Source organism: Scleropages formosus, chromosome 7, assembly GCF_900964775.1.
Source record: "Scleropages formosus chromosome 7, fSclFor1.1, whole genome shotgun sequence".
NCBI lineage: Eukaryota > Metazoa > Chordata > Actinopteri > Osteoglossiformes > Osteoglossidae > Scleropages > Scleropages formosus.
Window position 1 is genome coordinate 1,519,374 of NC_041812.1, and position 273,744 is coordinate 1,793,117.

The 273,744-nt window shown below is 45.1% G+C and overlaps 9 protein-coding genes across 21 annotated transcripts; 7 read left to right on the forward strand and 2 right to left on the reverse strand.

The window, feature by feature from the left end:
- Positions 1-29,073: 29,073 nt before the first annotated feature.
- Positions 29,074-108,009, forward strand: piezo2b (piezo-type mechanosensitive ion channel component 2b). Of its 2 annotated transcripts, XM_018745141.2 has the most exons (53): positions 29,074-29,143; positions 43,770-43,895; positions 53,344-53,386; positions 67,020-67,182; positions 70,891-71,152; positions 71,531-71,744; positions 76,026-76,194; positions 76,901-77,020; positions 77,973-78,008; positions 78,322-78,454; positions 78,585-78,742; positions 78,929-79,159; positions 80,747-80,861; positions 81,135-81,331; positions 81,567-81,715; positions 82,092-82,265; positions 84,370-84,575; positions 84,935-85,095; positions 85,352-85,528; positions 85,661-85,780; positions 86,180-86,380; positions 86,544-86,748; positions 86,845-86,946; positions 87,038-87,203; positions 89,330-89,573; positions 89,841-89,937; positions 90,292-90,448; positions 91,079-91,168; positions 91,339-91,454; positions 92,099-92,164; positions 94,117-94,223; positions 94,724-94,822; positions 95,419-95,539; positions 95,661-95,735; positions 95,832-95,998; positions 96,978-97,165; positions 98,165-98,338; positions 99,094-99,609; positions 100,146-100,404; positions 100,667-100,849; positions 101,408-101,675; positions 101,935-102,067; positions 102,234-102,381; positions 102,994-103,208; positions 103,413-103,571; positions 103,830-103,977; positions 104,093-104,281; positions 104,644-104,736; positions 105,005-105,174; positions 105,331-105,447; positions 105,536-105,615; positions 105,828-106,014; positions 106,481-108,009. In XM_018745141.2, exons 1-53 carry the CDS (start codon positions 29,137-29,139, stop codon positions 106,731-106,733), a joined length of 8,454 nt encoding a protein of 2,817 aa, XP_018600657.1. In that variant the 5' UTR covers positions 29,074-29,136; the 3' UTR covers positions 106,734-108,009. The 2 variants fall into 2 exon arrangements, with proteins under 2 accessions (XP_018600657.1, XP_018600658.1); XM_018745142.2 differs by lacking the exon at positions 94,724-94,822 and having other exon boundaries at positions 78,582-78,742.
- Positions 108,010-110,155: 2,146 nt separating this feature from the next.
- Positions 110,156-115,332, reverse strand: napgb (N-ethylmaleimide-sensitive factor attachment protein, gamma b). Of its 2 annotated transcripts, XM_018745160.2 has the most exons (12): positions 114,573-115,330; positions 113,529-113,596; positions 113,083-113,167; positions 112,805-112,822; positions 112,691-112,721; positions 112,434-112,543; positions 112,283-112,349; positions 111,509-111,579; positions 111,322-111,400; positions 111,034-111,113; positions 110,819-110,948; positions 110,156-110,531 (listed from the first exon to the last, which is right to left on the reverse strand). In XM_018745160.2, exons 1-12 carry the CDS (start codon positions 114,629-114,631, stop codon positions 110,397-110,399), a joined length of 933 nt encoding a protein of 310 aa, XP_018600676.1. In that variant the 5' UTR covers positions 114,632-115,330; the 3' UTR covers positions 110,156-110,396. The 2 variants fall into 2 exon arrangements, with proteins under 2 accessions (XP_018600676.1, XP_018600678.1); XM_018745162.2 differs by lacking the exons at positions 111,322-111,400; positions 111,509-111,579 and having other exon boundaries at positions 114,573-115,332.
- Positions 115,333-115,395: 63 nt separating this feature from the next.
- On the forward strand, positions 115,396-124,542 carry rab12 (RAB12, member RAS oncogene family). Its single transcript, XM_018745163.2, has 6 exons — positions 115,396-115,960; positions 118,370-118,430; positions 120,168-120,306; positions 120,385-120,474; positions 122,114-122,218; positions 122,398-124,542. Exons 1-6 carry the CDS (start codon positions 115,741-115,743, stop codon positions 122,503-122,505), a joined length of 723 nt encoding a protein of 240 aa, XP_018600679.2. The 5' UTR covers positions 115,396-115,740; the 3' UTR covers positions 122,506-124,542.
- A 1,793-nt stretch (positions 124,543-126,335) lies between these two features.
- On the forward strand, positions 126,336-165,137 carry mtcl1 (microtubule crosslinking factor 1). Of its 6 annotated transcripts, XM_029253284.1 has the most exons (17): positions 126,336-127,585; positions 130,260-130,484; positions 130,899-131,057; positions 144,172-144,243; positions 144,458-145,801; positions 151,341-151,502; positions 152,657-152,776; positions 153,084-153,290; positions 153,763-153,927; positions 154,892-155,059; positions 156,242-156,499; positions 157,196-157,528; positions 157,783-157,859; positions 158,735-160,274; positions 161,281-161,387; positions 162,317-162,376; positions 164,683-164,796. In XM_029253284.1, exons 1-17 carry the CDS (start codon positions 126,755-126,757, stop codon positions 164,714-164,716), a joined length of 5,862 nt encoding a protein of 1,953 aa, XP_029109117.1. In that variant the 5' UTR covers positions 126,336-126,754; the 3' UTR covers positions 164,717-164,796. The 6 variants fall into 6 exon arrangements, with proteins under 6 accessions (XP_029109117.1, XP_029109120.1, XP_029109119.1 ...); XM_029253286.1 differs by lacking the exon at positions 161,281-161,387 and having other exon boundaries at positions 126,337-127,585; positions 164,683-164,761; XM_029253287.1 differs by lacking the exons at positions 162,317-162,376; positions 164,683-164,796 and having other exon boundaries at positions 161,270-161,331.
- A 12,350-nt stretch (positions 165,138-177,487) lies between these two features.
- Positions 177,488-190,906, reverse strand: acss2l (acyl-CoA synthetase short chain family member 2 like). 2 transcript variants are annotated; one of them, XM_018745115.2, is made up of 18 exons: positions 190,635-190,906; positions 189,903-190,098; positions 188,169-188,260; positions 187,729-187,832; positions 185,830-185,902; positions 185,316-185,391; positions 184,579-184,663; positions 182,962-183,099; positions 182,691-182,861; positions 182,281-182,414; positions 181,367-181,499; positions 180,891-180,947; positions 180,043-180,123; positions 179,665-179,773; positions 179,519-179,587; positions 178,550-178,726; positions 178,375-178,449; positions 177,488-178,086 (listed from the first exon to the last, which is right to left on the reverse strand). In XM_018745115.2, the coding sequence occupies exons 1-18, from the start codon at positions 190,765-190,767 to the stop codon at positions 177,959-177,961; spliced, it is 2,031 nt and encodes a 676-aa protein (XP_018600631.1). In that variant the 5' UTR covers positions 190,768-190,906; the 3' UTR covers positions 177,488-177,958. The 2 variants fall into 2 exon arrangements, with proteins under 2 accessions (XP_018600631.1, XP_018600632.1); XM_018745116.2 differs by lacking the exons at positions 189,903-190,098; positions 190,635-190,906 and having other exon boundaries at positions 188,203-188,232.
- Positions 190,907-192,424: 1,518 nt separating this feature from the next.
- ndufv2 (NADH:ubiquinone oxidoreductase core subunit V2) lies at positions 192,425-202,136 on the forward strand. 2 transcript variants are annotated; one of them, XM_018745101.2, is made up of 8 exons: positions 192,425-192,564; positions 193,268-193,333; positions 195,275-195,337; positions 195,558-195,674; positions 198,193-198,361; positions 198,706-198,815; positions 199,720-199,796; positions 200,460-202,130. In XM_018745101.2, the coding sequence occupies exons 1-8, from the start codon at positions 192,523-192,525 to the stop codon at positions 200,551-200,553; spliced, it is 738 nt and encodes a 245-aa protein (XP_018600617.1). In that variant the 5' UTR covers positions 192,425-192,522; the 3' UTR covers positions 200,554-202,130. The 2 variants fall into 2 exon arrangements, with proteins under 2 accessions (XP_018600617.1, XP_018600618.1); XM_018745102.2 differs by lacking the exon at positions 193,268-193,333 and adding an exon at positions 193,179-193,267 and having other exon boundaries at positions 192,487-192,564; positions 200,460-202,136.
- Positions 202,137-202,355: 219 nt separating this feature from the next.
- On the forward strand, positions 202,356-239,579 carry ankrd12 (ankyrin repeat domain 12). 4 transcript variants are annotated; one of them, XM_018745133.2, is made up of 13 exons: positions 202,356-202,538; positions 225,103-225,204; positions 229,053-229,203; positions 230,789-230,857; positions 231,098-231,244; positions 231,533-231,736; positions 231,904-232,046; positions 232,450-232,597; positions 232,701-237,355; positions 237,493-237,591; positions 237,769-237,912; positions 238,052-238,147; positions 238,865-239,579. In XM_018745133.2, the coding sequence occupies exons 2-13, from the start codon at positions 225,145-225,147 to the stop codon at positions 239,048-239,050; spliced, it is 6,102 nt and encodes a 2,033-aa protein (XP_018600649.2). In that variant the 5' UTR covers positions 202,356-202,538; positions 225,103-225,144; the 3' UTR covers positions 239,051-239,579. The 4 variants fall into 4 exon arrangements, with proteins under 4 accessions (XP_018600649.2, XP_018600651.2, XP_018600652.2 ...); XM_018745136.2 differs by lacking the exon at positions 202,356-202,538 and adding an exon at positions 225,465-225,575 and having other exon boundaries at positions 225,124-225,204; XM_018745137.2 differs by lacking the exon at positions 202,356-202,538 and adding an exon at positions 225,530-225,575 and having other exon boundaries at positions 225,127-225,204.
- Positions 239,580-241,765: 2,186 nt separating this feature from the next.
- twsg1a (twisted gastrulation BMP signaling modulator 1a) lies at positions 241,766-257,146 on the forward strand. Its single transcript, XM_018745105.2, has 5 exons — positions 241,766-241,924; positions 243,372-243,534; positions 249,142-249,241; positions 255,291-255,554; positions 256,343-257,146. The coding sequence occupies exons 2-5, from the start codon at positions 243,406-243,408 to the stop codon at positions 256,522-256,524; spliced, it is 675 nt and encodes a 224-aa protein (XP_018600621.1). The 5' UTR covers positions 241,766-241,924; positions 243,372-243,405; the 3' UTR covers positions 256,525-257,146.
- A 2,421-nt stretch (positions 257,147-259,567) lies between these two features.
- On the forward strand, positions 259,568-269,714 carry ralbp1 (ralA binding protein 1). Its single transcript, XM_018745108.2, has 10 exons — positions 259,568-259,638; positions 262,421-262,724; positions 264,323-264,751; positions 264,975-265,324; positions 266,123-266,284; positions 266,525-266,656; positions 266,778-266,888; positions 267,078-267,199; positions 267,340-267,460; positions 267,713-269,714. The coding sequence occupies exons 2-10, from the start codon at positions 262,478-262,480 to the stop codon at positions 267,989-267,991; spliced, it is 1,953 nt and encodes a 650-aa protein (XP_018600624.2). The 5' UTR covers positions 259,568-259,638; positions 262,421-262,477; the 3' UTR covers positions 267,992-269,714.
- The last annotated feature ends 4,030 nt before the right edge of the window (positions 269,715-273,744 follow it).

Genomic DNA, 273,744 nt, shown 5'->3' on the forward strand with positions numbered 1-273,744 from the left:
AGCCAGTTTCACTGTCAGAGCACATCCATGTGGACTCCTCTCCAATTACACATTTTTCCCAAGAACCCAAATGGGGCCGTCCTCTTCCTCTTGTGCTCAAGGCCGTCAACTACATTTCCAGACCATGAATCACGCCTGTGCGCTGGGCCACATATCTGAGCCGAAGGTCCCGCGATGACGTCTCGGCGCTTTAACACCGAAGCTGCTCCCGGGTCGGGCGAAGGTGCTGTTGCAAGTTCCTCCTGCTCCTCCTGTCGGTGCGGGACACCGCAAGGCTGTTCAGGAGATGGAGCAAAAACGTTAGACTCACTTTCCCGAGTATCACCTTACACATGCTTAAGGCATCTTTGGGTAAAAGTAAGTGGTGGTTTTTCATGTCTGCTGCACATTGAAAACAGTGTAAACAGTTCAATAAGAAACAGCGATCCTCTATAGGCGCAGGAAGAGGTTCGCGCTTGTGTGCGGACGGACTGATCGCAAAGGGACGTCAAGTCAAAATATGTCAGTGGAACCGTAACGGTGGAATGAATCGTTTATTACCGAGCAGCTTACGTGTACATTTTTTTATTTATCAGACACTTTTCTCCAAAGCGACTTCCAACGAACTCTATGTAGTGTTATGAGCCCAAACACCTTATTCACCAGGGTAACTTACACTGCTAGATGCACTACTTACACTGGGTCACTCATCCATACATCGGTGGAACACACGCACACACTCTCTATCTGTCACTCGCACACTACGGGGGAACCTGAACAGCATGTCTTTGGACTGTGGGAGGAAACCAGAGTACCCAGAGGAAACCCACACAAACACGGGGCGAACATGCGAACTCCACACAGACTGAGCGGGGAATTGAACCTCCGTCCTCTTGCACCACCCAGGTGCTGTGACCAGTGACTTCTACTGCAAAAAAATCGAAATGAAATGAAGTTTAAGAGCCAGGCAAACACCCACAACAGAGATTTTCATACAGATCTTGAAGAATGAAATCCACCCGCAGTCTTCTTCTCTACAGTCCCTCTCAATTCGTACCCTCACCACGCCTCACTAGTCCCAAGCAGCGGTTTCTTGCAGCTGCTTATCTTTATCGTTACCTTGAATTACATTTACATTTATTAATTTAGCGACTCTTTTTTCCAAGGAGACCCACAACGAGTGGATTGTCAACAGAAGAGTTGCCTGTTGAATTGAGCTGTCTGTCCAAAGGCTCATCGTCACCCCATGCTCTACCTCCACCTCCTTCAGGTTCACGAGATGAAGTAAATTGCAGTGATTTACCGCAGTAATTCAGGCAAAGTACCTTGATAGAGGATACTACAGCAGGTCTTGAGATTCTAACCCAGCTTTTTCAATAGCAAGGTCTTGACTCTAAATGCTATACCACTCTCTGTGCCCTATTAACGATAATGTACATATTACAATTGGTTTGTGAGAATCGGACGATACTGTAATTGTCGAAACATGTTCATTCCAGGTCCGGTGTCAGCCCACCTCTATGTCTGGTGTGTAGGGCTGGACCTGCAGACACACAGAAGGATGTGGGAGTTGAGCGAGCGCAGCTTCGCACAATGTTTCAGAGCCCGGGACCGGAGCTGCCGTTGCACCGAAACTTTGAAGGCTTTGCAGCGTCATACTCATCCTGAACCTTCCATTTGGTGCATGAAACTGTCAATACTGCCCCTCCCCCACTCCAGAGGAATTGATGAATAATGGATAAAAGGCAAATGGTTCTTTAAGATATCCATCTATCTGAATGTTCAGAACATAAAGGCCCAATTTGAAAAAGTGTAGAATCAAATCAATATCTGCCATTTTGCATTCTATTGATTGGTCGGATACCAAATAGGCCGCATCAGTGATGGCTCCGTTGCGCGCTTCCAAACATAGTAAAAGAAAAACGTTGACATGTATAAACTCTGTGGAGACACGTGTATGGGGCCTAGACATGTATGCATGCTTTTATCTGCAAACATTTACATTTGTTCATTTAGATGAAGCTTTTCTCCAAAGCATCTTATAATGTTAATTTACTTACAATTATGTACTAATTTGTACAGCTGGGTAATTTTACTGGAACAACTGAGGGTAGGTGCCTTGATCAAGGATACTGCAACTGGAGGTGGGATTTAAACTTGCGATCTGTGGCTCCAAAGGCAACAGCTTCAACCACTACACTACCAGGCGCAAAAAGTGTAAATGTGGCTTAACATAAACTGCAGAGTTCAAAGGCAGTAGACTAAGGAACCAAATTTCCCATAATAATAAAAAAGTCATAAGTAGAACTACGTATAAAATTACATCCAAACACTGTGTGCTTCTTAAAACCTGTAAAGTACTGTCTACACACACTGGCTGAAACCACTTGTCCTGAAGAGGATCACGGTGAACTAGAGCCTAACCCGACAACACAGGGCTAGAGGGGACACACCCAGGACGGGACACCAGCCCATCACAAGGCACCCCCAGCAGGACTCGAACCCCAGACCCACGAGAGAGCAAGACCCAGCCAATCTCACTGCACCACCACACCCCCTGAAGTACTGGTTAGCTTTTAAAAATTCCTTAAGTCTTTGTAAATATAAACACTTTTTTATAATTTCTATTTTATATTTCCCAATGTTTACAATGCAATGTCTGTATAATATTTATGTACAATAATTTCCATATATTTATTTGAACATCACTGCCCACCTAGGTCATTGTGATGCATTGCCTTCAAGAAATAATGCATAATGGATGTTAGTTATGAACATATTGTACATTCTAGGCTTAGGATAAAACATATTTATAGTGAGTCTTTTTTACTCATACCCCCAGTTATGTAACAAAATGTACTTCTCCATCCCTCTTGACTCAGCATTGCTAAATAACTCCTTTTCCATTAGATGTTACTTGATCAGTATTGAACACCGTTGATATAAAAATTAAATTATGAGGATAAGGGAAGGGAAACATTGCCTTAATGATTACGGTATTACAGGGTGGAGGGAAGAGTGAAATGAACACTCTCTATTAACATGCCATTCATATTTCAATTTCTAAAATAGCTTCTAGAATTTGAAAATTTTTAGACTGATGTAATTATCCTAAAGTATATTTTTATATTTACAAAAGAGCACCCAATTTCAGCACATGTAATTATTTGTTGGACTCCCTACTATACAATAAGATATTTAAATATGCATTGGCTTCAGCTGGATCAGAGGTGAGCACATATGCAGGCTGGATGGGTTCATGGGAAAACGAAGGTTTTTTTCTAGAAAAAGTGTATATTCAAAACTTTCCAGGTAATTTTGAAATATGAAGGAAAGCAGCAAGGGGGGGGGGGGGGGGGGCAGCTGTGCCACAGTGTGTTTGGCCAGGGCCTGCTCCCTGGGGGGTCTGGCGCCCTGCGGCAGACCAGCATCCCGCCCAAGGCACCCCCCAATGCCGCCAGGCCCCAGCCCAATGCGACCCCACCAAGGACAAGCTGCCATAGACATTGTGTGAGCAGCAAGAAAGAGCAATAAGAAACACAAGTGAGTAAATGTGTAAAGCCGCAGAGCAGTCTTTCACCGATTCACCAAGCTGTCCCTTTCGTCCCTCTTTTTTTCCTTCGCCTTCTTTCCCCAGACCACCAGACCAGCTGCTGTAAATATTGTTCCTGACTGTTCTCCAACTCAGGATAGCTTGTCATCATTACTTTGGAGAGTGGACACAAAAATAGCCATACAGCTGAGTCAACTATTTTACAACACTGAAGCACAATAGTTTATTTAATACGTTATACATACCCAGACACATTAAATATTCAGGAACTGAGTACGAGGTATTTTAATAGAAATTAAATTATAACAGGTATGTATCTGCAAGCTCCATCCACCAATCATGCCTGTGAGGGTAGAACCATAAAATGAGGGATTTCAATGATGATTTATTCTTAGGGCCTTCCTCTACGCTGACACGTCCATGAAGTAAAAGCCTCTATGAAAGCCTTAGTATGGTGTTTTACCTGCTCCCTCCATTCTCATTTCTTCAGTAATATGATATGTGAGGTTAGCTTAAGCCATAGCCATGTAAACACCACTTTAATGAAGTTTGCAAATTCTGGAGAAAATCCTGAAGGCTGTGGTTCAGCAAGGGCCACAGAATCTTCGTATGATGACTTTTCTTCCAGTAAGAAGGCGGGGGGGCGCAAATATTCGCGGGATCACACATTTACTGTAACTCCAGACAGAAAGTTGCAAAAAAAGAGTGCGCTTGTTTCATCTAAACTTTAATTGTGTCGCAAGGTTAAGAGAGGTATTTGGAAGAAAATGCTGTAGTGACACATGTACCTCCTTCAGTACAGTACAGTACTAGAGTACAGTTTTCTCCAGGCCTCACAACGGACACCTTCGTTGTGGGTACAGCATGGTAAACAATCACCGAATGGAAAGTTCTCAGATGGAATAACTGTCACAAAAACGGGCTGTAGAAACGTTGTTTCACCCTGCACACGTGCTAAGAACGCACAGTACACCACGCAGGGTGTGTGTACACACAGGTAAGCCGCACTTGTCGCTCCTCTTTCTTCACAAAAATCGACAGATGTCACTGTGGCACCAATTTTGTGAGCAAACACGGCCAATTAGCGCTTTCTGGAAGCTGAGGCGAAATTTCACCCCAAAGCGCGGGACAAGGCCTCGCGACTCGTGTCGGCCGCGAGCATGATTCATGATATATATGACTCACGTATTAATTCGCACTTCGATATCGCGAGAGAAAAACGGGCGGTAACGATATAAAAAAAAAAAAACAGTAGTCGCGATCAAAGTGAGTGCAGTCTGTGCTTATGCTGAACTTGACGCACGTGTTATGTCTAAGACGCTGTTTTACACCGCGAAACAGACGCTCCTTTGTTAAAACCCGGCGAAGGTGCAAGCGGGGCGCGCGGACAGCGGGAAACTGGCGCCTGCGGCACGCGCGCAGGGAGGAGCGACTCCGCGGCGCGCGTCCCGCCTCCCTCGCGCGCCCCCTCGGTGGAGGCACGACTTTCGAGCCCCTCAGTGCCCGGTGTGTCACTCCTCCTGAGTGGCGGGTGCGCGGCTGCGGTCCCCACTGAGTGCGGCGGACGCGTGGAAGACACGCGGGTTTTTGCGTGTGTGTTTTTCTTGTTAGGCAGATGTTCCATTAGCAGCTGCAGGCTGAAGGGGAGCGAAAGAGAGAGAGAGAGAGAGAGAGAGAGAGTTGTGCCCTGAGGGGAGCAGCGAAGAGCCGCTCGGGACACACACGCACGCACACACTTGTCCTCCTCAGGAGCCCTCGCACCTCAGCGCTCGAGGCAGCGCAAGTTCACCCGTGTTTATCCACTGACACAAGTGTGTGGCCGTGGGGAGAAGCCCGCCAGTGACTCCCAGCTCCCCAGAGACTAGTCTAGAGTGGCTCAGCAAACAGACATTTTGGCGCTTCTTTTGTGATTCACCGCGAGGAAATGACTTGTGTGTCCGCCGACGGTCATCATGTCGCGGGCTGCGGAAACTAGAGCCCTGAGCCCGGCTGGCCGTTAGGGGAGCACCGGGCCGCACTGGTCTCCCGGACGCCGAGCTCCGCAGGCGCGGGCCGAGGGGGGGGGGGGCATGTCCTCCTCTGTGGAGTCTGCAAACGGCTGGACTGGGACTGGACGGCGCTTCACCTCGCCTTGAGCGCATCTCCCGGGCCGCGGGCGTCTCTCTTGGGCACCGAGGATGGCGTCCGAGGTCGTCTGCGGACTCATCTTCAGGTTCCTGCTGCCGGTGTGTCTCGCGGCAGGTGAGTGGCCGCTCTCGCGCTCCGGCTCCGCCGCAGCTGCACGAGCGCGCGGAGGCGCGAAACTAAGTGACAGAAAAAGTGAAGCCGGTTGGGTTCTGGAAGAAGCAAGAAAAGCCAAGAGAGCAGTTTGTGAAGACAGATTCACAAATAAGGTGATCGTTTTGAAACGCTTTTTTTCAATTAGTTCAAACTCAAAGCCATCATCAGTGAGCTTAATTGCTTAACGTTACCAGCAATAATAATAATAATAATAATAATAATAATAAATAATACCACCTGCACCACCACGCTACTACTGCTACTAATTATTATTATTATTATTACAGTAACAGTGGCAGTTCTAGGTAATACCCAATTAATTTAATTTCATTTGAAAAACAGCTATTACACGAAGTTGTGTGAATTGTAAAATTTATATATTTAACAAATGAATTTTTGCAAACAGTAAAGCTGAGTACTGTAGGTAGTCGTTTAAGCGTTACGAAAATCAATCAGTTTTTCACTTGCTTTTTTTTTTTTTAAAAAAAAATTCCAACCGTCTATGTGTTTGACACTTAGGAAAACATAACAGTAGAAGATTAAGAAGGCAGTTAATGTTCTCTGATTCTTGTTGTAATTGTTATAAACGCTTTTAATGAGCCATACTCAGTGGAAATATGGGTAGTATTTGTTTGCTGTAAGCAGGCGCGTTATGTAAAACCGAGTAAATAAGTGGTTGCACTGTCACATAAACTGCTTTGAATAAAGTCCTGTAGGCCTGTATAGATTTATGGTAATACACAGTCCTTTAGTGTGTCTGGATTCAGGGAACAAATCAAGTATCAATGCAGCAAACTCAGATATTTGTGTGAAGTATTAAAAACAAAAGAAAGATAAAAGTAAATAGTCCTGTAAGCCATCGAGGGGAAATAAAAATTTAAGAAATAGGTTTTTTTACATAAATATATCGAAATTTGAATAAAAAGACAAGCTTAGGAAGCTTTTTTCATATTATATTTTGAACCTGGTGTAATGTGCATTTGTGCAGAACTGTAACACCCTGCCCGACAGGTTGTAAATCGTGCCACGCACATTGTTTGTGAGAACAGCAGGCATCTGCACAAGTTGCAGCCATTTACATTAGTTTTCCAGTAATGCCTCACCCTTAATGTAGAGGCAATGAACGCCAGCATTATTTTACCCTGTGAGAGGTCCTTTTATAGCTAAGAGCCTCTCATACACTGATGCCAGTCGTCCCTAAACGTCACTGACAGCAGACCAGCAAACCTGGAATCAGCTGAATTACAGTGGAAAACATATTTAACCTTCATTCTTAACAACAGCATTTTATTTCTGTGTCTAAGATGTTAAACACTTATGGAACTGTTTGCTGCACCTTTATGTGAAAGTCTTAACATTTTAGTACATAAATGATTTCACATGTTTTATCAAAGAAAGTGAATTAAATTGCTAGGTTCCACGTATAATGCAATCAGTTGCAGCTCAATGGTCTTTCTGTGTTGTTCACATATGTGCAGTATTTTCTGCCGCTACTCTGAGTGGGGTCTGTAATGTGCAATGACCTGAAGGCAGTGTGGGATCCGCAGAGCTATTCCCCTTTCGCTTGTATTCTGCACCGGTCTTGGGACTTCCCGTTAGCTGCTAATGAAGTGCAACAGGGTTTGAGACACAGGCAACATCCTATCAGGCATCTTGTCAGTGTCACTGCCAAAGGCCCACTGACAGCTCCAACAGCCAGCCTGTTTGCTGTTCCAGCCCCGGTGCAACAGCATGTGAGAGAGACAGGACATAAATGTCATGTTCTCACTGTATCTACAGTAAAACAAGGTTTCGAAAAGGCTGTACAAGACTTATACAGCTTTTTTCGGACATCTGTACACTCATTTTCTTCAGTCCATTAGGACAGAATGTTCTAGAGAAACGGTGCAGTTGCTATGACTCATTATGCATCACACCATGTGACAATGTATTGATGAGGTGCCAAGTTTGCATGTCAGCTTGATATGTCCTGGGAACATCCAACTCTGGGATGCTCTTTCCTGTATCCTGTTTTCTTCAGACATACAATAGTGACACCCTTCATTTACTATACTGTTGATTACTGTAAGACCCTCAGAAGAATCTCAAGCAAACATGGCTTTCACAATTCCAACATAATTTCACAGCTAATTTTCACAAATACCTGTATTATTGCTGTCATGACCAGTGTGTAAAATAGCAAAGACGCCCATATTCAAAAGCTGAATATGGACAGTATATCGTCCATATTTTTGTGTCTGAACTACAGCACATCATTGCTATGGCGCTTATGCTAACCATCATGAGCGTCCGTATTTGTTGTCAGCTGGAGAGAACTCGAAGTCTGTACATGTACCACCTCACTCTGAAAGGGGTTTTCTGATGAGTGTGCCTTTGAGGCAAGTTTCTGTGATGAAGTCAGAATGATTACTGACCCCCTACACAACAAAATATGGATAGGCTAATGCTTTTACGGTGTTTGGTAATGTTGGAAAACTCACTGTCCTGTGAAAAATACAGACAATACTGTAATGGCTCTACTTGTCGCGAAGTGGGACAGGAGACAGGAGGTAGGTGTTTGGACCCAAGTGCACGTGTGTTTATTCTGGATCCGAAGACACAGAGGCAGAGAAAATCGATGGTCAAGGACAGGTGTAGGTTTTCTGATGTACAAACGTCATTTCTGGGGCAAGGTGATACTCAGTACACGAGAAGACAAGCTGAGGTGGAAAGCCAGGTGAACACAAGAACTAGGAACAGGACGTCAGGAAGAATTGCTGAATTGGCAAGCCAAGACGTTACAAGATTCCGCAACCTTGTGCTGGGACGGCACTGCCTTTATCCCTGATCTTGATTAGCATCTGGTGCGGCTGCTGGACTTGTGGGCGTGACAGTACCCCCCTTCCACGGGCGGCTTCAGCTGTCCGCCTGGACTGGCGCGGACGTCGCCTGGGCGATCCGGGTGATCCCTGTGAAACAATTCCATCAGGGACCCGTCGAGGATGTCCGACGCAGGAACCCAGCAATGTTCGTCCGGGCCATACCCCTCCCAATCCACCAGGTACTGCATGCAGCCATGACGGCGACGGGAGTCTAGGGGCTCCCGTACTGTATACCCTGGAGCTCAGTCCACCAGTACCGGAGGTAGGGGCAGTGACTCCCGAGAAGCCCGGAGTTGGGAGACCTTGTACTGTTTAAGGAGGGATACGTGGAACGAAGAACAGACCCGGAAAGAACGTGACCGGTTGATCTGCTGGACGATTCTGTAAGTACCGATGTACCTGGGGCTAAGCTTGCGGGAGGGGAGTCGCATCTTCAAGTTCCTGGTGAATAACCAGACCCACTGGCTGGGGTGGAAGGAGACGGGGCGATGGTGACAGTCGGCTTGTTTTTTGTACTTGGGGGCTCTTTGCTGGAGATGGGCTGTCACCGCCCGCCATGTCTCCTCGCTGGTCTTGTACCAGGCATCCACGGCGTGAACCTTGGTGTGTTCTGGGTGCCACAGGAACAGGGGAGGCTGGTAACCTAGGACACACTGAAACGGGGTGATACCTGTGGAGGTGTGAGGCATCGAATTATGGACCTATTTGGCCCAGGGTAGAAACCGAGCCCACTGGTGCTGTTAATGGTCACAGTAGCTGGGCAGAAACCTACCCAGGTCCTGATGTAGTCTTTTCCATTGGACTGTGGGTAGTACTCAGATGTTAGACTAATGGTTACCCCTAGTTTGTGCCAGAATGCTTTCCATAATCAGGGCGTGAACTGTGGGCCTCGGTCGGACATGATATCATCTGGGAGGCCATAGAAGCGGAAGACATGATGGAATAGGGCTTCCGCCATTTCTAAGGCTGACGGGAGTTGTGGCAAGGGCACCAGGTGACAGGCCTTCGAGAACCTGTGAAGGATGGTTGGGATCCCGGTGTTATCTTGGGATACAGGGAGCTCCACCATGAAGTCAATTGAGATGTGGGACCAGGGCCGCGTTGGGACCGGCAGGGGTTCCAGCAAACCAGCTGGTTTCTGGGTAGGAGACCGAGCTTCGGAGCACGTTTCACAGGCCTCTACATATTCCTGCACGTCTTCCCGAATGGAGGGCCACCAATACCGTCCTTGGATGAGGGAGAGGGTCTGTCACTGTCCTGGGTGTCCTGCTGCTGGAGAATCATGCACCCACTGCAGGAGTGAAGGTGGGAGGCTAATAGGAACATATTCCTTACCTGCTGGTTTGTCGGCTGGCTCTAGGTCCCCCTCTTGGGCCACCTGGAGCTCCTGGTCAAACTGCCACCGGACTGGGGCTGTCAGGTATAATTGGTTCGGGCACCCACGGGCCCAGCTCTTTATCATAGATGCGGGACAAGGCATCGACCTTGGTGTTCTTTGTTCCCGGCCTGTAAGACACCATGAATCTAAACCGGGTAAAGAACAGAGCCCAGCGGGTCTGGCATGGGTTTAGAGGTCTCCCCTGTTGCAGGTATTCCAGGTCCCGTTAGTCCGTGAGTATGAGGAACAGATTCGGAGTGCTTTCTAACAAAATGCCTCCACTCTTCTAGGACTAGTTTTATGGCCAACAGTTGCCGGTTTCCAATATCGTAATTACGCTCGGCCAGTGTTAACTTGTGGGAAAAGTAGGCGCATGGGTGCAGTTTTCGTGGGGTACCCTGGCGCTGAGACAGAACCGCTCCGACCCCTACCTCTGAAGCGTCCACTTCCACCACGAATGGGAGCAATGGATCCGGATGTTGCAGGATCGGAGCTGTTGTGAACTGGTCCTTGAGGGTCTGGAAAGCACGCTGGGTGTCGTCTGTTCCAACCAGCCGTGTTCCCTTTCCCCATAGCAGGGCTGTCAGAGGGGCAGCTACCAAGCTGAACCCCTGTATGAATCTGCAATAAAAATTTGAAAAACCCAAGAACTGCTGCAGGGCTTTCACGGTCGTGGGTCGGGGCCAGTCCAGCACCGCTTGGACCTTTTTCGAGTCCATGGCTACTCCGTCCGCCTGCAAGATGAAACCTAAGAAGACCACCTGCTGCGAATGGAAAAGGCATTTCTCTCCCCTTGACATACAGATGGCGCTTTAGCAGTGGCTGCAGTACTTGGTGCACGAGTTGCATGTGTTGCGTCTGATGTGTGAGTAGATCAGGGTATCATCAAGGTACAGCAGGACACCATGGTTGATTAGGTCCCCCAGCACGTGGTTGACAAACACCTGAAACGCTGACGGTGCGTTGCAAAGACCGAATGGCATAACGGTGTACTTTTAATGACCGAGGGAGGTGCTGAAGACAGTCTTCCACTCATCCCCTTCCCTGATCCAGCTCAGATTGTAGGCACTACGCAGGTCGACCTTCGTGAACACCCAAGTCCGTGAACCTGTTCTATTGCTGCAGTCGTGAGCGGCAGAGAATGTGGGTACTTGAGAGTTATAGCGTTTAAACCGCGGCAATCAATACAGGGATGCAACCCTCCGTCTTTCTTTTTGATAAAGAAGAAACCGGTTGCGGCTGGGGAAGTGGAGGGCCATATGATCCCGGAGGCCAATGCCTCAGACACATATTCCTGCAAGGCCTTTTGTTCTGGCAGCAACAGCGGGTAGATTCTACCCCGAGGGGGAGTGGTGTCCGGTAACAGTTCAGTCCCACAGTCCCAGGGTTGGTGCAGGGGAAGTGTGGCGGTCTTGCTTTTGCTAAATACCTCTGTGAGGTCCTGATATTCTGCTGGGATATCTACCATCACTGCGGTGTCTGGGCTCTCCACCGAGGTGGCACGGCAAGGCTAGGCGTGAGTGTGTGCATTGCGATCCCCACGCCACTAGTTCCCCCGTGCTCCATGAAACAACCAGATCATGTTTCACTAGCCAGGTGAATCCGAGTGTCAAAGGGGTGTCTGGAGACCGAATCAGAAAGAACGAGAGCTCCTCCACGTGACAAGCCCCCACATGCACGCGTAATGCCTCAGTCTGGCGTTCTACCACTCCGGTGCCCAGTGGCTGTCCTTTTGTAGGGTGACATCGCACGCCCACACTGGGATGCCCTGACGTTGAGCAAAGCCTGCATCCATGAAGCAGCTGGCAGCCCCGGAGTCTACGAGCGCTCTCGCCTGTACTCGGGTAGTTCCCCAACACATCTTTATTGGCACCATCAACTGGCCTTCTGCGCGACGTAGGGCACTCACCTGTGTTCTCATGCGTAGGGCCCTGGGGGGTTTTCTGGTGGGCAGCCGGCCCTGAAGTGCCCAGACCCTCCACAGTAGAGGCACAAACGGCCCTGGATTCGCCGCTGTCTCTCCTCTGGGATCAGGTGCCCTTGTTCCAGTTGCATGGGTTCTGGGGCATCCAGTGCCATGGAGGGGTCCAGGATGGGCACCCGAGGGAGTAGCCCTTGGTCTTGTGCAAGGATGTCAATTTCCACGGCCGTCTCAATAAATCGGTCCAATGTCCAATCTTCCCATGGTAGGTGAGTTCAGCTTGTAGTCGCGGATGCAGCCCGCAGTGGAAGGCGGCCAGGAGAGCAGCCTGGCTCCAGTCACTCTTCTCTGCCAGGGTCCAGAACTCTAGGGAATAGGCTGCCACGGTCCAATTCCCCAGCTGGATCACCATCAGGCGGATGCTGGCTGAGTGCGCCAGCAGCGGGTGGTTGAACACCGCCTGAAACTTCTTCAAGAAGCGTTCGTATGTGGTGGATTTCCGCTTGTGCCAGAGCACTGTAGCCCATTCCAGCGCAGGTCTGGTGAGGAGAGCAATTAAATAAGTGATTTTTCTTGCATCAGATTGAAAAATGTGAGGCTAGCTTACGAATACTAGTTTGCACTGCAGGATAAAACCTCGGCAATTCTCAAGCATGCCGTTGTACCTTTTGGGCGTGGCCAGCTGGGGGTCCGTCGCTGGCAGGCACGGGGCGATTTCTGATGATGCGGGGGATGTTGCTGAAGTGGCTGCTGGCGCTCTTATAGCGGCTGGTTCAAGCCCCGTGGCCGGTCTAGCGACCGGCAGCTTCTGCCCCAAATTTTGAAGCACTTCCAGGATCTTCTGCAGGGTCTGATCATGAGAGTCCAGCAGGGCTCCCTGTGCAGACACCGCATCCTGCAGGCGCTCCCGCTCCGCTGGGTCCATAGAAATGGCAGAATCTATTGTCGCGATCTGGGACAGGAGACAGGAGGTAGGTGTTTGGACCCAAGTGCAGGTGTGTTTATTCTGGATCCAAAGACACAGAGGCAGACAAAATCGATGGTCAAGGACAGGAGTAGGTTTTCCGATGTACAAATTTAATTTCTGGGGCAAGACGATACTCAGTACACAAGAAGGCAAGCTGAGGTCGAAAGCCAGGTGAAGGCAAGAATTAGGAACAGGACGTCAGGAAGAATCGCTGAATCGGCAAGCTTCTGCAACCTTGTGCTGGGACGGCACTGCCTTTATCCCTGGTCTTGATTAGCATCAGGTGCAGCTGCTGGGTTAGCATCAGGTGGCGCTGGTGGGCTTGTGGGCATGACAGTACTGTATCAAGTTTGGCTAGTATCATTTTGAACAACAGCTGTGGATGATGCAGTCAACATGGGACTGCACTACATTCTACAACATCTGGACAAACCAGGGACTTATGCGAGAATCCTGTTCGTGGACTTCAGCTCAGCCTTCAACACCATCATCCCACACCTCCTCCTGTCCAAATTAACCCAACTCTCTGTGCCCACCTCCATCTGTCAGTGGATCACCAACTTTCTGACAGACAGGCAGCAGATAGTGAGGCTGGGAAAATTCTCATCCAATACTCGCACAATCAGTACTGGAGCGCCCCAGGGATGTGTGCTCTCCCCACTGCTCTTCCCCCTGTACACCAACGACTGCACCGCAAAAGACCCCTCTGTCAAACTCCTGAAGTTTACAGACGACACCACGCTCATCGGCCTCATCCGGAATGGCGACGAGCCTGCTTACAGGCAGGAGGTCCAAGAGCTGGCTGTCTGGTGCAGTCATAACAACCTGGAGCTGAACACGCTCAAAACAGGGGAGATGATCGTAGACTTCAGGAGAAACACCTCAGCATTATCCCCACTCACCATCATGAACAACACTGTGGCAACAGTGGAGTCATTCAGGTTCCTGGGCACCACCATCTCACAGGACCTGAAGTGGGAGCCCCACGTAGACTCCATTGTGAAGAAGGCCCAGCAGAGGTTGTACTTCCTTTGCCAGCTGAGGAAGTTCAACCTGCCACAGGAGCTACTGATGCAATTCTACTCCGCAGTCATCGAGTCCGTCCTCTGCACCTCTATAACTGTCTGGTTCGGCTCAGCTACGAAATCAGACATCAGAAGGTTACAGCGGATAGTTCGGACTGCTGGAAGAATCATCGGCACATCCCCCCCAGCTCTCCAAGAACTGCACTCGTCCAGAGTCAGTAAAAGGGCTAGCAAAATCATTCTAGACCCCTCGCATCCAGGCCACTTCCTCTTCGAACCTTTGCCATCTGGCCGGCGCTACAGAGCACCGAGCACCAGGACAGCCAGGCATAAGAAAAGTTTCTTTCCTCAGGCCATCTACCTCATGAACACCTAAATCTCTCCCCTAGAGAGTAAACCGTGCAATACATAATGCTATTTATATTTATATTTATAACTATTTATCACATATCTCTTACTCACACTCCCTTGCATTTGTATCTAGTGACTATTTTTGTATATTGGGTACTTTATATTTTTAAATATTTTTTATCCCTTGCTCACATACTCTATCTTCCCTTCTGTCTTGTCACTGTCATTCTGTCTGCGCTGTGGTAGTTCCTGTCACCAAGACAAATTCCTTGTATGTGCGAACATACTTGGCAATAAAGCTTGTTCTGGTTCTGATTCTGATTCTGATTCAGCTTACTTTGGTTACCCAGTTTAGCATGGTACAGCACATAGTGTAGTGGTTAGGGCTGCCACCTTTGAACCACGTTTGAATTCCATGTCTGGCTGTGGGACTCTTAAGCAAGGTTCTTACCCTAAATTGCTCTGATAAAGTTACCCAGCTGTATAAATGTGTAAATCACTCTAAGTAGCTTAACATTGCAAGCCACTTTCGAGAAAACTGTCCCAACTTGAGCAAAATGCTCTGTTCTCTCACTGGAAACTCTCTTTTGGAGTACGTCTGCAACTTGGGGTGTTTGTGGAACCGCAGAGAGACCACAGTGTAAAAAAACTTGGAAGTGACCCTTGCTTGTTAGGTTAACACAGAGTCTCTAATGGACCCTCACTACTGTTTCCATGGCGCCCATGACATGCAGCCAGGCAGTGGGTCGGCTATGGAAGTCTGATGGCAAACCCCACTGAGGGATGGTAATGCGTACACTGCTGTCCAGAGGCTGTGGTCCGGACCCGCTCCTCCAGATCGGTTGTCTGTCTGCACAGTGTCTCCATTAATTCAGGCAAAGTGGTTTTAACCTCATGCATTGATAATGTGCTAGTGATGGAGAACAGTAGGCTTCCGGGTACCATGAACGCAAGTGCTAAATATTTCATGCCATTTTTACGTGGCAATTAGTGCAAAGCCGTCACAGGATAATCCTTTGGCTACCAAAAATTAATAATAATTTTGATTGAGTCTCTGGTTCATTGCCTACTTCTTGCGGTTGAGGGGACTTGTGGTTGAGGGGAATACACTGTGCAGGTGCAGGTAAAGAGTGAGCTGCAGTCCTTGAGCTGTGGAGATAAGCTTTTGCGGATCACAGTCAGAGAGAGAGCGAAAGGGGGGAGAAGCCTGACAAATGCTGCATCAGCAATCCTCAGTGGGCAGCACATCAAAAATGCTGTGAGATACTACTTTTGCCTTTCGGACATTTCTAATCCCATAGCAGTGACATTGAAACCCTGTGACTGTAGCTGTGAATGACATCTCCAAGACCAGCAGGCCACAGCTGGTTGTGTGCACAATATGCTCCCATTAAGAATATGCTGCTGGAATCTTTAAGATGTCTACAGTGTGTCACACAGATTGATAAGTTTGACACACTTTATTTATTGCCAAATTTCACAATTCATTTTGTATATTTGTTTGTGTTGATCTGTGGGTTGCTGCATGGAGTTTGCACTGAAATGACCGCAAGCATGTGAAGGATGCAATTCATCAACACGTCTGTCATCAGTAACAGTTTGTCCGGTGCAGGGTAGCAGTGGTCTGGAGTCTATTATGGAAACATACGGCACAAGCCTGGGTACACCACTAAGGTCAGCCACACATGCCAGTAATTTAAATTCACCATTTCACCTAAAACACATCTTTTTGCACTGCTAGAGTAAAGAGTAGCACCCAGAGGAGACCCACATGAGCACAGGGAGAATGTGCAAATGCCACATGGACTGTGCCAGATTCACTTCACTTTTCCAAACCCACACCAGTGCCACCTCCTGCGCTACTAGGCTACCCAAGGACAGAAATAACACACCAAAATTCTTGTTTTCTGTAGACATGAGCAGTTTAGTGTACTTGGTTCTCCATATTTGTGCAAGTAAAAGTGCTTATTAGTGCAGAATTGTAGTAAAAGTGGCCAAAAATAGTGACTCTTTGTTTGGTGCTTCTTTCCATCCATTTCTTCAGCGTATAAGACCACAGTTTTAAATTTAACTGTGGAAGAGTTGTTGTCTGTATTAATAATGTACTACAGTATATGAACTCAACTATGTGCATTATATGCTAAAGATGGGAAATGGAAAAATTGAAGGCCTTCTAGTCACTGTGTGGTTTTCTGGTCTCCACTCTGTGAACAGTGATTGTTCCGGTGGGCAAAGTTTGAACTGTACAGAAAGGTCAGATGTACCCCTCACAACTGTGGTCAGTGTTCTTGGGAGATTCATTTTTGAAATAGTTTATTACAGTGTACCTTGTAATAAGGTAGCATAGTGCTTAGATTTGCTATCTTGCACTCGGAGGAAGCAGGTTTGAATCCTTGCCGTCTGTTCAGGTATTCATCCTGAATTGCTCCAGTAAAAAATAGACTTGTATGAATGACAAAATAACAGTAAGCAGCTTAAGAGACAAGTGACAGTTAAATAAAATATTACTAAAATAAATAAGTGCAGTGGTGCTAGAAAATGTAACCCTTCAGAATTTTCCAAATTTCCGAATGAATGTAACATAAAATGTGATCAGATCTTCATCTAAGTCATAAATGTATCTAAAGATACCCATAAAACAAGTACCACACAATACTTTTTCATACTCTTGGTATTATAAGATGCAGTGAGCTGTTTTCTAATTTTACTTAATTGTGTAATTTACAATGTAATAGCCAGCATGAACCAGGAGCACTATGGAATGTGTTCAGCACCTTGTTTTTTAAATTTAAAAAAAACGTTTGTTTGCTCTTATTCTTGGGATATTGGACCACGTGCTTCACCTTTTAGTTTTCAGAAGGCCTTTTGAATGGTGTATTCCTGTCCCTTCATTTATTTTTGGCTCTGTTGCATGTTACCAAGCGTATAGTCTGACCATTTGTGTTCAGATGTTTACTCTTAGTGATCTGACAGCACCTCTATTGAAAAGCAGGATTTGTTCTGAAAGGCCCTTATGTGCTAAATATTCTGACCTGAATACATTTGAAGTCGAAACAACGCCGATGCAGTGTATGGACGATCACATCTCCCACTTGTTTTCAATGAAAAGTGTGCTTTGTGTGTTCTGCTCTACGTTTTAGTTCGCGGCTGCCTATTTTTTTTTTTCTTTTTTAGTTAAATTAATGGTGGCACATAGGGGAAACAGAAAGCATTGCTTATCTATTTGAAGAATAAATAAGCATTTGCTTATTTATTTGCTTATAAGGCATCTGGTAGAATGAAAATAAGCATTTTTAAATAAGATAATTCTTAGGCTGCAAAGGCTATGAAAATTAATTTCCCAATAATATACTACTATTATTATTATTATTATTATTATTATTAGAAAATAATATAATAGTACGGTCTTTTCCAGATTTGCATGAGCCTGGAATATGTATTTACTACACTGAATGATGTCATGATATGGTTATACTTTTGCAACACCTTTAATACTTACTTAATAAAACTTCTAACTTTTTATATGAATACATTTGATTCTTTGCGTCATTAGATTTCTTAAAATATATGACATCATTTTCTCTCTTCTTGCCATAAAAATAGTTGTAAAATACATTCTAAATTATGCACAATGCATTCTTCTCTCAAGACACTAAATGCGAAAGTGTTATCTGTGTATGGTTACTTGACATTTTATCTTCTCATGCTAGTGCCAATTATGCAGATGTTGTTGAACTGTTACTGCAAATAAAAACATGCTAAAAGATGGACACGCCGACTGAAGTCATCGTAACGCTTGATACAGTCTTATGTTATTATGCTCATTTTTAACCAACCTTTCTTTAACATATTGCAAAAGTGGCTGAATAATTTCATTATCATAAATATCAAATGTCATTTGTCCAGTCATTTTGACTGACTATATTTAATTTTTATTTTTCTAACTTATTCATTGCTTATTTTTCTTTATTTTTATTTTCATGACTTTGTTTACTTGTAAAGGCACACTGATGATCAACAATAAGAATATGTTTGAGATGCACAAAAAGTGTGGCATGTGTGTACCATGTCAAATTCAGCTGTGAGATCTGTAATCAGGAAAGCAGGGTGTGTGCAGAAAAACAGACTCACCTGTAGAAAAGTGGGTATAGTTTTGGACCTACAATGTGTTCTGTATCTGTAATTACTGCTGTAGGCAGTCCCTGGTTTATTTATGAAGGCAGAAATGCCAAAGAATAGTCATTTTATGGACAAGCCATTAAAACATATTATTGCAGCCTGAACAGCTGTTAGAGCGACACAGGGCACAATGGTCTCTTTTGAACAGTAACCCTCCTGCTTCCTGACTGCTTCCACCGTCATTGTGTTTCGAAAACATTTTCGGCTTTGGCAGAACAAACAGGTGATGCCAGTAGTGCTGCCTCTGACAGACTAAACAGTGGAGCAGGAGACAAGCAGATGATGCAGGATAATATGCAGATGCCCCCTGTAAAAGCAGACTAACTGGAGAAGGAGGAGGTGAGAAGGTGCTATGGGCCACAGCACACTTGCTCCTTGTGAAAAGCAGATTAAACATGTAGGAGGTGAGCATGAGGTGCAGGGGGACATGCAGATGCTCTTTATAAAAAAGAAAAAAAAACTGGAGCAGGCGGTGAGGAGGTGCTGGCTGACATGTAGATTCTTGTTGTGAACGAGACATGTTAATCCTCTGTTGGAAGAACAGGCTAAATGGAGGAGCTCCTGGCCAACACATAAGGGTGTTTTGTGGACAGCAGAGCTTTACTGTGACAAGACCACACTCCCGAGGGTATGAAGACCAAACTCTATTTCTTTCAGATAAATGCCGCTCCTTTTCCTTGAGGGATTCCACAGAAAGCGTGCTGCAAGCTAATGGTTATAAAAACTGACAAAAAAGAATAAGCTTATTGTAGTTATCAAAATGTTCAATGGTTTCTCGTGTGTTTTCTGACTCAGAATGTGTAATATGTACCTCAAGACATCTTCTTGACTAAAATAATGTATAAACCTAGTCTTTGTGCATTTTTTTCAGGTTAAAATATTTTTGTGTTTGTATTAACATGTGTAGAAAGGCATTTACCCAGGGGCACCAAGTAGAATAGTGGTCAGAACCGTCACACGAAGGACCTGAGTTTCAGTTCTTGTTCCTGCTGTAGTACTCTTCACGGACATACTCGCCCTAGTAAAAATTACCCTTCTCTGTAAATGGGTAAATCATTGTAAGGAGCTTGGTATAATATACCTAACATAGTGGTGTACTTGGAACAAATGATAGTTAATATTATAATAATTAATATTATAATATATACACACACACACACCTTCAGAACCGCTTGTCCCATACGGGGTCGCGGGGAACTGGAGCCTACCCGGCAACTCAAGGCGTAAGGCTGGAGGGGGAGGGGACACACCCAGGACGGGACGCCAGTCCGTCGCAAGGCACCCCAAGCGGGACTCGAACCCCAGACCCACCAGAGAGCAGGACCCAGTCCAACCCACTGCGCCACGGTGCCCCCCAAATATTATAATAGTTTACAGTAATATAGTACAGTTTACAGTACTGTATAATAGTTTGCACTTCATGCTATGTGCTGTAATTGTCCAGTGTTAGTATTGCTGTGTGGGATCACTGTAGTACCACTGTGAGACTCAGTGTTGGACATTGGTTTCTTTGCATGCTTTACAGTTCACACACACACACACACACACACACACACACACACATTTTCAGAACCGCCCGTCCCATACGGGGTCACGGGGAACCGGAGCCTACCCGGCAACACAGGGCGTAAGGCCAGAGGGGGAGGGGACACACCCGGGACAGGACGCCAGTCCATCACAAGGCACCCCAAGCGGGACTCAAACCCCAGACCCACTGAAGAGCAGGACCCAGTCCAACCCACTGTGCCACCGCGCCCCCCTCGCTTTACAGTTCATTTACATTTAAATGTGCCTTTATTAATTTAGTTGAGACATTTTTAGTTCACAGTGAAATTAGTGTAATTAAAACTGCACTGTTTACAGTTTCAGCAGTGAGTTATCCAGTATGTATAAATGAACAAAATGACTGAACAACTGAATAATTTTTTGCACTACTGGAATCAAAGATGGAGCATTTGAACAACTGCTTTATATTAACTGTTGCTTTCTTCAACAATTTGTTTTTCCACACTAAACAAAATTTAATTACAGTGATCAGTCTTGGCCTGGATGTGAAGGAATGAATACTGTCTCAAGTATTCAAGAAGGGTCTCTTTCACACCCATTTCCCTCCCAACGTCCTGATAACACTACACTGGTCTACATTGGTATACTGGTAAACTATGCACCGTTATACACTGTTGCCTAGTATTTTCCTGGTCCAGGCATGATGATATCCCACCTGGATTACTGCAGCTCTCTCCTGTTTGGTCTTCTGGCCTCTGCCATCAAACCTCTCCAGTTGATACAGAACGCTGCTGCACAAATTGTATTTGACCTACCGAAGCGTTCCCGTGTATTCCCTTCCTCGTCTCTTTGCATTGACTTCTTATTTTCTGCCTGGGTCAAATTCAAGACCCATCAAAATGCCACCCACCTAAGACAATCAATGGATCTGCTCTCCAACATCTACGAGACCCAATCGCTCACTACACCCCCACCAGATTGCTACGCTCCTCCACCTCTGCCTTTTTATTAGCTATAAGATATGCTCTTTAGGTCCATATTAACAGAAACACTCTTTGCACCTTTATATAGTTTCTTTTTCATATTTATTGAAAGGAATGTGCAATTTACTATGTGACATTGCTTCTTCTTAATGAAGTGATATACACATGCTAAATGTGCTATATTTATATGTATAGCACTTCCCAGTGTCATCATTGCCATAATTTATTGAAAACATTTCTGATTTTCATTTTATATTATCTCAATGGGTCACTTTCTTATTCGCTCAACTGGAATCAGTATATTTTAATTATATGTTTTGTGACATACTTTTTATGCTCAAATGATTGAAAGTGGACCTTTGTATGCACTTAACCTGCTCTGATATAAAATCTTCTTTTCTTTATTGTTGTTTGTTTAAGATGTGTAGCAGTCTGTTGAGCCTCCAGCAGAAGCTCTGGAGGCAGCCAGTTGTATAGCCGGTTGTTAACTACCTTGGCTGTTTCAGGAAGGGGGGGAAGGGGTTGTGATTTTAGTCACAATGTGCCCCGAGTTAGTTCTGGCACACGGCAGAGCTGCCGACAACTTCAAGGTGGGCTGCTCATGTGTAAATAGGGCAGAGAAGAATAACAGATTGGGTTACCTGCAAAGCGGGGGTAGGCTGTCTGCCACGGGAGCCTGGGGGAGGGTGTTGGACTGTAGCATTTGTGCTTGAGAGTTATTATAGGTGCGAGGGCTTGCGTGTATGCATGTGTATGAGTTAGGGGTGGGAAATCCCCACCTCATCATGACTCCTCAGCTATTAAAATGAAAAACTGTTATGTTAAAAAGCTTTGCTGGCTGTCGCAACCATCAAATTTCATACACTATTGACTTGTAAAATTAGTGTTTTATGCAACAGTGCCAGAAGGCAAATTAAAGCCTGTGAATATTGAATGTTCATTCATGCCTTAGAAGACAAGTTTCCATAAAAAGGAAAGAGTTGCAAACACAAGGGCCTTGCTGAGAGGTGGTGTCCACAGACCTGAGTGTGATGATGGCTAAGTGGATGCCAGGAGATCTGCAGGACGTCACTCTCCCCGGCCAAACAAAAGATTGATTCATGAGTGAAGAAAGATGTTCTCGGGCGCTGTCCTACGCCAGCAGCTGAGGAACGGGTGGTCGGCAGCCTGTTGTTTTAGCGAGACTTTTTTGCTGGTTTTGGTCTGTGTGCCAAATCCTGGGTGAAAAAAGGCCTGGGGTAACACATCTGGCTTCCAGGGTAAGCACTGCTGTACTACCCCCCACCCCCAACACCCAGCTTGGTCCCCCCCCCCCCCCCGAACCAGAGGCCAACTGACAGCTGAGGCTTGGGTTAATGGGTCAGCCAGGGTTATATATAGTCCATTCATCCCATGTTTTTGGGAGGGAACCAGGCCAAGTGTGGTCACACATCATGCCCTGTTTTCACATGTACCAGATATATGTGGAGCAGGGGGTAGACTTCAATAAGGCTTACTGTCCTCTCTTTTTGTGCGCATTCCAGGCCTGCTCAACTGGCAGTCTCTGTGATGGACACCTTTTGTTTGGCTACGCTGTAAGGAGTCTCACCCATTTGAGAGAGGCTAAGCATTAATTATTTGTTGTTGGGTTTGACATTTTAACATGACGAAATATGGCTCTGAGAAGTAGAGTGTTTTGAGTAATAGAGTAACTGGATTTGAGACTGGACTCATGGTTTTATGATGGATTCCTTCGTTTTTTGCAAAACAGTTATAAATGATGCACGTGATAAATGTGATCCCTCTCCCAAACCTGCTTTTTTAATGAGATCTGCACTTGTTTATTGGAGTAGTATAACTTCTATGACATAAATTGCTTTAGTTTTGTTTCTAAAGATGGAATTTGCATCAGGAGACATCACAGGATGTATAATTAAGACATAAACAGTCAATTCACCTGATGTCTGATTTTATTGTAAGAATTCATCAGCATCTGCATTCTTCGCCATTCCACAAGAGAATGGGAGAAAATGTTAAATAGCTTGCGGTCTGAAGTACAGCCCTCTCAGATTTTAGTTGTTTTTCAGCTGGCACTTTATTACCTTAAAAGATCATTGCTCTCACACCCTCTCAAACAGCTACACTTCTGTCAGTCCTGTACAAGGGCAGGTGAGATGCTGTTTGCCATAAAGTGAAGGAATTCCTGCTAAATCAACATCACATTCACAACCAAAGTATTTTTTTTGCCTAAAGCAAACTGCAAGAGGTGGATTTACCTTTTGCTTGTTTTAACACAGGTATGACTGAAAGCTTTGGATTTGCAAGTTGGTTTGAGTGATCTTTAGAGATCCACACCCATTAAAGGCAGAGTATGGCTATTTTAAGTGGAATGTCATTTTTTAGTTTAGCATACAGTCAGAACAGATCCTCCTCTCTTCTTGAATATTTACCTAAACACTGTTCACATTGATCAGTCTTTTAGTTCTTTCTCTGTGATCACTAACCATTCATCCAGTGCAGGTTTGAGGTGGTTCAGAACCCATCTTGGAAGAACAGTACACAAACCAGGGTACACCCTGGACACGCACACACACACACACACACACATGATGCAGAGACACCAGTTCACCTGAATCACACATCTTTGAACTATGGGAGTGCCCAAAGAAAAGACATCCAAGCATCAGCATCAGTGTTCCTCACTGAAGTCATTGGTGATGGTTGCTGTATTTGTGTTGATTTAAACTGTTCAATAAATCTGTCAATTCTTTACATTAAAACCCCTCCAGTGTGAACTGTAGCTAAGCTATTATCTGTGATTGTCTTGATTGGGACAGCTGGTAGTGTCATGCTTAGAGTGGCTGGCTTTGGACCCATAGGTTGTGGGTTTGATCCCCACCTCTAGCTATACCACCCTTGAGCAACGTACTTACCCTAAAATTGCTCCAGTAAAATTACCTTGGTGTATAAATGGGTAAGTAATTGTAAGCTTGTAACTGTGATAATTGTAACCTTAACATTGTAAGTCTCTTTGGAGAAAAACATCAGCTAAATGTATGTATTCTCCTATTTCCTTTGAAATTGTTCATATTTTGATATGGTCACATGCATACAATCCAGACGCATATGTGGATGATGTACAAACTAAAAGTTAGACGTGCTGCTATCGACGTGTGTTATTGACAAAAACGCTCAATTTTCTTGCTGCAGATCTGAGTTGCTGCCACAGCCTGCCGTCCAGGAAGAACCTAATAGCTTCTATCAGCAGCTGTTGCTCTGCGTTTAATGAGTCAAGTAACTTTTATGTGAAATACTTAAGAAATCAAGTCATGCACTTTGCCTCTGTTGTTTTTAGTAACAGACTAATAGACTTTATTTTGTTCATATGTTTCTAATTGCTTTGTTTAACTGCTCAGGTCATGGATCCAGGGTCTTTGTTTTCTTGTGTAAAACATAGCTGTTTGGTTTTACAGCACATATGTCCTATAACAGGAGGGTTTTTTTGGGATCATGTGGAGAAGGTGGTGACACTTTTGGCATTGCACTACTACTTGTCCCTACTTGTGGATGTGTCCACTGCACTGCCCTGGACATGGTGAAAGATGTGTATGGAAACCGTGTGTATGCTGTGTGTGTTTGTCAGCTTATTGTTTTTATGTTTGTGTGAATGAATTAATGAGGTTCATAGTGCTTAAGTGAAACAGCATGTTACAGTATATTTTCACTGTTGTTCCATCTGTTACCAGTATGGCCTGTAGGATAAAACCGTCATCAGCAGTGAGAACAGTTAATAGCTGCTAAATCCCAGCAAATCACCTCTTATGTCCAACAGTAAAACTTCCCTCAGGAGACCATCAATTCTGCATGGACAGAATCCAATATCCAAATTTCTCCACTGTTTAAATTATTGTACACCGTAATAATTTTTGTTTTGCTGTAGAAAAATTTATCATACAGAGAGATTCACATACTGAGCAATTTTACTGGAATAGTCAATATATTCACTATATCTAGAGACATATTGCTGATGTGTTTAGTATTCATTTAATAGTTTTAATTCTTGAAATATTTTAATTGGGGGGGCGTGGTGATGTGGCGGGTTTGGTCTGTGCCTCCTGTGTGGCAGGTCTGGGGGGTTGAGCCCCGCTTGGGGTGCCTTGTGGTGGACTGCTGTCCCGTCCAGGGTGTGTCCCCTCGGCCTTGCTCTCCGTGTTGCCAGGTAGGCTCCGGCTTGCCGCAACCCTGCTTCGGACAAGTGGTTGTAGACATTCCAAAATATATTTTAATTGTGCTAATAATAACATAGGCATGTTTGTCAATATGTTGCTCCAAGGTTGTGAGGTTAGGGTGGTGCAGTAGGTAATGCTGGTGCTTCAGCGCTTCTGAGCTGCTTGATGGGTGCAAGGTTCAAATTCACCTCAGGGTGTCTGGAGTTTGCATGTTCTTGCCATGAGTTGGCTTTCACTCAAACTCAAAGGCACATCCTTTGCATGTTATTTACTTAGGATGTAGGGTGTCACTTTTTTTTTTTTTTTACTTTAGAAGATTATTTACAGTATTTTTGTTTGCAAAGGCAGTTATTTCCACACTTTTGGCAGTGACTGAAGGATTCATGAAACATGTTCTGGCTGCTCATTGTGAAGACAAACCTCCAATTACTGTATAATCCACAGCATTTTTCAAAAGATGAAAAGCATGCTTCACTGTTTTGTTTTGTAAAATGTTTATAGAGAAGGTCTGCATCTGTTTGGAAATGTTTGTTGGGCCTGGAGCAATAAAAGAGGCTATGGCCAGCCTTTCTGGTTTGGTTTTAGCGACAAGTGACAGCAGGTTGACTACTTTGTTTTGACTTATACCGTATACATGATAGGGGGGTGCGGCAGGCTTGACGGGTCCCGCTCTCTGGTGGGTCTGGGGTTCAGGTCCTGCTCAGGGTGCTTTGCGATGGACTGGTGTCCCGTCCTGGGTGTGTCCCCTCCAGCCTTGCACCCTGTGTTGCCGGGTTAGGCTCTGGTTCGCCACGATCTCTTTCGGGACACGTGGTTTCAGACAGTGCGTGTGTGTGTGCACGCGTCTGTGTATGTACATGATTGTGCATCTGTTTGTCTCCGTGTTTCCGCACTCTGCATCTTGACAAATTTCTCACATATCTACAGTCATTTGTTGAATCTCACTGTAAACGGTATGTCAGTTTGAAGGCCAGACGTCGATTTGTGTGTCTGTCTGTGTGTCTGTCGTTTTACATGTGTTTGTATGGAGACTAGCCTGTAGGGTGACTCCATTTTTGGGTGTGATGACAAGTACTTCTCTGACCCTAGCATAGTTTCCCATGCTGCTGGCAAAACACAAAAAAAAACTGCAGTGTTACATCAGTAAGGATGTGCAGTAAATGATTCTTTCTGGGACGATATGGTTGTTAAAGGTGTGCAAGTCTGTACTTGAGCGCAGATCGCTGCTGTGTTCATTGTACTCTGCAACATTACTGAAAATGATAAAAAGGTCCAGGGGTGTATTGTGATGGACAATAAAATGAGAAGATAAGAAGGCATTGATCACAACACGTTACGGGCAACTGAAAAATATTCACTACCTTTATCTCTTACCAGCAGGCTGTGCGCCAGTTCATTAGCAGTTTGGGCTTCAGACGTATCTCCTGTCAGCAGGATCACTGAACCCTGGCTCATGAAATGTAATGTGTCTGAAAATCCGCTCACTTTGTACTTTCAATAAACAGTCTCCCCTCAGAGAAGGGTTGGGTATAAAATCACATGACCTCGGTTGCACTCCATGTTTTGGCCTTTTACGAGGTCATCACTGTGATACCTTTCCCATTTCCTACCAAGGGCCCTACTGTAGAGGAATTTGTTAATAGTTCAACATCTGAAATTAATCTGTATCTGTCGTGTTTCCCATGAGTTAATGTTCAGAACGCAAGTGCCAAGACCTTTTACACAACTGTTTAAAAGGGAACGGAGAAAGATCGGAGTCCAAAGCACTGTGGTTGTGGTTCCAGTGCAAGTGTCAAGATCCTAAGGGTCATAGGTTCAGTACAAAGGTTGTAATCGCCATGGCTGAAGGATCATGGTTTGAAGAGTGAGTGTTGAGATCTGAGGGTCAAATGACAGTGAGCAAAGTAAAGTGCAAGGAAAGGCAATGTTTCTCAATGAGGGTAGGTCTCCTTTTAAAGAGTGCTTTACTTTGGTGCAGGTGTTTGTCATGTGTCTATGATTAACTGATTACCTTCCCCTGTGGTCCTCTGGAGTGTTTTCCCCCAGACAGTATCTAGTATACTTCTCTGCAATGTCCCACTGAGCATTGCTGAATTAGTTTGAAATTTGTGTTGTTTCATAAATTACTTTTATGTCTGAGCATTAACAATCCTACAGTGTTTGCATTCACAGAATGCAGTTCAGTCCATTAACAAAAAGAAACTGTTTGCATCCTGTAAGTGTGCCACTCCCAAAGAATCATTAATGGATATCAGGCACGGTAACAACTAATCTTCCTCTAGTTTTTCCTGCATATTGACTTCCTCAGCCTCAGATTTTACACTCAACATATTCCAAGACCCTGGAGAGCATTACTCTTGCTTGATTAGAAACCTCGAGTAAACAGCCATTTATGTCTCATCATAGAGGTCAATAATGCTTATAATTAAAACACTGTATGTCATAATTGCAATCTAAGCCCTCGTCTTGGCGTAATGTCAGTTGAATAACGAGCAGGAAAACGTGAAAAAGTTGTGACGCAAAATCTATACCTTATAGAAAGGCAATTTGTACTTTGGAAGCATATCTGCTTGAGAAGGCCCATTGCGGGGTGCTATAACTTGATGTACCAGAGTGTACAAATCATCACCTGCAAGGCAGAGATCTGTCTGAAAAACTTCCTCTTGCACAAATGGACAAGCCAGTGAGACCTGTGACCTGCACTCTGCTCTTTAGGCCAGTATCATAGAGGTGCACCTTGGCTTCTCTACTGTTCAGAACCTCTGAAAGTACTACAAGAAATTTAGTGCAATGAAATAAGCAAATGGTTTTTACCACAAGCAAGATTACGGCAAGTTTTTTGTTATTTCTACATTTAAATGAACAAATATTTTATTGTAAAGAATGGAATACTCATTTCCACTATGTCTGAATGTGTTTCACCTGACAACTATAGGACACGCGTTTCAGATTTACCTAGAGGAGCAGGATGCTGAATGCCTGACTGAGGAACCATTAGTTTCCACTATCTTAATGCAATCTCTGTCTTTGCACTGAATGCACAGTGGACTTAGTCCCCCCTTGCTTCCTGGCCCAGAACATCACAGATGTTTCTGTCCAAACCCCTTTTGTTAAACATTGCTGCAATGCAATCTGCAATTTAAAAGATTCTAAATGAGTTAACAACGGGGGGCGTGGTGGTGCAGTGGGTTGGACCTCATCCTGCTCTCTGGTGGGTCTGGGGTTCGAGTCCTGCTTGGGGTGCCTTGCGACAGACTGGTGTCCTGTCCTGGGTGCGTCCCCTCCGGCCTTACGCCTTGTGTTGCCGGGTTAGGCTCCGGCTCCCCGCGACCCCGTATGGGACAAGCGGTTCAGACAGAGTGTGTGTGTGTGTGTGTGTGTGTGTGTGTGTGTGTGTGTGTGTGTGTGTGTGTGTGTGTGTGAGAGAGTTAACAACGGCTACCTCAAGAAGGTTTTTAGAAAGCAAGAATGTGATTAATGCATGGACACGCTTTCTGTGTGATATTATGAGTACCAATTATTTTTAAAAAGTCATAAACTTGACTCTTCTGCATTTTCACTGCATCACAGCATCCCTTGAGCCAGTTTATAAATAATGGGCTGACTCTCATTGACTGTGCTATGTGGAGAAGCAGCAATGGAAGGTCCTTAAATATCATAGTGACACTCAGGAGTGGACCCATCTTCTTCCTGAAGTTTATGGCACTGAAATATGTTATGTATAAATAAATCTTTAGGTCTTATTTACATTAATACGGTGTAACACCTACTGATTATTGCCTGAATCAGTTATAAATGTTTCTTTACTTAATGTAAGGTCATGTAACTAACCCAGATTTGTGTCTCTGTCTTGCAGCGTGTCTCTTCCGGTTCAATGGCCTGTCCCTGATCTACCTCATCTACCTGTTACTCATTCCACTTTTTGCAGAACCAACAAGGATCACCATGCAGGGTAAGCGCTCCTTTCCAACGCCAACACTCACAAAACCCTTTTGACATTATTCAGTTCAGCAACTGCTCTTCTGAGGGTTGCAGATCAGTTCAGTCAAATTATTTTTTATAAGGCCTCAATTTTCAGGAAATTGTCATGGAGCACTGAAGAACTGAGCTCATGCAGTGATACAGAAGTGATGATAAACAAAGCAAAGAAGCAGCTAATGTAGAAGACAGTCTGTTATTGTGCTGTTCAGAAGTAAGACTGGGCAACTGAGGAATGGAAAACAAAAAACACAGGTCAAGGAATTTCAAATGAGCACAGAAGACACTTTGCTTACGTGAAATAAACTGCTGAGGGTCCATGTAGCAGTGAGTAGTGAGCATTCCTGGGAATCATAAAAACACACTGTCATGCTGAACAGAGGATGCAGGGAAGGCTGGACCCAGCTGCAGGATCTGATTATTTGGAACTGAGGGATCAGGAGAGTTCTTGTTCTCGGGGACGGGTGAAGAGTCGGTCGATTGGCAGTCAGAGTGGGAGCAAAAATCTGTAGACGAAGTCAGGGGGCAAGGCGAATGGTCAGAGGCCAGGGAACGAAGACCAGGGACAACAGGACATAGGCACAGAGGGGACAGTTGTCTCAATGAGATTCTGCAACTGCAAAGGGGCTGAGGAGTGTCTTTTAAAGCTAAGTGCTCCGATTACCGCCAGGCGCTTAATTGGAACCAGGTGTTGCTGCTTGCGGTGCGGTTGTGGATGTGACACAAACATGCGATAGTTAAGATTTCATATTTGGGAGGGTTTTCCCAAAGTTTGGTGCGTTAGCCATCGTCTCATACCTCACAGACCTTGCATTTTGCAGTGTCCTGAAGTCTGGACAGCTAATGGCGAGAACTAAAATTCTAATGGAGTTGCCTCTTGGATGTGGATCATTTTCAGTGTGGAATCAGACTCGTCTTTGAAGTGAAGTGGGTTTTGTGCAGGTCTTCTGGAAGAACCGAGATCAGTGCTGTGGCTGGCCCCGGGATAGCGATATAATGCCGCATATTTAATTATTTAAACAATTTGGCTGATTAAAAGAGTGTTTCAGGTTTTGTAAGATGCAAATGCAGGGAGTGGAAAGTTGGCACTTTAACAACTGTATTAGCTGATACTTTCGCTGAAAGTGATTCATGGTTGTGCACGTTTTCTTGTCTGTTATGTCACTGTGACAACAGTACAACAGCAGTGCCCCTTATGGGACTTCAGCCAGCAGCCCTACTTACTGCACTGCGTTAACGGTTGTGCTCTTTTTAGGATAATGCAGAATGAAATGCTAAATGATAGTTATACACACGAAAGGGCCTTCATTTCAGTGCACAGTTTGGAAGAAACGCAAACATCCAAAAGTACAATCGGAGGAACCTTCATTTTATTGATTGTCATTCGGGAACCTTGTAAGGTGCAATGTGATGATTAGCATTAGTTGACCAGTGCATGACCTAACACAGTCATGTGAAACCTGTATTAAAGTTCACTGATATTGAGCTAGAGCAGAACCCATGAAACACTAAGTATAAACTTCTGTTCTGAGGTTTTAACCCAAAAGTTTTTTTAAAGCAATTAAGATAGGAGATTTAAAATTCACTAAGTTTTAAGAGGAACATGTCAAAATACTTGCGACGGACTGGCGTCCCATCCTGGGTGTGTGTGTGCCCCCCCCAGCCTTACGTCCTGTGTTGCTGGGTTTAGCTCTGGCTCCCCGCGACCCCGTATGGGACAAGGGATTCAGACAACGTGTGTATGTGTGTGATGTCAAAATACATGTAAATGCTCACAGAAGCTGATGGCCATTAATGATGGCCTTATTATTTCAGAACCAGTAGTTTAAGACATTATTTTCTTTCTTGTTTGTTTTTTTTATATAGTTTACATTTTATCACAGAAATTAAATATTAAATAATTTGTTTCTTGTTTATTTGGACCTTTAAGGTGATGACCAATACTGGAAGGATTTTTGATCGATATGTTTGAAAGGATCTGTAATTTGTCTTCGTTGAACCTGTAATGTGTCTCTTTTCTGTTTTTAAGTAATCACACGGAACTGTTAATTAATAATTAATTTGCAGAGATAAAGGTATCCGGCAGACAAGCCCTTGGCTATGATCTTCTGTGGAAAGAACGTAGCCAGGATACAGGAAAAGGCCTAAAATGCAGTTGAAGTGTGCCCACTTTCAACAGGCCACAGGAGAGAGCAGCCAGTCTTTAGAGTGGACCACTTATGGGCTCATACATAGTTAAAGAGATGTGCATATATGTTACTTTAAGGCTATCTACTTTGTCCTGCAGTGTTTGTGATCCTTGTATGTTCACTGCAGCAAGGATGGTTGACACCTGGGGGTGGGAGGATGCATGCATGGTCTCCTGTACCTGTCCTTAAATTTGGGAAAGTCACCTGGAATTCTGTGTACTTTGTTTAGGACCACAGAGGTAACATTTTGCTTATGGTTTTCTACGAAGAAACTCACAGTTTTAAAGTTGTAACTTAAGCTACAGATTTTATTTATCTGTCATACAGATGAGTAATTTTACTGTATCAGTTCAAGCCACGTACCTCTGCACCTCTATAACTGTCTGGTTCTGCTCAGCTACAAAATCAGACCTCAGAAGATTACAGCGGATAGTCCGGATAGCTGGAGGAATCATCGGCATCCCCCCACTCTCCAAGAATTGTACTCGTCCAGAGTGAGAAAAAGGGCTGGCAAAATCATCCTAGACCCTTCGCACCCAGGCCACTTCCTCTTTGAACTTTTGCCGTCTGGCCGGCGCTACAGGGCGCTGAGCACCAGGACAGCCAGGCACAGGAAAAGTTTCTTTGCTCAGGTCATCTACCTCATGAACAGCTAAATGCCCCCTAGGGAGTAAACCGGTGCAATAAACAACTCTATTTATATTTATTTTTCACATCATATCTCTTACTTACTTTCCCTTGCATTGTATATAACATACCTGTATAAACATATAATGTCTAGTGTCTATTTTGTATATTGTGTACTTTATACTCAATATATATTTTTTTAATCTTTTATTAGCCCACTCTACTTTTATTATCTGTGTCTTGTCACTGTCATTCTGTCTGTGCTGTGGAAGTTCCTGTCACCAAGACAAATTCCTTGTCTGTGTAAACATACTTGGCAATAAAGCTCATTCATTCATTCATTCATTCATTCATTCATACCTTCATCAAGGGTACGACAGCAGGTAATGGGATTCAAACCTGAGCTCTTAAAATGCAAATCATCATCTCTGCCCATGCAATACCTGCTTATACAGAAATTTTTAAAACTGTGGTTGGTCTCAGTTTTGAGCTTTTCCATGTGGAAGCCATTCTTGACTGAGTAACCCCACTTCCTACTTTATGTCTTCACTCCTTACACAAAGCTGTGGAGAAATACAAATACAAATCTTTCATATGCAGACTTTGCAGCAATATGAGAGTGGGGATGAGTAGAAAGCACTTAAATTCCCTTCATTCTGGGTGATTGGGCATCATTCATCCCATTTTAGGGTAACCAAAGCTGAAAGTGCAGACTAGATCTTTTATATCTTTTACGTTTGACTCTAAAAGATTAATTTGTCCTTGATGTAACATTTACAAATTAACAATGCACTTCTGTTGCAGTATTTTACCTGCACATTTGGTAAATACAAAATATACATATAACTGTCATTCACACACTGTTGTTAACTGCTTGTCCTAATGAAGGATCCTAGTGGTCTGGAGCCTATCCCTGAAGCATAGGGTGCTAGGCAAGGAATATATTTTCTATATATTCTTGTCATGCTCAAGGGCTTATTGACCGCAGTAGTGATGGGACTGGAGTAGGTATGTACAGCGCCTTGGCAAATGACCTTTTCTGAAGTATCAAGTTGAGAAGACAGATTTTCCAATCAAGTATCGCTTTCTGGGTATTGTTAGTTCAGTGGGCTTCGTTTTCTTCACTTCAGAATGTGCTTAGCCCTTTGACATTGTCTGGAGTGTAAATGGAAAAGGTGAACCTCGACTTTTAGAGAATGCTCCTAGGTGTTTGTGCAAATGGACTAAAAATGGACTCCTAGAATAGGATATGTTAGCAGTAACAGATGTAAACATCCGCACCATTGTCTGCAACGGATTTTTAAAATGTGCCCCTTGTTATTACTTTGGGAAACTTTGGGAACCATAGAGACGACTAAGCCGTGTTGCAGTGACCACTGACAATGAGTAAAGACAGAATAGACACAGCATGTCTTCAGAACATGTATGTCACTCTGTTTGCCATCTGTGCAGTTTAATTGGTCTGCTGTTGAATGACAGAAAGCAGGAAACCGCAAGTTTGCAGTATTGTGACTTTGGAATAAGGTCTACAGGTGTGTTAGTGCTGGGTTGTTCGTACCCAGGAGGTTTCTGGCCTTTCAGACCTCTTGATTCTCAGGAAGGTGAGAAAGAAATCAGCTAAACAATGCAGGAAAAAGATGCTTTTACATTGTAGACACAGCAAGAATAATTTTCTAATTTGCAGCCAAAGGAGTTTAACTAGTTACACTGAGGTCAAACCCTGTATGATCTAGGATGATCTGACAAGGAGTTATTGAGGGAGTGTGTTTTGCTCGGTCTAATGATTACCTGTCACGGCAGTCAAAGGGCTGGAGCTGTGGGCTCCTTTACACGTAGCAGTAGGGATTGTCAACATCGGTGTGGAACATTGTGTGTTCTACCTCTGTGTACTTTTACATCTATTAATTTGGCTGACACTTTTCTCCAACATGACTTGCAGGCTATTTTTAAGCTATGTACAGTTACTTACCAATTTATAAAGCTGGGTAATTTTACTGGAGCGATTTAGAGTAAGCACTGCTCGAGGGTCTTACAGCAGAAAGTGGGATCTGAATCTACAACCCATGGGTAGAAGCTGTAACCATGACACTACTGCATGCCCTCTGTGTCTGCTCTATACTGCTAAAGCTGGGTGTCTTCTCTGGACCTGGGTGGTAGCTGTGCTTTTTGGGTTACTGGTGTTTCGGAAAATCAAGGAAGAAGATCTGCATTGGGTGAGCTGTCCCTGGGAGGTTTCGTGCCAGTTCTTCTGAGGATTCACAACAGGCGGTTTTGTTCTCTTTGTTTACTTTTACGGCAGGCGCTCGAGGAAATAGTGAGAAGCTTGGATCTTGAGTCGCCTTTGTTAATGTTACTGAAACCAGGTGCTGCCCATCAATTATGCAGCAGGCACCATTTTTTAACACAATAACTTGTTTGTCTGTTCTCCGAAAAGAAAAATTGTCTGAGATCATACGTACGCTTATGCCCAGCATTTTTATGGTAAGTTAAATAAGTGCGTACAGTACCTGTCAAAAGCTTCAGTACACATGCTGGGAACTTTTATCATGATCTGTTCTGTTAACTATTCTCAGCTGGAAATCAGTCAGCACATCTTCCCAGCTTTCCTGCAGCAATTTCTACAGGTGCAGGCTGTTTCTGGGTTGCTTTGCTCTGATTCTTCTGTCCAGTTCGTCCAGTTCATCCCGTACAAATGTCACCCTGGATACCCAGGCGTACTCACACTTTCCACTACTGCTGTATGTGTGTGTGCTACTTTATATGCTGTTGCTTTGCAATAATTTTCTTTAAATGGAAAAAAGGCAAAAATAAAAAAAAATTAAACAAGAAAACTTAAGTAGCTATAGTGTAGTACAGTTTCCAACAGTTTCGTATCAATTGTAGTTTTTTGTTTTTAGGGGCATCAGGTATTCACCAATAGTTTATAAAAGTGAAAATGCAGATGCTGAGATGAAAGAGAGAGAATGGAGAAAATATATATGTTCAGATCTGCTGATGCTGAACTGCTAAGATCTGGCTCTATCTTATCACCCAGAATAAATAAAAACCAGTTAAATACACACACTCTGTGTTAGGCAGCATTAGGAGACGACACTGGAGAGAGAACGCCTTCCACAGGAAATGGGCTTGAACGATATTGAGCCAAAGCCCAGCCGTTTACTCTGGGAGTCCCCATGTTCTTGACGGGAACGTCCATTTCCCTTCAGCGCTCAGCCAAAATAACAAAAATAAAAAAAATGATGGATTAATATTTTTGAAAGATCTTAGTTTCTTTCAAAGCCAATAGGGTCTGAAAAAGTAGCAAAAATAGAACTTATGGGCAGTGGAAGTTTTAAACATCCGCACTATTGCCTGTGGCAGATTCTTAAAATGCCCCATGTTACTAGGAAAATGTCAGAAGCAGACAGCCCTGGGCCGCAGAGCTGCTTGGGCTCTTGCCAGATCTCAATTTGTTGAGAGCACGCTAAAGGACAATTCAATAGAGCGTATCCCATTTCTCCACTCTGCCCAGTATACTTCACGCTGCTGCACAGGTCTTCACCAAGTGTTGCTACAGTTTTCACTAATATATGAAGAGTGGGGGTGCAAGAACATGCCTGTAGCGTCCTGCACCATGGCTTTCGTCTGTCCTATTGAGTGCATTTTGTCAAAAAGGGGCAGCTGGTAGTGTAGTGGTTTGAATGGCTGCCTTTGGACCCAAAAAATGTTGCGGGTTCAATCCCCACCTCCAGCTATAGCAACGTACTTACCCTGAGTAGCTCCAATAAAATTACCCAGCTGTATAAATGGGTAAATAATTGTAAGTACTTTAACACTAAGTTGCTTTGGAGCAAAGCATGAGCTAAATGTAAATGGACATGTACTGAATCCTCATGCAGGTTGTTGGGCTTCACGAGGACATGGTCAAGATGTGGTTTTGCAATACGATGCCGTAGACAGTTGACCTTTAACCACTGACCTTTTATGAGGGATATCTTTGTCTACTGGGTGGCAAGATGGCACTGCAGTTACCACTGGTTCCTCCCAGCTTCTGGGCTGTGCATCCAGACCAGGGGTGAAATCTGCCACAGGCTATACAGTCTGCATGTTCACTCTGTGTTCGCATGGATTTCCTGCACTCATTCTAGTTTCATCTCACAGATCTGTGTTTCATGTGAACTGGTGACTCTACATTGCTCATATTGTGTGTATGAGTGAATGAGTGAGTGTGTGTGATTGGCCTCCGATGAACTGGCATGCCATGAAGAATGTTCCCTGATTCCCACCCTGTGCTTCTGGGAGGGCTTCTGGATCACCAGAACCCTGCACTGGGCAAGTGCTGATGATGGATGGATGGGTCTATCTCCTGTTTCCTTTTGCTCTAATAATTTAAGACAGCTCATTATAAGACAGATTTTTTTGGGTGTGATGTGTGCTTTTTGTGAATATTTTTAAAATATGCTTTCTTGTAGCATTTTAGCACTTTGCAGTAATTACAAGAAAAAAGTGAAAAAGAACAAGAATGTATCTTAAGGAATGTGAGAACATAATTCATCACATTCTCTTGTCTTTCCATTCAGGGCTTTGCTGTTATATATTGAAGGGAAAATATATCACCGGTGCTCATCTAGTAACTTTTCTCTTCCTTTATTGTGTGCAGGTTGTTGATGTAATATTGCACAAAACACACTTGGATTTTCAGAGGGTTGAGTAGCAGGGGACATTGACATAGTGTCTGAACCCAACATCCAGCCTGATTTTTGTGTTTAGTCTATGTACAGCTCAGCATCTCAACAGCTGCTTCATCACTGTCCATTCTTTATTTAGCTGATACTTTTCTCAAAACTGCCTTACAATTATTTTATTTGCACAGTTTTAGGGTAAGTACCTTGCTCAAGGGTACTACAACAGGAGGTGAGATTCAAACCTGTGACCTTCAGGCCCAATGGAAACAGCAGTAACCACTGTGCTACCAACTGCCCCTTGTGGTGAGGCTCTTATGAAAGCCCTGAATTACGCTGTTTAAGTACCATATGAATGTGTGCTCTGCAGGTTATTAATACTGCACAATAGAGGAGATAATGTTTAAAAAGTTAGTTTATACTGTATGTCACACTCATATGAGCAATGATTAGCTAAACTTAAAAAATGGATACATGTTGTTCACAATCAGGCATAGTCCTATTGTGAGAGGTTCAAATGAACATTCAACAATTTGTCTCCTTAAAGGTTTGCCATGTTGCTTTGTTTTACTGTATTCTGAAAAACCTACTAAACTGACGCTTGCAATAATTGCTTTCTGCTTCAGTTAGTGTGCTTAATGATTTCAGACTTGTCTTTTATTATTTTCTCTGTCTTTCACTGCATGGATGTGTAATATTTTACTCTAGATGATCTTCATTTGATTATGGCATTAAGGCTTTTTTTACCGTGAAAGGGTGTTCATGTTATAAAAATTGTTTATTTCATTTAAATAGCTGAATATTTCCATGTTTGTATAGTTTATTTGTAAAAGTTAGTCTTGAATCTGCTATTTTACTTGTAATGTTACTGTAGTTGGGGGGCGTGGTGGCACAGTGCTGCAGTGGCTTTGACCAGGTCCTGCTCCCTGGTGGGTCTGGGGTTCGAGTCCTGCTTTGGGGTGCCTTGCGACGGACTGGTGTCCCGTCCTGGCTGTGTCTCCTCCCCCTCCGGCCTTACGCCCTGTGTTGCCAGGTTGGGCTCTGGCTCCGGCTCGGGCTCCGGCTCCCTGCGACCCCGCATGGGACAGGTGCTTTCAGATAATGTGTGTGTGTATTCCTATAGTTGATGTTGAGATTGCTACATAATTCTACAAACTGTTGTAGCGGGTTTTTCAGTGTACAACACCTCTAATGGAAGAGTACACATAGAACACATACAGCTCCATTAGAAATTAATGTTTCGTTACAATAATGTTCAGACACTTTAGGTTGACTCCTGTAATTCCTGTGACTCTTAGGTCGTTGTAGGTTTAATGCTAAGCCATGTGAAATGTATGTTTGTTTTTTAATAGCTGAAAAATAATTTGCTGAAATGAAATGCTGCTGAAGGCCTTCATAGACTGTTGTTCTTCCAAGAGCCCAAACACACTGACACACTGATGGCTGGGGTTCAGGGATCAACGGTTAGCGCTTTTGAATCTGGTGACTTTATCTGGGAACTCATTTTTGGGAAAACCTTTTTAATAATCGACAGTAATGTTTGTTTTCATGTTCTTCAGTTGTGTAAGATGCACACATTGTGTTTTTGGGAGTTCACACAGGTCAGTCGCTTCTAAAGGAATACAGGCAGGTTTCTGCTGGTGGAGGGTGCAGCATTTAAGGATGGGAAAAGGTGTTAATATTGCTCCCCTCCTCACAACCTGGGGTGTTTGTCTCCAGCTATGGTGTAAGTACTGTCTCTATGGATTTATTCATTTGCGCTAACAACACAGTAAACAGAAGAAAAAGACAATGGCCTGGAAGAAATACTGTCCAGATTTTGTAAATATGTGTGTGTCAGTAGGTATGTACAGGGTTACTTAATGTATTGGCTGCAAGGAAATGCCAGAGTAGCAATATAAATTACAGTTTACAAGGTATATATACGTTTGTTGTGTTTGGCAACACTTCTGATGAGTTGAGCACGGATGGTCTACATCACTATAATAGAAACCAGATTATCTGAAATACCTGTAGGTATACTATAAAAAAGGCCAAATGTGTTGCAGCTGAACCTGTTAAAGGGAACTAAACTAAAGCATTTAACTTTTGACTGAAACTGGAGGAAATTGCATTATTCCCACATTATTCAGTGCACACTGTGGGTTGAAGTCACGTTGCTTTATGAGCTATTAAGTCAGTGAAATGCTCACTGTATCATGTCCTAACAGCTATAAAGTCAACATGAGGGTTTTTACACCTACAACCATTTATAATCACATGAGCATAAATATACACATACTTCACTTTTACTTTGCAAACATGAACAAACTCTTAATTCATTCATTCATTAATCATTCTCAGTGAAATTCAGACACTCGTTTTGGTGTGATATGGAAGCTGCATTGTTCTCAGGTTGTCAAATCTATTTATACAGCTGTTTTTTATATTTGTATGCTGCTGCAGCTAAAGTGAATTTTCCTTAAGAATTAATAAAGTTTCATCCTTCATTCATTTGATCATTTGTTTGTTAATTTAATATTACAAAATACAGTTATGCAAAGCACTAGGGTCCAGCTTATAAGCTATTTATTACATGGCTGCACAGCTCATGAATTGAGACCATTATGTGTTTAGTCTGTGTGCCCAAGGTAATGTCCAACTCAGGAAGGGCAGAAACACTGCCAGACACAAATACTCCCAGGATTGCTTTTATTGTTTTACAAACAGGAAATGTGATATTGGGGGCAGAGGGGCTCAGCCCCGGAAGATCTGAACTTCATTTTCCATTAAACGCATTGTTTCCATGTTCCATGAACCGCAGTATCCATGACGTCAAGCTAATTTTGTGTGTTGTGTTCAAGCATAGGCTTTCCTCAAAACTAACAAATGGCAGTCGTCTACATGATTTGCTCTGGAGCCTCTTTTTAAAGTGGGGTGGTTGTGGTTCACTCACATTATGTCTTTTTTTTGTCCAAAACAGGTTGTATTTAATAAATCTTGGTGGTTATAAGCTGCCAAAACACCCTCACACCAGCCCTTACTGGTCAGTAGTTGTGGCACCCTTGGTCTGAGTCCTGTCACATGAAGGAAAGCTCTGTATTCAGGGAATTCAAAGTTTGCAGGCAGACAGTCAGTGGTGGAAGTCTCCACACTGGTTCCTCCAAAGTGGACCTGGATTTTTGAATGACAAGGGTCTGGTCATTGAAAAAAGGACATCTGAAAAAGAAGGAACCCAAAGAGACATAGAGCAGGTGCAATAAAAGGTAAATGGCTACTGGATTGATAGAAAATCCCTTGACACATCTGTTATAAACAGGGGATCCTTGGCTAAATATCTGTAGAAGACCCATTCAGAGTGGTCCCTTTGGCAGCAGAGACATCGCAGGGTAGTGGATCTTCTGCTTATTTTACTTGATTTAGCAAATGCTTTTCTCCAAAGCCCTTTACAGTGAACACTATGTAGTTATCAGCCCACACCTTATTCACCCAAGATGACTTACACTGCTACATAAACTACGTACAATGGGTGACTTAGAGTTACCAGTTCACAGTCCTACACATCTTTGGACTATGGGAAGAACCTGGAAGCTCCACACAGACTGAATGGGGATCGAACCCACGTCCATTCGCAAAAAAGCAGCGCTATTCGCTATGCTCCCGGCAGTGGCACACACACAACATGGTAGTTTGGACAGATAGTTTAGCAAAACGTCAGACTGGTGTGTAAGTCAAAAGATTCATGAGCAAAAGTGTTGGTTCTTCCTTGTTTCTTCTTCAGAGGGATACTGGGAGTGCAGGGTTAGGGTTAAGAAATGAAGTGGTTCACAGCCTATTAAGGCAAGTTTGAAGAGTTGAGGGAGGCTGTCAGTGTCGAAAGACTGCTCTACCATTCTCTTACACTTTTATTCTGAAGTTTGAAGTTCAGTTGAGCTGAACCTTTTCCTACAAAACAAGACAAACATACTCCAGCGTAACATGAAAAGACGAACTACAGGGCAGTTTATTCACACATCCAAACATGAGTTGTTGAAATAATCCTTACTGCACATGAGGCCATTTGACTGTTTAAGTTGGACTCATTCATCCGCTTACAAAAATGTCTACAGTATTTTGGACTGACTGAGGCAGTGTAAGATAAGGTGTCTAAGGGGCACTCTTTAATATTTGAATCACCTTTCAATAAATTTTCAAGAAGTACAGTAGTGGCAATGAGTGTAATGGAATAATATTAAGTAAATTGTATGACTGTACTCAGAATTGTCACCCCTGTAGAATTAAGCAGTAGGACTGTGTAAAAATACACTGATGAATGATACATAAATCTGCAAGTTCTTGCACTATTTTAGCCAAAGGAACAACTGTTAAATGACTTGCTGTTTTGTTGAACATTTGAATACAGTGTACAAATACATAGTGTATGTTCTGATTATTTTGTTAAAATTAACGTAAAAACAAAAATGAGCAGGAAATTAGTTTTGAACAGCTTTTTCACTCTTGGTACCACAGTATCAGGAATGATCAGACACTTTCATGAAAAAACTTTAATGAAATTAAAAACACATGTGTCTGTCATGTGTTTTTACATTGATTTATTTAGCTTCCATGTCACATAAGAAAATAATGAAATGCAGTGCATGTTATTGTTAAAAGGAGACTGATACTACTGTAATTCACTGACTTGCTCACTTTCATGAACCATCATTCTGGTCAGGGTCACAGTGGTCCATAGCCCATCCTGGAATCACTGGGCACAAGGCTGGGGGTTACAACCTGGACGGGACGCCAGTCCATCACACTGTAGCCACACGTGCACACATTCGCACTACAAACAACTTAGTGTCCAAAGGCCATCGTGCTGCCCGTAGTACTGAAATTTAAACACTCATTTCATTGACAGTAGTTTATTAATCATTTATATCCACATGAAGGTGATGATAAATCCTCTCCATAATTTGTTTAAGGATTTTGTATCCCACACCTCACTGCACGTAGCTTCTGCCAACCTGGAAAGCAGAGCTTCTGTTATACAAAGTGCTCTTGCTGTAGCTCATTGAACACATCACAGGCCTTTCTGTTTGTTTGATCTAAGTGGTAGTGAAGCCCCGAAAGCCCAACTTCAGTAGAAGAAGAAAAAAAAACAAATTTTTTTTTTTACAACCTTCCTTCGTGAGAGTTTCACCACTGGTTAAATGAGTAGAAGACTGTTGAATGTTCTATCAAAGTGTTAACCTCTAAACCATAAGAGTAACTGTGTGCATTAATGTTAGTGGTCTGCGACTGTGAAGTGTATTAATGTTCTTGGTTGTGTTTACGCCAAGCAGCCTCTGCTTTTTGTCTGCGGCCTGGATCTGACAGCTCCGACGATCCAGCGGAGAGCACGGCTAAGTGTTGTTTGACGTATGTGGCTGTAATTATTTTATATGAATGATATCAGGTCCATGGGCCAAATCACTTTACTAACACCTTTAGAAAATACATACAACTAAGGATCTCGTGTTGGAATACTCCTAACATTGTGCAAAATATCCATCCTTAAGATAATTGTAAAAGTGGCAACCAATAAATGCGTAATGAATTTTTTTATGGGAGTGCTAGCCATGGTGCATAAATACACTGTCTCATATTTCCTTAATGGAAAGATCATAAGTGTCTGAATATTTCAGAGGGTCTGACCTCCAAAGAAATAGTCACGTTATACAAATGTTACATTAAAGGTTACTGGAAAGTGATTAATTATTAACTGTCTTCACCGGAACAACAGGAATGGGAACGCCTTCATTTGTAAGGTGACCGACTTTCACAATATGAAAAGGATATGACATTTAACCGTAATTCATCTTTTACACACTACACAATGAGTTCAGAGAAATGGTGAATGGTTAAAATGGCGTCAGTAACAATGTCAGTCACAGTCATGCCCTGTGACGGTGAGTCATTTTTTGTTTTTTTTTATGTTTGCATGTCTATATGGATGCGATCTGTTTTTTTTCCAATATAGTGAGTGGGTTTTAGTGCTCCCAAGGTGAGCCCACTGGCAGTGGCAGCTTGGGAATCACCCCGTAGGAGGGGTGGTGGCCCCTTGTCTGTGGGATCCACTCCTGATGGTGTTCCCACCCCAAGCTGGAGCTTTCATCCCATGGAACTTGGAATCGAGTCAATCCCTTTTTGTGTTGTTTCTGCTGACGTGTGAATTCATATTCACTTGTGGTCAAAGAAGGCAAAATTGGGTAAACAAAAGTACACTGGGAAAAGAAGAATGTCTTTTGGAAGTTGATCCAAAGACCACATTTCGTTCTTCAGTAGGGATATGATGCTGATTCCTTCTGAAGTCCTGAACAAAGTATAACCCTGGACTCCTGCTGCAACAGTAGGGCTAAAGACCCTAACGTGTGAAATCCATTCCAAGTTCTTGTAGCTGCAAACAGACAGGTTAACCTACTTGAACTTCCCTTTTGAGAAGAATTTTCCATCAGCAATCCTTCACCAAAATACTAATAATATATATTTCGTGTGGGTTCAATAGACATAGAAAACCTCAGTCCACCACTGTATTGCCTTTCTTTTTGATATATTGTGACACAATCATATCTATAATAATATCTCACAGCACCTGGGTGGTGCGAGAAGATGTGGGTTTGATGCCTGCTCAGTCTGTGTGAAGTTTAAATGTTCTCCCCGCATCTGTGTGGGTTTCTTCTGGGTGCTCTGGTTTCCTCCCACAGTCTAAAGACATGCTGTTCAGGTTCACCCATAGCATGTGAGTGACAGAGAGTGTGTGTTCCACTGGTGTATGAAGGAGTGACCCATTGTAAGTAATGAATCTAGCAGTGTAAGTCACCGCGGTGAATAAGGTGTCTAGGCTGATAACACTATATAGAGTTCATTGGAAGTCGCTTTGGAGAAAAGTGTCTGCTAAATAAATAAATGTAAATGTAATAAAAGCAATAAATTTTCATTTAGCAAATCTCATAGATATGAAACACCCTGAATGTGGTAAGTAGCCTGCTGTACCCACATTTGGTGTCCATCATCAGAATATAACTTCAGCGAACCTCGTGGCAGGTGCCATCTATGTGACATATGCAATTGGAGAATTGTTTAACTGGTGTGTTAACAGTGAACATTGCTATTTGTCCTCCAGGCCACACGGGGCGCCTCCTGAAATCCCTGTGCTTCATCAGCATGTCCTTCCTACTGATACACATCATCTATCAGATCACTGTCAACAGTCTGCTGGCAGGCGGTAGTATCAAGCCAGGATTCAACTGTAAGTAAAAAATTCCAGTGTATGCTCCCTACATGATGGTGTTCCAGTGTGTACTTGTCTTTTTTGTGTGCTTCCAGAAGCTGCGCTGATTTTTTTCCCTCTGTATTGGTCTGTACTGAAAAAGCTATTGATACAAACAACATGGAAATTTTAAGTGTGTCTCATGTATACATTGAGACAAGTCAAAAACTGAAACCTCCACACGCTCATCCAACCAGACAAACAATACAATCAGTATGCAAACAACAGGCAAACACAGCAGTTGTGTAACAAACCTCTTGCTCACATAATATTTTTTATACACCAGAAACCCATAAAGTCATAGACAGTTACAAAAAGCTGACGTATATTGGTGCAGTCTAGCTGGAAGCCTTCATTAGTTAGTAGAAGGCCAGTTCAGGTTGTTCCACATTGCACACCATGAAACAGTCGTGCAGGCGTCCAACATGCCAGTACTGCTCTGGCCTGATGGGAGCCTTCGCGAAGAATCCTTCCCATAGACATCTGGATTGTGTAAAACAGGAAGAGAAACTGACCAGTAAATTCTCAATTGTACTGAACAGAATTGGCAGGGAAGTTACAAAAGCACAGGTGTCCAAAATAATCGTAGTCACTGTTTTTTTCCTCCATTGTGGAGTGATGCAAATAGTTGGCCTTACTAAGCTTCTGAAACTTAGTATCAAACTATAAAGGTGAATGTTGTCTAGACAGGGTAGACACAGCTCCTGTTCTCTTCTACAGTACACAACACAACTCGGATATATTTCTGGTCATGTACACCTTCTGAACAAGGGGAAATTAACAGCTGCCTGAAAACAAGACTGTTGCTCTTGTAGATAACTGATTGCGCACTATGGATGTAATAAAAGCTTTGAATATGCTGGATGCTCTATAAGTGCAGTGAAAATACCACCAAATGCATGGCAGTCACATTTTTTTAGACAGCAGCAATGTTTGGATATAATAAGGCTATAATATTTATACTCCTGGATGTAATAAGTAGATAATAAAAAAGCAACTGGCAAAATTCATGATGGAAAAAATGCATTCTTCCCGCTTAAGTTGTTTCACATCTTTTGCAACAGATGCACAACTTTTAAAAAAAAATGAGCTACCACAAGATGCCGTAAACACTCCGCACTGGTCTCATTCATTTAGTTTGTTGACAGTTTTCTCCAAAGCAACTTACAGTGTTGTGCTACTGACAATTATTTATCCATTTATACAGCTGGGTGATTCTGCTAGAGCAATTTAGGATAAGTATGTTGCTTAAGGGTACTACAGCTGGAGATGGGAATCAAACCTGCAACCTTTGGATCCAAAGGCAGTAGTTCTAACCACTGAACTACCAGCTGCCCCATTAACAGTAATGTCCTGCTGCCCTGTTAATAATTATTCTCATTCATAGTCACATTTTTGGGGGTAGAATGAAGAGGTTGTTCATGGCTGGGGCTCTGTGGTGTGGCAGTAGCAGGGTAACAGGACAGACCAGCTATAACTAACGTCACGTTGTTTTGATCTGTTTCTCTTTGAATTGGGAACTGGAGGAGTGATTGTTTATTTGAATAATATGAGAAGTGTGAAGCCAGCCCCAGTCTGTTTTAACTCGCTCTGAATGCATGGGCGCCAACGACAACACGTGATGCATGAGAAAGCCAGCAGGCCCAAGGACCGAAGCCGTGCAGTTGTGATCACATGCACTCTGGAGTTCTGTGAGCAGGACGGCGATTCTATGTGTGCTCTGCAGCCCTTGGGAATCAGTGATAGTGGCATGGTCCAGGATCAGTGAATGACGCATTTATCCGGGCACCAGTAGGGAGCTGTTCAGAAGAGCTGCTCTGCATTACAGCCAGCCTTGGACTCAGACACAGCGCTGGGCACTGAGGCATTAGCAGCACTGGTTTCCAGTATGTGATCTGGAACACTCTGCAGACAGGTGTGGAGAGTACAAATGATTTATTACATTAAGCAATGTGACTGATTCCCATATGCCTGCGAAACACACACGGTCGGTACATTTAAAATAAACATTTTCAGCCCTGATTTAGTCTGCCCTCTGTCAGTCTTGCTGTACCTTTCTTGACTCCCTGAACCTTCCTTTGCTGAAGCCCTCTTCCATTACTTCACACCTCAGCAGCTTTTTCCTAAATAGGGGAAATGTGCATGAGACATGGGCACATACCCTTTTATGCCTCCAATACTAAAGTAACTTTTTGACCAGGTTAATAATGACTGAACCTTCTGTGCCCTCTTTATTTAAAAAATATATATATTTCTGCCCTCTGGCCCTATCAGGTCCTGCATGGCCTTGATTAACCATAAGGCATCAGGTTAATAAAACAGCATCCTGGATAGGCATTGAACATTTCTGCTACCAGGAGACACATTTACAATTTGCAATGGCCCCTGACCATTTTGGTCCTGAAAAATAGATTATTGATAATAACACCTTTTCTAATTAGATGTAGTATTTAAACATTACATGAACTCAGTGTGAACTTCTTGCAGTAACTTAAGTCTGTGCTTAGACTACAGTGCTTCCCAGCTTTATTGGAAAATTAATGAGGCTGAAAGTAAGAACCCTAATTGTATTCACTATTTTTGAAGTGCATTCAGGAAAAAAATCAAATTAACAGCTGATATGCTGAACCGAAGTAAAAGTTGCATTTGCATTCCTTTTTAGTGAGGTCTTATAATATGAATTAGAATAAAATAGCTGTCAAAATAAATGCTTCACTTTAAAGGTTTTCAAGGTTTGTAGAGGTTTTCTGTTTTTGAAAGGAGGGCAGATGGCACACCACCAACCTGACGGGGTTAGAAATGTTATTTTGACTGCTGAAGGATTTTGGTTATCAAGACTAGAAAAACCTCAGCCTTTGATTGTCTTCCCTTAGTTTGAATCTTCCCATGTTACTGTTTCCCATAATTACACCAGCACACATAGTAGTATTAATTTTATGCTTACTGACAAAGGGTTTTTCCTTATTTGAAATGTTACAAATAATCATTGCCATATCCAATTAGGCAGGAGCACAACGGTGCCAGAGAAATGATTTCATGTCTCCTCAATGCTATAAATGCGCTAGACTCCTTCCTTATCTTCCAAATTGCCCTTTAAAAGTAGGTTGTTTAAAATGCTCAGATGACCAACTTGCAGCAACACATTATCTGAGGGTCAAGGGTTATTAACTGTGTACTAAGCAGAGCGGTCCTAAAAATTAAATATGCTTGCGGAGGTGTGAATATGTCCTTATCTCCTCTTAGCCTCTCACGTTTCCTTTTGTACTGGTATTTTTTTTTCTTCTGCTTGAAACATGTCTGTATTTGTTTCTCTCTGTCTATTGGTGAAATGCACTTTTGTTTACTCTGAGTTGTACGAAAAGCATCTGCTGAATGTATAAATGTTCAGTAAATGTCAGCAAACCAGACAGCTTCATGGAGAGGGAGGCAACAGCAGGGCTTTTCAAATGGGAACATAGGGGTGCTGCAAATTGCTTCTCTCTCTCTCTCTCTCTCACTCACTCACTCACTCACCCAGGTGAGCCATGGTGGAAAACATGGTTTTCAGTCCCCTGGCAGAGGTATTTGTGATACACTGTAAATTAGAAAGGTAAATAGAGAAACTTTTCCAGAGTTAGACCAAGGTGTTTGTGCTCATATACGGCTCTAGGACCCCTTCCTTTACCCTTCACATCACACAAAATTCTCTAATGCCGAAATGTCAAAAACAGTGTAAGTTGTATCTAACTTATTGCAGACAGCAGCTGCACATCAGCTTGGAGCCGGAGGTATTACGGGGAAGTGGAGGATGATGGGAGAGGCGGTGCTTCATTGACAGCCCAAAATAATTATGGACAGAGGACAGACAGCTGTCATAGATGTACACGCAGTTGTGATGTACATATATCCATTCTGACGTCAATGCGCCCGTGTGTCCTGTGTGCTTGTGCTCCTCCTCGCCTTTTCAAGCACTGGACATTAACGTTAGTAAACTACTAATCACAGTCTATGCTTATTAAACTTATTTTAAACAAGTTTTTTTCCCTCTGCTGTCACCACTTCCCAATGACAATGATGTCATTGAAGGCAGCACTAAATTGTGATTCCTCAAGAATAAACACTGGCCAATGAGAACAGCCAGGGACAGCTCCCAGTAAGGAGGTGTTACTGTTGGGTCTGTGGTTTAAGGAGAGAAAGAAAAATGTTTCAAAGCTACATTTTCAAAAGTAATGGAAAGAGTATGATGTTTTTAAATATTATACACATAAACATGAAATATACAGTAGTATCAATAATTGATAAGTATCAATGCCAAATATTACTCAAAATTTTCTGACACAAAGTAAATGTAACATGTTACCACCAACAGTACCTCTGTTAATGGAAACATCAGTTTCAGAAGTATTTGTTTTTTGCAAGGGCTGAGTTGATGTCTCCCTCATTTTCCTCCCAACATTCTTTGGCTTCTGGAAACCAAACGTAAACAAGAAACACTCCTCCACACAAAGAAGGCTGTCTGACGCTTTGACATTCAACACCATTTCCTTTGTTTCTATATTTACCAAAGCCAAATGGGCCATTAGGATTTCCAGCACTTTTTTGGAAGAACGTTGACCAATGTAGTGCAGCATGTTGTAAACAAGGATTTTATCTGCAGATAAAAGAGATGCAGCACCAAGTTGCTACCACTTTTGTACGCCCCGGTCAGCCAGGTCGATTGTGATGTCTCTCTCCTTCAGAATCACTGTATTGTTCTGGCCTGTTTAGCGGGTGGCTTAAGCAGAGAATTGTAGCATTTTCAAACATTTCCTGCCTGCAACATGGGAAATTAAAGTCGTGCCAAGATGGGCGTCTCCATCTGGGGCAGCTCACAGGAAGAAGTTTCCAGGCTTACATTTACATTTACACTAATTCTAAGGGAAAGGTGTTGATTGTAATGATTACATGGCTGCCCAGTAACCCGGTAATAATACATGAGGGCTGCAGACCTATTAAGTCTGTGCCACCTTCTTACTGTGAGATGAACTGGAGTGAGTCTGTCTGAGAATGGAAGTTCAGCAATGCCTCAGCAAGTGTCACAGGCCAGTCCTTCTAAGTATCAGTCAAAACTGCTTTATAGGTGAAAAATCTTGATTTTGAACCTGTTGACTTAAAGTATGGACTCTACCTTTATATTTCATTTTTTGTGTCTGCTCTTTGGACTTTTAGTTCCCTGAGATGCTAATTTCTCCATTGAGGTGAAAAATGTTTGCTGTCAGTATTTTATTTCAATTGATATGTTTTTATCGTCACTGGTTGACACTGTCAACCTCTGCACTTTACTTTCCTCTCTGGGACAGCTTGGCATCAAAGGAATAGTAATGAAATCATTTTGGTCCTACATGTCTGGTAGATCTTACCAGGTGGTCTGGTCTTTACATTTATTTATTTAGCAGACACTTTTCTCCAACTTAGCTTCCAGTGAACTCACATACACACACCTTATTGACCAAGGTGGCTTACATTAGGTGCTAGATACACTACTTACACTGGGTCACTCATCCATACATCAGTGGAACACACTCTCTCTCTGTCACTCACACACTATGGGGGAACCTGAACAGCAGGTCTTTGGACTGTGGGAGGAAACTGGAGCACCCGGAGGAAACCCATGCGGAGAAGATGCAAACTTCACACAGACTGAGCAGGGATTGAACCCACGTCCTCTCACACCACCCAGGCACTGTGAGACAGCAGTGCTACTCACCGTGCTACCCACTTCCATGGTGTAGTCATCCCAGGTCATCCCTCAGTGTCTCTCAGTTGGTGTTCCACAGAGCTTGGTGCTGGGCCCTCTACTCTTCTCAGTCTACACCTCTTTCCTCAGCCCTGTCATCGCCCCACATGGATCCTCCTACTGCTGCTACACCAATGATACCCAGTTCTTCCCCTGTTATACTCCCAAAGGTACAGATGTTTCCTCTCACATTGCCACCTGCCTCTCAGACATTTCTGCCTGAATGTCTGTACACCGCATATAACTCAATCTCTCCGAAACAGAGGTCCTAGACCTCCCAGGTGGTCCGTCCTCCTGCCGTGAACCCTGTATCAAACTGCAAAACTCAGTCATTTCACCTATTTCATCAGCTAAGAGCCTGGGAATTTTTAAAAATAATTTCTTCTCTCAACATATCAAAGCCACAACCTAGTCCCACAGATGCATCCTTCATAACATCTGCAGGATACGCCCTTATCTCACAACAGACTCTATGTTATTCCTGGTCCAGGCCATAGTGCCATCCCTTGTGGGCTACTACAGCTCTCTGCTGTCTGGCCTTCCAGCCTCTGCCATCAAACCTCTTCACTTGTTTTTTGACCTGCCGATGCACTCCCATGTCCTCCCCCACCTCTCTCCACTGGCTGCCTATCGCTGCCCATGTCAAATTCAATACTCTAGTTACTGCCTACCGAAGTGAATCTGCTGCCCAATATCCAGAAGACCTGGTCACTTGCTACACCCACCTGGATTGCTACACTCCTTCACCACTATCTGTTTGGTGGTCTCACATATAAGAGGTCCAAAAATCAAATGCACAAACCTCCCGCTCTTACTCAGACTTGCCGAATCCCTCTCCACAGTTAAGAGGGGCCTCGAAACTCGTCTCTTTCAGACTCACTTCTCTCCTGGCGTACAGTGTACTCAGTTAACATGTTCTGTTATCTGTTAATAATAATAATAATAATAATAATAATGTTTCTTTTTTTAAACTTTGCTTGAACATTTTTAATTCAGGAACAGCACTGCTTGTTGGCACAAGAATGGCTCATTGAATGCCAGAAGAGTCTTAAAAATATGTCTGTGAACAGTGGGGAAGTCTAATTTACCTCCTGAATGAGTACAGCAGTAGTTTAACATTCCTGGGTCTCAAATGAGCATGAAGGATGTTTTAGTTCTTTATGTGCTTTTTATGTATGTTTGCAGTAGAAGTTCAATATTATTAATATTTACTTACTAAAATACTCCCGTTTTCACATGGCTGCATTGAAACGTTCACAAAGGATTGTGTCTGTTTTTAAAGATTTTTTTGCACACATCACATCCAGTGATCTGAAACTAGTTCTGTGCCTTTACCAAGTCCACAGATAGGACTGTATATAGGAAAAGTGTTTTCTTAGGGATTTAATCATACATAGACTGTATGCATGCACAGGCACACAAACATATGTTCCACATATGGAGCTGTCTCATCTTAGCATCTTATTACCTTCTGGATTCAGATCAAAAAACTGAAAAACGAAGCTAAGAACAAGAAACCTAGAGGAAAAACAGCATTAAATGCAGATTTGTGTGCTTCAGTGTTTCCTCACAACTTGCCCTCCAAGACTGTGTTTTCTCTTAATATTATCTCTTATATTTACTGCATGTGTTTGGGAGATATTATACAGTTCAAGGAAAAAAAATGCCTCCCACAACAGAGAGACAGAGAGCTTGGATACATATAGATGATTATTGAAGTATAGCCTGATTTTCTCATAAGGCTGCTGTTATAGCACGCATGTTCCAGTAGCTACTTACTGAGGTGACGTGCAAATAGAAAAATGGGCTGATGTAAAGTAGCAGGTGGTGAAGGACTAACTTACAGAGATTTCAGGAGCTTGGGAGAGAAATGTATTCAGTAGAGATGAGTTTTGAAACCTTTCTTGGACACCGGAAGGGAATCCACAGGAGACGAGTAAGTGACCAGAGGTGGAAAAAAGGGAAAGAATGAGAGAGGCTGTGTATTGTGTGCACAGCTGTGATAAGAGAAGCCATGGGCACTAATGACTGAACGAGGGGAACCAAAATTACTAGATAAAGACAAGTAAAGGGCCAAGTACCCAGTCCTGTGGAACGCCTGTTGAGAATCTGAAAGTCTTACTTGAGCACACTGGATCCCTTCTGTAGAAGAAGACAACACAGAAAAGAAAAATATGTGCTTAGTTCAGTTTAACAACCAAAGCCTTGGGCCATTTTTTTGTGTGTGTTTTGTCTTGTCCATTTCCTTCTCTTTGCTCATTATTGTACAGTAGATCTAAAGAGATGAGTCTTCTGAGCAGTTCAGGGTCATTGTGCTGGCTGGTTGTGCTTTCACACATCTTAAAACACATTTCTCATCTGCTGTTTGTTGAGTGTTTTTTTTCCATTGGATTGAGTGTAATTAGATACAGACAATGTACAGTACAATTATTGTTAATGTAACACAGTTTGTTGTAATAAATGGAGAAAATGTGGTGATGTTAAAACTACAAAAAACATGCTGACTGACGTTTTCTTCTATTGCAGCCCTAGTGATAATTACACTGTACAATCATATGCAAATATACAGTGTACCATTGCATACTTCTGAATAACTGTTTTACATTGTAGGTGTGCTGCACATTATTTAAATATTTATCAATGCCATCTGAGATTCCATTAATGATAAACAATCGAACATGAAATCATTACCAAGTTGCCTTCCTTCGATCCACCCTGATGGATATTTTAAAGACCATTTCTGGTAACATGAGTCATAAGTAAGGAAAGTCTTAATGTGGCTATTACCAAATGTCTGATTTGGATGTAGGAGAATAAATATGTTTGAGTTTCCTGAGATCTGGAAACTGGGAAGACAGTACACTTTGAGAAGAAACAGAGATCCGTTTTCTTTGAGTATTCTACTTGGCAACATTACTTTTATTGAGGTAAAAGTAAAAAAAAGATCACTTTCTCTTTGTCTCATTTTTTTTAAAAAAAAAATGTAATATTTTAAGGAGGATCCAAAATGCATAGATGAAAAGAATTAAATCTCCTGTTTAGCTTGACTTCCCATTGTCTTTAGCAGTAAATTTAGTATGCTGTATTTAATTTTGTGGTTGTTGCTATAAAGGTGCAAAAGTGTCTTTATTAGCAGTTCAAACACCAAACTGTTCAGGTAAATATCTGATGCCGTTAACAGTGACATGTGCATTTTTCATCTAAGCTCTAAGGTGATATGTGAACAGGTGCTCTCTTTGGCTTGGTGGTAAAACGAAACATAAATTGAAGATGACAGAGAAACAGCAATGCCTTGAAATGTCTTGGAAACACAGACGTTTAGTGAACTTTTTTCCATTTGTCGCTCAGAAAGGGACGTTTGCACTGGAGATGTGTTTGGCTGATGCAACCATCTTGTCATTGTATAGTTCCTATATAGGATCAAAATATTATGAGGCAAATTTATTTCTTGGTAGTAACATCCAAGTATGGTTCATTAAATAAACCATTTTACATTCAAACCACTCTACACTTTAGGTGCAAATAATTGGTTTTAATGTTTTTTTTAAGAGATTTCCATTTTTAAACTTTAATGGATAATTGTAAGCCTTCAGTGCAACTGTTAAATGATTTTTTTTAAATATTTGCTCTGTAGGCTTTCATAAAGCCTGTTTCTTCTTGTCTCATCCACAGGCTCTACTTGGGAGAAATCCATCCGACAGCTGGGCTTTGAGAGGTAAGAGCCCCGCCGCACTGACCTGCTTTTAGCTCCACAACCTTCCATTCTTTAAATGCTAAGCTTGGCAGGACTAACTCTGAGGAGCGAAGTTTTTCATGCATGACACCATTTAATGTGCTGTACAGCAAAATATTCACTGGCCTGCATACACTCTGTACTCTGGTCAGCTGGCCCACCCTAATCTCTAGGAGCTCGAGTGAAAGCAGCAATTTTAAAGGTTAAGTACAGACCAGCCTCTAATTTCTTTGCCTTTTCAAAAGAGTCGACATCTGCTGTAAATTTCCAGGAGCACAGTGCTGCTGCAGAAGGCCAGTAGCAAGTATGCTATGGTTTGATCACTGCCTCTGCATCTCCTATCTTGAAAATACTTTGAGCAAGTGGAGTGTAACACAGATATCCATGTGCAGGAGAGTTATGGGAAGGGCAGTGGCTGGATGATGTTCATATCGCCAGACAACTCCATTAAAGGGTCCAATATGTGGTGCGTTGAAGCTGTGGAATCCATTGCCATTAGGAAGACTGTGGCACTGCTGTGACCAATGGTTATGATAATAGCCCAGGTCAGCACTGTGAATCGGGACAGAAGAGGATGTTGGCATACAGAATGACAGCATCACTCTGTCAAATGTAAAAGTATCTGCTGGGAAACTGTACATCTCGTTGAGTGGCTCAGGCTCACGAAACTCAGATCCTCAAGAAGTTGGCAACAAACTCTTTGGAAATTATGCAGCCGAAAATAACACTGTACCCTGAAACGATAACAGTTGAAATTTATTGTATAACCCCCAAATATACTAAGTATACAAGGGCTATAGTATATACAGTGCTGCTTGAAATTATGTGAAGCCTTTGTGTCCCTTAGTTTTACCACAAAATAGGAATGGGAAAAATGGAATGAGAAGCAGTTTTTCTCATGTGACATAATAGGTGTGTAATGCCCAATTCCATATGTTGCTTTAGGGGAAATCATGTGTGTAATAGAAACACACAAGTAGCGCAGGTATAAAAATAATTGAATACCAAGTTCAGTTGGTTAAACCAAGTGAGTAACTAGAATCAGGTGTGTAAATCATTATGTATTCATTTTATAATATTACACAAGAATAATGACCATCCCTATAGGGTTTACATACTTTTAAGCAGCACTATAGATGGATGGGGGGCATGGTGGCGCAACGGGTTTGACCAGGGCCTGCTCTCCAGAGGGTCTGGGATTCGACTCCTGCTTGGGATGTCTTGTGGCAGACTGGCATCCTGTCCTGGGTGTGTCCCTTCCCCCTCCAGCCTTGCGCCCTGTGTTGCTGGGTTTGGCACCAGCTCACCGCGACCCCTGCTTGGGACAAGCGGTTTTGGACTGTGTGTGTGTGTGTGTTTCTGTGTATGTATGTGTAGATGGATGATTGGTCCTAATTTTAATAATGTTTTATTTTGTCTTTTATGTTTCTTTTTGAAATTCAAGTTTGAAATGTTAATTTTGTGTTCATTTAAGAATACGTTTTCTACTGCTTACTTTGAAGCGGCACTATATGTTGCTAGTGTACAACAGTTAATTATTATGACATTATCGTGGTATTTATTATTATTTTGCTCACACCTTTGTCTAAGATCACATACAATGCTTGATTTTGTCTACTAAGATATTTACAGCAATTTTCAAATTTTTACAACTAGGTAACTGGAGCAAACTGGAGGTTAGTACCTTAATATCTAAGATATTACAGCAAAAGTTACAGTTTGAACCCAGATCCTTTCAATGTGAAACAACGACTGCAACCATTATGCTACCTGCTGCCCTAAGTAATTGCATTACAGTACTAATGGTATAATATGTCAATAACGTTTATGCTTCATTCAAGCGTGTCAGGAAAGCCAAACATTTTCACAATAACGTGTTTAATACATGACGATGTCAGCTGCCTATGAGACGCAAAGGATTAAACATGCAGAAGAGGGGAGGAGGTCAGAGAACATGGTGATGCCCACGATGAACCACTTTACCACAGCAGCTGGTTCCATGGTAATTTTTATTGGGGGACAAGCAGAGCTTTGTTCTCTGTGACAGCCAGAGCCAGGAGCTTCTTCCTCAGTATCTCCAGCACGATGACTACCATTTCCACTAAGATGAGATGTTTGACGATATGAGAAATAAGAGCAAATTGTTCAGCAGTTCTCATTGCTGCAGACTAGACTGAAGGTTTGTCAGTTCTAATCTCAGAATGAACTCTACTCCGGTACCCTTTACAGCGGTATTCTGACTGGCGTTGCTTCTTGGATGCTGATATCATGACGGATGTTTAAGGCACACGCCCAGTCCCACAATATTTCACACATTCAGTCCATCATCCATCTGTGTTTAATTTCCATAACAAAAATAGCATTATTCGGTGTATTTAAACTGTTTTTTAATGACCCTGAAGGGAAAATCTCCTTTCCTTATGCTGTTTTACTTCCTTTTTTGGAAGATTCCAGCCCTGGTCTAATTGGCCAGTTTTACAGGAGTAGTAGCTTGTTTTTGTTCTCGTGAGAATAATAGAAATATGAAAAAGAGGCTTGCATGGGGTTTTCTAGATTTTAGCACTGCTCTTGTCTGGATTTGTGTCCTTTGGCAAATTTATGAGCAGTTTTTGTATGGCTCTCTGTAATTGTAGTACTTTCAGCATTCCTTGAAGGACTGCCAAGCGCTCTTGAAACTTCTTGCTTGCAGTAAGTTTTCACATTTGATTTATGATGTTAATGTAAAAGTTTTCTTAGTGTGAAATAAATTTTAACATGTGTTTAATCCCATACAAAAATACCTCAACTGTTGTTTCTTTAGGTGAAGATAAACAGAGCCAGAATAGCCAAAACCCAAAGTGTGTTACATGTTATGTTTCATAAAAAGGCAGAAAATATGTGAAAATTATGACATGTGTCATTGCCATAGCAAAACTGTCTCTTTTTAACATTTCTAAACATTTACTTTTCTCAGTCACTTTAATGATATGGTGGAGTATTTTACCCTTTCACTTAAAACACATTAATCGTGTGGAAGAGTTCATCCAGCATGGAAAACAAAGGCATAAAAGAACAACCAACTGTAGTAATTTATTTACCACCTGTACAGTTAAACTACAGTTTAGCATTTGTGAAATTTGTTTATGAATCCTCTATAAACATTGGAAAGTTCCTGCAACACTTGGTTGACTTGTGCTTCCCAACCTGTGATATCAGACAGATTCGGCCACTTTGCATTTGAAAATAAAATCTTTATGGTGGAATACATAAACTTTTTGTTTGCTTTTCTTCGTTTGAACTGGCATTGTTTGACTTTCCATGTTGGGTAATATTTTGTCATTATAACACTATAATCTGCTTTTCGTAAAGGCATGTTTTGAACAGATTTGAAGTTTGCTGCTGCAGTTTTTTCCTCCTGGTAATAGAAAGTGTGTCCGTCGTTTTTGGCACTCGCATAATTACACTTCACACCTCTATTATTTGCCAGCCAGCAACTGAACAACTTGTTGTTGTGTATTGTAAGATAATGGGCTCAAATTCATGCAATATAGAGTACAAGGTTGTATACTTCGAAGTAAAATTTTTTTTTTTCTACTTCAAATGAGACATAAAATAATAATAATGTAATCTCTGCAGCTCTAAATTTGCACAGTTTTGTCGCACGTGATAACACAATATGGGGGGACGTGGTGGCGCAGTGGGGTTGACCAGGTCTTGCTCTCCGGTGGGTCCGGGGTTCAAGTCCTGCTTGGGGTGCCTTGTGACGGACTGGCATCCCGTCCTGGGTGTGTCCCCTCCCCCTCCAGCCTTACGCCCTGTGTTGCCGGGTTAGGCTCTGGCTCCCAGCGACCCCATATGGGGCAAGTGGTTCAGATGATCTGTGTGTGTGTGTGTGTGTGTGTGTGTGTGTGTGTGTGTGTGAGATAACACAATATTATAATTTCCCAGTTAAACTGCAGTTGATTTAAAATCATAGTAAGGACATCTACATTAGTTTATTTAGCAGGTGCTTTTTCTCCAAAATGACTTCCAGTGAACTCTATGTAGTGTTATCCACCCACACACCTTATTCACCACGGTGACTTACACTGCTAGATACACTACTTCCAATGGGTCACTCATCCATACATCAGTGGAACACACTCTCAGGAACAGTTAAAAACACTTAGAAACGTGTTCTTTTGACTAGTGGACAGGTTTTGCCATCTGTTTCTCTTGGCAGGTGATCACTTGCTCCTTTTTTGGTTTTGCTGGTTAGTGTCACTGCCAATTCTATGACATAGAACAGGTTTTTACTTCGCCAAACCATGTGGGGAACACATCTTGCTGCCTTTGTATGTGCTTTGTGAGGATCTCCTAGTGGTGCTCACACTCTGGAATGAGAGATGCGTAGTTGTGAAGGCCCAGCCACCTCTCAGCATGCTGCTTGACAGCATGGTTGCGCTTTATCACAGCACTATGGGAAATCAGTGTTGTGTTGTCTTCCACATGTTGGTGATTAAATCTAGAGTGTTCTGCCTCAGAGTAGTGTGAGTGTGGGTTTCATTGTTCATTGTGTATTTTTAAAACCTCTGACAATGTTCTGAAAACACTCAAATATCTTTGTCTAATGTGGTAAGTGTGGACATGGACCGAAGCGTGTTCCTCCACAGCCGCATTTCAGAGCAGTCAGGGAGCGGCTCAGTACCGACCAAGTAACATTGCCGCCTCTCTTCAGTCTCTCTATTCTCCCCAGTCCTCACAGCAGCTGGCATCAGTCTCCTGAATTGATTCATCAGAAGCTGGTCCTTGTTAGACTGAATCGGCATGGGGCAGACAGTAGACAGTTGTCCATCACGTTCCGATGGGACATAGCATTCATAACACGTCATCTTCTGTGTCTGTGTTCAGCTACATTTTCCCACATATGTGAACAAAATGTGTTGTTTTCAACAGTGACATCAGACAAACTGACTACTTCGAGAATCTCATGTGTGCATCTATGTCACTGTCTGTTGGTGAGATTCAGTTCTGTTTTTGGCGAGTTGTACGTTGCTTTGGACAAAAGTGTCTGCTGAACAAATAACTGTAAATAAATGTAAACATAGTCTCTGATGTAATGTGTAAGTACATGTCCATGTGTAGTCCAAGGTACAGTATCTGACCGGAGACTAGAGACCATCCAATAGGGTGTTGGGTGTCTACTCCAGTGAGTTCTAACTTAGAAATTGAAAATTGGACTTGTCTTGAATAGAGCATTTGATCCACAACTGCTCAACTTTTCTGAGAAAAAGACCCAAGTTGAAATGCTCGGTGGAGTCACTGCTCAAGCATCTAACATGTGAAGCAAAAGCTGAGCTACACACAATTTACTTGCATACCGTCATGCTTAGTCTCCATCCAACTAGCTTAAAAATAATGCTTTAAAAATAATTTGTTTATCCTGCATGCTTCTCCTCTAGTGCAGCTCAACGTTACTTCTTAGGACCTTCGTAGAGGAAGACTTCTGCCAAGGTTGGCCTGTGCTGCAGGTATGCGGTTTACCATGGTTGGAATATGCTACAACCAAGTACTGTTTTATGTACAGCTCCTAGGAGATTCCAGCCTTGAGGTAACCAACGCAGGTCTCCAGGACCGCAGTGTGTGGAGCTGACTCCAAAACAAACTAGGTGAAACACTCTGCTTCGTATACTTCTGTAAATAAGAACACTGCGGTCTCGAAAAAATCTTAAATCTTTTCACATTTAAAGTCATCAAATACCACTTTTTATTTAATAAAGAACAGAGCAAAGCTGTCACAGCAACATATACATACACAGCATGTTTGCTCAAATGCAAATACAAGTAATGCAGCAAAAGGCAATAAGTAATCTCTAGTGTGTCTTGGCATTTAATAAAAAAAAGCTGCTGTGTATTTCAGACAATCATAATACATATACACACAGTCTGAAACTGCTTGTCCCGAGCGGGGTCGTGGCGAACCGGAGCCTAACCCAGCAACACAGGGCGCAAGGCTGGAGGGGGAGGGGACACACTCGAACAGGCAGGACTCGAACCCCAGACCTGCCCCACAGCAGGGCCCGGCCAAGGCCACTGCGGCACAATTTTAACCGCAAAACAAGAAAATAACATAGAACGTCACTACTGTATTATAAATATATATTATAAATACCTATATAAATATTTAAAATGGTAGTTACAGATAAGTGCTTACTACTTTAACCACACCCAGATTTATAAAAGGAAGGGAGTAGCATGCAGGTCAGTTTTTATTACCTGAAATGTACTGATAAATCTGTGCATTGGAATTAATTGGTGTAAGTGTTTTGTGCCAAATTATGAAGTAGATTTTTCCACCCTGGCTCACATCCATACTTCACTCTTACTTGTGTGACTCTAGCGCGCTCACTGTCAAAGGTCTCGAACTCAAAGCGTGTTCCATGACCCACCTACCGGCCACAGTACACACAGGTAATCAAATTCTCCTCCTTAGCTCTGCCCCCAGCTTCAGATTAGCGTGATGCCTTATGTGCCACCATCTCCCCCGTTTATTACTCCTCCATACAGTGCACTTCACAGTCAGAATCTGCCCTCTTGGCTCGTTGTTAGATGCTGTAGGTTTATTGTTCAGTTGGTCAGTCTTGGGTGTCTTTGGTGTCTTAGTGTATTTGGTGGTGGTGTATTTTCTTGTTTTGCATTTCTGTACATGGGTGAGCCACAGTCCACTTCTTAGCCTTGGCTTTTCTCAGACTGTAGGTTCTAACACCAAGTTTACACCTGCCAGCCCCCCCCCCCACGGTCTGTCGCCACACAAACAGGTACCAGTTCACTTTCACTTCTTGAAGTTTTCTGTAGTTTGTTCATTTTAGCCATTTTTATTTACATGACGACTTTGTTTCTCATATAAACAATGTGCAGTATACAGTGCAACTTGAAAGTATGTGAACCTCTTGCCCATTACCTCAGTTTTACTGCAAACATTGTTATTTAATTAGAAGTCTTTCTCATGACATAAGTGTGTAATGCCCTATTCCATATGTTAGAGGAACTTATATGTGTAGTAGAAACACACAAGTAGTGCAGGTGTAAAAATAATTGAAGCCCAAGTTGAATTGGTTAAACCAAGTAGGTAAGTAGAGTAAGTGCAAGTCATAGTCATACATTCATTTACATTTACATTTATTTGTTTAGCAGGTACTTTTCTCCAAAGTGACAGAGAACAATTCAAAAAGTGCATTGCATCAATAGAAGGAGACATTTGAAAGCAAACACATGATTCTTGAGTATAGTTTGTCACTTAGCACCATATCAACCAGGCTTCATCACATCCGTAGGTGCATGTAGGCTTTTCCATTACTCAACAAATTTTTATTTACAGTACATTTACATTTTATTCATTTAGCTGATGCTTTTCTCCAAAATGACTTACAATGTTAAGGTTACAATTATTACAAGCTGACAATTATTTAACCATTTACATAAAATATAATATATTTAATATAATATAACTTTACTGGAGCAATTTAGGGTAAGTACCTTGCTCAGGGGCAGTACAGCCAGAAGCAGGGATCGAACCTGCAACCTTTGGATCCAAAGGCAGTAGCTCTAGCTCTTTATAAAAAAAATAAAGATAACAAACACATGCACATTTATTGAGCACTTATGAGATGAGGGTACAAGTGTGTCTGAGATAGAGGGGGTGCGGTGGCGCAGTGGGTTGGACCACAGTCCTGCTCTCCGGTGGGTCTGGGGTTCGAGTCCCGCTTGGGGTGCCTTGCGACGGACTGGCGTCCCGTCCTGGGTGTGTCCCCTCCCCCTCCGGCCTTACGCCCTGTGTTACCGGGTTGGCTCCGGTTCCCCGTGACCCCGTATGGGACAAGCGGTTCTGAAAATGTGTGTGTGTGTGTGTGTGTGTGTCTGAGACATTCATTTTATAATGACTTATTCATTATGCAAATTTTAGATTTCATAAGGCTATCCCTATTTGGTTCTCATACTTTTAAGCAGCACTGTAGATGGGTGGTAGGTCTTTATTTAAATAGTATTTTGTGTTTTCTGTTTCTTTCCAAAATTCTGGTTTAAAATGTTATGGTCTTGAACGTATGAAGAGATTTAAAGCAACAGAATGCAAATAGTCTTGTTGCAGGATGATGGAAGCAGGGCTTTTGCAACAGATCCAGTCAGGGTTTGGGCTGTTTTTTTCCCCCAGCATAGTGATGAGTTTTATGACTGTCACTGCAGGGACAGGGATAGAGTCCTGGTCCCTCTTTATTTCTCGCTTCTGTTTTCATGCAAGAAGACAGAGAGAGAGCCTCACGGCTGCCCAAAAACACCGCAGCCCACTTGAGCAACCTGATCTATTCACCGTAAACCACAAAAGGAATTTGACATTTTAATTTTGTGAAGTCATTTTTCTTACATTTACATTTTTTATTTAGCAGATGCTTTTCTCCATGTTTTCTGTATCAGCTGTAGAGGTTTGATGGCAGTAGCGGGAAGGCCAGACAAGGGGGAGTTGCAGTATCCAGACAGGATCTCACCATGGCCTGGACAGGTAGTTGGGTAGAGTCAGTTATAACGTAAGGATGGATCCTGCAGCTATTATGCAGGGTGTATCTGCAGGTCCAGGTTGTGGCTTAGATGTGCTGAGAGAAAGATGGACTTGAGTCAGTCATCACTCCCAGACTCTTAGCTAAGGAGGTAGGCAAAATGAGTGAGTTGTCCAGTTTGATCAAGAAATCGTAACAGGAAGATGATCCAGCTGGGAGGTGTTGGATCTCTGATCTGGAGGGGTTGAGGTGTAGGTGGTGATCAGATATCCATGCAGAGATGTCCGACAGACAGGCAGCAATGCACATGGAAATTTCTGATGTTCCAGGTGGAAAGGAGAGGAAGAGCTGGGTATCATCAGCGTAGCAGTGGTATTTGAATCAATGGGAGGCGATGACAGGGCCGAGGGAGGAGGTGTAGCTGGAGAAAAGCAGAGGATCCAGTACCGAGCCCTGCGGGACACCAGTGGAGAGAGGCAGAGGAGAAGAATGGGAGCCCTGCCAGACTATTTGATAGGATCTGTCAGATAGGTAGGACTCAAACCATCTTAGTGCTGTTCCTTTGATCCCAAGCTGACAAAGAGAGTAGAATTTGGTGATTTACAGTGTCAAACGCTACAGTCAGCGTGAGGAGGATGGGGATTGAGGAGAGGGAGGCTGCTCTAGCCGACTGGAGAGTATCAGACACTACCAGGAACGCCATCTCCGTGGAGTGACCAACTTTGAATCCAGACTGATACCCATGAAGGAGATGGTTCCGGGTGAAGAATTCAGATAGTTGATCACAGGCCACCCATTCTAGAGTTTTAGACAGAAGGGAGAGGAGGGAGACTAGCCTGTAGTTTTGGACTAAGTTACAATCTAAGGAGGGTTTCTTTACCAGAGGTGAAATGAAGGAAGTTTTGAAGACAGATGGGAAGCAGCCAGAGGAGAGCGAGGAGTTGAAAATCTTAGAGATAAGGTGGAGAGTTTGGGGAGATGGTATGTAGGAGTGACAATGGGATCAGATCAGGTGAGCAGGTGGTGATTCTGTGATATTAGATTTCAAGAGTGGCTTGAATTTAGAGAGCGTGATTTCGCAGGGAGGTCCAGCGTGAACAGGGCAGGGTGATGCTGAGAACTTGTCCATGATTCCATTGACATTGTCTCTGAAAAACAAAGTCAAGTCATTGGCAATGAGAGAAGAAGGAGGAGGGGGTGGCAGAGGACACAGTAGGGATGAGAAGGTGAAGAGTGTGTGGTTTTTATGGTTGCAGACTGTATTTTGTTGTGGAAGAAGATTGTTTTAGCTGAGGAGACAGAGTGAAAAGTAGCTAAGAGTTTTTTGTAGACATCCAGGTCTGTGTGAGTCTTGGATTTTTGCCATCGTTGCTCTGCAGCCCAGAGTTTAGTCCTGTTGGCACGTAATGTATCACGCAGCCATAGGGTGGTAGTGGGGCATGCTGGTCTGGAAGATAGTGGACAGAGAGAGTCAAGAGAGGAAGATAGGGCATAGAGGAAAATTTTAGTGGAATTGTCTGTTGATAGATCCGAGAATTGTGCAGCAGAAGGGAGGGTGGACAGTGTGGCAGAGGCAAGGCAGGAATGCGAGAGAGATTGTAAGTTATGGTGGAAGGTGCCATGGGTGAAGAAAAAAGGAGAGGGGATTAGTGGTGAGGCCAGGTTGGAAGGAGATGAAGAAGTGATCGGAAACATGCAGCAGAGTAACGGAGAGGACAGGACAGCCACAGGGAGAAGACAAGGTCAAGACGATTGCCAGCTTTTTGAGTAGCAGAGGATTGGGACAGGGAGAGATCGAAGGATTGTAGGAGCGGCAGAATGCCTCTTGCATGAATGTTGTCGACATGCAGGTTGGAGTCACCCAGGAGAATCAGCGGAGTGCTGTTCCCAGGGAGAGAGCTCAACAAGATGTCAAGGTCATCCAGGAAGCAGCCAAGAGGGCTGGGGGAGTGATAAAGAACAACCACAACAAGAGTGACTGGGGCAGCGATAGAGACAGCATGCCATTCAAAGGAGGACGGATCACGCAGGTGAAGAGGGAGAACAGAATATTTCCATCAGGGAGAGATGAGCAGGCTTGTGCCTCCACTTCTGCCAGAGGGACGAAAGGTGTGGGAGGAGTAGTAGTTAGTAGAGAGTGCTGCAGGTGTGGCCGAGTTGTCTGGGGTGATCAAGGTTTCGGTTAGGGCCAGGAGGTCCAGTGAGAGATGGGAGGCGTAGGCTGGTATTAAGTCAGCCTTTCTCACAGCAGACTGGCAGTTCCAGAGTCCCATAGAGGGCCTGACAGACAAGGATACACCAGGTTATATCCAAAAAAAAAAAAAAAAGTGTTATACACTGCACTGAACTGCAGTGAAGAATGCACAGACTTGTATATTGGGGAACAAAACAACCTCTTCACAAACACATGGCTCAACACAGGAGAGCCAGTTCTTCAGGTCAGGACTCAGCAGTCTACCTGCACCTGAAGGCCAAGGAACACTCTTTTGAGGACAACAATGTAAATATTTTAGCCAGAGAAGACAGATGGTTTGAAAGAGGAGTGAAGGAAGCCATCTATGTAAAATTGGAAAACCCCTCTCTGAACAGGGGAGGTGGACTGAGACACAGCTTATCAGCCATGTATAACACAGTCTTAGCATCTATCCCCACAAAGTTTCACACCCATTTACACCTTGAGTCTGGAGTTTCTGGCCATTAATGGGTCATTAGAGTACTGCTAATTGTGGAAAAACAGGACACCACCCAGGTTAATTTGAACACATCCTCTAATTGCAGGTGATTGCTGGTTTGTTAACAGGCCCCAGTCATGTGAGTCTCAAGTGGGCTCCACCCACAGATGTTCCAGATTAAGAACCTAAACTCCCCACCAGTCACTTAGAATGGAAGAAGCCACTTGTATCAGTGGTGAAATGTTTTCAAGAAGACTTATGCAAGTCCAGTTGCGTTTGTTTTAGCTCTGTTTTTAGATATACTATGACATGGATAATTGAGAATCTTCACAGACATAAACCAGGTTACTTTAGCAGCGGGAGCGTTTGAGTCTCTGCTGGTGGTGTTGTACAGTTCAATTGCCGTAAACAACTTTGATGTTCGACATGTTTGATGCATGCTTCCACGTGGAAGAGGATGGTGATGGCAGGGTTCACGTAGTGGCGGAGGCCTCCCTCGGTGAACTCCCGCAGGTAGATTCCCTTGACTTTGCACCCGGAGTCTTCGCACCAAGAGGCTGCTGCTACAGGGCACCAGCCGCTATTTAAACCAGGCTAATTCCTGCCATCTGAGAGTCATAATCAAAATCAAAACTACTTTGACAATGATAACCAAAAGCAACAAACAGACACGATTAATTGATCGACTGAGTCACACCCATGCTACAGTACGGGACACAAAATTGTTCTACTTTGCATGCGCCCTAACAAACTGCAAATAGTTAAATAAATTAAAAAAAAAAAAAAAAAAAATACAACTGACAAACACACAACCAATTGTTTCTATCTATCACCACAACAACACAAGAAGAATGCGCGTCGGGATAAAGCGGTAGCCACAAATAAACTTCGCCGAAATACGATGACTGCAGTGATGGACGTCCAATGCAAAATATGATGCACAATGATTCCTTTTTTTTTTTTTTTTTTTAACTCTTCATTACATCACTGTCATGAAATTGGTGTAATAAAGATACATGAATTAATTCCATATCTTTAAATGATATATTTAGTTGTAGTCATGATTATAATGTGGTCTAAGACCTAAGGTGTTCTGCTGCTGAGCCCATCCAGCTTCAGGAGAGACACTTTCTAGTCTGTCTTGCATAGCCTTCCAAAGTAACTGTGGTTTCATTATGGGTACAGAGTGCAGAAGGTACCTCAGGACATACAGCCTAGTTCTTGTGTTTCACCCTAATGGTAAGAAATTATATTTTCTGGCAACAAAGCTGTAGTGAAGTTCCCTGTGTTAATGTTTCCAGCGGCAGTCATTAAGGAGCCACCTACTGGGTATCACCCAGATTTTAGAAAAAGAGCATATTTACTGTGTTGTCTGGGATGTACTGATATGTGTTACAGTATGTGAGGAACTTTTTTATGAGTTGAAATTGTGTGTGTGTGTGTGTGTGTTTGTGTGTGTATATACTCTTCTCAAAAACATTAAAAGAAACATATTAACCAGGATAATGGATAGCTACAGCTTTTGTTGTGGAAAGTAAATCAGTTTTTCAAGGAGGTGGGAATCCATTTCATTTAAAAGCACTTGTAAAAAAAAAAAAAATGTCCTCTCTGTTAATCCTGGTTCACGGAGGTTTCAGTGGGTTTTAATGTTCTGTTTAATGGGAATATTTATAAGTTTTTATTATGGGGCAAGCCTTCCTTAATTAAACTGGGTGGAAACGTGTGTAAAATGGTGTGTTACAGCTCATAGCTTCCACTTTGAAGGTTTGATTCTCACTCTCAAGGTGTCACAGGTGGTCTATTTACTGTCAGCTGAACTGCTCACCCTGTGTGGTCCTTTACCTTGTTATCGAATGGCGCTTTTAAATAATGGAGGAATGTAAGGCTACAGCTCCACTCACCTCTTTGTGTGTTTTATTGAGAGAAACCCATGACAGTGGCTTCGGTGTTGACTGAAACTGGTCTGAAGAGCAAGAATTTGATGCAGATTATCCACTAACCTATTCTATTGAATGATGCTGTGTTGCCCGTCAATATCCCAGAACAGCTGTAAGCTGTAATCAGTTTCCACATAGCGCGAACCAGCTTACCTCAAAAAACTCTGATGTTATTGCTTTTTATAGGTTGCTTGTAGTGTTTTTCTGTACACTGAAGAAAGTCCTCTTCTTCCACTGTCTTTGAATTATGTTTTGTAGTGTCACACACTCCTGGAATGAGCAGATATTTTTGTGACAAAATATTTAGTGACAGGAGCAAAGCTACTTCAAGAGTTTGTGTTTTGCAGTAGGCAGCAGCTGGAGGTCTGGACTACACCAGAGTTGCGAGAAGAGCCTTGACCCACAGCATCCAGTCTGAGCAACGACTTCTAGTTCCATTTGTTTTATAAATGGTACCGTAATGTTGTATCTTACCTAGTTCCTGTCTCTTCCTCTACAGTGTGTTTGGTGCAGACGCAGGCAATGGTATACGGGTGTTCATCCCAGACATTGGCGTGTTCATGGCCAGCCTGTCCACCTGGCTGGTGTGTCGGAGTCTGGTGCAGACTCCTCTCACGGAGGACCTGGCCCAATACAACATGGACTTTGAGGCAGAAGAGCAAGTAAGTTAATCTCTCAGCTCCATAAGGACAATGCAGTTTGAATGGACTTCTGTCTTTGAACATGAGCAAGGCATGATGACTTTGGCCACTGGGCTCAAACTTACTGAACTGTACAATGGAGTGTGTCATGTAACATTTGCATAAGTCTGTTGTTTCTTTCTGTTGTGCTCTATACATTTCACACATTTCCTTGAGCGAGCTTTTCACAGCTCCAGTTTTGCTGATCTCTTTGTCAAGCTGTTTTTTACAGTTTTATTGGACACATTCAATGGTAGTAAAGAGGAGCAAATTGAGTAACCACAATGAAAATATATATTTATTTTACTTTTTTGCTGAGTTTAAGTATAAATGATATAAACCATTTTAATGCTAGAAAACTGGATGTAGTTAAAGATGCTTTTCTCAGAGAACTAATATTATTCCTATTAACCTTTATTCAGAACATCACATCATTCATGACTTACATATCAAGGAACATTGCATTCAGAGGGCTGTGAAGTAACATAAACAAAGGGCTCTGGTAAGAAAAATGTGCAGAGCAGTAAAGACGGAAGAGTTTTCTGCTGAAGACAGAAAAACAAGGTGGAAATGATCTATTTGTCCTTGTGGTAGAACGTCCTTTTCTTAGTACTCCTGCTGCCCTGGGTATTTTTGGAAATTGGTCTGAGGTTTGTGGTAGGATACCAGTTAGTAGGTTGTCTGCAGATTTACTCTAATTCTGCTTCAGTTAAAGTGGTTCAGGGGAAGTGAGCAGCTGTAACCCCAACTCCATCACTCCCTTCTCCTTGTGGGAGGTGCAGGGTCTCAGTCAACAGGTCTCCTGTACAACAGAGTCTGGGCCAGACTTTCCCTCTCTTCAGCAGTTCATCACATTCAGTTTTGCCACAGAAACATGTATTATGGACCCCTCTCAGTCCCAAGCTGGCGCATGGAAGATTTCCAACTGATAGTTGACTTCACCACATTATTTGGATAAAAAGAACCTGAATAATGTTTTATGCCTGATCCACTGACTACTGATTCATTTCACCCCGTTACATGAAAACAAATTTTTCACTCTTGTTTTAAGTGAAACTTTTCTTCTTTTTTACACTTTATTCTTAGATAATGCCGTATTGTTGAACATCCTGCTCAAATTTCTGCTGGCTTTTTAATTTGTACTTCTGTTTGTTGATGGATTGCTTTAACTGGAGTGTTGCTCCTTGCCCCACAGTATTAAAGGGGCTAATTGATAACTTGCTCCCCCTCTGAGGACCCTCCACCTTGGCTCTGCCAGGTGCTGGAGCTGGTGTCACCGAAGCCCTGGACTTTTGGGGAACCCTGGCACGTCAAAGGAAAACTTTGTGCTACAGTTTCTGCACTCTCCAGGTCCATTCACCCATAATGATGACGTACAACAGCCCTGGCCTGCCTACTTTGAACTCAGAGCTAGTTTATACCACACTGTCTACTCAACTGATGTGAAATACCTATGATAGTAAAATTGCAGATTGGCAACGTTATCCAAAGTTATTAAAGGTTTTTCAAGCATAGGAGATGATGACTCTTGTTTTTTCACATGACAGTCTTTTCAATGCAAGTATAAATATACAGTCAACTGAGATCCTGGTGACATTGAAAAACCAACATCAGATTCTTTTCTTCAACACAATGGGTATCCATTGTATTTTTATTCCAGAAAATTGTTCATGTAAGAATGTGTTTTCTCTATTGCAAATGTACATATACGTAGGTGATTCCCAGCAACACAACTCCCGTCCCAGGTTATTGGTTCACAGCAGTCATTCAGCACCCCTACAAACTATCAAACACAACGTGGAATACACATTCATAAAAACATTTTTTAAAAATTTAAGTATATTAATTTATCTATGTACAGAAGTTTAATTATGCTTTATATGAAGCAACATTGTCACACAGGGACTTCTTTCAGGGAGCATGACTGAGGACAGAGTCAAGGTGCATGTGAAATATGTACCGTTGTTTGTGATATTGACTGAAATGGTAACTAGTGCGTTAAAACACTGTTGGACTAGATCTCTCTCCTAGCTTCATGCTGCTGTGCCAATGCATGCACACAAAATAGCTTTATTGACACAAATATCTTTACATTAGCCTAAATAAAGTTTTAATCTTGATTTTTGTGATCAAATAATCATCAATCATTTGTTAGTTGTGCTGCCCAGTGCCTCTAACAGCATAGCATCCACGTGCTTTGCACAGTTGACAAGACTTTGTGAACAACTTGGAAATATCTAGATTTCTGTCTGAATGGCTCCTAAAATGCTATCTGATCTTGACCTAAGTCTTAATAATAAATGAAGCCAATCTTATTCACTAAACAGGGCAATTTCCCTGAATAAACAGAGTGACACAAAGAGTGTGTGTGTTCCACTGATGTATGGATGAGTGACTTATTGTAAGTAATGTATCTAGCAGTGTAAGTCACCATGGTGAATAAGATGTGTGGGCTGGTAATACTACATAGTGTCTGCTAAATAAATAAATGTAAATGTAAAATGTAAATCGACCCCATTCGGTGAGGGGTAGTGATATTCTTTAAAAGTAGAAATTCTGAATGAAAGCAGTGCATTGCAGCTGAAAGAGAACCGATTTCAACCCGTGAACTTAGAACTGGTTTTATAAGCAATGCTTTAACACCCTTTTCCAGTAGAAAATTAGTTAAAAAAGGAAAAAAAAAAAACATGTAGCTCTTTTGTGCTTGTGCAATGTTAGACATGCGCACACAGGGTATAGTGACCGTAGGACAAGAACCGTTCATCATCACCTCTTGCCACCAAACTGTGCCCTTCAGTACCTTGGACAGCTCAGGCTGCCTTTGCCTACACACAAGTACAACTCCACTGCTGTAGTGAGGCTGCGTAGGGAAGTGTACCGGCCAAAATAGAGCACATTCATCACATGAACAATTCTGTGCCCTTTTCACATGTAATTACTTCAGGTAGAAAGTTATATAACACTCTCCAATAGATATCTATAAACCTGTGTGCCTGAAGTGTATTGAACTGTGGATGGGGCCTGAAACTCAGTCACTTTGAGTTTGTGTGTTTTGTGATTTTTTTTTTTCTTTAATGTAAGCACCATCTATCTGACTGTGAAAAACATCTGTACTCATGTGTACGCTGGTAATTTTAATGTGTTACAGGTTTTATCATTATCTCAAAATCATGTCAAGTGTGGATGTGTGTTTTTTAGGGTTAGGACTGGGATTTGCTAGACTGGTTTGTTTTTCACACTTACGGTTAATCTGTGGTAAAGTGCCTAAATTGAGAACATATGATGATCAAATTAGATAACTTGCCACATGTGCACACAGATCAAAATACATTCAGTTGAGTTCAATTTATTTTTATAGAGCCCTTCTCATACAGTGACACAGAACGCTGAACAAAGCCTCAGAGGTATAATATAAATTAATGGTTGGCTATATATTAAATTACTGAAATAACTATGCAGTTATTAAAGCTGTAAGTAAGCCTTTTGGAGAAAAGGAACAAAAAAACTCCCACCTGAAAGGCAAGTGAGGAAAAAACCTCTTGGGGTCCAAGTGCCAGTGGCTGCCCACCATTCCTGGGCATTTTAGAATTAAAGACTTTTAAGTCCATTTACAGCTATTTATAACACTATTGCTAAGTGGTAACATATGTAAACCAGGAAATTCTTCTTCTGTAACTTTTATAAACACAGGAAGAGTTGGAGGATGAAGAGGAGCAGGAGGAGAGGGCAGAGGAAGATGAGAACATTCTCCTGGATGAGGATTTTGAGGCAGGAAATGAGTTTGATGTGTATGAAGAGGAGCTTGCAGAGGATGCTGAGGAGCAGGAGGAGAGCACCAAAATGAGGATACTTCGCCGCATTGCGGGTGTGGCTTCCAAAGTCAAGGAAATTATAGGCAATCTCATCACCACTGCAGGACAAGTAGTTGTCACCATATTGCTTGGTCTAACAGGTATGTGTTTTATCCTCTAATGTAGTTTGTAACGCAGGTCATATGTAAATATATATTCTTAAATCATTTAGCTGATGCTTTTCTCCAGCTAAGCTTGTAGTATCAGGTTGGTGCACTAAGATACTGACCACTCGGTAAGTTCCTTGCTCAGGGAGAAGTTTGAACAAGTAACAGTTTGAACCATTATACTACCTGTTCCTCCTGCAAATAACATAACATACATGGCACTTAATTAACATTGTAACATTAACTATGTCATAAGCTGTTCATAAATTGTCTCAGGTGCTGTTGTGCTCGCTTTTACAGGACCTTGTTTTGCCATCACATGGCCCTGCTGTCAGTCCTCACACTCTGCATGCTCTGGGTCCAAATTTTTAGGGATCATGCTGCCCTCTCTGACATCTGCCGTGTATTTCTTCGTCTTCTTGGGCCTCTGCACCTGGTGGTCTCTGTGCCGGACATTTGAGCCTCTGGTCTTCAGCTGTCTGTGTGTGCTGATGGCCATCTACAGCGCTGGCCACCTCATTGTACTTTACATGTACCAGTTGCAGTTCTTTCAGGAAGCCGTTCCAGCTGGAGACAGCTACGCGAGGTGAGACCCCCGCTATCAGCTCCCAGTGTGTTCTTACACCTTCCACTGAAATTGTGACATTATTCACATTTAGCTGGGAAACTCATGATGATGAAGATGAATCCTTTTGAAACTTGATGTTTTAATAAGATTTTGAAAACTGTTTTAACAGAATTAATTTAGCATTTTAGACAAAGTGGAGTACAATAACCGTTTTCTAATAACAAAATACATAGGTTTATTATGCTTATTTTTTCTTTGTGATGAATACAGGAATGTACTCTTTAGTGGTGAACTCTGTTTACATTAATAATCCAGTCTTTCATCATTCCTTTCAAATGTATTATTGTATGTTTTCATCTGTTGTTTGAAGTTCCTGAAAAACAAAGCTGCTGCCAGAATTTGGATAAAGAACATTGCTGACAGTAATAAAATAGATTGAAACCTTTTTTTTGTTTGTTTTTGGTGCAGATGGCCAGGGGGTTTTACTTTAATATATTCACTGTAATATCAGTAATACAGAGCAGTACTGTTCTGCCAGTAGCTACTGAAACATCTTTCCAACCGATTTTCTGTAGGCCAGGTTTGGTCCAAACTATCTCTGGTGTGGTTCAAGCTTTGTGCAGTGGGCTTCACTGAAAACATAGTGAAAAGTTACACTGGCCCTCTTTGAGAGCCGTATACCTCAGAGCTACAAAGCACGGCTTTCTCAATAATGTGAGACCCCATTAGTGTGGATATAAAGATTGTGTTAACAGCTGTTAACTTTTGGGACTTTCAAGAACTAACCTTTACTCATTTAGTTGATGCTTTTCTCCAAAGCAACTTATAATGGTACAGTAGCAGTTATTTACCCATTTGTGCAGCTAGGTAGTTTTAGCAGAACAATTCAGGGTATGTACCTTGCTTAAGGGTACTACAGCCAGAGGTGGGATTGAACCTGTAACCTTCAGAGCCAAAGGCGGTAGCAGCTGTCCCTGGACTTGGTTTTCCTAAAAGGCCAAGAATATCTCATTATAACATCAGGAGCTCTTAATCAAGCTACTGGGATGCCTCTCTCCCAGGGATATCTTTGCAAGGGTGTATTCTGCTTCTCTCTTGTAGCAGTAAGAAGCAAAGCACATCTTCCTAATAGGGCAGTATATAGTGTAGTATCACCTTGGAATTGAAAGACTCAGGTTGAAATCCTACTCCTGCTGTAGTACCCTTAAGCAAGGTAACTACTCTAAATTGCTATTCTGAAAAGTATTTAGTTCTTAGAAGAAGTTGTTAGGTTAAATTACTGCATTAATTGCAAAGGCTTGTGAAACGATGCAGGTACTTCTGTGTGCCGTAAACTTATTGCCAGTGAAATAGCTGAAGGATGGTTTAAAAAGTTTTCACTCTGGTCACAGGAATAATTAATCAGCTGCGGTTTTATCTTTTTTGTTTCTCTGAACTTTCAGCAGAACCAAGCTGTTGAAAAACATTAATGATTCACTGCTGATATTTTTGCAATTTTCTTTACTCATCATAAACTTATTTTTGTTCCTGACACTGAGATCTTTTATATAAATTTTACACTAAATAAATTGTGTAAATAGAGTGAAACATGTCCCCCAAGTGTCTAACCAGAGAGAAGGAAATCAGTTTAATTACCAATTGGGCAGGGAATTAAACACAAAAGCTGTTTCAAAACTCGTTTGGAGTGTTATAGATCTGAAAGTATGAAGTGGTTGTTTGAGACGAGCAGAAACACAGTAACGGGGTAGGGAAGCCATTGGGTATGTAGCCCAGACACATGACAGCAGCTTTCGGTTTTATTTCTCACTCCTGTGCTTAGCGAAGCTACTCTTCCTTCTTCTCTGAATTTGACATTAATATGTAAGTGTTGTTTTGAGCAGTGCTAATTGTTTGGTGTGTGTGTCTTGTCTTGCCTTTCTGAAACTCCTTCAAAGAGTTATTTCTGCAGGGAAAGTGATGGGTCAGCTGAGAGTCCACTTACCTGTGGAGCTCCACCCAGGCACGGTCACACTCGTGGAGCTGGTTGAGGGACTTTGTTACCCAAAGTGTAATGAGCTACAGGTTATTAGTACAGCCTGACAATATAAATTGTGGGTATTCCGTTTGTTTCAAAGTAATGTCAGAAGAAGACTTTGTCTTGCTGAAACTTTGAAGTAATCTTTTCTCTTATTATTAAGTTGCCCTCAAGTTTTTTTTGTAAACGTACAAATATCGCTGTCTTAACTAATCTGTAAACACCAAAAGAAGATGTGGAGAGATTAGAAAGAGAAATTGTTTTTAGTTCATGTTGAAGACGAGCAGAAATTTTTACTTCTGGCTCTGCATCCTCTGTCTAATGGTGATTGACAGTTATTAACATTTAGTTATTTGATTTCACTTTTCCATAGAGATGTTATGTTTGTATATAAGCTATTTACAGTTATTTACACCTGAGTAATTTTCAGTGGGGCAATTCAATGTTAATACCTTGCACAAAGGTGTTACTGCACAAATAGGACTTGAACCCAGGTCCTCTGGTTGCACAGCAAGGGCTGTAACTTTTACATTACTGCTGACAATAAAGTGAAGCAGTTAACTCTCTATAGGATACCACTACATAACGGGGCCTGCAGCCCTCACCCCATCACACCAGTAGCCTTTTTATGTTGTGTGAATAAAAGAATCTCCACTCTCATCTGTTTACTGTATGTTTTTTGCAGAATTCATAATCATAGCACGTACTGTTTCATTTTATCCTTGACACTTCAAAATATTATTGATTTTGAGAGACTACTTTTGGTACCTTGGGGCTGTATGTCTTGAGCAAAGCCATTAAGCCTATATATAGCTTTGTTTGAGCGAACCTCATTTCCTCCAGTTGACTTTGCACAATAAGAAACAGGATGGCCCACAGATATGAAATGTGTTATTGACTGCACAAGAAAATACTTTGTCATGTGTTCAATTTCCTCAACACATATACTGTATGCCCTGTATGTCATATACAGGTATTTTACAATTTTAAAATGATATGTCACCCAATAAGTAAATTAATTTCATTGGACTAATTCTGCAGGATTGATTTTGACACAATCAAAACCAAAGATTTAAATTTAAATTAGGTTGTAAGATTGATTCGTAAACGTTCTGTTATTACAGTTTTTCATTTATCAGTTCTTCTCAGTTCACACCAGGGTAGAGTATTCTTGCTGTTTTCTCTGAATGCCATGCTGTCGTCCGGGAGCAGGAGGCGGACCCAATTGCGGGGCACTCCGGAGTCGGCGGGGTGAAACAGAAACCGTGGTCAGGGACAGGCGTGGGTCTTTTCCGGCAAACTTCGTTTAATGGATAATCCAAAAATCGTAGTCAAGAAGTCAGGCGAGGGGTCAAAACACAGATCGAGAAACCACAGGAAGGAAAGGGTCACGGGAGAGGACGTCGGGTTATGGACAGGGGAAGAGGAGGATAGTAAGGAGCAGGTTTGTGCAAGCACGGACGCTGGTCGGGTCGGCGAATCAAGGTTCCGCGTTTGTCTCGGTTAGCCTTCTCCCTTTTATCTTGCTTGGGCCAGGTGCAGCCTATCCTCGCGACGGCATGGACGTGGCACTGAATGGAAGGGGATTCTCAACAAATGTTTTTTAAACCTTCCTGAGCTTTTTAATGGGATGTCTACACCACTGTTTTAGCTGCAGCCAAACTCTCCTATGTTCCCTGCTTGCCACATGGCACCTGGGTCCTGTAAATGACTTCTTAGTGCAAATGCCTGGCAAGTTGGGTTCCCATTGGACAACAGCAGTGTTTCCAGTGGCCTAATTGCAGTTGTTGACAGGAACCTGGCCTTGATGAGTGCAGGTGCTGAATGAAGTTGCTGACGGTGGATGAGCATCCTCTCCATTTCCTGGAAGGCTTTTCAATGTTGTGTGCTGATGTGAAAGAACACGTCTCCTTGGAAACAGAAAGTTAACTGCTGTCCTGAGAATCTGGCTTAAACTTAGCTATGAAACTAATAAAATGTTGAAATGTGGAAGCACATAAAATTGAAATGAACAATTGAAGTGAATTTTAATATGAACCACCCAGGCTTGCATATTCCCAGTTTTTTCAGCTTACATGATGTTCGTTTCAAGGTTTGCTCTCTATGAACATATGATAGTGTTCAGTGACAGTTGACATTTTCTGCACCACAAGTTCCACGGTCTGATAGCTCTGTATAAAGCTCTGTCCCTGTAAGCCAAACTGAATTAAAATGTTAATCTTTGTTTCACTCTTCCTTGATTCTTTGAGACACTGAAACTGACTGTATTTTCATCATCCCCCCAGTTTGTTTGGCATCTCGCCCATCATTCGAAGTGACTGCTTGTACACATGGAAACTTTTGGTCCATGATGGGCTGAGGTGGCATCACTTTGTGAATCCCATTATGCTTTTGGTGCTTTACTACACTCTGGCCACCCTCATCCGCCTTTGGCTCCAGGACCCCATTGACACGGTAGGTTTGGTGCCATGTTCGGTTTAGAGTCCCATCTGTGTAAATGAATACAGTTTACGGTTATAAAAGTTGTTCATTTTTATCTCTGATACCCGAGGTTGTGGGTTTTATTGATTGGTTTGCATGGCCAGTGCTTACACAGTGTGAGTATGCTGAAGTTGGTGAAAATGATTATTTTATTATCTATTATCTAATAGCAATGTACCCAGCTATGAATGTTTCCACACAAGTCACTCCAATCCCTGTCTTTCACACATTTGTGGAAATCACTGATGTTTGTGACATTTCACTGTATTACCATCCTGCTCCATTTAGCGCTGCAGGGCACCCCAACTTTTTTTGATCCCAGATGAGCGGTTCTTGTATTCAGTAGATTACATTATAAACGGTACTTGTGTTCAGATGTAGTCATCTGTGTTTTATTTCAAGTACTAGGTCTCCAGAGTTACTCTAAACCAATTTTCAAGTGCACTGCCCAACAAATGTAATTCTACCTGAAATGATAAACCATATGAACCACAAAATTAGCAGTAGCACATCCCATCTAACTTACAGAGAGACATAAAAAGGAAGGATATCTCTGTTTCATGGTCACATTGATTGGCGCTTATGCGAGTGCTTATGCTGAAGTCTTATTAAAGGATCTTCCAGATGACTCTCATGGGCCTTTTTTCTTGGTTTGGATACTCATTTGTGTCTCCTCCAGGCGTCAGAAGAAGGAGAGGCGAGTGAGTTGGAGGAGCCGGAGGAGAGCGATGCAGACAATACGGCCCAAGGGAAGAGGAAGAGATGGATGAAGGCTCACTACACCACGGAGGAGAGGAAGGTGAGTGTCCTAGGACTGCAGCCCTCCCATCGAGCTCTGTCTTACTGATCTTTGCTGATGAGAGCAATTTGAAGAACTGTACAGGTCTTTCCGGGGGTGCGGTGGCGCAGTGGGTTGGACCGCAGTCCTGCTCTCCGGTGGGTCTGGGGTTCAAGTCCCGCTTGGGGTGCCTTGTGGCGGACTGGCGTCCCGTCCTGGGTGTGTCCCCTTCCCCCTCCGGCCTTACGCCCTGTGTTACCGGGTAGGCTCCGGTTCCCCGTGACCCCGTAAGGGACAAGCGGTTCTGAAAATGTGTGTGTGTGTGTGTGTGTACAGGTCTTTCCTTTTTCTTGTTTTATCAAACTTTATTGTAATGATGGATTCTGAGTCCAGAGGATCACATGAAATTCTGTGGTTTTCTGTGTGTTAATATTGTGGGTCTTCTGCTTTGTGGATGAACGTTTTTGTTGTCAACGTGATACAGGCCATATCTGTGTCTTTTGCCCATACTATAATGTTCTCATCTTCCGCAGCGGGTTTGGCCGGGTCCTGCTCTCCGGTGGGTCTGGGGTTCGAGTCCTGATTGGGGTGCCTTGCGACGGACTAGCATCCCGTCCGGGGTGTGTCCCCTGTGTTGCCGTGTTAGGCTCCTGTTTGCCACAACCGTGTTCGGGACAAGTGGTTGTAGACATTGTGTGTGTGTTTTCAGTACATTATGCAGCCATATTTGTGAAAAGTTTCTTTGGGCTTTGTGTAGCAGCACTGCATCTAATCTCATTTCCCAACTTCAGCAAAAGTCCATCTTAATTCAAATGCAATTCTTTTAGATTTCCAGATGTCAGCAGCAAATAGGGCTGTGCTCCCAGTAGTGCTGCTCTGTCCTGTTCCTCCTTACTGGAGGCCATAAAAGCATGATGTAGTTTATTGTCTTTTGTTATTGACACCTTATCAAGTCTTTTACACTTCCTTGCAGCTTATATCCACCCAAGATGGCTACAGCACTTCTGATGTGAGTATAAAGTTTTACTCAAGACGTTCATTTGTTTGGTCATGCTGTGTAATCAGTTGGAAAATCTTGTCGTTCTGGCGAATCATGTTGAGTGAACCACATGCTACAATATATACCACTCAGCTTATTGTACTAATTACCTGGAAGCTTTGCAGTTTATAAAGCACTTGCTGTTATGTATTGTATTATGTATTGTTTTTCCATTCAGTTTCTTTTACTGACAATTAATGTGAGCAAGAAAAGGCATACACTCAATCCACTGTGTGGTGTAAGAGGTGCAAGGGTTTGTGATCTTTGCTGTTTTGTGTCCCAGGTACTGGTGGTGACCTCCAACGGGACTTCTCTTGATTACATCCCCTCGTCCTTGCCTTGTGAGAATGGGCCTACCACACTAGACCTGTACTCCACTCCGCAGTACAAAGTGGACCTCAGAGAGGAGGAGGCTGGTGAGGCTTAAATGCACACCTAACTCCGGGCTATGGATGGCCAAGGATCTTCTTGCTTCAAACGTTTGCATTTTCAAAGTCTCTTAAGTCATAACTCCTATATTTGTTTCTCAATTGTTCATGACAGCAGAGGAGAAGAAGGATGGTAGTGTCTGCGAGGTCAGTGATGCTCAAGAGGTTGCATCTGTGGTGACAGAAGTGGACGAGAACACTAAGTCCAGCACTTTAGCTACAATTTTCAAGTTCATAATGAAACAGAGCTACATTTGCGCTTTGATAGCCATGATGGTGAGTAAATATGTCAAAGGGCATAGACCAAACCTGTTCAGGTCATTATTTTTTTCAGCCTGCACTTCAAAAGTAATTTCTCTCAGTATCTGAGACATCAGGCAATGACTGCTGTGTCCTACATGGTTCACATACTTGTTCCTCTTTTCCCTTTTTTTAGTGACTCTCTTTTCCTTTTTATGACAGGCATGGAGTATCACTTATGTTAGCTGGCTGACCTTTGTGTTCCTGATCTGGTCGTGCACCCTGTGGATGATGCGTGACAGGCGCAAGTACGCCATGCTCACCTCGCCATTCATGGTCATGTATGGAAACCTGATGATCATCCTCCAGTACATCTGGAGCTTTGAGCAGATCAAAGGCATCGCAGGACTCTTCTTAAAGCAGGATGTGCCCTTTCCGGAGCTTGGCTCAAAGGTACACCTCTCCCCCCAGTAAAGGCCTGCCCTAGTCAATAGATTACTGTTATTTTCTATTTATTTTCTTAGCAGATGTCCAGAGCAGTGTGTTCACTGGCTGATTTAGGAATAACCTTAATTATTCAATAAATGTAAATGTATTCACAAAGATACTGGTGAACTTTCTCAGAGACCGAGACACTTACTCCAATTAATTTAGAGACCAAAGCACTCACACACACGTTTGCTAAACCTGGTCAGGGTTGCATGGTCCAGAGCCTATCCCAGCATTACTGGCTGTAAGGTTTGGGAGATACACCCTGGATTGGACATAGCCACACGCACTCACCCACTATGGACAATTTAGCATCACCAATTCACCTGAACTTCACCAGACTGTGGGAAGAGCACAGATCACCTGGAGTAAACCCACGCAGTGTAGAAGTATTTGGAAAGTTCCTTTAGGGTGAAACCCTGCTCAGTTTTTCAAAACATTCCACTTTCAAAAACCCTAACTTGTTCTGTCTAATTAGTCTTACACCTTGCTTATCTTTGTGAGCAGTGGTGCCAAGACGCACCCGAGATCGACTCCCTACCCAGCCCTAAATCACTCCTCTATGTATTTTGTTTGCCTCCTTACCATATCTTTTAGTTCTTTGGTGTTTCAGTGTTTCACGGTCTTTCATGAGCGTTAGAAATTTTTAACAAACCACGTTTCTTGTTCTCAAGCTTTACTGAAGTGGTTTCTTCTGGTTTTTTAAACCTGATTGGTTCATGAGCCCCGACCATGCCGTGGGGCATAAATATCTGTCCTCTTCGGGGGTCTGCTTCGATGCACTTTGTGAGTTCCTATTGCTAGCAATATTCTGTGCAGAGCTTTGGCTGAATCTCAGTTGTATTAATAAGATATTTTACTTTATTAGTTGTAAGAGTCCCTGCTGTTCTTCCACAGCAGGCCATGCAGATTGATGACACACTGAACTGGATTTGAATCTACACCCAAACAGCTGAGGCACTGTAATACAGCAGCGTTACTCCCGTGCGACCACTGAGCAAAGCAATATTCTGTAAAATAGTACATGATTATCCAAGAGTTCATCAGTCCAGGCCTATTCCCTAGTAAATACACACTGGGTTGTACACAACTTGAATCTTATTAACCCTCCTTGTCATTTAATTTCATGAGTTGTATAACATGAAATTCATCTGTTAGCCTTCCAGAATGAGCAGAGCATCAGTCAGACATTCACGGACAGTGCTGCTTCCTTTGCTAAACTGTTGAAAGTGGTGTATTTTTTTGCCAGATCCATTCCTTGGCAGCAAAATTTTTAAGTGTAATCTATATTTAAGTAAATCAAATTGACTCTGCTGTCCTGAGAAGTGTTGGTATGTCTGTAGTCTCTTTGAACACTTTTCAGTATATAATGCTTTGGAGAAAAACATCTTAAATGAATAAATGTAAATGTGATGTGCACACTTGACAATCATTGTTAGATTAGCTCCGTGTCTAGGGAATGACACACACTATGTAATACGAGCCCTGCAGAGTGAAGAGTTTGAAAGGTAGCCCAGGTGAAGTCCTATGAAGTCACTGTCCTGTTTCTAGATCCTGTTTCTCCTGACCTTCTGGCTGCTGCTGCGGCAGTTCCTCACTGAGAGACAGGAGAGGCTAAAGCAAGACACAGAGCTTCTGGACGTCAAAGTGGATGACCTGAAAAAAGGTGAGCGCAGTGTGTTCCAGTGCTGTCTACTACAGTGACAGTTTCTGCCATTGTACTCAAAGAAATATGGATTTACTTTAATTGATAAGTCCAACAGTGGTCACCAGTTTTGACACACTAATGATTTTTCATCCTTTTGTTTCTGTATCAACCAAAAAGAACATTACCAACTCCTGCCAAACCCATATTGCAGATGTAATGAATGCTATGGTAGGATACTCCTTCATTTGCCATTTTCTATTCAGGGTTGGAAATTCATCTCTTTTATTATAGAGGAAGAGCATGATAAAGAAGAGGAAGGTGACAAAGAGATCATGCAGGTCCTGGGCAACATGGTGATGGCCATGTTTGTCAAATACTGGATCTATATCTGTGGAGGCATGTTCTTCTTCGTCAGTTTTGAGGGTCGCACTGTCCTGTATAAGATAATCTACATGATGATGCTGCTCTTCTGTGTCGCCTTATACCAGGTATCCACTTTGCCTCAAGACATCCAATATCTCTGAACAGGCAATTGAGAGGATTTAGTAAATGTTCTGGGTAAAGAAATTCATAATGTATTGCTGTTCTTGTCATGGCTGTTTTCTCTAACCTTCCAGGATACATTTAAACATTTAATACACAAAATATTTATTGCTGGATTTAATTGCACAGAATATATTAAAACTCCAAAACTGTATTTCAAGGGTGTTTCCTTCTTCCTAGGTTCACTATGAATGGTGGAGGAGGATCTTGAAGTATTTCTGGATGTCAGTGGTAGTCTACACTATGCTGGTTCTCACTTTGGTCTACACGTTCCAGTTTGAAACTTCACCTCACGTTTGGTCAAATATGACAGGACTTACCATAAACGAGTAAGTGGTAGATATGGTATATATGGCACAGTGGTGTATATATATATGTGTAAAAAAATTCTCTTTTGTTTACATTGAGCTGTTCATCGCTTTGGAGAAAAGCATCTGGTAAATGTAAATGCACAACAGGAAAACTGATCTTAATTTCAACAGGAGTATAAAAGTCACCTGAAAATTAGTATTTTGTGGGTAAAAGGTGGCGATGAAGAAAATAAAGAACTTGGTTTCTGGAATATAGCAATGAGAAGTTTGATTTTCCAAAATTTATGCCAAATTGCTATACAGTTCTGGTTATTTGAGTGTAAAGAATAAGTTGCAGGTTCTGTGGAAGAAGCTTAGACTTTAGGTTCAGCAAGTCTTCTTTTTCTCCGCACAGGTTGAAGGACCTGGGTCTGGAGAGATTCTCTGTACGTGAACTCTTTATTCGGATCTTCATTCCAACCTCCTTCCTCCTCGTTTGCATCCTGCACCTGCACTACTTCCACGACCGCTTCCTGCAACTTACGGACCTGAAGGCTGTGCAGGCCAAGCAGGAGAGCACCATTTACAGGTGAGTCCCACAGGAACTACACCTCATAAATGATGCACGTTGTGTTTTCTACATATAGTCAACTTTCTTTTTGCAGCGCAATGAATTGTTTGAAGTTCACAAAAACGTGACAGAGAAAATTCATAGCAGTGTGTCACATCATGCAGTTACTGTATGTCTCATATTGCCTGTACACATTTATATTTTTGTACTTTGACTTGCAGGCCATCGCATGTAGATGCACCCTGGGCTACCTGCCTAATTATGACCATGTTCCCCTTTTTCCCTTCACTTTTAGTTTCTCTCCTTCTCTCCGACATGATATGGATAAATTATTGAAGTTTCAAATGAAGAATATTAATGGCTCATTCTTTGATCACATTAAGTTAGAGAATAACAAAGATTACGCTCTCAGGAAAAATAATATTGATTTGTTGCAAACTATGGAAATAACTGCATACTTACTGCCACAGTTGCTGTATAAGGTTTAGTAATTAACCTCTGCTTACTTGTTTTCCAGCTGCAATGATCCACATCTCACAACTAACTTGTTTAACATTGATTGTTCCCCCTCAGTACTGGTCAGGATTCCAGTTTTGGGTGCCACTTAAATATTTATACTGACCATCAATGTATATGGTCTCATTTCAGTCAGGAAAACAAACACTTCTTCATACATGTTTTCCTGACTGAGGACCTGATATTGGAAGCTTTTGCAGAGTGCAGATGCTTCCTGCAAAGCATTTTCTTAAAAGTGAAATCATCACGACTACAAATTCTGTTAAAACCTACAGAAAAGGATTAAACAGAATTTTTGTCATAGCTGCTTCGTTATTTCTTTTGGGAGAAAGCAATTCAAAGGCTTTTTATATCGGCCCTAAATCACACCGAAAATGCAGCAAGTTGTGAACCCAGTAAATGTATGAAACCCCATGGGAATCACATTTTGCTGGTGGCATCCGCACTGCCAGTCCATTCTTTATGTTCCTCTTTGCTTGCCACTTTGCCATTTTCCTGTCCTGCTTTACTGTCTTCTATTTAACCTCCCTTCATCTCTCATTTCTTCCCTGCCTTGCGATTTCATTTTGCATCTCATGTAGCCATGCCAAAGTCAATGGCCGTGTCTATCTGATCATAAATAGGTGGGTACTTGCTTGTTTTCTGCCCCATGGATGATGTCTGAACCACTCCCGTGTCCCCTTTCTTCCTATTATCCATATAACTAGGAATGTCTGTAATGAATAATTCAGTATTCCAATAAATTTCAGATTTTTATCATGAGGAATTATTATTACCGTTGATTCTATGTTCATATTTATTAATTTCCTGTGCTGTTCGATGGGTTGCAGCCCCTTTGTCCTTCCAGGAGGCATCAAATACCCCTCTGCCCTTCACTTTTTCCCAGAAATCTAACCCAGACCTTCTGCATAGAAGCTGACCTCCCTGAGCCAGTTCTGACCCATATTCCCATGCCCGACTTCCCCTGATGTCTAATTACTGCTGCGTGGTTATTGCAAGCATGCTCTAAGTATCCCCTGTATCGCACAGTCTTCCTTAAACAAATGTATGCAGACTTTACTGGAACGCCTGTCTTCTCCAGTTCTCACCATATAGTAGAATATCCACCTAACCCTGAGAAAAATAAGTTGAACATGTTCCTGCCTGAAGTGTCACCAGACTTCTTCTGACCTCTGCTTTTTATAATTTACTGTTTGTACAGCATCAAGCAAAAAATGCCTTCTCGACAGAATGAGTAAGTCTTACTGAAGACATGAAATGCCTGCCTTGGCGTGCTGCCATTTCATGCTTCCTGAACTTAAACTCTGACTTATTTCCTTCCATATGTGGAGGAGATGTCAAGTTTAAGCAGAAGTATTGCAACCCCTTTAAAGTAAATAGATGCAAGAGTTGGAGATGCGGGCTACTAGAACTGTACCTTTTTTTCCAGTGGGCGAAAGAGACATCCTTTTCTTATTTTAACGTAAAAGATGGTTTGATGTGTGCTAAAGGCATCTCATTGGGGACGTGAATGACTGAGGCTGTAAATTCCAATGTTGAGCAGTGCAGGACACGGTGGGCTGGCCTCTCCGTTAAAGGTACCGATACCATTTCATTCTATTCCCAGACTGGCTCATCCTGATGGCAGCTTGGCTGACATTGCCATGATCAGCTCTCCTGCGGGAATAGACATGAAGGAGCAAGAGGAAAAGGCACTGCTGGATGAAGGCATGGAGAAGTCAAAGCAAAAGGAGGCCCTGGAAACCCCTGGAAAGGCTGAGAGTCGTCACTTAAGCGAGGGCACTGAGGAGCCCCCCTCAGAACAGAGCTCAGGTGCATAGAACAGAATACACACACAGGTGGACATCCTCAACTATCATAGCACATGTGGCAAGAAGACAAACATTTAACACCCTAAATGTTAAAGTATTAATCATTATAATATTAAACCAAAATTAAATATAAAAAGTGGACATATAAAATAACTGAGGTAGTGAGGTGTTTTTCTGATATCCTAGTGAGAACGATCCAAGCTTTTCTTTAGTTTCTCCTGTTGTTGATGAGAAGTATTCAGAGGAGCTGTTAGGAACAGACAGATTCTTAAACCCTAACCATTGTTCCAGATATCCACATGAACTGTACTTACAACCATTAGCCCCAAAACTAAATGTCTGTATTGTGGTTTGATCCAGATTTGAAGAACAAATGGCATCTAGTAGTGGACCGTTTAACTGTACTCTTCCTCAAGTTCCTTGAGTACTTCCACAAACTTCAGGTCTTCATCTGGTGGCTTCTGGAGATGCACATAATCAAAATTGTGTCCTCATACATCATTCTGGTTTGTATCAATGAGGTAAGCGTTCTCTCTAAATGCTTTCCATTCCATGTGGGGGAAGATAAGAGTGGAAGAAAATAAAACTGTAACAACATGTTGATAGGACTTTCAGGAAAAAAAACAGCACATTGATGTGTGTAGTTTTTCCTTTAAAACTGTCATTTTTACAGCACTTGCTGGATGTGACAAAGAATTGAAACAATCCTCATGCCTTGCTAGAATAGAAATAACATTGTATTTAATATGATGCATTTTTTCATCTTGTATGTTCCAGGTGACGCTGTTTAATTATGTTTTCCTGGCATCCTGGGCCTTTGCCCTTCCTTTCAGCCAATTTCGACCTTTGGCTTCCAGTGTGTGTACAGTCTGGACCTGTGTCATCATTGCCTGCAAAATGTTGTATCAGCTAGATGTCATTGAACCAAAAGTGTATTCCAGCAATTGCTCAATGGTGGGTTTCTTCTTCTTCACAGTCTTGGGTAGTCAAGTCTGAAGAAGGTTTCTTAGTTTTCACTTAGATTTGTGCTTGCAGCTCACATAACACAGGGGGCCACTCTCTTGGGTCTTGTGGTTTTTCCGACAGCCTGACTACACAATCGACCAGAAGAACAAGATGCAGAAATCCCTCTTGTACAGTGATTTGATAGACCCCTCCAACTGGGTGGGCTTGCAGAAGTATGGAAAGCTGCTGGGTAGCCTGAGGGTGAGAAGAAGACAGCTACAACTCACCACATGACGGGGTCATGTATAATTTATAGAGTGGAGCTTACTGCACACTGCAGGACCATAGTAAGGCAGTGTCCTGAACGAGTACCAAAAAATAAGGACGTATCCAAGACGTACAATTCTAACATATTAAATTGGACCATATAACCAGTATAGTAATTTGGTATCACTTACATAACAGCAACAGTGACTCAAAATTGCAGAACAATATATCGATGCAGTGTTCCCGGTGAATGGGGTTTTCATTATATCAGTTATTATCTGTAATTAACAAGCATGCATGTCATGTATTCTTCAAGAATGACGCTTATATTTTAACAATGCTGTGTTAGAGAGAAATCTTCAGATGTTCTAATGAAATATGTGCTTTGTCCAGAATAACTTCTTGATGCTGGCCATCTTGGCTTTTGAGGTCACCATTTATCGTCACCAAGAGTACTACCGGTTAAGAAACAACCTCATACCTCCCGTTGCTCGGATAATATTTCATGACATCACGCGGCAGCACCTTGATGATGGCATTATCAGCTGTGCCAAATACTTCATCAACTACTTCTTTTACAAGTTTGGGGTTGAGGTATAGTACTCTTTACAGTGATGCTATATCACGTTGAACCTCTATAGTTGACTGTTTAGTGAACTTCCAGCTTTTTCACTACATTCTCAAAATAATTACAGACCTGAACCACCAAAAGGATGCTTACCCCGTCTCTTTCTCTTTGTCTTAATGATCATTGAAGACATGCTTCCTGTTGGCAGTCAACGTGATTGGACAGCGGATGGATTTCTATGCCATGCTCCATGCATTCTCCCTGATTGCGGTCATGTACCGGCGGCGGAGGAAAGCCATTGCTGAGGTCTGGCCCAAGTACTGCTGCTTCCTGGCCTGCATGTTGACCTTCCAGTACTTTGTGTGTATCGGAATTCCACCAGCTGCCTGTAAAGGTGAGGCAGGAATGCTTGAAAAAAGCACTGCGTGCATGCGTATGTGTGGGAGGTGGCCATGACCTCACTGCACTGTCTGTTTCCTCTCCTGCTTAGATTACCCATGGAGGTTTCCCAATTCTACCATGAACTCTGACGTAGTAAAGTGGCTCTATTTCCCCGATTTCCTCACCAAGCCCAATCCCATGTTTCTTGCTTGTAAGTACTGAAATAGATGTGGCACTTACTGGACATGTCCTGAGAAAGGAGACTGACGGCATCACCCCTACCCCCTTATCTCCCCCTGCAGATGACTTCATGCTGCTCCTCTGCGCCTCTTTGCAGAGGCAGGTGTTTGAGGATGAGAATAAAGCAGCGATGCGCATCATGGCTGGAGACAATGTGGAGATTTGCCGTGACTTGGACGCTGCCTCCTTTAGTCTGCACAACCCGGTCCCAGACTTCATCTACTGCAGGTAAAGATATTCTGCCGTGAACATACCTTACTGTTACTTTCACTTACTACCAGTGGTATGTGTAATTAGAGCTCCAAAGACACTATTTGACATCTGAATTAAGTTGATTTATAGCACGTTTTCTCCTGGAATATGGAAGGGCTCACAGCAGCAGGTGCTACTGATATTGGAAAAAGAATACATATATACGTTTTTCATATTAAAAAAACTTGTTTGTCACTGAATGGATGTTCAAACGCCAGTACTACTAATACCATGGTATTAAGTACAGCAAATGCCACTAATACCATAGTATTAAGTAACATGTAAGGATTTCACTTTGTTTCCATCATTACAGTTACCTAGAGTAAATGGCTTTTCTTGCAGTTTGGTATTTTCATCTGGATGTATGAATAATAAGCTGGTAGTATGAACACTGTGGTCTAAAAAAATCTGTCTAAAGGCTTTCAGATTTTCCTCTTTCATTTAGGGTGAAAAGTAGTGGTTTTATTACTTCATCGTCACGTTGGTATTGCAGTAAATAGAAAGTGAACATTTATGCCACATAACCAACATTATAATTATTACTTCCAGATTCTTGTAGGACCACCTCCTCTGTCCTGTTTCCATAAGCCTACATATATGTTTTCTGGGAAGCAGTGTTATGATGTCCTCATCTTAGTATCCATAGCAACCTACCTGTCTTGTGTATCTTGGCCTTTAAGTGCTCTCTTAAGCACTTTGTTTCAGTGGGAGGCTTTGGTCTCCTCCGATTTCCCCAGCATTCCACAGAGCAAGAGAGGCCCCATCAGCCAGGCCTAATTGATTATGTACGCATCCCACTGTTTTGGTTTGTGAAGTGGATAAGTATTTTATTATCTGCCTGTCCATCACCAAGCAAGTAGAGAAAGCATCACAGAGCATCACAGAGGCCTTCTCCTCTGTCTCTCCTGTTCCTCTCTTGTTTCTTCAGATCAGATTACCGATTGCTGGGCTGAATGGGGGTTGGGGGAATCTATATTTCACAATTACTCTGTCCATCGCACACCCACGTTCTTTCACACAGGCACAATTTTCTTTTGCTTAATTCAATAAGTAGCTTTTAAGTATAGAAAAGGGATTTTTCCTAATGCGATTGGGCCTCAACGAGAGTGACAGCCATCCATTTCAGCCCATCATCTCGAGGCCTCATCGTGACCTCTAGCATTTCATCAAACCGTCCTCACAGCATGACCTGCTGCTGCGGCCTGTTACCTGGCAACTTTTTTAAAGGCCAGTAGAAGTAATGGGTCAAAATAGTACAGACGCAGCAATTGAGAGGTTAAAGAGAGGTCCAGAATACTCTTTACATCATAGAAGATCCAAGCAAATCCCTGAAGGGCCTTATTGTGGACTGCAGTTTTCCCACATTCCCACATTCACATGTACTTCACGGAAGAGAGGGAACTTCCCAGTAACAGGTAATGAGGCCCCTCCATACCAAATTCTTAGTAATGTCTCAGTGACTTTGATTCAGGAGGGACAACTGGTGCATGCAAATGCATCTGACTCTTAACAGATGTTTTTTTTTTTATCATGTCATAATTTTTGCTTATGCTGCATAAAACTTAAAGTGACTCAGTCTCCTTTAAAACAATTGAAAACAGAGACAGATGGAAAAGTTACCAGCCTTTCTCAAAGAACATTCATTGCACCTTTCAAACTGTTTTAGGATTCCAGGGAAATTTTTTTATATGGTACTTTTCTATAAAAACACACCATGGAAAATTTTGCCTTTGGGATATTACTCTATGTTCTGTTGGCTACACTTAAGATTTATGTACAAAGAATCTGGCAGTATAATGCGTAATTTTCAAACATATATGTTTATAATATTTTACATAGCTAGGTCTTTGCAGTTATATACACATACAGTATATCTTTATATAAATGTAAATGCATTAAGTCTGAAACTCATATATCTTAAAAAAAACTTTGGTGTCACAGTTCACCCACAACATCGACTGCATTTAGAGTAAAATCCAAGAAGCACCAATATAAATATGCAAAACAGTCAGAAAGAGGTCCATGGCCTGTGACATCAGACACTTCTGTACAGCTGCCCCACCTTTATTTCTCACTCACAGCTGACTCCTTTAAACCTGCAGGTCTTACCTGGATATGCTGAAGGTCATTGTGTTCAGTTATCTCTTCTGGTTTGTGCTCACTATCATCTTCATCACGGGAACAACCCGTATCAGTATTTTCTGCATGGGCTACTTGGTGGCCTGCTTTTACTTTCTGCTTTTCGGCGGGAATCTGCTCCTCAAGCCAATTAAGAAAATCCTGCACTTCTGGGACTTCCTGATTGCCTACAACGTGTTCGTGATCACCATGAAGAATGTCTTGTCGGTAAGTGGTTTGTGCCAACCCTGCTGCCACATGTGGAGTGCAGGTTTCCATATAACTGCAGGAGTTCGTGCAGCTTGGGTTCAGGTTTTAAGTTGTAATTTTTCACTAAAATTAAAACCACTGCTCTGGTTCTCCCATCTGGCAAATGATGTGCTTTTTCTTTATAAAACACACAGTGTCAAGTTGTGAAGGATTTGACCTTCTGCAGCCAAAGAGATAACACAAGATGTTAAGCAATGAGCATGAAACTGTCATTTTGTCCCTCAGATAGCGGCCTGTGGCTTCATCATCCCTTTGGTTAAAAATAATTGCTGGGTTGTCCAGTTGTTCAGTCTTGCTTGCACCATTAAAGGATACTCAGAACGTAAGTTTTGGTCATACGTAGAACTGTTCACTACAGTTTGCGCACACTTCGGTCCAGATTGACCAGACAATTGCAGAATATTTTTTTCTTTCTTTAAGTGACATGTAAAGTACTAAGAGAATTGAAATATATAAAGTATTTATAAAACTAAGATTTTAATTGCTTCAAGAAAATAAACAATAAATCTACATTGTGTCTTCTGCAGAATGCTTTGGCATTTTAGTCTGTTAAAATAGTATCTGAAAGTTTATTTCATGACTTTTATGTGATTGGCAACTCATCATGTTAATGTATTGACAGTACGACTTACTGGTACACAAGAGTGACAGCAGCGTGCTTCCCATCCTTCCACAGCTCCCAAAGATAGGTGTGAACTGCCCAAAGGCGAGGCAGGTATCATCTGGGACAGCATCTGCTTTGCCTTCCTGCTCCTGCAGCGTCGTGTCTTCATGAGCTACTACTTTCTACATGTGGTGGCCGATATCCGCTCCTCCCAGATCTTAGCCTCAAGGTAAAGTACGTTTACTCCCAGCGTGCACTCCGGCTGTTATTCTCACCTGTGATTATCCCACTCACACATGTGCTGATATTATCACCCATTCGTGCACCTGTGCATGAACACTCACGTACACACAAGGGTAGCTGGTAGTGTAGTGGTTAACACAGCTGCCTTTGGACCCAGAGGTTACAGATTTTAGTTCAACATCCAGCTGTGGTACCCTTGAACAAGGTACTAACCCTAAATTGCTCCAGTAAAATTACCCAGCTGTATAAATGAGTAAATAATTGTAAGTAGCTTAACAGCGTAAGTTGCTTTGGAGAAAAGCATCAACTAAATCTAAAATGTTGTCATACAATACTACATCTGTTCACTTATGCTTACATACACCAAAACATTCTCACTCATTCTTCTCCACTCTAATGTGCATTTTAATACAAATTCACATGCTTTCGCGAACACTCTTGAAAGCTCACAGACACGCTTAAGGATGGCCCCCTCACCACATAATCACATGCTCGTGTGCACTCTAACATATAGTTCAGTCTCACTCCACCACTGACACAAAAATGGGATCCTCACCACTCACACTGTCATCGTTTATCATGAAACATCTAGTATGAGAACTGGCTCTTTTTTCAGAGGCGCAGAGCTCTTCCAGGCCACCATAGTGAAAGCTGTCAAGGCAAGAATTGAGGAGGAGAAGAAGTCCATGGACCAGCTCAAAAGACAGTGAGATAGCTTATCTGCTCTTTTGAATGTAAAAAAGATGCCAAGTGTGCAAAAATATGGCTTATTGTTGCTGTTTTGACAAAGCGCTCTTATTTGAGATCAATGACTGCTGAAAGGTCAGGTGTCAGTGCAAAGCACATTCACTTCACTCTCTTTTCTCATCAATTTAGAATGGACCGCATTAAGACTCGCCAGCAAAAGTTTAAGAAGGGCAAGGAGAAGATGCTGAGTATGGCACAGGAATCAGGCGAAGGCCAGAAGTTTGTCCAAGAGGAGGATGATGAAGGTGTGAAACTGGGATGTACACTTACTGTTAACATACATTCCTGGTGTTGCAGAGCCCATGGTGTTTTGCCCACATCATCAGGGTGCATATAGAGCAAGATATTTACAAAAGAGATTATTTCACATACAGTATATTAACATGTATTAAGTTCCATCATATCATTATTAGACTATATACTATAGTCTTAGTTTGGAAATTCCACAGAGATTCAATGTGATTCTGTAACTGTAAAGCACACACGTAAATCTGTTGCATAACTATGGAAAATTAATTGGATCAAAGATCAAACAAGGAGTATGATTAAATAATAGCATGGAAATAAAGCAAATTAAGTTTCCACCTGTGTCACATGCCACTGAGAAATGTGACAACATATGATTTCCCTCCTTATAGTGTTTAACTTTACTTGATTGTATCGTTTCATTAGTCGTAATCAATCATTTGTATACATTTCACTGACATCTCTTCAATATGTGCTTCAATGTTATATAAAAAATGTCTTTCTACTGTTGTGGAGTATAGTATGAACTTGTGTATATGTATTAGTATTGGTGGTTTTGTATTTTTCTTTACATGTTTTAAATTCTTTAAATACTGCATTTAAAAACAAGTTTCAAATTAATATTGTAAACATTTTATTTTAGCAGAAGCAGAGAAAGCCAAGGGCAAAAAAAAGGCCTGGTGGCGTCCGTGGGTTGACCATGCTTCCAGTAGGTTCTCCTTGTCTTCTGTGAGCCAAGCCTTGTATCCTTGACCAGAATGCTGAGGGCTAACCTCACACATTCCCCTGGCTCTGCAGACACCACCAGAACTCTATGCCAACGTGACTTCCATCCGGACCTCCATCCAGACCTTATTCCTTTTCTGCCTCTATTTAAGGTTTGATGATTAAAAACAGTGGCAGCTCCTTAATGGTGAACACACAGGGAGCGCCATTTATACTGCTGGTGCGCATCGATAGCTTTCACAACACTGCCTGTCGAAAACATGAAAGCATTTCAGGGTGCCATACAGATTTGGCCACCAGCCCCAAGCTCTCCAGAAAACTAAGGAGTAAAATTTTGGGGCGTGAAACACAAAGTGAAAAAGGAAATTGAAATAAAACTTGGGCGACAGTTGTGAAAAAGCAGAATGGCTTACTTCCTGTGGAAACCAGGCGGTACTGTGTCCTGAATATCCAGATTGATGAAGGAATTTGCATTGTGGGTGAGCTGGGGTATAAATTGCTAAATAACCTTAAATAGAGCTTGCATTGCTAAATTTAAAAAGGAAATAAAATAATGTCTGAATGGCTATCTAATATGATATGATCGATGTGATCTGTGTGAAGTTTGGTTCTGAAGAGCCCTCGGTGGAGAATCGCTTCATCAGATTATAATTAGACAGTTGTCCCATCCTCGTGCTGTCTTTTTCGTAACCGTGACTCTTTGAATGCCATCACTGGCATAATCCGCTCTGTGACGGACCTCTCAGAGCACAACAGGGGAGAATGGATTGTGAGCTGAAAGGAGCACCACAAGAGCAGTTTCATCAGTGCTCTGGGTTCGAGATGAAACCCAACACCCAACTCTCACGCTTGCCCAAGGCGACTCAGCTTAAAAAGAAGTGGTTTCACATAACTCAGGGATCCTCTTCAACGTGTATCATGCATCTGTGAGGTGCCTGGCTTTATTGTGTCCCCTAGCATTGAATTAACTGCTCTTGCTGGTCCTCCAGTCCAGTCATGCTCAACCATCTCCTGCAAAAAATTTTTTTGACTGCCAGTGTTTTCTTCTTTTTTCTTTCATTTTCTTCCCTCACATTGGTAGTCACCCCATCCATTCCTCCATGTCCCGTCATTCTTTTCTGTTCAAGGGTACAAGGCAGAAATGTTCCAGAAATTAACTGTGATTTTGTAGATTTAGAGATTGTGTGCCTGGTGCTCATCATACCAGTCACACAGAGATGCACTTTATTTGATGAACATTGTCTGACAGCACTTCCTTCACTTTGATTGTGTTCTTTTTCCTGTAGTTGTGATCAGACAGTAGGCCATTAGACAGTCCTTGTTTTTATTCTTGATATGATATTCACTATTGCAGAGCAGTATGTGTAACTGCTTGTGTTTCAGTAACTAACCAATTCTGTGCCCTTTTCTCACCCACTTCTCCATTTTGATTTGTTCTTGTGAGGATTATAATGGAAATACATATTTAAGTTTATTTACAGAGTATAGCTTTTGTGTTATAGCATTAATATAACCTTGTGTTCATGTGTCACCCTGTAATTATAAGCTGAAGATGTCAAAATGAAAGAGCTCATCGCTTTCTGTTCAATTGCTGATAGAGTATTAAACATTTTTTATTGTATTTTTAATTTTTTTATTTTTTAAGTCAGTGTTAAGGCTCCGATCATGTCCTGGTGGGATGTTGGACATTTGTCTTTTGCTACTACAGTTTGTCAACAATTAAAGGATTAGTGGAACGAGTGGAATCTCTTATTGAGACATCTTGCCTCACATTGCAAGCTGTTTCTGTAGGTCTAGAAAGACAAGAGGTTCACTGTCCCACTAGGACAGGGCTGGGAATCCTTGGCCGGCGTAGAGTTTTTTGTGCTCTCGGTTGCCTGACACCCCCCTGTGGTGAAGCTGTAGTAACTATATGTGTAACACTTTGTCCCTCAGTGGTGAGAAGTGGAGATTATTACTTGTTTGAGACTGACAGTGAGGATGAAGAGGAGGAAGAAGATGAAAAAAAACAGGAAGCGCCTCCCAAGAAATCAGCTTTTCAGGTGAGGTGGACTGACAAGAGTGACAAGCTCTCTTTCACTGGTCTTGTACACTAGGCTGTTTTTATTTCTCAGCTGGGTTTAGGTGGGTTTCTTTCAATCACTTGTGCATTTTTATGTATGGAGATAATTTGTAGTCATGTTAAAATTTGCATCAGTAAAAGACCCACAATAATTGTACTGCAAAGTGAGTAAGGTACTTCACGTCCGTAATGCGACAACCCATCTGTAAGTAAGCACTGTAGTAATTGTTTAGGCTAAAAATTTTTCATGTGTTTTGTCTTAGTAGTTTTTACTTAAGCAGAATTGCATATGTCTATAGACATAAGGTAAACAGTCACATTCAGAGTGTTGTTTGTGGTTCAGTCTCTCTGTTTTTGACCAGTAACCCATGTTTTTGTCTTCAGAGCTGTACATTCCAGCCCCTGTGTGTGCTGTTCTGTGAAGCCCTGTTCCCGGCCATGTCCTGCTCTAACTCTTACTCACTTTGTCCTTCTTCGTAGAAAGCAATCCGAAAATTTGCCTCTGCTCTATTGGCTTTGCCAAGGTCAATAATTAAGCTGCCCAAAACTATACTTCAGTATGTAATCAGGGCAGCAAAGGTATTACATCAGGCGTACATTTACTGTTTTGCTCTATGTATTATTTCTCCATTATGTTCATGCCACCAACTGCATTTCCTTTCTGTAGTGGTTTACCTCCCATTATCAGAGAGGTTCAAACATTTGTGTTTTTTGTGGCTTCCCAGACGTCTCCCAAACTGAGACAAATCGCAGAATGGAAATGCAGTGAATAGTTTTTGCTGAATTGTGAGTGGTTTTGAGTTGGTTTGGTGTTCTGGGTTGTGCATCTACATCCATCTGTTTTTTCTTGTCAAGTGATGGGTTTGTCTTGGATACTTTTTTCTCCTGTGGTTTACTCCAATGTAAAAAAGCTACAGTAAACGGGCTAAAAACAAAATGAATGTACTAGTCACCATGAATAGAAATCTAAACATCATATCCAATTGGTGTATTTCAACGACATGTTTTCTTGGAGAAAACCACCCTCAAGACTGGGCTTTCTTTGCCATGATCCATCTGTATCTTCTTGAGGCTCAGTGGGTAAATTACATCTGCATTTGACCTTCAGACTTTTCGTACTTAATGTCTTCAACAGTTGCCAAGCTTTGCCTTTGAATGATGTTCCCTCTTTTCAGTTTGTATACCATGCCTGGATTGCAGACTCCAAAATTGCCTTGAAAGAACGTAGCAAAGAGAAGCGCAAGTTCTGGAAAAGGTATACAGGAAGGGGCAGAGCTAGGAAGGACAAGAAGGAAGGTATTCTTCCATTTTTCCCATTTGTAAACGTAAATTGTGAACTGTCTTATATACTGTCTTGTTCGCTGTATATGGTGAGTTTAAAAGGACACAGACGCTCAGTAGCTGTCATCTTTACCAGATCATGTGGCAATAGAGGTAGATGATCTGGGTGAAGATGGAACAGAAGAGGATTCCAAGAAGTCTGATGGACCTGGTTGGTGCAGAGATATCATACCGAAATCTTGCTGGTTCTGTAGTGGGTCTCAACAATGCTCCTGTGAAATGATCCCCCTCCGTTGTGTCCCCACAGACAACATCATTAAACGGATTTTCAACATCATCAAGTTCACATGGATCTTGTTTCTCACTACATTGGAGAGCTTCACGGCCTGGCTAAATTCCATGTGCCGTGAGCACATCGACATCTCCACTGTACTTCGTATGGAGCGTTGCATGCTCACGCGAGAGGTCAAGAAGGTACTGAAGCCTCTCTCATTTCTATTTATTCTTGTTTTTTTTTTTTTTAACTCTTGATGTACAGGCTTCCCTTGCATAGCGAGTATAATTCCCTCCCGAAAATCTACCCATTAAAATGAATACTGGCAAAACAAATACTTACCTTTAGCTTGAATGAGAAAAAATAAGGTATTCTTAAAACACAAAATGTTTGTGCATTTGTTTCTTACAATTGTGAAATTCCAGCCTTATCTTTTATGAGGGTTTAAGACCCGCATGTTCAAAATTGTTCATAAATGACAAGCGGCTTCAGCCAGTGCGTGCGTGCGTGCGTGCATGCGTGCTTGTAAGGACACTACCTTACAAGTTGATTCTCATGTTGTAATTATTGCATTCATGAACCCTCTCTGCTGGGGGATGTGGTGGCGCAGCGGGTTTGGCCGGCACCTGCGCTGTGGTGGGTCTGGGGTTCATGTCCTGCTTGGGATGCCTTGGAGTGGACTGGCATCGCGTCCTGGGTGTGTCCCCTCCCCTTCCAGCCCTGTGCCCTATGTTTTCAGGTTAGGCTCCGGTTTGCCGCAACCCCGCTCGGGACAAGCGGTTGTAGACATTGTGTGTGTGATTCAAGGTAAATCAAAATCAACTAATTCATAGAGATGGTGCTCTTGAAAAGGAACAGCTGGTAGTGTATTGGTGAGAGCTGCTCCCTTTAATCTCAAAGGTTGTAGGTTTCATTCCCACCTCCAGCTGTAGTACCCTTGACAGAAGTTGCCTAGTCTACCTAGTGTCCCAGCCACTCCTGATTGGACAGCTGTTCTTGAACATGATTTTGAATATTTTCCAGATAAATATCTGAAATCCATCATGCATCTTGTGTACATAAGTAATGGCCTACCCAGGAGGTGAACCCATGACCTGATGTTTGCAAATCCCGATCCACATTTTTCACCATCAGTGTTATAACTCTTGGCTTCTTGTGAAAATCTGCTCTCTAACGCAGGGCAACGTTCCCTCTCGGGAGAGCATCCACGTGTACTACCAGAAGCAGATGCGTATGAACGTGTCCCGTGAGTCGGGACTGGACCAGATAGAGGAGGAAGACTCGACGTGCAATTCCCAGAGTGCCATGCTCAAGCAGTACAAGATGGAGAGTCAGGACTCAATGGCCTCTCGTGATAGCATTTCCAGGTAGGGTATACCCTTGTGGCCATTAAGATAGAGCCACAGCACTGAGGGGAGGGATGAGTGTCTTCTGGAGCTGGTCGGTGATTCTCAAACACTGGAGTCACTAGTATTGCTGTCCATGAACAAACACCCTGCACCCTTATTGGATTATGTGTTCTTTATTAGACTGCTGCAATGTTTGTATTGGCTGAAAGCAAGAGATTCTCACACTAACATTCTTTATGACACCATTACAAGTCCACATCTGAGATGAAGACTGAATCTAGGCCTTTAACACCATCACGCCATGTGGGTTTGTTACTGTGTTATGAATCTGACTGTACCATTCATTGCGGAGCAACAACAGATTTACACAAGGCCTTATCTGCTTTCCACTTCATGACAATTGTTTTACATCACCATAATCTTTCTCACATTGAAACCTTCACATTGAACATTTTCCAAGTGTTATTAACCATTAGCTTACCATTATAATGGGGTGTTATAATGAGTATAATGAGGGTTTATAGTTCCATTTTTGCTCTGCTCTCACATTTGAAATGTAGTGCAAATTTGAGAAATCTGCCTTCCAAGTTTGCACTTACTACTGATATGATACTGAGACCTGTGTCATTTTCATCTGCATCATCCTATCATAACTGATAGGAGTTATGAGTGTTTATTATTCTTTACATTTTATGCTTTACAACAAATGGGAATTTTTTCTCAAAATGTGAATTTTAAGTCCATAAGGGAGAATATGTTACAGTAAGATATATATAAGCATGTATACATGCTCAGGATTTTATCTTTATCTTTAACTAAAGATTTAAGCACTCGATTCATCTGTATGTATTATAATGGCATTAAGTATGGCGCACGGTGCCATGGTGAACACTGTAATATTATGTGTCTTCCTGGCACAAAGTTCTTCCGTATGGATGGATTCCCATTTGGATATATTCCCATCCCATCTCATCCCATCCCTAACACCACTCCATCTCTCGCTGTTTGTGCTGCCAGCGCCTACACCGAGGCCACCATGCTCTTCTCCCGCCAGTCCACACTGGATGATCTGGACGCGACGTCCGAGTCCATCCCCAAAACCAGCGAGCGTGCCCGGCCCAAATTGCGTAAAATGTACAGCATGGAGATTTCCACATCCTCGGCGGACAGCGGCAGCAGCATTGTGTCCAGGTGCCTGAAGACCCCCAGCATGCACACCCACTGCTGCCCTCCCTATCCATTCCCTGGATACCCCATCCGTCAGCAATGAAGAGAATTAACTCTCCACACAAACACAACTTGCCCCTGCACTTTGTTTGTGGGTCACATTAGAAACTTGGCAGTGTAGTCCATGTCTCTGTAGGTTCGTGTACGGGATCTTTCTTTGTCTGAACTGTGACGACGAAGGAATTTTAAACAGTTCACTGTGCTTGGTCTGGTCCACTTGGTAGGACAGGAGGGTCTTTCCTTGTGTTTAATCCTCTTTTTGTTCTTCATTGTACTTTCATGTTTGTGCATGTGTGTAAAAATGCATACCATTGTCTATTCCCTGTAATCACTATTTACACTGAAGTTAACATTTCACTGCCTATGGATCTTTGTGCAAAAAAGATTATATGTATGGAGTTCTAGAACCTGGTTATCTAAATGCTTTTTTTTGTGTCTCTGTATGCTTTGGTTTCTCACTATGTGTTCATGTGAGTGTTCTGTATCTCTCTGTGTGTAACTGTAAGTCTCTGTCCGTACCTGCATGTGTCTTAATGTACATGTAGTTTTCCTACTTAATCTTTTGCTTAGCACAGCCGCTTAACTGATGTTCTGTATATATAATTTGGGTATGTGACCTAACCTCGTCTTATTTCGTTCACAGCATCTGGTTTGAAACAATGGCTCAATAGTGTTAATCTCAGCTGTTGATACAGCCATGTCCTGTTTCTGTCCGACAGCGAGGCCACCCAGTGCATCATTCTGTCATCACGCCAGGGTACTGCAGAGACCATTGAGGAAGTGGAGGATGAGCAGGAACCTGGCGATGATGAGCAAAGCCAGTGGAGACCCACAGAACAAAATGCAGAAGGGGAGCAAGACCCATGGTGGCCTGGAGAACCAGGTGTAGAGGAGCTCAAGCCAATGGGGGAGAAGGAAGAAGAGGAGGAGGAGGGCTATGAGCTTAACGATGATGACTGTTGTCTGAAGGTGGATGAGTGCATGGCCCAATCCTACACCCCTGACACAGATGCCCCCGCCACCTGCACTGATGCAACATACCCAACAGACGCAGACGTGCCACCCTCTTATAGCAAAGCTGTCAGCTTTGACCACATCTCGGTCAGCTCGGATGAGGATGGAGACAGGCGGCTCATGGTCATGACTCCTGATGAAAGTAGATCAGACTACATGGACGATATCCCTCTTCCTTCCCTCACCCATGAGCTGACTGCCAGCGAGCTGCTACTCAACAAGTAAGTTTGCTGTTTGACACCATACAGTATCTGAATTTATGGGTCGTGTGTGGATCACATTGGATTGTTACATGAATGACATTGAAAATCCTGTTTTATTTGATTTTTTAACGTTTTTGTGCTGATCCTGCTATTTAGTCTTCTTCCTTTTTATTACAGCCAGCTGGGTAGGTTTTTATGCCAGTTTATGGCTTGAGAGATATTACTTGATATCCCGCACTTTCTCCAAGAAAGTGCAAAGAACTTGTTTCACTTTCACAAGCAAGGTGAACGACTTGCAAAAATTTTCACGTTCCGAACATAAGTTACTTTCTATGTAAGGTGTAACTGAGAGCCGGAGCAATGCTGGTTTTTACTGCTCTGATGGAGCCGCTTTATTTGGTTTTTAATGATGTCAGTTGCTATGTCAGTTGCTAAATGTTGTGACTGGATGTTTATGAAAAATGATGCAAGAAAGAGGTGTGAGACAGCAGGAAGGGAAAGTAGGTTGCACAGGAACACTAATAATTCCCCCACCTACCCTGTTTTCTGGGCAGGATGTTCCATGACGAGGAGCTAGAAGCCTCAGAGCGGTTCTACCAGGGCCAACCCCAGCTGCTACAGCTGTGCTATGCCCTGTACAACATGCTGGTGGCACGTTCCGAGATGGTCTGCTACCTGGTCATCATCCTAAACCATATGATCTCTGCCTCCATGGCCACACTAGTGCTGCCCATCCTCATCTTCCTGTGGGCAATGCTGTCCGTGCCACGGCCTAGCAAGCGCTTCTGGATGACAGCCATTGTCTACACAGAGGTGGTCCATGTTGACGTTAACTTGGGGTTGTTCCTGAAAGCTTGCAGATGCACACCATTTTCTCTGTAGTTGCATTTAAACAGGGGTAGTGTTCCTTTCCACATTTATTTCTTTGTGACACCCAGGGTTTGTTAAATGCATGAAGTAGTGGATAATGAGTATAGTTCACCAAAGGCTTGAAAAACAATGGATGTGTTAATGCAGTGTTGTCAAATGAAAGTTATTTCACTTTTGGAAAATAAATTTCTTTTTCACTTTTTAGGTTGGCATTGTCATCAAGTACTTTTTCCAGTTTGGCTTCTTCCCCTTTAATCAGAATATTTCTGTGGACAAGAGCAAACCCTACCACCCTCCCAACATCATTGGTATTGAGAAGAAGGATGGTTACGTTCACTACGACCTGGTTCAGCTCCTCGCCCTCTTCTTCCACAGATCCATCCTTAAGGTTCATACCTGCACATTTCATTTATTACAACTCACAGCTGCAATTTTTTGAGTGAGAGAAAGGCTGTAATGTATAATTAAACCAAGTTCTGGAACTGGTCACGGCTGTGGCACCCCAGGATTATGAGAAGTTGCATTGCAGTGAAGGTTGAGATATAGAGAAGGTCAGTCTTACGGACACTAAGCTTGCAAAGAACACGTTTTTGGTTTTACCCTCTGGAAAATAAGCCATAGTAAATGAAATGTTGTATTACTCTATGCTGCTACAATTTTTTCACCAAGGAATTCTATTTCCTACCATCAATGGTTTTAGTAAGTATTTATCAATTGAAGCAACTCACTGACAGTACTATTGTACATTAATGTCTGTCAAAATTCCGTTTCAATACAAGTTGAAATTGTGGATGTAAAGCAAGACCTTATGATGCACCTCCTTCCTCAGTGATACTTGGTGCACCCAATAAGCAGTGGCTACTGAGAGACTCTGGTGAAGGGGCTCTGTAAATGCTGTTCATGAATAGGCCTGTCTGTATCTTCTCTGCTCTTGTCCCCACCCCAGTGTCATGGACTATGGGATGACGATGACCCCAACAAACCTCAGAAGGGTCACCTCCACCGGGAAGACAGTGAAGATGAGGCACAGATGGCATCAGAAATACAGGAGAGGAAGGGCTCTGACCACTCACTCAAGTCTGTGAACCTAGCGGCTTCACTAGAATCAGTACACGTGCGCTTCCCCGAGTCCCAGGCCCACCAGCGCCGCAAAAGCTCTACTGCCAGTTCTCACATCTCCCGCCGTTCCTCCTACTCGACCCGCTCAAAAAGAGGTAGCCCTTCCTCTTGACACACAGAGCACAAGATTAATAGGGGTCACCTCAGTTATACAACACATTGGCAAGGTTGTCACCTCGTTCACAAAACATTACAACAGGGGGACCTGTCTCACTGTGATGATGTCCTGTCACACTCTCTTGCTGTCACTCCTTTTAAACTATCTATTGCGCAGAAAGGGTCCTTCTATGCAGAATGGTGGACATAGGTCACAACACTGTGACACGTCAAGATCCATCTCTTTGTTCTTAACAGGTAGCACAAGCACTCACAACAGCAGCCGCAGAACAGGCAGCGAGAGTGGAGTTCAGCCCAAAAGACGCAAGGAACTCTTAATGGACAAGCTCCAGGAACAGTTCATCAGAGCCAAGGCTTTTACCATCAAGAAGTAAGTGTGTTGATCCAATGAACCCTTGGTTTAACCTTTCATCTCCACTGACAGGTTCAAGTTTTAATACAAAATCCACTTTACTGATCTGATGGTTGCTACTGGCACATGCTGATACTTTGACTGGAAGAAAATAGATCATTCATACTTTTTTACTTTCTTCTAGAGCACTGGAGATCTACCTTCCCATTCGTCAGTTTTTCTACAACTTGATTCACCCAGAATACAGTGCCGTGACCGACGTCTACGTTTTGATGTTTCTGGCTGACACTGTTGACTTCATCATTATTGTGTTTGGATTTTGGGCATTTGGGGTATCTTCTCTTTTTCTCTAGATAATCTTTCCAGATATTTCAAAAATTTGAGGGTGAGTCAAAAGTATCAGCGATGTTGAAAATCTAACCAACCAACGTCAATAACTGTTTGTCTTGAGTGGGATCGTGACGAGCCAGAGTACAAGGGACACACCCATGACGGGACGTGTCTGTCGCAAAGCACCCCAAGCAGAGCTCGAACCCCAGACCTGCTACACAGCAGTCACTTGGCCAAACCCACTGCGCCATCATGCTCCCCCTTGTTGAAAATCTAGTCAAATACAAATTATTATGGATATTTTTTGACTTACCCTCATACATGTTTAAAATTAAATGTAATGAGTATAAATAGTTGGAAATTTTCATTTCATTCTTATGTTAGTCAAGTTAGAAAAGTAACTAACTACAAAAGTTTTTTCTGTATTTTCCTGCATTATAAATGGAGACATATGAAAAGTCACACACATTATTATCTATGTTTACATTTATTCATTTAGCAGATGCTTTTCTCCAAAGCAACTTCCAGTGAACACTATGTAGTGTTGCATCTAAGTTATCTAAATAATAGGAATAAAAAAATGTTTTTTTTTTTTTTCCCCCCCCACCTCACAGAAACATTCAGCAGCTGCTGATATCACTTCCTCGCTGTCGGAGGACCAGGTCCCAGAGGCCTTCCTTGTTATGGTCCTGATCCAGTTTAGCACCATGGTTGTGGACAGGGCCTTGTACCTCAGGAAGACTGTTCTTGGAAAGGTCATTTTTCAGGTCATCCTTGTCTTCGGGATCCATACTTGGATGTTCTTCATACTGCCTGGGGTTACACAGAGGTACAAAAAAGCAGGACCCCCAATTTCTATCACATGATGCATTCTCTCTCTAGTTGTCAGCTGCTGAAAACATCTCCAAGGCAATAATGTAAAAAAACATAGCAAGTGTAGTGGGAAAACCAGCTGATTATTATTTAAATACAATGTATCAAAAACTTCAATGACCTCAATAGCCTCTACTGAACTAAGAAATCTTTTCCTCAGACGCTTCAATCAGAACACGGTGGCACAACTCTGGTACTTTGTGAAGTGCATTTACTTTGGCTTGTCAGCCTATCAGATCCGCTGTGGTTATCCCACCCGTGTGCTGGGCAACTTCCTTACTAAGAGCTACAACTATCTCAACCTCTTCTTCTTCCAAGGGTGAGCAGAATTAAGGTTAAATAAGAAATAACATTTAGCCAGTGAACTACACCATAGTTATTTCATGTTTTTTTGCAGGATAAGAAAGCCAGTTTTTCTGCCAAGACACTATTTTGCAACTTTGCAGTAATATACTTGCAATGAAACTTGTCCTATACCTTTCAATCATGGCATATAGATATTTGTCCTATTCTTTGTATTTTGCATGTTGTTGTAGAAAAAGGCTTCTTCAGTGTTATCAATATGTCTTTATTTCAGGTTTCGACTTGTTCCTTTCTTGACCGAGCTCCGCGCAGTAATGGACTGGGTGTGGACAGATACCACGCTCAGTTTATCCAGTTGGATTTGTGTGGAGGATATCTATGCCCACATCTTTGTGCTGAAATGCTGGAGGGAGTCAGAGAAGGTTAGGGGATCACACGAGATGGAGTATTTAATACCTAAATTATTCCAGTCAGATATCTAGCTTTATAAATATTGGCTAAGCAGCATAATAATATATATTCTTTTTGTTTCTGCAGAGGTACCCCCAACCTCGGGGACAGAAGAAAAAAAAGGTGGTGAAGTATGGCATGGGAGGCATGATTGTGGTACTACTCATATGTATTGTGTGGTTCCCTCTCCTCTTCATGTCCTTGGTGAAATCAGTAGCCGGTGTGGTCAACAAGCCCCTAGATGTCTCAGTCACCATTACCCTCGGGGGTTTCCAGGTATTAGTGCCTTCTGGTTTTCTCATTTTTGGTTATGATCTGGTGGAATAGTATTGTGTACAAATATTAGCCTTATATGACATACAGCCCAGTCCTTAATTATGTATTAGTAGAATGTACTGTGTATGACAGCTTTTAGCTCATTTTACTGTATTGTTTCATGCCAGTGTCAGCATTTATTAGTTTATTTACTAGAAATAAATGCTATTTTTAGTATGTCAGACCTGACATACTTCATACTCATATTCTTCTGCGATTTGTGTGTGATACTTGTCTATAGCTGGTGGTTTTTAATGTCCTGTTTAATTAGAAGTACTTGCTTTTGCAAAATTTCTTACTTCAAGTTCTTGTGTTTTTTCCAGCCTATTTTTACCATGAGTGCCCAGCAAAATCAATTAAAGGATACCAGCAGCCAACATTTCAGGAACTTCAAAGACGAGTATCAGAATAATGACGTATGTACACTGTCATTGAACAGATTTCCTCTGTGCTAAACAGGATCCTTGTATATCAGTTTATTTATATGGGAATTCCATATTTTCATTCTTCCCAATAAGGTCTTGCATTGTTTATCAAAGTGCCACCGACTGGTTACTTTAAGGTATCCTGAATATAGACATGCATTATAACAGCAGAGGAAGATTTGGAAGATTTTTGACTTGTGACTGTCATGGTGTACTAGCTGTAAAGAGATTGTTGAGGGTCTGTAATATTTACCCTTAGAGTGCACAACAGTTCCTGGATGCCTACACCTATGAGGATCTCACCATTGCAGAACTAGAGGGCAACTCCAACTCCATGTGGACCATAAGTCCACCAAGCAGGGAGAACTTGATAGAGCTCCTGGGCAAAGATGGCGAGTTTCCCATCACCATGGCACTGTCAGTTCAGAGGTACTGCTATTCAATGCCAACAGTCATTTACAGTGCATTCTTAATGGTTACTCTGAAATCGTGTTTAGCAAACATAAAGAGATTTGTTTCATTCTCAAGGCAAAAATTAACACTGCATCGAATGCAGTTTGGACTTTAACTGTTCATGTTCCTTAGAAACCTGACTCTGGGGGCAAAAGCCGAAGTTGCATCATATAAACATATTGCATATCTTGGAAATAATACCAAGAAAGAGCTTCTTCATTTGTTGAATGGAACAAGAAATGAACCTGTGTAAGTATAGCTGTTAAGCTGAAGGTAAGGAAGCATTTGTGTGTTTTATAAAACAGTATGTCTAAAATCCTACTACTCTCCAATACAGATCGATACCACATATCTTCCCATGCTATATCCGAGCACCTAGTACCTCTGAAGCCAAGCCTGTCAGTCAGCTCTATACAGGTAAAGAATGCAAGAAGCCTTTCATTAATAGCCTTTTAATTTAATGCCATTTGAAAAAAATCTAAGACTTGAATATTTATGATTGATGACAGCTGGAATGCATGGTACTGTAATAAAGCAATTTCACATGGATTAGACAAAATGATTAACATTAAGGTGTGTTGTCAACTGTATGTTCATACAGCTAAACACATGGCTTGCCTTTCTTTCAGACAATAAGTACAAGGACATCACGTTGTATTTGAATTCAACAAGTACAAAAGATGAAATACAGGGCTGGTGGATTGTCAACCAGACCGACTCCTGTCACAGCAAACCTAAAAACAGGACTGGTCTGGAGCTGTGTGTGTTCAGTGATCAAGTTAGCCCACCCAGTCTGGGCTTCCTGGCAGGATATGGGTGAGTGTCATGACATCTCTTCATGTTTGGACATTTGAAGAATGAAAAATAAAAGGCTGCTCCATTTCTCAAATACTGTCTGTAGTGGCACATGCATTACGATACACAGTATGTCCGCCATTATTGTGGGTTTGAGATTGGCAACAAAAGACAGCCTGATGATCAACAACCTTAAGACATTAGATGATTTGTTGAGCTCCAGGTGCAGGTGATGCTATTGCCAATGGTCTGACACTCACAGAGAATTTACTACAGATATATAATAGCGTAAGCGGGAAAAGAGAAAAACTGCAAATGAAAATATGAATTGACTCATCCCTGAAAGGTGCCTGGGAACCCCTACAGAGGAAAAAAATGTTGTCTGAAGGGTGTAGGAGAGGTCATTTTCAGTGCAGTTTGCGGTAAACTCTCAACACTGACACCTTTCCATCTCCTTACTGTGTCCTCACCTGCATGTGTCTTACAGGATCATGGGCCTGTACGCGTCAGTAGTGCTGGTAATTGGGAAGTTTGTACGCGAGTTCTTCAGTGGCATCTCCCACACAATTATGTTTGAGGAGCTCCCCAATGTGGACCGCATCCTCAAACTCTGCACTGACATCTTCCTTGTGCGCGAGACAGGAGAGCTGGACCTTGAAGAGGACCTTTACGCTAAGCTCATCTTCCTTTACCGTTCACCAGAGACCATGATCAAATGGACTCGAGAGAAGTCACAGTGAGGAAATGGCACGTGACCTTTAACATTTAGAGGAGCCAAAAGGGATGAGTACAAAAATCAAAGAAAAGCACAATCTCGTCGAAAAGGACCGTCCGTTGTCTGTGGATTGTGCCGCGGCTGTAGAGCATTTCCACTGCCTGCTGCAGGAGAGACTGATGAGTGAGGAACTCATAAACTGCACATGCTGTTTTTTGTAACTGTTCCTTTTGAACTTCATTTAAAGCATTGCAGATACCAGTCAGTCTTCTTACTTATGGATTAACATGAGGGCTATACATTTGTGCGACCACTCCTGCCACTCAGATCTCTGGATGTCAATTTGCAAGCACTGGGGTGTGCAATATAGAGCCCTGAATGGCTGGCAGTTGCTTGAAAGGACACAATTTTTTCACCGAGCTACATCAGAAAAACTAAAGGGCCACGACTGACTGACACTAGCCACTTTTTAAATTTAAGACATTTAAATAATCCTTGTATTAAATCATATGACAATCCGTACTTGCCTTATTTTGTTTGTAGAATAAAATTGATATGTATTAACCACAATGGAATTTTTTCTCAGGAAAACACAAGTCATCTCACCAGGACGGTCTTTCTTTTCAGTTTTTACCGAATGTGGGAGTGCATGAAATAAATGGTGGGGTGGACCTGACAAGAACTCGAGCATCTGAGCATCGATAATTGTCAGTTACGCAACTTATTATTGGAAGGCGGTTACAAGGACGTGACGAGTTGGTGGACATCTAAAGAATGTAAAACCTGGGTGGTGCAGATCTTCTCCCGTGATATCTGAGCCAGAGGGAGCCTCACTGCAGCTGAGCACAAAAGGTTCAGCCATGGGCAGGAGATCAAGACACCTGGACACTAATGTCCACCTCACTCGTCCCAGAGTTTTTAAGAACATTTTATTTTAAGTCCAAGTTAAACTTTCAAGCCAAAATTCCACTTTCAATAAAGTCACAGAGACAATGCAGAAGAGCTATATGAAAGTCATTGTGACAAATAAAAAAAATACATATATATATATATATATATTGCTTTTAATAATAAAGGTAAGCCCTTTGGTGAGTGACATGACAGTCAATCTATGCATCAGAAGATAATGTAGCATGAAAGAGAAATAAATTATTGCTATGAATAATTTTCATTCCATGTGCGTACATTTTCGGGAAAGCAACAAATGTGAATATCAGTTTCACTGTGTACCTGTATATGTAAAGGTCCTGTGGTGTAGCCCTGGTTCCGTGACCTGAAAATAAAGCTACGTTGGAAAGGTTTCCTGTCTGAGCTTGATTGCATTTTGCTGGGTACAAAACCAGCCTAATTTCAATGGCTGTGGTGCTGAACATATTATTACAAACAAAACCACGAAGCTGTGTCTTTCCTGTTTAGGCTCCGTGAACGAAGCCGGTGACGACAGACATTTCCATTCATGTGTTTCTTAAATTCGAGACAGGCCTCTTTGTACCGCAACCCAAATCGATGGGCGACAGAATTGCCAGCCGCTTACCAACATACCAAGCAAGCCAAAGTCTCGATGCTGCGCAGGATACTCATTTTATGGGATTTACCCCGATTGTGTTCTCTGCTTACATTTATCTGACACTTTTCTCCAAAGCAACTTAGCAGTCATAAGCTACTTACAATTATTGCCCATCTATACAGCTGAGTGATTTCAGTGGAGCAATATAGGACACTACAAGGGTAGCGCAGATTGAAGGGGGATTTGAACCTGCAACCTTTGGAACCAAAGGCAGCTGCTCTGACTACTACGCTACTAGTTTTGTAATTATGTTTCATAGGCGAGTCCTTAACTTCAGAGCCCAGGTCCAGATCCAAGTTACCTGGGACTAAATTGGACTCTCATTCAGGAGCCCCTGCGAGGTGACTGAGGTGCGAGTCTAAAACAGTCTAGATTTTTACCTTTTAAAATGCTTACAGCAAGTTCCCAACCGTGAAATTAGGCCCCCAAAGACAGACTTCTTGAATAAACAGCTTTTCACTTGTGGTGTCTAATGTCTTGCTGAACAGGGTTTCTTATGGCATGTATCTGGTAACTGTTACTGTTATTACTGCTGCACAGACAGGACGAACACGGTGCTTCTGCACTCCCTCTGTCTGTCTGTTCGTTCGTCCTCCCTCAAAGTTGTGCTAAAAACTTGTCTACCACGCTAGTATTTTTCTATGGTAAACTCAATTTTTTACCTTTTTTGGGGAATGTCTCACCTTTTCTGGTGTATATGTGCTGTACAGTGTGCCCTGTATTGTGTGTTATGTTGTCATGGTCCATATTGATAAGTCATCTGCCAAATAAATATGTTACTAAAAAGTACTCAGCACCAAATAAAAGGGAAAATATTCAAGGTATTTTTGTCAAAGAAAATAAATAGTTATGCCCCTTGCTCCATAAAACTTATTTAAAAGAATTTTTGCCTCACGCTACCCTTTTTAAATTTACTGCAATATCATCAAAATGTGGTATTTTATTTTTCATCGTGTCCTAAGTATACATAGTATCGTGTCAGTGTACATTTCAGTGTCTTTCTATTATTTTACAGCAAAGAACATACTTATACATTCTGTCTTATTTTTCAGACAAAAAATTTTATTAGTAATCATATTTTCTAGATTTTTTCATAATAATATACTGACAACGAACAGGTGGAGACAGGTACACTTGTGATTTTTTGGAATAACGCAGGGAATATAGAGCAGTAAAACATCCACGTAAACTTTTCATGAATAGAGACAGACGTATAACAGGGCTGGTTTATCCTTGAACGAATATTATACGTGTACTAACAAAGCGACACGGCACAACGTACAAACACATCACTGGATTCTGTGATTACAATAACCGAACAGGAGAAAATACGCACACGGGACAATGTGCGTTTACTGCGCTCGTTCGCTCGCTCACGGGTGGAATAAAGGGGAACAACTGAGAGCTGGGGAGTTCAACAGCACGGTCACGCAGAGAACCAAAGCAGCTATTTGGAGACGCTTCACAAGAGTAACGGTTGAAAACAGAGAGACGGAGGAGCGAGTTTGGGCTCGAAAGTTACCGCTGTGGTCATCCGAAGAAAAACGAATCCTCTCGACAGCCCCATCTCCGTCTTCAGCATCCCCACCTTCCTCGCTGGACCCGTTCGGCTTCCGCTCAGAGCTGGTTTGTCCGCTCAGCCGCTCGTTAAACCGGAGTCATCGACCATCGAGAGCTAAGCGACACAACGAGTGTCACGTTCGCACCCCTACCGTACACTTCCCTTACAAACACACCAACAACATCCTCTTGCCTTTGCACTTGAAAAATAAGTCTTTAGCGTTTCTTCTCTTTCTTGATAAATTATTCCTGCACATTACACTGATTACTAATCTGTTTTCTTTCTGCTAAATATACAAAAAAACTGTTTACATTTCAAATGACGGCACAATAATTTATTGCACAGACACCTTAATGACACCTTTAGAAGCATCACTATCCTACGATGAGGTCTGGGATCCGCTGCTATGATATATACTAAACATTTGTGACGGTTCAGTTCCCTGAACAAATGAGGCTCTTCAGTAGAAATACTTTGGAGGAATGTACGCTGTGTGATGACGTGACCCGAAGGGACCGGAGGAGCACCAAACCCTAGTGGCACCTCAACGGCGGCTGAGATTAACAGAGCCCCCCTTCGTAGTCGTCCTCCTCTGCCGCAGCCTGGCTTCCTCCGGCACCCCCCTGAGGGGCAGCAGGGGGCTTCTTCTTCTTGCCACCTCCCGGAACTTTCAAAGTCACCGCCAGCTTGGCATACTGTAAGGAAGGAGTCGGGGGTCAACGGTGACGGCAGCGAGCGCCAGGAGGGCCGACACCCTTTCCTCGACACCATCGGTGCGACTTCCCGCCAAATAAATAAAGCGTCGACTGAAACTCGCTACACGGGCACATAAAAGGTGGTGGAGCGAAAGAACAGAGAGAGACGCTGGACGTCCCATCGCACAACGCGTGCGTGTTTGCGATGCAGCCGCGCGGTGAGAGCGTCTCACGGATTCTCACGGTTACCAGAGCCGTTGCACGCGAACGCCCTTCGGTTCACTTACGTCGTTGTCCATGTACTTGAGAAGCGGCGAGTTACACACGCGGTTCACGACGTCTTCGTCTTGCTCGTCGTATCCCTGCAGCAGCTGCTCCATAGCAGCGCAGTCTTCACTCCCGCTGAATCCTGGGATACTGGGGGGGGGGGAGAGCGGTCAGTTGGCAGCCCTTTCAATGAGCGCGACGCAAAAGGTCACATATAAAACCGCACGCGTCAAACCTGTAACTCTCCCGGACGCATTTCTCTGCCGCAACAAAGTCGCTCCTGTGAAGATGCACCAGGACTTGAGCGATAGTTTTCTGAAGGAAAGAACAGGAAGACAAGTAGCGCAGAGCGTCGTCCTTAATGAGCAGAGGAGCAAAGCGCTGCTAAGTCCACGCGTTCACGACACAGCAGCCGCTGCCGAAACTGGGAGTGACACTACAGTGACCCGCAACTCATGCTAACATCACACTAAAAGCGCTTTTGTTAACTGGGCATTTAAAGAACTCTTTGCTGGAATTGTACCTTAAAGCAGGTGGGATAGTTTTCTATTTCTTTATACATGTTCTTCTCCTTCTGAATTGACGCCGCCGCTTCATCGAGCCTTTCAGACACAAACCGAAACAGGGAACCAGGGTGGGTCGCACCGTACTTCAGCGTCAAGAGCCACGAATGAGGTTCGGGTGAAACGAGGTCACGAGGTCAAACTTACCTGCGGAGCCTGACCAGGAGCCTGGAGGCCTTCCCCAGAAGCTCCACCGCCTGGCGCAGCCGGTCCTCGTTCTGCACCCACGGAGCTCAAGTCAACGTAACGTAACGTATGTAATGTGAATGTTTAAATGTATCTCACAAAAAATTGTAAAAATAGTAAGAATACTACAAAGGTGATCAGGAATCGTCGATATTCTGATGGTTTTTTGCAGCTCCTCGTGTGACGGACATCGGTGGAAGGAAACAAACTGCACTTCAGAATCACACGTCTGCATCTAAGTGTCTCTTCCTGCTACTGTATTGAACACACTGTATTTTCTATGAGATGTTTGTGGCTTTTGAGAGAAGCGTCTGATAAATGAATCCATGTGCATGTAAATGTCAAAAAGTATCCACAGTCAAAAAAGGAACCTGTGTCCAAAAAGCATGAGGATTGCTGAGCATCGTACCAGTAACGCAAACAAACGCACCCTAAGCCCACAGATAATGAAGTTACAACGTGGAAATGACCTTCTGAGACCCTCCCGTTGGTTCTTTTTCAGTGTATCTCCCAAAGTGGACACCGTACAATGTTGAGTCCTAACGTAAACTTTTAATCGCTACCACCCGTTTGGCACTGGCGCTTGGGCTACTTTCTGTACATTCCAGAAAAAATAAAGAAAAAAATACAGAAACAACTTTTTTTTCTGGCTCTCGGGAGGAGAAATATGAGTGGAGGGTAACGATGAGTGAAGGCGACGCTCCACCAGCTGTGGTCGCCGAACGCTGAGCTCACCTCAAAGACAGACGCCGCCTTCTGATAGAGGTCCACGGCCTTTTCCACGCTCACGGGTTCTATGAGCCTTCGAAAGAACTCAGAGTGTGAGTGGAGCCTTTCTCATCCGCACCCTTTCGCACCTTTCGCACCTTTCGCACGGCACACTTACTTCCCGGCGCGGTCGAGGGCCATCGCCGCAGTGTCCGGGGTCCCGTTCTCCACGTACATCATGCTGGCTTTCTCGATGTACTGGATCGCCTCCCCCATGCGCTTCATGTCCTGCCGAAAGGCCGTCGTGAAACACCGTCGGCTCGTTCGGTCGGTAAAACCGTGCACAGTTCCCATGCAATCGCGGCCGCACGCTGAGCGTAAGGGAACGTTTTGTACCCAGAAGGGGCAGCGCCCACAATGCCAACTGGAACGTACCTTCATCATCATACCTGCCTGCTCGAGGGCTCTGCGAAGGAAAAGAGTGCCTTAAAAAGAGGAAGCGCAACCCGGCGTAGAGCAAAGTGGTGAAAAATGGGACGGAAGACTTACTTTGCAGCGTGGAAGAGACTGTGGGAGCCGTTAAGTACATAAAGAGAAGAGCTTATGGCATTTCTAATGTGGACGACGAACGACCCGCCAGGCGTCAGCGAACAGGCGTGGCGTCACGGCGCATCTCGTGGGCCGTCGCCGAAGAGCTACGAGGACTTTGAGAGAACGTTGCGCTAATGACGCCGATACTGCGGACGAGGTCCCGCCGCACCTCCCCGAGGCCCGAGGACGGCGACCCACGGGGGCTCCGGGGAGCCGCCGCCCACACGAAAGGATACGCTTTGTTCTCCGTGTGGTACTCGGCCTCCTTCACGTAGGCGTCCTTCGCCTGCTCAAACTGCTTGGCGTTTTTGAACGCGACCGCTGGCGGAGAGAGGGTCGCAACCGTGGAGAGAGACAAGGGAGAGGAGTCACTAAGCGCTCGAATCTGTGATGGGGGGGAGGTTCACACCCCCTGAGACACATGAGGGCCAGGAGAGTCATAACCACTGAAACCGTACAAAACCTGCACGGGTAACACAAGCAAGAGACCAGTGGGGAGGATCGACTCTAAAAATATGTGTGAAGTAAAAAGTTGAACAATTAAAGTCGGTCCGATGGAAGAAAAGACATAAAAAGTAAACGACTTTTCCGAAAAACTCCTCACGGCTGCAGTGTGACACATGGCTGGAGTAACGTAACGCTGCACTTTACCGTAGTAGCAGTGGCGTAGCGCGGTACTTACCTGCCTTTGCGTACTCTGAGGCCGCGCTGTCGTAGTCCGGCTTCCACTTGGTGAAGCTGGTCTTTAAACTGCGGCAAAAAGGTGAAACAAGGTAGCTGAAACTGTACTAATGTGGCCCGTGGACGGAAGTCGACCGTACGTCACTGGTTTCGTTCCCGCGGCTGTTGCCTTCATCGAGGGCAGCGTCACATTTCTAGATCTTTCTGTGGGGAACTTCATTCACAGTACCGTTCCTCATCAGGGTACAACAGAGCAGGGTAACTCACTTACGAGGAACTGTTGAAAACATGATAAATCTTTTCTCCGTGAAAAGCACAGGTCACGTGGGACAGGTAGCAGTTTGGGGCAGACCGCTAACCTGAAGGTTGTAGGTTCGAACCCCACACTCTACCCACGCTTTCTAAGAGCAGTCGGCAGCATATCGGTTAGTACTGCAGCCTTTTGACCTGAAGGTCACAGGTTTGAATCCCACCTCTGGCTATAGGACCCTTGGGCAAGGTACTTACCCTGAATTACCCCAGTAAAGTTACACAGCTGTATAAGTAGGTAAATAATTAAGTCCCTTCGGAGAAAAGCTTCACATAACTAGAAACATTCTGTCCTCAATAATAATATTCTAGGAGATAAACGTGGCATTTACCCCAGAAGTCACGGAAATATCTTCAATAAATAAGATGCTAAGCAACCGACGGCAGCACAGTATTACCATAGTAAAGAGCAACTAAATTCAATGTCAGGCATGAACATCAGTATTAATTGTCTGAATATTAAACGTGAGAATGTAATAAATCATGTCCATGTGTAGCTCGGCCACATGAATAAAAACGGAATTATGGGACGTCTAAAAAACACGGTGCGTCACTAATAATAATAATAAATAATAAAGGTCATATATACGGCTGAGTGTATGATCGCACCGAGCTCAGTCGATGGAACGATAAAATACGACACATACAATCAATTCGTCCTACCTCATACATAATATTATATAATATATGCTAGATATAGATATATGTATATAAAATAGAGGTCGGGGACGCGCACCATTTCTCCGCTTTGGCGATGTGCTCGTGAGCTTCGTTTATTTTCTGCGCGGCCATCATGTCCGCAGTCTTCGGACCGTCTTTTACCCGGTTTTACACGGCTCGCCGGGCTCTTACGGCGGATTAGCGAGGACGGAAGCCGAGAGGCGAAGCGCTGCTCCGGTTCCCCCCCATCCTCTCGGTCCCCCCATGGAGAGTTAAGGGAAAAGACACAGCTTTCTGGTTTTATTTGTAAGCAAAATATGTGCCGTTTCTCGAATGAATCTTTTCCAGTTAGGGTTTGGTAATTAAAGGGGGAGGTGAGAAATTAAAGACAATTTTATTATCGCACCGAAAACATGAGGAGTTCAAGAAGTTTGCCGTTTTGTACTCTGGAAGCCGGTGTCTGTCTGGTGCCCAAAAAATAAGAAGTAAAGACAAGAGAAGGTGAGGAGGAGCGAATATAAGCCTCTTTAAAGTTTAGTTCCCGTCGTCACTTTTAGGGGCAGTTTCTCAGGCCAAGTTCTGGAACGTTCTCGCATCAGAGACGGTTGGTTCCCCTTCTATCCCTCACTCGTGTTTGTTTCGCATCACTTCGCGCTCAGAACACACGTCCTCATTATCACACCGTAGTGGCGAGAGCGGTCATAGGTTCGAGTCCCACCTCCAAGTGACGTGCCCTGAGCGCAGTACTGACTCTAAATTCAAATTGCTCAGTAAAATCTCCCAGTTGTGTAAATGAATAGATAACTGACATTCACTGCCGTCATTTTTCCGCGAGATCTACGTCGTTTCGGAGAAAAATGAATGAATGAATGAATGAAAAGCGTCAGATAAATGTACAATGAGTCGAGTGACGCCGCTGACGCGCTTCGCTCAGCGTGTCACAAACACACCGCTTCTTCCACGCCGCGCGGCAGTAACTGTGGAAACTGTTCGGTCCGAACTCTTCTTCCAGATGGACTGACTGCGGACTTGTGGGATTTGTAGTTTTCCCGGGGAACGGGAAGGAACCGGATGAGACGCCACGCGCGCCGCTTTCCTCTTCCCACCGCAGGACAACAACCGGAGCGAGGAAAAACTTCGGCGAACTGGTCGGGACGAGCAAAGTTGTTGTGACCGCCGACGGCTCACCGAGCGCCCCGTTCCCAAGGCCCGCCGGAGAGGAGCCCGATGCGGACGGGCTCGTCATGGACCCGAGGTTGAACATGCAGCAGCAGCGACGGGCCGCCGCCGCCGGAGGCTCCCCGGCTCTCACGGGCGCGCAGTCCCGCCGCAGGAAGCTGCCGCCGCGGCCCGCCGACTACAAGGTGCAGGTGATCATCATTGGCTCGCGCGGCGTCGGCAAGACGAGCCTCATGGAGCGGTTCACGGACGACACCTTCTGTGAGGCGTGCAAGTCCACCGTGGGTAAGAAGAGTCGGACTCCTGGCGTGGCGTGGGGGGAAAAAAAAAAGTGAGGCGCCCAACCCGCCTCTGCGCTACCTACCGCTGCTCTCACGGGACGCACGCGCGAGACCCGATTGTTACTTCGCGTGACGTCACTGCGGCTGGTAACAGCGCTACTGACAGTGGTGCTGAGCTCGCGACCCACTGCTGCTGTACCTTCAGTATTTCTAACTTCAGCAAGTGGAGCTCTGGTTTCTGTAGGCTGTTCAGGAACACACACACTGTGAACGAAAAAGTTCTTGGTGATCAACCACGTCTCGGTGGAAAAAATGACAACGAACGTGTGTGAGAAACACCTGCCAGGCTGTAATAATATCATATGTGTCGGACGTATTAATGCGACAGGTGAGCAGGTGTGTGTTGCAGCAGGTGAACAGTGTGTACCCTGCAGATGGTGATGTTTACTGCTCCTCACCAACCCAGGGAGGAGTGTGCAGCAAGAGGAGGGTCACACCCAGGAGACCCTGGAGGTGATGGCAGGAGACCGGAGGGCAGCCACACACCACACCCCCCCACACACACCAGACACACCACACAGAATTCCATCGAGCCACAGATGGGAATCATGGGAGCTGCAACACCGTGTCCTGCTGTCACTGGGCTCCAGCAGACATGGAGCTGAGCTGCCACCTTCGGCCTGAGTCACAAACAGCTTCTTGGAAAATATATCTGTGTGTGTGTGTGTGTGTGTGTGTGTGTGTGTCCATGTCCTTATTGCCCACAAGAACATACTCCTCATAGGCACTGTGGGGAACAACAGTTGTATTTATTCATTTAGCTCATGCTCTTATCCAGAGTAACTTACAATGTAAAGCTACTTTACATTTTTTAACCATTTGTTTTTACTAGAGCAATTTAGAGTTAGTACTCTGATTGAGCCGGGATTCAAACCTGGGTCTTTTAAAAGCAAGTGGACAGCTCTAATTACTGCGCCACCTGCTGCCCCACTCCTAGCTCGGCAGCCTCACCGGGTCTGAATAGACCCCCGCTGTGGACCTGCTACGCGGCCCCATCATTTCACCCATTCAGACACGCAGTCTGTCCCAAAATAGCCTGTGTGTGGACAGCTGGTGGCGGCCGTCCGCGTGTTTCGCATGGCGTCATTTTATGTGTTTTGATCTCGGTGCTTCACGCTCATTTTGAGTCCTTTTCCCGCCACTTTTCTTTACGACAATAATAACGCAACAAACTGCAGCTTTCGAGGGTTCGCTGTTGCTCTCTGTTTATGTTCTTGACTTTTTTGTCACAGTTTCTTTAAGGCTCGGTGCTGGATCTCTCCGGTACTGGCTCTTTCTCCATGTGTCTGTCCTCGTGTTACACTTGGCTCAGCTGTAAACTGTCAGAACACTCTGCCCATGAATAGTACAGTTTCCGTATCACCGTGTGTGACGCATCTTTTTTCCCGCACTCTTTACTAATACATCTGAAACTAAGAAACCGGAGCAGGATCCCAGAGAGAGAAAAAGACGCTTCCGGAAACATTTGTGCAGCGACACCTTGCCTCTCTTTGCTGGCGCTTCTATGTATAGCAAAGTGTGGCACAGTTTCCAATTTCATTTGCTCTGTTAAATATAAGACAGGAGCGCTGTACTTTTCCAGGGTTACCTTTGAGTTGTCCTTTGTTGTTTACATTATGATGCACATTATGGAGTCTGATAGAAATGCTATCAGTCCATTTCGTAACAATATTTGTGTCTCCCGTCAGGAAGGCTCCCTGTTTCTCTCGTCTGTGGAACTAATATGGTTTATTTTGCACATGTTGCGATGCATATGAACACGTCATTAGTGGTGTAACCAGGGGTCACGAGGTGTTTCGGGGATTTCGCTCTCACACTCCCTTATCCAGGCAACCCTACCCGGGTTCATCAAGCCCCGGCCTGTGCCTAGGTAGGGCTACCTTGAACCCAAGGCTCACCTCCCCTGATCTGCAGTCGCCTAAATGCCTTCTCTGCAGCATCAGTAACGCCTTTCATGACCTCCCTCTCCCGGCTGCCTGTGATGCCCAACATACTGTAGACCCCCTGCAGCCTGTTCCGATGGGCACGCGCCTTGCTTTCCAGCCTTCTGAGCAGCACTGCTCGACCCCCCTGTCTTCGTTTGCCTCTCCCATCCCGCCTTCCCACAGAACTGTAAGATACAATGTGAATACAGCTGAACTGAAGTGAATATAATTTATAATTTGATTTTTCATCAGCAGAAACTCGTGACTCTGATCACAGGGCATTATGTGGACCTGCTGATTTTTGTTCTGCTATATTTTGTTTGAATATTTGAATGGTTGTGCCTTTTTGGGGAAAGATGTGAGTGGAAAGTGTCACTCAGCATTTGCGGTCCTTCCTCAACCCCCCCCCCCGTTCGTGTCTCCTACAGGTGTTGACTTCAAAATTAAAACTGTCGAGCTGAGAGGGAAGAAGATTCGGCTGCAGATCTGGTAAGTCCTCGCCGCACAACCACTGTCTGAATCCCCCATGAGCTGCACTAACCGCACTGCCTGTCATTAACACCACATCTCCAATGGCCCCTTCGCCCATCCGCCCGCCTTATGTGGGCATTTCCTGTTTGTTTCTCGTGTTCCTGAGGGTTCCCCCCCTCGGCGTGGAGGGAGCCACAGGAAGTGGCATCAGCGCAGTCGCCATGTGGATGTCTCCGCTGGGCAGGACCCGTTCCCGGAGGTCAGGGCGCAGTGACTGTACGCTGCACTGCTGAAAACTGTTCTGCGTTACAGAAAGGGGATTAATTCACTTTAAAAATGGAATCCACGTCAGAAGGTAGATTATTGGCTGGATTAGATTAAAACGAGATTAAACCTAGACTAAAAATAAACAAATCAACGGAGAATCCCTATTGACAGCGTGATTTTTAACTCCGAGTGGGACAGGAAAACCAATTTATGAAAACAATTTAATCTGCCTCCAGTGAAATATACTGCAGTGTCTATAATTTTTAGTTATTTTTACTCTTGCTAATATTTAATGTGACAGTTTATGGGTCTTTGCTTACCAAGTTGAGTGTGTTGTCCTGCTAAACAATTTGCTGTAATGATGAGCTCTAATGTGAAAACTGTTTTTCATTGTTGTACAAATGGAGGAGAACTTGTTCAGGAGTTCCTCGGGACTGTTCGTACCCGTACAGGTGAGAATTGTCTCTTGTACTTATTTTTGAGTGGATTCTAGGCATACAAGTACGAATGTGAATAGTGTGCAGTTTCTTTAGTGTCTTCAGTCTCTTAGTGAGGCGTGGACCTCATGGAAGGATGAGTCATGTTGTTGATACGCTTCCTGTCCAAGGCACTAAAATGGGTATTTTGGGAATTTTTCACACTATAATAGCTTCTAGTTCCAGTTGTGCTGCTTGTGAGATGTCGTTTAGCACTGTTAGCAAGAGTCCCACCAGTTAAAATTCACCTGAAGCCTCAAGCTGTCTGAAAATGTGAGTGTTAGCTATTCCAGCTGCAGTGGGTGTTACCACGGTATCAGAACAATAAACCTCACTAGGTGTGTAAATGCCCCGTACCACAGGGTCCACATCTGCAGGTGCTCAGCCATGACTTTGGAGTGCTATGTGAGTGACTGCGCAGAAGCACGTTTCTTCATGAAAGCAATTCAGTGCATCCGACTCGCTAACCCCCTCCTCCACACACCCCAGAATGGCTGCTCCGAATGTGTCACATGTCCGTGTGTGTTGCTCTCATCCAGCTACCCAGCATCCCTGGCTCCCATCATTGTCCTAACACTAGATTGCTGTGAGACATCTCTGCGCTCTGCATGACGTGTGTAACTCTTGAAGCCACCAGGTAAATGCAAACTTGCCTTTAGAAAACATCTGAGGATCTAGTGTGTAAATGGAGTGATGCAGCTGCTCAGGAAGCACCTCTTGCCCCCAGTTCAAGCTGATAGTGTCTCTCTGACTGTTTTGGGCAACGGTGCTGAAACGTTCCCGAGACCCACGCTGACATGCCTAGTTCTGCAGATTGAGTCTGACCATCGGACTCCGTGTTTCCAGTTACGCCGCAGCTGTGGCGTTTTAAAAAATGTATTGAATTCTTTACGATTTCGTTCATGGAAAATATTTGGAAAGATGTTCAGATGTAAAAGCAGGAGCAGATCTAGTGTTGTCCCCGTTTCTGTCACGCGTGTGTCTGCGCTCCATAACTGGGTTACCCTCTCAGGGACACGGCTGGCCAGGAAAGGTTCAACAGCATCACCTCAGCCTACTACCGGGGAGCCAAAGGCATCATCCTTGTGTACGACATCACCAAGCAGGAAACCTTCGACGACTTGCCCAAATGGATGAAGATGATCGACAAGGTGAATGGCCTGTAACAGAGGGTCGTTTTAGTTTTTGTTTGTGTCTGAGACTTCCTCACCCGGGTTCCTTTCCTGCAGTACGCCTCCGAGGACGCCGAGCTTTTGCTGGTGGGGAACAAGCTGGACTGTGAGACGGACCGCATCATCTCCAGGCAGCAGGGCGAGCGGGTGAGTCTCACGGATCCCACGTCCTGACAGCTTCGCCGTAGAGCTTCAAAAGGGCAGTTATGGAGAACTTCTTGTAATGGCCTCATCCTCATTATTCTCCGGAGTTTAGCTGTAATTTGAGATTTATTTTTAGTGGACTCTGACTATAGGTCCGCTGTAGATTATTACTGTAAGTTTACAATTAATCTTTAATAATGCAGTTATATATAATTTAAAAAATTGTTGAATACATTTACTTGTAATTTTTATGTGTGTGTCTACATACTTTTTGGCAGCAAAACTTTAATCTTCCATATTTGTCCTTCAGGGACAAATAATAAGTTTTTAGTTGCCTTCAGCAAACGAGCCAAGTCGTCTCCTTGCGACACAAGCATGGGTGGCCCTTTGAAAGCTGGCATTGTATGGAAGGACCTGTGAAATGACCTGCAAAACACGCAGCTCCCACTGTCCTTAACCGCTGTGTGTGTCGTAGCCATCTGTAACTGTTCCATCAGTGCTACTCAACTGAAGCAGCATTTCATTCAAAGACTGAGGACTTGTGTATACAATTACGTTCCTATCTGGAATGTGTTTATCATCCTGAAAACACCTGCATTTATTAATATATTAGACAATTAATTGTCTAAAAAATTTTATGTAAACCACTATATGTGCAAAAATTTCCAGTTGCTGTGAGTATTGGGAGGGCAAAAGTACAGGCTTCCTTTACATAATGAGCATTATTTCTTCCTGAAGATCTGCTTGTAAAAATAATCACTAATTTAAATGGGTAAAATACTGTGTTCCTGAGTCACAAAGCATTGACTCATTCATTTTTTTTTTTTTTTAAATAAAACATGCAAAATCACAGGGAAAATCTAATTCAGAGTCAGAATATTAACACTTCACTGGACAACTTTTAATCCAGGCCTAAGATCCACACGGGCGGACTCCCTTTTTGCTGTCCTCTATCTCCTTTCTCTCATCATTTGTCATACTATTTTCTTTTTTATTTTGTTTGTTCTGTCATTCTTTGGTGGCACGGTGGTGTAGTAGGTAGACCTGTTGGCTTGGCATGTGGATTTGGACCCAGCTCCATCTTTGTGGAATTTGCCTGTTCTCTCTCATGTTCACATGAGTTTCCTCTCACAGTCCAAACACCTGTTTTGGCTAAAATTGTGACCCTGAATTACAGTGTGTGTGAGAGAATAAGTTTGTGTGTGATTACAGTGGACTGGTGTCCTGACCAGGGTGTACCTGGCCATTCAGCCTGCACTTCTGGGATAGCCTCCGGATCACGGGGATGCTGCATTGGACACGCATTTATAAATAGTAGATGGAATCTGTTAATGTATTTTTCATTCTTTTTTTGTTTTATGGGGGGTGGGGTGGGGTCCCTGTTCTCCGAAGTGCTTGTTTTCAATTGAAGTTTCCCTTTTCTGGGTGTTTCTCCTAACTCTGACTTGACGGCTTCTTACACACGTTTTATGGTACAAGTGACATTCGGCCCATAATCCGACTTCTCGTAAAAGGAGCCTTCGTTGCACAGGGGAAAGTCGTGTTATTTCCGTGTATGTATTCACTATATATAGATGATCTAGTAAAGTAATTAATGTGAAAACCCAGAGCACTGACGCACTGTTTTCTCTCCTCGGCACAGTTTGCCTCAAGGATTTCTGGGATGCGCTTCTGTGAGGCAAGCGCTAAGGACAATTTCAATGTGGATGAGATCTTTTTGAAATTGGTTAATGACATTCTCAACAAGGTTGGTGTTTCGGTTCCAGCTCTTCAGTGTCTCTTTCTTCTTTCAATGTGAAACGGTGTTATCGTGTTAATGCGCCATAAGTGAAAGTTGCTCGTGAAACGGTGCGTTTGTGTGTGACATCTGCTGCCCTGTGTTCTGTGCTGGGACCCATCTCTGCCTTTCCCACCCTACCGTTGCAGCTGCCCCTCGACAGCCCCAGCAGGGAGTTGTGCAGCAGCATCCTGTCTCTGCAGCCTGAGCCGGAAGTGCCGCCAGAGTTGCCTCCTCCGCGGCTGCGCTGCTGCTGAGCTCCACCCCATCCACCCTGTCCTGCCTTCTGCTGAAGCCCTGGGCTCAATATTACCTTTCCCCCATGCACGCACACACGCGCGCACATACACACACACACACACACACACACACACACACACACACATTCACACGCACGTGCAAAATACACACGTGAACACACCCAGACTGTACAATTACAGGGCTACCTCGCAACAGGAACAGTTGTGTGCCTTTCTGGTTCGAACCCTAACTGGTCTACTGCAAGAAGGTGGCCTTTCCCAGCACTGGGAGGGTACCTTCCCTCCCCGCAGCGAGGAGGAGGCGGGGCCACTCTGAGGACCGCCTTCCGCTCCTAGCCTTGTGCACATTGACCCCGAAGCCCTGGACCGCACGGCAGGAAGCGGGCGCCCTGTGGACGGGCATTAGGGGCGCTCGCAGGATCCCGTGTGTTTTCTTTTGTTTGTTCCCCTCCCTTCCACGTCTGAAAAGAAAGGGATAATTTTCCAACATATCACCTGGATCTTCCTAAATGTCTGTACAGGTGTTGTGTTTCCTACCTTATAATATTGGCATCATGCAGTGAGGCTTCAGCTCTAGTCTTCCAGGACTGGTGTTTCGTACCCGGGTCGTCTTAGTGTACCTTGAACATACTGATACGGAAGAGTGGCTCAAGTCCACGTTTGAGTGGAGTCTTACAAAAGGGACCCTAAGAGCACTTTGTTCTGGAAGCCCACAGGGAGCCGTTTCCGGGTAGATGTTCAGTATGCCATCTTTTTCCAGCAGCGTTTTTCATGGAGCCACTGGGCTCTAGTGCTTCGTTTTCACCTCCTCTCTCTCTTTGTTGCGTTTTCTACACATTTTGCACTACAATCAATTTTAAATTGTTTTCAGCAGCATAGCGAGGAAATGGCATCATGAGGGTAGCGTTTCTCAGCACATTGAACCCAAGGAGGTGAAGAGGAGCACAGCTGGCGGTTAAGGACCTGGCGCAGAGACTCGTGGCCAATTGCTCTCCGGGTTGATGTGTCTGAAAGGCTGTCTGTACCGACAGACCTTTTCCTCCATTGCTTTCCTCCAACACACCCCAGTCTTGTGCGTCGTCACAGGGCGTCGCGCTGAACCCTGGGCTGAGGCTCTTCAAAATGCAACAGCTGGATGACTGAGACCGGCTCTCCAGGGGTCAAAGGGCATTCTGAAGCGACATTCACCTCGACTCGCACTCATTTCTCATCGCCGTGCCTTAGGTGCTCGCCGGTTTTGTAACCCACAAGTGTCTCGGAGTTGGTGGGGGGAAGTGTTGGGGAGCATCTTTGGCACCGTCAGCTGTCCAGCCAGCGGTCGTTTCCATTCGCCGAGTTTGAGCTGAACAGGCGGGTTGTTTGCTGGAAGTCAATCGGGAGCCAAGTGACACAACTGCCTGTTGACCAGGGTGATGTGCGGCCCATGTGTGAACAGCACTTTGGCGTTTGCTTCCTCTCCGAATGATCGTTTCAAGTGCTGCACGCTGTGTTGTGGTAAAGGGGTAAATCTAAAGCAGTTAGTGATTTTCATGTAGTGCACAATTACTAACACGATAGGAGCTGCTGATGCTCTTTGGTTTGATGAGAGATTCGGCTCAGCAGAGCATTTGTGTGGTTAGGCAAACCGTGTAGACGCGCTCTGAAAGATCACCTTTTCAGTGTGTGTCTCTGTGTGTGTGATCTGTGTCCTGTCGCAGTTCCCATTTCAGCTGCCGTGGAAAGGAAAGCAAGTATTTTGAAACAGTGTGCCTGTTAAAGCATTTGGGTACAGACAGGTAATGAACCTTTGACTAATGAAGGTTTGCACCCGTTCAAGCATTGTGTATCCAAGCCTTATTTTCTCCTTTTTTTTAATTAAAAAATAACCATATAAATTACAATGTGTTCAAGTCTGTTATAGATAATAATGTCGTTTGTTTAATGTATGAATTACTAAGCAAGTTTTATGTATTTCAGTAAGTTGGCATGTTACAAGCAGTATTGTGATATAACTTGAGGCATTCTTAAACTAATGAAGTGCGAATAAATATTTTATATTTATTACAAAGAAACACAGTCGCAGTTTCTGTTTCATCCTCTTGGCCGCCAGGGGGCGCTGTTCGATAGCGGACAATTAAACGTGGTCCGTTGCACGTGGTCCGTTCCTTTGGTCAGTTGTGATGCGTGGTTATTAATTTGCTATTTCGCAACAGCACTGGACGACCGCCTTTTCATATATCGATTTTGCAATTTTACGTTTATTACAGCGATTTGACATGGACTCCAGTGTCACAAATCCATTCGTAATGGCGTGTTTAATGAAAACACCATTTAACGGTGTGAATGTGGTGTAAATAGCAGTACTGACAGTATAAATCACACGTTAAAATCTGAAGACCGCGGCTCTTGTCTTATGAACTCAGAAATGAATTCTTTCCATTTAAAATACTGTCTTTGGAGAAAATACATTAGTGTAGCAAATGGTACTCGTACTGTGTGGTTAACTACCGATGGACCAGGGTGAAGCAGAGTTGATGTCAATCCCAGTGATGTGAATCCACAGCCTGCTGGGAACGTAGACTAAGGTCCTTCTGGAATTTTCTGGGTTTATTTGCACACCGCAGCTGAACAGGACATCCCAGCGACGGGGGTTTTTCAGCGGGGAGGGGAAGGACACAGCATCTCCGTGGATGGGGGGGGAGGCAGACGTTACCATGCTCAGCGTGGGCCTCTTCTCATCCTGCCTCACCTCGAACCCGTGCCACTGAGGTCTGTGTGTTGTGCAGAAAGGAAGCGTCTGTCACTGCCACCTCATTTGCCATCATTGCAGTGATTTACCCTGTTGTACAGCAGGGTATTGCTACCTTGTCAATTCAGCTAAAGTACCGTGATACTGGAGCAGGAGTTGGATTCGAACCAGTAACCCTCACGTTGTAAGGCAACAATCCTCGCCAGGACCCTACCCCCTAGACATGGGGATTCTACACTGGAGGAGCTGTTTGTAAACTGCAGACAAACAGGGGAAGTTTTACGGGGTCTGCTCTGCATTTACAGTGTAAAAAGGTTCCCTTCACCTGGTTTCATAGTGTTCTTAACCTTCAGGCTTCGTCACAAGTACTGTATACAAGTGGTGCGAAATTCTTGCTTGAATGCTTCTCCACAGACTATTATAGACTACAGGATACAACAGATAGTACTGCAAAACACTACAGAAATAAAATATACAAGATAACAGTAAATAGCCAAAATAATCAGTCCATAAACTGAAAATGCAAGTGATGAGCGTGGAGAGATGAGTACAAAGTCAAGTTACAAAAGTGTCAGTGTAAAGTCCAGTATTGTTACTGGTATTTGCACATGTCATGAGTGTGTGTTGAGCGTTCTTACAGCACCGTGGTAAAAACTAACCCTGAATCCAGAGGCCAGAAAAGAGAAAAGTGCACGTGGGGGGTGGGGGGGTTGACTGTGGTCTTTCGTGATGTGCTTCAAGGTAGTATAACATGGTACAGTAACAGTACAATATGAGGGTGTAGCAAAAATCAGAATTAAATACTTAACAGCAGTGGCTGCACGACATTCTCAGAAGAATTCATTAATTAAATATTGTTGAAATGAATGTCCATCGCTGCAGCCTGCTGCCATAGAAAGATATTAATTTAACTGTAGATGATGATGGTGATAATAATAAACAGACACTAACTGACCTGCAGCCGAGCACCTCTCCCACACACTTTCACGGACATTCCTCGGTACGTGCGCCCCCCCCCACCCCGCAGCGCTTCTGTTTCCCAGGCTGTCGCGCGCATGCGCAACGGCACGGCCACGCGCGTCAGCGGCAGGACCGCAGCGCTCGCCGATTCCGCGTCGAGACCCGAGTGCTGGTGGCGGCGGCGCTGCTGCTGCCGGGGGCGCGCGCAGACTGGAGCGGCGCGAGAGGAGAAAGGGGAACGGGACGCGATCATCACGGACGGTTCACGAGAGGCAGCGGGAGCCCGAGAGCGCGGATGTGATCTTCACCTGCTCGTTCGCAAATTTCACGCTCGTCCTCGTGCGCGGAGAGACCGGCTGGGGGCGCGATTGGAGGCGGGGGGGCGCCGGTGACCGCGAGCTGAGATGCTCGGCGCGAGGTGAGCAGGTGCTGGGCGCCGCTCCGGAGGGATGCGCTCTGGTGCTGATGCTGTCGGTCGCGCTTCTCCTCGGTCTGGGCTGAGGGTCGCGCGTTCCCGCGATCGCGGCCACCCGCCCCTCGTGTCTGTCACTGTGCACCATGGAGAGCCCCCACGGCCCCCACGGCGACGTCCAGCAGCAAAGCATCCTGCTGGAGAAGAAGCGCGTGAACCGGGCGCCGTCCCCGGCGAGACCCTTCCTCAAGGACGCGCACCTAAAGGATGCGCGCTCCCGCGCCTCCGCCTCCAAGCCCCCGGCCGTCGCGCCCAAGTCCCCCAAGCTGTCGGGTAAACAGCCGCCTTCGCCGGGGCTCGTGGCCGCGCAGAGCCGCGCGTCCAGGCGCGGCGTCCCCGGAGCCCGAGAAAAGGCGGCCGCGGCGGGCAAGAGCGCCGCCAAGTCCGCGGTCACGAAGAAGGCGGCGAGGCTCGCGCAGCACGGGAGCGCGGAGCAGACGTTCACCTGCAGACAGGTCGATCCGGCTCCCGTCGGGGCCAAGAGTAAGAAGGGCAAACTGTGCAGCGTGGCTCGCGGCGCGCTCGGGCTGGACTCGCCCGTGCGCGTGCCCGCGGGCTCTGGCCTCGCCAGGGTCGCTCACACGGACAGCAGCTCCGACCTGTCCGACTGCCTGTCCGAGCCGCTGTCCGACGAGCAGAGACGCGCCCCGGCGGCGAGCAGCGACGCCGAGTCCGCTTCCGGCTCCGGCTCCGGCTCCAGCGAGCTCGCGGGGTGCGCGCGCCACCCCGACGCCCCAGGGCAACGGACGACGGCCCGGGGCGCCGAGGAGCCGCTGGAGCGCGGCAGGGTGGCGGGGAACCCGGGCAGACCCGCGACATGCGACGAGCGCGAGCCCCGGGGGGGCAGGAGGGGCACGAGGGAAGAGGAGCTGCTGAGGGAAATAGAGGATCTGCGCTCGGAAAACGACTATCTCAAGGTAACGGACACAGCAGTAACTGACACTGTAACAAAGTGTGTGAAACATGTGACTGATACTGTAACTGACATTGTAACGAAGGGCAGCACACCTGTGAGCGACACAGTAAGTTACTGATGCTGTAACACAGCCTGTTTCGTCGTGTCTGTATCGATGTGTCGGTTCCCACTCATGGACACACACACTTCAGTCATTTCCCAGGATTCCCCCGCTCGCTGTTGCAGCTTTAATTACTCTCTGTGTCTGTGATGCGGTAACTTCTCCTCCTGAGCACGAGGCCACGTCACACTGAGGAGCAGGTGCGGCGAAGAGCAGCCGAGGGACCTAAAGCAGGACTTAGGGTCCACGTCTCGCGCTCGTCCGCCGCTCTGGAGGGATGAAGGAGACGCTCGGTGCCTACGGGACCACTAGGGGGGCGCAGTAGTTAGCGGCGCCACATTGCAAAGTAATGGCCCGGGTTTGAATCCCCCCTCGTGTATGTTGCTCTCGAGAAAATAAAACAAAATTATTCTTTTTTTCAACCACATTAGTCCTAAATAAATGTGGTGGCGGCGCTCAGGGCCAGAAAGGTGGGATTCGAACCTGAGTTTCCTCATTGCACTTCAACCGCGGTGCCCCTCGACGGTCCGTCGCCCTCAAGCCTTCTTTGAACGCTCCGGGCAGCAGTTAACGGCGTAGCCTTTGGACCCAAAGGACTTGGGTTCGATTCCCACTTTCACCTATAGTGTGACTGATCAAGTGCTGAATGACCGCGGTAAAAACCGTGAGCTCCTTTACAGAGAAACATCATCTGAATGCGTAAATAATGGTAAAATACCAGGGTAAGACACTAATAGACAGAGCGTAACTGTCAGCTCTGAAGGTGTTGTGTGGACAGCAGGGGGGCGGAAAGCAATGGACGATACGCTAATTTAATTGTCACATTATTCACATTTCAAAGGGGTGTTCTAGCCCCCACCCCCCGGCTCCCTTCGGCCCAGACGAACAGTACGGTACGAGTGACGTGGAGCGTGATGTGGGGGGAGGGGACTTCGCAACTTCGCACCCTGTCTGCCAGCTGTACCCCTGACCCCTAGAGAGGGACCCAGCAGGGCAGTTGTTTGGCCCCCTGCTTTTCAGAGCCGCCCTACCCCCCCGCCCCCTGAGTGGCACGGGGTCCCGGTCCAGCTGCCGTGAGCCGTGAGACTGTGGCCTCAGCTTTCATTGCCATCTGGTCACTCGCACCTGGAACAACAGGACACGTTCATCTCCAAAGTGTGTTTCACCTCCACTAAGATGCTCTTTTATTATTTGAACCCCCCTCAATCCATAACGTTTCTGTCCCACAATCATAGTGTAAAGAACATGTGCGGTTTCCTGGTTGTCCTGACTCACGGGAAACTTCCGTTGGACCCGCTGAGTCTGAGGACGCCGTCAACAGATGAGCAAGTCGCTCAAGTAACACCGTGTATCAGTTTGTACTCACTTTTTACTCGGGTGCGTCATTGGCAGTCATAAGGTGTCAGCTAAATAAAGAACACTGTTATTATAATAATAATAATAATAATATTGTTATTATCATTATTATTATTGTTTTTATCATCATTATTCATGATGATAAAAACAATAATAATGAAATGAAAGATGAATCGACTGTATTTCCTTCTGCTTACAAATACTAAAATATAAATAACGATGATCCGAAATAATAAATAAAAAGAAAACTGGATCCTTCAGTAGTTTCCGGCAGCTGCTTCTTTGCTCCCTCTTGCGCTCCGTGTTTTTCTCAACGCGACTCTGCCACCTTCACCGTCTCCGTTCCCCTCCTGGGTCCTTGACCGCAGGGTGAGGCTCATGAGCAGCCGGACCGGGCGGCGAGGGGCGCGGGAAGGCGAATGTGCACGACGCACCGTGAAGCCTGAGCAGAAAAACACAGTAACGTGAGGAGGAGCCTGAAGCCCAAAAACTATTTGAAACATAATTATAAACTGAAAGTGGTGGCAAAATAATGTATTTATTTAGGAATTTAGTAGCAGCCGACTCTTAATTCCGCTTTTCACGTTAATTCCATCTTAATTAACGGGACAGCTGGTAGTTAGTGGTTAGAGCGACGGCGTTCGGACCCAAAGGTTGTGGGTTCGATTTCCACCCGGGACTGCGGTCCCCTTGAGCAAGGTACTTACCCTCAATTACTCCAGTAAAATTACCCAGCTGTACAAAGGGGTAAATAATAGTAATTTTGCTTTGGAGGAAAGTGTCAGATAAATGTTCTCTTGAGACCCATTGAGGAAGTCAGTGTGGTGTCTTTGCATATTTTATTGCAGAGGTGTGTGTGCGTGAACATAAGAACAGAGCGGCACCTCTACACAGCGTGGCTTGGAGACCCAGATGAGAGCGTTGGGCTTCGTCCCAAACGCCTTACTATTCTTTACACCGAATTAGACAAACGAGGACGACTCTGCAGCACCTTGACGTCCTCGTCCCTCCCGCCGCGGTCCTACGAGGAAGGGGGACTTTGGCCGGGGGCGTGTAACCCTGACCCCGAGGGCGCCGATCCGTGAGGGAACCGCTTGTTTGCAGCGGGCGCGTAAGTGTGTGTCCGGCTAGCGGGGCGCACTTACGGTTAGGGTTAGCCCCCCTTCCCCGCCAGGCCCCAGGAATGAGGACCCGTCCCCTTGGCGTCTCTCCCGGGCAGGACGAGGTGGACGAGCTGCGGGCCGAGATGGAGGAGCTGCGGGACAGTTACCTGGAGGAGGAGGTGTACCAGCTGCAGGAGCTGCGGCGCGAGCTGGACCGCGCCAACAAGAACTGCCGCATCCTGCAGTACCGACTGCGCAAAGCGGAGCAGAAGAGCCTGAGAGCAGCGCAGACGGGTCAGGTGGACGGGGAGCTGGTGCGGAACCTGGAGCAGGACCTCAAGGTGTGTGTGTGTCTGTGTGTGTGTCTGTGTGTCTGTCTCTCCGCGTGCGTGTGTGTCCGTGCGGTGTGTGTTTCGCTCGGTTGATCTCGCTCTCCAAGGCTGTTTATAATAAAACCTTTTTTGTCCGTTTCTGTTTGGACTTTTCCTCTATAACAGTTTTTTGGTCTCTGTCTCTGTTCCTCTGCGTGCTTCTGTTTGTTTGTGTCTCCATCTGTCCGTAGGCACATTTGTCTTTGCGTCGTCATGTTTTCTCTCCAGCCTTTGGTATTTGAGTGTGTTTGTTGGCTCTGTGTTTGTGTCCTTTCACCTGTTTTGTAATAATGATATTTGTCAACGTGCACATATTGTGTAAATATTGTGCGAGCGTGTACGACGCGCGTGTGTCTCGAGTGTGTGATGCCTGTGTACGCGCAGGTGGCCAAAGACGTGTCGGTTCGCCTGCACAACGAGCTGGAGAGCGTGGAGGACAAGCGCATCCGAGCCGAGGACGAGAACGAGCTCCTGCGCGAGAAGATCATCGAGGTGGAGATCTCCAAGCAGGCGCTGCACAACGAGCTGGAGAGGGCCAAGGAGGTGAGGAGGGGGGGGCGGGGGGGGGGCTCTGAGGATCTGGACGGGTCAAAGAGACGCTCGGAACACACGGCTCCCGTGGAGTCGCATCCAGGACGAGTTTCTAGAGGCCCCAAGTGGAAATGTTGTCCTTCCAAGTTTCTCATTTACCCTGATTTACCCATTTATACAGCTGGGTAATTTCACTGGAGCAGTTCAGGGTAAGGACCTTGCTCAAGGGTCCTGCAGCCGGAGGTGGGATTCGAACCTATGACCTCCAAAGGCAGCAGCTCCCAGCTGTCCTGCTGAGGTCGCGGTCTGAGCACAAATTCACACCAGCAGATTCCCTTCTCATGCTTTTGCTGTAACCGACATGGTAAAGTACACAGTTCAGTACATCTCCAAAGCGTGACGTTTGCACACCCCGGCAGGGCTGAGGGAGCTGCTGGTCGGGCAGAACGTTTTGCTGCGGAGCGACACACGCTGTCCCCATGGACGGCCCCTGTCTCACACTAAGTCCCCTTAAGCAGCTTGGAGGACGTCCGTCTCTGCGTGACTCTCAGCATCTGCTGCGTCCTGCACTTAATGGGATGAAGGGCAGCTATTCTGGCTCATTGGGGTCGCATTATACTAATTGGGAAAGACAGCGACAGGAAGTGGGGGACAGGAAGTGTGTGCAGCTCATTTTGCTTCTTCTTTTATTTGATACTTACCTTTCAGCGACTCACAGTCATTTACCCATTTATACAGCGGGGTAATTTTACCGGAGCGATTAAGGGTAAATACCTTGCTCAAGGGTACTACAGCTGGAGGTGGGATTCAAACCTGTGACCTTCGGGTCGAAAGGCAGCAGCTCTAGTCGCTACGCTCCCGGCTGCCCCCCGTCTGCACCAGAGCCGGCAGACAACACTGAATCGGTGTAAGTCACGGTGTGTCTCTCTCGACCGCCCCGCTCTCCCCTCCCAACCTTTTCCTGGCAGATTCCTGATGTTCTGTCTGGGGTCCAAGCCCCTCATGTTCTCCTTTGTGTTCCTCGCGGTTGTAAAACATCACAGTTGGACCCGTAACCCCCGTTGCTCGGAGGCCACTCTTCTCCCGGGTGACAGGCGTTTGTAATTTGTGTGTGGCGGCGGGGCGTGCTGGGGGGAGGGGGTCCTGGGCGGTCGACCCAGTTGTGACTGTTTGCGATCAGAACCGCAGGATCTTAGTGCTGCGCTCTGGAGCGTGGAGTTTGGCAGCAGCTCTTCTCTGCCGCCCTGCCAGCTCCTTCCCCCCCCATAAATAGCGGGGCTCGAACCCGAGCTGAGGGAACTGGGCAAGAAACGCCAGGCTGAAGGTATGAGTCCCGACCGCCGTGGCTTCTCTGACCCTTACCGTGTTTCCGGACCGTTTCTCCAGGGTCGTCCTGCTGCCGAGCGCTTAGTCCGACACTCTTGGGCCATTTTGCAGCAGAACGACCGAAATCCCGTGTTTTACATGGTTTGTCCGTGTGGCGTTCGGAGACAGCGCCCTTTCGCATGCGGTGATTTACGTGACGTACTATAGTAAAACATGAGAACAGATGTGAGCTCATATGACCACAACATGCTACGCAACACTATTGACTTTGGCAGCAGTGCTGGTAGTAAACAGGCGTGTGTGTGTGTGTGTGAGACTGTGTGTGTGTGAGACTGTGTTCCACCTGCGATCAATAACCACTTCTCCAGTGCCGTGTCCTGGAGGTCAGAAGGAGGACGTGATGACAAACTGAGGGCATCTAGGTCATCGGCTCGCCAGAAACGCGTCTTTGAACTGTGGGAGGAAACCAGAGCGCCTGGACAAAACCCAGGAGAATATGGAAACTCTGCAAAGATAGAGTTGGACTTGAACCCAGGTCCAAACCCGCAGCCCAGGATAATCTGCACCGCCACGGTGCCCTCACTACTGTGTTTTAACCACATCTCAGAATGCAGAAAGGCAGCGTGTGGAGTAGGTTGCAGTGTCGCAACACACACACACACACACACACTCTCGCTGCACAGGTCGACCATGCGGGTGTCAGTGCCCTGCATTCATGTAGGAGCTGTGTGTGTGTGTTTGTGTGTGTGTGTGTGTGTGTGTGTGTGTGTGGTTGTAGCGTCCCGGCAGCCAACGGCAGCCCTCCGCAGGACTTGTTATGAAATGACGACACATTTGCGGTGTCATTGGAACGGGAGGGAAAACGACGGGTTTATTTGGTGCCGCGCTGCGATTGGCCGAGAGCTCGTCTCCCGTCGAGCTCCACGGCGGCCTTGTGCGTTTCCCTCGGCTCACGTGCGAATTCCACGCGCAGAGGACCGTTCCGTTTAGACGAGTGTCATCGTCATTCCCGGGTGTCACCGTCACGCTCCGGCGTTCATTCTGGACGTCACCAGCAGCCTGTTGGTTTCCCACACGGTTCGAACCGTGGACCCGGCGCCTGTAGATGGATTAAAAGGGATTAAATTTTCACTACGCATTTTTGGACCTGATTAACGGTCACGATTTGTGCTGCGGATGCTGCGCTTATGGACGTGTGTTCGGTCGGGGCCTCGCGAGCCGCCGGTCAGCGGATGGTCCCGCCGCGGAACACGCCGCTCTGTCCTCTGCCGGTGTCCCCGTCCCCGTCCCGCTCTCCTCCCTGAGCGCTTGAAACATAGCGGGGAATCTCATTGACCCACTTTGAGCCCACCCCCCCCCCTCCACTCCGACGGGTGGGGGTGGAGGCGGGGCTTCGCGATGCGGGGCTTCGCGATGCGGCACCGAGCGGAGCGCCAATGCACCTCCGCGGCCCCGGTTCCGCCACCTGGAAACACGTACAAACACACGTGTGAACGAGAACGGCAAGAAATGGAAAAGGGGACGAAGCTCTTAAAAACGAGGCATTGCTGGGGGCTTCGTATAAACACCCTGATCACGGACCTCGTTTTTCAGACAGGTGTAAACGAAACGCTGTTCGGTAATCGATGTGCGTCGCCTCGGATACGGGTGTAAACGAAGTGCCGCGCTGCACTTGGCCGTGCGTCGCCTTGAAGAACCTCGTTTGCCAAATGAATGCGCGTAAATGTTAACGAATGGCAGCGGGTCGTCGGGCGCTCGGGTTCGACCGCACCGAGGTGCCGAGAAGCCGCTCGGCCGAAGCGCCGAACCCGAGAACGACTCCGGAAGAGGAAACGTGAGGCAGCGCGCGTCATCCGAGTTATTTGCGCGCCGCTGCGGTGTGTGACGACACGGGGGGTCGGGCTCCTTCGCTGACACTGCGCCGCTCCCTGTACCGCACACGGCGTCGACACGTGCGCGAAAAGGGGGTGGACGGGCGGGGCGGATGCTTTTTTGCACCCCAATGTTGGCGACCGTAACCTGTGGCGGAGGGACGCTGCTCCTTTCGCCTTCGCGACCAGAAGAGTCTCACTGGCTGTGGCTGCAGGCCAATGGCAGCGAGGAGCGGGTTCGATTTACACGGCGCCGTGGGACGGAGAACAGGAGATCGCTCTACAGGCCTCTTGTGAGCTGCTTCTGTCCCGCTCGTCCCAAACGCGTCCTGTCCGGGCGTCCCGGGTCCCCGTCTCTTTGTCGTTGCTTCTGTATTTCCTTGCTTGTGTCGTCACATGACCTCTGACATCATCGCCGTGTGGGTAACCGACCCGTTTATCGGGAGCCCGGTGCCTGAGCCTCGGCTCTGCGACACGCTCTGACCGCAGGGTCCCCCAGCTCCAGGGTGTGTGTGCGTGTGTGTGTGTGTGTGTGTGGGGTCCCCTGAGTGCGTGCGGTCAGTTTGGACACACAGGGACGCTGCCATCTGCCACCGACGAACGAGTTCAATCTGGCAGCGACGTGCGTGTAAACACAGCTGTCGCGCGAACGTAGGCCGCGACACGCCGAGCCGCACGTCCCGCCTGGCGGCGCTCCCTCGCGACGGGACCGTGCCGACGGGACGCGGCCGAAGAGGAACGAGCGCGGTCGCCCGCGGTCCGGGTCCTTCTGAAAGCCGATGAACGCGCTGCGCTCGCACGGTTGCCACGTTTGCACCGCCGTTGTCCCGGGCCCCGCCCCCTCATCAGACAGGCTGCGCGAGGAGCTGCTGACTCTGGGGGGGGTTAAGGGTTTAACTCCGCTAACCAGCTGGGAGAAACGGTGCGAGACGAGGCGACGCGGCCCGAGCCCTGCTGTTGGATTCTTTCAGGACCGTGAAAGGAGCCTTTGTTCCCATGAGCCCTTTGTGCTGTAGGAGCTTTGCAGGGAGGCCACTGGGGAGCTCGTACCCGGGGGGGGAGGGGGCTACCCATTGGCGACACCCGTAACACCTCGCCAGTCTGGGTCTGAGATTACGGTTCGAGGCTGTGGCTGAAAAGCTGGTGGAGACGCAGAAAGACGGGTTCGAGCCGCCTGGTTTGGCTGGAGAAACGTGCGGGGGGGTTGGGGACAGACGGACGGCGTGAAACTGCTCGGAGACCCTTGTGCCCCAGCAGCACATGGAATGACGAGTGAAATTTGGGGTCACGTGTCGCCGTTCCTTTGAACACAGTCAGAAAACCTGGGTTTGAATCCCACCTCCAGCTGCTGAACCCTTGAGAAACGTACTTACCCTGAATCGCCGCACGAAAATTACCCAGCGGTGTAAATGATTGTAAGTCGTTTCGGCGAGAAGCGTTTGGATCCAAACCCGTCCTCCAGTTGCCGCGAAGCTCGTTTCACGTTGTTCCCGGAGACGTCCGTCGCTAAAGGAGTCAATGTGAAATCTGTAAAAACAGTGTAAAGGGAGAGTAAGGAGCACTGTCGTGTTCTCAGAGCACATGTTGCGTTCAGCGTGTTCAGTGTGTTTTGTGGGTAACCTGTGCGTTTTGTAGCCCCCCCCCCCACCCCTCACTTTTTCTCTGATTGTACCCTCCGGTCGGTGACACGCCACTGAACCGGGGGTGGCGTACCGTCCGCATTTGCGTTTGCTGGCTGTGACAGTTCGAGTCAGGCGGCGGGGGGCAAACCGGTCAAACACCAGAAGCGTTCGACTCGTTCGGAAATCCCTTCCGACGGCAGCATATTGCAGGAGGGCCTGGAGGGCGAGCGAGGAGCCGCCTGCCGCCCGCTGACGCACCGCGGTACTGGGACCTGTGCTGCTGTGGGACGAGTCCCTCGCGGACGTAGAAATGACCCGCTGACCCTCGGGTAGCAGAGCACCACAGGAAACGCTCCTCATGTAGCTTCCCCAGATTTGCCCTCCCCGTGCAGCAGGTCCCTTCCCTCCCTCTGAACATGTGGGGCAAGATGAGAAATGGAGCCGCTAAAGTTAGCGAGGGCGGTTCAGAGTAGCGGAGCCCAGACCGGGGGCCTCTTTGCTGCTGCGTCCCCAGCAGTCAGTGTGAGGAGCTGCGGTGGGCTGCGCTGCGCATTCTGTAAAGTGTGTGCAGGTGTTACAGCACCGTTCCTCACCTGTGCGCCGCGGCGAATCCGGTCATTGATCGGTACAGCGGTCGGGCTGCCGGAGCTCTTTGGCGCCAGTCTCGTCCCGTCGGTACCGCACCGCCGTGCCGTTGAACGCACGCTCTGCCAGATGGCGAGTCTCTCCCTGCGGCTCGGTCCTTTATTGTCTCTGCGCCGCTCCGCCGACAGTCGGCTCTTCCCTCCCTGCGGCCGTAGGATCTACGGCGATGTGAGCTTCTCCACACCTTTGTCCACCGTAGAGAGAGGTGCTGTTGTCAGTGCACCGCAAAGGTTTGTGGGTCTGGCAGGAAGTGACCCCCCCCCCCCCCCAATGGGCCCCCAAGGACCTGCCCTGTCTGGCTACATACGCACCCCACTGCAGTTCGGTTACTGTGACACACAGCAATCGTATTTAGCCTTCGATGAGTGGAGTGTGTGTGTGTGTGTGTGTGTGTGTGTGTCAGTGCCGCGCTTCCCCAGAGCCACAGTTCAGCGCTCAGATGATGTATCAGAAGCGCTGAGACGCACTGAGTGTGGACAGTACGATATACTGTATGATACATATAATCAAGAAGATACATCGCATTTAAATCAATATAAGTGGTAAAATGTGAATTGAAATGAACTCCATGACTTATACATCATAAATAATGTAACGGTGTAAATAATAGATGCACTTTTGTAAAGCGTTAATAGATGATAAAACATCCTGGAGACACGTGACGCCTTTTCCCGTGTTTCGGGTTCATGTAAAACTGTCCTAAACAGTACTGGGGGGGCTGTTTTATAAACTATAACTTCAGAGATGGAGGTGCAGCGTATGGCAGATACTGTGTAATGAATATGAAAAGGTCTGCAGTGGCACAGTGTTCACGCACACACACACACACACAACAGAGTCTGCAGTCATGTTGTGAATCCAGAGCAACTTGAGAGCTCAAATAATTTTACCTTCATAACAAAAAACCCACCTGGTGAGACATCCTGCGTGGGACAGTTTTACCCTGCTTTTACACACTCCACGTGGCCAGTGTACTTTACTCATTTATTTGGTACTTTTCCCCGAAGCGACTTGCAGTGTAAAGGTACATAGTTTTTTGCCCATTTGTACAGCTGGGTAATTTTACTGGAGCGATTTAGGGTCGGTACTTTGCTCAAAGGTCCTACAGCTGGAGTCCAGATGCAGCAGCTACAGTATAACCACTGATCCACCAGCTGCTGTTGGTAACTGTGTGAGAAGATGCAGAGTGTCTGTGGTACTCAGTTTAGACTGGACTGGACTGGACCGGATTGAACCACACTGCGCTGGACTGTGCTGAACTATACTGGGCTGTACTAAACCGGACTGAACCGGACCGAACGGGACTGAACCGGGCCACAGAACAGCACTGAGACACCGGATCACGGAAGAACGATCGAGAGCCGTGAAGCGTCGACGGAAACACCGAACAGGGAAATGCCGTGGAGGGAGGACTGTGCAAGGAACTGCAGTGAGGGGGGGCAGAAAGGAGATAAATAAAGATGGAGAGTAGGAGAGTGGGGGGGGGCAGTGTAATCAGATCACACATTGAAGCGTATCAGTGCTGCTCTGGACGCAGTGTCTGCTGTTTGTCCACCGGCCGTCCAGAACCATCCAAACCCCCCGGCTCTGTGGTACAAAAGAGAAAGGAGAAGCGTAGTGTGTGTGGTGTGTGTGTGTATATGTGCAGTCATTCTTCGTGGGCGAGAGGAGTCTTTGCTGTTTGCCATCCAGCCCGAAGGAGACGAGTCGACGTGAAGCGAAATACAGGTTTTCCGGGACGGTGGTGGTGGGGGGTCTCGCGGAGCTGCGAACCCAACGCCCACCCTCTGGGGATTCGCACTTCCGAGTGGGTGGGCTTTGTTGCACCTCAGAACCGCCAGCACTCAATAGGCATGTTGTTTTCACCCAGAGTTTGGACTCCACGAGCCGAGCAGCGGCGCCGAACCTCGAACCCGCTCCCGCACCGAGGCACAATAAATGAGGTCAGGCGAACGAAGAGCGGCTTCCTCCCCTCGTTAAACGTCTGGAGCGTAACCTACTTTGTGTCCTGTGGTGTTACAGGAGGGTGACGCTCCTCCATTTTCACCACTGTATCTCTCACTGTAAACTGGAGGACACGTTCACACTGCGGCACCAAGCGCCCCATAATCCCACCCATGGGGGGAATCGTACTCTTCTCTGTTCTAATATGCGCCTCTTCAGCCAATCACATTCTGCCAGGCCTTTCTGTGGCCAATCACGTTGACGCACTGTCAAGTAGAGTGGGCGGCGGCTGCCGAAGGCCGAGCTGAGCGGTTGGGGGGAGGACTCCGTTTGTAGCAGGGCTATCGATCCTCGGCAGGCTGCGAATCAAGGCCACCGCAGCTTCAGTAACAGCTTCCTCTTGAAGTGGCCTAATTTGTCGTGTCCCCAAGATCGCGCTCGACGGCGCCCCCTGGGGGAGCGGGGTGGCGGTGACCCACCGAGGCTCTTTAACAAAGTGCTCTCCCCCGTTGCGGAGGCAAGGATGCGAAAGAGGGCGGCGTGACTCCGACGGGACACGGTCATCCCACGTCTTCGAGTCCACCGATGCCACGTGCCCAAGTGACATTATGGGATGTTATAGTGCCGGGACTTCCTGCAGAATGTGGAAGACGGCAGCCTTTTCACAGCGATGGGTAACCGATAGAAGTGTTTTCAAACCTGAGTTTAATTGAAATCAATGTTTATCTGTTGCTTTTCTCCAAAACCACTTACAACGTTAATCGACCCACTTAATACAGCTGGGTAATTTTTATTCTATCACTAGGGTAAGAACTGTCCGTGCTCAGTGGTACTACAGCTGCAGGTGCGATTCAAACCTACGACTTTCGGGTCCAAAGACAGCAGCTCAAACCACTACCGTCCCAGCAGAAGCGTTTGGAGTGTGACGGCCTATCTCTGCTGGTGCCAAATCCTCGCCCAGTCTCTCACAGTTTGTGATCCTCTGTAACCATGGCAACCTCGTGGTCCGCTTCGGTGGAGCACGTGCAGGCTGGGGGCTGGGGACGGGGGGGTTGCCGGGGGCAAGGGGCCGATATGCTGAGCTCTGCGTCTCTCAAGCGAAACACGAGTTGTCTGGGGCACGGCTTCATTAGCACAGCCCCCACCCCCCGTGTGTGTGTGTGTGTGTGTGTGGGTGCACTGTATCTATAAACTGGCACCACACAGGTGTTGACATGTTATTCACAGTAACATAAAAACACTTAACTCCAAAATTTTGCTGTGTACTATTAATTTGTGAATTAATGAACTTTCAGTGGACGTGGAAAATGTTTTTGGCAGCATCGCCCCTGCAGAGCGGAGACTCCGATGCACAAGACCCTCCTTGTGCCCTGTTGTGTAAAGTCGCTTTAGCCTTGGGATTCACGGGATTGGTGGGATTGGTGGGATTGGTGGGATTATGGGTAAGAGCTCTCGCTGACCTGTGTTCTCCTTGTTAACTGCTCCATTCTGTTAACACGCGAGCCATTAGCTGGGCCCTTCTGCTCCCCGGAGCTCCACAAAGAGGATCTTTGTTTGTGGAAAAGAACTTCCTTCTCGTGCGTCAGCGAAGTTTCCACCCATGAAACACTCCTCTTGGGGAGGCTGTCGGAGCTCAGCGGGGCTCGCATGGGTTCGATCATGTGAACCCAGCGTAGCCAAAGTCCCTTCCTCTCCCAGCAGCTCCTCCGGGACTCGGAGCCGATGAGACGGACGGATCCGTCCTCGGTCTCATTCCCAGCAACCCGCCCCCCGCCATTAATTGTAACGAATCTCGGTCAATCGCACGGCTTGTCTTAACTCGGCTTTGCTGTTTGCGCAGCTGCCAAGTCTGTAGGTTTCCTCTGGGTTGGAGCAAAACCATTGAGTTGGTTCACGGTATCTGCGGAGCGCTGTTTCCACAGGAGACGTTACGAACGTTGCCCACAATTAAACGCAAACTCCTTGAAAAGTGATTCCAAATGGTCCACGGAACCCCAGCGCCGGTGAGCTCTATGGGATAAAGCACGGAGTGAGCGTTCTCCAGTTTGGACACGGCGTGTAAAAGCTTCGCCTTTTGCTTTTAAGCACTGGATCGTTAACTTGAACGACCGCGGCTTTGGCGTAACTGACCCTGCTTGCGGTCCCTCTGGACGGGACGCCGTGGCCGATGAGCCGAGGTCGCTTTCCGGGCCCTGAGCCGATAAGCGGTCCACAGGTAAATAAGGAAGCGGGGAGTTCGACAATAATCCCACCATCTGAGCCCAGAGTCGCCCTCCGGTGAACGACAGCCAGATGTGACCTCAGGGGGCAGTTCCACGGCACTTGTGCACCTGAGGTCTGGTCGAACGGCAACGGTCGTTCTGTCGCAGGTGAGGTCTTCCAGTGACTGGAGTAGACAAGCATTTTGTGGCTAATTGCAACGCACTGATAAGGCTCAACCAGTCATGGCGACTTTGCATTAGTGACGCTTATTAACTGAAGGCTTAGGCAGAGCTCAGCAACTTACCTAAACCCTCCCCCACCTCTCCTGAGCCACCTTGAACACTCTGCTTCTAACGAGCCCTTTCAGCAGAAAAGTCCATCTCAATGCGTCATCCTCCTTGTCTTCGGCGAGGCTTAGCAGGTCTGATGGGGCCCTGTGGTGCAGAAATGTTAGTCGTACATGTGTCGCCGCCATAAAATGGATGTTTCCTCGCTCTTTCTGAAATACAGTTAAACCGGAATCCTTTCTGACACCATGTCTCATCCTCCACTGCTTGTCCATCAGATGAACACTCTTACATGGCTTGTTAAACCCAATTTACCATAAATTTCTCCCATGGCCCATCCCTCCTTCTCTCTTGCCTATGGTGAGTGGTGGCCTGGTGAAAGAGCTGACCCACGCGGAGGGGGGGGCGGAAGGGGGGTCCGTTGAGGATGCGAGAGCGCTCTATTGTTGCACTGTCAGTGTCAGCGTGCAGGACACAGACAGGGAGGAGGAGTCCCTCTGTGAGCTTTACACAGGACTTAATCCCAGCTCCCCCTCGGGAACGCGCTCCCGTCGGCGCGGCACGAATTAGAGCTCTTTGTCAGGGCTCCCAGAGACGGTGCCATCTGTCCTGGCGAGCCGAGCGACCGGGATTCACGCCGGACCCCCACACAATGAACACAATGTCCCAAACGCAGATTCCCTTCTATCGAAACACAGCGATGTTCGCAGCACGCACCGCCGTCACGCCAGGCGTTGTTCGCGGCCGCAACGGAGCAGATGTAGCGACAGTTTACCGCGTCCGTGTCGCGTCCCCGCGCGCCGCACAAGGTCCCAACGCACCAACGGAGACGCAATACGGCACGCTTCCCGGGAGGGTGGCCAGGAGGCCGGATTTACTGGACCGCCCGTGCTCCGGCCCCATTCCATTACCCAGGAGTCTCGGAACTACACCTACTTCCTGTTCCGGACCAGTTGTCGGTGGGTAGAGGAGCCAGACGAGAAATAATGTGGGATGTGGGATGCGTTGGAACTCGGCAAGAGGCGCCGAAGTGGATGGCCACCAGATCATGTCTAGTGATAATAATGATGATGATGATGATGATGATAATAATAAACTCAAGGGGATTCAGAGCCTATCCTGGAATCGCTGTATGCAAGGCAGAGGGGGTAGAGCCTGAATGGGATGCCGGTCCATTGCAGGATAAAGGAATATGATGATAACTCAAAAGTAAAGAATATAATAAGACATAAAAGAAACGCGTAGCACTTTGTTCTGCTCTGCGACACTCCAGCTGCTGACCCACTTCCTCGAGGTGTTTGCATGGCTATGAGCACATCGCAGCGCTGGGAACTCCGCTGTATCAGCCATGGCTCGACAAGATGTAGGGTAAAATTAGACCGGTCTGCGGCCGCCGCACCGCGCTGTTACCGCAGGTCTCCTAAGCGCAGGGATCCGAGGGCTCGCGCAGCCTGCGCACGCGCGTGGAGCTCTTCTGCGTGAACAAACCATAGGTAACTCCACGCGCGTGCGCAGGGTGTCCGTGCACGCGTGTTTTTACTCCCAGGGCTCGTGGCAGCTTGAAGTTCGAAGCCTGTGAAATACGTTCTACCGGGGTTACGATGTGGAACTCGGTCGGCCTTTGGAAGCTGTTCCAGTTAGAAATAGCCGGAATCCATATTTAGGATGTCTTATATAAGGGAGCAGTGTGCCGCACAGTCGGTTTGTGTGGGTCCCTATAAATAAAAGCACAAATATGCACATTTAATATTGATACGGTATGTAGTGGAAGGAGCCGCAGCGTCACTTCGGCCCTCTGCGCTTGAAACCGCTTCTTTCCCCCACGGCGTGTGATAAGCGGCTATTTGTGTTTAACACCCACTCGGTGTGACCAGTGTTTATCCCTGTGTTTTGGTATCTATGGTGTTTTCGCTGTCCGGCAGCCAGCCGATGACGTCCCTTCTTAAAAAAAAAACCCTTCAGTCACAATTTCCATCTCTCCTCCCACCCTCGATAGCAGTAAAAGTTTCAGGCTGAATGCGGACAAGTGTGTTCCACTAAAGTAGTCTGTGTGTGTGTGTGTGTTTGTGTGTGTTTAACTAGATCAAATCCTGCTGTTGCTCAGAACACGGGCCCAGTTACTATGGTGGGAGAAAAGGAGTCGTTCGTTTTGCCGCAAACTGGGTTTTGTCGGCTTGTGGTCACATCCCGAATTGATGGGACCGCGTGGAAGCGGCGACTCCTAAAACACAGCCGTTTTCACACGGGCTCTCGATGTCTGCGTCGCTCGATGACGTGCCAGTAGTGGTGTGATCCTCTAACTCTTAGAGCGTACGCCTGCCCCTCAAAAAAGAAAGAGCAGCAACACGTATCACCGTCCGAGCCTTTAAATAGCTCAGCAAGCGGTTCCCGGAAAAAAGGCTCACGGGAAGCCCATCCCGGGTGAACAGCCTGTCGGGGGATTTTGACCAAGTAAACAGGACGCCTGCGATGTCGGAGATGTCAACGAGCGTCCAGCGCGAGACAGGACGGGTTTCACACGCGCTGAAAGGGGCAGATGTGTGCCGGCTGCATGAACGCACCACGCTGTGGACGGGCTCCGGCCTCAGACACCACCTCCCATCTCCCGTAGCAACGCCGGCTTTACTGCGCCAGCGGTCATCCCTCAACGACATCCCGTTGTTCCTAAGCAGCGGTCATTTTTCTTCTCTTTCCAGGGAGCACATAGTGCCATAATAAAGCAGTCCTTCGTGTCCTTGCCTCCAATATGTCCTCGACTCGATGACGAGAACCCCTGTCGTTCTGCGGAAATCTTTGAGCCTCTGGCGTGATTCCCCACTCGTGATAATGTCAAGATTTTCATTCGGATTTCAAGTTGCTTCTGTTTGCCTTTTATTTTATCTGCCGAAATAAACAAGGAATATGAGACACGTTGCGTGTCCAGGTTGTTTTAATTCGGTCATGGTGATAGCTACTACGTCTTTACTTTGTACGCCGAACGGTACTTTAAAGACGCTCTTCGCCAGACTGTGGATCTGACCGAGCGCAGACAGTACGTTGAGTTTTACATAATTTCACCTCAGACTAATTTATATGCAAATCCAGCCCTGTATGTAGATTCATTCTCTTGGTTTTTGTTTTTCGCATCAGTTAATTCGACACATCGGGACATTTTTAGATTTGTGTTCCTGGTCCTATTCTCTGTCCAAGGAAGTGCTCTTGATTTGTTCTTTTGTGTTTGTGTTTACAGAGCTCTCTTAGGAGGCGAGGCAGCCGGGAGGCGTTCAAGGAGAGGAAATCGCCGTCCCACCTGGGTGGTCAGGTCGGTGTCTTCTCTCAGTTCTCACCCCGTCACTGTTTCTCATCTCCGACTCAGTTGGGCGAAAAGCTGTTGGAGACTCTTGCCGAGAAACGGGATTTTCCTGACGCCTGGCTCCCGTGGACGGGACTGTGCTCCGGCGCCCATGATCGAGCGCTTGGTTTATTCACGCAGGTGCTCTTTGTCTCCCCCTACCCACCCCCACACCCTCCCCCAGGAGGACAGCGCCGATCTCCGGTGCCAGCTCCAGTTTGCCAAAGAGGAGTCGGCTCTCATGCGCAAGAAGATGGCCAAGCTGAGTCGCGAGAAGGACGAGCTGGAGCAGGAGCTGCAGAAGTATAAATCGGTGTACGGTGACGTGGACAGCCCCCTGCCAATGGGGGAGTGTGCCGGAGGGGGTCCGCACAGCACCCGGGAAGCCGAGCTCCGGCTGCGGCTCAAACTGGTGGAGGAGGAGGCCAACATCCTGGGCAGGAAGATCGTGGAGCTGGAGGTGGAAAACAGGGGCCTCCGGGCGGAGAATGAGGAAATCCGCTGCCAGTACGAGCGGGACTGTCCCGGCAGGGAGCTCCTGTCGAGCGCGCCCACGTCCCCCTTCGGCGACGGCCTCGAGTCGGGTGCCGAGCTCCGGCGTCACCTGCAGTTCGTGGAGGAGGAGGCGGCACTTCTGCGGCGCTCCATCGCTGAGATCGAGGACCACAACAGGCAGCTGACCTCCGAGCTGAGCCGCATCAGACTGGGCCCTGGGCCGGAGGAAGACGGAGCCTCGCGGTCCGGCACCGGTGGAGACGGCCACGCCGGGACCGGGTTGCTGCAGGAGGAGCTGAAAGCCGCCCGGATGCAGATCAATGAGCTGAGCGGGAAGGTGATGAAGCTCCAGTACGAGAACCGCGTGCTCATTTCCAACATGCAGCGCTGCGACCTGGCTGCGCACCTGGGGCTTCGCACAGCCAGCCCCCGCGACAGCGATGCCGAGAGCGACGCTGGCAGGAGGGAGGGCGAAGACGAGGACGCGAGCCGCCTGCTGAACCTGCACCCGAAGAGAGAGGGCCCCGTTGGGGGAGAGAGCGACTCCGAGGAGCTCGTGGAAAAAACGTCCGGTTTTGGCAGCGGGAAGCCCTCCGACGGGAGTGAGCTGAGCCGCCATCGGAGGGAGGAGCCTGAGACACTGGCACGGGTGCGCAGAGAGGCGGAGCGCTTGGGGAAGATGGTGGATCGCCTCATTGCCGACACCGAAAGCCTTGTCTACGATGGCAAGCTGGTGGTGACAGGTGCGGAGGCACTGGAGACGGAGCTCCAGGGAGGTCATGACTCAGAGGAGACGAAGCCTGAACCGCCAGGACTGGACGCCGTCAGTGCTCGAATGAGGGCCTTCAGGACAGAGCTGCACATCTTCATGGAGAAGATTGACCACCTGGGGGAGGGTCTCCATGAGCACGTGGATGACCTGTCCCCCATGCCCAACCTAACTGAGTCCAGTAGCTTCCTGTCTGGGGTCACGTCCATGTCGCGGGACTCGCCTATCGGGACAATGGGACGGGATCTCATCACTGACTTCCAGGTAGGATGGAGATGTCTTCCACTCCGCTCTGTGTAGGCCTCACATGCTTCCGCCTGCAACATCCAGACATTAAAATGGCTTTTTGCGTGAAGAAGCGAGAGGATGTCGGTGAAATACCTCGGCAGATTCATGTGGGAAAGTGTGTCTTCATTTAGCATGACTTTGTTTTTCCGGAGGATTCATTGCCATGACATGTTCTTTCTGCTGCCTCTCCCCATAATGAGTGTAAATGACGGCGTCTCCGTGGAAACGGCACGGCGGTGATGATAATGGCACGGCCGATTGATCGGCCCTCTGGGTTCTGCCGAACGCAGTGGTTCAACTCGGCAGTTCAAAGCCCCTTTGACTGCTGTGCATTCTAAGGACAGTCTCCTGAAAGATGGTCATTTCTGGAAATTTTGTATTTTATATTCCAAAAAAAGCTTTCTCTACGTAGTGTGGTGCTTCTAAAACTTTTTCCCACGCTTAAGCAGATCTGTAGACCCCGTCGCTCTGCGTGGCCCATCTAGTTAATGGAGATGTTCCCTGAAAGAGCAGTACTGCACAGTGAAAACACAGTATTTTTTCAGCTGTTAGGAATATAATACTCTCTGCACTTCCATGTTGCTTCTGATTAGATCTCGATGTGTCAGTTTAAACCAGAGTGAGGAAAAATCTAGTCTCCACAGATTTTCCCACAGGTGTTCAACCTTTTAGATTTCTTTCAAAAAATATATATATAACGTGTGAATATATAAATCCTATTGAAAGAGAACTCATTTCAGTTACTGGAGGAATATGGCATCATAAAAATATGCAATGAGCCAAATGTAAAGTCAAGTTTATGATGCGCTGTTAGGTGCCCATCTCTTGGTGTTTTCATCTCTGTTAGCAGGAGTCAAAAAGTGTCAGACTCTGACACGTCACTGTAGTGACATTTGACGTTTGTCAAAGTACACAATTTGTGTGAGACCCACCGTTCATTCGCACGCAGACGGATGACTGGCTAGGTGAAAGGTCTGCTGGAGAGAGATACGGGGTTAGTGGGGTGTCGCTCGGGTGAATAGGAGGGCGACCATCAGACACCTGCCCAACACGCCACCCAGCTCAGTGTCATGCCGCCAAGCCCCCAACCTGCCCTGCCTTCTCCAGCCTTGTCTCCACTGCTAGGGTCACCGCTGCTGCTGCTGCCCATCGCCTGGTACCTACATGCACATGCTTGCTCGCCGTAAGGGGTGCGGTGGTGAGGGTCGGGGTCCTTCAGCACACCTTGCGAAAACCGCACGCTAGTTGTGACACAGTCCCATTCACACGTCTCATACCAGTCCTCTCATTGGCTGTTCACTAGACAGGGGCGTGTCTAAAGGCGTGGCACGGGGTGGCATCGGCCCCCCTGAAATATGATTGGCCGCCCCGGTGCCCGCCAACGCCATTGGGCTAGAGTACTGTCAATCTGAAAGTGCTCGGCACCATTGGATCAGAGCGCTGTCAATCGCTGCCTGATTTGTAATGCGGAATCACAGTACCATGTTTTTCAAACAGGAAGAGAGACACGAGTCGACCACAGACCACGTCTCTGTTCATGGTATGAACATATATTTACATATTTCATGGTGTGAACATATATTTTGACATATGTGGACTGGGGTGTTGTCGTTCTCTGCAGCCCCAGATAATAGCAACGGTAGCGAGTGATGTAGCCTACCGATGGCGGAAGGCGACTGAAACCTTGATCGCCCTCGTACAGACGACCCTCGCGGGTATAACAGCTTGAGAAGCTCCCAAGAGTCCCATTATAATATTACATAGCTAGTTATTTAGCATCTAACGTAACTTCAGCAGACTTCTCGTGCCCCCCCCCGTGCCACCTCATTTTAAAAATCCTGGAATTGCCCCTGTCACTAGAAGCATGATGTGGAACAGTCCTATTCCTTCCTCTCACTGGCAGTAGACCGTAGGCTAATTGTTGAATCATCTTTTTTTTTTCTTTGAACCAGAGGTTATGTGTGGAACAATCCCACACAGTCAATTTGTCGATGTCGCACACTCTCCTATCATTGGCTGTTGACTAGAAGCTAATTGTAGACCAATCCCACACTTTCCTCTCATTGGTTGTTGACTAGAAGCTAATTGTGGAACAGTCCCACACTCTCCTCTCATTGGCTGTTGACTAGAAGCTAATTGTGGAACAGTCCCACGCTTTCCTCTCATTGGCTGTTGACTAGAAGCTAATTGTAGACCAATCCCACACTCTCCTCTCATTGGCTGTTGACTAGAAGCTAATTTTAGACCAATCCCACACTCTCCTCTCATTGGCTGTTGACTAGAAGCTAATTGTAGACCAATCCCACACTTTCCTCTCATTGGCTGTTGACTAGAAGCTAATTGTAGACCAATCCCACACTTTCCTCTCATTGGCTGTTGACTAGAAGCTAATTGTAGACCAATCCCACACTCTCCTCTCATTGGCTGTTGACTAGAAGCTAATTGTAGACCAATCCCACACTCTCCTCTCATTGGCTGTTGACTAGAAGCTAATTGGGCACTAATCCCACACTTTCCTCTCATTGGCTGTTGACTAGAAGCTAATTGTAGACCAATCCCACACTCTCCTCTCATTGGCTGTTGACTAGAAGCTAATTGGGCACCAATCCCACACTTTCCTCTCATTGGCTGTTGACTAGAAGCTAATTATGGACCAGTCCCACACTCTCCTCTTATTGGCTGTTGACTAGAAGCTAATTGTGGACTCTCATTGGCTGTTGCATGAGACTGCGCTGCAAATGCTTTTCTACCTGAAACATCACTCTGTCACCTTTGTGTCCTGAAGAACATTGCAGATTTTCATTTTACTTGTGTTGTCCTGGCAAAGAAGCACAGCTTCGCTCTCGACATTCTGGTGCCATGATGTGTCTAACAAATCATTTCTGAAACCCTGCCGGAGAGCTTAGTAGCTGTGTGGAAAAGTTTTCATTTTTTGTCATTTTCATGCAAACAGTCCAAAGTGACAAAAACAAAAAAAGCAAACTCGCGTAAGCAAAAAAAAAAAAAAAAAAAAAAACTTTTCAAGTTCAGGAGGAATGTTTCCTCCTCCGTCTGCCCATGCTTGTCTGCGCCGCACTCTGGTGCGTCATCTGGCTTCCAGCGGCTGGCTCTGTGTCTCCTGTTCAACCGGAATTCACAAAGAAGTAATACGTAATACTTTAAATATTTTTAGCCTTTAACGTTCTCATTGTCCATCAGACTTTATGGTCTGAGATGAATTGAAGTGCAAACCGTACTGCTACTGGCTGTGGGCTTCAGCTATTTATTCTCGGTTTGCACCATGGGCTGCGGCGTAATTTTTATTGAATTTTAAGTGCTTTGTGAAGCCTTTTTTGTGTAATATGTGACATTACAACAGGCAAAATCATTAGAGCAGACAAAACCATTTCTGTTGCCTGCAGTAGCTGGAATTGTACCCATTTATTTTTAAACTGGTGTTATTCTGGCTGTTTTTTTTATGAAGGTACAACAGCAGGGCGCTTCCTGTGACATATCCACTGTGCTATAGGCTGTATATGTTATATACAGTCAGCGGCCACTTTTTTAGGTACACCTTCCTGTTAATGCAGCCTGCTCCTGCACATCTTTTGGCTGTATGAAGTATCAGTATGAGTATAAAGCGTTGTGACGGGGTCAAGAGGTTCTATTCCTGTTGGACAAACCATGATCTAAGTAATTTTGAATGTGGTGCAGTTGTTGGTGCCAGATGTCTCAGAATCAGCCACACTCGTGGGATTTTCGCACACTACAGTGTCTGGATTTTACAGAGGATAGTGCGAGACATGGAAAACATGTACTCAGTGGCACTTCTGAGGGTGAGAAGCCAGAAGAACTGACAGTAAGATCATAAGTGCAAAAATAAGAGATCGGTACAACAGTGCTGTGCAGCAAGGCATCTCTGAACCCACAACTCGTCCAACCTTGATGGGCTAAAGCGGCAGAAGACTGTGCCAAGTTCATCTTCAGTGAACTCAGAACCGGAAGATGAGTAAGATGAATTTCCAGCATTTGTGCAGTCCCCAAAAATGGACAAAATAAGAGTGGAAAAAGTTGCTTGATCTGTCAAATTCCAGTAGACGGATGATGTATCAAAGCGTTGTTGACCAGGTACATCCCTTTACGGCCAGCGTAGCCCTTCTCACGTTGGTTCTTGGCTCCTCAAACATGACAGTACCTTTACTGTACTCCAATGACCTACACAGTACCCACCTTCCAAATCAATAGAGCATCTGTGGAATGAACTGAAAAGCAAAGAATGTGCCACTGGAAAACAAAAATGTTCAGAAAGTGTGCGAAGCGCTCCAGTCAGTGCGGATCAAGAGCCCTATGGAATTTGTCCAGCTCCTTGTGGCTAAATTCACGCTTTCCTGAAGGCAAAAGTGGGCCCTACACAGCACACAGTACCCAGGTGTACCTAATAAAGTGGCCGGGGAGTGTGCGCTTTATTCGCTCTGCTGCCCCATGTATAAATAGTGTGCGCAAGGTTACATTTCAGATACGGACATCTCCATATACCACGTTTTCGTAGTCTTCAATAAGTGAGTCCACCGACCCGAGCGGTTTTGGTCATCATGATTCTGCATTGAAAGAGCACCCAGAGAAACGGGTGACACATTTATACACGTAAATACGTTAAACTATGCAGTTTTCTTTGATATACAGTACTATAATAATAGTGCATATTTACCATCCATTTCCTTTACCATTCATTTGCTACTTTTGCTTGTCGAGTTGTTTGGCCCAGATTTTCTGCTTGGACCTTTTGGATCATTTGGATCATTTGGCCGCTTAAAATAAACAAAAACTGGGGGAATGAACACGGGGGGCAGGGGGTTCGGGGGGGTGGTCCTTACTCAAAGACTTTGACGCGGGACAAGCAGAGAAGCTGTGGTCACCCAATCTTGCATTTGAAAAAATGGCACGGCTGGTTGTCCAAGGCCAAACACGTTGCATGTTCGTTGGGTTGTGCCTGGGGTCAGGGGTCACACTTGAGCGCATGCCTTGGCCTGCGGACACGCACCCCCCCCCCCCTCCCCGAGCACCTGGCACTACCATGCTTGTTTATGCCAGCTGTTGGTTTTTGACTCATGGTTCCCCCATTTGCATGCGCCTCATAACCTGTGTTTTGCATTCTTTCCCTCCCCCTTCCCTTGTTTTTCCTCTTTGTGTTCCTTCCAGATGTTTCAGCCCGTGATTCTGTTCATCCTCATCTTAGTTCTCTTCTCGTCCCTCTCTTACACCATCATCTTTAAGTTGGTCTTTCTCTTTGCGCTTTTCTTTGTTTTGTAGTGTTTTTTTTTTTTTCTTAGTCCAGCTGTGTGTGCACAGTGGTGTGTGTGTGCGTGTGTGTGTGTGTGTGTTGTGTGAGATTGTGTCTGTGGGTTTTCGTTCCTGCCGTCTACCTTATCCATCGGTTCGCTTTCTTTATTCCCTGTCCTTGTCATTTGTTGTCATCCACAAATCTGTATCTGCATTCCCTCACCCCCCCTCCCCTTTACCCCCCTCCCTCCCTCAGCCTGCCCCCCCACACACCGGTCTGAGGGATGAGCTGGAGTGGTGTCTAGGACAGGAGGGTGCCCCGGAACCCGAGACCCAGAGAGGTCAGCAGGGCACTGACCAGAGCAGGGGAGCCCGCGGACACAGTAAATACGGCAGGCCAGAGGGTTTAAGTGCGGAGGTCAGTGCCATGTCATGTCGATGTCCATCAACGTCCCTCAGCGGCCCCCCGGGCCCGTGAAGCTCTCTGCGGCGTTCCGGTGGGGTTCTTTGGTTCTGGGGATCTGATCAATTAAACAGAAGCAAAAAAAAAAGAGAGCGAACGAGAGGTTCGAAGGACTGAATTTGCAGAGAAGTTCACGGCTCCAGCCACGGGTGCCGTGAAAACGGTACGAGACGACCGAGACGTCTGGGCAGGCCGCACTCGAGCTCCTCTCCGTTCCTTTGTTTCTGTTTAATTTCCTCACAAAATCTCCCGCAACCGACCTCACGGCCGCTGCTCCTCCGAACCCGAGTCTTTCCCGTTTCGCTCCTTCCTACTGTTTTCCGCTCCCGTCCTTCACCGGCGCGGCTCTGCCTTCTCTCCGTGCAAATTGGAGCCGGAGGCGTGCAGGGATGCCCCGTTTTTGGGCCACCTCGTGTGCGCTTTCCAGTTGCACGAGTCACAGATGCGAGGAGAGCACACACTTTACGGGTTTTGGCTCTTCCTTTACCGGACTTACCATGTCTTACCACACTCGCTGCTTTGGCCAAGGCAGGCATCGCCTGCCAAAAAGTCTAAAATGCCATGACGCAATTACATTTACATCAGTTCCTTCGTCTGATGCTTGCCTCCAAAGCGGCTTACAATCTATTTACCCATTTATACAGCTGGGTAATTTTACCAGAATAATTTACGGTCCTTACCTTGCTAAAGGGTACTACAGCTGCAGGTGGGATTCGAACCTGCAGCTGTAAACACTGCACTACCAGCTGTCCCCACTTAGATGATTATTTAATGGAAACGATTAAAACGATTGATTAAAATGATCATTTGTGGTAAAACACTGTTAATCACTACGCCTTTCTTACATCGGCCCCCCATTATACAAATACATTCCCTTCCGTGTGTCGCACACAGCTCTGTGGTATCAAAGAACAGAGCAGGTTGCTTTCCAAGGTATTACCGTGGTAAAGGAGCGTGTGCTGAGGAGCTCTAGCGATGAAAACGACGACCGTTTGCTTCCTGAGCCCAGAGAGAAGCGGGAAGTGCGGTCCGGGGGGTGGGCGAGGGGGGCGTGGCCTGCGGCAGGGTAACCTCTTGTCCTTCCCTTTGGGCCGGCCGGGGGAGGGCAGCTGCGGGACGCAGCCGTGCCAGAGGCGAGCGCCCAGGTGCGGGAGATCCCGGCCCGGCTGGAGCAGGAGCGGCGACTGCGGCAGGAGGAGCTGGAGGTCTTGTCCACCCGCGCGGCTCAGGTACGTCCCCGCACCCCTCCGGCGGGGGGTCCCGCACGGTTTCCGGGGGGTTCTGGAAAAGCCGCATGGGCGCACCTTCCGCGAGCAGCTCGGCGTGCTTTTAGAAAGCCGACACAGAGGCTCCGGTTGCTGCGCTGCGGGCCGCCGACAGGGCCGAGAGGAGTAAGTCCGCCGTTCGCACTGTATCGCCACGGTAGGAGTCGAAGCCCGGTACGAGTCCGGAAGGGCAACCCGTGCGTGACGCGCCGCCGTCGTGTCCGGTAGCTCCGGGTGCCAAACTTCCGCCGTCTCTTCCTCCCCGGCGCAGCTGGAGGACGAGCGCAGGAGAGCGCAGGGCGATCCGCGGCGCAGCTTGCAGGACCAGCCCTGGGTCCAGGAGAGGACGCTGCTGCAGCAGGAGCTACGGCTCTTGCGCCACAATATGGCCGCCGTGTACGTGAAGCTCCGCTGGCTCCTCGTCAACTGGCGCCTGGGACGCAGGGGGGACGTCGAGGGCGAAGGCGCTCGTGCTCAGGTGAGGACCGGAAGGTGCCGGAGGGCCGGGAGGCGGTCGCGATTCGAGGGGCCGCGGCTCAATTTGTTTCAATGAAAGACGAAGAGGGGCGGGTTGGGGGGGGGGGGTGGGTAGTGTTCCTTCAGGGGGCCAGAATTTCTGGCGACACCCGTGGCTGTCAGCTGGAGCCCTGCGGGGGGGCGACGGAGAGCCCACTGTCCCGCACGGGGACTCCGAGGCTCAGTTGCTGCAGCGAGCGACGAACATTGTGCCGGAGCAGTTTCCCAAAACGCGGTAAAGAAGATTGGTCAGCGTGTCTCGCTCTCTTTATCCCTGCGGGTGTTCACATCGTGCTACAGCAAACAAGGGCTAATTGAGCTAACTGGGGGGAGGAGCTAATGAGCCAAGGAGGACCCGCTGAGAAGGACTCGGTTGGGACTCGCAGCGCCTCCTGGTGGCTGGACTGTAACGCGCCGCCTCGGTCTCCTTCCAGGCCGACGCCTCGGACAGCATTCCTGAGCTCGGTCTCCTCATGGACCCAGTGGAGGGCGCGGCAGAGAAAGAGGACGGGTCCACGGTCCCGGTTGGTGGGGTGGGGGACGGCGCTGAGCCAAGACTCTCCCTGCAGACCCCCGAACTGCTCCAGCATCAGAAGCAGGTATGTTCCTGGTGACTGATGGAGATTGTGGAGAGACGTGTGAGAGAACCACCCACGTCCTTCGCGGGACACTGCACTGTACGCACTGCAAGTTATGAATGATGTCCAGTCCCACCGTCTCCTGTCCCACTGACGCTAAGTGTCCATCTGTGCCGCAGCTATTAAACCTGAAGCTGTTTGCCAGTCTCTTCCAGTAGCTGTCGGCGTCTCCTTTTGGACCAATCTCTTGGTGGGACACGTCTGGGAGACGAAAGGGGTATGGTTGGGGGGGGTGTGCACTCTGCTGTTGTCTGTGCTCCGGCACTTTCGTGGACATACAGCATACAGTAGCTGGTTGGAGACACACACACACACACACACACACACACACACACACACACACACACACACACACACACTGCCACCAGCCACCTGTCAATCACCTCGCTGCAGGAAACCCAACCCTTTCTTCACCCCATCATTCTCCCAAAGAGTTTCCTGCACAAAGTTTTTCAGTTTTTAAGACTGAAGTTGGTTTTACCCGTACCAGGGCAGCAGGTGGTGCAGTGATTGGTGCTTTCGCCCGTCACTCAAAGGCCTTGGGTGGTTTGAATCCCCGCCTCCACTGTGGTACCCTTGAGTACGGTACCTGCACGAAACTAGCATAGTAAAAATTACCTGGCGGTATAAATGGGTAAATAATGATTAGTGGCTTCGAGTTTTGGATTAAATGTTAGAATGAAATTTTAATGTTGGAGAAGAGCGTTGGCTAAATAACCAGATGCACAAAAATCAAACGGATCCATTGGAGCTCAAGAGCGTAAGACCGCAAGAGTTCAGCGTGATGCCGCTTGGCCGAAGGTCCGGGGCAGATGGAAAGAACGTACGAGTGTTGGGTTTACGGTCCGATAGGACCAGTAGGTGAAACGCAGATGCTGGAGCTGAACCCGACTGAGCCGAGTCCCTTCCCTCTGTCCTCCCTCAGGCGGATGAGAACCGGCGGGTGCTGCACGCCCTGCGGACTCTTCTGGAAGAGCTGCGTTCCGAGTTGCGGGATGAGGAGCAGCGGCGCTGCCAACTTCAGCAAGCTTATGCCAACGAGAAGGCCGGCTGGGAGGTCCAGTGGGCGGAGCTCAGGTGCCGAGCCCAGCAGGTATGAGACCCCCTCCCCCCACCCCCTCTTTGCCACATGTACTCTATAGAGAGACATTTTCATATCCATTTTGTACAGATGCTCCGACGACCTCGTTGTTGAGTCAACTTTAAGTTACAAATCCTCTCATACTATATTATATAAACCATAAGGGTGTGTAAACAGTTAGCACGGATGAACGCTACAGTGTATAATAGGGCTTTGCTGTCTTTTTTCACTAATTTCACACCTTTTTCTAGTTCCAGTAATAGTAAAATAGAGTAATAACAATACAGTACAATAGAGTGCAGTGTTATATTTTCATGCTGCACTGTTATTTTCACTTTCATTTTCACATCATTCATTTCCTTTTTCTTCCACTTTTTCTTTTCTGCACCAGCAGAAAGCTCAACTTTTTGCCAGCTCCCCATTGTAAAGAGTCACAGACACAAGGTTTTCTGTACATAAAACCACGTTTTGGTAACTAAAATGCAGCCGCTGTCAGACACACCGACTCAATGGGGATGAAATGCGGTGCCTTGCTCTAGTCGTACTGCACACAGGGGGGTCATCAGTAGACGTTACGACCGAATGTCGGCACTTGGAAGTGATACAACGAAGTTGAATGGACGCTCACATAACCGACCGGTGCGAGTGCTGTCGGTCAGAACTCCAGGAAAGATGAGCGAAAGACGGAAGTGCAGGAGGAGGAGGAGGCGGAGGAGGGGGACGCAGTGGCGCTGGACAAATTGCGCACGTCTCCCCGTGTCACTTGACGCCTTGCTTGCTAACTGACTATGTACCGAAGTGTCCACTTTGATTTGGGTCTCCTTGAGGGCAAACTGAGCAGCGACCCAAACCCTGATGCCCATCTGCCCTCTGGGAGCAGAGGTGAAGGACGATGCTCGTGTGTTCTCTGCAGGCTTCTGATGTTCCACCCGTGAGAAAACGGGACTCTTTCTTCCCTTAGGCCTCCACTCAGCAATGTGGAGTGTTCTGTTTATGGTTCTGCAGGGACCGTTTTGCGACGCTTCTGTGGCGTTTCATTAGTGTAGAATTTAGCTGCATAAGTGGTTGATGTGTAAAAGTGCACTTGTGTGACCAGTTTTGATAAAAGGGCCTGCGGAGCAATTACCGCGGTAATATTGATGGGATCGGCGCTCTAAGTGAATGCGGTGTCCTTCCATGTGTGTCTTTGGCCAGCTGGAGGAGGGGGTTGGCGAAGCAGCTCCCGGCGGGGACCCGGAACGGTCCGACCCAAGGGGCGCCTTTGCCCGAGAGCGGGAGGAGCACAGGCGCCTCCTGGCCGAGAGCCACAACGCCGCGCTGGACCTGCGCTGGCGGCTGCAGCACGGCGAGAAGAGGTGGGGTCGCGAGAGGACGGAGCTTCTGGAGCGCTTCGACCGCGAGCGACAGGACTGGGACTGGCACATGCGGGAGCTCCACCGTAAGGCGGAGAAGGTGAGCCCTGTGGGAGGGCTTCAACCTCAGACTCCCGAGGTTTTGCCGTCGGCACCGGGATCAGCGAGTCCGAACCAGGGCGGTGTTACAGCTCCGTTAGGTCGGGGGGATCGCTCCACTGATGCAGACCAGCATCTCGAGGGGTTTCGTGGGCCACCACAGTCTTTCGTAGGCAAACGTGGTTTTTCGCGGTAATGTGCGGCGCCAGCGGACAGCGTGAGTCTCTCCGTGGGTTTAGGGTTAGGTTTGATCAGGAGACGAGCTGACGGGTCCTCGTCCTCCGAGCTCTTCTGCAGCCGTTCTCAGAGGTGTAGGATGAACAGCTGTGTGTCGCTTGACTTTCCCTCTCCTGTCCAGTTTGTCCCACGGAGACGTGTCCCAGGTGTCCCAGGTGTCCCAGGTGTACTCCTAGCTAAGTCCGTGGAGTTTGGAACATGTTTTCCTGCTCAGCATTTGGGTTTAATTGTTTCTCTGGAGGATTTCCAGGCTCTGGAAGGTCCTCCTCCTTGCATTACTCCTCAATTTCAGAGTGATGGAATTTTCTCCAACTTGCTAGCCTGACGCTAAAATGGAATAAGATACTCGTCACCTTTTCCAAGTCTCGTTTAATGACAGTTACCAGCAGGAATGTCGCTGGTGTTGGTGGTGTTTTTGACTCTGTTTCATCAGGCACTAAATACACACCTTTTGTCTCAGCTTCAAAGAGAGCTGAGCACCCCATCGGAGGGGAAAGACGCGGCCCACAGGGCCTATTCGCCCCAGGACAGCCCCCGGGCCCCCCGGTCTCCCCGATCCCCGCGTGCAACAGCCCCCACCCTCAGCGCTCCCGCTGCTCGCTCCTACTCGGACTCGGAGGCAACCCTGGAGGACCGTCCCGCTATGCGGCTGAAGGGCAGCGAGAGCTTTCGGCCTACAGAGAACCTTTTCCTAGACGCCCTGTCCCTGGACCCCCTGAGTGAGAGCGCTGTCCCGCCGCCCTCCCGGCTGGAGAGCGAGAAGAGGTTCCCCTGCTTGAATGAGGTAATTGAGGTAATGCAGTTGTTCCGAAACGTATCGAACACGACAAACATCAGGAAAGACTCTTCCAAATTCGCCTGCGCTAAAGGAAAAAATTAATCAATGGGACTTGCCCCGATGGAATCCTAATACTAGGATATTAGGATACAGCTTCCAAATACAGGAAATCGAGAGATATTTTGGCTGTTTGAAATGCCCAGAGTTTCTCCACATTCACTAACTAAACACCACATTCACTGACCTTCTTTTTTTGCCCATGTGTGAAGAACCTGAACGAGATCTCGGACCGGAAGGGCCTGGAGGCGTTCCACGAGGAAGAGATCAGTGGTGGGAACCTGCTCAGGTGTGCAATGGGATGACTGGAGTGTCTGCTGTGACCTTTGGCTTTCATCCATCACCGTTTCCATTGTGGGCCACTGAAGTCCTTGAGATCTCAGTCTGCTCTTCCCATGTTCATCAAAGGCGTTACTTTGGTTTTTTGGTCAAATCACACGAGGAAGGTATTCCTGTGCTCCTCAGTAAGTGCCGTTCCAGCAAGTGAGAGCAGTTATCGTACTATAGTACAAAGAATATTCTGTTAAGTGGGAAGGAAAGGTATCTGATGTACAAGGTCGCATCAAAGGGGTTTTCCTGAAGATGCAGAAAACCCAAAAGAAACCAAATGTTTGTGCAATTACGCTTTTTTGTTCGTGAAACCCAGTGCAGAGTGAGGCTTATCGTGTCCTCGGTTACGCTCATCTACACCTCAGCGGAATGAAACAAGCCGACTCTGTTTACCACGGAGAATAAGAGCGAAATTCATGGTTCGGTAGATTCTGCAGCTCCTGCTGGACGTGACATTTTAAGTGGCTCTAATGATTGATTTTGTTCAGCTTTTTGTTTTCTTCCTTCCCGTAAAAGCTGCCTATTTTCAGGGCAGTCGAACCCTGGCAGTTCTAGTCTACTCTTTAATAATTTACTCGTTTGATTCTATTTAGGAATTGTTGACCTGAAATAAATATGGTGAAATGTGCTTCTATTGCAATTGTAAACGTGTAGCTTAGAGCTGAGGTCTGACATACAGGTCTGTGTGACGGGGCTCCTTTTGCATTGCGGTGATTTGTTTGCGTTAGTACAAGCGGTCGTCACAGCGGGAAAGTGCAGTCAGCAGCTTTACAAATGAATGAACTGGCCCGTATGTCACTGCTTTGGTCTCACTCGGCCTGTTCCGTGTCTCAGGGCCAAATCGGTGTGCTCCATGAGTGAGTTCCAGAGGCTCATGGACAGCTCTCCCTTCCTCCCCGACAAGAACGGCCGTGGAAGCGCCGGAAGGGAGGAGGCCACGCCGCCTCTGTCTCCGGACGACCTGAAGTACATTGAGGAGTACAACAGCAAGGGATGGGACTTCCCCCCCGCCGAAGCACCTGCCGAGGCCTGGCCAGAGAGATCGGAAGTCAGGAGAGCCGAGCAGACGTGCGAGCAGCCGTTCCAGCCCACTTCGTGGTTCCTCACCACCAGCGCCACCCTGACCACCAGCACGCTGAGCAGCCCCGAGCACTGCCAGAGGCAGCCCTTGAGGGGGGCCACAGCACCTGAGCGCTACGGGGTTCGCGTTCTCCACAGCCCACCCTTCAGCATCAAGCTGGATGGCTCCGGGCCCCCAGTTGGTAGCGAGAGGTCCGCTGCTGAACCGGAGTTTGTGTTTTCGGTGACCAAAGCCCGAGGGAGTGAGCCCTCGACAGGGGCGGAAGAGGTGCTCGGGAGGTGGCCGCGTGACCTGCCCAAACACCACAGGGAGCTCCTGGAGGGGGGTCTCCGGCATGCCGATCGACCCGTCTGCTCTACGGTGGCCTTCGGTTCATCCTTGGAGCTGGAGCTGTCCAGGAACCTGAGCGACGATATGAAAGAGGTGGCCTTTTCGGTGAGGAACGCCATTCGCTCCAGTCCAGTGGACCGTCAACTGAAAGACACGGCCTGCCAGACCAATGGCTTCACTACTCGAGGGACGCAGACCACCCAGACCATCAGCGTCGGCCTCCAAACTGAGGCACTGAGGAACATCACCAGCAGTCCACACCGGTGCTTGACCCCCAAGGGCGGCTCCACTCCAATCTCCTCTCCATCCCGCAGCCTGAGGAAGGTGCAGTACTCCCCGGTAGTGCAGACCAAGTTTGAGCGTCCCTGCTGCTCCCCGAAGTACGGCTCCCCGAAGCTTCAGCGCAAACCGTCCTCCGGTAAAGTGGAGCAGCCTAACAACAGGGCGCCCACTCCCACCACACCCCAGAAGGGCTACAGCGAATCGGCATGGGCACGTTCCACCACCACCCGGGATAGTCCAGTCCACACCACCATTAACGATGGGCTCTCCAGCCTCTTCAACATCATCGACCACACGCCCGTCGTCTACGATACCTTGCAGAAGTTCACCAAGTCCCCTAGCCGCTCCCGCCCTGCCGACTCAGGGTCTGCCGAGCCTAGGTCATCAGGCCTTGGGGTGGTCCAGGAATTTCTGAGGAACGTCCGGGGCAGGTCCCCCAGTCCTGTCCAGCTGGTAGTGGAGACTCAGGGAGAGAAGACCCCAGAGGTCGTCAGCATACGGCAGGACCTTTCTGCACCTCCGGGATACACCCTGGCTGAAAATGCTGCCAGGCTCCTCAATAAGAGACTGATGGAGCAAGCTGTGAAGGAAGAGAAGAGGCTATCCTCCAGCAGCCAATCAAGTCTCAGCAAAGAGGGAAGACCAGGGGATGGAGACAAATCACAGCAAGGCCCAATAGAGGTAATTACATCAGCACAATCTCCAACCGAATCGCACTCCCGAGACCAGATCATTACAAAAGATCATTTACACAAAGCTCTTCCACAGAAGATAATCTATTATTTTGTCAAGAAGCTCATCACTGTGGTCCAGCCCAAAACACATTCCTTAGAATGTGTAAGATCAAGGGCAAGTCAAGACATTGTCCAGTGATAGGTTGCATCCTTCCATGACCGTACAGCACATTTGCATTTTTTATGGATTTGCTGTAGTCTTTTTTAACTCTTTGGAAAAACAGAATTTCATTGCTTTTTAAGCTCAGGAGCTTTACACCACTAATCCCCTAACATATAAACCCAACGCGCATTCGCTTTTTCCGCAGGGGGATCTCACACTGATTGTTGCCTCTGCATGTTTCTGAATGCGAATTTGATACCGGGTTTAAGCAAAACATTTACTTCTGTAGTTCCAGCGGAATGGAATTTGATTGATGTGTTTGAAGAATAAGGTAGCATGAACTCCATGTGCAGCACCGGTGCAAAGTTTGACAACACTTGCTAGAAACGCTCTTGCCTGGGCCATGAAAACTTAGAAACTGGATGTTTAAGGAGTGTAAGGGAGTCTTATGGACGCAAGAGTCAAAATTTGTAATATTCGAGTCCAACCACTGAGTATTTGTAGGACACAGAGAGGACGACTGTCGCACATTAAGGGGGTGGGGTGACTTTCCTGGTCACGGAATTGGTGACCTTTTCCAAATCCATGGTCAATTCAAGCAGCATGGTTAACACAGCATTGATCAGAGCTAGTTGGGCAGTGCCTCATTTCTTCAGCAAGGCACTGTCCGTAAATTCACCTCAGAGTCACGTAGGAGTTGTCAAGTGAACACAGGAGAGTAAAGGACAACTCAAACCCGTGACCGGGATGTAAAACGTTTTCAATGGCGAAAAAAGGCTTTCGGCAAGTGTACTCAAATTTTTGACCAGCACTGTATTTTGACTCATCATCAAGTGTAGATGACTTTCAGATGACTGCCCCGTCTTGGGAGAGCGCGCGTGGGTCCTTCCGTCGCCGTGGCCAACGATCGCTGAACGAGTGCCGTCTGTTCCTGAACATACGGCCGCCGCAAACGCGGTAAATAACAGCAAAGTGTGATATTTACAGAAGCGGTGAATAAGAGCACCGTGTGATTCTCATGCCATTGCCGTGCTTCCCGTGTGCAGCAGGGCTCCACGATGGGGAAGCGCACCCCCCCACACCCAGCTAGTGGGAATCGAATGCACCGCATCTCCTCTAACACCCTCTGCTCACGTCTTCTGTTCTTCTCCAGGATGGGACCCCTCGTAGTGCCGAAGGAGCCTTCGGTGCTCAGTCAGGGGACCCCCAGCAGCGACTTAAGTGCCACATGTTGTTCTTGGTCGGCTGCAGTCACTGTCTGTTTTATACCATGTTCACTGCGTTTACTTGTAATTCAGTATCAGACACAGCTTTCGAAGCACTAATACATATACAGTGTAATTTTAATATTTAAGGCAGGAATAATGATCGTCCCTGTAGGGTTCGTATACTTTCAGGTAGCACTGTATATTAAAATATGATTAATATTTTATTACACAAGCGTGTGCTGTAATCAGATCTTCCTGTGTTTAAACATTAAAATACGGTGTCATGGGTTTAATATAATGTGGATTAATGGCTTCTCTCAGGCTGTGCTGTTTGTCTCAATGAGCAGTTAGTAGTTACACCCCCCCCCCCCCCTCCATCTGCCTCCCTCCCAAGCTGATGCTGAAAATCTTCCATGTCGATGTAGATCATGTGCAGCATTTGGCAGCGGATGCGACCTCTGCACTTGAGGCTCTGCTCCTCATCCAGTTTCTGCCTCCTCTAGATGATAAACCCCTTTACTCTAATTCTCTCTCTCTTGCTCTCTCTCGCTCTCTCTCTCTCTCTCTCTCTCTCTCTCTCTCTCTCTGTTTCTCTCTCACCCTCTCATTCTCCTTCTTGCTCTCTCTCTGTCTGCCCTGTTGGACGCTCCCCTCTCTCCTCTCTATGTTCTAATCCAGAACCACACAGTCTTATTATCTGCACCCTGGGGACTCTAACACCCTGCTTGTCCCGATGCTGTAAGTTCCTCTACTCCCGTGTGACCTCATCCCGCTCGCCCCAGGTGATACCGAGGGCAGCAGCTCACGCATGCCGAACATGAGTGATGGCTGGAGTTGTGGTACTAACCATCAGTGCAAGTGTGTACATGCATGCCCACGGCCCACGGCCGACCACCCCGACCCCACCAGGAGCGTGCAGTAAGGAGCAGGGGCGTCTTAGCCATGGGGCACCTGGGGCAACAGCCCAAAGGCCTCGTTCACCTCAGGGGGTCTTCCGAACATTGTCCGGTCACTAAGGCTGCCCCAGAGCGGACTGCGCAGGAGCACTGGTGACCCAAGGAGTCATCTTGGTCTTCATGAGGCTCGTCAGTGAGACTCCCTGAAAAGGCAACAGTCAGCAGCTTCCAGAAAGGTCTCTGGAAAGACTTATGTGTCGCTCCTCCCATTTTGCTGAAATGACAAACAAATTCCGAATACTAGTTTTAAAAAACCCTCGAGTAACACCTGAGCCCCCCTCCCCCGCAGCTACAGTCACCGCACAAATTCTTTTTCTCACACCGATTGGAGAAGCATCTCAGTTTTCTCTGACGCTCACGATGACTCCTTAAATGATGACTCCTTGTGTCGGCGACTCGTCATCTTTTCATGGCCTGTCGTCGCGTGAGCTTCGGTCACACCTGCGTCCCCGGTGCGGTGCCAAACTGCAGCACGGAGCGTAGATGTTGGCTCGGCTCAAACATCCCGAACCTCAACTCGTTCCCTTTCAGTAGGTCTTTAGAGAGCTGTGCTGTCTGTGTCCTGTGTCTGTCCTGCATCTGTCACGCCCGTCCCGTGTGTGTACCGTGTCTGTCTCGTGTCTGTCCTGCGTGCACCGTGTGTCCCGTGTCCGTGAGTTTTCTGCCACCTCCACCCTCAACGCACTAAAACGCCACTTCAGCTTCTTTTATTGTCCCAAGTGTCTCAGTCATGTGGACAGCAGTGACGGTCCTCGTTCGTCCTGCTCTGCTCCCAAGACCGTCTTTGTGTTCGACTGTGTTGAAAAGGGCCTGAATGGAAGTGACCTTCTGCACCATCTGCATGCTGACCTGGTGGAAGTGACCATCCACTGACATTGACCACTGACCACTAAGCGCTGACCTTTCTAACGCGAATGCCTTGTTGCTCACTTGTGTGTCCGAGTGTCAACGCTCATCGCCTCTCTCCACGGTTTCTCTCATGTGTCTACGTGGGGACGTTGATTTTTATTTCCTCCGCAAAATATCGTTTGGGACTGTATGCGGATTGCTTCATCGTCTGCTCCTCCTAACTAACCCACGTCCCCGTCGGTGGCGCCGCAGGGAGCTCCATGCATGTGTGGCGTCCTTAACCACCGACCGCGTGCCACTTGGGGTTCGTCACTCTGCATGAACACTCACCTCCTTCCTGTCTTGTCTTATTTATGGTCAGTTATCCACTCGAATTGTATCTCTCGGTGCTTCGTGTCTCTATTAACGTTAATTTTGTCTGTCGTTTGAGCCTCAACTGCTCTTCCTGTTCAGACACAACTTAACGCCCCAAATACACTGCAGTCCTGCTTCCGTCCCACGAGGAAACGCTGGACTTGGAACGGCGTCTTGGATCGAGACTTTGCATTGAATTAAATCCTCTCTCCTTGCTCTCGCGTGCTTCCTTTTTTTTTAGTCTTTGCCCTTCCCCCCAAAATTTCTTTTCTAAAAAAAAACAGTGGTGATGATGATATCCTTTAAATTAGTGCAAGAACATCCAGCGCCAAATTCACTCGTGAAAATTCAGTCCAAAGCTGGAGGATTCAATTCTTGCCTTTGCATGTCTGTGGTGTACAGTATCAGTTCATGTGGAGTTGTGTCTTATTTTTTCTCATTTGGTTATGATTCATGGACTGTAAACATGCTGAACTGTGAGGGAAGCTCCATTTGAGACACATTTAGATTTAAAACTAAAAGCAGCACTTCTCTCTTTCTCCCGGGAGCAGAGACGCGACACTCAGCCAGGCGAAGGGGACCTTTGGTTTCTCTATTTCCAACTCCAGAACTATCTGGAGCGCAACTTGAGGTCCAACAGGACTTGGACTTCGGGCCAGAATGGACATGGGAGTCAAAAAATATACCTGGTCTGCCTGGTCGTTACCCAGTGCCTGCTCACAAGTCCATGTCCAAGTTCCAAAGACGCGTTCACCTTGCTGGGTGTCTCGCGTCGTCCTCACCGCTCCGATGTCAGCCCTGCAGTCGGGCCCCTTGAGGCCCGGAGTCCAGGTGGAGTCGGACTTGTGTTAGGTTGCGACTAACGTTGTGTCTCGTCTGCGAAAGGAGCTGCCCCGTTCTCCGGTCGCCCCGCCCTTAGACGCCTGCTTCCAGAGACCCGCGAGGCCGGCGAACCAGAGACCACCGTCCCGCTGGGCGGCCCGCTCGCCTTCCACCTCCCCGCGGTGGTCCCACGAGGCCGAGAGGAAGTTCTTCTTCCCGCCGGTGGAACGCCGGTCGCCGCTGCCCGAGAGCAACGAGGCCGATGCCGACCAGAGCTCGGCGTGACCCGTCCGGCTCTCCCCTGCTTCCGCGAGTGCCCCCCCCGCCAGGTGTTTGTGGCACAGACTCCTCCTCCCAAAGGGCCACGAGCCTGGCTCGCGGGACAAATGACCACTCGGACCACTCCGGACTGACCCCAAACGGACCGAAATCATAAGCAAATCTATACAAGGTGCCTGTACAAACCTGAGTTCTTGACTGTACATATACTGTATATACAGATATAGAGATACAGTATACGATGCATATATATATATATATATATATATATATATATATATATATATATATATATATATATTTTAGTCTCCATCCTATTTTTTTAATGGGTTGATCAGACATGATTTTTCAGGTGTAACAAAACGACAGAAAAACACTTATCTGAACTGCCTCGCCAACAGTACTGCATTAAATATGTGTACCTTTTCCTTCCGTTTTTTCTACGTTTTATTTATTTTGCCGCTCGCGATGTTTTCTTTTCGTTTTCCTTCTGTAAATATTTTCGGAATAATTGTCTTAAGTTAAAATGTGTCTGACGTTTTGGTCGAAGCCCTCGGAGCTGAAAAGGAAAAAGAAAACGGCGGGCGTTGCGGGAAGTGATGTACGACGCCGGGAGGGACGAGGTCTTCGGAAAGCTGCCCGGTGTAGATCGGAGCTGAGGAATGTTCTGGAAGATTTTGGTTCTAGTGTGAATGTATCTTGACTTCTTAAAGTATGTATTACAATGTAAGGGGGAAAAGCGCAGAGTACTGTTTTTAAAAATGCACAGCAAGTCATCGTGATGCAACCTTGAAGACGTTTGTCCGCCTCACTGTAATATTTGGTCTGCATGCCTTTTGGACACTAGCACTTTAGTGCATGTATGTACGAGCTCTTGGACCTCACCATCACGTATGAGCTGCGGCGCACCGCTGTAACGATGTCGTGAGGGTGACCTTGTACCGTCACTTTGTCGTCTCCTGATTCGCATCGATTGGAGTCGGAATCGTTTTTTCAAGTCGGTAAATGTCCTTATGGAACTGTCTTTACAGTCGTCGAAACACAACACCTCTCCTTTCTTTTTCAAAGAAACACAAGGGATTGTACAAAAACACGAATGTCACTGAAAACTCTGTGAAAGATTGGCTCTCTGGTAATAAACTTGATCAGTATTTACAACAAGTGCTTTGGGTTTTTAAACAATCACTCGCAGGAGCAACGAGGAGATTAAGTGCTCATTTTGGGGGAGATCCAGTTAGGGTTAGGTTGTATTAGAGGTTGGGGTTAGATTGGGTTAGAGGCTGGGTTAGGGGTAGGGTTTGGTTGGGTTAGGGTTAAGGTTAGGGTTAGATTGTGTTAGGGGCTGGATTAGGGGTTACGCTTAGGGTTAGGTTGGGTTAGGGTTGGGTTCATGTGTGGTGGGAACAGCAGCTTTGAGCTCAAACTGCGTTCTGTCTTCGTTCCCTTTAGCAAGAGCTTTTCCTTCAAGTTTGTTTGAACGGCGTTTTCTCCGTTTTACCTACAGCACCAAGCAGACCGAGGTCACTGGGGTCACTGCTTGTGTTCACTTACTGGGTCGTATCCGGTGAACTTTCATTATCATTTGGAATTTCAGTGTCATTTTCAAAGTAACTTCATTTGTTCAGTTGCACTTCCAGTCCAGACTGGGACAGAGACTTGGTCTGACATTTGGAAAGAACTTTGGAAACGAGAAATAGCCGCTTCTCCGTCCATCCATATCTCAGAAGTTCGACTCGTGATTTTAACCAGTGAAAATTTATTTAATTGTTGGTCCTGCCCATCACCACGGGTGAGATCAGGGTGGGATCCGGGCCACAGACAATAGTTTTCCAAAGATGTCTGTCCTGTGGAACCAATTAAAAACAGTATATAGCTTGATAGGATGTGGACTGTTGTGTCCCTTAGTTTTACCACAAAACGGTTATTCAAGGAGAATCAGTGTTTCTCATGTGACCTAGTATGTGTGTAAGGACCAGTTCCATATGTTGTTCTCTTTAGAGGAAATCATGTGTGTAACAGAAACACACAAGTAGCGCAGGTGCAAAAATAAGGGAAGCCCAAGTTGCACTGGTTACACCAAGTAGGTAAATAGAATCAGGGGTGTAAATCTTCATCACTTATTTTATGCGTTGAAGATTTAACATTTAGGTTCTATGATTAATGTCTGTCCGTGGCCGCATGTCCCGGCGGGCCGGGGCGGCACCCGAACCCTAGGCTCACCACGCAGTAGGACCCGGTCAAACCCGCTGCACCACCGTGCCCCCCCATGACTAATGTTGAATACAAAAAAAATGACCCTCCCTGTGGGTTCACGCACTTTTGAGCAACGCTGTACGATGCTCAGTGGCGTCTCTTCAGTAATCCAGCACTGAGGCCTTTCAAACGGCTTTATAGTGAAGCTCTGTCCCCTTCACCCTCTCGTCGTTTTTGTAGTCGTTTAGCAGCTTTAATCCAGATGTCTTACATATGTTCCCCTTCTGAACGTGCGCGCGGGATGAGCTGCTTTCCGCCCTCGTTCCGATCACGCGGCACACCGCTGCACTCTGCGCGATTAAGGGCCACGTGGTCGACACGGGGTCGCCGGGACCGGGCCGACACGACAAACGCTAAGGAGATCGCCGCGCCGTCAAAGCCCGTTACGTCACACGGCAGCGCGGTGTCCACGCTGAGCCTGAAACGCTTCTCTAGGGCCCACGAGATGTGGCGTGCGGCGTTCTTCGTTCGTCTCGGAGCTCCATGCACAGCGCACCGTGACACTTTATTCCAGAAAGGTCGCCGGCAGGACAAGGTTTGTTTCTCCGAGTTTAAACAGCGAATAAAATGCTGAAGATTGTGTGTGTCGCCATGTATTATAAAAGGCCAGGGCTCATGGGGGTTAGGGTTAGGGTTAGAGTTAGGGTTGGGTTAGGTTAGGGTTGGGCTAGGTTAGGGTTAGAGTAAGGGTTAGGGTTAGGTTAAGTTAGGTTAAGATAAACCTCGGTGCAGCAAGTGGTAGGTAACAAACTAGGTTTGCTTGAGACTTTCAGGTGTGCAGAATGTCTCCTTTTCTTAATGTAATGCACAAATTGTACTTTTGCTGAGATGTATGTCGCTTTGGATAAAAGCATCTGCTAAATGAATAAATGTAAATGTAAGTTGGGTTAGAGTTAGGTTAAGTTAAATTAAGATAGAGTTAGGGTTAGGTTAGAGTTAGGGTTATGTTAAGTTAGGTTAGGGTTACGTTAGATAGGGTTGGGGTTAAGTTAGATTAAGTTAGATTAGAGTTAGGGTGCAGGGGGCGTGGTGGCGCAGTGGGTTGGACCACAGTCCTGCTCTCCGGTGGGTCTGGGGTTCGAGTCCTGCTTGGGGTGCCTTGCGGCGGACTGGCGTCCCGTCCTGGGTGTGTCCCCTCCCCCTCTGGCCTTACGCCCTGTGTTGCCGGGTTAGGCTCCGGTTCCCCGCGACCCTGTGTGGGACAAGCGGTTCTGAAAATGTGTGTGTGTAGAGTTAGGGTTGGGTTACATTAGGGTTAGGTTAAGTTAGGGTTAGGTTGTTTAAATGTTTAGCTGTGGATCAATTTCAGTCAGCAGTCGCCCAAATACATAAATGTTATAAATGTCATCAATAAATGTTTAATACGGGATGGCTGCACCGAAGAGAAACGTTTAGGCACTTGTTGTTTTTCATTTCTGTTTCTGCCACTGTAACACTGGTATAATACCATGGTAACACTGATACCACTGTAATTACAGTCATTGTTTCTCTCAGGAACGTGCATTGGACCTTTCAGTAACATGACTAATGACTCTTTTGGGGGGGGTTCATGGAGTAGCATCCAGTGCAGCTCAATAGGCAGTAGTCTGCCATCTCACACACCGTACTTTTGTGCTTCCATCTGTGAAATTGAAGATCGGCAGATCAGCCCAACGGCCTCGGCTGCACAATCCAGGATAAATAATTCATGGCGGCATTAAATGAGGGCGCAGGAAATGCCGATGACTGCGGAGGTCAACGGGGGAAGCAGCATCGTGTGTCAATGATTCAAACAGCGAATCTCTGCAAAGGGCCCTCAGTAGCAGCGTCCCGTAGCCGGTAGTTGCTTCTCAAGGTAGACGCTACGCCCGGAGCTCCGCCCTTTTCCCGACCCCACCGTGAGCTCTCCTTTAGGCCTCCTGTCTGACCCCGACCTTCCTCTTCTTACCACATGGAAGACCACAAGGTTAACAGAAGGAAGGGTTTTTGGAATAATCTAATAGCCTAAAACAATCTCTGCAATGGACTGGTGTCCCGTCCAGGGCGCACCCCCCCTCGGCCTCGCACCCAGTGATTCCGGGATAGGCTCCGGACCTCCGCGACCCTGACCAGGACAAGTAGTCGGTGAAAACGGACAGAAGGATGGATCAAACAAAGTGCAGTGCAGAGACTGTCACACGGAGACACGTGAAGCTTCTGGATCTTCTGCTGCCGTTAATTTTCTCGTTTTTCCTGCTATCATTGCTGTTTTCATCTGCTTCGTGGGAGGGTAACCTTAACCACAGTGCACACTGAAATCCTTCAACTGCACTGCCCTAGCTGAGGTACCAGACTGCCGTTGGCTATTTATGTCTCGAGTCCATATCCCCCCGGAACACAGAACCGCATTGTCCCCCAGGGCCGGGATATAAATACCGAGCCAGGCTGCTCCAGGGTCTGAACCACGAGTGTGTGTGTGTGTGTGTGTGTGTGTGTCTAGAGCACCTCTGACTGCGCAGGGCTAGCTCCTCGAAATCAAGAGTCCAACAGGATAGAGGACGGGGCGGACTCTCTGCTCTGAATATATGGAGCGTTCAAGGGGTGATTTCCTTTAAAAAGCACATTTGGACACAGCAGGCACCCTGTAAGTGACACTGCGAGGACAACACCTGGTGGAGGTGGAGCGCTGCAGGACCACGTGGTCACAACGAGAACCGATGTCACTGACAGCGGAGTTTACTGTGGACGTTAGGATGTGCAGCCGAGGACACTGTCACCCGGGCCCGACCGGAATCCCTTTACGTGTCCCACGATGCGCAGGTCCACAAAGGTTCCCAGCTCCGCAGTCCCGGGAGAGACAGAGATGGAGATGGAGACTGAGACGGAGGTGGAAATGGAGACAAGCCTTTGTCTCTGTAGAGGAGGAGGGACAATGAGGCGTGTGTACAGACAGGTGATCAATCACTGCAGAGACGCACAAATAACTAATTGAGACATGTTTCATTACCCATTAGAGACAGATGCTCAACTGTCAAACTAGCGGAGACACTCAATTAGCCAATGAGGAGAGAGCAATCAGGTGGGCCAAGCAGCGAGGACAACGTGAGGATGGGGGTGTATTCGCTAAAGGTATCCAATAGGCAGGGGGGCGTGGTGGCGTAGCGGGTTTGGCCTGTGCCTGCTCTCTGCTGGGTCTGGGGTTCGAGTCCCGCTTGGGGTGCCTTGCGACGGACTGGTGTCCCGTCCTGGATGTGTTCCCTTCGCCCTGTATTGCCGGGATTGGCTCCGGCTCCCCACGACCCCATATGGGACAAGCGGTTTCAGATGATGTGTGTATCCAATAGGCTCCGCCTCTTCTTTCCCTAGCATTAAAATACCTCCTTACATTGAATATAGTACAACAGAGTAACGATCCCATCGCATAACATTTTGCAAACACGGGTAACGGAAACAATATATCTGTAAACAGAAACAATGTATCCATTTCCCCCACCTGCTCTCAGATGGACTCTTCCCGATAGTCTCTGTAAAAACTCCAACTCCCATAATTCCCTCTTTGCCATCTTGGCCACAGGTTCCATTTTACCCCCAGGTAAGTACAGTATCTGTTTGTTTGTCACTAAAAAGACACTTTTTCGCCATTTTCAGTTACAGTGTCCAGTGAAAATGTTCCCAGTGTTTACAACTTTCCACATAAACATTAATACATATGTGGAATAACTGTTCCCTCAGAGAGAGGTACTCTGTCTCTGTCTGTCTGTGTGTGTGTGTGTGTGTGTGTGTGTGTGTGTGTGTGTGTGTGTGTGTGTACACACAGTACTGCCCAACAACTACACACAACACATTATTTATTCAACGGAATCGTCCCAGAGCGTCGACCGTGATTCACCAGCGTTTTACCGCGGCTGCCGGTTCCTGTTCATTTATCTAATCTATTATTTATTCTTTTTATTTCTTTTTTACTCATTCTGCACTGTGTTTCCAATGTTTCGGCGTTCGCGCGGACTCCGCTGAAACCGTAAGCGGAGTTTACTGTCCCTCGGCTGAATTTTGTGTCCATCGTGAGGTCTCGCTCACGCACGCTCACACACCTGGACAAAGGAGACACATCCCAGAGAGCCAAAGCGAAGACCAACTCCACGACCCCTGGAGCCCTGGAGGTCAAGCGCTCGTCATGGACCGTGCTGAAATATTTAAGAAGCTCTGGCACCACCGTATATCGAACGCTTCTCTGTCGCCTCCTGTAGTTTGATTAAATGGCGGTAAAAAGGTTCTTCTCTGCCCTTCTTCACAAAACCAGTCACCAGAAGCACACACACACACACATTTTCTGAACCGCTCGTCCCATACGGGGTCGCGGGGAACCGGAGCCTACCCGGCAACACAGGGCGTAAGGCCGGAGGGGGATGGGACACACCCGGGACGGGACGCCAGTCCGTCGCAAGGCACCCCAAGCGGGACTCGAACCCCAGACCCACCGGAGAGCAGGACCCGGTCCAACAACACCAGAAGCACACGAGCGTGAAACAAGAACCACGGGGGGCTTCCGTGTTTCCGCGCGAGCCGTTTCTCTTTCCTTTTTCACTTTTTACTCTGCAGCTGCGCTGGGATTTCGGAAGAAGGCGCTTTTCGGAGGGCGTGTCATACTTTTACTGAACGTGGTAAGAGAGACTTTGGATTTAGGAGCAAATGGAGCTTTGAACGGACTTTGGGTCCCAGGTGTGTTCGCAAGGCCAGCAGTCGGTGCGAATGGATAAATCCACACGTCTGTCCCTGGCAGTTCGGTAAAACGCAAGCGTCCTGCATCCTGCGTCCAAATGTGTCCACTTTTTCCTGTAGTACCGAATCTGTGCTCTCCGTCCCTCTTTTCACGTAGAATAACACCACAACCGTACGCGGACTGTTACCCGTTCGTCCGTCCGTCCTCATTAGCTGCACGTCCTGGTCAGGGTCTTGGTGGTCCGGAGCCTATCCCGGAACCAGTGGGCACAAGGCCGGGGGAGCGAGACCCCGGACATCGGGATGTTGGTCCATCGCAGGGAAAAATATTAAGTGACATTGCTGAACTCGTGCATCTAAGTCAGTTAAATGCACACGGACACTTTTCTGCCCATCATCAAGAAGAGCAAACAAAAAAAGACAAGAGCTGAGAAGAGAACTGACTTTGAGGGTCAGACACAATTGCACTGCAGCACAGATACCGAACACAATTAACTAGCAGCAGTTCTGCGGCGCTGATCCGCCTGTAGATAATACTTTGCGCTTCTGAGCTGTGTCTGGTACTTTCACAGTTATGTACCTCGTGTTTACCCTGGTGTCTCCGGTAAAGTCCCGGGTTCTGTACTTTGACGATTGCGGCTGTGAATCCGAGAGCGGCAAACAAAAGACAGGCAGACAGACAAGGGATTTCGTTGCAGGATGACATACACACTTTCACATTCCTTCGTACATCTAGAGCTAATAAACTGAACGGAGCCAACGATAGGTGTGAACTAGCATCGCCACGGCAACCACAAGTACGCTGCTTTCTACCTCGTTTATTCCGACTTCCATTCTGTGCTATTGGATGAAGTGAAGCGATGGGGCCGGGGTGGACAGCAGGTCCGCACAGCAACGTCTTTCATTGCCCACTGAACGTGAACGAGCGGCGCGTGTGTTTACGCCCAAAAGGCAGCGTGTGCCTCTAGATACGAGGATCACAAGCGCGTCTTTGTTAGTGACGTTACTCAAACATTTCTTTCCAAGGCCGCTCTCCTAGAGCCCTGCGCCGCCGCCTCTTCTAATTCCTGCTCCAACGCCGCGTCGCCGAAGAGGGTGGAAAGGCCTCTCGTAAATCCGCAAAAAATCGTCCAAAAAACCTCAGTTGCCAGGGAGGGACTTTACTTTTCACAGAAACCAAGTCCCCTGCCCTTTTTCCCAAACGAATAACATAAAAAAGTCAAGCAGCCCGGAAAAACACGAACATCCAAGGTCTGAATAACAGACTGTGGAGAAAAGTGGAGATGAATCAGAGAGGAAGAAACAACAGGAACCGGCAGCCGCGGTAAAACGCTGGTGAATCACGGTCGACGCTCTGGGACGATTCCGTTGAATAAATAATGTGTTGTGTGTAGTTGTTGGGCAGTACTGTGTGTACACACACACACGCACACACACACACACACACACACACACACACACACACACACACACACACACACACACACAGACAGACAGAGACAGAGTACCTCTCTCTGAGGGAACAGTTATTCCACATATGTATTAATGTTTATGTGGAAAGTTGTAAACTGTAACTCTGCTTACGGTTTCAGCGGAGTCGGTGTGAACGCTGAAACACTGGAAACAAGAGTGCAGCGTGAGTAAAAAAAAAAAACAAATAAATAATAGATTAGATAAATAAATCAGTAGATGATAATAATGAAGCATGGTCTGTAAATGATGTCTGAGAGACAAAGGTTTCACTGTTAAAATAAAAAATATGTAAAATAAAGAGAAAAGAAGTGGGGAAACAGGTGGTGCTCTGGTTACAGCCCCTGCCTTCAAAGTATAAGTGTTGGGTTCAAATCCCTGCTCCTTCTGTAGCACCTTTGGCCAAGGTACTTCCTCTGAGTTGATGGGTGACATTTTTTTTGCGTACGGTAAAATGAATCCAAGTGTATAAATAGGTAAATCGGTGTAAAAAAAAACTCACTTTGTATGTTGCTGTACAGAATGGGCTAAATTAATGAGTAATAATGAGATATAATAGTCATTGTTCTACTGAAGAACGCTGCGTGAACACTTTTTTACAGAGGTCTTTACACGCCGTAGTGTTTTGCCACAAAGTATAACGCTAAAGACGTTTTTACGACACACCGTGAGTTTTGTGAGCTCCGCCGCTGCTCATTGTACTTGGTGACCAGGTTTTTAATTAACGTTCACAATGGATTTTTCCAGAACTGGGAGGATGGAAAAGTGTTGCATTCTGCCAAGGGGATGTTGGATGGGGTGTTGGGCCCAAGCAGAGGCACACACACACACACACATACAGGCAGTCGCTCATGCTCAGAGAGAAAGGGTTAAAAACTGTATTGAGAGTCACAAAGCACAGCTGTATGCAAAGAGCGTCGGAGCCGGAGGGACTGCGTAGCGCGAGCAGCACAATGGCGTGGCCTTCCCTCAGCAACGAGCTGCGGATTGTTGACGTTGCCATGCCAACCGCACAAAAAGCCTCGCTTTCGCTCCGTGCCGGAGCGGCGGCCTGTTGCAGTAGGAGAACGCGAAGTGCGGATCCGCTTTAGTCTCCAGGTGCGTTTCAAACCCCTCAGCGAGTCGTCCTTGTGTTAAAATAGGACCCGAAGATGGGCCTTCTGCACCCTGAAGCCCGGATCTCGCGAAGGGTCTCGACCACAGACGGGACCGCTGGAGCCCCTTCGCTTCTGTTACCCCCCCGGCGGGACGCTGTGTTAGAATACGGGTTCGACCGAGATGGGCGTGCGCAGCTGCTGCTCCACGGAGGCCACGGAAAATCCATTGTCCTTCTGCTCAGGGTGGATCGGCTGTCTAATCCCCTAGGGGGCGGAGCCTCGCAGATTCCCTGGAGCGCAGGAGCATTTAGTCATTTAGTCTCCTGAATAATTTGCATACATTTAGGAAAAAAAGAAAATACTTTCCCAGCGTTGACACCTTTGTGCTCTCAGATTTGTTTTGAAACGTGCTAAGTGTCGTGTGTGCATGCATGTGTGTGTGTGTGTGTGTCCACACACTCTTCCTGTTTTACTTGAGCTGCGCTTTAGCTCCACTTTGTACATTAATAATCCCCCAGTTTTCCAGTGGCCACTTTTGACAGCTTGCAAATGCCTGGTCTCTTGGGAAGCACCGAGAACTCGGCTTTAATCCGATCCCCATCTGCCTGGCCACGTTCCTAATTGAATAACAGGGAGTCGGATTTGGACGCTCCCTTTTTACACTGGGGGCAGGTGGGAGGTGGGGGTGCTCTATGCTGACGGCGCTCATTCGGTGCTAATCGAAAGGGACCCTCATGGGAAGGTCATGAGCATCGCACTGGGTCCTCACTCGGTGTCCAGCTGAAGGCTGGACGACGACAACATCGTCCATCGGCAAAGCGACAGCGATGGACCTTCCGATCCAGAAAGAACTTCCGTTCTCCATCTTTCCACGCGTCGTTTGCGCCTCTTGACCGAATCAACAACTGTGTGAAAAGAGCAGAGACTCGTCTCTTTCGGCTCTTCGTTCAGCCCAGTTTGCTGTGTGTTGGCAGGAGGAGCTCAACTCTGAGCCTTTTCATTCCAGGTCTTTCTCTGGCACAACATCACCTTTTATTTTGCTCATTTTGCTCATCCGCCGCACCATCCTATTCTACATCTGTCCTCCGCAGGACCGAGAGCAGAATTTCAAAACAACCTGAAACGGGGGCGTCATGGTTGGGGGGGTGACCTGGATTCCCTCTATGAGAGGCGCAAGAGATCCACCGCGGCAGACACTCCGCAGCACAGCACGGGGACAAGATGCCCGTTGCCATGGTAACCGCATCTCTGCGCTCCTGCGCTGGTCTCCTCGCTCGCTCCTGCGACCGGCGTGTCGCTCTGTCCCCAGCGTCCACAGGGACCCCTTTGGGGACACAGCGCTGATCGCAGAACTTTGCACGAGGATCCATTCCTTCAAGACACATGTGAGACACGCGTCATGGGTTTCAGGTTTCGGTTTTGTTATATGCTGATTATAGATTGTTTATTGCTTCTCACTCGCTTCATTTGCCTGTTCATTCATTCATTCGTTTGTTTGTTCGTTCGTTAATTCATTCGTTCTTTCTTTAATTAATTAACCAATCAATTCATTTGTCCATTCGTTAACTGAGTGATTGATTTCTTCATTCGTTCACCTCATTTACCTCCAGTGCGAAGGAAACTGACCTTGTGACCCTGTGACAGAACAGAGGTCGAAGCCCGTAGTCAAGCATCCACTTGAGTTTGTTTATTTTTATTTTGATAAATCCCCCCCCCCCTTTATCATGTCCTCAGCAGCTCTTGATGAGCAGCAGCTGAGGCTGATTGGAGGAAAAGGCCGAGCTCGGGTGCCGCTCCATCCGAGAGCTCCAGGAGCTGTGGGTGAGCGCTTCTGCCGGACGCCGCGGTCGAATCATAAACTGGTCAAGCACTGGGAGTCACTAGGAGCTGGGAATGACACCGCACAAGTTAGCGACTGCGCACGGGGCAGCTGTCGCCGGGGATCTGTGTCACTGAGAGGCACTCCAACGGCATAAAAAGCACAGGAACTGCCACACGTGGCTGTAAAGTTCAAAGCCTCGTCAGCAAAGGAAAACATCGTTGAACTGCATGTAGAAAGGATGCCAGTTGCGTGGCGTTGGCCGACTTTGGGGTACGAAATGCTCCGCTATGGGCTCGGGAGATAATCTGCAAAGGGGACGTGGTGAGTGTCCTCCGGCTTTCAGAGAAACAGCAAACACTTATCCGGATGCTTTCGTCTCTCACTGCCACGTATTTAATAATCTGGAGCGGAGATTAGAGAGCAGTGGAGCGACACACCCGGGCAGTGGGGACTGATGTGATGATCTGAAAGACACAAAGCTGCTGCTCTGGAGCAACTGTCACATTTCAACTGTGCTCCTCAATGGGGGAGAAGTGAAGAGCGGCGCTCTGACCACCAGGGGGCGCACGTGGCTTGTGGCGCTCCCTCTAAAGGCGCTGCGCTGCTCTCCAGCAGCGTGCGTGCGTGCGTGCGTGCGTGCGTGCGTCACACGATCGCCTTGCTCACACACCGCCTCATTTCTCTTACTGCTTTGCGCAGGTCCTGTAGTAATGAATGAACAAAATATCAGTTTCTCACTTTTGATCTATTTTATCTCTAATAATGATGATGTCAATTTCTCAGTTTGAGATCAGTTTCTCTTTAACTTTTTGACCATAAGAACTAGTCCGAATAAAATTTTACATTAATTGGCTCTATATAAGGGGGTGCGGTGGTGCAGTGGGTTGGACCGCAGTCCTGCTCTCCGGTGGGTCTGGGGTTCGAGTCCCGCTTGGGGTGCTTTGCGACGGACTGGCGTCCCGTCCTGGGTGTGTCCCCTCCCCCTCCGGCCTTACGCCCTGTGTTACCGGGTAGGCTCCGGTTCCCCGTGACCCTGTATGGGACAAGCGGTTCTGAAAATGTGTGTGTGTGTGTGTGTGTGTGTGTGTGTGTGTGTGTGTGTGGCTCTATATAATACTTTTTCATATTCCTCAGGGAGCAGACATGAAACCAAACACAACGCTAGAAGCTGACGGTACACTTGAACCTCGTGTTACGAACATCAGAGTTACAATTTTCAGAAGACAATATTTATGAGTTATCAGTGTATTGATATTTAATAGCATTTTCTTCACGCTTCCATTGGACCTGCGGTTCTGCTCTCCACCGCTAGATGGCGCCGGAAACACAGATATAATGTAACTCAAAGAAGGAGCTGTAACCCCTTCTGTTTATTCTTGCTGTATCTGAGACTTTAACAGAAATTGCACAGCAGATGAAAAGAGGTACATGTGCACTATTGTGCTATTTGAGTGCGAACAATTTGATTTACAAACAGATTCCGGTCCAAACTGTGGTTTTAAGTTGAGGTACAGGTGCACAAAATTAAAAAAAAAAAAAGTCAAAGAACGTGCGTGCCCTTATTCCAAATTAAAAATGAGAAAAATTCTCCAAATAAGCAAAGGCAGTGTTTGAAGCAACATTTAATTTATATGAGCGAGAACCAAAGTGAGAGATCTGGGTGCAGCACAGCGCTGTTTCCGTCCGTTCGTATCGGTGGCGCGACCCGCTGGGTTGCAGCTGGACCCGCTGGCACCGTGTCCTAGGCGGCCGCCTCGCACCGCTGGCTGAGCAGGGCCTCGACCACTTTGGGGTCAGCGAGCGTGGACAGGTCACCGAGCTCCTTGTCGTTGCGAGCGATGTGCCGGAGGATGCGCCGCATGATCTTCCCTGTAGGGGAACGGGCAACAGGAGCAGGTGGCGCAGCGGTTAAGGATGCTGCCTGGCAATGGAAAAGACTTCGAATACGGTACCTGCTGCAGTACTGCAGAATACCCTGCCGCATAAACGGGTAAATCGTGGTAAATAGCTGTGTTTAATCCCAAGTGTAAATTGGAAAGCATGACTTAAACTGAAGATTAAATGTGTGTTGTGTGTGTGAGACATTAATGACAGCTAGTCTACTGTTACAGTAAGGTAAAGGAATAAAGCACTTTGATGTGTAACATGCTACTTTACCTGAGCGAGTTTTGGGCAGCCCTGGGGCGTTCTGAATGAAGTCCGGCGTCGCTATGGGCCCAATCTTTTCTCGAACTTATGAAAAGAAGGAGAAAAATCCGATTCTGTTGCTCGATGACGGACGATCAGAGCTGCGGTGGCGAGCAGAACGAAACGAGACGTGTGTATTTCTCACCTTGTCTCCGGAGCTCCTCGGTCAGGGTGCGACTGAACTCGCCGCCCTCCTTCAGCGTGACGAAGCAATACAGACACTCCCCTTTCACGGCATGAGGGCGACTGACCACAGCGGCCTCGGCCACCGCAGGGTGGTCACTCAGCGCCGACTCCACCTCGGCCGTGCTCAGCAGGTGCCCTGCAGGAAGCACCGGTCAATTACTGGTTCTCACTCCTGCTCTTGGGCGGCGGCTGCTGCTGCTGCTGCTCTTAAGGTCAGAGCTAAGAAATCCAACACTTCAGGGCGACCGAACCCCTGAGCACCACCTGTAGCTGCTCCCCGACCTACAACCCTAATTGGTTCGTTCCTCAAATGTTTTAAGCCCCACGTGACCCGGAGCGGACGAGGGAATTGTCATCGGCTCTAAACGCAGCTCATTCGTGCACCGTGCGCTTGCTTGCCCAGCGATGTCACGAAACACGGTTGTACCGCAGTAAGCGACCGCACCTCGAGAGCCGCATGTCCACATCTGTTTTTGAGATGCACTCCCGTTTGCTCCGAGTTGTGCGTCACCTCGGAGAGAAGCGTCCGCTAGACGAATAGCTGTGCAGTTTATGAACCCCCCGGTGAGCCGGGATGACTCTTGCCCATTCGTGAGTTGACCGAGAACAGGAACGGGCATCGACTCAGGACCACGGGCGAAGAGGCGACACGTCACCGATGGGCTCGACCCGCCTTCCGCTCGTCCACCGTCTCCACTCTTCCGAAGAAGTCAGGTCGGCACTTTGTGTTCGCGGTCACCATCTGTCGGTGCGTCAGGCGACTTGTCGGGATGCGATCTGAATTGGTTCGTTAGCCCTCTTTCCATGGAAAAATTAAACCCCGTTTACTGCTGAAAGCGACGTTCGTGTGAGTGGAGTGTTTAAGTGCAGGAGCGAGTGTGGCCTGCTGGGCCTGCGCTGCGTTGACTGACTGAGCAGCGGTCCGTACCGGACACGTTGAGCATGTCGTCGATTCTGCCTGTGATCCAGTAGTACCCGTCCTGGTCTCGCCGGCAGCCTGTGGGGAAAAGGCAAGATGAGAAAAGTGCCCTTGTGCCGCCGTGTGATGTTCGGCCCGACGCCAGTGGAACTTACCGTCTCCGGTGACGTAGAAACCCGGAAACTTCTTGAAGTAGGTGTTCTCGAAGCGCTCCTGGTTCCCGTATACCGTGCGCATGATGCCGGGCCAAGGCTGCCGGAACACCTGGGAAGGCAGCAGTCGAACCCTCGGACCTCCGGCGTGGTTTACATCCCCGTTTGCTCCACACCAATTACAGCGATTTACCCATTTGTGCAGTGAGGTAAATCTTACTGCAGCACTTCAGGCTAGGTACCTTGTTCAGGGTGACTGCAGCAGGACGTGGGATTCAAACCCGTCTCCTTTCAATAGAAGGCGACAGCGCTACCTGCTATGCCACGTGCTGACCCTTCGCATGGCCGCTTGCAGCGAATGTTGAGCGGTGCAACCCTTACCAGGTAGCCTTCCGCCTCACCCTCCAGCTCCTCTCCGTCCTCGTTCAGGATGGCAGGCTGCACTCCGAAGAAGGGCAGCGTCTGCAAGTAATGGCGGAACATTCTGGAAAACCCATATGCAGCAATGCCCGGCAGCCCAGTCCGCCCATGCCAGCGCTCAGACCCGTAGGGACGTGAAACTGTTCAATGTGAGCTTTTAATTCTCCAAAGAGCCACTTTACATTCATTAAATATAGTTTATTTCATCCTCGTTTAGCTGTTGCTTTTCTCCAAAGCAACTTATAATGTTGTGCTACTCACAATTATTTATCCATTTATACAGCTGGGTAATTTTCCTGGAGCAATTTAGGGTAAATACCTTGTTCAAGGGTACTGCAGCTGGAGGTGGGATTTGAACCTGCAACCTGTGGCTCCACAGGCAGTAGCTCCAAACGCTACACTCCCAGCTTTTATACAAGCAACTTACAGTGATTTACCCGTTCATACAGGTGAGTTTTCCAATTGCATCAATTTGGGGTAAGGACCTCGATCAAGTGCACAGCAGGCGCAGGATTTGAACCCAATCTCTAAAGACTGCGCCACCTGCCGTTTATGCTGTCTATCCTGTAACTTGTTTCTATGCTCTGTCCTCCAGGAAACTCTTTCCACTTGATGATTCCTCTTGAACTCGGTTTAAATCTTTATTCGCACACGTTTCGTATTTGCAGTATTATAAATACTAAATAAAAGATATATAAAAAATAAGTACAAATCAGAGGGAATGAAAGGGGCTTTAATAATACTCAGAATATCCTAAATGAATCCTGCGTCCGGCCCCCCAGGGCTGAGCCCACACTCCAGTCGCTTACCGCAGAGCCGGGTTTCAGCGGGGTGGCGGCCGGCAGGGGTGTGAGCACATGGCCTCCCTGCAGGAAGACAGCGGGCAGGTGTCACAGCGAGGGACTGGAGCGCAATGTCGCGTGACGGGGGTCTCGCCCGTTGGCCATCACTAGCCCTCTGAATGATCCGAATACTTCATACACCATCGGTGTAACGAGTACAACGACGTGACTCGTGAAACGCCAAAGGAGTCCGAAGGTCGAAGAGGCCGGAATCACGAGGCGGAACCAGGCGTAACGTACGGTGCGACGCGACCGCTTGGGGACGAGAGGGGGCGGAACGAACGGGGTGGGAAGAGTGTGCGGAAGGGCTGGAGATGAGGTGCGAACGGTGTGGACCGTGTGGGGTCTAGGTGGGGTGGAGCTGCTGTGGGCCTGACGTGGCCGTGCCGTGTGGACGGGACGGGTCGGGACGGACACGGGGATGAATTGCGGAGGAGACGAACCGTCTCTGTCTGCCAGAAGGTGTCCACCACCGGGCACCTCGTCTGTCCCACCACATCGCGGTACCAGTGCCACGCCTCCGGGTTGATGGGCTCCCCCACGGTGCCCAGGATCCGCAGGCTGCCCAGGTCGTACCTGCGGCAACAAGCGCAACTTTTTTGTGCTCATCTCTTCACGGCGGGTGAACAGCAAAGCCACGAGCACATTTCCTACTGGAGAGGCACCCTGCATTAATTCTTGTTTCAATGTTTACCAAAATACATCTATTCCAAGGAAAAGGAACTTCATTTATGGAGCTCAGTAGTTTTACTGGAGTAATGTAGGATAAGTACATTGGTTAAGGATACTACAACTTGAGGTGGGATTCAAACCTGTGACCCTCGCAGCAGCACTAACCACACACACACACACACACACACGGGGTCGCGGCGACACAAGGCTGGAGGGGGAGGGGACACACCCAGGACGGGACGCCAGTCCATCGCAAGGTATCCGAAGCGGGACTCAAACCCCAGACCCGCCGCAACCCCTCTCGGAAGAACGGTTGTTGATGATGGATGGTTACTAAGCTTCATGGAATAATAGTCAGAATAATTTCTATTTCTCTACTATTACACATCACAGAAAAAAAACAGGTCTAAACTAAGCAGGCCAATGTGATTTGTGGAAAATACTCATGTTTTGCATCCATTTACTTGCCAAACTCTTTAATTTGTATGTGATGACTGCAGGTTTATGGTTTTCTCCCATTTTCCACGTTATCAGTCACCATGCAAGGGCTTCTCCTGTTGTCCTATGTAATTCATATGAGATGTAGGCAACAGCAATTCAGTTTTATCATTATGGCCCATAGCGGTACCTGGTGGATGGGGCTCTGATCGATGAGCGATCAATGCGTGTGATTGGAAGCGCTCACCGCAGCACTGGCTCTTTTCCGTACTTCATCAGCAGGCGGATGGCGGTTGGCGCCGTGTAGAACTTGGTCACCCTGTACTTCTCAATGATCTCCCAGTACCGGCCCACGTGAGGATACACCGGTACGCCCTCAAACTGTGACAGTGAACAGGGTGGAAAGACAGGCAGAGGGTTCGTTTAGGGGGAGAAGCAGTTTCACGTGTGTGTCTGCAGGGAACAAACGTGTCTATAAAGGGGATAAGGGGGCATGTCAAGCCGTGACCTTCCTGAATGTGATTTCCACACGCACCGCTTGTGTGCGTTTTGGCCGCAGACCAGCACTGATGCGATCTCCATAAGGCAGTCCGAGCTCTGCTGACTCGCACGCACGCATGCGCAAGAGAGCATGTAAAGCGACAGGTGCCGACTTACAAACACACCGGTGGCCCCGTTGGCCAAAGGCCCGTAGGTGATGTAGGAGTGTCCGGTGATCCAGCCGACGTCGGCCGTGCACCAGTACACGTCGTCATGGCGATGGTCAAAGACGTACTTAAACGTGAGCGCTGCGTAAAGTAAATATCCAGCTGTTGTATGAAGGACTCCCTGCACAACAGGAGATGGGAAGATGGAAACAAGTATACGTGAAACCGAAGGAGGTTTCTGCAGGTGGGATTCATTCCGTCCGGGTGTTGGGGGGCCTTGCCTTGGGCTTCCCTGTGGAGCCGCTCGTGTAGAGGATGAACAGGGGGTCCTCGGCGTCGACCCATTCCGGCTCGCACAGCTCAGAGGCGGATTCCATGAGGTCGTCCCACCACACGTCCAACTGGTCGTCCCACGGCGTCTGAAAAGGGTCATTTATACAGCAGCAGTGAAAGCGCTGATCCAGAATTCGGTACTAAATAATGCAGTAATGTGTACGTGTACGTGTGTGTGTTAAAAAGGACAAATTAATTATTCACGAAAGGCACCATGCGGTTGTCACGCGAAACATTGGGAGCCGGGACGGCTGGACCCAAGTGCAGCGTCGTTCGTCCCGAGTCGAGGGATGAGGCAAGTTCTCGGTGTCGGGGGACAGGGTCAGAGCGAAGATCCACGAGCAAGGTCGGGGGGCTTAGCGAAGGGTCGGTCGAGCGGCGAACAGGACAGGAACGAGGATCCGTGGACGGGGTCGGGAAACGAAGCGAGGAGTCGAAAACCGGAGAACGTGAACCGAGAGCTAACGAAGCGTGTGAGCGAAGCGTCGCGAAGAAGGGCGGTTGTCCCTGACGAGATTCCGCAAAGGTATGGGAACTGAGGAGGGTCTTTTTCAAGGGCGAGTGATCAATCAGGTGCATGAGCATCATCGGGTGCCGTCGGTTGCCTCGTGGGCGTGGACGTGACAGCGGCTCAAGTGCACAAACGTGCGACTACATGCAGTGCGAAGACGTGCCGCTCAGCTCGGCGTCCCTTCGACGGACTCCTTGAGTCAGAACGCGAGGCCATCGGCAGTAAATCATTAACCTCTTTACCACGATGCACCATCGCCCGGCGCTTATTGGATAACAGGAGGCACGGCGGTGCAGCAGGTAGCGCCGCTCTCTCAGTGCCCGGGCTGCGGGGTCAGACGTGGGTAAGAATGCGTCTCACTGTGTGGAGTCGACACGTTCTGTGGTCGTGTTCGCTTCCTCCCACGGACAAAAGAGATGTTTCAGGTGCGTTTGTGACTCGAAACTGACCGCGAACGCGACCGCTCTGTGATGGACTGGCGTCCTGTCCGGGGCCACCCTGCACCGCCGCCCATGGTTCTGGGATAGGCTCGGCACCCTGGCGATGTCGCGTTAGAAACGGACATGGATGGATGGTACGGTGCGGTAAGGGATAGACGGTGTTTCACAGCTGACTCGGGTCTACATACAGGCGGGGTCCGAGGCGCCAAAACGGAATCATCCGGAAATCCTTCAACCTGCCTCTGTACCCCGGTGCTCAGTTCACCCAAAGCCAGTGATTGCGGGGGCAATCCTCTTATTTACACCCTTGCAGAACGGCGATGCACCGAGGAGGCTGTGACCGCGCTGGGGGATGGGGGGGGGCACCAGACTGGTCACCGGAGAGGCCGAGAGTTCAGGCGCTGGTGCTGGCGCCACAGTCGACTTGTCAAAACACAGAGCCAAGAGGTTGAAGAGGTGAGGGCCTGACGTTCCGTACACCCCGGGGGGCCCAGTAAACATACACACTCGTGTACACACGCGTACACACACCGCAGTGCAGCCCCTTTTCTTGCAACAAGGCGAGAATCTTATCAAAGGACACCCTGCCGTCGCCGCCCATCCACCCTCCCTACCTGTAAAGTGCCGGCGGCACTGCTGTTTGCGGAGCGAAGAGCGTGGTGTTTCACTACGACGCATTTCTTCACTCGCAGTGTGTCTCTGAGGAGGGAGAGCGCAGTGTGAGTTTCCACAACAAAGCGTCATCCAGTAAAACCATTAATAAAATCCCAGAGAAACTACGGAATGTTCCGGAAACTTTGTTTCAGCAGCAGTTTGCAGTCGTTACTCGTAGTCCAGCGATGGCTGAAAAATTTCAAAGGCTTTACGTGCTTTTTCAACAGACTGCGCGCGCGCGCACACACACACACACACACACACACACACACACACACACACACAACCCCCCTCTCTGCAGGAATATGGTATATGAAACATTCCGGTGTGTCTGGGTGAAGGAGGAAACGGGCAGCCAACAAAGCGTACGCTGAAGGGCATGAGCCTTGTTGCTTCTTTTATGATGTGATGAATGTGTGTTATTCGGCGCGAGTGCAGTAATTAGCACACACTCCTCATGCTTCCCAGGTGAACTGCTGCAGCGCCCAGTGCAAGTGAACCAGATGGACTTTGGCGTTTCCGCCACTGCTCCGCACGCACAATCGGCGCTCGCGAGGGAAGAGGACGAGGGCCGATAAGAGCCGCCGGCGCATTTGGGCACCGTTGCTTAATCGGCGGGGGCCGTCTAGCGAAACAGGTGGCTGGAGCACAAAGCGGTGTGTGTGATAGCGGTGCTGGGAGATCAGCCAAAGACTACCTGTCCCTACAGCGGTCCAGCGCCTCGTCGGCGATCCGCTTCAGGTTGATCAGCTTCTCACCGCGGTAAACGCCATCTGCGCAGCAAGAAGGAGGCAAACAGTGAGGCGAGGCGACGTGCGTCCACTACGCTCCCAAGGCCGTCGCCAGGCGCGGGCTCCATCGAGCCACAGTGTGGGTGGGGTCCGGTGCAAATGTGCCGTATGTTCGCTGCACGCGCCTGGCTTTCGCAACAACGGGCACCTGCACTGTTTACACACACACACACGGGCAACGGAGCGGTCGAGAAACTGCACCGTGCACGAAGGGTTAGGGGTTCCAGTGCTGGGGACCGAGGAGGGCTGTGCCCTTTAACTGCTCGAGTGAGACGCCAGTGACTGTATCTAATGCGGACAAGTGTGGATGTTTTCAGTCTGATTCCTCCAGCGCTCCAAGTGTTCGCAGAGCAACGACATCATGTAACGATGGACACGTGAAACGAGTGCGTCGCCGAGGGGCACGGCCGCCAGGATTACCTGCCGTCACCAGCAAGGAGCACTGAGCGTCCAGGACGCGTTCGCACAGCGACTCGGAGGAGAAGCCTGCAAACTGAGCAGAGGGAGACACTCATGGGGGCGGAAGGAGGCCGGAGGGCAGCCGGGCTGCAGATGAGCGAGAGAAACTGGACTGTCCTGCTCCTTGACGTAGCGCCTCATCACCCTGAGCAGAGAGTTTTGGGCTCCACTCACACACACACACACACACACACACACACATATCATGATACGAAAGCTGGAGAGTCACTCGGCTGCTAAAACACGAGTGACACAGTTTGTCACATCCCACCATGGAGCTCGAGTCTACCGCAGTACAGTGGAGGGTGTACCGCAATACAGTGCTGGGTGTACCGCAGTACAGTGCCAAGTGTATCCCCCACCAGCTCTAAAAAACATTTTTATTTGCCATATTTTGGAATTAACCCCCCTGTCCTGGGTGTGTCCCCTCCCCCTCCAGCCTTACGCCCTGTGTTGCCAGGTTAGGCTCTGGCTCCCCGCGCCCCCGAATGGGACAAGCGGTTCAGAAAATGTGCGTGTGTGTGTGGAATTAACCCCTGTCATTTCAGCGGGCATTAAAATGGGAGGGATGTGTCGTTCTTGAACGCGTCAGCTGTGAATTTCCGGTTACGTGGCGCCCAAGCAGCTGTACCGAATATGCAAAATGACGACTAAAAATACGGGCTCTGCGGTAAAAACACCGTACACACGATGCGGGCAGTATTGACAAGGTTTATGTTTGCATCTACAGGCAACAGTTCAGGCTTTCTAATGATATATATTAAATGACTGTTCATTCTGTACTCGCCCTCCCATTATTCCCAGCGACTCGGTTCTACTGAAATGCGTCTGAGCAAAAATACATTTTTTTAGTGGAGGTGAGAATTCCCAAAAAACCAACCTGTCAGACAATGAGCCATGAGAACAGGGGCCACTTATGTATCAGTGCTACAAAAATAGATCTGTGTTTTTCACAGCAGTCGACCTTGAAACCACCCCAGACAGTATTTATAAGTGTAACTCTACCCACTTTCTGGGTGGAAAGGGCACATGGCAACGAACAGCTCTGTGCTCCAAATTAAAAACTGTGGATCCTGTCTGATTATGAGTTCAAAGCCATACTTTGTTAAGATTTCGTTCAGTTCAGTTCAGTAGTTTCACTTTGGAGATGATAAATATACATCTCCATTAGGAAGAGCATACCAAAGAAGGAAGTATGAAAACTACCTCAAGGACAGTTAATGATTTACATTTATTTATCTAGCAGACGCTTTCTCCAAAGCAACTTCCAATGAACTCTCTATAGTGTCATCAGCCCACACACATTATTCACCGCGGTGACTTACACTGCTAGATACACTACTTATAGTGGGTCACTCATCCATATATCAGTGGAACACACACTCTCTCTCTGGGTGAATCTGAACAGCATGTCTTTGGAGTGTGGGAGGAAACCAGAGCACTTGGAGAAAAGCCACACAGTTACAGGAAGAACATGGAGAATGCACACCGACTGAAGGGGGAACTAGTGCTCGCTGTGCCACCATGCCACCCACAGTGGGATAGTAATTTTGATAACAATGGCTGTAGATGGTGGCAGATGACCAGGTAGTGTGGTGAGCGAGGACGTGGACATTAACGGAGCGTTCCGCTCCCAGTTCCCACTATTGCTGTTACACGCTTGGGGTTCTTGCCCTCAACTGGTAAGAACTATAAGTTGCTTTTAACAAAAGCAGCAACAAAGGAAGAAAATAACACATAATAATGGCGCTGATAATGCCAACTGAACATTTCAAAGGCAACATTTCTCACAGAGTCATGAGAGGCACTGCAGCTCAAGGGAAGCGAGTACTTCGGAGACAGGAACAGGACAGCTCTTACCACGACCGAGTGCACGGCCCCGATGCGAGCACAGGCCAGCATTGTGTAGACCAGCTCGGGAATCATGGGTAAGTAGATCGCAACTGTGTCTCCTTTCTTAACACCTAGGACATGATGGAAGGGAAAGAGAAAAGTTTGTCTAGTAATGTGACAATCGTAATGAATTACAAGGAGAGAATTTTTCACTGTGATTTATTTCAGATCCAGAGCTTCTGGGATAGGCTTCAGACCACAGCGACCCTGAGTCGGACCCGCAGTTAAGGAAAGTGAGTGAGTGACTCAGTGATTATTATTATTATGATGATGATGATTATGATGACTGAGCAGTATGGAAATATTTCTTGCAACGCTGTAGAGAAGCACTGATTTAGAACTGAAGAAAGGGGACGCCGCACTGCGCAGGCTGATAAACTCATAGGAAGAATGAGATCTTACTGTACCCATCTCCCTTAGGACGTTGGCACACTTGCACACCTGAACCAGGAGTGTGTTGTAAGTGATGGTGAGCTGGTGATCAGGTGAGTTTCCCTCCCTGTGCACAGACAAAGACAGGATAATGAACACAATGCACTGAGCCTCATAGATTCAGCCAAAGCTGCTTGAGTCCAGGCGCTGCTCTAGGCCATGATGAAACAGCTCCTATTGATGCTCACTTCAGGTTGTGCTTCATGGCTGGAGGTGGCTTGACAGAGACGTCACAACACAATTTGTAAACCACCAGAACAGACCTTTTGTTTCCAAACAAATGGAAGATGAAGACCGTGTTCTCCTACCCATTGGTATTAAAGTGAGCTTACTGGTACTTAAAGCAGGTAGATGATGTGCTACTCTTATCCTGTGTCCATACTGAGATCACACTGCAGTGAGTATTTAACTTGGCTGGATAGCCTGTGGTGTTGCTCAAGCTGAGGATTCGGAACATCTGCCACGAGGCAAATGGCACAGTGCTTGTGTAAACCTCAGGCCTGACGTACATCTTTGCAGCTCGCGAGGATGTTGGCTCTAGGCTGCATGAGCAGGAATTCACTGCATTGGCTCTCAGTTTTTAAATAATTTACAAAATTCTGCAGGGTGGACTGCGCAGACTCTGAGTGACACGGTACACGGTCGGCCACACATTTTTCACATTATTTTTCAGTATGGGCCTTAATCGCAATGACTCATGTAAAAGTTTGGACTGGACAAATATCCTTTCAAGACATGTTATTTAAACATGCGTTTATATTTTTAGTCGTGAAAGATCTGGTCCAGACTGTATGTTCAGACTAAGAATTGCTCTTCATACGACTGGACCTGCCTGACATTTGACACCTGTCAGCTGTCTCCATATGGAGGAAAAATTTGGAGGGAAAGTCCAGTTCATACAAAACTGCCTCAAGCCTGAACAAACATGTTGCTACTGGCACCCATCCTGGAAGACAGAAGGCTGAAAAGTCAGGACAATAACTTGCACTTTGAACAGCTTTCCTATTACCAAAGTGACTCTTAACTGACTCTTAACTGTCCAACCGTCATGCGGTCGACTAAGGACATGGAAACCAGCACAGGAAGAGCGTGAACTCCACTTAACCAAAGAGCTACTGCACAGAGAGGGCTGTTTCTGGGAATAAAAATCATTCCCATCATACACCAGAGCACAGGCTGAATTTCTTTTTTTTAAAAAAGGTAAAAAACCATGTCTAGATAAGGGACTCGTATTACAGTCAACAGTTTAAATAGCGCTGGATACGTCACAATGATGAAATTATGTGTGCTTTTACAATCTGTTCAAAGTCTCTTTTGATCTGCAGAATGAAAATTCAGAGATTGGAGAAGACTGCATCTTGTAATAAAATTATTTCAATAAAAGCAGTGCTAAAACATGGTAAAGGCTAACGAGGTTCAGCATGTAGCAAATCAAGCTACACTTTTTGGTCTGCTATGCATTGCTTTAGCAGATTTCAGGATGCAGCATGAGATGTACATGTTAACAGCATGATTAATTAATAGCTATCGACCAGAATCTGTACGGAAATAATTACAAATACAGTAAATAACCTGCAATTACATAGGTGAGTCAAAAAGTACCAGCAACAATTTGTATTTGACCGCAGTTTTTAATGCCGCGGATACTTTTTGACACACCCTTGTACAACTGACTGGCACATTCAGCCATTTCCAACAGTGATTATTACCAGTAAAAAGCCACTTTTTCACCAAGATTCTTGTCCAGTATATTTCGGTCAAGGACATTATAGCACACGTTGGTTTTGGCACCTTCCATGAAACTGACATAAATGCTTCCTTTTGTTATGTCAAAATTATACTGCAGAATCTGTCCTTTTGGGGGGTTCTTCCAAAAGAAATCCTCCGCAACTTCTGTCCAGAACACTGTAAGAGGAAAAAACACAACGTGTCCTTCATTTAAAAAAATCACAAGAACGAGGGTAATGAGAGTTACTTGTGCTCAACGCACATTGTGTTTCGTAGTCAGTGCTTTACGGGTGGGTGTTTTATAATTGTGTTCCTGTTCGGCTAAAAACATGACATTACTGCATTTTGCTCTCCACTAAATAATCTATGTCCAAAATACATTGCACAGGAACATTATTATCTTACTGCAGATGTATCTTCCAAAATAAGGCTGGTTCTTCTTTAAAAAAGTTTCAGAAATGCTCCATAGACTAATAATTTTCAAACCCTTAGTGACAGCAATTACATCCAATGCCATGATCACAAGGTTGCCGGTAAGTTCTCGCAGCTTGCTAATTACTTTTTACATTTTTAAAATGTAAATATTGCACATCCTTTTAAGTATTTAACTATTTAATTTCCATTTAAGTATCCATTTGCTCCATTATCCATGCATTTGACTCTCCTCACAAGTAACAGCACAAATGAAAACAGTCTTTGCTTTGGCAATTTACCCTCTGGCTCCTCAGTGGACTTTTTGTAAAGCCTCAGATATGTATTAAAGTCAGGAACATGTGCATCCTTCAGCAAGTCTTCGGGAGGCTGGAAGACCTCCTCCGCTCTCTCTCGAGATCCTGGGACCACCATTGCAGCCAGATGTAGAAGCAAGAGACAGGCTAGGCAGGCTAATCCAGAGTGAGGACGCTGCTGTCTCAGCTACACTTCTACTTTATAGAAGTCAAGTGGAGGTGGGACACTGAAGGGCCTCAAACCTCAGTGCTGTTTGTTGTCTCTCTGCTGTTGTGTCAGTACCTGCCCCTTCAACCTCATTGTGCGTTAAGGTGACAGTCTGTTTAGTGCCGTCCAATCAGATCAGTCCTCCCACCACGCCCACTTTCCCATTGGCCAGGCTCCCTCTCGGCTGCTCGTCACATTATGTGCTGAGCCTGGCTGTTGGGGGCGTGGCGCCGGGGCTCCTGGGGGCTCCTGGGGGCTCCTGGGGGCAGCGGCCGGACCGCTGTGCGTCCCACACACATTTCCAGCAATTTCTCTTTTCCTAACAGTTCTCCTCAATCACCTTTTACTTTATGGTGATTATGTTAACGCATCGAATCGGAAGAAAAGGTCTCAAGAGCTGTTCTTCGGTGCAACACACAGCTATGAAAGAGATAATATTTCACAAATATATTGTTGTATCAAATGTGTTAGTAATTCAGGAATATCTTGCGGTAAACAGAAAAGTGCTAAATGAGTTGTTTTGGAAATCAGAGATTTCGTCTCTGGTCAAATTTACGGATGTGTTTTAAGAAGAGCACACTTAGGCCCGCTAAGTAAGAAGTACTGTAACTTCAGTAGTAAATGTACCTCGATGTTAAATGTCAAAAACAAGAAATAAAAAGACCGATATTTGACAAATAGCTTCTTACTCAAAAGGCACACAGCACAATAAAAATGCAGCTATCGCTGCGCTATCTCAGAAAGAACACACATTTTGTTGACACACGTACTATTTTATGTATTTTTCTTCATGTAAAAATACGTCATGCTCTGTTTGTGCAGCGAAACGTTTCCGCGGTAAAATGTATCTCAAACACATCTATTGGGTTTGTTCACTGTGTGGAAAACGGCCGTGGACTTTCTCTTTGGCTTTTACTGTAAGTATATCACAAAGAAAAATAATTAACTCCCACTGTTTAAACACAAGACTAAAAGAGTAAATGTTATGTCCTGATCCTCTATTTTATATAAACAATTGGAGCAGAAAGACGTCCCTGCATGGAATATAACAACATTAACTGAATCGTGTTTGGGAAATTTCAAAAAAAGAGAAATGAACTTAAACGGTGCGGTGGCACCTGGCTGGAGGAGACCGCGGATAGTGCGGTTCCGAGGCACTAAGCGGGAAAATAAGAAGAGCCCTCTCACTATTTCTAATTGTAATTTTATTTTAATGCTGACCAAGAGGAATTCTTAACTTAAGTCAACATAACGCCGGCGGTGGCTCGTAAAATGTGGTGTTACTGCTCATTCACTGCCATTTTGAGAGCAGTGAGCGCAGGGCTTTGGCCAACCTTTACAACACACCTTGAATCGTATGAACGTACAGTATGTTTTCTCATTGTAAGTTTGTACAGTTAATTATAAAAAGAATGACTTGCAAGTTGCATTTGACTCGGTAGTTTTATTTTTTTTTTTCTTTTTTAATACATTGTACCAGCGTGCGTTACGTAAGCAGACATTCTCAATCGAAGTACATCGATTTCACCCAACGTTTTCCATGAAGGCAGCGGTCGGAGACGGAAGGCAGGCATTCTCAATCGAACTCGTGCACGTCGATTGAGCCGTTGTTCGGCGACTAAGGGAAGTGCTGCGGGAGACGGAGGACGAATCCAGGTGTCCGCGATGTTGCTGTCATCTGTCCTGCGAACCGCGCTCTCTCACACGGTACATATAAGTATTTCCTTTACATTACAGGGTGCCGCTTCAGAGGCGAGCAAAACTTTGAAAGGGGAAACATGTTCAAATTAGTTTAGGGACAGAGAGGCCTACAGTGGCGAAGCCAGCCAGGCCAAGGGCAACTGGAGCCCAAATTACTGCACGTTTGAGCGCGCGCACACACACACACACGCGCGCTCTCGCTCTTTACTGCTTTCAACGAAATTAACAATATTGCTGAAGAACGCTAGACAAGCAAGACTAGTTTTTAGGTGTTCTGCGTTCAGCTGTTAAATAATCAGCTAGCCTGCTGCTAGCTACTCAGTCAGTAATCCGTCCTGGAATTTTGTGTCGGTTCTGTGTGTGTTTTTGAAGACTTTTTTTTTTTTTTTTTTTTTCCTGTTTCATTACTGAATGCTCAGAAACATCATTTGGGTTCAGACTGCATTGGAGCATTTCTTTTACAATTATAAGTTTAGTACACCCTGCTTACTCTGTCTGTGCCAGTTAATCCTGATCAAATAGTACAAGAAGAAGTCCCACATTGCAAAAGCCATTGAATATATAAAAAGGCCCAGGTAAAGATATTGTTTCGTTTAATGTTTTGCATGGTGTTTTCATAGTCTGCTTTGATCCACAACATCCCCAGAACAGACCAGCTGGTGCAAGTTGAGTTCCTCACACAGTGATGCTCTTGACATGTTGTGTGCAGGTGAGGCGGGTTCGACGCTTGCACCAGACAGCAGTTCGCTCGGGGGCGGGGGGAGCTCTCTTTGTGGTGAGTCCAAACGTACGCAAAGTGCTGCATGTATGCCGGCAGTGGGCTACTTGTGATGTGGAGTTCCTTCTGATGTATTATATTTTATACATTCAATATGTCTGAAATGATTAATTATTGCAGTTTACATTTATTCAGTTAGCTGAAACTTCTTTCCAAAGCAACTTAACAGTGTTAAATTTATTTACCCATTTATACAGCTGGAGCAATTTAGGCTAGGTACCTTGCTCGAGGGTACAACAGCTTTGGGATTCAAACCTTTGAGGTGGAATTCAAACCTGCCATCGTGGGTTCAAAGGCAGCAGCTCTAACCACTGCACCAGTTAGCAGCATTTACATTTATTAATTTAGCTGACTTACAATGATAAGATTAGTTATTTACCCATTTATACAGCCAGGTAATTTTACTGGAGCAATTTTATGGTAAGTACCTTGCTCAAGGGTACTATAGCAGGAGGGGAGGCTGGAACCTCTGACCTTTGGGTCCAAAGGCATTGCTCAAACCACTACGCTACCAGCTGCCCCAGACATTTGAAGACATTTAGGTACAGACACAATTACTGAAGCACAGTTTATTTGATGGCGCTGGTCCACAGTCCTCAAGTACCTTTTTGTAAAAATGTCACTCAAACAGATGGTTTTCAATAAATTTGTCGCTATTAAGAGGAGAATATAAATGCTGTTTATTCTCTGGGACCCGTCAGTGTTCAAGCCACCGTGTCTTCCTGATTTCTGTATCCAAAGCAGGTAGCATTGTACTTAAAGCTGCTGCCTTTGGAATCAGAGGTTGTATGTTTGAATCCCACCTCCTACTGCAGTACCCTTGAACAAGGAACTGGAGTTCTTCCAGTTATTAGTGGATCTCTTGTTCAGTTGTGATACTAGATTGACAGTCTGTAGTTGTGGTTGGTTGAGATTGTTAGTATCACAGGATGCTCTTCTCCCATGTTATCTTGCACTAAGCCTAATAACATTTCTGTAGATGGTTAATTTTTTGTGTAAATTCTTACGTGTTTAGGTGTTTATTCCGTGTTTACGTAGTCAGCGGCGACAGGAGTTTTTCGTTGGGAATCACCGTACCTGTGTGGGGTTGTACTATCTGCTGCATGTTTGTTAGGATCATGCAAAGCACATGGGAGTGAAACTACTGATTAATGGGGAAAAAATCATGCTAATTTATAGGCTGGTTGTGTGGGAAAATGGTATACATATTCACAAGCCAGTATAGTGATATATTATACATACACACAGTATGTGAGGGATGGGTGCACTGTATTTGTATATGCTGTTTTTTTCCGCTATAGACAGAGTTAAGGTACTTATGGCAGTGAAACTAAATCAAAATCTCATTGATTTTGTAGCTCTGCTTTTCAGATAAAGGATTATTCTAAGTTTGAAAGCCAAAACATAAAAACAGTGTGGTAATGAATTATTCACAAGGGGGCAGTATCTGCTGGTGCAAAGGAATAAAAACTGCTGTGACTGATGAGGAATAAAAGCGGTTAAAGTAATAACATTACTGGTGCATATGGTAGAAAGGAACTAACTGTACTTAAGAATCACATGTCTGCAACTTTCTATGAGAGGTATGTCGCTTTGGAGAAAAGCATCTGCTGAATGAATAAATGTAAATACTTTTACAACACAGCCAAGCATACTTTCAGTTTATAAATTAATGTTAAATTTCAGCTAAACATACTTCCAGTTTACATATCAACAGCACCACAAGTGCATCCTTTTGCAGATGGTCTGTCACTTATTTGCAAGATATTTGTTTTCCAAACCAGGTGATAAAGCAAGATTTGGTGTTGATGGTTTGTAGAACACAGCCATTGGTTCTGTACTGTACTGGGGTAAAATTATCCACGTTGAACTTGGCTGCACAAGTGTTGAGCTGATAATAATAAAATGGGTCACACTGATATTTCACTTCTCTTTTAGCACAGGGACACTCCTGAGAACAATCCAGACACCCCTTTCGAATTCACTGAGGAAAATCTCAAGGTACGTTTTTATTCGTCAACAGTAGAAAATCCTGATATTTTTAATCTGCTTTTTAACTTGATAAATTGAAGAGGAAGTCTAGTATATGAAGGAGATGCTTTCTAGTTTGGAGTCTACATTTTCTCAATTTTTATGTTTTTTTTAATTTGTTTTCACTTTAGTCAACATTTCTAAACAAAGATTAAGCGCTCTAGTTGTGTGTGCTTTCTCTTTGACACAGAGAATTGATGCAATTGTGAAGATGTACCCTGAGGGACACAAAGCAGCAGCTACTATCCCAGTGCTGGACCTGGCTCAAAGACAGCATGGATGGTTGCCCATATCTGCCATGAACAAGGTATTCTGGGAGATCTGTCCAGTCCATCTGTACTCTCAGACAGTGTGATGAAATTTAATGACAAGAAAGTGGTGCTGCAGTATTTTTAGGCTGGTTCTGTGGGAAAGAATACATGTTTATATATGTAACAGTTACAGACACAGACTCATTAACTAATGGTTGCCTCTTGAGCATCTGCACTGACAGAGGTTAATTGGTACAGAATGTTTTCTAATAAGCATGCAAGCTTCAAGTTTCTTATGAGGAACTACTACAGTTTTACAGTAAACTTTGAATGTCATCTTCATGCAGGCTTGCTCATTTTAAGATGTTCAAAAATTCTGCTATGGAAGTGACTCAACGGATTACATTGTACAGATGATTCTTGGTGTGTATGGGATTTATTTTCTTTGTCTAAAGAGGGGGATTTACAGCTTGGCTCCGTGTCAGAAATTGTACAATCGTATGTCATATATAAGCTGATTTTTGCAAGGTGTATATATTTGAACCTCCTGTGAGTTAAAGAATCCTAAGGTATTATTGAAATTATAATGGATCACAACTTGCATTAAAACAATTTAAACGCTTGGAAAATCCTGCTGAATGACCAAATGGAAGTATATTTTAAACCAGCAGCATCCAACCTGAGGTCTGGTATCAAACAAAATGTGGCCTGCTAGAACATTTGTAATTTATTAATATATACTGTACCTACTATAAATTCTATTGAATCACATGGTAATACAGTTACACTGAAACGCACAGAGTTGCTTGGCTGGTAATTGGAAATGACAGCAGCTGACGATGGACTTGCGTCTCCCCCGTCAGGGCTGCACTGGACTGAGAACCATATTGAGCTGTTGCTATGTCATCCTCAGTGGCTGTTTTGTTTTGTGCAGTTTGTTTTTGTGGGCTGCGTGTGTGTGTTTTTCTTTTTTTTTTTTTTTTTAAACGACTTAACTCTTTTATGATTTTTATTTACTGGAATATGAGTGCTAAAGATGGCTTCAAAATCAAGGAAAGAAAGACGAGTTTGTAATAAATATAGGACATTTCAATCCCGTGAGATGGATGAACCTGCACTTATTTAACAATTTGTTAAAATAAGCTTATCATCATAGACTGTGGCTCAGCGTATTGACCAGTTGGCCACTTGTGTTGAAAAAACATTAAAAACAAAATGTTCAGACGACACTGGACTCACTCACTATCCTTCACTACACAAGTTAGGGTGGAGGTGGTTCAGAGCTTATTCTGGAAGCTCAGGGTGCAAGGTTAAACAGGGTATACCCTAGACAGCATGATGCCAGTCCAGTGTAGTATTACTGTTGGAATGTGTTTGATTTTCTGTGTGCATCCAAACTGAAGGGAAAAAGATGCCCTTTGGCAGACTGTTTTTTGCAAGACAATTCTTGTAAATGTATCCCATATCCATCTATATATGAGAAATTACCTAATATCTTATTTAAGTGTTTCACTCTACAGTAACATAAATTTATCCCTTGCATACAATTGAAATTATGTGCCAAAGCTTCACCTGATTCACCAATAGATAATGGTCACAAAACAGTAACTTCTCTCTTAAGTTTGTCAACACCCTGGTCTAGCTCTGACCAGCGTTCTTTTATTGTGCTTTCTTATTTGCAACGGGGTCATAAATATCTAGCCAGGGAAGTGAATGTGCAGGCATGTGTCCAGAAGGACAGCTAGTGAGGTACTTTGGTCTCCTTAAGATGCTTAGTGGAAGAGGGAGGGAGTCCACTGCTCTGTTCTTGTCCAAAATGTGAAGCTGTCATGTTGCTGACATTTACATTACATTTATTTATCAGACATTTTACTCCAAAGTGACAATTCACAGCAAATAAAAGTATGGGGGGGGCACAGTGGCACAGCGAGTAGCACTGCTGTCTCACAGCGCCTGGGTGGTGCGAGAGAACGTGGGTTCGATCCTCGCTCCGTCTGTGTGGAGTTTGCATGTCCTCCCCGTGTCTGCGTGGGTTTCCTCCCACAGTCCAAAGACATACTGTTCAGGTTCCCCCATAGTGTGTGAGTGTCATGGAGTGAGTGTGTTTCACTGATGCATGGATGATTAACCCTTTGTAAGTAGTGTATCTAGCAATGTAGTCACCTTGGTGAATAAGGTGTGTGGGCTAGTAATACTACATAGTATCCGTTGTAAGTCGCTTTGGACAAAAGCATCTGCTAAGTGAATAAATGTAAATGTTTAACCAACAGACAAAGATACAGATGGACACATAGTCTAGTACTGCAATTTGACACATTATGCAAGTAGCTACAGGTACATATAGGATTAAAGTGATAAAATTGATGATGAGCCCCTAGACCATTTAGGGTCACATTCGACTAACAAACTTTGAGTAATAGACCGAGTGTTGGTCCTAAGTCATTTTGTAAGTTGGGGACCCCTGTTATTTCACTTGAATAAGTTTGCAGGCGAAAAGGCAAGAGGTTTAAAGTGCAGTTAATGAGTGACTGTGTTTAAGGTCAAGCTCACAAGGCAACCGGCTTTTTCTTATAGGTTGCTGAAGTGCTTGATGTGCCTCCAATGAGGGTGTATGAAGTAGCGACGTTTTACACCATGTTCCAGCGCAAACCAGTGGGGAAGTATCACATTCAGGTGTGCACCACGACTCCATGCATGCTCTGCAACTCAGACAGCATCCTGGAGGCCATCCAGAACAAACTAGGTAAGAGGTCAGGGGTCAGCTGCAGTATTGTGCTGTGATAAACTGAGACTTGAACAGACAGTTCTAGTACAGTTAAAAGAAAATAAAATGTTAATTGTAAGTTATGAATTTGTGTTGCAGTGCATGAACTGGCCCAACAGAGTTGGAAATGTGTAATATAACTTTATTTTCCAAAAAATAAAATTAAAAAAGCATATTCTCTTTCTTCTGGTTAACTTAATTGTTAATATTGTTAGTTTAAATTGGTCATTTTGTTCTCATATTAACCACTATTATGAGAAGTGTGAGTAATGGCAAAGGAGAAGGAACTTTAAGAATGTGTGTACAATCTATATTTTTTGCAGGTATTAAGGTTGGAGAATCAACACCTGACAGGATGTTTTCACTAATAGAGGTGGAATGCCTTGGTGCCTGTGTCAATGCACCCATGGTCCAAATCAATGACAACTATTATGTGAGTATTGAAACTCTTTCACATTTAAGGCTGTTTCTTTAAAAACAAAGCTTGACTACACTGGCAGACCACTAAACGTATTACTCATGAGAATATGTAATTTGCCCAAAAATATTACTGTTGCCAGACTGAGATCCTGGAGTGACTCAGCAAGTAAAGGCTATCCTCCTAAGCACAGACTGGGCCCTGTAGTCCAGACTGCTTCGGTTGTCAGTATGACGACTTTGACCTGGAGTTCTGTTGCAATGGAACTTGATGGGTGTGCTGCAGTGAGGCAGGCTGGTCTAACTCTGCTTGGAGTTTCATAGCTAGTTCCTACAAGGGTGCTCAGATGCTTACAGGTTATATTGCTACCGCTAAGTGTATAATCTACAGTACTTAAACAGCAAGGAATGTATACAGCAATGGCACAGACCCAGTGCCTTCCAAATGTACTGGCATGTAGGGCTTGAGGTTGAAAAGCATATATACTGAAAGATCAGGGAAGTTGTGTGAAATGGTTTTGTAAGTTTGTATTTTGCCACTCCTATGTCACCATCTTATAAGTGTATTTCTTACGTATTAAAATGAAAACACTGACTTTCAGAAGTAGGTTATTAACCTTGTGAACTTTAATGGGCAAATTCTCCAAATGTTATGTTTATCATATCTGCAAATATGTAAAGCCAAAATGTTTTGTTGGCCTGGAAACAGAGGTTCAGCCCTGGCTTATATGGACACTGCACTCCTAAAGAACTCTGGGAGGATGCATTTCCTTAACAATACTGGTAAATCCAGTGAAGATCCATGGTACTTTAGCTGCTGCTGAAAAAGGCCCTTTTTCCAGCTGAGTTGTTAATCTGTAAATGGCTGTCAGTGTTTGTTTTAATTGATAATGGGGAATAAAACAAGTATGTTTTTTCAGGAGGATCTCGAGCCCAAGGACATTGAGCACATCATTGATGAGCTTAAAGCTGGGAGAGTCCCACCGCCAGGTCCTAGGTATGACACTTTAAATCTTAATACCGTGTAGAACCCGCTTACATTTATTTATTTAGCAGACACTTTTCTCCAAAGCAACTTCTAATGAAGTCTATGTAGTGTTATCAGCCCACACACCTTATTCACCGCAGTGACTTACACTGCTAGATACACTATGTCACTCTTCCATACAGTGGAAGACACACACACTCTCTCTGTCACCCACACACTATGGGGGAACCTGAACAGTATGTCTTTGGAGTGTGGGAGGAAACCCACGCAGACACGGGGAGAACATGCAAACTCCACACAGACCGAGCGGGGATCGAACCCACGTCGTCTCGCACCACCCAGGCGCTGTGAGACAGCAGTGCTACTCGCTGTGCCGCCGTGCCACCCAATCATAGAATATGCACTACTTTCACATAATTTACTTGGAAGATGTACATCACTTTGGAGGAAGTGTGCGCTAAATGAGTAAATGTAGAATGATGTTTTATTCACATTTTTGCTATGTACATTTAAAAAGGATAACCTAAGCTTTATCTGTCAGTGTAATGTTAATTCTGCCAATATTCAGTAGTGCACTGACTATTCAGTTCTTAAATGTTTTATGTTACACATAGCTATAGGTAGTGTGAGTAGTGTTTCTTCAGCAAGATGATGATACATTTTCTTTTTAAGGAACGGTCGTTTCTCCTGTGAACCAGCAGGAGGTCTGACTTCTCTGACAGAACCTCCCCCTGGACCGGGGTTTGGAGTAAGAGCAGATCTGTAGCGATGCAGTTGTAACTGTTCTTCTGCATTCATTAAATTTATTGATGTTCTAGTGTGAAACTTAAAACATGTAAATAAAATCTTTGACCTGAGCTGTACATGCGAGTTCTCCAATGTTCAGAGGATTCATTTACGTATTCGGAAGTAGCCCGGCCTAGTTAAGACCCACGCATCATCACGTGACGATGTGGAACCCACTGTGGATACCTGCAAGTGGGTGTGTGACTCAGCCAGCAGGTGTCATTGCCACCAGCTGTGCTTTTACTTTTTGTCAAACTGCTGAAGCAGACAGGTCATCACAACAGGAATGACATATGGCAGAAGCTTACCTCCCTCGACGCTGTGTGCTCTTTTTATTGTGAATATTGGTTTCCCGACATCCCTAGTGTCTAAGAGCCACTAAGAACATCGGAGTCTTGTGTGATTGACACTTTTTCTTCACCTTGATGATGCACAACACAGATGTGTAAAAGCTGCTCTTGAAAGTCCCACGGAAACTTCTGACCAAACGTGAAGCGTAAGAAAACAAACAAGCGGTGTCTTTTCTGGATCCTTCCCTGTTCAGGACTGTGGGCCTCATCCCTCGCATCGCTCTCACTGTAGACAGCACCACCAGCAGCTGCACTTGCAACCGTTTCCTACCGTTTCCTAACGTTTCTCCATCCACTGCCCTGCTGTCCATGGGATTTGCCTAAAACCGTGTCATTTTGCAGCTTACGTGCATTTTATATATAGAAACCCGGCCCGTTGACTGGAAATGAGCGCTCCTATGGCAAACAGTGGTTTCAGTCTGTTGATGCTGTTCACATAGATAGATTAGTCGCGGAAAATTAAACATTTACATGATTTTCAGACGCTTCTCAAAGCGACTCGCAATGGACACCATCATATCGGCTCACAAACCAAATCACCAAGTTGCTAGATACTGTTATTATACAGTATATATATATATAATGAACAGAACAGAATAAACGTGTTAATCCAGGTTTTTGTTAAACCTTCATTCTATGCTCCGACAAGCACCAACCACCCCGTGCTGTGAGGCGCCTTGTCGTTTCCTCGCGGCGGCACAGCGCGTTCTTCCGCAAGCACGTGCTCCGTGTCCGCGCGCTCATTCCATGCACGCTCGCCGCTCGCTTCCTACCGTGCTACCTCACGCCCCTCCGCCGCCGCGCCCTTCCCCCGCGCCTCAGCCTTCTCCCGTGACTCACGCTCGCCCCTGCATCAAACACGCGCCGGGGCGCATGCGCAGTGGTCCCATGCTGTAAATGTCGCTGCGCCATCGTAGATTAAAAGGGAAAACGGGAAAAAGTCGGCTCCTGCCAAGGCCTGCCACGTCGGAAGTGAGAAAAACAGCGTTTCCTTCTGACTTCCACTAATACATTAAAATAGAAAAGTCCCGCCGCGGCTTTCCTCCCCGGCACGTTCGAGAACATTCCAGTTGCTACAAAGGAGAAAGCGGAAAGAATGACGTCAAACGCCCAACTTCACCCTGTCCTGCACACCTCTCCGAAGAAACACAAATTCCCATGCCACAAGGACGTGTTTTCCCAATTCAACGCGCATCTGAAGATACGCCCTCATAAATATCTTATTACTTATTATATAATATAAACGATGTTTTCTTTTTCATCCACACTCTGCCCCGACACACAGGCGGAGGCTGCTGTCCATATCTGAGCATAACCAATAAGCAGAGTCTTCATGGAGCCGCTCGAGGGCCTAGGCGAATGAGCACGTGACACACTTTGCGCCAATCAGCGCATCTCACTCGTGTTTTGCTAGGCTTTTCTCGTAGAGACGGCTGACGACAGAGGGAATGTTTTCAAACCAGCGACAGGCTGGAAGGGACGTTACGAAGCGTAGTGTTGTCTTGAAATATTGTAATATTTCTAATAAAAATTACAGTCTCTCTAATTATACTTCCTACTTGTGTGTGAGACTGACTAGGAGCGGTAAAGAGGGATCTGAAACACGGCTGTGAAGGTAAGCAGAATGAGAATGTGTGTTCAGACCGTTTCGTTGGGGGGAAAATGACCGAAGCGAAGCTCGTGTCGGAAAACAGCAGAAATTTCGCTTCTCGCGCCTCTCTCTGTGTTGCTGCTGTGTGAAACGAGGATCGTGGCTCCATATTTTAAATGTTGCTAGTTATTAGCTGTGCCGCTGGAGCATGCGAACGAGCTGAAGTCAAGTGTGCTTTTGGGGAGGAAGGGCAGCACTGCGACAGGTCGGAGGCTGGCCGTCGACGACGCTCTGAGTCTGACAGCCGCTGCACAGCGAGGTGACGGGCCGCGGAAAGCGAGCGGGCTGCTCGGGGGCTCATCGCCTCCTCACTGTGCCACTGCCGGCTGCACAAAAATGAGCCCTCTTCGTACGTGTCGAGCCCCTTTTTTGGACGGAGCCCTCCTGTGTCTTTGAGGCGTGTTTTAAAATCGCAACTTGGTTGGACTGGAGACTTGCGAAGGAGCGACGTTACGCCGTCAGAAGGTTCAGTTAAGATGGCCAGGGTTGGCAGGCAGGCGGCTCGCGCCTCCCGTCACTCCTCCAGTTCGCGGCGAGAACTGAGTTGAGCCTCGCGCCTTCGTCGTGGTAAATTACTCGTTTCAAAGAGATCGGGCTCTTATGTCGGAGGCATCCGTGCGGGTGGCCGTCGTCGTCGTAGGCGTGTAAGACATTTCGAGTGTCCGTGCGGGGGGGGGTCTGTGTGTGTGTGTGTGTGTGTGTGTGTGTGTGTGTGTGTCCGTACTAGACGCTGTAGCGCGTCCCTCGCTCTTCCAGCCTTTTGTTCGGCACGTCAGTGGAGGAGAGCACGAGCACGAGCGTGCGGACACAGGCTGCGCTCACCTTTGCAGCGCGGAGAGGAGACGCGGCAGTGTGCGCAGTGCCTTCTACTGTACTGCTAGTCTCGTGCGTTTTCCATCTCGGACGTAGGTTTATTTTAAAATGACGCAGTAAACCAGTACGATTTCGATGCAGCATCCGAGGGTTTTGACATGAAAACCCAGCATGATGATACGTTTCCACAAAGCAGCCTGTCCTCCATGTGTGTTGTCAGTGAGCGTGAGCGTGCGACCCTTTTCTCGCATTTTTTGCCAGTCTGTCTGGTACTGAGGTGAACGTTCAGAACACTAAATGCTCTTCCAGCTTCTGAACATTTGATTTTATTCCGAGTCAGTGTGCACACAGTGGAAATGTCAGATATTTTCTGGGTTTCTTTCCGGCTGAATTTGACGAATGCCTGGCCTTTGGGAAATTGTAGAACAGTCACGTCTCTAATTAATTTAAGACTTAAACAAAAACGAAAAGTACAGATGTCAGTCAAGAATGAGAAATCAATGTTATCAAATATTGGATTCAGGGTGCGAAATGATGGAAGATAAACCGTTACTTCATTCAATATCTCTAAATCTTAAAACTGGTATTGTCAATAATAATCTAATTTACTAGGACAGCTAAGGTTTTTTTTTTTTTTTTTTTTTTTGCAAAGATGTTCTTGTCGTGCTTATAATTAAAATAGGGCAGATGCATCTTGCTTAGTTTCTTCTCTTTCAGGAATGAGAGATACTCTTTAGTCAATAAATATTTTGACCACATTCTGTTACTTTAAAATGATCAGTCAGTTGATATCAACTGAGCAGTTCATTTTTTGATTTTATGATTAAAGGTCACCTTTCATTGGTTAACAGCTCCAGAAAAATTCTACCTTTGTAGATTTCTGATGGTAAACTAAAGAAACTTCACTTTCTTAATGTTCTAACAAGTGTAGAAAAATATAAAAATCAGAGATGCTGTTCAAATCTTGACACTGAGATACATGTATAGCCGTGCAATTCCAATTTGTTTCCAGTGACATCAAGCAGTATACCTGCATTAGGAATCTGTGCTTTCTTTCTAGTATGGAAATATTTTGATTTGTTACCATGTTTGTATAAGTGTGGTTTGTCACCAGGTTAAGGATGGAATTTCATGGTGTTTTAAACCAAAGCTTACATTTTGAGCACTATAAATCATTGTAACTAAATGTGTAAAGCAGTATATGCAAAAGAGCTATACATTTGTTGGCCTGCCGTGATCATTTACCAGACGATGTCCAGTTCCCATTTTAGTGAGTTTGTTTTAAATATTACTTGTATGTCAAATAATGACTAATTGTGCAAAATAAAGCTGTGGCACAAGATTATAATTTGGGAACAGAAGTTTCAGTTTATTGTAGTACTTGATTTTTGTTTATATATTAAAATTGGGGAAATTTTTTAGGATGGTTTCATTTTAAATGTGACATGTTCAGGCTTTGTGAATAGACAGTTATCAAGGCTGGTATATCAAACTTTGTTCCTTTTAATTCTCTGAAAACATATGCAAATAATGAATATGGAATCACTTAAGTAACAAAAAGAAATCATTTGGCATATTGCACAGAGGGGATGCGGTGGTGCAGCAGGTTTGGCCAGGTCCTGTGCTCTGGCGGGTCTGGGGTTCAAGTCCCACTTGGAATGCCTTGTTACAGCTTGGTGTCCCATCCTGGATGTGTCCCTTCCCTCTCCAGCCTCGTTCCCTATGTTGCTGGGTTAGGCTCCAGCTCACCGCGACCCCGCTCGGGACAAGCGGCTTTAGCCTGTGTGTGTGTGTGTGTGTGTGTGTGTGTGTGTGTGTGTGTGTGTGTGTGTGTGTGTGTGAGAGATTGCACAGTTGAATGTACCCTGTTGATGACAGCACTAGTGTCAGATCCAACAACATTCAGCAGTAACAGGTCCAGCTAGTATAAATCCATACCTTGCCATCCCTGTGTCATTCTCCCACTTTTTAGTGCCAGAGAAGGACAGAGTAAAATGCTCTCTCCTTGATTTTTACTTTGATTTCACTGGTATATCTTTTCTTGGTTTGTATTGTGGTGCTTCTCCTTCTGACCCTGGTAGGAGAGGTAGCTTTGACTTGATTCTCCTGGTACACCGAGGATTCGCTTTGATAATGTGGTTTTTTTTTTTCTCTCCAAATTAAGATTTTTTTAAAAAAATTTTTTATTGGTTGGCTATCACAGCATCTCCTTTTCCTTGGGAATGTGTATGATGTGGTTATTTTTCTGTATGTTAATTTTTTGTGTTCAGTTTACTGTGTATTTATATTCTTGTTACATGGTTAAGTCCAAAAAGTATGTATGCTTTTTGATGTACCCTAGTATAAAGTAGTCACATTAGTAGTAGTGCACATTCATTACTTGAATTTTACATCTGCTGTTGGATGTTTCAGTTCAAATGAAACATAAGTGTTACAAGGGGAGCAGATCAAGTGAGCTTTTCTTTTTTATTCTTACTGCAGATTAAAAATGGGATCCATTGTATGTATGCTTTGCAAATGAGATGTTTGAACTGTAAGGGCTATGCATGTTGTAGCTTACTACTTTACTTAAGTGCTGCAGGAGCTGGAGTGTGTCACACTTCAACCTATTAGACTTTGACCTTAAAGTGCTGAAGCTTTCTCAAGTGAATTTTCACTGCCACATGTTATGTAGGGAGGCCTTTGAAATGTACTGTTCTGTTACAATTATTTCACTTTTTCAGTAGTTTTCCTAGACGTTGAGGTGTAAGTTTGCCCTTTTCATACACCTTTTTGACATTTTCAGTTGCCATTGCCATTTTCAAGGGGCATAATTTTCCAGCATGTTTCACATGTTGATGTCATCTGTAGTATAACTATCTATGCATATGTTTCTCTGTTATTGTTAATAATGCAGAGTCTGTTAAAACCCTGAACTGATGTAATGTTGATATGAAATGTTTTGGTACAAGAATGACGGGCTCAAGTGGCAGAATTCTTTCTGTGGCATTTAAGTGTCAGTACATATGGCTGTTTATTCACTCTGGGCAGAGAGCATTGAGTAGATTTCCTCTTTTTGAAAAGGAAACCAAACGTCCATTATGTGTCTGTGGAAAACCCCTGAAACAGTTTTACACTGGTCTTCTCACCTACTAAGGTCAAGTTGCCTGTCTTTTTTTCTTTTTTTTTTTTTTTAAATAAAGTTCCTTACAAGGCCGTATTCAAGCTCAATTCCAGTGTGACCTCTAACCAGACTTAACTGCTCCAAGTTCTTCTACTCTTGGTGGGGGGAAAAAACAGGCTAGAGCTGCAGTGAACCTTGGTCTTTTAATGTAGTGTCACTGGAGTGACAGTATGACATCCTTTGGGCAATAAAACTCAGGTTGGACTGCACAGTCTGATTTAAAACACTTTCGCTCTTCCAGTTGGTGCTTGTTGTCATCTTGATTGCTTTTTATAGGTGATGCTGTGGGACTGTAATGTGTAGATATTTACCTGGGTAACTAGCTTCCAGGGGGTCATGGTGGCGCAGCGGGCTTGACCAGGTCCTGCTCTCTGGTGGGTCTGGGGTTCGAGTCCCATTTGGAGTGCCCTGTGACGGGCTGGTGTCCCGTCCTGGGTGTGTCCCCCTCCAGCCTTGCGCCCTGTGTTGCCGGGTTGGGCTCTGGTTCACTATGACCCCGCTTGGGACAAGCGGTTTCAACGTGTGTGTGTGTGTGTGTGTGTGTGTGTGTGTGTGTGTGTGTGTGTGTGTGTGTGTGTGTGTGAGTGAACTAGCTTCCACTGGCTTGGTTTCCTTCAGAGAGGGAAATTCAACTCCCCAGAGTCACTGAGAGGAACACTGTACAGGCTGCAGATATAACTGGCAAACAATGCAATGATCACTCTGTCTGGAGATGTACCTCAGTCAGAAGTATTTGTTTTAGTGCTTCCCCATTGTGTATACCTGCTGCAGAAAAACTAAATGAAATAAGTTTTAAACTGTAATGTGGTATTTTCAACTGGCCATCAGTATACATAGCATGGTCAGAAAGGTGAATCAAAAATCTAATAACATGAAACCTCACTTTGTAAGTTGCCCTGGAGAAAGACATCAACTAAATCAATAACACAAGGCAGACATGTTCTTTTATGATGGGTGTTTTGGGATTAGACTTTTGCATCCAATTAAGTATTAATATTTCCTGTATTGACAATTGAGTAAATTAGTTATTTTTTAGTTGTTTAATGGAAAGTGAAATTTCTTTTGTCATTCTGTAATTTAGTATGTGAGCTTACTGGTTGACATCTTTCCCATGTTTTGTGTAACAGGCTACTGTCAGTACTATCAATGTTATCAAACTAGTATTATTTAAAGCTGTGAATATTCAGCTTTTTAGTGATATATCTAAGAAGTTTGACTTTCATGTAAGGAAGTTAGCATTTTTATTGAGCAAGATTAAAGAATTTAGGGCTCACTATTTCTTTAAGCATTATTATTTTAGCCAGAATCTCTGTTGCCTTGGTAGACTAAGGATATTTGTTGTTTTGGATTTGCTGGTTAAAACAGGAATTAGTGCAATTTGATAGTAACATTGCTTATTTAACATAGTTTTTATGGCACAATTTAAGATTTGGAAAATTAAAATTTAGGTTATTAAAAATAGTTTGTGACAGGCCTACACGGCTTCATTTGTTTCATTGCACTTTAGCTAAGGATGCTGTGCTGTAAAATACAGGTTAAATATTGACTTTGCTCACTAAGATCTGTGTGTCTATATAGTTGTGTAATAAACATTTTCATTTATTTGTGGTCCATGTAGGGGGTGCGGTGGCGCAGTGGGTTGGACCACGGTCCTGCTTTCCGGTGGGTCTGGGGTCCGAGTCCCGTTTGGGGTGCCTTGCGACGGACTGGCGTCCCGTCCTGGGTGTGTCCCCTCCCCCTCCGGCCTTGTGCCCTGTGTTACCGGGTAGGCTCCGGTTCCCTGCGACCCCGTATGGGACAAGCGGTTCAGAAAGTGTGTGTGTGTGTGTGTGTGTGTGTGTGTGTGTGTGTGTGTGGTCCATGTATCTAACAGTACTGTTACTGATTTTTATTTTGACTGTAATAAAATTATCATTGCAGTTCAGTAACATTAGCAGCTTTGTAATAACCAGTTTTTTTTTTTTTTTTTTTTTAAACAAAAGGTTTTTGAGAAGTGATTACTTACTGTTTATTATCACCAATGCTATCTGAAAGTTACATTATGGCTTATTTTTCTTACATTTTTAAAGTTTGTTCAAATTTCTGCAACAAAGGCTTGCAAAGTAGATGTCAAACAGGATAAATGCTGTTTGTAGGGTGGCAAATGAAAGTGCCAATTTTTAAAAGGAAGAAGTCTGCTTTACAAGAGCTAGTAATGTCTGTTTATGAAAATTGTTTTTTGGCACTTCTGTATTTGTTGAATTTATGAAATGGTAGGTGACTTTATAAACATTATTAAATATTTTGCATCTTTTAATCTTGGCATTTCAGATGAGGACTTTAATTTTCACATTTCAGCAGTTTCTGGTATTTTACAGATGTTTACTGTGTCATTCCTAGAGAATTAATGGGGCTGGATAATATCTTTGTAATAGCCATCTTGTGCTCACCTCATGGGCAGATTAATTTCAGATGTCTGCTGGGAATGCACCAGACTGCTCAGGACCTTCAGTATATCTCCATAAGTCAGCATATCTCTTAATCCTTCTTAATCTGCATCCTAAAAATGATTAAATTTGTGGCTGTGTTATAGTGCCTCTTTAACCTCTATGTCCATGCTCAGAAATGGTTAAAGTGTTGCTCAGATCCTAATGCTTGCCCATTTTTCCTGCTTCCAACACATGAAATTCAAGAAGTGACTGTTTAGTTGCTGCCAAATATATCCTGCCCATTGACAGGTGCCATTGTAACAAGATAATCAATTCTATTCACTTCACCTGTCAGTGGTTTTAATGTTTTGGCTGATTGGTGTATATTTGCAATTATTTATTTAATTTATTTAGCAGCTTTTCTCCAAAGCAACTTCCAGTGAACTCTATGTAGTGTTATCAACCCACACACCTTATTCACCAAGGTGACTTACACTGTTAGATACATTACTAACAATGGGTCACTCATCCATACATCAGTGGAACGCACTCTCTCTGTCACTCACACACTATGGGTGAACCTGAACAACATGTCTTTGGACTGTGGGATGAAACCAGAGCACCTGGAGGAAACCCACAGAAACGCAGGGAGAACATGCAAACTCCACAGAGACTGAGTTGGGATCGAACCCACGTCCTCTCGCACCATCCAGGTGCTGTGAGACAACAGCGCTACTCGCTATGCCACCGTGCTGCCCGTATATGGCGTATTACCTGTTCTTTATTATTAAAAAAAAGTTTAATTAAACTTATTCAGAGCATCATTGTTAATGCTGTAGTTAACTAAATAATTACAGATATTAGCATGTCACCACCCTCACCAGGAGCAGCAGCCAGAAGAAAAGTTTTAAACATTTTTACTACCTCAACATTTTAAAAGTATATATTTTGCCATATTAATCAGTAAAATTTCTACAATAGCTGTTCATACAACACAGCAATGTAACACACACAGTAAATTCCATGTAATCACCAGTACACCTGAAAAATGTCTTTGGACTGTTGAAAATGGGGTGAACATGCACATACTGAGAACTCTCCACACTGAGTAGGGATTAGACCCATGTGGAATCACACAGCCCAGCTGCAGTGTGACACCATGCTAGTTTGAGCATAAGTTCATTTGTATTGTTTTTTTTGTTATTCCTTTTGTCTTTTCTGCTCTGCTTTCTGCGTTAAGTGTTAAATTAATACATAAACAATGAGTGTAATGTGCCTGTGTTCTGTTTGTGATAGTTTGTGCATGTAATCACTTTAAAATACCTGAACAAGTGCAGGTGGATAGAAAAGCAGTATTAAAGAGCAGTTAATGAAGGAAACTGCCTTGTAATGTTACATTACAAATGCTGATTTTAACTATTAAAGTAGCTGTCCATTTTAATGGCATTTGGTGTTATTTTGCCAGAGTGTGTCAGTTTTGGGGTGCAGTATAATAGGCATAAAAATTTCTACAATTGAAACTAATGGTAATTACACCTTTGAGTCATAAGAATTCACCTCATGAAGGGGTATGCAGGAGCACATTACCGTTATAAAATTGGGAAACACTAGTAAGGCCATCTTCAGCGTGATGTTCCGAGGTGGAGCAAAATTACCGTTATGCTCAGAAAAGCCAGCTGTTATTAAAATCAAGACTTGTGTTTAACAGGCACCAATATAGATGTGCAGCATGATGATGTGAAGCCGATTTTGGACTTACTTTTAACTTTTCATGAAAATACTGTTCATTATCTTATACTTCAACACAGATGTAATTTCCTTGATCTCCAACCCTTCTGGCATCGAGTAGACAAGCTGATGTAAAAGTGAAAGCTGTTCCTTCACTACTTGCTGCATGTTCTGTGAGCCTGTCTGTGGCAGGAGGGTTTCAGCAAGCGGCCCACAAGTTCTCAGTGTATGTTTGTGTGCAAAAGCTGAAGCAGGGCTGCTGATTACACAACCCTGCATGTGCTTGCAGGCAGAGGAGTGTGGGCACAGGGTTGTTTTTGTTTTCATCGTGAGCACTTCCTGTGACAGTCTGCTCATGTCCAAGCTGCAGCTGAGATCATGCAACTCAGTGACTCAAAGTTCATCTTTATAACTTGTAGCTGTGGGTCATTGTTAGGCAAAAATTTAAATAAAATGCATTGACTTATGCTGCATGATGACTTCAACAGTCCAATGCTTAAAGGTTTACTTCTGTATTACAGTATATATTTACTGTGGTAGATGTAAGACTATTTGAAGCATACATAAAGAGAAAATTGTTCAATGTTCCTCCGTGCAATGCTGACTAAATATATTTACGAAGACCTTTACAAATACAAAGACATTTAGTCTGCATGTGGAATGGAGTTTTCTGACATGTTGTGCCTCCTCCATCCTTCATAATGGAGGCTATTAAGGCACAAGGAATGGGTCCAGTAAGGGAGGAGCCTCAAAAGTGCAGTGAGTAGAAGTCACAGCTGCATAGGTCTGTGCAAGTGGAGGTTCAAAGAAATTTTATATTTGTGGCAATTTACAGTTGATAAACTTGCATTACACTTGCTCCTTAGCTTATGTGGACACCAGAATGGACTGGAAGTCCGTTTCACACCTTCAGTTGTCACTTTTATGCCAATTCACAACCAGTAAATGCTTAATAATACACGTTTCACTAATCTATTTTCTGGTATGTTTTGTAAAAATCTCACATAAAAGTAATAAATTCCTTGTAAGGCTTATTATTTTTATTAACTTCAAACCTCATTGGAATCATCTAAAATTATATTTTAGAAATTGTCATTTCCACAGCCTTCTAGTCAATCTTCACAGTTAGATGTATTCCATAAGTATGAGCAATGTTTGTCATTTGTTTCTTGCCACTTTCAGCTTTCTCTATTTGCACAGTGGAAAAAAGTAACATCCCTAGGCCGCTCTTTTGAAGTCTTGGGTAAAGTAATAATTTGTGTGTGTGTGTAAAATATGTATACAGTACTGTGCAAAAGTCTTTGGCACTTAGATGTTTCACAGAAATGTTTGTTTTAGATGGTTATTTAATGTCTTCTGCATTAGTGTCAGTGGGAAAGAGCATTTCCAAGATATACAAGCATCCCTTTTCCCAAAGCATACAGTGTTACAGTAAGGGTTTTGTATGTCGTTAAAGAAAGTATATACACACACAGAGTCTGAAACCACTTATCCCAAGCAGGGTTGCAGCGAACCGGAGCCTAACCCGACAACACAGGGCACAAGGCTGGAGGGGGAAGGGACACACCCAGGACAGGATGCCAGTCCATTGCAAGGCAGCCCAAGCAGGACTTGAACCCCATTCCCGCTAGAGAGCAGGACCTGGTCAAGCCTGCTGCAACCCCGCTTGGAACAAGCGGTTGCTGAAGATGGATGCTTACTAAGCTCTGTAGAAAGTTTATTAATTAAGAGCATTATTTTTGGAAGTATTCTCACTTTACAGCCTTTTCCCCCAAGTGCCTAAAACTTTTGCACAGGACTATATATATATATATATATATATTAATATTACAATTATTACATTTCAAACTACATTAAAAGTAAAATGAGGGAAAAAGTGGTAGATTTAGGAACACAGATGTTAAGTGCAAGAGATCTCTGCAGATCCTTAGCTGTCACCCTAGGGTACTGGCTGTCACTTGTTTCAGGATTTTACCTTGTGTTCTATACTGATCTTTTTAGGACACCAGCTTACAGGGACAATGGCAGTGTTGCTGAATTTCCTCCATTTGTAAACTCTCTGCCTGAGTGTGGACTGAGGCCAAAATCTTTAGAAATTGTTTTGTAACCCTTTCCAAATTTCAGGGCTTCAACAACTCTTCTTTTGACCTTCTCTGGAAGCTATTTAATTGGGCCATGTAGCTATTCAATAGAATTATATTGTAAAGAAAAGGTAGAATAGGTTTTTCAAATGTACTTTTTATTTATTTTTAAATATGGCATGACAGGTGAAACCCATGCCTGAATTAATTACCCATCTCATTGATTTCAATACCTGACTACAATTACCATTTTTTCTAGATGTCATTATAGTAGAGGTTTGCATATTTTCTGTTCTTAATTGTTTAAAGTTTTTTTCACTAAACACATGGAAATATTTAAACAAACCATGTAATATTTTATAAGACTCATTATTTAGTATAATGATTTAGCTAAAGATCGGATCATGTTTCTAGAGCCATAAATGCAGAAATTCAGAAGGTTCCAAAGTGTTCACCCTGTCACTTATGTGTCGCTATTACATGACAAAGACTTGGCGTTTTAAGATGTGATTCAAGAATTCTAAGTCAAGATAAACCAAAATAAGTTTATTTTTTTAATAAATAATTGAAATGTGTAGGTGGTGTACTCTTGCACCTAACACCCAGTTTGCTCTTTCATTTCAACAATGTATGTGCATTCAACCCCTATGGACTTTACATTTCCTAATGGAAGTTAAGTCATAGTACACCAAAAGGTTTCCCTGGTTTTTCTTAATCCTTCTTTCTGAACATGGAGAACTGTTGACCAAGGAAGTATATACATTTACTCATTTTATTTCTAGTAATAATTTCATATGTGAGCAGTAAAATAGTTTGAGGTGCCAAAAAATTGCTCAAATGTCAGTGTCAATAAAATCATCAGAATCCTTCATTTTTAAAATGAAGAGTGTAAATGAAAATACACTTGTACCTCAACTTACAAAAGCATGTGGAATGTCTATTCTGTTCATACCTCAAAATAGTTTGTAAGTCTACTTTATCATTATGTCAGTCTGGAAAAAGCTTAATGCTTTGATGTATTCATTAGTTAGGTCATGCTAAAAACATTAGACAAAGCAAAATGAATTGGGAAGTTTGGTATAATTTATAGAGGGTGTTTGTCAATACAGTAATACCCCAGTTAGTGCTCAGGATGCCTACCTAGAACGTGGAGCACTAACCCAAACGGTGCTAAATAGGGTCATCATAACATATTTTATTAGTGGGTGAAAATACAAAGACAATAGTATAATAACGTGTGCACACACACACACACACACTGACTGAAACTGCTTGTCCCAAACAGGGTCGCGGTGAGCCGGAGCCTAACCCACCCGAGAGCAGGCACAGGCCAAACCTGCTGCGCCACCGCACCCCCCCCAGTATAATAAATTTTATTAAATGATTTCTACTGGAACATCACACACTACATGTGCTGTGGGTCACACTGACTGCTGACACCCAGAGTGGTAAGCAGGAGCTCACAGTAGTCACAGCTTCAGTTTTCATTAAATATCTTAATGTATTTTGCTGCACCTAATGGCCAAAAGTGGAAATGCAGACCATTATAGAACATAGATTGAAGGAAAATTAAATTAAAAATATGCTAGTAAACATGGAAATGTTTGTATCTTCAAATATTTTTAAGTCAGATGTTCATAACATGAGTTACAAGTGTAATATTGCCATTTTTTTTATACTTTTGGTTAAAAGTGTTAGTTTAATAGTCATGGCTCAAAAAATATCTATTTACCTGTGCCTGTTTCTGTTTAATTAAGGAGTTTAACTTTTTTCTTTTTAATGACTGTGTTTTCTGGGTTTATAGGACTGAAGATGTTTTTCCACATAGAATTTCACTGGACTAAATGCTGCCTCTGATTTAATGTCTTAAATTGACTGAAGAAGCAAAAACCAAGGTGTCTTGTATTTATACCACAGGGAGCAACTTTGTGGAATAAGTACAAGACACCTTGGTTGTTATGGTGTGATGTTAGTATCCTTTGAAGACATATTACTTCATATGGTTGTTATATTTTGTGTAATATTTCATTCAGTTACAAGTCTAGCATCCACCGTCTTTTTTTTTTTTAAATAAATTTTCTTCCCCTTTGTATCTTAATCTAATCTTTTTAGTTAGAAAACTTTTCCTTCTCTAGTCTTGTCTTTTCACAATTTTTTTTGTTTTTGCTTTCAGGCTTTTGGGCTTGTATAGAAGGGAATTGCTTTTTCATCTTTGAAGTTCTCTTTAGAGAGCTGCCCAACTAATTTATTAACATTTACAGAATAAGAAGCAGTGGAGTTTCTTACTCTGGTCATGAAGTAGTAAGGACTGGTAAATATTACCAAGTGGTAGTGGATTAAAAACCCACCTGTCCATTGCAGTCCTTTGCACCTTCTTCACCTCCCATATTGTCTTGAAATGTTTATAACAATGGCTCCTGCTACTCTGCTGGTGATGCCATAATTCTTCATTGTATTTTTTTTGTGGGTGTGTCTGTGTGTATTTGTTTGTGCACGATATTGAACCCATAGGGCACTTGCATGGAGCCCATGGAAAAGCAGAGAAAGTAACTCTTTCCCCTTACCACACTTGCAGGTCTGTTGCTGTAGTGTGTGGATTGTCTGTGTTTCCTTGGGATTAGTCAGCTCACAGATCTAGAATTGTGTAGGGAGGGGGGTGAGCTGTTTGAATTTGCAGCAAAGCTGCAATCGATGTGTATTATCATGGTGATTAATTTGCCTTAAATAAAATCGTCTACTCTCGTTTCTGGGGTTCTGTCCTGATCTTTTTTAAAAAAACCTCTTCCTAATCAGTAGTAAATGGTTCATTGTTCTCCTCAACTGCTTGGCTTTCCTTGGTCATTAACCTAGTTTCTGAGCAGCTGTGGGTTGAAAGCCTCTGTAGACTTATTTTGCCAAGCTTAGAAGGCAGCCTGCCGTTTCGTTTTGGTTTCAACCAAATCTCTTTGTGTCTATTTCCTTCACATGTAGATGTATTATTTGAGCAGAGCTTTGCATGTAGTCGGATGATCTGACATTGAATGTATTCGCAATAAGGTCGTAATGCCGTGAAGTCTTTTTAAAATTTTTCTGTGTTCACATCTCAGTGGTACATGATAGGGAAGTACTATTAAACTAAAATGCCAATGTGCTACACGGTAGACATGACTTTAACTTATATCTGCAGACATTTAGCATATTTTTGACGTATTTATTGGTTTAATTCCATTGAGTTCAGCTTATTGTTGTGTAGCAGCCTTCTTGAAATGTTCATGCAGAGCCCTGTGTATATGGCAGCACAGATGACCCAACAAGTGGCAGTAGTAAACACAGCAACTAGACAATTGAAAAAGTTATAGGGAAAGGTAGGAGACAGCATTTGAGAAACAAAATACCATTTTGTTTTGAACATTTTCAGGTAATTATTTTTATATATAAGGTTATCATCTAATATACTGTTTATTTAAAACTTTTTTTTTTAATTATCTTGTGTGTGCCTGCATTTTGGTAGACTAGTGCAGTGCATGCTGCATATTCAGGAATTTTCTTGTGATTAATGAACTGTTATGACAGTGAAAGCTTGTTTAGCATAGTGAGTCTATTTGAGTAATTATCACCAAATCCATTTAGAGAACATTTAGTTGACAAGGCTTTTATTTGTTACAATTAATTTTTCACAGATTATAGGACAAACCCTATTTTGTTTAGCGTGTTCAGTCTGGTGTACAGTACTGATGATGGCAAGCATCACGTAACACATTCTAACAATGCAGTGTTTTAATGATTGTTCTTACATTTGCATTTATTTATTTAGCAGATGCTTTTTTCCAGAGCAACTTCCAATGAACTTTATGTAGTGTTATCAACCCACACACCTTATTCACCGCGGTGACTTACACTGCTAGATACACTACTTACACTGGGTCACTCATCCATACATCAATGAACACACACTGTCAGTTTTTACAAAAACCTCAAATTATGTTTTCACGCATCAGGAACCTTCATATCATGAAAGAGCAGCCAGTTTGATTCTTTTGGCTTGAAAGACGTACATGAGCACAGGTTTATTGCTGGTAGGAGAGTTCTGTTCTTTTTCACTTGAAAAGGTTAGGTTTTACATGCATTACAATGCTTATTTATGTTTAAAACTTGAGAAACACATGCTTAACAACATGGAGGCCAATGTAGATGCAAGTTTAATCTCTTGTTTTCTTGTATATGTTTTCCCTCCGTGTTGTTGCTACTCCAAACAATGTTAGGTTGCTTGTGCCTTAGTTTAAATTTGAAAGCCTTCATATATCATGAATACTATACTCAAGGTCTTACATAATTACAATTGCAGGATTTGCTGTTAGCTTTCAGCCACTAGCTTTTGCTGCCTTGGCCCTTGATAAAATATGCAAATTCTAGTGACTATTGCATTTGTGATATTTAGTCTGTATTTCCCATCAAAAAAGACTGTTTTGTTTGAGTCTTGTACTTTTCTTTGTTCTGTTTCTTCCCAGTTTCATGTTTTTGAATTGTTGCAACGAAGCTGACTTCTCCCTTTGTCATAGAAAATTTTGTTCCTGGTTGCTTCACAAGTAGTCTTTCAAGAAACAAAGTCCTTTCTCTTATGTACAGCATATACACAGAAGTTATGGCAGTTGGTTGCTATTGTGTTGACTTGTCATGTGCACGTTGTGGTCTGGTCCCAGGCCTGTGTGGTCATGCAGAATTACATCTCTGTTAGAGAACTTCTTGTGCGTTGCCTTGCTGTTGTGTGGGTTTTTCCTCCCTCCCATGAGAGGAGGTGGGGCACAGAAATTGTAATTGTGGCAGACAGTTCTGGGGCAAGGAGCAGATTTAGGCCTGAGTGAAGCAAGAAGCTCCCAAGTGCTCTGTATGCTACCTCTCATGCAATGTGTAGTTGGCCTTGGCCTACTTGCAGAGCCTGGCTTGTCATGGCTTCTGCGGGTGGTGGATGGGAGTTCAGGGATTCTGAGCAGGGTGCATATGAGGCTCAGGAGCCTCCTTCCTCAAACTCCCTAACTGTGTTTCTGTGCTTCTGCCATGTTACACATCACATGTACTATAGCTTCCAGGAGGAGGGGGAGTACCATACATGCACGTGAGAAAATATGGGAGAGATACAGGGACAAAATAATGGTAACACAGTAACAGTGTGGTGTCAGTATCACATAACTAATAAGGACAAGAACCCCCATCATCTTCAGAACTGGTTCTTGGAAGGCTGTCATAGAATTTCAGAACTCTGTCTAGTATTGTGCAATAACTGTGATAATGGACTATTCGTCAAGTCCTTCTTTCCTTTTATTTCAAAATGTTTAGATGTGCAAAACCTAGCAATCATAGAAAGAGTTCAGAGTTGGAAAGTGTCTTCAACCTAGTCTTCATGAAACCTGTCTTGTGTTCTAGCCATGGAATTGGAAGCATGACTGAACTGAACTGAACACTGCAGTTTTCGTGCTTGTCCTGAATGGCCTTTTATTTCCCGACCGTTACATGACCATGAACCTGGTGACTGCCGTGAGATGACTGCCCATGTCTTCACAGAACCACAATCACAGTTAACAGTTGGCAGCAGGCAGTTGGGGTTGAAAGCTTCCTTGTGTTTTCTCCAAAAAATAAATTCCTCTAGTCATGACAGTTCATTGCTTAGGTTTTGTTTGTTTCTGTAATTTATATATTTTTATTCCTTGACTTTGTATACAAGTGATTTCAGTATCTTGCCATAAATGGCAGCATGGTGAAGCTCACAAAGTAAAGACACTGCTGAGATTTTGTCACAGCTTTGTTGATTTTACTACTTAGTAATTTTCATTTTTCAATTTGTGGTTTTTAGCCACTGTCCTGTTTATGCCGGTTGTTAAGCTTTATCTTCCATTTTCTGATGGACAGTTTTTTTCTTTGATGCTTGCTTTTATGATTTTTGACACTGTTTCTCAGACACTAAATAATTGTATAGTAATTGGGACCAGTATGAATCTAATTTAGACACCAGCTATTTGCTTGTTTTAAAATCTGTTTTGATAACAATTCATTATCAGACCTCTCTAATACCTGGAACATTGATAATTATTTAACTAACATACCTGTCTTGTTAAACTGTATAACTATGATTTACTTTTTTTTAGTCTTTTTATATATTTTTCAGCTGTTACCATATGTCTCTGACCACTGCCTTAATATTTTAAACCTAGTGGTATTTAATAGTAAGAGAATAGTACAATTACAGGCTCAACACAGAATCCACAAAACATCTATATTTGCTTCTGCAATACGGGCTAATAACCAGGTCATATGGAAGTTTCAGCTGAACAGTGCAAATATCAAAAGATATGTTTTTGAGTGCATTCTGTCAAAGGTTTGGAAAGGTCATACAATGTAATGAATGTCTTACAGTCTGCAAATTACTGGAAACACTGAAAATTATTGCATTAAACTATGATTAAAAAAGTTTGCTAATTGTGTCATTGAGGTGTATGTTAATACTACAACTTACCATGGGTTTTATGTAGAGAGCTTTCTTCACTGCTAATCACTGTTTTTTTTTTTTTTTTTTTTTTTTTTTTCCTTTTCTAATCTGGCTAGCAGTGTTGGTACGTAGTAGAATTTTTCTTTGTATTGGAAGTGGAGTACACCAGTTCCTCACATAATGGGAACCAACAGTGAAAACCGCTATAATGGCAGCTATAAATATATATACCATTTTCTCATACAGCAGAAATTACATGGGCATTTTCACTTCACGTGAGGTCCTGACAAACACTCATCACACAGCTATAAGCTTTTGCTCTTCGTCCCTCATAGATGGTTCTTAAAAACTCCTGTCCGAGGTTATCTGTTTAGAGGAGTTATTCGGTACAGCAACAAAGTAAACATGGAATAAACAGACTGAAACCGCTTGTCCCAAGTGGGGTTGCGGGGAGCTGGAGCCTAACCCGGCAACACAGGGCGTCAAGCTGGAGGGGGAGGGGGGACACCCAGGACAGAACACCAGTTCGATGCAAGGCACCCCAAGCGGGACTCGAACCCCAGACCCACCAGAGGGCAGGCACAGACCAAGCCCGCTGCACCACCGTGCCCCCCGAAGAAACACTCATGGGAAAATTTAAGAAAATTATAGAACACAATGAATTCATTTAACTATGTACAGAAACTTAATTATGTTAAGCTTACTATGCTATAGGGGCAGCACGGTGAGTAGCACAGCTGTCTCACGGCACCTGTGTGGTGCGAAAGGGAATGGGTTCGATCCCCACTCTCTCTGTGTGGAGTTTGCATGTTGTCCCTGTGTCTGCATGGGATTCCTCCCACAGTCCAACGACCTGCTTCAGGAGGACTGATAACTCTGTCACCCATAGTGTGTGTGTGTGTGTGAGAGAGAGAGAGAGAGAGATTGTGTTCCACTCATGTATAGATGAGTGATGTGGTGTATCTAGCAGTGTAAGTCACCTTGGGTGAGTAATGTGTGGGCTTACATCGTGCTCTCTGGAAGTCGCTTTGGAGAAAAGCATCTGCTGAACGAAGTAATGTAAACATAACAAAAACTGAAGGCAACATGGGAGAACATCATATTGATGGTGTCAACCAATCACCGCTTTACATTAATTTGTTTAGCTGATGCTTTTCTACAAAGCAACTTAAGTACTCATTTGTAAAGCTGGGTAATTTCTTTGTAATAGAGCAATTTATGATTAATAACTTACCCAAGGGTCCTACAGCTGGAGGTGAGATTCAAACCTGCGACCAAACCACTATGCTACCAGCTGCCCCAAGAAAAAATACATTAAATAGTTACAATTAATGATTCATTTAGTTGATGCTGCTCTGTAAAATGACTTACAATGAGAAGTACTTAAAATTATTTAACAATTTATTTAGCTGGATAACTTTTTTCCCCTTCCATAAGAAATAATGTTAATTTGATCCCCTTACAACAGGATTTCACCTAATTGGGTGTATTCACAAAGTTTTAAACCCCATTAGGCTTTACATGTACATTTATTCATTTAAACTATTTCCTACAAAACGATGTACAAGTTAGTGGGGGAAAAAAAGGTGCATTTCTCTAGTCGATGAAAAGATATAGTAGATGCAGGTTTTCAAAGTACAGTCAGTTTATCTGATGTCGTCATTTAAACAAGCACACACTCCATGAGTAGTTCTATGTAGAATTGGTAGACAGTACAGAATTTTTAAACAGATAATATTAACCATAACAGTACTTGAATAGCAGCATATGGAATTGATAGGAAATAACAAGGTGTGACAGATGTTATGATGATAACTTGTGGAGAACACTGGAGATGGGTGAGAAGTGAGTGAGAAGAGAATTTTGAGAGTGATTCAGCAGTTCTGCATGAGAGAGGGAGCTCATTCTACCGCTTTGGAACCAGATCCGAGAAACTTTGCACTCTTATTTTGGATCTCCTGTGCCTGGGACCACCAAGTGGCCGGAGGTGGTGCAATATAGTAGTCTAGTTGGGTGTCTAGAATTTCTCCCTTGCTCTGTTTTGGCAGTCAGGCTGCAGCGAAAGGTACCATTTTTAGCATGCATGACAGTAAGATTAGGTTATGCTGAGGAGGTTATGTTCTATACTTTAAGGTGCTGTGAGGCCTAATTTTCTTTGGATTAGTCTGCCTACAGTATTAAATTGTGTTCTGCTCTAGTCATGTGTTGAGGGATGAAAGTTTCTTGCTCATTGCCAGTACAGCGCTAGGTTGTGTAAATTGCAATCAGTACTTTTCTGGATCTTTCTACCTGAAGCTATTTGTTAACATGCTTGCTCAGTACCATGCAAACTGGGCTCACTGCTTTCTTGGCAGCATTTCACGAAGGTCTAGCATAAAAAACTTGGCACACAAAGTGGACTTTGTCAGCCAGTTGCCAGTAATGGAGAATCTCATTATATTCAGTGCCATTGAATTGGCAGAAGTAGCTGGAGCATCTAATCAGTTTTGAATTTTTAAAATTATGCTATGTGTTGTGCTTCTCTGAGTTTTGTCAATGTGGAAATATTTTTTTCACTTGTAATACCTCAGTCCAATTTAAGGTTTAGTGCACAACTGGAACAACTTATTACACTCGGTGAAAAAAGCTGATGGAAGGAAAACAGCAGGCAGTCTGCAGGTTGCCTGGCCCTTGCTTGTCAACTAGATTGCTCATTGTGGAGTCACCCCACAGCATTAACCAGTATGCTACCAGTTACCCCAGCTACTTTTATTTTTATGATGCACAGATGTCGTTCTTAATGAGCGTATTTTCTGTTTTGCCAAAAGATGAGGTTTATGTGGTTTTTTTTTTTTTACAGATTATTTTTTGTGTCATCTCTGCTCTCTGTGAAGCGGTGTGTCATCACTTAATCTGAACTGTTGAGAGAACTAGCAAATTTCAGAAAACATATGTAGCATTACCAAAATGTGTACCATTCAGGATGAGTGGCTTTCCTGAATCGGTGACCTTAACTAATATGCTTCAAGTCTTAGCCGGTTGGCAGAAGACCGGACGCTTTTCAGGACATCTATCCATAGAGTTCCCCGTCTCCAGCCTGTCTCAGGTACGCATATGTGCAATGGGATGATGCTGTGTCAGGTGTGCTATTCTTAGTGTTTCCTGTATCCCCTGTAGTTGTCGGATCATGTTTTGGTGCTCTTGCCAGTTGCACCCCCAGTCTATGTACAATGTTACGCTAATGGGTTATCATTTCAGTCTTTGTAACTACAGATAACTGGTGTGTGTCATTGCCGTCTCTGATATGCAAACTTTACAGAATTATTGGAAGTGTGGAGGGTTTATTGGAGCTCTGACCCTTTGCTGCCGGAGACCCTACTTCCTTGCTTAAATGTCCTCGACCCATTTCGGTCAGCTGATTTTAAACCAGCTGCACGTTCAGTTGTATCGCTGGAGTGAGAGGAAGGCCATTCCCGTACTCCGCACCAGCTGTGTGGTTGAGAGGTGTCAAATGATAAATGCATGAAGTTCTGAGAGAAGTGTGCGTCTCTGTATGTGCAGCGCTGCTCCTTTGTGCAACAGATGCCCAGTGAGGTGCTTCTTACCTCTTCAAAAAAGGGGGTAAATGGATAATGTGATTTCATATCTATACTGCTCCAGAAAACGCAGGGCTGCCTGAGGGCACAGTTTGCCTACTGCTGCTTCTGTGACAATGCTACAGTTGAGCCAGGTTGTCCCCAACTGATAAGGGTGTAAGTGGTGGCCTCCTATCAGTATCTCCAGCTGGCATGCCTTCTGAAAGTTGCTGCTCAGAAACTGCCATGCAGGCCTTCGCCCTGGTGGGGTGGAGTGGGGGTTCAGTGTTGACATCATCCCTGCTATTGCACTGCCTTCAGTCACTCGGAAAAACTGGATTTGCATGTTGTGTCCGGGGGAAACTGTTCCACTAATATCAGATTGTAATTAGTCTGTGATAATCCGTTGAAAATGATGTGGTCATTACATGGGCTAGAATACCAGTAGTCTTCTCGCTGCTCTCGTTCCTCTCGAGTCTGACTGCTTAGTTGCTGATATTTGGAGAATAAAGTTCGATGGACTAGTGTCTCGATGTAACAGTTATGAAAGAGCTGAATGAGTGCAGGTAGACAAGCATACAACATTATAGACTAATTAATTAAGGGAAACTGCCTTGTCATGATAGCTAAATCTGACAGTTGAAGTAATTGCATTCATTTTAATGCTTTAGTGAAAAAAGGGTAATAGTTGTGGGGTCAAAAATGCATACAAATTTTCAGCATAGGAAATAATGGTAATTACATTTTTGAGTGACGAAAATTCCTGAAATGTTAGAAAAGTGGGGGAAGACTGTAATAGGGCTGCAGAGAGCACACTTCAGGACCTGTTGACACCAAGACAGGCTTCAGTGACTTTGCCCATGTTCTGAGCCACCATGTTGGCCGCGGAATTATTTTATTCTTCAGCCTTTTGCACTGGGCACCAATACTAGGAAATGATTATAGGCCTTGCCGAGGCATCACATGAGTGGGTCTGAAGTCCCCTCCAGTTCCCTCGCTGTGTACTTCAGTGCTTACGCAGTTTATATGTGCCTTTTTTACAATGGTGCTGCCTGACAGCTTCTTTCGGGATGGCATCCACATGGTTGTCATGTAAGTTTGCTTGTGTTTTCTGGGACGGTGTTCGGCAATATTCTCCAGCCAATAAGTATTGCAGCTTCTGCAGTCAGCCCCAACGGGCCTGGTCTCCAGTTCCGCTTCAGTTGGACTACACGTTCAGCGTGCCTTGCTTCATGGTCAGGGGGTTAGGCTGATTCTTTTAAGCACTCTAGAACTTCTAAGGGTTAAATTAGTTTAAAAAAAAAAAAGAGCTCCTTTCCAGAGCCTTTAATGAATGGCTCAGCTTTGGGACTGAATTTTTCCTTTTATCCACAGTCATGAGTCGTTTTGTGGCTCTATGTACATCTGAGAAATTTTTAATTTTCATTTTGACATTGCTCTTGATTTTCAGTATGAGTACAGACCGTGAAAGCGGGGCCTCACGATCCTTCTGGCTTTTTGGGTTTCAAGCAGGAGGTGTCAGAAACGTTACTACAGGGATAACTGGCTTGTGGCGTTGACGCGATCACAGTGACATCACTTTCTGATCCTTCGATGTCGGCTCTTCCTCTCATCGTGAAGCAGATTTGACCAAGCGCAGGATTGTTCGCCCTCTAATAGGGAACGTGAGCTGGGTTTAGAGCGTTGTGAGACTGGTTAGTTTTGCCCTACTGATGCCGTTTTGCTGCAGTAGTAATCTTGCTGGCGTGAGAGAGAGAAATCTTAAATTGAAAGCAAAGTAGGAGGGCAAGCTCTTCTTGCGAATAGATGATATTTCTTTTAGGAATCAAAGGATTAAAAATTTAAATGATATATTTCATGTTTAATTTTAAGATGCAGAACAGACTTTCAGTCATAATTTATCTGAAATAAACTTGGTTATATTGGCACACTTAATTCTCATTTTCTGCTAGACACTGGACCACTTGCTGCCTTTTTTAAATGAAATTGTGTGTTGCCTGTTCTCATGGCACTCTTTTTTTTTTTCTGTTTGTTTTTAAGGGAAGCACAGAAATAGATTTTTCTTTTCAACCTCTTAACAAACCGCAGGACTGTGACTTTCCGCCTAGTTGGACTGATGAGTTCAAACCTAATGTAAGGTGCTTTCCCTGCATTGTGCATCAATAAGATGATCCCCACCCCCTTAACCTCAAACTTATGAACTTGAGCCCATTGGGCACTTCCTTCCCCTGTCCCCCTAAATGACAGGTTTTTCAATACTGTGACTCACAAAAATGTGTACTGCTTTCCCTTTGAAAATGCGCACGTGGGTCTTGTTGCAGGCCCATAATGACACTGAGGATCAGCTAGTCACCTGCTCTACCATGGCCAAACCCGGGACCGACAAGGACAGCGCCATGGTGGAAAAACAAGCTGGGAAGAAGGTACTTCACTTTGTCCTAAAGTCAAAATGAAATGAAGAATATGATAAGTGTATTTTGTTTTCCTAGTGGCAGGCCAGAGTCTAAATAGTTCAGATCAATGTGTTTTTATTGAAATATCATTATTTGGAGTAATATAAATTATTTTTTCCTGAGTCTTTCTTTGTTTTGCATGCGATGTGTCACACAGTTTACATTATTAATATTACGCTGTAAAATGACATGGCAACATCTACTACTCTTTGTGTCCTGTTTTATGGCAGGTATCTGCACTAAATGGATACGTGTACTTTAAAATCCACCAATTTAACTTATTTTTGTCACAAAGGAGTAACATAAGCCCCAGAGCCAACTAGGAGAACTGACTTTTATCAGTGAGTGAAATTTCTATTTTTGATTTTATTATAATATACACACACACACACAAAAAATGTCTACAACCGCTTGTCCCAGGCAGGGTCGCGGCGAACCGGAGCCTAACCTGGCAACACAGGGCGGAAGGCTGGAAGGGGAGGGGACACACCCAGGATGGGGCACCAGTCCGTCGCAAGGCACCCCAAGTAGAACTCAAAGCCCACAGAGCATGCCCAGGCCAAATCCACTGTGCCACCACGCCCCGCTATTTTAATATATATTTTCAGTTGTTTTTTTTTTTTTTTAAAATTTTTTTTTTAAATTTTAAAATTCTAGTAACAGCTCTTTAACCCTGCATTTATGAGAAATGATTTATGGGCAAAGAACAGAATTTCTTTATGATGCAAGGAAAATACAGAAGGAGTACAATTGACATGAAAATGAGACTACAGACCCTTTTCTTGTCTTAAGTGTTAAACACCCTTGTGACTGTGCGTAAGTCCTTCTCTAAGGTGAAGGATATATGAGGCCATTTGCACTTGTAACATAATATACAGTAAAAAAAAAAAAAAAAAAGCCTTCACCACACAATCTGTGTTCAGTGCCACGTTCCCACCCTTGCATACACCCAGTTTTACTACATCACTTTCAGAAATAGCTGTACACTAGCAGACCTTATTAGGTACTTAACCTAAGAACCCCCTTGTTAGTTGCTTTATAGTAATTAGTTAAATACTAATGTCAGTATGTCTTTGTTTATGTAACTGCATGATAATTGTACATAAAATTGGTTGAATTTTTGGAGCTCAGGATTTCATTATCACTGATGACAATGGCTCCTGTTTAGAATTTCTTGTTTGTATGTTGTAGTTAAAAGGGTTTTGTACATGTTGTGCTTTAATCTCTTAACAGCTCATCACATACAAAGGTAGTGGATCAGTAGATGAGATCAGCAGTAGATCCAGAAATGTCATAAGTGCTTACATCATCTGTGTACGCTTACCATGCTCTCATCTGCATATATCTATGTTCAAGTAGCATAATTTAAGAAGCTTCTTTATATAGGGTCATACATAGAACATGAAAGATGGTGCCCAGTAGTCGAGATACTTCACACTTGTTACGTCTCTTGTACTTGTCATGTGTCTTGAGACAAAATCTGCCCTCAACTACATGCAAACAGGAAGGATGTGCTTTTCAGGTAGCCCCACACAGCACCCCAAAGTGTCTACTAGTGCTAGGATGTGGAACATTTTCTGTGGTCTCTTCTTCAGTTTACTAGCAGTAACTTGACTCTTTTGGTTTGTGACCAAAATTTCTGTGCTATTTTCTTTTGATTCATTGCTAAATAAGTTAGACTGTTGTGCATGAGTGTGTTTAACCTTTCCTTTGTGTCTGTGTTACTGTATAGCCACGTCTTATTCACATAATGATGACTTGGAGTTACTGGTTTCTCATACTGGAAGAATATTGCTTTCCTGCTGCTGTTTCCTTCAGAATGTATTAATTTGTTTCAGAATATTGAGATATTCAGTCAGCCAACCAAAGAGCTGTGTTGTATTTACACACAGAGCTCCAACGTTGCAGCAAGCATAAAGTGAAAGATCGAGCCAACTGTTGAAGTTCCTCCTATTATCGAGACTGTGTCAGGACATTAGTCACTTTGTGTTATTCTTGAATTTTGTCAGTACTGTAACACGTGAGTTGGAAGTCACATTGGACAGAAGTGTGGGATGATGACTATTATTATAATAATAATAATAATTTCATTTGTCTCAATCAAATGTTAACATTTACATTTATTCGTTTAGCAGACTCTTTTCCAAAGCGACGTACATCTCAGAGATGTACGTTTAACAAATAAATAAAAGTAGATAATTTAACGTTCAGCGTTTAAAAATATAAAGATATTTACTGACCGATTAACATTGGTCAGTGAAAATCATTATATTTTTAAGACCGCTGTCTTAATCTTTCTTTATCGAAGATGTCAGTTTTAACACTAGTATGGTCTGTATCATATGTATCTTATAATATATATATATATAAAAAAAAAAAATATTGGTGGGAGGGTATCAGGATTTGTCTGTCCTGTGTTTTATGCACCTACTCGAACGATGAACCTCGGTGCAGCAAGTGGTAGGTAACAAACTAGGTTTACTTGAGACTTTCATGTCTGCAGCTATGTCTCCTTCTCTTAATATAATGCATAAATTGTACTTTTGCTGAGATGTACGTCGCTTTGGACAAAACCGTCTGCTAAATGAATAAATGTAAGTTACTGTTGACAGTAATATTACATTTATTTTACTCAGGTTTTAATGTGCTCTCCATTTTTTGTTGTAGTTATGTACAGCAGAGTGGACAAAATAACAGAAGCACTTAACGTAATATAATGTCATCAAGGACATCTTAAGGAGCAGGGCCACCCTTTGCCTTCAGAGCAGTTTCAGTCCTCCTTGGAATGCTGTCATCACACAAGTCCAGAACTGTGTCTAGCAGGATGTTGCACCATTCCTTGAGGTGGAAAGCCTCTATTTTTTCAGGATGAAGGAGGTGCATAAGGATTATCATCCTGGAATATAAAACATCATGAGGAAACAGTGTTGGTAGCATAGGGTGCACCTGGTCCTCTAAAATGACCACATATCCCTTGGCTGTCCCATGACCATGCAGAACAATCGTCGAACCTTATGGCTCCTATCAGGTGACTGCCCATACCACTACAAATCCTCACCAAGTTTTACAGTTCGCTACGGGCAGGGTTGAAGGAATCCAACTTTCTCCAAATGCAAACCAGTCTAGATGTTGGAAATAGGGTGAAAGATAATTCATCGTACCATATTACTTTTTCCATTGCTCAAGGGTTCAAGTTTTGTGTTCCATTACAGTACATTGTGTCTGTGTGCATTTTCCTTAGACACAAGTGCTTTTTGAATGGCAGCCTCGCCATTAATTCTAGCTTCGTGATGCTCGTGACAGTTTTTGTTGAGACTCACAGATGTGCTAATTCAGTTCTGTACTTTTGCGGCACTTAGTAGCAAATCTTGTGGAGTGTCAGTCTGTCATTGTCGGTGAGCTTCAACTTGCAACCGCTGTTACTCTCTGTCGGTACTTTGTCTATGTTTGTCATGCTGTCATTATTTATGAGACTGTTCTCCTTAAAACAGTTAAATAATTTGGCAGTTTTTCTGACCAGTGGACCTACAATTCAGGCACCTCATGTTGCTTTGTAAACCCACTTTTTAAAAGTGCCGACTATTAGCTGGCACATAACTGCCAATTGGCAATCTAATGACCCACCTTTGCAACTGCATTTGTAATTGGGATTTAGTTACTAAAAAGTTACTAGTACATATATAATTTCATGTAGTGTTTCCATAATTTTGTCCACCTGAATCCATAAAGAAGGATGACTTCTTTCAGTATGTACAAGTTGAACTTGAAAGCACAATTCATATGAAACCCTGCATGATGACACAATGTTTCCCTTTCAGAGCAAAGATAAAATTTCCCCATTCACCAAGACTCCAAAGTTGGACCGGAGTGAGCTGCTGGGGAAAGAGATGAAGATGAAGTCCTCCATGAAAAGAAAGCTCTCCTTCACAGTCAGCCCACCGCAGAATGAAGAGCGGGACTCTGACACTGGTACGACTGCGAATCTCACCTGCCACAACACCCTCTGCGATGCAGTTCTGCCCCCTTGTGGACACCAGTAGAGCTGGTCGAGGCCTCACCTGAACATTAGCGTCCCAGTTCAGTTCCTGGTTACCCTTGTTTTCCAATTGTTCCTATTTGTATCCCAAAAGCATACATGTGCCCATAGCTGTGGTTTCAGTTTTTTCTGTTGGCACTCGTTATTCCGTGGTTTTCTGTGCTTTAGGTCTCTGGAAACAATTTTACCTAGTGTTTAATCCGAAGGCACATAGGCTGTCACATTACGTGTTTTATTAATACAGCTTCAGGCCGCTTTCTGCATATAACCTTGGTATGCGTACAGTGTGTGTAATTAATCTGCTCAGTGACAGTGAATAAAAGCCAAAGGAGGCCGTGTAACAATTGATTTATGTCTGTAAAGTTAATAGTTTTGCTTTTATTGGAAAACCTCCCTGAGGAAAAGTTTTCGGAGCTCAGAACTCAGTTGTCAATATCCGGTACCTGCCCTGAATATAATAAATTATATTAAGTGATTGTAAATAGTAAAGTCCGCTGTGGTTGTACTTTTATTCTGTGTGAGTGACAGACAAAGTGTTTTTCACTGCTGTATGGATGAATGACTCATTGTAAGTAGTGTATTTAGCAGGGTAAGTCACTTTGGGCGAATAAGGTGTGGGCTGATAGCACTACCTTGTGCCCATTGGAAGTCACTTTTAGAGAAAAGCGTCTGCTAAGTGAAGTAATGTAATCGTGTCTGCAGGGTGAAACCTGCACAGAATCAGTACATTGCTTAAAAGTGTTCAAAAAAATTGCTGGAACAATAATTTGTTCATGTTGGCTAGAAGTTGTTTTTGTGTATTTTGAAGACTTCCATGTAGAGTTTCACACTTTGTAATGTAAGGTGTGCAACCACCACTACAACTGTACTAGTTAAATGCATCATATCTTCAAGTTTCCATTCTGTGGTTTTCCATATCTTTGTGGTACATATACACACAAATGAGGAGCGTGTTTTGCAGTCATCTAGACCTATGAGTTCATCTCGTATTTTAAGAGGTAGACCTGCTCAGCCCAGCTGTGTATGAAAGAACTTCTGCCATAAAGCAGTCAAAGGTGTATGTTGTATAACCTGGGATGGCGTGGGCAGCTATAAGAAGTAATTTTTGAGGATGGATGGGAGAGCACCTCACATGGTTATCAGAAGCCAGATTAAATGCACATTGCACCTTGAAAGCTAGTCATAGTTTTTAAAATATGCATTTTTGTTGGGGATTTGAGACATTTTTTTCTGTGGCATGCTTTTAGTGTCAGCCTGTCTAAAACTTTCCCTACTGCAAGCCAAGCGTATTTGTGGCCTTTCTACATGCTTCTGCTTCTGATGCAATCACCCCATGAGGCAGTTTTGGAAGACATTATCGGTTATTCTGGACTCCCACTGCCTCATAGTTTTTTTTTTTTAATTTTTAAAAAAATTTTTTTATTATTTCTCCCCCCCCCAATGATTCCTGAACTATATGTTAATGCAGTGCTTTCCTTCCCTGCTCTCCCCTCTCCAATCTATCTGCTTGCAACGTAGATTCAGACCCAGGACACTCGAGTGAGACCTGGGGAGAGAGATTAATCGCTCCCTGCACGATTTTCTCAGGTAACCGCAACAGCTCCTCGCCTGCACGCGCCTGCGTCTGCGCCTGCGAGTTGAGCAGCCCGAGAGGCTCAGCACTTTGGCTAATGAGAGCAGAGTCTTTTACTGGTTGCTGGCAGTCCCCCTTGCCGTGGGCATTGTGCTAGCCTCACCAGTTGGGCAAGTTCCACTGTTTGTTGTGATGTGAACATGCCCAGGTACTTTTTGAACTACTCTGAGCTTTTTCTAACTCCTCCCCCACAGACAAGGATGGGCCAGACAAGAAGAAAGTGAAGAAGGAGACGGGAAACAAGAAATCCACCCCCATGAACATCCTGTTTGGCTATCCTCTGTCAGAACGGAAGCAGATGGCACTCCTGATGCAGATGACTGCCAGGGACAACAGCCCAGGTATTGACCGACCTCATTATACCTTCAAGAGCAAGTAGTGTTACTTTGGAGTTATTTTGCTTGCAAGTGGAAAAAGTTACTTATGCTTCTCATACAATTCAGGTGTACTTATCACTTTCTTTATTTGTGGTATTTGTAAGTATTCTTTGTAGTCATCAGTCCTGCTGTAATTCCAGGGCTGTGATTAGTATTTTGTGCTCTGTGAAGACTGTATGTTTGATGGCATTGTACCTGCCTGCCTCTCCTTCTTCCTGCTACCCCCACACCCACCCGCCCACAATGGATCAGACACCACCCCTAACCACCCCTCGCAGGCACCCACAGTGCAGAAAAAGATTGCCAGCAGCACCTCATCGCGGCAGAAGGATAAAGTCAACAAGAGGAATGAACGCGGAGAGACCCCGCTGCACATGGCCGCCATCCGAGGGGATGCCAAACAGGTCCGAGAGCTCATCAGCTTGGGAGCTGATGTCAATGTCAAAGACTTTGCAGGTAAAGATTTTTTAAATAAATCTCAACATGCTTAACATACTGTGTAGAAAACAACTGGCATTAATTATGTAGTATGAAATATAGAACTGATTTTTTTTAAAACCCCTTACATCTACATATTTATGCATGCAATTAAATGTTTTTTATTTCACTCTTTTGTTTCCCAGGCTGGACTCCTCTTCATGAAGCATGTAACCTTGGCTATTATGATGTGGCCAAAGTGCTGATTGCAGCAGGTGCAGAGGTTAACACGCAGGGGCTGGATGATGACACTCCACTACACGACGCATCCAGCAGTGGGCACAAGGATGTATGAATTTTAGTAAATTATGTTTACCTTTGGTGAAGATTTAATACGTAGTAAATATGAAACGTAGTGATCCATGGAATGTCCTTCTGTAGTACTAATTGTTATGTTTTCAGTTTGCACCAACTAAAAGATCTGCAGTCTGGCTTATTTGAGTCTCAAAATGATTAATACAAAACAAACGTTATCTATCTGTTTGCATGAATCTCATGCTGTATCTGTTAACATCGAAAAATGTGAAAGTTTTTCCTCTGTACTTCCATGTAATTTTGTACTGCTTCCATGTATTGAATTTCCTCCTGGGGATCAATAAAATATCTATCCATCCATCCATCTCTGTAGTTGAGCATTAAATGAATTGGACCATGATGTGGGTTTCTCTCTTGGCCTCACTTCTCCCCTTTAGATTGTGAAGCTGCTGTTGCGACATGGAGGAAATGCCTTCCAGGCCAACAAACGTGGGGAACGTCCAGTAGATGTTGCAGACTCCCAGGAGGTGGAGCAGTTGCTCAAAGGCGAGGTGCCACTATCTGATCCAGATGACAGTTCTTCAGGTGGGCTCACATCAATTTAAATTTAGTGTCAATTTTAAATTAACAACTGAAATTAGAGTAACTCTCATTAAATATAACTTATTGTTTACTTTTACTGCAACAGAATCAGAGGACCCTGCATCTGTGAATCCCTCCAGTGTTGATGACAACATGGAATATTCAGATGGTGAAAAGGACTCCGATAACAAACAGACCAGTTCGGTCAAAACACCAGCGTCTGCATCTGGACTAGATGAATATGAATTCAAGGACGATGAGGAGGAAGTAGACCTGAGCAAAGCCCTTAATGACAGACATATTCTCAGGAGAGAGTTGCGCCAGCGAGAGAAGGACGAGAAGGACAGGAACCATTTGGTAACCAAACAGGACAAGATTAATCCACCTGCCTCCAAGTCAAAAAAGCAAAAGCCTTCCCGTATTCTGTACTGTAGCTCAGAGAGCTCTGGCGATGACACTGAAACCCCTGTTGAGAGGAAGTCCTCTCCCACATCTTCTGCCACTGCTGAAGGGCACAAGCCTGATGCCAAGCCTAAAAAAGAGCTTGTTACAGAGCATAAAGAGAAGGGAAAGGTCAAGAAAAAGTATAAAAATTTGAGCAAAAATAAGGAAAATCAAGAAGTGAAAGAAGATGGGAAAGAGAACAGTAAGGCGCCATTCTTTTCTTCCACAGTAGCAGGGTTGGAGACCCCAGAGAAAGGCAGAGAGGAAGATTCTTTTAAAATGTCTTTCAGCCCCAAGGACGACTCCTCTGTTCACCTCTTCCATTTATCATCTGTGAAATCTCCCAAGCTCAATCACAGCTTGACTGACAAACAGTCGGCCCCTCTTAAACAAGAAAACGCTAAAACGTGTGTCTCACTTGGAGATGCTTCCTGTCAGGTTGACTCTGGTAAATATGATCACTATGCAGAGGACTGTGCCACAGAGAGCTCCAGCAGCAAAGGCTTCAAGCACAAGGAGAAAAGTAAGCATCACCAGAGAGATCTATGCTTAGACGCAGATGACAGGAGCTCCAGTCCTTACAAGGATGCAGTCAGTTTGGACAATGCTGAAGGAGCTTTACGAAAGACTGACAAAGATGGCAAGGTCCTCAAAAAACATAAATTGAAACACAAGGGGAAAGATAAGCATAAAAAGGAATATGAAATGGAGAAGGACAAGCACCGACAGAAAGAACTGAAGAAAGATGGCCATAGGAATCTAGAATTTGACCGGGAGTTCTGGAAGGAGAACTTTTTTAAAAGTGATGAAAATGAGGAACCTCCTTCGGGGAAAACGGAGACGCACGAAAGTTCTTCTCCAAAAAAGATGGCAGATGCATCGCCTGCGAAAGAGGAACGAACAGGTCGAGAAAAACATACCAGCAGTAAAGAGAAGCGGCAAAAGGAAGAATGGGAGAAAGACAAATCTTTAAAGAAGGAGAAGGAGTCCTCATGTAAAGATGAAAAGGCTAGACTGAGTGAACGGGAAGAGAAGACAAGCAACTATGTCACAGATGAGGGACCTGACGAATCCCTCTACACTGCAGTCATGAAAGAAGAGCCAGAGGACCAGCCTGTTACTGAGAATGATGCTGATCAAGAACAGCTGGACTCTCCAGAGAAAGTTTGTCGTGAAAAAACAGAGAGGAGACTCCTAGGAAAAGAGAAGGAAAATGAAAAGATGGATAAAAGGCATTTGGAGAAAGAGAAGAAGATCAAAACTGAGCACTTGCAAGACAAATCTGAAGTGCATAATTTTACAGATCGATGGAAAGAAAGAGAAAAGACAACCACCACCTCCTCCCATTCTGGTGGAGAGAATAAACACAAGGAGAGTGAAAAGCTGAAAGCTATCTTGATGTCAAAGAAGCCAGAAGAAAACAAGAGAAGTAAGGACAAGACAGACAGAAAGAATGACAAAGAGAAGCAGGAGAAGGACCGGTGTCCTGGGGATAACAGAGACAAAGAAAAAATGGGCACAGAAAAGAAAATGAAAACCTTAGAGAAAGCTGGGGATCATAGCAAGCCTGACAGAATGAAAGAGAGAGAGAAGGAGTGGGACAAAAAGAAAAAAGAAAAGCCAAAAGAAGCAACAAGTTCCAGCTCAAATTTGAAATTGCTCTTGGAAGACAGAAAGAGCAGCTTATCCGAAAGTAGTAAGATGTTCCATGACAAGACTGCCATTGCAAAGCTGAAGGATGATGTTCCAAAAACACCAGAAAAGGACAGGAGGGAACGGGACAGAGATGCTGACAGGCACAGGGACAGGGATCGAGACCGATACAAGGACAAGTCTCAACAGGCCAGGTCAACCAAGTCAAACATAAACACAGTGGAGGCTGACAAGAGTAAAGCTAAATCATTACCTGCCACCAAAGATGTCCGTCCTAAAGAAAAAAGACTTGTCAATGATGATCTCATGCAGACCAGCTTTGAGCGAATGCTGAGCCTTAAAGACCAGGAAATTGAACTGTGGCACAAGAAGCACATGGAAAAAATCAAGCAGAAAGAGAGAGAAAGGATGAAGCAGCGACCTGGGCTGGAGCAAGGTAAGCTAAAGACCAAGGACAAGGTAAAGAACTCTGCAGGAGAGATTTGCCTCAGCAAAGACTTACAGCGTTCCAAGAGCTCTGAGGTATCGGAGAGTCACGCCCGAGAAAAGGTACTGAAAGATGCCACCAGCACTAGATCCTTCTCTTTGGATGCCAAGGGCCTGTCCTATACTGGAAAGCAAGGCCCCAGTCTTGATAACAACCTAAGCAGGTCCCCCAGGCCAGAAAGTGAGAGGGGTGGTCTCATATCCAGGTCGGTGTCCATGATTTCAATGGCTAGCTCAGAGGACTCTTGCCAAACACCTGCACTTACACCAAGACCCTTAAGCGAGTATGACTCAGATTTTACAGTGGAAGGTTCTGATTCTCAGCCATCACTTTCACAGTCATCTAATGCAGTGCATGCTATCCGGTCACCTGCCATCCATGAAAAAGAAACCGATGGTCTTTTTGATGCTTTGCAACGCAACAAGATGTCAGCTTCTGGTAGACACACCACCCCATACCTGAGATCTATTCTGGATGAAGACTCTAAACCTTCTGCTGACAGTAGGCTGTGTGAGGATTCCAGCCGGCCCGGCGTGCACGCACATTTAAGCAGTGAAAGTGTGAGGTGTCCTCAGCCTGAAGGAGTAGTGGCTCCTCCTCCACAGAGCAATAGCAATCAGGGTTTGCTACATCTGAGTCGAAGTAATGGCAGCTCTGACAGTGAAAATCCATCCGAAAATGGCAGCGAGGGGAATGTTACCGGTGCTCGGCTGCTGCCGCTCTCAAGGAACAGTGACACTGTGATAAAGGATTTAAGTGAAAAAACTGGCCATCAGCCTGCTCTTTTACACGCTGAAGGTACGCAGCTGTCCGCTCTAGATTCAAAAAGACCACACGTCTCTGACCCTCTATTAGACAGGAGCACACAGTGTGTACAGGTGGATGACACCAGAATGGAAAACGATAGTAGAAAGTCTGCCTCTGAATGTAACAAGAAGGAAACAAAGGATTATCTGTCTACGGACACATCAGGAACATCGTCATCATCTTTGTCTCATCAGCTTCTGTCCACTAATGCCAAAGTATCCTTAGATTCTTACAAGAAACAGTGGGATGTCCACGCAGAGTCCAACCTTGACATGTCACAAAAAACTGAAGTTGATTTACCTTTAGTCCCTGAGCAAAAAGACAAGTCCACAGGTGAGACTGCTCTGTCCATTCCAGAATGCAAAGTGGAGGAACATAAGATGATTGAAAGCTCCAGGGATGAATGGGCCAGCAGCAGTGCCAAGCCTTCCATTGCTCCTCTCTGCATTATCTCACAGAGGATGGATGGCAGTTTAGATGACTCTGCCCTTAATTTCAAGGTGGGTATTACTGAGGCCAAACACACTGAAGAGGATGTGGACGTGGAGGTCACAGATGCAGGCTCAAAAGACACTAAAACACCAAAACCCTCAGCAGTACCTACAGAAACCTGCGATGCTCCTCTGCCGGACAGACTTGATTGCATCTTTCCTGCGTCTTGTACACCAGAGACTGGCTACTCCGATTCTGAACATAAAAATGAAATAACAGCTGTTTCCAGTGGCTTGGAAAAGGGCAGCAGTGTGGAGGTGGCAGAGAAGGTAAGACCTCCAACTGAAGGCAGCAGTGTCATACAACCCACAGGTGAAATAATAAAGGTTGAGTCAGGGGAAGAGCTGATTACTGACCACAGTGCACCCGAGGAAAAACTTTACCATCCACGCAAGGATACGACCACTGGGGAACTGCACAGTGCCCAAGTGGATCTCCAGGCAGAGCACATTAACACTTCCTCAGGTGGCTCTTCTCCAGTGCCAGGAGATGGGGACTCTGATTCTTCAGGGACTAGAGCTAAGGTCCGCCTGTCAGAGGATGAAGATGTGCAGCTGCATCACCCACGGAAGAGGAAGATGCCCCGAGTACCCCAACCTGTACAAGCTGGCCCCACTACCCAGCAGGCCAAGGAGAAAAGCCAGCAGTCCTTGGCTGCTATTGTGGACTCGCTCAAGTTGGAGGAGATCCAACCATACCAGACTGAGAGGGCCAACCCTTACTACGAATTCTTGCACATCCGCAAGAAGATTGAGGAGAAGCGGAAAGTGTTGTGCAGCGTCATTCCCCAAGCACCACAGTATTATGATGAGTATGTGACCTTCAATGGATCTTATCTCCTGGATGGAAACCCTCTGAGCAAGCTTTGTATTCCAACTGTAAGTTAAGACCCTTTTATAACAAAATAGCTGCTGCTGTTAGAATATTACCAAGAGTGAATTTTCACATATTGCCTAAATTTATTGGGGGTCGATGGCTTGGTGCACAATGTATTCTATTTTGCCCTCGACAACAGATAACACCTCCTCCTTCATTGCCTGAGCCACTGAAGGAGATGTTCAAGCAGCAAGAGGTTGTTCGCATGAAGCTGCGTCTGCAACACAGCATTGAACGGGCATGTAGAACCAATAAATTTTTGCACTTCTTCTTCTATAACATGCCTAGTTTCAGGTTCTGCTTACATGTAAAATTAGCATTTCAAGTGGAAGCTCTGCCTTACTCATTTAAATGTAGTACACCAAGTTTCTTCTTCTATATTTGCTTACGCCAATGTCTGTTTTTCTTCCTTCAGGAAAAATTAATTGTATCAAACGAACAAGAGGTTTTACGTGTCCATTATCGTGCAGCAAGAACACTAGCCAATCAGACCCTTCCGTTCAGTGCCTGCACAGTTTTGCTTGATGCTGAAGTTTACAATATGCCCCAGGATGCCCAGGTATTCAGGTTACCTGATGGATTTCTTTCTCATTCTCTTGTAATTTCTTTGCAGATGATGTGACTCATAGGAAAGTGTCTCTCACTTTCTCTTATTCATTCTGGTTTAAATGTTACTTTGTTACTTATCCTCTTCTTAGGGAGATGATGGCAAAACATCTGTCCGGGACAGGTTCAATGCTAGGCAGTTCATGTCTTGGCTCCAGGATGTTGATGACAAGTTTGACAAACTGAAGGTGAGAAACACTGGTATCGTATTGAAAGTGTGATTAGGCTTCCAACACTTATCCCTGTAGGCAAACTAAAGTGTGTGAGGGACCCAGCTCTGTAATACAGTTCTTAAAAAAAGAAAAAAATGTCTGTAACCCTGGGTAGACATGCACTAGAATGTCAACAACTTCTTCTGTCTCTCTCAGGAAGTGAAGGACATTTCATAATAATCACATTTGCAGTGTAAATCAGTGTTGCTTGCATTCTTTGTGAGGAGTTCACTGTCCCCATCCATGGCTTCTTACACCAAAAACAGTAATTTGAACTTCAGCTGTGATTTTAGCATAAGGTGTCTGACATTCCTTTTAAGAAAATAACAAAGATGCATGTGGATGTGAAATTTCATCGGACACTTTGGTGGCAATGCACATTCTCACACTTTGTGAAGTGGCCACCCAATGGGCGAACTGTCCGTTTCTCTCTGGGTTGCTGAAGGAGTGCTTGATGTATCTGACTGAAAGCGGTAGCCGTGAGCTTGAGTGGGTTAAGGTTATGAAAAATTCTGTTGGATTTTTTTTAAAAGTTAATGTTGAGTCTGATCTAACTTCTGCTACGTGTGCAGATAATATGACCGCAGATGTACATACTGTACGTATCATTTGAGGTTCACTCCGCCAAAGGGGAAAAGACTGACAGCTGACTGTTGTGTTCATGGGAGTCTCGTACCCCTCTTCCCTCTGCAGACCCGCCTCTTAATGCGCCAGCAGCACGAAGCAGCGGCGCTCAACGCGGTTCAGCGGCTTGAGTGGCAGCTGAAGCTGCAGGAACTCGACCCAGCCACCTACAAGTCCACCAGCATATTCGAGATTCCGGAGTTCTACATCCCCCTGGTTGATGTCAACGATGACTTTGATCTCACCCCAATATGATGTGCTGCAGAGGAGCATGTTTCCCTCCTGCCCAGCTCTTCATGTCCTCAAGGACAGAAAGCTGGGTAAAGTATAGCACTTACCCTGAAGGAAGCCTCCTTTTCCAGAGCTCTTAAAGAAAAACCTGGAATGCAGACCGTTCCTGCACTTCGCACACAGGGGCCAGCGATCATCCCCAGCCACCGGCAGGTGAGGCAGGGCTTTGCAGGTCTCAGTACAGGAAATAAATGGCGCTCATGTAGGAAGGGCACTTATCACGTGGTACAAACCCACAGACAGGCAGTGCTGGGACCCGAGATGCCCAAAGAAAGCATGCAGAAGACAGACCTGGCAGTTGTGCCAGCTCTTCACATTGGAGTGGAAAGTATACAAGAGCATTTAAATATCAAACTGATTTTTAACTGTGTTCATACTTGTACAGATTGTGCTTTTATTTTTTTTTATTTATTTTATACATACAGATTGTGCATTTGTAAATAGTCATGTAATTATTTTTAATTTGTAAAAAAAAAAAAAAAAAAAAAAAAAAGACAAAGATAGATATTTTGATTGTAAACTTGTTTTGTCTGTTTTAATGGACCAAAGTTGAGGGTTTTTATATTTCTCTGTCCTCTTGTTTGTTCCTGGCTAATTCTTGAGCATGTGTTTGAACTTTGTTCTGTTCTCTTGCTCCCCACGTGTCCCCTCAGCAGGTGCTTTCTTTGACTTGTGAGCGCAATGCTGTGCATGTGTTGCAGGTTTGTCCTTCCTTTCTGAAAGGTTGTGCCATTGTTTGTAGTGAAATTTTTTTAGGTGTTCTAGCTTCTCTATCATTTCATCCCTGTGCAGAACTCTGAAGCCTCTTCTTTGTGTCGTCTGTTGAGTCTTACGCACATTTAAAGATAATACTCAATGTGGCTTCTCTACAGAGAAATGTTACTTTTACAGTTCAATGTGAGTTCACAACAAAACCTATTTTTACAACACAATGCCTTTGAACAATGGTTCTAAAAATGTCTATTTTAATATTGTTACAAAATGTACATATTTGTAATATATAATTGAATAAATTTTATTGGTTGTGAAATAATAAATTCTTACTGTTGTTCGTGTTTCTCTCTTGATTTACCACAGCTAAAACGAGTTCAGTGGCTACATGCTTAAATGTCTAAGGGACAATTACTCATTCTTGGTTTGGCATATATTACATGTGTTAGATATTTCAAAAGCCTTGTGAACAAATGGTTTGTCCAGAATGTGTGCGTGTGTATATATACACACAAATTAGATACATATTTTACTTTTTGCTCTTTTGAATGTTTTCAACCACCGTGAATGGAACAGACCAGTAGAACCTTTTTAAAAGTTAGTTCACAATGTTTTCTGTCCATCCAGCAGATGGCAACGTTCGCTGGGAAGAGAAAATCAACTCTACTGTAACTGTACTGTCGGGGGGGGTCCTGAAGCGAGGAGGGAAACCTGTCAAGATGGGAGAGAATAGCTTGTGACATGATGAGTGCAACAAAGTGCCCGATGAATCTTAAGTACGACATCCTTACGAGTCTCTAGTAACGTCCATTTTTTTACGTGTAACATTACGATGATGAGAAACCTGCGCGCGGCCCCCGAATAAGGCTCCGTTTCACTGTAAAAAGCAGTTATTACAGTTGAACATAATTACCTTACATGCACATGGTTGATTCACTTTTTAGAAGACAAACACATAAGGTGTTAAGTCGTTTTCTTGCGACGAGTTCATCTCACCTTTGGAAACGTGTTTATGTCGGTCGCCGCGCGCAGAAACACGTGAAAACGCGGAAAGTAAAAGCAAAGTACTGTAAAATACTGCAAAAATACCGTATCGTATGTGTATGAAACGTGCAGCGCGGCTTCCAAGTTCTAATTCACACAGGACACCGAATTGATCGACTTTTTTACTGATGAACGAGTCCTACTTTCAACTTTTGAACTGATCCTGCCTGATGAAACTGTTACTAATAACTTTATTCAGTAACTACAACAATTTTATGGACTGTTTTAAACACGTGACTCGAGCAGCTCAACAGTTTAGTGGCCAATGTCCTACCGTCGGTCCCGTGTGACGGACCACTCGCAGTGGAAACTTCTAGTCGCTTAATAACTGAGCACAGGACGGGTCGGGCGTGGGTTCGAATCAGTCTGGAGTTGGCGCGCTCTCCCCGAGTCTCCGTGGATTTCGCTCCACAGCGCAGAGCCACGTGACTGACATGCCCCTGGTCGGTGATTTAATGTGTCACGCGGTTCGGAACCCCACTGCGCGCAGTGAGTGCTCCCACCTGCAACGGACTGAATCTGTAAAAGCCGTGCAGCTGCAGACTCCTCCGCAGAAGTGCAGCGTTTTCCTTTCAGACCTTCTACGCTCCTTTGCTGTTTTCTATGCGCGGAGGAATAAGGTGTTTCAAAATACAAACCGGTGCCTGAGGCTATAAAACGTGCGGGTCCTTTACCCCCCCCTATTTGCATAAGTGTGCAACACAAAGAGCTTTTGACGCAGCGATCCGCGGCGCTCGCCGCGTCATAAAGGGAAATACGAGCCACTAAGTAGAGTCATCGCCCCCTTCACAGGGGTGTCCGCGTATGTCTCCCCACGCGTCCAGTCCCAGTCCCAGTCCCAGTCCCAGTCCCAGTCCCTCCCTGTGTATCCGTCCCCACGTGATCCTCCCCAACCGCCCCTACAAGTCAGGTGGACGGGTATGACTGCGATCTGGAAAAAGGGTGTGTGTGTCTTTAAGACGCTCGGGCGCCTCACTGCTGCTTCGCGTGCCGGGACAGAGTGACTCCGACGGCGCGAGAGCGAGAGTGAGAGAAAGGAGGGAGTGCGAGGGAAGAGCTGCGGGGTGAGAACACCGCGTCGAGGTGAGTGCGAGCATTGTCTCCACGTTTGTGTGTGTATATCATGCGCAAAGATCGGTGAGGCGCCGTTGCTTCGGCTTTCAGTCACTCTACCTTTACGAATTCGCCTCAGAAGGATTCGAACGGACCTCGAACCGAGAGACGCTCCTTGGACGTGGAGTCAGGAGTGACTCCGTCCCTCCCTCACTTTCCGCTGCCTTAGTTTCTGAGGAGAATTTCTTAAATAAATACTCTTAGTCTTAACACACGAGCAGTGTGTTGGCGAGAATAATTTCCACGTTACAGCGAGACTTTCCGCCACAAATAATGTACACACCGACCGACCGAGCGAGCGAGGCGGCCCGGGAAACGCTTATTAATTAAATAGAAGAAAGTTGGAAGTCGAACCTGAAGCGATTATGAAGCGCGCGCGCTCGCGTGTCTGCGAAACGAAGCGAAGGTGTGAAATGTCTTTTGTTACTTGCGATTAACCGAATGAAATGGGGGTTAACTTTAACCCTCGTGTTTCGACAAGCGCAAATGAGTGTTTCTCCTCCGTGTTGTTAATAAATAATGCACGGATTTAATGTTTTTGTAAATATGTACTGTACATACTACTTCGTTGTAGCTGCCATAGTTCTTCAATAAAAGACTGAGCCCATTTTAAATGGCATTTACTATTTATTTTCTCGACGTTTTAATTTTCAGTGTTCTGAATCTGAGCCGCGTTCCTTGTCCTCACACAGTGAGTAGTTTTTTTCCTTGGGTGTGTTATCATGATCGCTGCAGTGTGTGTCACTGTGTGTGGTAACGTAAAAATTACACTTTTTTTTTTTTTTTTTTTTTTAATTAAAAAAATCCGCAGGCAATCTGCCTCTCGAATATGCATCGGCTGCTTTCCTCTCCAGCTCTTTAAGTTAAAAGTCCCTTAGCCGCGCAGCTGTGTGCGGCGTTACTGCCTCTGTTTACTGTTCTTTTGATTTCACTTGTTTGCGCTGATGTTTTCATGGCACACAGATAATGCTGAATATCAGGAGGCCCTCAGTAAAACTCTCGTTCAATTGTAGTCACTCCCAGGCAGCCTTGAAAGGCCTCTGTACAAAGTTGAACTGAATAATTATTTTTGGATTAAAATATTTAAAAATCGTTGTATATTCAATATTGTAGGCCTGCTGACTCAGTTCTAAAGGCAGTTACTTGTATGATCATCATGTGCTCCGCAAAACAGTGGAAATGGACAACCTGCTTATTGACAGTGTTTCCCCCCCATATAAAGTTCTTTGCAAAATGCACTCTTGTTCACTTCATATGTTGCTTTCAAGAATTACACTAGGTGGCTGTTTTTTGTAGCAAGAGCTGTGACTGTGACTCGAGTCTATTCTTGTGCTCATTCAAGTAACTCTTATGAGAGTCTGCTAAATAAATGTAAAATGTCAATGAGAGATGTGGCTCTCTGTCCCTGTCGACCCAGGTTGTCCACTCTGTGACTGCTCACGGCTTTCGGAATGAGGCCCGGCTGTGTGCTGCTTTTTCCAGCTTCTGCTGCACTCCTCTTTCTTCTGTCGGGACTGTCGCTGGTCACCGCCTGCAACAAAGCACTCTGTGCCAGTGATGTGAGCAAGTGCTTAATTCAGGTGAGAGAAAGGTTGGAAATTCTTAAGTCCTGTCTGTGCAAATAACTGGTTAACCCAGGCTTGGTAGTTGTCATCTGTCCTTTATTCAACTGTGATGATAATATAATTATACATCAAAAAATACAGCCTCCATCCCATAGAATTTTTTTTTCTAGGTATTGATTTCACTTGTACAATGTGATTCATACGCTTCTCTGCCTCAGGACTTAATGGTGTGAGTCTTCTTTTTAAAGATGATAGGAAGCATCTTAAATTTTATTTTATGTATTTTTCTAGGCATACTTTCCTTCAAGAAAGTAGCTGGGTTACTATGCACTTGTACTGTTTGAGTCAGTGATCGGTACTGACAGTTAAGTTCTTCCAAGTAACCTGTGTTTCTTCCGCTAAAAGTCCTGAAGGGACCTAAAGATATAACTCTGCTTGTAGTCAGTATCTGAAATGGTTTCAAGACTTGGAGAGAAAGTGACTCTAATACTGAGTTGAGTTCAGAAGTAGGACACGCATACCAAAGCTCTGTTGCAGGTCACATGGTCTCCCAGCTCGAACCCTCAAACTACTACAGGAAAGCCTGTCAAGTTGCCCTGCTTGCCCAAAGAAATGCATTAGCTGTGCAAAATATACCTTTGGAAATGGTGCATAAGGAGCAAGAGATGCTCATGAAGAGGAATTTAGTTTCAAGTCCCTAGATGGCATACTGCTCAGTCAGGCTCCTTCAGTTGCTTTAGTTTAAGTCTGGGTTTTCAGTTGGGTGTGTGATCTTTAGTGTATAGGTCTCTCTCTCGTAAAAACTTGTGGATGGTTCTCCCTGTCTGGTCTGTAAGGCAACTAACTCAGATAATACTCTGATTAATTTAGTGTGCTGGTTCCTTGTGTCTTGTTGCTTTTGGTAGGACTTGCTGCCGCCTGGGACTCCTAAGTGTTTTTTTCCGTGTCGCTACAGAGTGTGGTTTAGTTACAGGCCTCAATATACTGCTGTCCGCTTAGAAAATTGGCTCTCTGAAGTGAACTTCTGTTGTGATTCATCAGAATAAAGATGAAAACAGTACCTCCTGTTAAAGTTCACTGAGAACATTAGGTATCTTGTAAACTATTATTCAGATTGTATTAACCAGACATCCCTTCCATCTTTTAAAGGTAACTTCTCTGATTTTCATGTTATAACTTGTACTATGACAATGAGGACTTCTTTTGGAATTAAGATTTTATAGTGGTAAATGTGTTTAGTTTCATCTGCAGCTACTGTTGCAATTATTTTAAGTGCCATTGTTGCACTTAATTGCTCACTATGAGGATGACAAAAGAAAGTAAACTGAATGGAAGCTGCATTACCGTTGCATTGCTCTTCCTTTAATCTTGTTTTTTTGGCTTTGAACAGGCTCGAATTTATTTTTGAGTTCCAAAGTGAAACAGCTTCTTGTCTGCTCCTGGTTTTTAGGATCTTCTTAAATACATTTTATCACTACTCATGTAGTGGTCATGTGTTTTAGTCTAAATACTAATCTTCACACTGCTTTAACCTCTAATTGTTTTCATTGCTTGTATTTAATATCCACTCATGGGCTTTAATAATTTACTGGTGAACGATCTTAACTTTAAGTTTGCAAGTGCCGTTTTTAATTACAGAAGGTAAAGGCTTGACTTTTTTGTGGCCATTTTGTTTTTTTTTGTGTTTTGCAATGCTCTATGATGGTAACTGCTGTTTGTGTTATCTGCTGAAACAACAAAGTAAGAAGTCATGGGTAATGACGCCAGCCCCTCGGGGGGCCCTTGGTGTGTCTCTGAGTCATGCAGCTGATCCTGGCTTGGGCATCTTTTCAGCTTGGAAATTCTCAAGACACACAGCTCACAAGACTCAATGTGCTGGAGAAGGTGCTGCTGACTAGTATTTATACTCAAAGATCTCAGGTGTAAACTCAAAAATAAAACAAGTGGTGCAGATCTGTATATTCTTTAAAATGATATTCAGTTGCCTCTCCCAAAGATACGGCTGCAGGACGGTCCTGAGGTGTGATCCGGCAATATTCTGGTACATTTTGACTAGAAAATGTATTTGGATGTGATGGAAATAAACTGCAAATATAAAATTAGCTTAAATAGGGTATAATTTAAAATGATGAGTACGAGCAGCACGAGTTTGTGGAGAGACTGAATTGCATTTTCTGTGGCCCTCGACAAGTAATTTTTCCAAGTATTGTACTCTTATGTTGACGGCAAATGACTTGTAACTAATATTCACCTTACCCTGGAATGAGCATGCTTCATATGGATGAATGGGTGATTTTGTTCAGAATCTGAATTAACGTTATTGAAGAAAACAAACGGGAAGAACAAGTAGTTTAAAATGTTTTGCATTGTTAGACTGATTTGTGTGGATTTGGTTATGCATCTCTTTCCTGTGTGTGTAGAAGGACTATTTAATAGCTTAAAAGGTCTGTTCTGTAAGGAAAGAATGCGGAATGTTAATAAAAGCTCCAGGTGGACATTTTTCTTTTCTCAATGCTCTGGGTTTTTTCAGTGTGATCATTTTCCTTCGTATGTGATGTAGAGAGTTGGATTCTTGCCCTTCTGCGGGCTGTAGTTCATGGCAGATCAGCTGTTAAGACCTCATTTCTGTAGTTCTAGTTGAATCACCCAGTCTGTCCTTTCCAGTGATCCTGTTGTCCAGCCCATGGATTCCCTGTGAGCAATGCCAAAATTTGTTTTGATTCTTGTTCCACTGTCAGTACCTGCAGGGAGTAGTACTCATTCTCTTCGTCGGCCATATACTGGCGCACAGATTTTCTAACATGAAATTCCATCGTATTCAGCCCTTGGGTGGAAAATTGTTTTGCTGTGATTTATTCAAGTGGATTCTTCAGTGAAAGATCTTGGTTTTGTCCTCCGAGAAGATTTTCTAAAATGTTATCTTTTTTGTTCAGAACTTCAGGAATAAGATCTTAAATGAGTACCTTTTTCATGACTGTTGAGCTTCTTGGATTCAACTGTTCAGCCGTCTTTCACACACAAGGTGTAGCAGCACAGGAGCAATGAGGAAGTCAAGTCTGCACATGTCTCCAAAATGCTTTCTCCACTCAGCTCTGTCTGTGACTGTACGCACAAAGTTGGTGTCCTAAGCAATTTTATTGATACCGCTAACATCAGTAACAACAAACTGTTGCCTGGATGAAACACCCCCCATGCAGATACTATATGCATAATTTGTTTTGAAGTAGGATCTAGTTTAACTGTTTGAGCCTCCAAGCTGTAAAAAAATTTAGGCAAGTAACTACAGAATCTGTTCTGAGCTGTAAATGCCTGTAGAATAATGAAATATTTAATGTTTCCCTGGCAAATTACTGTTTTCAAAACAAAATGTTCAATAACTAGTCTAGTCTAATGCAGTATTATTGTTAAAGTAGTTTTTTTTAAAAAGTTCATTGGCTGAAATGAATTCTGATATTTCTATTGGGTTGAAATTAATGTCTGCATTCACTTTTACTGCTAAGTCACAATCAGTAAGGAAAACATAATGCATATGTCTGTTTACAGGTTATACATATTTATACTTCATTACATTATATAATTATCACTGCACCCTTGTATTGTTCTGAGATGTACATAGCTTCTGGAAAGGCCTCTGGTAAATAAATGCAGTAACTGAGCTACATTAAAGTTATGACTAATTTAAAATAACTGGAAACAGAGACATGTAGATGTGGACTCCTGTTCAGTGCTGATTGTTCACAGATTTGTCAGATGGAGTTGTGCAACATCTTGTTGTTGATCACTAGTACTTGCAAACTCCATATGCTGTCTGCTTTACTCTCGTTTTACTGCCAAATGACATAGAAATGTAGGTAACTTCTGCTCTGCAACAGACGAATTTTGTAGGGGTATCCATGAAGAAAATGTGGGTTAAACAGACTTGGTGGAAAAGCATTTTGTAAGAGTTCTGAGATGACAGGCCATCAGCTGCTATTCTGTTTGTGTTATTTAGTTGAAACGCCTCCCCCCTTGAAAGGGCTGGTAGGTGTGTGGGTGTATGGGTGCGCGCACGTGCACATTGTCCTGCAATGCACACCAGGTGTCCAGTCTCCTCCATGCCACTTCTCTGCTCTTCCTCCTAAAATACTTCTGACCTTGACTGTGAGGAATGCACTGGCCCTTGCTTTGTGTTGGTGTGCTCACTGGGGACAGGGGAATAAGTGTAGCATGGTACTGAAGTACAGATTACATGGGGAAAACCTGTCATTTAACATCTTCTTGATAATTACAGAAAATTTCTGAAAGACCTCTATCCCTTTTGGTTGGCTTCCCCCCTTCAAAAAGTCTTCCTTCAATGCATAATAAGACTGATTCTGGTGTCTTTAAGTATGCAACTTTAAAAAAATTTTGAAGCACTGATTATGTGTTTTTTGCATAGACTCATGTGCACACACATCAGGTGATGGCAGTTTTACACAGGAAAGTTACAACCTCATGCTAAAATGTATGACATTTACATTTATTCACTTGGTAGATGCTTTTCTCCAAAGCGACTTATAATGGATACTATGTAGTATTACTAGCTCACACACCTTATTCACAAGGTGACTTACACTGCTTGATACACTATTTTCAATGGGTCACTCATCCATACATTAGTGATGCACACTATGGGGGAACCTGAACAGCATGTCTTTGGACTGTGGGAGGAAACCAGAGCACCCAGAGGAAACCCATGCAGAAATGGGGCGAACGTGCAAACTCCACATAGACTGAGCAGCGATTGAACCCACGTTCTCTCGCACCACCCAGGCCCTGTGCGACAGCAGTGCCCCATATGAGGGCTCAATTAGTACCTACCCCTCCCCCAGCATGATGAATCATTGAAATCCCCAGTCTTTGGAACCCCATGGATACTGAGGATATGGGGAAACTTCAGTTTCCTCTTGTTCCATAAAACTGGTGCTGCTCTGTTTGTGCTGTTCACTGGGAGCCCATTTTCCTAGCTCCTCCTTCCGCACCTCCTGCTCACATCTGGTACTTGACCTTTCCTCTGTGATGCTGGTGAAGCAGATGTAAGTTGTAGCCTGTTGGCTCTCTCCTGGAAGTGCTACAGAGTTCCCATTCTCCCTGTAATTACCTCTGAACATGAACCAAACATTAGATGGCATCTCCACTGCTCTTATTTCATTCGTTGCTTATGTATGGTTGTGCCTGTGTGTGTTACTGCACATGGACTGTACATCTTCAGTTTTATTATCAATTGATCAATTTGTTCCATGTACACATCTTTTGCTTGCTTTTATTCAAGGCTTCCTTTTCATATTCAGATTGTATCTGACGATACTTCTTTTAGTGGAAGACACAATTGTCTGTACTGATTACGAGTCACTGCTTGAGTCCATGTTTATCAGCCGTGGCATGTTTTGGTGTCTAAGTCTAGATTTATTTTGGCAGGGGCATTGTGTGAGGTACATGTTTCTGTTGGTTGTTGTGTATGTATAAATGTGTGACATTGTTTCATGGGCAGGACATGTTGGACTGTTATTCCCAGTGATTTCATATGTCAGAATGTACTTTGCTGCATTTTTGGCATGTTCATGGCCTTTCTCCAAACAAATGTATACATCTTCTTTCCTCCAGGAGCTGTGCCAGTGCCGGCCATCAGACGGGAACTGCTCCTGCTGCAAGGAGTGCATGCTGTGTCTCGGCACACTGTGGGAGGAGTGCTGTGACTGCGTTGGTGAGTTACACACCATTTCAGATGATGGTACCATGCCCACGACTGTAGTCTTATTTCTTTGGAGAAAGACAGTGTAAAACTCATAGTAAACAGGTAATTTCATCCATTGTGAAATGCACAGCTGCAGAAACATGATTCTTGTAGCACAGTTAGTTTGGTCCATATAACCATTTTTGCTGGCGCATATTACAGAAGTAACTGCCTACAGAACTGATATGACATGCAAAGGTGATTGTGATGTAATGTAAGTTTTTATGGAAAAGTTTGGAGATCAGGAGGCAAGTGGGACTGAAAGATATTTTGAGATCATCATGGAGTGTTCAAAGGGAGTCGGTAGTTCTGAGAGAGAGGAGGAGCTCAGTGCCACCCCATGTCAGACCTAGAATGGAGAACCTATAGACTTGGAATTTTGAACCTAATGCTTGGGACACTAGGTGGCTAGGGGTGGTTGCGTGTAGCTTTATTTCTAAGGTGTAATGAATGATGAGGCCTTATAGGTATCGTACTGCAGGTCCTTTGTTTGTCTTCAAGATCATAACCAGTCTTGAACTTACGGGTAGCTGCAGCTAAGTCAGTGGAAACATGAGAAGGGAGATGCACAGGAATGCTGTGGTATATCAAACCAAATTTGTGCCATGGCATTCTGTATCAGCTGGCAAGGCTTGATGGAGGAGCCCAGTAGACCAAAAGGGAGGGTGTTGCAATGGTCCAAGTGGAGTGTCAGCCATGGCTCGGACCAAGACTTGTTTGACTTGGTTGAGATCTGAGTGGATATTACAAATGTTATACAGGAGGCATGTGCAGGATTGGGTTTTGGCTCCACTATCCTTGGATAAACAGAGACTTGAATTGATCATGAAGACTTGTGACCAAAGAGGATGAAATGAGCAACTTGTCCAATTGTCTTGTACTTGATATGGGCAGCCACAGGAAGCCAGTGAAGAATCTTGTTTTTTTTTTTTTAAATGTTAATACATTCTGAGAATGCATTCGACAGCATGTACAGGCAGATCCTCTGAAAACTGCTGAGGCATTATGGAGGGCCAGAGAAGATCACCAACATCATCAGGAACTCCTATGAAGGCATAACCTGCAGAGTGCTCCATGGGTGTCAACTTAGATGCCTTCCAAGTGTGGACAGGAGTGAGACAAGGATGTTTGTCGCCTATCCTGTTCTTGCTGTCTATCGACTGGGTCATGAAGACATCCATAGCCCAAAAGCGAAACAGTCTACATTTACATTTATTCATCTAGCAGATGCATTTGTCCAAAGCAACGTACATCTCAGCAAAAGCACAATTTATGCATTGCTCTGAGAGGAGACGTGGCTGCAGACAAAGTCTCAAGCAAACCTAGTTCGTTCCCTACCACTTGCTACACCGAGGTTCATCTCAAGTAGGTGCATAAGACACAGACAAATCCCGATACCGACACCAATTTTTTCTTAAATATTATAAGATACACAAATGAGTAGTACAATACCAGAGTAATGGCTGAATAAAGGTTGTATCTGGGGATGCTTCTGAAGTTACGATGCATGAACAGTTACACCATAGACCATCTGAAGAGATCTTGGGCAAAGTGGATCTGGAAAAGGTGGGTTTTCGGACCCTTCTTGAAAAGAAAGTTTCCGCAGTTCTGAGTGACGGGAAGGTCATTCCACCACAACGAACCAAGAACCTCCGAGCTTTGCCTTTCGTGCGCGGGACCACCAAGTGAGCAGAAGTAGATGAGCGAAGGGGCCTGGCTGGAGTGTACCGGTTTATCAAGTCCCGTAAATGGCCGGGAGCAGTTCTATTGATGCATTTGTACACAGTAACCAGGGTTTTGAATTTTATACGGGCAGCTATAGGAAACCAGTGCAGAGGGATGAGTAGAGGAGATACATGGGAGTGATTTGGCAAATCAAACACAACTTGTGCAGCAGCATTCTGTAGAAGCTGCAGAGGTTTGATGGCATTAGCAGGAAGTCCACACAGAAGAGAGTTGCAGTATCCAGACGGGAAGTCACCATGGCCTGGACAAGTAGTTGGGTGGAGTCAGTAGTGAGGTAGGGACAGATCTTACGAATGTTATGCAGGATGTATCTGCAGGACCGGGTTGTGGCTTCAATATGTTGAGAATGACAGACTCGCATCAATCGTAACTCCCAGACTCTTAGCAAAGGAGCTAGGCGAAATGAGTGAGTTTTCCAGTTTGATTAGAGCAGTTCTGAAAGCAGCTGGGACTCAGCCAGTGGAGAGTGAGGAGTTGATGATGGAAGAGATGGAGGAGAGTTGTGGGGAAATATTCTGAAGGAGTGATGACAGGGACCGGATCAAGCAAGCAGGTGGTGGCTCTGCACAATATCAGGAGGTCAGCGACTTCAGATTTGGAGAGCAGCTTGAAGTTGGAGAGAATAGCTTTGCAGGGAGGTCCAGTGCGAACCGGGCAGGTTGATGGTGAGAATTTCAGTGATCGCTTTGACTTTTGTCTCTGAAAAACAAAGCAAAGTCTTCAGCAGTGAGAGAAGAGGGAGAAGGAGGTGGCGGGGGACACAGAAGGGATGAGAAGGTGGCAAAGAGACTGGGTTTTTTTTGGATGCGGGCTGTATTTTGTTGTGGAAGAAGTGGACACTGGACACAGCTGGATGATTTAGACTTTGCAGATGATCTGGCCCTTCTCTCCCACACCCAACAACAGAAGCAGGAGAAGACCGGCACGGTTGCGGAAAACTCAGCACATCTGGGCCTCAGTAGCTACAAGGGGAACAGCAAGATTCTTAAGATCAATGCTGCTGTCAACAGAAGCCCCATCACACTAGAAGGTGAAGCGCTAGACGAAGTGGAAAACTTCACATACCTTGGCACTGTAGATATGAAAGGTAGAGCGGATGCTAAAAGAGTATGGATCGGCAATGCAAGGGTAGCTTTCCTCCAACTAAGGAACGTCTGGAGATCAACTGACCTGAACATCAACACCAAGATCAGGATCTTCAACCTGATCATGAAGCCTGTCCTACTTTATGGAGCAAAGACCTAGAGAACCACTCTCACAACCATGAGGAGAATCCAGACATTCATCAACATTTACCTCAGAAGGATTCTCTGACTTCACTGGCCCAAGACCATTAGCAACAAAACTTTGGCAGCGAACAAAATGGCAACAGTGGAGGACAAAATACTCCAACGACATTGGAGAGGGATCAGCCACACACTTTGAAAACCTGCTTGCTTGCCGTGCAATGCTGAAATCACCTGGAACCCAGAAGGGAAGAGAAATCAAGGGCGACCAAAGAACCGCTTGCACCGCAACATGGAGATGGGATATACCTGGAGAAAATGAGAGCCTGGCTCACCACTGGGATGCCTGGAGAGCTTTTGTTGGTGGCCTGTGCCCCAGGCAGGGCCAAAGGTGAAAGAACAACATTCTTTTGATATTGGACTTGCTTTTTTTTAATGTCCTTTGTGTCATCATGGTTACCAAATCTAAAATCGATCAATTCTGACTACAGTTGTAATTAGTCTGAAAATAGTTTCTGTCTTGCACTCTGCAGCTTAATTGAACTATTTATGAACATGCAGTACAAGGTGGCACATAGGGTGGTTAGTTTACCTGTTATTGTTTTAACAGTCTAAAAATTGTTAAAGAACTGGTCTTTAAAACTTAAGCTTAAGGTATGTTTTGACTAGGCCAACTTCACCTAGGTTGGTTTCAGGTTTTACCAGATTAGGCTTTAAAGCATTCTAGGCTGACTACATGAAAGCAAATGCAAGACCTTTCTTCTGTTAAAACATGTTGCATGTGATTTTAAAAAAAAAAAAAAAAAAAAAAAAACTACAGTGTAGCATATAGAAGATTCAGTTTGCTTTCACTAGAATGTTTCCACTATGTGAGCCTTGGTTTTTAGCACTAACTTGGAACAAATGGGGGGCCAACTAATTTTGAAAGTGGGTTTCAGTACACGTAACACACGTTTTTCATTATACCTTGCAAGGAAGAATCAAATGAACTGGCAGCAGGCTGAAATGGGGATCACTTTTGCAGTCTTCCCAATTTTATTGTCTGTGTTGGGTGTGTGCATGGTCCTGGAGCTGGAGAAGTGTTGCTGGAGGAATCTTTGGAATTCAGGAGTAAGAATGTGTAAATGTTCTGTGAGGAGGTTGTTTCTGAAGAGGACACAGTTTGGTGGGTCTGGATTGAAACAGAGCTGGGCTCCATATATGGCTTTCAGACCTCTGGCTGACTATGAGGGTTGGTCATAGGAAGAAACATGCATGGGTTCTAATGGTTATCCTGGACCTGATATCTAGCCAAGTGCAAGGTCAGGTTCCTTGTGGACATAAAGCTTGCTATGGATTTCTTCTGGCAAACTAATAGGAATTCTTCCCAGTAGTGGTCTGAACTGGGAGGGCGAGAAGCTTGTGAGAGAAAATTTTACTTAGATGTGTGAAGAGAACTTCTTCCCTGAAGGTTAGCCAACTTTTTTTAATTTAAAGTGAATTTACTGTATTTGGTTCCATACCTACTGCATGAAGCATGACTTGATGGTGTTAATGAGGGGACTGATGAGAATGGCATTGTGCAGCATATTCCTACTTTGAGTCTGAGATGGAACTGGTTTGTTTGGATGGTTTTCCTTTCCGCAGTGCCAAGAATAAGTTTTTTCCATGTTGGTGTCATCGTTCCATTACCATAAATAAGGAGGATTATAACTACTGGATTTGGGAAAAGTTTCCTCTTTAGCCCTAACGTTTCCAAATGTGAAATGCTCTTTTGCTTTGAATAAAGAAAGATTGGGCATTTTCAGTAGCAGTATCCAAAAACTGCCTTTTTAACTATGTTGTGTTTATAATGTAAGCTTTTATATCCTGTGACATGATTTGTAGACATCTAATAGCCTTGTGACAATGCTGATGTTCCCTGGTGTCAGCCTTCCGTGGTGTTATGGGTTCATGAACAAAACCTGGATGAAATGCAGTTTGCTTGTCAGGCTGGAATGACAGACTTGCTTGGTGTTGGCATATGGTGCATTCAGAAAGTATTTAGACCCCTTCACTCTCACAATTTATGTTGCAGCCTCATGCTAAAATTGTTTAAATTCATTTTTTTCCCCCTCATCAATCTATGCTCAATACCCCATAATGACTAAGTGAAAACAGGATTTTAGAAACTTTTGCAAATTTAAGAAGGAAGAAAATAAACACATCACAAATCCATGCTCACGGTCAAGGGCAATGAGCCTCCTGTTCCTAGTTTATGTAGCACAACTATTTTTGTACGGGATTGCTGCAAAGAAACTAGTCAGTAATTTTTAATGCTTCACAAATTCATTTCAGTCTTCAAAGACTTCAGTACAGAGTCCTGTTCATCAGCTGTGACATTCTTGCTTCAGCAGCATCTGAAATGCATATAACATGTTGCTGATTGAAAACAGCCCTCTTTCCCAGACCAGATGGTCTGTTTCTGTAGCTGCTTGTGGATGGCAGAACAGTGGCAGGAGGGTCAGTAAGTGTGTGTATGTATGAGGCAGTGGGTAGAACGGAGGATTGTTAGTGTCATTTGAGATGACTCTTCACTGTACTTCCATCTACACACTTGCTAGAAAGAGGTGGCAGGTAGCCCAGATGGCTTTATTTATCTTCACTAGCATAAGACTAAATGGCTCTCCTGGATAAGCCTCAGCAGATCAGCAGAGTTGGTCCTGTGAGCCTGGAGTGAAATGGGTATGCAGTGCCAAGGGCTGTTGTAAGGCGTAACTGCCTTAAAGGTTCAACACACTGGCCCAATTAAGTGAAATGGTTTCAGTTGTTTGTAATGGGTTTTATTGTTGATTCAGTGGTCAGAGTGAAGTGCTCCATAGCATTTGTGGTTGGACTTCAGATTCTTGAAGCCCTTAATATCATTTCCCCACCACCCTTCTAGATGTAAATATCTAGATACCCTTTAGCAATAAGGGATGACCAGAGATGCTAACAATTGCTGAAACCATATAGCAAGGAGAAAAAAAAAAAACTAAGTATTAACTGTAAATGAATATTTACCTTCGGCTTAATGACTGTCATGACAGGAATGTGCAACCCGAAGAACTACAGCGACACACCACCAACCTCCAAAAGCACTGTGGAGGAGCTCCATCGACCAATCCCGTCGCTCTTCCGTGCACTCACCGAGGGAGATTCACCCATCAACATGATGGTGGTGTCCTTCCCAGTGGCTGAGGAGCTGTCACACCATGAGAATCTGGTCTCTTTCCTGGAGACGCTGGATGATGCCCACCACAACGTTTCGCTGCCTGGAAACAGCATCCATGCTAGTTATGATGGCTCTCGAGGTATATACATGTGGAAAATATACCTGTCCTCAAGCTATAATGACAAAGCCAGCCTCTTAATTAGAAAGGTTGGGATCACACCACTGAGAAGGGAGATGTTTAAAAAAAAAAAAAAAAAAAAAAAAATCCACAACTGTAAACTTTAGATTACATTTTTAGGCTGCAGCAGAACCTGGAGGCTTGCAGCTGTCAAGGACAATAAAAAAAGACCAGATTCCAAACCAAGTGTTGAGCTGAGGGGTTTGCATGAGAACATGTTAATTGGCCCATTAACACTGTAAATGAAGCCCTTTGGCTCTCTAGTGATTAAAGTCTTGCATTGAAAGTAGGCCATGCAGAAAAACAAAGCAGCTTACTAAATATGCATGCTGAGTTTGTACTCCAGCTGGCCCCACTCTAGTCAGTGATCCTAATTGATTTGGATCTGTATTTTATTTCCTCATCCAGTCCTTCTGCAGTTGACTGTGTTGCTAACTAAATGCTCTTTGTCTATCAAGGACTACTCACCTGCTCATCAAATCTGCCAAAACATGTAGTTGTGCTCACACACTGAAAAGTATGGTTTTCACAGGGAAAGTTGTTTGTAATGAGCAAGATTAGGATTTTTTTTTTTTTAAATGATATAAAATGGTTTGTAATGGGCTGAAACTGTTCTGATAACTGGTATTACTATAGAAATTAGGTGTTCTTTTGCCTTTATTTCAGGGTTGCAGTTTGTCCTGCAAGAATGCTTCTTTTCAGCTTTCTAATCCCTTTGTCCCCCACCCCCGTTCTGTTGCCCTTACCAGATAACCTGTGTACAGTGGTGTACTTTGACGACTGCGTGTCCATCCGACAGTGCAAGCTTTACTGCGAATCTATGGGGGGCTCCAAGTACCGCTGGTTCCACAATGCCTGCTGCGAGTGCATCGGGCCCGAATGTGTGGACTATGGCAGCAAGGTTGTAAAGTGCATGAACTGCCTCTTCTGAGGGAATTGGACTGGCTCTCATAAGTAGTGGTTGACCATGAGCATGGGGCAGGATTCATGCAGAGCTGGTGGGACGTGAAGACCAGTGTCAGCATGGTATAATGTGCCTCAGTATTGCAGTGTAAAATATTTGTCCTTGCCAAAGACTTTACTATTCATGTTTTAATGTACATTTTTAGATTTTTTTTTTTTTTTTTTTTTTTTTTTAAATGGGTTTCTACCATAGATGTATATGGATTGTACATTTTTATCCCACAGGAATACCCCTGCAGAGCCAACTCGCAGTTTTTTATAAATTTGTTGCCAACTACATGATTTTGGTGGCTTCAGAAGTGTACTTAATTTTCAGGGTTTTTTTTAAAAATGTGATATTTGCCATATCATACAAAGGTATTTGGTAGAATTCACCATGGCATTTTACCTGTTACAGAAATTCATTATATGACTTTAACATGCAGTGACAGTTCATGTGGTTTTATTTAATGAACTTTTTTTTTTTTTTAGTTGCTTGGTTCTGTCAGTACCTACACAGTAAGGTAGGGTTTCCTAATCATGTAGTAAACAAGAACAATCTTCAACTATAAGCCAAACTAAATTTAACAGCTGAAATAAAGGAAAACCAGCACCTACAGTGTTCAGACTCCATATGTTTTCCCCTCTTCATGACTGAGCTGTACCTACTATGCATCAGAGAACATTTTGTTTAGTTCATGCAGTGGAGGGGTGCACCCTGTTCAACAGGAAGGGAGTGACCTGTGGGTCAGCCAGTCCAGCTGCCTTGACAACCGCACCGGCGCCCGACCGCTGCAATGGGCTGCTGCCCAGCAGACTGTAATTAGCACGTGTGCCTCTGGTTCATGGTTGTTTGCAGTCATGTGGCTTTCCCCTAGGGTACTCCCTGTAATTTCTCTTCCAAGGCTGAGCTAACCCTTTGCTGTCTCATGACCCACCCCCCAGCACTATGACATTCATGGAGTGTGAAAGGGCCATTATGAGTGGAGTCAGTTCACTTTCAGTTTTCTACTGCACCCAAAATATTACAGGTAATGTAACTTTGTATCTGTCTGTATAGCTACTTGAAGGAAAAATGCTGGGGTTTGTATTATTTAATGAATTACTTATCTTTTATTCCATACAAGTTGGAATTTATTCCACTGGAGTAATTTGGGCTAAGTACATTGCTCAAGGGTAATATAACAAGCATGCTCATGGGACTTGAACTATCATCCTGGAAGCTGCAAGACCAGGTTCTTAACCACCCTTGTATTTCCTTGTTTTATTTACTTCTACTCATTTATCTGTTGCTTTTCTCCAAAGCAACTTATGATGGTAAGCTATCTTCAGTTGACCCATTTGTAGAGCTGGGTATGGGACTATTCTCAAGGGTACAACAGAATGGAATTTGAAGCTATGGATCTGAAGACAGTGGCTCTGTCCACTACACTGTCAGCTGCCTCACTACAGCAGGTGAAGGGAGAGCAAACTACAGTAGTATTTTTACCTTTGTCATTTATATGGAACAGACAGCTTCTATCTAAACATCTTTGGGATCTTTACTGTGTTGCATGGAAACACTCCTGTAGGTTAAGTGTACTGCAATTCAAATGTTACAGAGGAATTTTGCTGTCTCAGCTAAAATTACACTAACCTAAAATGTACAATATGAGTAACATTGAGCTCTGTAGGTTTTTAGAATGCAAATAAAAGGTTCATGCAGTTATTTACTGGGTCTTGCATTTGTATATAATTTTGCTTTTTAATCTCAGCAGGTCAGGATGGAATGTTTAAAAAGCAGGTTTTATTCAGCTGTTTTGTGCCAAAGTTCTGTTGTGAGCTTTTTATCAGTGCAGGAACACAAACAATGGAAAGAGCCTTGGACACTGGCTGCTTCCTGGGCGAACAAAGTGCTGCTTGTGCACAGTTGGCTCACAGGTGTTCCTGAAAAAGGCTGCTCTGTGATGCCCCACTTCACAACAAGAAAAGGAGGAGAAGGGGGAGCGGTGCATTGTAAAACTCTACCCAGTGGCAGAGATGCTGAATGCGGCCTGGGTGCAAACAGCTAGCTGGCTGCACTCAATTGCTGTATCCCTGCCTGCCTGGCAAGGAACAGATGTGCTGCCTTTTTTCTGCAGGGACAATGTTTCACAAAGAAGTCTTTCTCCAGACTGTGGGACAGGGGGTCACGTGACTGCCTTGTCATGGGCTGTAGAGTCATGTGACCTCTTGGCGACGGCACTCGGACACAATCTAGTTGGCTTCTGATCACTGTTTGTTCGGGTTGTGTGCAGAGTGTCAGTATACATCTGTCTGTGGTCTTTTCCTGGCAGTGGGGAGATCTAGATGACTAATACCGGTATTAAACTACATTAGTGGGATTCCAAAATTTATGAACTTAAGTAAAACACTGATTCATACATATTCTTTAGCGTTCACTAAATAACTAGGTAACAAATTTGTGTTGAAGTCAAATAGGATGCTGTAAGCCTGAGCTGGTAGTTTCAGACAATTTCTAAAAGAAAATTATTTCGGTCACTATTTTGGATTTGAGGATAAATTATTGCCCTATAAGTTGTTAAAACCTATAACCTGGACTGAAATTTGGATCCTGGCACTGGGCTTCAAGTTCAAGTTTGACGACGTGTATAGTACCAAGGATTCTTGCTTGCATGTCTAATAAAACAGGGAGAGCTGTATCACAATACAGTAGCATGTTTAAGTATGTAATTAACAACTGTTACATATTTGTACAATATAAACATTTGCAGTTTTTTAAAAATAAGACTTCTGTCATAACATCTCATTGTAAGGCAGGGTTGCAGCGGTCTGGAGCTTATCCAACAAACATAAGGCACGAGGCCAGTCCTGTGCACTTTCGACAGGACAGCAGTCCATCACAGGAAAAATAAAGAAAACTAAGGTATAGTGTCCGTAATAAGGTAATGGAATGGACTTTGTAGTTTCCTCTGGGAAACCAGTTTCAGCCTCCATGCAGCCCAGTTCGGTTAAAAAACTACAAACCCCAGAATCCAATGAAATGAAACTGCGCATGCTCCCGCTCTGCCCGATCAGCACGGAAACAGACAACAGGAAGCTTCACTGAAAATCACCAAAACAGGTTAGTCCGGGGAAAGTGTTTTGCCAAATTGTTGCTTTGTCTTTCAAACCTGTGTGATGAAAATGACCGGAACATAGTTTATTGTTTTACTGACGCAGTGGTCAGCAACAGCAAATGCATAAAATGTCGGAATAGCGTGAAACTAAGCGGAGGTTTCCCCTGGCGGCTGACGAGACGGGCCTCAGCACAGAGTGTCGGTCGCCTCGAGTCGTATCCCTGTACTTGTGTGTTTCTCCCTCATTGCAGCTGTCAGACACTTCTCGTGGACAAGTACAGCCAGTTAGATGAGGAAAGTGCAGTAGTTTTACCTGAGGCACGGCACGGTTCGGTTCGATTCGTTACGTTAGGCTTAAGCAACTAATCCTTACAGAAAGGATCATTGTCATTGGAAGGAAACGGTGGCGGCGCGAGGACTCAAGAGTCTGAATCATGTTGAGCAGATGCACAGTTTCCACATAAAAAAAAGCACAGATCAGATGGAAATGAATTATATTCATTGCTCTGTGTCCCAAATAACCCAAATGCATCATCATGAAACGTACTTATAGATGCACAAACGAACGTTGCATTTGCATTTACATGTTTACACACACAGCTGACCATTGCGGGTAAATGATTCTAATCATTATGGTGTAAGTTACAGATCTGCCTTTAAATAGAATTAATTCTTTCTTCACTGTAATTTTTTTTTACAGTCTAAGTCTTACAGGCTTAAATGTGTTCACAGAGTTTTTCTTAGGTGTTCTTAAGCTGCTGAGTCTCATTTCTTGCTGGACTTACTGTGTTTAGCCAGGTAAAACCACACGAGAACACTAGTAGTGTGTTGGAAATGTGTGTAAAGTGTGAGAAGGAAGAGAAAAGGTGATGTGGCTTATGGCGAGTTCCGGAGGGGGGGGCGAGCATCACTCTGGAGGGTGTCACCCCGTCTCTCACACTCTTATCACTGTTGACTCCACCCTGAGGCCCTACAGGGACCTGGGACCTGGGACCTTGTGGACAGTGTGTCTGAAAAGGGAGCAACAAGTCTGTCAATAATTTAGCGCCACCTGCTGTTGGGGCTGAGGGGGTGAGGGTTGGGGTGAGGGGCGGGGGCATTGTTACTGTTAAAGTTGGGCACAGAGTTAGGATATTTCGAGTAGCAAACCTTTTGCTAATACAAACGTGTTAAAAAGTTTAGAATTTGTGTCAGCAAAAGAGGACCAAAACATCACCTGATGCGGCAGCAGGTGGTGTTCGTAAATTGCTGCCAACGTTTTCCAAAACGGTGGAGAAGGTATAGAAGCAGCATGCAGGAGGTAAACACACTGTAGATGGTCCTCTGCCTTCTACATCTACTACTTTTGAGCCATCAGTGTCTTACTGCCTCTTCATCATCCTGCACCCCCATTTAATATCTTAGACTCAGGAGTTGATGTAGTTGTCTGTGCTTTCACTTGAATACCTTACACTGTTGTTTATATTTCTTATAATTATGGTTTAATGTCTTATTACACTTGTATTGGGAATTTGTGAATTCGTGTGATGTGTGGCGTTAAAGAAGTGATTGAGTAGCTGCAGGTGAGCACCAACACCCTGGTCTAACTCTGCGCAGGTTTCTTTATCGTGGTTGTTTTTTATTTTCATTATGTCATGGATACTTGTTGTTCCAGGGGGCTCAGGAAGTGCAGGCACATGCACGTCTCACCAGAAGGGAGGGGCTGTCTGACCCTCGTACTGTCCGTGGTTTGCTCTCGCGGTGGGGAGGGGGGGTGTCAGTTTGCACTTCTGTTCTACTCTGAAAAGCCCCCACCAGGCTGTGCAGGTTGTTTACGTTTATTCATTTAGCTTTTGTAAAAAGCGATGTACAATTTAGAGTAAACAAAAGTGTATTTCATAACAGATGAAGAATTATAGATTCACATATGCATTCCTCTAAGTTTAGTCACTTCACTTCATCCATTGTTTTTGCCGATGCACATTAATTGCATAGCTCCTTACAGAAAAGATGATTGGCTCCTGCTCCCTCCATGTCACATTCAGCTAACATACTTTTCAAGTCATAAATCAACTCTTGGTCCTAGTTGTATTAGTGCTTATAGGAGGAAAACTGGCATCAAACAGCCTCCCTCCGAGCTCTCTGGATTCTGATTTAGGCTGTGTACTTGCTATGAGAAATGAAGTTTCAGTGAGGAAGAAGGCATGTATGTAATAACATTTGTTGTCTTTAGGCAACTGTCCAACTAAACAAGAGATTAGTGGAGGAGAAATGCCAGGTGAAGGAACAGGTTGGTCAAGTTTAGAGTTCAGCTGACTTCAGTCCTCCTTGTCCACCTGTAACGCTTCTCAATGCAGTCTGGACCCATCATGCTGGCTGCTGTGTGTGGGACTGGCCTGTTGTTGCCTCTAGTCATGATACACCGTTTTACCAGCTCATTTCAATAAGGCCTGTGACTGGAGCTCTAGTGTCCTCTTGTTATATAATTGTTGAAGTGAAGCTTTGCTAATGTTGTGTGTTTTTGTTTGTTTGTTATGCAACAGTACCATTTTCTCTCTGGTTTCACCGTGTAGAGTCCTTTTGCACCTTTCTTAGATCTTCAGTGGAAGATTCACAGTCAGTCCTTGCTTGCAGTAAAATGCCAGCCTTTGTTAGTCATACTTTTAAAAAAAAAAAAGTCACTTATTTTTCCGTTTGCATACGTTCATAAGAACTGTGGGTTTTTTATTTTTATCTTTAACATCGGCACTGTCAGCTTAAGACAAGGCCGATGAAAGCATGGTGTTGTCTGTGTGTCTGTCACTGCAGGTGACATGGGGAGGTGACCTGTCCCTATAAGTGAGTGGACGGCAGGGCGTTGCCGCCATGACGGAGTGCTTCCTGCCTCCGAGTAGCAGCCCTGGCGAGCAGCGGCGGGCCGAGCATCCAGGGGGCGTGGCCCGCACGCCCAGCTTCGAGGAGATCAGTCCCACCAAGTTCCCCGGCCTGTACCGTACTGGGGAGCCTTCGCCCCCTCACGACGGGCACCACCACGAGCCGCCCGACGCCACGTCGGATGACGACAAGGAGCACAGCAAGAAGAAAAACAAGTTCAAAAAGAAGGAGAAGAGAAGTAAGAGCTTTGGGGGCCTTAACACTACTTCATCTGTACATGGATCTCCACTGCATTCACTGATATTTTCTTTTCACCCTTTGGAGTTTCCATGAAGTTTCAGCGCTGCTAATGACGTTTTAATCTGTAGTTCTTGGAAAGTGGAAGAAGTGAGATACAGCACAACAGCCTTTTCTCTAATTCTGACATTTAGCATTTATTCATTTAGCTGATGCTTTTCCCAAAGTGACATATAATGTTAAACTACAAACAATTATTCACACATTTATAAAATTGGGTAATTTTACTGGAGCAATTTAGGATAAGTACCTCGGTACTACAGCTGGAGGTGGGATGTGAACCCTTGACCTGTGGGTCCAAAGGGAGCTGCTCTAACCAATACACATAGACACACGTTGACTGAAACCGCTTGTCCCAAGCGGGGTCGCAGCGAACTGGAGCCTAACCCGGCAACACAGCGTGCAATGCTGGAGGGGGAGGGGACACACCTAGGACGGGACGCCAGTCCGTCAAAAGGCACCCCAAGGGGGACTTGAACCCCAGACCCACCAGAGAGCAGGACCCGGCCAAACCCACTGCGCCACTGCACCCCCTTGTCTAACCAATGCAGTTGAGTTTAAATGGATTGAGAAGCCGCTTTTTATCCGGGAGAACAGTTGACCCAAATTTATGACTTTGTTTCTGTTGCATAAATTGTGTTTACATGTCAGTATACATGGCATAGAATGTGCTCTTTAAGACTTCTGTGTCCCTTTGGCAAAACATCACCAGGATCTTTGCTTTAAAACCAGCTAATAAAATACCTAGAAAATTCTTATCTTAAATATCAGCTTTGATCTCACAGCTGCCAAAACACAATGATATTACTGTAAAAAGCTACTATTATGAGACACTTAAGTGTCTTTTTTTGTGACCTGAGCTTGTCACAGTTTTGCAGGCTGGGAGTGGATGATGTGATGTCAGCAGGCTGACCAGCTCGCCCCCACCCCCACGTCCTTCGTACGCAGAGCCACGTCCAAAGGGAAAACTCGAAAAGCAAGACTTTCTAGGGCAGCTGGCTTGTTTGTGGGTTGCCTTGTTGGATCTCGACATTGCTTTTTGCGGCAAGGCAATGCAGTGGATTTTCCACCCCATCGTGCTTTTTATGGTATTTTCATATCTGTATTTAGCTCCTTCTCGGCAGCCCTTGATGAGAGTCAGGAAGAGCTTATAGAGTGTTTAGAGAACGCCTGGTGCAACCAACCCACAGGTGAAGGTGTGTTTTCTAGGCAGTGAACCATCTCACCACAGCCTCTGCCTGTCTTGCGGGAATTGCCTCGCCGCTAATTGGCTGAAGGAGCGGGAGGGTAGAGAAGCAGCTAATTATCTTGTTTCCAGTCAGTTTGGATTTGTGCAGGGGAAAAAAGGAAGGAAGGAAAGAGGGAAGGAAGGATACACTGCACTGGGGAAAGGGCTCTAATTGAAGACTGACCTCTTTTCTTGGTTCCTTCTTTCTCCTGCATTCCCTTCCCCGGGCGTCCTGCGTTGTAAGTGAGAGGGGAGGAGGGTGTGTGGTCTAATCATCTACACCCTCTGTCTTTGTTTTTCCTCTCACCAAGCTGAGGGCTACGCTGCCTTTCAGGAAGACAGCTCGGCAGACGAGGCCGAGAGCCCCTCCAAAATGAAGCGCTCCAAGGGTATTCACGTCTTCAAGAAGCCCAGCTTTTCCAAGAAGAAGGAGAAGGACTTCAAGGTGAAGGAGAAGCCCAAGGAAGACAAGGCTAAGGACAAGAAGTCTAAGGACCTGACAGCTGCTGATGTGGTCAAGCAGTGGAAGGAGAAGAAGAAAAAGAAGAAGCCCAGTGCCGAGCCAGAGCTGGCACCCCCTGAAACACCATCGCTGCGGCCAATTTTTGGGGCACCACTGGATGAAGCGGTGAAACGGACGGCGCTCTACGATGGCATCCAGCTACCTGCTATCTTCAGGGAGTGTGTGACCTACATTGAGAACTATGGCATGAAGTGTGAGGGTATCTACCGCGTCTCAGGTAAGCCTTGGCCTTTCTTCGCGGAGTGTGTCCTGTCTGTTTTTTGACGTTTGAATAAAAGCCTGTCTAGATGCATTGTTAAACCTGAGTACTGGTGCTGTGGTCTTAATGAGAATCATTTGAGTTCTTTCAGTGAGAGTAGTGTTTACTCAGATGTTTTCCGCGAACAATAGACATTTGAGATGTCCTGAACTGAGCAGTCGCTATTTTAATCGGTTGGCAGGAATGAAGTCGAAGGTGGATGAGCTGAAGGCGGCCTACGACCGGGAGGAGCCTCCCTGCCTGGAGGAGTATGACCCCCACACTGTGGCCAGCCTGCTGAAACAGTACCTACGTGAGCTGCCCGACAGCCTTCTGGGCCGTGACCTAGCAGCACGTCTGGAAGAGGCCTGTGGGCGCCCCTCTGAAGCCGAGAAGGTGCAGGAGTTTCAGCGTCTTCTGGTCGAGGCACCTGCCTGTGGCCGCCTGCTGCTGTCTTGGCTTATCACCCATATGGACCACGTCATCAGCAGGGAGGCGGACACCAAGATGAACATCCAGAACATCTCCATTGTGCTTAACCCTACTGTGCAGGTGGGGGTTGAGCATCAAGAAAAGCTCAAATTTGTAAAAATTTAAAAATGAGGCAGATTTTGGTTAATTGTAAATGAACATGTGCACCTTCAGAAAGGTTTAAGTGTAACTCAGCATAATTGTACACTATGCACAGGGTTTGATCCAGAGCTCAAGGGGAGCTGTTTCTGTGCCAGTGGGAGTTAAAGATTATCAAGCTGTGTAGTAGTTGTGAAACAAATACTGAGCCGAGGGACTGCTGATTTGGTGTTATCAACTTCACTGAGCTACAGAGGGCAGAAGAAAACAGAGCTGAAACGTCACTGTTTGTGAATGTATTCTGCCAAACCACAAATTATTTTATTTAATTGGTTCTTTGGGTTTCACTTTGACGTTGTCCTGACATGCTGCAGGTTTTGGTTCTTGAAGTCATATATAAGCATAAAAGTATAACTTTGCCTTTTTCAAAAAGCAGATGGTCACCATTTCAGTTTTCATAGGTGGAACACAATTGTGTGCTTGAGTTAGTGTAGCTGATTCCTTGATGAGCCCGGGCCACACAGTTAGTGATTCTGAACACGTTACACTACAATGACTTTAAATTACGGGTATTTCGGCTCAACGGTGCTCATTTCTAAGCACCAGTCCAGTTTAGTAGAGTGAGAGAATCGTAGTGGTACTGCAGAACCTTCCGGTCTTTGACTCTGAAGACTGAGACCTGCCTGTGTATTTAACGAGAGAAAGTCTGAATTGTGGTAAAATACACAGCATTTTAACTGACCGTAACTCTGTCTCTTTTGTGTGTTTGTGCCTGTGCAGATTGGGAACCGCGTGCTTTACGTTTTCTTCACACATGTACGAGAGCTTTTTGGGGACGTGGTGCTGAAGCCGGCTATCCGGCCTCTACGCTGGTCCAACATGGCTACCATGCCTGCCCTGCCCGAGACCCAGGAGAGCATCAAGGAGGAGATCCGCAGACAGGTGGGCCTTAGACTCACAGCCACCCGCAACGTGTCTCCACTCCACCATTGTTACTCTTTGGACGGTTTCTAATGATCATTATTGTTCTGAGAAAGTCACATTACGTCAGAGAGGGTATCAAGAGCTATGGAAGTTCCAATCTGGAGTAAGGAAGGAGTAACGAAATAGTGGTACAACTGACTACAGCCCGTGTTTGTCTGTGCCTTTTATGTCTGCGTGTCTGTGTGTGCGTGCGCGCAGGAGTTCCTGCTGAACTGCCTGCACCGGGACCTGCAAGCGGGGGTAAAGGACCTCTCTAAAGAGGAACGGCTCTGGGAGGTGCAGCGCATTCTGACAGCACTGAAACGCAAGCTGCGCGAAGCCAAACGGCAGGCGAGTTTGGCCCTTTTGCACCACCAATCCACAAGAGGGCGCAGTGTCCTCTGAGTGGGCTGTCTTCGTTTTGTCGGTCCGTCTCCGAGGGTTAAAGATGCTCTCTGTTCCGGGGCTTCAGGAGTGCGAGACTAAGATCGCCCAAGAGATCGCCAGCCTCTCCAAGGAAGACGTGTCTAAGGAGGAGATGACAGAGAATGAGGAAGAAGTCATCAACATCCTTCTTGCACAGGTCAAGGGTGTGAAGCTTTGTGTGTGCACTGGATAAAATAAAAGAATAAATGAATCATTATTTAGGTTGTAATGTAAAGATATAGAAGTGCTTAGTAGTCTACACAAGAATAATGAACAGCTACATTTGCACTGGTTTGTTTGTGCACTGATTTGCTCAGCATCAACACTCCTCTCCTCCCGCCTACAGGAGAATGAGATCCTGACCGAACAGGAGGAGCTCATCTCTCTGGAGCAGGTGCTGCGTCGGCAGATTGCAACAGAGAAGGAAGAGGTGGAGCGGCTGCGGGCAGAGATCGCTGACATTCAGAGGTCGGGGGAAAGCTCTTCTCAGCTCTGAGCCACTGGGCTCAGCTGAGACACCATTTGTATTTATTCATCTAGCAGGCGCTTTTCTCCAGAGTCACTGAGGAACGTACATCACTAACAGTGTGTGTCCTCACCCTCTCCAGCCGGCAGCAGGGCCGCAGTGAGACAGAGGAGTATTCCTCGGAAAGCGAGAGTGAAAGTGAGGATGAGGAGGAGCTGCAGATCATCCTGGAGGACCTTCAGAGACAGAATGAGGAGTTAGAGGTGGGAGATGTTAGATGGTCACACATTTGAAGGAAGTTCTGTGATTAAAGGCATCTCTTGTCCTTAAGCCACACATCCAAGGAGAGGAATGCTCCCTACTCGTTACATAGTTGGAGGTAAAATAAATTTAGTGCAAAGGTGCTGCACAAAGTACTTTGGGTAATTGACAGTAATATCGAGCAGCTCATTGCTGGACGTGAGATGTTGATTGCGTTAGTTGTTGACCACATGCTTTTCTTGTTCGCCCTTCAGAACAAGAACACACACCTGAATCAGGCCATTCATGAGGAGCAGGAGGCCATCATTGAGCTGCGTGTGCAGCTGCGTCTCCTGCAGACACAAAAGCTGCAGCAGGAGCAGGGGACCCCGTCGGCGCAGCAGTTGCAGCCGGCGCAGCCCAGCCCCGAGGCCCGGGCAGAGGAACCGGCCAAGCGCGGCGTCACACAGGTCCCCCCCGCCGACTCACCGGCTCCTAGCAAGGAAGCTCTGAAGCCCTCACCCAGCAAAGACCGCTGGGAGACTGACCTATGAGTCCCTGCTGCCATCCTCCCTGTCCTCCTTCACGGGCGCTGCTGTCTGCAGCCTGTGCCCGCTCAGGGAGGGGGGCCCTTCCTGGAAACATGCACGTGTGCCGTACACCACAGGAGAGTCGGTGGGGCAGTAAGCCAGGAAAAATGGCACTACAAGGACACATCGAGCGTGGTGAAAATGGTAACCCCTTCCGCTCATTCCTCTCTCGGAACAGGAGCAGCAGCGGTGTGTTTCTTCTGCTGTTGTTGTGCAGGTGTAGTCCTTCAGCAAGAACCACCTGGCAGACTGACCAAAAAAAGTGAAGAATTTATATCCTGTATTACTTAAATGTCTTCAAAATACTGAAGGAAACTCAAATATTTCAATTTAACTAAGATTTATTTACATTATAATATATATATATGCACACTTTTTTGTATGGCTAGACAAAATCATCAAGTCATGTTTAGTGTGTGTGTTTCTGCACTATTCCCACACTCCTCAGCTCTTTTTAGAGGAATAATTAGTGTCATTGACATGGCAGCTTATTTTTCCCATAACTTTCATTTACCCTTTTTTTCCCGTTTTTAATGTTTTGACATCCATCAAAGAATGTATTTCCCAACATTTTGTGTGTGTCTCTGGGGGTGATTATGACTCACCGAACTCCTGGCACAGTGTTGCACATTTGTAAACAGCTGCAGCAGAAATGCTCCACACGGCAGTGCAGAAGGCCCTTAGGTAGGGGACACGTCCATTTCTGTGCGTGACGGTCTGGAGGTTGTTTGTAAATACCTTTGCCCGCAAACTAAGGACACGGGAGGAGAGCCCTACAGTACAGACTTGTAGAAAATGAAGACTTTCTTTAAGCAACGATGTGATGCATTTGGTTGTTCGTTAGCTTTCCATTGTTCCAGTACTGGTTAAAAATGGACAAAAATTGGTATTTTTGATTTTCAAAAGTAATTTTATCTAACTCTTTGTCTGAGATACCCTTTCTGACATTTGTGTGAGGGCTAAATCCAAAAGGCTATGTTTTAAAGTGCATGTACGCAGTGAGTGTGGAATGGAGACAATCGCCGAATGCTCCTCAAGTGGCGCCACGAGGTTGGGTCTGTGTTTTTTGTATGTGCCATGCAGCGACTGTGCTGATTCTCAAAGTGGACCTGTCAGCAAAGCGATCTTGCTCGTCTGGTCCAAAATTCATCCCGACTGTGCTGCCAAAGTCAAAATGTGCACCGGCTGGGACACTGATGGTTGAACATTGTTGAGACAAATCAATCGCAGAAGTACGTCTTTGCTAATTTCTATGTATTTGGATGAAATGAGCTATTGCTTGCAACGGTTGACATAGGCTTGCTTGTCATTAGATTATTTTCATACGGTTAGGGGTTTTCTAGCTTGTCCGCAGACAGAATGATGCTGTGGGGAATAAAGCATTGGACTGGAATGTCTTTGAAGTGCTTGTGCTGCCAGATGTTTTCGGTCCTTATTCGTGTGCTGGCACTGTAACCTGTTTTGCATTGCACATCTTTACCCAGCCTTCCTTTCATCGTGATCCTCAAGAAAAAAAAAGGTGATGACAGGACGCCGTCTATGAAATAACAGCGGCTCTGCAGGTTATAAATTATACACAACAGAAGCGCACTGCAGAAAGCTGTGCTACACTGAGCATATGAGTGACTTGCACAGTATTCAAATGACCTTACACTGAGAAATATGCAGGACAGCCTTTTTATTTAATAAAAGATGGTTATAAATGGTCTGTTATAGATATCACCATTTATTTAATAAAAAGTCCATATGAGACAAATGGGAAGCCTAAGGAAGGAGGAGGAGTGTGTTTCTGTGGCAAGCTAAGCTGTAGATTAAGGCCACTGGATTGCAGCTGCTGTTTGATTTGTCCATGGAAGATTCCACCAACTTCTGCAAATGGCTTGTAGAATGTTGTTGCATCACGAGCCTTCTAGTTCTAAGTCAAGGATGTATAATGACCAAAAGTTCATAATTCTACTTCATAATGGTCAGTGTGTGTGCGTGCATGCGTGCGTGCAAGACAGTGCAGCCTGTTCAGAATGCTTGGCAGGGCCTCGGGCGGAAGGTCTGGGCCACCACTTCCCTGACACTTGGCTCCAGGCCCAACAGGTGCTGGAAGAACTGCTCCAGTCATTCTCATCTGTCAGGTGGTGGAGCAGGGGGAAGTGTGGAGCAGAATGCTCCCCACCCGCTAAATCGTCCGCACTGTCACAATGACGGCCTTGTCTTCCCACACCTGCACACAGGTGCTTCTTTGCAGGTTTATGGCACTGATGATAAGCATGAACCTTTGGCTCTCGTGCAAAAGGATCCATTGAAATCTCACCTTTGTTTACCACGGTCGTGGGCTTTGAGACTGTTCCAGAGGAAATGAATGGGACAGGCAGCCTGCCCAGGGTGAAACTTAGCCAGCCCTGTTGGCTCAACCCTGTGTGAGAAGTGAGCGGGAAAGATTGAACAAGAATCACTGTTAGAAGCGTTCAGAATGACAAGCAAAAGAGGCAGACGAGGTGAATAATTCAGTGTGGTCAATAAGTCCCATCCCACAAAATTGACTCGTGATTTGGTTGATCTGTGGGGTCATGACATTATACTGGGAGTCATTAACACAGCAGTCATCACTGCAGCAGCTCGACATTGTCTTAAGTACGGTTATATGTGTCTAAATAAGCTCCTTCATGTCGCCTGTGTAAACATGGTAAATGGAACAACAGAAGCGGTTTTGTGTGTGAAGCGCAATGATCGACATGTTGGTGACTGTAGAGCCCTAGCTGGTGCTGCTCTCGATGCAGGAGGCTCTTACGGTGCAGATGCTGTAAATACCGGACATCTGTTGAGAGAGGCTGCAGACCTGGGAAGGGGGGGCTGCTCAGCCACCAACCCCCCCCCCCAACAGACCCTTCTAACTGCCGGCTCTTTTTCATGTTTTCAAGCTTAGACTGTGCATATCTAGAATGTTACTCAAACAGCCCTCATAAGACAACAAAGTCTGACGTGCTTATTTAGAGGGGCTTACACAAGTATACTTAAAACTTATCGTATTACATAACAAAGGACAGTAAGAAAATGTAATAAACGGCTCATCCTTCAGAGCGTGGTGGGTGTGCACTTTGAGTAGGAATGTACCTTAATGAATCTGGGAGGGCTTTGAAGAACCCTTGATTTCATGTTGTCCATGCGCACACACATTGCAGACGTCAGTTTCCATCTAATGAAAGATTTTTACAAGAAAAATTATAGACGTTATTGATGAGATTCAGAACCAGATCTAGGTGTATTTCCGTCCAAACATTTCCTCAGTCTCAGCGCAAACTACAATTTTATTCTTCCTAATTATGTTTCAGTTATGCTCGTTATGATTCTGGGTGAAATTTGCCAGTCTGCATGACCATCTCAGTCACTTGAAGGTATGGGACGAGGAGGTTTGTCTGCTACCCCCTGGATGCTTTACCCCGTTCGCGCACTATAGGCGTGCAAGTTTGACGTTCTCTTCAACTGCTCCATCATTTAGCTCCTTATTTAGGCACAGAGCAGCTTAAAATGTTCAAGATAAGTGGAAATTCTTATGTGAGGGACCTAAAGGAGTCAGCCCAACTCCTGGTGTATATAGGAGCTGCTGTGTGATAATTCAGCCTACGGCGCATTCCGGTCATCTTTCGGAGCACATTCCAGTTCTCTTTTCCTCCCTCAAATACCCTGGAATTTCTGGAACGGCATCTGCTTCCTAAGTTCACCGATTGTTGCGAGACTCGCACCGGAGTCCTCCTCTCCGGAGGTGTACCTCAAGGCTCAGCGCTCGGACCTTTACCTTCTCACTCCACACTTGTTCCCTTGGGCTACTGATGCTGTCCTATCAGCTGCGTACCAGCAACGCCCATAACTTCCATTGTGCCCCCCCCTCCGCCTGGAATAATTTCCACGTATTTAACCACATAAATTTCATTGCCTTGCTCTGATTGCTGCTTTGATGGACAGATCAAGTACATCTAATTCCTATTTCTTCCTTCTTTTTATACAATTTACTTGCTTGTAGCAAGAGCTCCCAGGTCAGTTCCTTAAGTTTAGTTTTACATCAAAATGTTAGTTGGCAAAATCGCGTTAAAGAGCTTTGGAGAAATATTGATTACCAAAAATCATACATAATGCAGTATCACTGTGGAGAATCGTTTGTGAAACTTTGTACGGCCAAGATCCCAGAGAAAGTGTGTTACCTCAGTGTGAACTTTGCTGTACAGATGAGTAGCGCTACAGTGTAACACTGAAACAGAAACTGGAGAAGAAATAAACACACAGTCCATGTGGTCCCTTCTCGTTCAGCACTCATACAACTGTTACAGCTACTGGAGAAACAAGGGGACCAGCAAGTGCATCCTGTTACAAAGATGCAGCGGTAATAAATGGGCAAAAAATAGTTGTTGAGAAAAGAAATGTCCAAAGTTACAAGTTCTTTGTTGCCATGGAGACCAATTCTTCACAAAGCTATGCGTTTCAAGCGCTGCTGTGGTTCACAGGCTGATACAAGCCCGTGAGGGATTTATCATACATTTATTTGATCTTTAATAACTATTTTCACCTTAAAAGTAACACTGTGACACTGTGGTGATAACGATGATTTTAGCAACGGCATCCAGTTAAAACTCCTTTTCCTCCAGGAATGAGAGCTGCGATTAGTATAAGGACTAACTGTCAAAATAACATCTTGCATTGGCTCTTTCAAGTGATCTTGCTAAAGGAGGTGTCCAGAAGAATATTAAGGGAAAAAAGAATCCCGCTGTACGTTTATACACACTATGAACGTCCGCTCTAAACACACTGCCAATGATGTCCGTCCCGCCATCTTGTTCCAGTTCAACACTTTTAACGGAGCGGGAACATCTGGAGAACCAGCCGAGGAGGCTGCTGGGAAATGTAGTTTTTTGACAGGCGTTCAAAACGCATCCAGTCAGAACAAGTCCAGGCGTTTCTAGCCTTTTACACACTGTAGCACAACTTTCAGTGACTTCCTGAGATCGGTCAGTGTAATACTGGCCAGCTGAAAACTAGAAGGCAAAAATATCGGAGCACGCAAACTGTAACGCAACTTTGCACACTGCGATGACAGTGAAACAGAGATCCTCGCTCCGTTTTATGTAACCGGCATTGTAGCTGTGCGAAGCCACATCAATAGCGCCCCCTGCTGGTAGAGGTAGTTCTTTATCTCAAGTTCTCAGCGAAGCCCAAGACTGTCATTCTTACACATTTGAGCCGTTTTTCAGCAAAAAGAAAAAAACTTATAAGAAGCTTGTTTTTCGAGTCATTTCGTGTTTAACTTACCTGCCAGGATCTTCTGTCTTTACCTGTCCTCGTGACCTGTCTGTTGTGAGACCATGGTGTTCGAGCAAACAGTGAGAATCTTACAGTCGACACTGAAATGACCGTAAATCCCCCGTGAAGTTTCTAATAACTTGTCACTCACTTTCTCGACCCCTCTCTTCGTAAGGGTCGCGAGGGTCCGGAGCCTATCCCGGAATCACTGGACGCAAGGCTTTACAGCCTGAACGGCAGGGTAGCCATACACAGACAAACTACGGGCAATTTGGAGTCACCAATCCACCTGAAGTGCATGTCTTTAGACGGTGGGAGGAAACCAGAGCACCCGGAGGAGCTCATCGCTGGTGTCCTTTGACGTTCTTTTGCTGACCTCATATGTAATGAAGCAAACTAGAGTGTTGAGAGATGCACTTTAGTGAACTCTTGAA

Excerpts from the sequence above, each read along its gene's own strand:
- piezo2b (XM_018745141.2), top strand. Across the intron at positions 95,736-95,831 it reads CAAGAAGTCTGATGGACCTG|ACAACATCATTAAACGGATT; the intron begins GTTGGTGCAGAG and ends GTGTCCCCACAG. Across the intron at positions 103,978-104,092 it reads GCTGGAGGGAGTCAGAGAAG|AGGTACCCCCAACCTCGGGG; the intron begins GTTAGGGGATCA and ends TTGTTTCTGCAG.
- napgb (XM_018745160.2), bottom strand. The coding sequence starts at position 114,631 with ATGATGGCCGCGCAGAAAATAAACGAAGCTCACGAGCACATCGCCAAA. Across the intron at positions 112,544-112,690 it reads AGGCAGGTATGATGATGAAG|GACATGAAGCGCATGGGGGA; the intron begins GTACGTTCCAGT and ends GCCTTTCGGCAG. Across the intron at positions 111,401-111,508 it reads CTCCTGGTCAGGCTCCGCAG|GCTCGATGAAGCGGCGGCGT; the intron begins GTAAGTTTGACC and ends TGTGTCTGAAAG.
- rab12 (XM_018745163.2), top strand. The coding sequence starts at position 115,741 with ATGGACCCGAGGTTGAACATGCAGCAGCAGCGACGGGCCGCCGCCGCC. Across the intron at positions 115,961-118,369 it reads GGCGTGCAAGTCCACCGTGG|GTGTTGACTTCAAAATTAAA; the intron begins GTAAGAAGAGTC and ends TGTCTCCTACAG. Across the intron at positions 120,475-122,113 it reads CCAGGCAGCAGGGCGAGCGG|TTTGCCTCAAGGATTTCTGG; the intron begins GTGAGTCTCACG and ends TCCTCGGCACAG.
- mtcl1 (XM_029253282.1), top strand. The coding sequence starts at position 126,755 with ATGGAGAGCCCCCACGGCCCCCACGGCGACGTCCAGCAGCAAAGCATC. Across the intron at positions 151,503-152,656 it reads CAGAGGGTTTAAGTGCGGAG|CTGCGGGACGCAGCCGTGCC; the intron begins GTCAGTGCCATG and ends GGGGGAGGGCAG. Across the intron at positions 155,060-156,241 it reads TCAGGTGCCGAGCCCAGCAG|CTGGAGGAGGGGGTTGGCGA; the intron begins GTATGAGACCCC and ends GTCTTTGGCCAG.
- acss2l (XM_018745115.2), bottom strand. The coding sequence starts at position 190,767 with ATGGTGGTCCCAGGATCTCGAGAGAGAGCGGAGGAGGTCTTCCAGCCT. Across the intron at positions 190,099-190,634 it reads GTCCACTGAGGAGCCAGAGG|TGTTCTGGACAGAAGTTGCG; the intron begins GTAAATTGCCAA and ends TTCCTCTTACAG. Across the intron at positions 178,727-179,518 it reads CGACATGCTCAACGTGTCCG|GGCACCTGCTGAGCACGGCC; the intron begins GTACGGACCGCT and ends TGCTTCCTGCAG.
- ndufv2 (XM_018745101.2), top strand. The coding sequence starts at position 192,523 with ATGTTGCTGTCATCTGTCCTGCGAACCGCGCTCTCTCACACG. Across the intron at positions 193,334-195,274 it reads CGGGGGGAGCTCTCTTTGTG|CACAGGGACACTCCTGAGAA; the intron begins GTGAGTCCAAAC and ends CTTCTCTTTTAG. Across the intron at positions 198,362-198,705 it reads GGCCATCCAGAACAAACTAG|GTATTAAGGTTGGAGAATCA; the intron begins GTAAGAGGTCAG and ends TATTTTTTGCAG.
- ankrd12 (XM_018745133.2), top strand. The coding sequence starts at position 225,145 with ATGGCCAAACCCGGGACCGACAAGGACAGCGCCATGGTGGAAAAACAA. Across the intron at positions 230,858-231,097 it reads TCCCTGCACGATTTTCTCAG|ACAAGGATGGGCCAGACAAG; the intron begins GTAACCGCAACA and ends CCTCCCCCACAG. Across the intron at positions 238,148-238,864 it reads ACAAGTTTGACAAACTGAAG|ACCCGCCTCTTAATGCGCCA; the intron begins GTGAGAAACACT and ends TTCCCTCTGCAG.
- twsg1a (XM_018745105.2), top strand. The coding sequence starts at position 243,406 with ATGAGGCCCGGCTGTGTGCTGCTTTTTCCAGCTTCTGCTGCACTCCTC. Across the intron at positions 249,242-255,290 it reads GGAGTGCTGTGACTGCGTTG|GAATGTGCAACCCGAAGAAC; the intron begins GTGAGTTACACA and ends CTGTCATGACAG. Across the intron at positions 255,555-256,342 it reads TAGTTATGATGGCTCTCGAG|ATAACCTGTGTACAGTGGTG; the intron begins GTATATACATGT and ends TGCCCTTACCAG.
- ralbp1 (XM_018745108.2), top strand. The coding sequence starts at position 262,478 with ATGACGGAGTGCTTCCTGCCTCCGAGTAGCAGCCCTGGCGAGCAGCGG. Across the intron at positions 266,285-266,524 it reads AGGAGGAGATCCGCAGACAG|GAGTTCCTGCTGAACTGCCT; the intron begins GTGGGCCTTAGA and ends GCGTGCGCGCAG. Across the intron at positions 266,889-267,077 it reads TCAACATCCTTCTTGCACAG|GAGAATGAGATCCTGACCGA; the intron begins GTCAAGGGTGTG and ends TCCCGCCTACAG.